The sequence below is a fragment of the Panthera onca genome, chromosome D2 (assembly GCF_046562875.1).
Source record: "Panthera onca isolate mPanOnc1 chromosome D2, mPanOnc1 haplotype 2, whole genome shotgun sequence".
Classification (NCBI taxonomy): Eukaryota; Metazoa; Chordata; class Mammalia; order Carnivora; family Felidae; genus Panthera; species Panthera onca.
Window position 1 is genome coordinate 49,642,442 of NC_138349.1, and position 284,457 is coordinate 49,926,898.

General features: G+C 47.8%; 3 protein-coding genes and 2 long non-coding RNA genes across 12 annotated transcripts; 3 read left to right on the top strand and 2 right to left on the bottom strand.

The window, feature by feature from the left end:
• Positions 1–802: 802 nt before the first annotated feature.
• On the bottom strand, positions 803–7,132 carry RPS24 (ribosomal protein S24). 4 transcript variants are annotated; one of them, XM_078434457.2, is made up of 6 exons: positions 7,031–7,129; positions 5,497–5,562; positions 5,198–5,407; positions 4,175–4,285; positions 1,269–1,290; positions 803–881 (listed from the first exon to the last, which is right to left on the bottom strand). In XM_078434457.2, the coding sequence occupies exons 1-5, from the start codon at positions 7,031–7,033 to the stop codon at positions 1,288–1,290; spliced, it is 393 nt and encodes a 130-aa protein (XP_078290583.1). In that variant the 5' UTR covers positions 7,034–7,129; the 3' UTR covers positions 803–881; positions 1,269–1,287. The 4 variants fall into 4 exon arrangements, with proteins under 4 accessions (XP_078290583.1, XP_078290582.1, XP_081646645.1 ...); XM_078434456.2 differs by lacking the exon at positions 1,269–1,290 and having other exon boundaries at positions 7,031–7,130; XM_081790519.1 differs by lacking the exons at positions 803–881; positions 1,269–1,290; positions 7,031–7,129 and adding exons at positions 3,057–4,049; positions 6,920–6,941.
• Positions 7,133–8,785: 1,653 nt separating this feature from the next.
• POLR3A (RNA polymerase III subunit A) lies at positions 8,786–62,397 on the top strand. Of its 2 annotated transcripts, XM_060642364.3 has the most exons (32): positions 8,786–9,118; positions 11,678–11,813; positions 12,045–12,182; positions 13,567–13,738; positions 13,986–14,140; positions 21,570–21,809; positions 21,921–22,083; positions 22,262–22,398; positions 23,722–23,825; positions 24,695–24,836; positions 27,771–27,911; positions 31,697–31,766; positions 32,410–32,537; positions 32,866–33,004; positions 34,263–34,427; positions 37,668–37,840; positions 41,389–41,500; positions 43,440–43,558; positions 44,688–44,825; positions 46,646–46,816; positions 47,741–47,854; positions 49,128–49,163; positions 52,283–52,369; positions 52,460–52,542; positions 53,115–53,285; positions 54,373–54,466; positions 54,652–54,744; positions 56,004–56,168; positions 56,630–56,794; positions 57,010–57,141; positions 58,459–58,591; positions 60,279–62,397. In XM_060642364.3, exons 1-32 carry the CDS (start codon positions 9,075–9,077, stop codon positions 60,425–60,427), a joined length of 4,209 nt encoding a protein of 1,402 aa, XP_060498347.1. In that variant the 5' UTR covers positions 8,786–9,074; the 3' UTR covers positions 60,428–62,397. The 2 variants fall into 2 exon arrangements, with proteins under 2 accessions (XP_060498347.1, XP_060498348.1); XM_060642365.3 differs by lacking the exon at positions 49,128–49,163 and having other exon boundaries at positions 8,788–9,118.
• Positions 62,398–68,049: 5,652 nt separating this feature from the next.
• Positions 68,050–73,609, top strand: LOC132685266 (uncharacterized). The gene is made up of 3 exons (XR_009613028.3): positions 68,050–70,313; positions 73,088–73,169; positions 73,505–73,609. It is a non-coding gene; the product is annotated as an uncharacterized LOC132685266 (long non-coding RNA).
• Positions 73,610–99,562: 25,953 nt separating this feature from the next.
• On the top strand, positions 99,563–227,707 carry DLG5 (discs large MAGUK scaffold protein 5). 4 transcript variants are annotated; one of them, XM_060642372.3, is made up of 33 exons: positions 99,564–100,482; positions 149,906–149,974; positions 161,198–161,360; positions 163,226–163,369; positions 163,979–164,162; positions 177,328–177,587; positions 178,800–179,112; positions 184,775–184,959; positions 186,494–186,619; positions 189,198–189,330; positions 189,759–189,886; positions 190,545–190,720; positions 191,083–191,186; positions 194,148–194,240; positions 196,189–196,284; positions 197,011–197,208; positions 197,971–198,094; positions 198,445–198,589; positions 200,496–200,608; positions 201,270–201,359; positions 201,657–201,807; positions 205,474–205,636; positions 205,740–205,873; positions 206,556–206,702; positions 208,001–208,184; positions 208,792–208,940; positions 209,807–209,977; positions 210,838–211,034; positions 222,346–222,489; positions 222,722–222,849; positions 224,072–224,181; positions 224,875–224,984; positions 226,482–227,707. In XM_060642372.3, the coding sequence occupies exons 1-33, from the start codon at positions 100,179–100,181 to the stop codon at positions 226,583–226,585; spliced, it is 5,040 nt and encodes a 1,679-aa protein (XP_060498355.3). In that variant the 5' UTR covers positions 99,564–100,178; the 3' UTR covers positions 226,586–227,707. The 4 variants fall into 4 exon arrangements, with proteins under 4 accessions (XP_060498353.3, XP_060498352.3, XP_060498355.3 ...); XM_060642368.3 differs by having other exon boundaries at positions 196,189–197,208; XM_060642370.3 differs by lacking the exon at positions 194,148–194,240 and having other exon boundaries at positions 99,563–100,482; positions 196,189–197,208.
• A 7-nt stretch (positions 227,708–227,714) lies between these two features.
• LOC132685268 (uncharacterized) lies at positions 227,715–238,031 on the bottom strand. The gene is made up of 2 exons (XR_009613029.3): positions 234,695–238,031; positions 227,715–231,069 (listed from the first exon to the last, which is right to left on the bottom strand). It is a non-coding gene; the product is annotated as an uncharacterized LOC132685268 (long non-coding RNA).
• Between the last annotated feature and the right edge of the window lie 46,426 nt (positions 238,032–284,457).

A 284,457-nucleotide genomic window follows, 5' to 3' on the forward strand; every position in this document is an offset into this window, starting at 1 on the left:
CTCTGCTCTTCCCTCACCCATGCTCTTGAGCTCACTCTCCAAGTAAATAAACTTAAAATTTTTTTCAAAAAAAAAAAAAGGTACCCCAACCCTCACAGTAATCTTAAAACAACCACTCCTCAAATCTCTCAAATGTACACAACTGACCAATCATCCAGAGCTCGAGTATTCAACCCTGATGCCTGAAAAAGACAAACTCAGAATCAACATCCAGCAAAGAAAAAGTAACACCACATAACCCTCCATATTTCACCAGAAGCACATACCATCAGATTTACCAAGCTATTACACACTACACCCAAATATTCATTACACTAGAGCCTCTCTCTGATTCCCCACTCACTTATCCCGTAAGCACAAACTTATAATGGACTAACAATGATTTTGGTGGATCCTACTGACTTCATGATAGATGATGAAAACATTTAGCAATCTAGTAATTTATAATCTAGTAATTTCCTGTCGAGGCCAGCAAATTTTTCAGTTAATTAAGAATAACGTCAGGTTCTAGGAAGACCAAAAAGGAATTCAGATTTCAAGTGTCTTTTTCAGAGACTGACCAACTAGACTGATGGCAAGTATTCACATGAGGCAAAACGGACTGGCCCTACCTACATGCTCCTGCTTTGCTAAGACTGTACACCCAACACCTTTGTGCCACGGAAAGGAACAACAGTCATGCCAAGTTTTCACTGAAAGCTTATGTGAACATGTGAATCCGGGCAGCAATCTAAATCTGCTCTAACAGCAAATTATCATAACACTTCCAGTAAACGTCAAATGTTTCAAACAACCAGACACATAAAAGTTCTTAGTTTATTAATCCTCTCATGAAAAATCTGCACAAACGCCAGATAGTCCCTGAAGCATCTTTACTCCTTCTGTGGAACAAAGAAAAAGAAAAATTTAGTTAGTTAACCACCTTTAAAAACCTGAAAATTAAAGTTCAAACCCTTCAACAAACTCCAAACTTAATGACGCTCATGCAGAAAAAGTATTAGTAACCTAGAATATTAACTTGGTGATAACACAAGGGAAGCATCAAGAAATAAAACTTGCAAGCATTCAAGTCAGAAATGAAATAAAAAAGCAGTTAAATACTACTAGGTTTTAAAAACAAAACCATATAATTATCAGTATTTAAAAGTCTACAGTTCTTGAGAGAATTTGTAAGTGGACTTCTAAAACCATTTCACATGCTCTATAGTTTTAAATTACCATTATCAGTAAACAAGTCTAATGATCTACATGAAAAGCTTAAATTATACCTGTTGTCCAATCTCCAGCTCACTGAATCAGTGGCAGGGAAGGGAGAAAGGAGGGAAGAAGGAAAAGAAACATTTCATTAATAGTCCCTTTTCAAACTCCAAAATAATCTGCATTTACATGCATGCAATCAGACACCTTAAAAATGACTGTTTGCTTTGTAAGTGTATACCAAACACTCTTCAGACACTCAGTGATTTTATTCCCCCCCATTCTGAGAATACCTCGCATGATTACCACCGTTCTTATGTAAACAAAGTGGCACGAGGACTTCACAATGAAGAGATCATGCCAACGGCAGTGCCAACCCAAGCTGCCACCGCCTACATATACATGAAGTACACATGCCTGACCCTTATCCTTCCTGCTCTGCTCAGCAACATCATGCTGGGCACACAAGCACCATCAACAGACCTGGGAAGCATCCCACACAAGAATCTAAATTAATTTAGCCTCAGAGAGAACTAACTCTAAATGATCAAGCAAGCCTAAAACCTGTCTCAGTTCAATACTTTAAACGTCACTGTTTACAGCCACTGAAAGCAGTACAACTTAGTTTTTAAAAAGGCAAAACTCAGTCGATGAAAAGGCTTCAAATGCTCTTCAAAAGCGAGACTATTTATTCCTTCATTTAAAACAACTCTATCGTGATCTCCCAGTCTGTGAGTTCAAGCCTCTCGTTGGGCTCTGTGCTGAAGGCTCAGAGCCTGCTGCTCACCCTCTATCCCTCTCAAAAATAAATGAAACGTTAAAAAAAAAAAAAAAAAAAACTATCGTACCCAAAAGCTAAGAGCAAATACCAATTTCAACATCCAAACAAAAACAAAAGTTAACATCAGTATGCCTGGCCATTTTGAGTCAAATACACGTGCATATTTACGCATTCATCTCCCAGCCAGGTTTTCAGAGCTATGCTAGTGAAAGGCACCAGTGCAACCTGAAGTATGGACAGTGATGCTCAGGTCCACAGAGGTAGCCCCTCCACACACGTCACCGTCAAGCACTAACACACAGGTCTCAAAGGCTGAATGAAGACAAGAACGGGTTAAATGTCCTTTGGTCTAGATCAGTCCACTGACTGAATCTTTTTGCAACCTCTGGGACTTCCGTTGACAGGTATAAGCCTCACAAACAGGGAGCAGTTCTAAGCAGCAAGTAGTTCCTCTGGCAGTTCATCCATTACTAGAACTCCACGGCTGGGAAGACAATGTGATTAGAGAGGTGGGCAGGCATAACACATTCACTGCCTGGCAGGGAGTCATCGCTAGAGGAAGCACAAAGGGACAGTGACTACAGTGTTTCAAAACCCTACTACCCTCCAACCCAGTCTTAGCCCACTTCACATGCTATGGATTGGGGCTGCTCAAATGCACAAAAATGGTTAACATGGGGTAGTGAACTACTGTGACCAGATAGTTATGGAAAAAGCGTATTTGTCGAAAACCTTGGTGTGAATATACAATTACCTTGGAATTTTTTCAATTAAAAGAAAAATGGACAGCAGATGGAAAATCAGAGGTCAATAAAAAGCGATGTATGGGCTCCTGGGTGGCTCACTCGGGTTAAGCCTCCAACTCTTGATTTCAGCTTAGGTCATGATCGCACCATCATGACATACAGCCCCGCATTGACAGTATGGAGCCTGTCTGGGATTCCCTCTGCCTGTCTCTCCACCCTTCCCTCCCTTGCGCTCTCTCAAAATAAATAAACTTTAAAAACTTTAAAAAAAAAAAAAAAAAAGAAAAGAAAAGAAAAGAAAAGAAAAAGCAATAGAATGGTACAAGGCCATTCTATTGAGCAAATGCTTCCTGGACAGATGCTTTGCCAGATTTCCTAGACTAGAGCTGCCAATGAAATCAACCAGTCCCAGGGTCCCTAAGGGAAAGACCGTTGATAAAAAAAATGAAAGAACCCTTCCCAAAGCCTGTATCAACCAAAGCCATTTCCTGGGTATGTAACTGGGGCACAGCATTTCCCAGTACAAATTAAAAGGTGCCTACTTGGTAGAGTACCCACCTTCCTCCACCAGGTCACTTCGCAACATAACATGCATTTGAGTTTCCAAAATAAACGAGATTAAAAGTTTTTCTCCTTTGCTCATAATCTACCATTTTAAAACATAGCATTTCAATTATAAAACACCATACTACAGAAAACTCTTGTTGTCCAAAAGCCAACATGCAAAGCATCAAAGCAAACTCCGTGAAGGTGATGCATCCCCACACCGTGCTCACAATCTCAGTACCTGCTAGACACTTCATTTCTGATGAACAAGAAATCCAAGAAAGTAGAGGGAAAAGGCAAAAAAAAAAAAAAAAAAGTTCACAGAACACTTGATTATTTGTTAATTTAACAACCCAGCACCTTAATTCCATTCAACTATTATTTACAGTTAGCTAGCAAAGCTGGTAAAAAGCTGCTTATCATTAAAATCACTTCAGTCTTGGCTAACTGGAGAGGAAGCAATTGAGATCTCTCAGCTGCCTCTCCAGCATGCCAGGAGAACATGGGCCACATTGATTCAACAGCTTCTTAAACCAGTTATCCGTTTTAAGCAAATAAATTTAATCTCCGGGAACCAGACATACTTCCCCATTAACAGTCTAAACCAATTAGCAGTAAAATGGGAAACTTTTCCGGATAGGGCTCGCAAGAGGCCCACCAAGATGACTGAACCGATGTGGCCCGCGTTGTGCTAATCTGTGAGCTGACAAAGGGTGGGCAAAGCTACTCTAGTGAGGTTAAGATACTACATCGTGTAGCGTCTCAAAACACGTTACCTTCTGTAATCCAGAAGAAGTGGGAAAAGAGAAAACATTAAAAAAGGTTATTAAGAAAACAAATCCCTCCTTTCTAGAAACTAAAGACCTGCAACTGACATTTCTGTATTCTCCTTGATGAACAATACCTTTTTGCCAGCACCAACATTAGCTTTTGCAGTTCCCCTGACTTTCTTCATTCGGTTCTTGCGTTCCTTCCGCTGTTTTCTCGACGTCTTTTTCTTCTCATACAAGCCATGCTGAAGGAGAAAGGAGTACCTCATAAGTGACTGGCAACATCAACTCAGCATTAACTAATCTGGTAAGGACCATGACCAAGCCAGACAGCTCAAGAAATGCAGCTTCCCAAAATCAATCCTTCTTCAAGTACATTTAAAAATACTTGTTTGTGCTAGTACCTGGTCATCAAATTAAGAGACACGTACATGTACAAATCAATGGCACAGGAATCAGACGTGCTCTCAATGCCCCACGTCACTCTGCCGTTCCTGCTGCCTGAAGACTGCTTCCAACCAACCTTCACATGGACCTCAGCTTCAACGTCACCTGCTCAGCAAGGCCTCCCAGACCACCCAATCAAAGAGTGCAGCATCCATCTACCACATCATGTTTTACCTCACCTGTGTTCTACTTATCTGATGGCAGAGAAGGAGAAAGAGAAACAGAAGTACTTGAAAGTAACCGTCTGCGTACTAGTTTACGACCTAGAATCTAAGGGAGCTTCTCCGGCTCACTGCTGTAGTTCACTGTAGTGCTTGGCACCCACAAAATGGTCAAAAACCTTTCATGGTTCCTGGCTACCTGTGAGAACCAAATCCAAACTCAGACTTTAATATCAAGGATCTCAATTTGGTGCCAACCTTTCAAACTCATCCCCCTATTTCCAGCTCCTATCCTCACAATTATTACTTGCCCTTCTAAACCCATCTCCAATGCCATCTCTTCAAAAGCTGTCGACTCCATTACTGACACCCTATGCTCTTTCTTATCTGTACATCTGTCGGAGAACCTTCTCTCTTAACCCCATTAATGTTCAGATCTGTAGCTTGTCCTTCCCCAGACTGCTTGCTCTTGCTCATTCCCCTGCACCCACAGCACAATGCTGTTGAAATTCAGTCTTCAGTAGCTGTTGAACAAATGAGAACACCTACTCGTGCAAGTCTATGTTTGGGTTCATTTTTCTTTGCATAATCCAAGGAATCATAAATCATGCCAAAGCCAGTTGTCTTGCCACCTCCAAAATGGGTTCTGAATCCAAATACAAAGATGACATCTGGTGTGGTCTTGTACATTTTGGCTAGTTTTTCCCGAATTTCTGTCTTAGGTACTGTTGCCTTTCCGGGGTGAAGAACATCGATGACCTTAAAAGAAATAACAAATTTTAGCATTTATCATTACGAAATGCATTTTTTGAAACAAAACAACCAAACTGTGATGTGTCCTTCCTTACCATCTGTTTCCGCTGAAGTAGTCGGTTGGTCATGAACTTCCTGGTCCGGATAGTTACTGTGTCATTCTGGAAATATTACACACTAGTTAATGATACCACTCAACCTTTTCTTGATCCCGCTGTAATTTTCCAAGCTCTGGAACTGCCAAGGAGTAGCCACCAGCCATATGTGAATAATTTCTAAACATCATGACATTTAAGATGCAATTCCGAATCCCGCAGCTGCAAGAGCCACATTTCAAATGTTCAAGAACCACAGGAACCAGTGGTGGGAATGCTTCCATGAAAAGAAAAACAAATCCCAAGTGCCTAACTTCTAGGACACCTCTAACACACGTAAACGCAGTACCAAGAAAACCCACTCAACAGCTTTTTGGAAACTTACTTCTCTTTGCTACGGGAATCACTCTGGAGCAGTTTCTCTAACTCAACACCTCATTTTGGTCCTAATTCTGTGAGGTTTGTCCTATTTTAAGCTGTTTAGGAGCACCCATGGCCTCTAACCACTAGAGGCCAGTAGCACCCCCAACTCCCCAGTCATGATAAGAAAAAATGTCTCCAGATTTTGCAGACTGTACCCTTAAGTGTAAACAAACCCCAAAATCACCCTCACCCAAGAACCCATTCTCTGAACTAAAACTACTTCCACTTTAACAAAGGTTATAGTCTCAACTACGTTCCTAACATCCTGCACAAATCGGACACAAACACTGCACTCTGCAGGTCAACTACCCGTCTTGAATGGCCCACAAGAAATCCTACCCCCTTCTAAATGGCCCAACAGCTCTTACACAAGTGACCACCAAGGAAACGTGGGCATTCGGCATGTTTCCACTAAGTAAAAATTTTACAAAAAGAGAAGGGAGAGGCAACAATTGGTTGCTACGTTTAAATTTCAGTTTGCAAAGCCACACCAAAGTAAGTTCACTTCAATAGTACCCAACTCTTCAGAAGATCGGGGGGAAGGGGGGGTTGCAGAGGAGGTCGACTTAGAAATGGGTGCTGAACCTTTAAGACAGAGCTGACTAGTCATGACTTAGTCCACACTCTTTCCAGGCTTCCATGTCCAGGGCCTCGGTTTCCCCAGTGTGCAAGAAGTTCCATCCGGCTGACAATATTTTAGCTTACACGTGGAATCGGCTTCACTCGCCACAACTCGCCCGGGCGCCGCCAGTACCCGCTTCACCTCTAGAGCTGCCATCACTTGCAAACCGCCTATCGCAAACTGAGACCCCCGGTGAAATGAGTCTCACCCCACCCAGCCCAATCCACTAGGCTCCACGAAGGGGACAAACGCAGGAGACGCTCGCGCAGTCCCCAGGCCCTGGACCCTGAAACCCGGCGTGTCCGGGTCCGGCAGCGCAGCCCGGACTCCCCGCCGACGGCTCCGGGTCTCTAGGCAACCAGCCTCCGTCAGACACACCCAAAGAAAAGCGACGGGGCTTCAGGTGGCCATAGCGCAAAAGGCAGGACCCAGAGACGAAGGATGGCTCAGATACGCGACGGATGACTGCACGGGTCTAAGGAAACTCACCATGATGGCGGTCGAGCTTTAGGCAGCCAGGGAGGAAAAGAGAACCACTGACCGCGGGCCAATCATATCAATGCGCTCGGAAGGACCCCAGGAGGCGCCGGCGTGTGGGCGTGGCCCGAACCGTGAGGGCGGCCGCGCCAATGCCGGATTGAAAAAGGCTTAAGGTGAGCCAAGGATCTTCGGCCACACCCCCGGGATTTTGGACTGGCCAATCCAGAGGCGGAACAACTTGGGCCGACGGATTTACGCCTGCGTGGGTTCCCTTTCAGCTCAATTTACTGTCTTGAACTGCGCTTCCTTAAAGTTCCGATAAGCCGAATTATAGTTTAAATTGTCTCATTGCGAGTTAGAGGTTCGTAAAGATGCAAGACATCTTAGGAGATACTGTCAACCAGCCTCCTCATTTTATAGCGAGGAAAACTGCAGAAATCCTGACTCAAAACCTTTGTTGTGTCAAATATATAAAACTATTTTCGTTGATTGCTACGTATTGTTTTTCTGAGATTTTCCTGGTGATTTTGTAAATTAAAAACAAAAAAAACTCATTAATTAATTTGCTTTTTCTGAAAATCTTAGTCCTTAACAACAAAAAAAAGCTGTTTGATCCATAAATTCGTTTAGTTGTTTAAAGTAAAATGGTCATGCAAAAATAAAGAATATATGTACATGTTCAAAGAGACATTAGGAAAGAACTTTCCAAAGGTTAGAATGAACGAGAAAACCACAGTGCAGTCTTTGAGGACAACTTTCCTATATTTTTTAGAATAATAGTTAATATTCACCGAGTGATTGTTATATGCCTGTTACATTGTAATTACTTTCACCTTCATTTTGCCATTTGACCAACTAAGAAGTAGGGTACCTATTGCTGACCCCTTTTATAAAACGGGGAAACTAAGACACAAGGAGGCTAAATAGCGTTCCCAAAGTTATACAACTTTTAGGTGGTAGTACCCACGGAGGCACTGTGGTTCCAGAACGTTTGCTCTTAACCTCTCTATGACAAAATCACTCATCAAATCTTGTTAGTATAGTCTTGTTAGTATAGTATTGTCCACAATAAGTAAAGTAAAATCTGATTTGCTTTGCTTTTCGTCTGTTGCATTTGTGTTTTGCTAGTAAGAATCCATGGAGTCTAACGTACCTTCTTACAATTCAAAGGTGTTAAACCACTTCATTGGATTCGGTTTAGAGTTCCCCACAAATCGTAAAGACATTTTTGGCTCTGTAGCACTGAATCCTATGGTAGTATGGTTTCCTTGGTAGTGTCATGTGCTTAGATATCACACTAGGATCACCTCCCACAGGTTGTCACAGACTGGGTACGCAATTTATCTCCTGTATACATTAATGATTTTCACTTCGCAGTGTCCCCTCATCTTGTATCCCTAGCTCATCATGGCTAACTTTTCACAGATTTAAAGCTTCTGTTTTTGTAATCAATAACATGTTTAATTCATTTCTTTTTCAAAGTAACTTTGTAAACTGAAGGTGCACGCATGGCCGTGTTTTCTGACCTGTTTATTTCTTTCCGTGGTCGTACAGTTGGTACCTCTGTACCCTGGGCAGGTTCATTTTAAGCCTCCACCTTTACTTAAAAAGTTAGAGGATCTTAACTAAGATGTTGTTGATGACGATGACGACGATTTTCCTCTTTATGCAGTTTTTGTCTCCCTGACTGCCTGAAAGTCCTGAGGCAAAGCGTTGCAGTATCTCTGCAGGTGTCAGAAGACCTGGAGAAATGGACCGGAAATGGGCTTTTGGAAGATACAGCACAGGCCCTGGTGCAGTTTCAAAGAGGCGCCGCAAGATGGCAGTGCAGGGAGAAGGCGAAAAGCGGCGTGTCCGAAGCCTCTCTTGACTGACAGCCGCGCCGGCGAGTAGCGGAAGAGGAAGCGACCACGTGGGGCGCTCTACGGTGGCCGAGAGGATGCCGCTGCTCTTGTAGTAACGAGGCAAGAAGCACGGCCGGGAGGTGCAGGGAGCTACGTTTCTCTAATCTAGCTCCCCCGGTCTCGAGGAGGGTGCCCCGGCAGCCGTCACCATGGTGAAGGAGCAGTTCCGAGAGACAGATGTGGCCAAGAAAATGTAAGGAGGGGCAAGAATGGCCAAAGGACGGAGAAATGAGGGGCAGAGGGGCGCGAGGTCAGGGGTCCTGGGTCTCAAAGAGTCGGAGATGAGGGTCAGTTGGAAGGGGAGGGCCAGGAATCAGCGGAAGGTGGTGGGCAAAGCTCAGAAGTAATCAAGGTAGGTCAAAGAAATCGGTCAGGCAGAGGGCATTCCAGCACTCGGGGGACTGCAGGCCGGGGGTGGCCCCTGGGCTTTGGGAGGAGTAGGTGGGATGGGACGTGAGCCTTGGGCCTAAGCACGAGTCCTCTCGAGGTCAAACGATGACCCCTTTGTTTCAGCGAATCTTCTGCCACTGCAGCATGGGGGAGCAATCTGGGCCGGGGAGTGTGTCTAATTCACTGCAAAGCACCCAACACGGAGGCAACATTTGCTGACCAAAAGGTTGGAGTTACCAGCTGGAAAGCTCTACCACTGGGCTGTGGGTGGCAGTCTCAAAAATAAGGCTGCGCTTTTGGGTCTACTCCTTCAGAGCTTAGTTATCAGGCCATGACCTCTCCTTAATGCTTCCAGGGGGAAAATGAACCAGTTGTTCTTGCAACAGATGCTTACTGAGGAAGGTATGGTGTGCTAGACCCAGCCATAGGCTTTAGGGATGGGGCGTGAATAAGACCTTACTGCCTAGTCTAGTTGAAGAAGGTAGACAAGTGAACCTTGGCAAGTACAAGTGTAGGTATAGGGGTTCGGAGAGTATGTAATGAGAAAGCAGAAAAACGCCGGCCAGATAAGGAGCGCACTGGAGGGAGAAAGGGGTGATGAGAAGGACATGGGAGATCTGAAGCTGTGTTCCAGAGTCATCTGGCAGGCAGTAAGGAACCTTTGAAGCGTGTTAAGCAGGGAAGTGTCTCGATAAGAATTCTTCTTCTGGAAGATCTCTTGATTCTTGGGGAACAGAGTAAGAGAGAGACCTTGGAGGCCACTGCAGGGGGTCCAGGCAGGGGTAATGATGGTCTGCATGAGGGTGGTAGAGTCATTGGAGAGAAGTGGATTTTAGAGGAGTTTGGGATATAAAATTAACAGGATTGTTAGGGATGAGGGAAGGGAGAAATGAGATTGAAATACAGAATTTCTTGCTTGGGCAGCTGTGTGGATGGCTGCCATTCAAGGGGAACAAGTATCTTACTTGGAAGAATCCATATTTCCCTGGCCCCTCATGCCCACCCCAAACCCCATCTATATTCAGATGTAATCTGTTCTCACAAAGCAGGCTGGCAGACTCTGTTAAGATGCAAATTAGGTATCTGAGACTTCCATTTAAAACCTTCTAACAGCTCTCTTTTGCACTAACATTTAAATTCTCTACCAGAGTTCCCAAGCCCAACCTGACCTGAGCCCTGTACACCTCACTGATTTCGTCCTGTACCATTAGTTTTCTGTGCTCCATCATACTGGCTTGGTTCATTTGGTTCTTGAATGCCACACTTGTGCTGGCTCTGGGACCTTTGCCCTAGTTGTTCTCTACTAAAAATGCCGGACCTCTGTCTTGTTTTACGGCTGTCTCCCTCTTACTCAGAATTCAGCTTAAATGTCAACTTTACAGAGGCTTTCTGACCCCATAACATAGTTTTCTTAGACTCTGTCTACCACTTCATATCATTTTCAATCTCTGCATCTATTCACTTTTGTGTCTGTATTTGCTTGTCTCTCTTGCCCACCCTGAACCGTGAGTCCCATGTTGGCAGGGTCCTTGTCTGTGTCCTCTAATATGGATCTTCAGCTTGGCACATAGTAAATCCCCGGTTTGTTGGTCAGATGGTTGAAGGAAAAGATTTGGGAAAGAAAGTTCTGGGTTCTGTTTTAGATGTGTTGAGTTTGAGGTGCCTGTACGGCTATGCAGAAGAGGTGTCTATTACCGTCTCCAGCCGAGTAGTAGTAGCTGGTCTATAGGAGATTAGACAGACATTAACAGGTACTCCAGTGACACAGTCACTCAAGAGGGATGTGTAGAATAAAAAGGAGTTGTATTGCATCCCTAGGTGAGGAGAGATAATACCTAGGGATGGTAGTAGAAAAAACAACTACAAAAGAGACTTAAGAAGGAACAGGTGGCATGGGGCCAAGGCATTCAAAGAGTATGTGGTGTCACCAAGGCTGTGAGAAGAAAATATTTCAAGATAAGGGGGAGAGGGAGTTAACATCCAGCACTGCAGAGCAGGAAAATAAGAACATTCTCCTAGAATTTAGCAGCAAGCAATCATTCACTTGATAGTAAGAATGGAAATTATTTCAGTAGGACGAAGGGATGCTTACCAAGGAAAAATGGGAGAGATTTGAATATATTTAATAATAGCACAGCGAGCCTACAGACAGTTGGAAGGATAAGGTTGGTTGTGGTGGCTCACTGTGTAATAGCCGCTTTTGGTAAGCGGTTTTGATGTAATTTCTCCCCTCTCTCATTTTTAATTAAGTAAGCTCTACGCACTACATTGGATTTCCACTTGCGATCCCAAGATCAAGAGTCTCGGTGCCCTACCAACTGAGCCAGGCAGGCACCCCAGCTCCCGTCTCTTTTTATTCCAGAAGCCACATCTGTTTTGGAATGAAGTCACCTGAGGAGATGCGCCAGCAGGCGCACATCCAGGTTGTGAGTAAGAACCTGTATAGCCAGGACAACAACCACGCCCCCTTGCTGTATGGTGTGCTTGACCATAGGATGGTAAGGTCCCAACCCTTCCCGCTTCTGTGCGTTTTGACTTGCCAGATTGGAAGAGGCAAGAGCTTCTCTCCATCTCCCCTGTTCCCCCTGCACATCTCAGGGTCTCCAGACCTCGGTCTGGAGGATTTGAATACACTGCACTTTCCCAAGCGATTTTGACTCTAGAGTCACCTGGTCCCTCTTTCCTGTGCAGTGGTCTCCATTAGCGATTGCGTGTGCTTTTTTCCAAAGGGTACAAGTGAGAAGGACCGTCCTTGTGAGACCTGTGGGAAGAACCTGGCTGACTGTCTGGGACACTACGGGTACATTGACTTGGAGTTGCCATGCTTTCACGTGGGCTACTTCAGAGCAGTTATAGGCATCTTACAGGTAGGCGCAGAGGTGTCCGTTTTCAGGGTGTAAACTTAGGAACTACTGCTCAGGGACACTGGGAGTGAGCTTAGGAGCCGTGAGTGGTCAGGGGGACATCTGGGGAGGATTTTTTACATTACATAACGTAATACTGCATCTTACAAGAAGATGCATAAGGATTCTTTACTCTTGATTTTTCTTGAGTAGGAGGTAAGTACGTGTTGTAAAAAGTAATCATGGGCGCCTGGGTGGCTCAGTCAGTTAAGGGTCCAATTCTTGATCTCTGCTCAAGTCATGATCTGACGGTTCGTGGATTCAAACCCCACATCGGGCTCCGTGCTAACGGCACAGAGCCTGCTTGGAAATCTCACTCCACCTCCCTCTCTCTGCCCCTCCCCTGCTTGCTTTCTCTGTCTCTCTCTCAAACTAAACTTTTTTTTTTTTTTTTTAAACAAATAGCCTTTTTTCTTTTCTTTTTAACATTTATTTATTTTTTTTGAGACAGAGACAGAGCATGAACGGGGGAGGGGCAGAGAGAGAGGGAGACACAGAATCGGAAGCAAGCTCCAGGCTCTGAGCCATCAGCCCAGAGCCCAACGCGGGGCTGGAACTCGTGGACCGCGCGATTTTGACCTGAGCTGAAGTCGGACGCTTAACCAACTGAGCCACCCAGGCGCCCCTAAACTTTTTTTTTTTTTTTTTTTAATTTTTTTGGGGGCGCCTGGGTGGCTCGGTTGGTTAAGCGTCCGACTTCAGCTCAGGTCATGATCTCACAGTTCGTGGGTTTGGGCCCCGCGTCAGGCTCTGTGCTGACAGCTTGGAGCCTGTTTCGGATTCTGTGTCTCCCTCTCTCTGCCCCTCCCCTGTTCATGCTCTGTCTCTCTCTCTTTCAAAAATAAATAAACGTTAAAAAAAATTTTTTTTTTAAATAAAAAAAAATTTTTTTTAGCGTTTTACTTATTTTTGAGAGAGTATGAGTATGAGAGACACACAGTATGAGTGGGGGAGGGGCAGAGAGAAGGAGGAAGACACAGAACCCGAAGCAGGCTCCAGGCTCTGAGCTGTCATCACAGAGCCCGACGTGGGGCTTCAGCCCACGAACCATGAGACCATGACTTGAGCTGAAGTCAGACTCTTAACCAACTGAGCCACCTTAAAAAATAATAATAATCATGAATCAAGCAGTACAGAACAACACAAAATTTAAAAATCAGCAAAAATTCTACCAGGCAGCTCTGACTATAGGTAGCATTCTGGTGAACATCAGCCCCCTCTCTGTGCATATCTCCGGGCACATCGCTTAAAGTTTCCTGGGCAAGAGGTAGGGGTGACTTTTTTTTTTTTTCCTTCAAGAAAAGACTTTTTCATCTCTCATCCTTTCATCGGTTTTAATTTTTAAAAGATGATCTGTAAAACCTGCTGCCACATCATGCTGTCCCAGGAGGAGAAGAAGCAGTTTCTGGATTATCTGAAGAGACCCGGCCTGACCTACCTCCAGAAACGTGGCCTGAAGAAGAAAATCTCTGATAAGTGCCGGAAGAAAAACATCTGCCATTACTGCGGTGCTTTTAATGGTGAGGAGAACACATAAAAGGTTTGGTGATAGTCCTTTCCATTCACTCTGGTCCATTTAGCTTATTAGTTTTATGGAGTGTTGGGAGGTCAGGTTTTTTTCTTGCAAACTAGACATCAGAGCCTAGCAACTGATGCCCTGTTAGCCAAATGCATTTTCAGTGATTTCGTTAGCTAGACTGCAGCCTCAGGCCAACCTGAGCAAGTATCTCATTTTCCCAACCTTGGTAAATAAATTCTCTCTTACAGGTACTGTAAAGAAATGTGGATTACTGAAGATAATTCATGAGAAATACAAGACCAACAAAAAAGTGGTGGATCCTATTGTATCAAATTTCCTTCAGTCTTTTGAAACAGCCATCGAGCATAACAAAGAAGTAGAACCACTGCTGGGAAGGGCGCAGGTGAGCCTGAAATCACATGCCTGCCTCCCCCCCCCCCCCCCCCCCCCCCCGCATCACGCACCCATTCTTACCCCTCCCTCTCTGATAGACACGTCTTCTGAAATGAGAAGCTCCGTTAAGGTAGATCTCTAGGAATACTTCCATGAAAAGTGTTTATCTTACAGTGTGTTCAGTGTTGAATGTAGACTGATCATGTAACTAACACGCTTTTTTTTTTTTTTTTTTTTTTGGCATTTATTTATTTTTGAGAGACAGAGACCGCATGAGCAGGGGCGGGGCAGAGAGAGAGGGAGACACAGAATCCGAAGCAGGCTCCAGGCTCCGAGCTGTGAGCACAGAGCCTGACACGGGGCTCAAACCCACAAATTGTGAGATCGTGACCTGAGCCGAAGTCAGACACTCAACTAACACACTTTGAATTGTGCAGACGGCATGTCACAGTTGTATCATAAGAGATGGTGGCATCACAGCTATACAGAGCATAAACTGAGAGAGCCTGTGTCTCACATGGGTGAGATCTAAGAAATTGTAGGTAACTCCCGTTACTTTTCTTGGTACAGGCTTAACTAGTAGAACTTTATGAAGTATCCTGTTCTGCCTCACTTTGATTTCGATTAGTACTGAATTCACACAGTACCGTCCAGAATTGGCAGTATACAAAACTAACAAACCAGTTGAGTGGCTACTGAGTACCAAATTCTGTCAGTCATATGGGGAGTGTCAGGAACTGTAAGACAGTGGGTCTGTTGTCACTGACCCCACCGTTTAGATGTGTCACGAGCAAGTAGTCTGAAAAGATAACTGACATCCTGGGCCAGGGCGCTAACCATCACTTGAGTGGCAGAGACCGGAAGTACAGTACGGTGGGCAAGGAGGAGGAACGTGTTGCTTTGGACTTGATTGGGAAATACTGAGGAAAGGTGTGGTTTGTTCTGGTCTTCGAACAGGAGTAGGGTTTACAGAATCAAGGGTAGTGAGCTTAGCACATCCAGGTGGCAATGCCTCGGCTGATTCTGAGGCTGAGGCTCTGAAAGACCAGAGAGTGCTAATGAAAGCACTTGCCTTCAGGGACTGCTGAGAGGGACAGGACCTGTTCCTTGCTCTTCACATGGATTGCCTCTGATTTAATCCTCAGCAGCACTTGAGACAGCCCTGCCCAAAGTGACAGAGAGGACTCAAGCCATGGCAGCTGGAGTGCTAGAGAAAAGACACAACTGAGAGCTTGGTGTAGAGCGCGTCCTGCTCCGAGGAGCGTGGCCCCATCAGAGGCTTTGAGGTGGTGAATGGTTCATGGTGAATAAATGACAGAATTGTAGGACAGCCTGACTGCTCTTCACAAGACCCCATTACCAGAGAGAAAGGGCAGGTCACGGCTTAGGAGAAAGCGGTCACAATTCATATATCTGACAAAGGACTCTCATATCCAGGAAACGGTCCTTAAAAATCAGTAAGAAAAATAACCTGATTTTTTTGAATTTATATTTATTTTGAGAGAGAGAGAAGGTAAAAGGCAGAGAAAGAGAGGAAAAGAGATAGAATCTCAGGCAGGCTCCGCACTTCAATGCAGAGCCCAGTATGGGGCTTGAACTCACAAACCGTGAGATCATGACCTGAGCTGAAATCAAAGGTCAGACACTTAACTGACTGAGCCACCCGGGTGCCCCAAAATACAACCTGATTTTAAGCAGTGGGAGCAAAACTTGAATTGGCACGTCCCAAAGCGTCCATTCCAATGCCAATAAACAAAGGAACATTGCTCAATGTTACTAGTCATCAGGGAATCACTAATTATAACTATACCCTCACGGAAAAATGGAAATGTAAAAAAAACTGAAAACTGCCTGCTTGCAAGGACGTGAAGTGACTAGCGCTCACATTGATAGTGTGGAAGGTTACCGCTACTTTGAACGGCCGTTTAACAATTTCTTACAAAGTTACACCTACACTAACCATACAATTCAGCTGTTTTTTTTTTTGTTTAATTTACATCCAAATTAGCGCATAGTACAACAATGATTTCAGGAGTAGATTCCTTAATGCCCCTTCCCCATTTAGCCCATCCCCCCTCCCACATCCCCCCAGTAACCCTCTGTTCTCCATATATATGAGTCTCTTATGCTTTGTTTCCCTTCCTGTTTTTATATTATTTGTGTTTCCCTTCCCTTATGTTCATCTGTTTTGTCTCTTAAAGTCCTCATGAGTGAAGTCATAGATATTTGTCTTTCTCTGACTAATTTCACTTAGCATAATACCCTCCAGTTCCATCCACGTAGTTGCAAATGGCAAGATTTCATTCTTTTTGATTGCTGAGTAAAACTCCATTGTATATATATACCACATCTTCTTTATCCATTTATCCATCGATGGACATTTGGGCTCTTTCCGTACTTTGGCTGTTGATAGTGCTGCTATAAACATGGGGGTGCATGTGTCCCTTCGAAACAGCACACCTGTATCCCTTGGATAAATACCTAGTAGTGCAATTGCTGGGTCATAGGGTAGTTCTATTTTTAGTTTTTGAGGAACCTCCATACTGTTTTCCAGAGTGGCTGCACCAGCTTGCATTCCCAACAATTGAGCAGTTTTAATCTTCAGTACATACCTGAGAAAAATGAGTGCATATGTCTGCAGAAACATTTGTACGAGAATGTTCATTGCAAGTTTATTAATAAAAGCCAGAATTGGAAATAGCCCAAATGCCTGTCAGCGGGAGCATAGCAAATTGTCATAAAAAAATTTTTTTTAATGTTTATTTATTTTTGAGAGAGAGACAGAGCATGAGCCAAGAAGGGGCAGAGAGAGAGAGAGAGGGAGACACAGACTCTGAAGCGGGCTCCAGGCTTTGAGCTGTCAACACAGAGCCTGACGCGGGGCTCGAAATGACAAACCATGAGGTCATGACCTGAGCCGAAGATTGGCGCTTAACTGACTAAGCCACCCAGGTGCCCCTAGCAAATTGTCATAGATCCACACGATGGAATACTATGCTGTAATGAAAGAAGTGAACTCGTGACACACAACCTGGCCAAAGGTCAGAATCCTGCAGAGAACGAGAAGCATATACAAGAGAGTACGTAGTGTATGATTCCACGTAGATCAAGTCCAGCAATAGGCCAGACTGATCTGTGGTGATTGACATCAGGAGAGTAGTTACCCCTGGGGTGAGAGCTTGGTACTGACTGAAAAGAGGTATCAGGGTCCTGGGACGCTTAGGTGGCTCAGTTGGTTAAGCGTCCGACTTTGGCTTAGGTCATGGTTCATGGGTTTGAGCCCCCCTTGGGGCTCTCTGCCGTCAATGCAGAGCGTGCTTAGGCTTCTCTCTCCCCCCTGCCACACTCCCCTGCTTGTGCTTGCTTGCACTGTCAAAAATAAAAATTTTTTTTAAAACACCAAGGTCCTTTTATGGAGAGATGGAAATACTCTGTATCTTGATTGGAACACTAGTGTGTGTCTGGTATATATGCGTAGAAACATGTCAGTCTCTTTAGGATTTGTGGAATTTAGTATGTGTGAATTATGCCTTGACTGGGGAACAGAGCGGGTACAAAGAAAACAGACCGTGAACCTGGTGGTGTTAAAGGAGCCAGAGGCCAGAGTCACTGCACGCAGTAAGAATGGCCACGGGCTGCAAGTGTGCGTGCAGACGTCTGGGAAAGGGGAGTGTTCTGGAAATGGGGAGAGAGGGTGTCAGCAATTGATTCAGGCAGAAATGTCTTCAAAGGCAGTAAGGGTGAAGCTGCTACAGAGGAAGTGTGGGCGGGCTGAGGAAGATGGTCTTGGCCCTTGTACAGCCCAAGAGAGAGAGGCACTGTCCAGGCTGGTGGCTGTGCAGAAAGCTTTCAGAAGCCTGGTGAGCAGCCTTGGTCATGGGCGTGAAGGGTGCCTGGGCTTTCCTGGCGGTGGCCTGACTTGCAGGGTGCCCCTGCACGCACTCTGCCGCTCCTGGATCAGCATCCTTGACAGCCCACCACTGCCCCCTGCCAGCTTTCTGTCCGGGACGGGTGACCACGGTCTCTGCTCCACACACTCTCCATAGTAGGGAGTAGCACGATTCTCCCATACAGCCTGGGAGGCATCTTGTTTGGGAAAGTCTCCTTCCTAAATGACTTGGCCCTGGAGGTAACCCCTCCCATTTCAGAGTCTAGAGCATCGAGCTTGGCTCTCTGGGCATTCCCCCACTGCCGCCACCCCCGTGTATCTCACCCCACTCTATCCAGATTGATGCCCCAGAGGTGGTTTAGGGTAGTGGTGAAGAGCTTTGGCCTTGGAGTCGGACCCAAGATTAGAGCCCAGTTCTGCCGCTTGTTTGTTCTGTGACCTTAGACACGTGACCCAACCTGGACTTGAGTTTTGTAACTCTAAACAGGGATTACAAGAGTATCTGCTTTAAGGCTATTGTGAGGATTAAGAGTTGAATTCCAGATCAAGTGCTTAACAGAGTGCCTGGTGCATAGCAAGTGCTTAGACCGTATTACCCAGTTGCAGTAGTTAGGACTGCTACTGACAGTATGATAACAATGACAGGGGTGCCCAGCTGGCTCAATGAGAAGGACGTGTGACTCTTAATCTCAGGGTCATGAGTTCGAGCCCCACTTTGGGTATAGAAATTACTTCAAATCAATCAACTTCGAAAATAAATAAAAGCAATTTTGTCTAGTGCGTCTATATGATTCAATTTATGATAATGAAATTATTTTTAAAAAAATAATGACAAGACATGGTGAGGATAGATGAGGTTTCCTCCCCCTCCACATGTAGGCTCAGACTCCATGTCCTTTTGGCTTTACCCAGCCTGCTCCCTTCCCCTCTTTACCAAACTCTCCCTTCCCTTGGCTTCTTCCCTGCAGCCCGGCACACCTCTGTTCTCCGGACCCTTTGACCTCACTCTTTCCTCAACCACATGTCTATTGTCTGTGCCTCCATAGCACCTGTGTTCCATCTTACATTTCTGCTGGTTTCTCTTTTAAGTGTGGTCTATAACAAGATCTGTTTTTCTGAGGCCCTGTTTGATGCTACTCACAGTGCTTGGACAGTGTGGGGGCCTCCAGACTCATCAGAGACCATCAGCTCATCCTGCCTTTTTTTTTTTTTTTTTTTTTTTTAAGTTTATTTATCTCAAAAGAATATGTGCACGCTGGGGAAGGAGCACAGAGAGAAGGGGGGAGAGAGAATCCCACGCAGGCTCCATGCTATCAGTGCAGAGCCCAACCGTGAGGTCGTGACCTGAGCTGAAATCAAGAGCCAGACGCTTAACAGACTGAGCCACCCAGGGCCCCTCATCCTGGTTCTTATACCAGCTGTGGAAGAAGGGAGGAGGCAAAACAGGAATTCACCATTTGCCTGATTCCGAAGGGCCTTTCCTCAGAACCCCTTAGTAACCTGAAGTGAACAAAGCATCAGTGACTTACTTTTACCTTTTGTGGAGAGGGGCATTGTGCAGACAGGCAAACGTATTGCCCTGAAGTTCATTGATCTCAGGATGATCCACATCCTGACATGTTTACCTACCCATTTAATTTCCAGGAACATGGAACCCCGTATGCCTTTATGGGTAGCATAGCATTCTTGAGTTGATGGGAGACCATAGAGCAGTGGTTCTGGACCTTTCCTGGCTCACAGACCTCTTTAGGAATTGAACAAAAACTCTGGACTCTATCTCCAGAAGACTAGTGTATATCCACTCCCCATTTTTTGTTTTGTTTTCAATTTGTTTTCATTTTTTAGAGCATGCAAGCTGGGAAGAGGGGGAAAGAGAGTCTTTTTTTTTTTTTTTGGTGTGGTGGGGGAGAGTAGAGGATCTTAAGAAGGAGAGAGAGGATCTTAAGTAGCCTCTGTACTTGGCATGGAGCCTGCCGTGGGCTCAATCCCACAATCCCGGGATCGTGACCTGAGCTGAAATCAAGAGTCGAGTTAGACACTCAACCAACTGAACCACCCCAGGTGCCCCATCCAGTCCCAGTTTTAATGCAAATCCAGGGGTTGGTGGACCTGCAGGTAGGAGTTTGTCCATAGATGCCATCAGTCTTGCCTCCCCACCAGGTATAAATGCCTTCCACAGCATCTCCGGCAGACTGAGCGGCACGCGGTGCTCTCTTCACCACCACCCAAGGCAGCCCACGCTCCACCAGGGAGCCCTAGCTGTTGGGATATTCCGCCTCAGACCAAACAGCCCTTCTGTCTCTCTAGTGGTCCCCAACTTCTGTTTCCTGTCACATAACGATAAGTCAGGCCCACTTCTGTGTGTCCCTTGGGAGATTGTTGTTACGTGACTCTTGCCAGTCTTGTCCCCCTGCATCGTGGATGTCCGTGATGTCCTTGTCTGGCACGACTCTGGTACTACAGGTGACATTCAGCCTTCATCCTGTTCCTTGAGCTCTTAGTTTTAGATTTCCTCCAACTGCTTCAGGTGGCCATGAGGTGCTTGTTGCTGGGGGATAGGGAAGCTGAGGGAGGTGAATTCTGTGGGCAGGGACCAGACTGCAGAACGTCAGGCAGGATTCCTTCTCCCCAACTCTACTGCCATCTCTTCCAGGGTAGGACCATGGAAACTTCCTCTTGCGACAGTGTTTTAAGGGCAGTGGCTGTTCAAACATTTCTTCTTGGTTTTGCTCCCTATTTCATTAAGTTATGCATAGCAAGTTCTGGTTGTAACGTGTTCTTGGTCACACAGTCTCTAATCCCAAGAAAATGTAATAAGCAGCAACAAGACACAAGCTGACCTTAACTTTCGTCTTTGGGTATCTCTGATCATTTGTATAGTTCTTGTATTACGAGTGAGTTGTTGTAGCATAGCACTTCTATTAAATGAAGTTAATACAAAGGCAATATAAGTTCACTGTAGAAAATTGAAATGTAAACAAAGAAGCAATTATAATTCCATTCACCTGCAGACGGTACTGTTAACACCTCGCTAAACGTACATTTCCTCTTTTCTGTACAGACGTACATTTTCCCCCAAAATGAGATCATATTATACACACACTTCTTTCATTTACCAATGTCTTATGAACACCTTCCATAACAGTGGCTACATTTCTGTAATGTCGTTTTTTAATGGCTTCATGCTTGCTCACATATGGATATACCATGATTTTGTCTAGCCAGCAACCTATCAGACAGTCTCAGTTCTTCGCTATTAACGGCATTACTGAACATCCCTATAGCCAAATCTCTGTGTTGACTTCTAAAGTCAGACCCTGTGGAATAATTATGAGAAGTGGAATTACTGGCATTAAATAATTGGAAGGAAAGGTATACACATGTTTAGGGCTCTGCCAGTGTAGCGTGTTACCAGCAGAAATCTCTGCCCATGTTTGTACTTACTCTGAGTTCCGTGGTGGGTCGGGTAGAGTGCATGGAGAAGTAAACCCGTGCCCAAGCTGTGGGAAGTTAACGTGTGTCTCCATTCTTCCTTTCCTGCTCTTCATAGGAAAACCTGAATCCCTTAGTAGTTCTGAATTTATTTAAACGAATCCCAGCTGAAGATGTCCCTCTACTTCTAATGAACCCAGAAGCTGGAAAGCCCTCTGATTTGATTCTCACGCGACTTTTAGTGCCCCCTTTGTGTATCAGACCTTCCGTCGTGAGTGATTTGAAGTCTGGCACCAATGAAGATGATCTGACAATGAAACTGACAGAAATCATTTTCCTAAATGATGTCATCAAAAAGGTCAGTATTTCCAAGCCCCAGGTTTAAGAGTGTATCTATGCAAACCCTTCTTATCGAGAAAGATTGACCCAGGATCATTTTTTTTTTTTCTTTATTTCTGCTCATTTTTAGCATCGCATATCAGGAGCTAAGACCCAGATGATCATGGAAGACTGGGATTTCCTGCAGCTGCAGTGCGCCCTCTACATTAACAGTGAGCTCTCAGGCATCCCCCTCAACATGGCGCCCAAGAAATGGACCAGAGGTTTTGTCCAGCGCCTAAAGGGAAAACAGGGTACGTTTCCAACAAAATGTGCAGGAGACAGTTTTCTGCCTTTTGTTACCCTTTTTTTGGAGTGTGTCTAGTGTATCTAGTTAAAAATTACAGAATTTTCTTGTTTGTGGTCATACTATATCCCCAAACAGCATACATTTGTGCTGCAGAGACCTATAACCTATTTTTATTGATTTAGGTCGATTTAGAGGCAACCTTTCAGGAAAGAGAGTAGATTTTTCTGGCAGAACAGTCATCTCACCTGACCCCAACCTCAGGATTGATGAGGTAGCCGTGCCAGTTCACGTGGCCAAAATTCTTACTTTTCCTGAGAAGGTAAGTACCATTCAGCTGCTCGATTCTGTTTTGACTCCAGTCTTTTACATTATTATTTTGAGATTCCAAACAGTAGACAGTTGGAAAATCCCGAGGTGTGTGTGTTAATCTTCCAGTCTGACGCATAAACCACCACATGTAGTGTCTACAACATACACAAACACAGATATGTCTGCCTTTGTGTGTATATATTCACATTTATGTCAGACATCTCTTCTGCAACTTACTTCTCCAAGGAGTATGGTCTTTGACCTCTTCCTGTGTTGGTTCTTACCTCTTCTTTTAAAATAACTAATGATAGGGGCACCTGGGTGGCTCAGTTGGTTGAACATCTGACCTCAGCTCGGGTCATGATCTTGCAGTTCGTGGGTCCGAGCCCCACGTCAGGCTCTGTGCCGACAGCTCGGATCCTAGAGCCTGCTTCGGATTCTGTGTCTCCCACCCTCTCTGCCCCTCCTCTGCTCACACTGTCTGTGTCTCTCCCTCTTTCTCAAAAATAAATGAAAATTTTAAAAAGCAATAAAATAAGATAAGGCCACTAAATGATAAACACCACACCCAGTTAATTTTCTTGGGATAGATTATTATTTTTAAGGCCTTACCAACCATTGAGTCCAATATCTGGGGTGTTTTAAGACTATTGAGGCATAGCCAGAAAGGCTGCCCCACTTTACACTTAACTCACACTCATCATGAGTGTAAAATGGCCTTTACAGTAACTGAGGTATAGAAAATGCAAGGCCTGATAGCAGGAAGGTATTGGCTTCGGGTTTGCTTTTGAGATTCATAATTAGCCCAGATCATGGAAGCTTCCAGTAAAGCTTGTGTAAAGTATCCTTAGTTGATTTACTAACGATCCAGAGTTTCCTTCTCAGACGGTATTTCACGAGACTGTTGTCCAAGAGGTCATGGGACATGATGTTGCAGACCAGGGTCTAACAGTGCTGGTGCTACAGCTTTTAAACCTCAGGAGCCCATGGTAAATTACTGCTAGTAAAGTTGCCAACTGCTCATAGAATGTTCTAGAAGGTCCCTTCAGCTGAGTCCAGCCCACTCATTTTACTAATGGGGAAACCAAAGGCCAGAAAGGACTTGGCCATTTCACCCTACCAGTGGTGAGTTCGGACTGGAACCTGGGTGCCTGTGTGCCAATCAGCTGTTGTCATTAAACCCAAGACTCTAGGCAGCAGGAGATAAACAAGTTTCTTCTCTTTCTTCTGGAATCACTCAAGGAAAGTAAAGATTGAGACACAGTACAGTATAGTGTGCTAGCTTACAGAAAGCTAACAGCCTCTCCTTGTGTCTTCTACCGTGGTTGTGCAGGTGAACAAAGCAAACATCAACTTTTTGAGGAAACTGGTTCGAAATGGCCCTGAAGTTCACCCAGGAGCCAATTTCATTCAGCAGAGACACACACAGATGAAAAGGTAATGCTGTCTCAATCTGTTTTTCTTTTTAATTTTTTTTTTAACATTTATTTATTATTGAGAGCAGAACATGTGCATGGGAGGGGCAGAGACTGGGGGGGAGACACAGAATCCAAAGCAGGCTCCAGGCTCTGAGCTCTCAGCACAGAGTCTGACGCGGGGCTCAGACCCACAAACTGTGAGATCATGACCTGAGCCAAAGTCTGATGCCTAACTGATTGAGCCACCCAGCACTCCAATGCTGTCTCAATCTAGCTGTGTGTAATGACCTTCTCATGACAGAGGTCGCCATATTCAGCCAAAGAATGTCGTCCAAAATCCGGCATTTGTGACATTTTAGCCTGTGGAAAATACTGTTTAAATTGTAGTGAGCCTAGGTATGTCATTTGCTGTGCTTACTCGTTGCATATACACAAAATGTCTATTTGTTCCCTTGCGTTTAACGTTGGATCTAGGAAGACAGAACACGTGGGGGTGTGCAAGCCAATCATTTTCTGCATCGTGTGGGCTCTCTGGGGTTACTTGACTCTACTCACAGCCTAGGGGGCACTGGTTTGGCCAGCTCTGACCCTTCACTGATCTCTGGTGCCTTTTTATCTCTTGAGACAAACATGAGACAAAACATATCAACAGGGTGCTGTGGGAGAAGCTGACTTACGACTGCATTTTTGTGATTCTAAGACATAATTTTCTCATATTTAACATTTACAAAATGAGGACCTATCTGTGTCATAGTTTAATGGCTTGTGGAGGCAGCTTTGATCCAATGAAATATCCATCATTTTAGAGACTGAATCCTGACATGAAGAGGGAGCACCTTGGTGAGGGAGCCTTGTTCTCACAGATCACATTTCTTATCACATGTGTAGGTTTTTGAAGTACGGAAATAGGGAAAAGATGGCTCAGGAGCTCAAGTACGGGGACATCGTGGAGAGGCACCTCATAGATGGAGATGTGGTGCTGTTCAATCGGCAGCCCTCACTGCACAAATTGAGCATTATGGCACATCTGGTGAGTGTGAGATTCTGTTTTTATTTTCTGTTGGGTGGGAGTCTGCTGTGTGCGCATGCTAAATTCCAGACCCCTAAAATTCAGATTGCCGGTAATCTGAAATTTTTTGTCACTTTTGATTTTTCTCTTCCTTCACTTTTTAGTTTGAGTGAAACTTTTACATTTTAAGCTTCCCTTCAACGTTTTTAATATTTATAAAATCTGCACTCAACAGTAAAACAGAAAGGAACTAATTGAAAATTGGCATGAAAGTAACTGGCATGATTTCACTTGCAAATGAAAATATATACATATATATGTGTATGCAGACTTATGTAAAACAGATATAGCTGAAAGTTGATTTGGGGTTTAACGTGGCTTATTAACTATGGAACTAAAATGCTTAGGAGATTTTTCGTCACAGTGGCCCTCCAATGAAGACCTTGGAGCATATTTTTTTCAGTGATTTAGTTTTGCAACAACAGCAGTTCCTTTTTCTGGAGATTTAAAATGGAAATGAGGTGCAACTTTAATTCGTTAAATATTCATAAATTCTCCTATCTCCAAAGCCGTTAAATCCACGAGCATTTGCAGCAGCATTTAAACAGGCTCTTCAGTTAGTGTTTTTCTAGATTTGGTCTTTCAGTTTACGAACATGCTGCATCAGTCATTTTACTTAAGCGTGGAAATACCGAAGAAGCACTTTATGACTATGGGATTACGATCATGGGGATCTGGGGAGGTGAACAAAATCCCTCCCTTTCCAGAAACTTTTGCTTGGCTTTGGGACATTTTCAAAGTAAAGGTTTTTTTGCTTGAAAAATTTCAAATATATACAAAAGTAGAAAGAATACTATGATGAACTCATATGTTCCCATTCTCTATATTGAATAATTTTCCAAGATTCTGCCACACCTGTTTTCCCTCTCCCTTCTTTCTTTGATGACCCAGGTGTCAGGTCTTTTCTCTGTGTGTGATCAGTTCACGAGTGTGATGGGGGCACCTGGGTGGCTCAGTCAGTTAAACAGTTTACTTGTGCAAGACACACACAACCACAGCGCCATTGTCACACCACACGGAATGAACACTCACTCACTGCTCTTGTCTAGCACACAGCCCATGTGCACATTTCCCCAAGGGTCTCAACTGTCTTTTCGCAGCTACTTTGTCCAAATCAGGATGTAAAGTCTGCATGTTACATTTGGTTGATACAGGTCCTCGGTCTCTCTACAACAATCTCCCCTCCCCCTGTTCTTGTAATTTCAGTGTCGTCGTTGGAAAAAAACAGGTCACTTGTCCTAAACAATGTCTCATGTTGTGTGTGTGTGTGTGTGTGTGTGTGTGTGTGTGTGTAAGCATACGGCACTAAGAGTTTATTGTTCCTTTTATCCCTCTGAACTGAGCAGTACTCGAGGCGCGATCAGATTCAGGCTCAGCTTCTGGCAAGAATGACTCCTAGGTGGCACTGGCTGCTTCTTACCTTATTTCAGGAGGGGCGTGCTGTCTGGCTGCCCCACTCTTCTTATGTTGAGAAGGTTAGAGCGTCAGATACTTCAGCCTGATGCCTCCCTTGAAAGTTTCCTTACCAACCTTTTATCTAAAGACTTCATCCATGGCCAATTATTGCCCGTGTTATTTCATTGGGGCTGCAAAGTGAAGAATTTCTCATTTATCATGCCTTTCATATTCCATACCTATCATTTTATTAAAAAAATTTGGGGGGGGGGGGTGTCCCTGGGTGGCTCAGTTGGTTAAGCACCTGACTTTGGCTCAGGTCATGATCTCACCGCTCATGAGTTCAAGCCCCGCGTCGGGCTCTGTACTGAAAGCTCAGAGCCTGGAGCCTGCTTCCAGTTCTGTGTCTCCCTCTCTCTCTGCCCCTCTCCCACTCATGCTCTGTTTCTTTCTCTCAAAAATAAACGTTAAAAAAAATTTTTTTTTAATTAAAAAATTTAAAAAATTTTTTTAAAAATCTTTTATTATTTTTGATAGAGAAAGAGTGAGCAGGGGAGGAGCAGAGAGAGAGGGAGACAGAATCTGAAGTAGGCTCCAGGCTTTGAGCTGTCAGCACAGAGCCAGACATGGGGCTCGAGCTCACCAACCATGAGATCATGACCTGAACCAAAGTCAGATCTTAACCCACCGAGCCACTTAGGCACCCTCCATACCTATCATTTTTATAATGAAGAGCCTGTTCTTGTTAACTACGGTTATTTGTTTATCCAAAAAGTATAGCGCCTGAAGGAAAAGCAGCATAAATGCCTGATTCTTGTTCCTTTATTGTCAGTCTGGGAAGGAAAAAGTTGGTGCTCAGTTTCTTCCAACGAGGTCGGGTTGGATTTTTTTGTCTGTTTTTGCTTTCTCTTTTTTCGGTGTCATTAACCCATGGGTTTTTCCATAAGAGACTCTTGAATACAGAGAACATACTGAGGGTTGCTGGCGGGGTGTTGAGAAGGGGGATGGGCTAAATGGGTGATGGGCATTAAGGAGGGCACTTGTTGGGGTGAACACTGGATGTTCTATGTAAGTGATGAATCACTAAATTCTATTCCTGAAATCATTATTACGCTATATGTTAACTAACTTGAATTTAAATTAAAAAATAAGAATAATAATAAACCCTGAGTTTTTATTTAGTCCATGTGTTTTATTCAACTTTTGCTATAAATCTTTTTCATACCCAGCTGTGACGTCAGTGGCCAGTGGGAGCCCCTTCACATGGCTCTTAACCTTGGTGCTTGCCTCGTATTAAAACAAACTCATTGCATTGTTTTGATCTCATAAAGAATACCTCCACAAGTGACATGTATCTCTTAACAAAACATACAAAGATTTTATTTCCTTAATCTAAAGTGTCCAGTTTTCAAGGAAGCCATTTATTAATATTTTGAAACCATGAAGCTTTTGGATAAATGACTAAGCCCCTCTCCTGTTTTGTTTTTTTGTATTCCACAGGCCAAGGTCAAGCCGCACCGGACCTTCAGATTTAACGAGTGTGTCTGTACACCCTACAATGCGGATTTTGATGGTGATGAGATGAACCTTCATCTTCCTCAAACAGAAGAAGCTAAAGCAGAGGCTCTTGTTCTCATGGGGGTATGTAGGGTAGGGCAGCCCCGCTTCTGTGTAACAGCTTGAAAGGAGGGGGAGGGGAGCATGTGTCCTGTGTGAAAACACCCTGTAGGGTGTAAGGGAGTGTCAGTGACAGGTGGGGAGCTGAAAGGAGTGGGTATTCTTCTGGCCTGTAATATGCGTTTCTAAGGTACAGGACATACATGGAAACCAGCTGGGAAAAGATAGATGCGGGCGTAGCAGTATCTTGACTGTTGGGTGTCAAGGGCACAGCAGATGTTCTGCATAAGTAGATTTTCTGGTAGCTGAAAATTCTTTTGAGTACCCATACACTTTATTGAAGACTTTCCCATAGTATGTTACATACTTGTTTGTCGTCTAAAGGTCACCCTAAACAGAATCATTATATGATGACCCATACCACCATTTCATTTTCCAGCAGTTAAGGGGAGCCCCTTAGATGGCAGAGAAGTTCAGCGATGAGTCACACAGACACCTGCTCTCCAGGAGCGTGCGGCTGGGCTCTCGTTGCTGTGCTACATGGACTACCGGCTCGCGAACCCAGCTGTAGCACAGTGCTGCGCGGGGCTCATCGCTCCTAAATTTAACAGGGCCCCGAACTGTTGAGTTTTTAGAGGCTAGGTTTTCCTTTTTCCCAGTATTCTGGTTTTCTTGTTATGAGTAGATTTGGCTGTGGTTGTTAGTGTTTCTACCCACAAAACACTTCTTACCATTTCTGATAGAGTGTTTTTCATCTCTTTTGGGGTAGGATGTTAGTATCGATTCTAAAGTGAAGGCTGTTAAGTTCTGTAAGCAGATCTATTAAAAGTACATGAGGATTTGGTGGGGACAGGAACGAGTGGCTGCATTCATGGCCTGTGCCTCGGTTTTTCATGCCTAAAGTCGACATCTTTTCTAGTAAAGTATTTGATGTGTTACTTCTTTTGTACACACACTTAATACTAAGAAATTCATGCGGGTAATTTCAGTTTTTTTAGAACATCAGTTTCTTACTTATTCAAACATTGTAGTGTAATGGAGTTATTTAAATAAGGTGAGGTTTTTACACATCACATCTCTTTTTTCTTTATCTCCATGTCTTTTTTTGTTGTTTATTTATTTGAGAGAGAAAGAATGGAGGGGTGGCAGACAGAGAGGGAGAGAGAGAATACCAAGCACACTCCACCCTCAGTGTGGAGCCTGACATGGGGCCCGATTTCACAACCGTGAGATCGTGACCTGAGCCAAGATCAATATTTGGATGCTCAACCGACTGAGCCACCCAGGCACCCTTTTTTTTATCTGTTTGTTGCTTATCCACGAACTTAGATGGTGGCAGTCATGGTTTTTAGTAGCCTTGGTTTTGCTTTTATCTACTTAACATGTTATAAATGCCCCACCTTTGTTGTAAAGTTTTCATATTTATTGATTATAATGGCTTCACAGTATTTCACAAGCTTGCACACCATGATTCACCTACCTTCTGAAAATTTAGGGTGTTTTCCCTGTTTGCTATGAGGACAAATTCCTTAAGGGCCATCTTTGTGCATTTGGAGTCTTCCTTCCGAGTTATTTCTTCAGACCCCTCAGCCTTTTTAAATGATTCAGTTGATGCTTAATGAGTACCTACTGTGTGCCACCAAGTACTCTCCTAGGAGGGCAAGACAGAAGAAAAAAGTCAAAATTCTTGCTTTTATCCTTATTCGAATGGGGAGAGGTGGAGAATAAACCAATATAAAATAGGTCGTGTGGTGGCAAGTGCTGAGAAGAAAAGAATAAATCACAACAAGGAGGAAAGAAAATGAGAGGGGTCCTGTTTCATGGAGGATGGTCTGAGAGGGCCACTAGAACGATAACACTCAAGGCAAGTTCTAAAAGAAGTTGACGAGCAGTGTGGTTGTCAGCAAAAGATCAATCCAAGCAGAGGACCAACAGGTACAGAGACCCTGTGGTGTGATCATACATGAGGTAACAAGAGGCTAGCCTGTTTCCTCCTAAGCCTTGTATTTGTAGCAGTTGTGAGGAGTGCTGTGCTCTGTATTGGGAGATAGCAAGAGAGAAGGTGAGGAGGGCAATGGCCATGAGTGAGATCCACACTCCCACAGTCAGATGGTGCGTTGACCAGTGCACTCATTTTTTCTGACCTTGTACTCTTACTCTAGTAAGCTCTCCAGAGGAAATAACCAGTTGCAAAATCACTTGTAATGATAAAACATTAGAAGCAGGCAATGTCCGCCAATAAAAAAGTTGGTTAGGTTAAATCACATCACATTCGTACCACAAAATCCTGCATGGCCCTTAAACATGATGATGTAGTATTGTTGTCAGCATAAAGCTACTTATGATTTATTTTTTATTTAAAAAGCAGGCTGTGTGTAAGAAAGACATGATCTTATTTCATTTGGTAAATAGATGTTTCCGTGTTTGTAAAAAAGCTTATAGCCAGAAATTGGGAAGGTTATATACCAAAATGTTTTAACTGCAGTTCTTTTGGTTTGGCAGTTCCATGCAGAGATGTTTTTTTGGGATTCTGGGTGGGGTTTTTTTGTTGTTGTCGTTTTGGCTTTTTTCGCTTATCTATATTTTTAGACTTTCTGTAAAAAACATATTTTTGTAACAAAAAAGTAATAATTAGAATGTTGCTAGTGATATCAGCTATGTAAGCTAGTTGCTAGAGATAATGGCCTGTAGCCAACTACTTGGACTTCAGCCATGAGTTCGGTACTGAGGATCCATTTTGTTATAACAGCATATATCATTGGTTAAAAATGACAATAAAACACAGGCTCTAAGGCCAGGATGGAAGATCTTTGTTACCATCAGGACAAATCCCCTCAATTACATGTAAGAAAATTATCATCTAACTGTATCAACTCAGCAGTTCTGTCTCAATAGGTAGGGCTCTAGCCTGAATGTGGTCCCAAATTACTGGGGAGACTTTTACAAAATATGCATATCCCAGCTTCACGTGCTCAGCCCCAGACCACTCCCTTTCCCATCCCAGAGAGATTCTTGAAAACAAGCATGAACGATTACCTTCCAGCCCTCATTGGAGGATCTTTGTTCTGTGAATGTTCACAATAAAGCAGGAACAGGTCTCTGCCTTGGAGGGCCTTTTACTCCAGGTGAGGTTGCCTAGACAACCCACAAATAACATAAGCATCTCCACATCATGATTTAAGCAAATTTACATGTCACTTATTTCCCAACAACAACAACAAAACTTGAGCATATGCACTCTGATGCGCAGAATCTTTTTTAATTTGTTAATTATGCACTGGACAGCTAGCACCCCTTTTTGCTCAGTGTAGGCATTCATTAAATTTTCATTAAATTGTGTCGTTGATTATCATTAGGACTCACTGTCTTCATTAAGAGTTCAACAATTCTGCCCTCGTTGTGGAGAGGTATGAAATTGATTGACCTCAAAGAGAACAGTGCTATTTATCATTCATAGAAGTGAATTTTCTTTGGAGAAGTGAATTTATTAATAACTAGGAAGTCTTACACATACAGAGTTCTTACAGGAATCCAAAGCTTCACTCAGTATTCAGTGTTGGCAGGAACGTCTGACTTCAGTGTTGCAGGTATGTTTTGACTCCTCTTAACAGATGAAGGAGCAAGGAGCTAGTGACAGCTGGGATTGAGAGCCTTGGCTGCCATTTCTCAGTCCCACTTTTCTGCTCGCCTGCTCTTCTTTATTTATGTGTGACAATTCAGAGCGTTTGTGGTGCGGTTCTTTGGACTGCATCATGCAATCCAAAGAGTGTCCGAGAATGGCTAACATGTTGTGTTTGTTTTTCCTTTAGACGAAAGCAAATCTTGTAACACCAAGAAATGGAGAACCACTGATTGCTGCTATTCAGGACTTTCTAACAGGTGTGTTTATGAATTCACTTGAAAGGAGACTATGGAACACTAGGATTCTCATTCACAGTGATTCATGTAGCAACTTGAGAAGCGATTTAATTTCATGTGTTTAATTCTGTTGTTTACTATGTTTGATTCTGAATCTGCTTGAGAGATTTTGGATTGGCTGGTTATTCATTGAATCAGTAAGCATTTGTTCAGCTCCTGACGTGCACTAGACAGTTTTCTAAGCTCTGGAGATAAGACAGTGAGTCAAAATCCCTTGTGGAGCTTAGATTCTAGTGGAAGAGGGAGCCAGCAAGCAGCTATAGGTTTTAACTCACTCCTTACAATATTCCAGATTCCTTTTAAAATCGAAACCTTTTGGGGCGCCTGGGTGGCTCAGTCAGTTAGGCGTCTGACTTTGGCTCAGGTCATGATCTCACAGTTGGTGAGTTTGAGCCCCACGTCGGGTTCTGTGCTGACAGCTCAGTGCCTGGAGCCTGCTTCAGATTGTGTCTCCCTCTCTCTCTCTGCCCCTTGCCCTGCTTGTGCCTCCCCCCCCCAAAAAAAAATAAACTTTTTTAAGGTAAAAAAAAAAATAAAATTTAAACCTTGTAATTGTCTCGCACATTCACTCCATTTCTTTTTGTGGTGTTTGCAACATTCATAGGCGCCTATCTCCTCACTCTTAAGGACACTTTCTTTGACCGAGCCAAGGCCTGCCAAATCATTGCTTCAATATTAGTTGGCAAGGATGAGAAAATTAAAGTTCGCCTCCCACCACCTACAATATTAAAGGTTTGTGCTGGGAGCACCCGGGTGGCTCAGTCGGTTAAACATCTTACTCTTGGTTTCTGCTCGGGTCATGATCTCATAGTTTATGAGATCAAGCCCTGCCTCAGGCTCTGCACTGAGAGTGCAAAGCCTGCTTGGGATTCTCTCTCCCCTCTCTCTGTTCTCCCCCATGTGTACGCATGCATTTTCTTTCTCTCTCTATGCAAATAACTATACATTTAAGATAGTAAAGCTTTGTGCGGGAGCCAGGCATGTCAGGGACAGGTTTGCATGTGAGTACTCTGCAGACCAGGCTCAGCCAGCTGACGTTGTGACTTTCTTCCTCCTTCAGCCTGTCACCCTGTGGACGGGAAAGCAGATATTCAGCGTCATCCTCAGACCTAGTGACGACAATCCAGTAAGGGCCAATCTCCGAACCAAGGGAAAGCAGTACTGTGGCAAAGGAGAAGATCTCTGTGTCAACGATTCCTGTGAGTCAAAGCAGCAGGGTGGGAGCGGGCAGAAAGCAGGTGGCCAATGACTGCCTTCACTTAGCAAGCAAATCCAATGTTTCTCTTAGGCAGGAAGTTTATTCTTTAGGGAAGTGTAGTTGGTATGTCTCCTCAGCTGTGATTCCCCATTTCTCTAAAAAGGAGAGATCATGTAGATACATGATCCAGTGATTAGAATGTTCCTCTCTGGATGTGTTTTAGATGACTAGTGTCTGTAAATTAATGCAATTTCTTTTATTCTGCCCCCCCCTTTTTTGCCATAAGAAAGTATCTCATCATATGAGGCATATAATTTATCATTTTATGTCCAAAAAATGTGTTCATTGTCTAAAAGTATAAGGGACTATTTTTCTATCGCCTCCTGGTCAACTTATTTCTTATAACACGAAGATCAGGTGTAACCACAAGAGGATATAAATGTTAAGCCATCTGAGTCATCCAGACTAATTCAACCCAAAGTATAGTCCACAGACCAGTGCCTTTCAGCCAGCGTTTCCTTTCTGACGCGAGCTCCCTTGCTCACCCCAGACTGCTAACCAGCAGCTCCCCAGCAGGCTCCTCTGGATGGCACTGACTTCGAATGGGCTTTGCTAGCAAGGTCTTGTGACAAGAAATGGATCTCCAGGACTCTGTGCTGAAGAACTGAACCACAGAGTCTCTGAAGGTCAAGATTCCTGTTTTGTAATGAAGAGTAAATGTGTTGAAGGGCACCGATTTTTCTCAGGGTTAGAGCCTTTGCTTTGAAAACACACCTCTGGTCTTTCAGGTGTTTTGGCTTCCTTGTTTTAGATTGTATTTTGTTTCTTCTCAAGTAATTCCATTTTGTTGTATAGGCTCTTCATGGTGGTGTCATCAGTTTTCATCATCTTGGGGGAATAACAAAGTGCTTTACAGTTTATGGAGTAGTTTGTGGCATGTGATTTCATCAGATGCTCACAACATCCCTGTGACACAGGATAAGTGCTTGGTGCTGTCACTTATAGTTCACAGTTGAAAATGAGGGTCCTGTAGTACATTTCAGAGTTAGGACTGTAAGGTAAATAACTGGGCTTTTCATGCTTCTCAAAAGTCCCTAGATTTCTCTCTTTTTCCCCTCAAAAAATTTTGAGAGAATTTTGCTTTGCTTTGCTTTGCTTTAATTTTCATAATGGGAGCATGCTTTCTCCACTGCCCCACGTTGGAACGAGGCTGAGTAGTAAGTAATTGTTCAAGTGCCCAATCTTTGCTGTCCTTGCAGACGTTACCATCCAGAACAGTGAGTTGATGAGCGGCAGCATGGACAAGGGAACGTTGGGATCAGGATCGAAGAACAATATTTTTTACATTTTGCTGAGAGACTGGGGGCAGAACGAAGCTGCCGATGCAATGTCACGCCTTGCCAGGCTGGCTCCTGTCTACCTCTGTGAGTATCTCCAGCGTCCTCGGCGTATGGTGGTGGTTGCTCGGGTTTCAGGGCTGTGCGTTAGCTTGTTCTTTTACCTTTGTTTCCTTCCCCCAGCCCCCACATGCCACACACATACCCGCACATAGGAAAGGAGACTTACTCCAGGCTGAATCATTTGGGACTTACAGAACGGGATCAGCTCAGTACTGACTTGCCTGGTTTCAGATTTGAACTTGCTCTTGAATTCTTCTCTCAAAATGCCCAGTAGCTCTGCGATGCCAGTCAGACAGGGTTGTTAGACAAGGGCCCTCCGCAGGCTGCTTCCAAGGTACCTGCGCTCCACCTATGGCCCTCTGGGCCCTCACAGCTCAGCTCTGCTGGGTTACTCTGTGTTTCCCTTCTCTCCTTGCACATACGTGCAGGTTTTTACGTGCCCAAAAACGTTTCATTTCCACCCTTACACTTGATCGATTGTTTGGCTGGGTATAGAGCTCTGGATTGAATTTTATTTTTCGTCAGAATTTTGAAGGTACTGCTCTACTCTACAGAGTTGCCGTGAAAGTGTATTTCTATTCTTATTTTCAACTTTTGTATGTGTCTTCATTTTGGAAGCTTTGCAAATCCTCTTTGTTCTGGAAGTTCACACTGTAGACGCTTGGTATGTGTCTTTTTTTCATTCATTGTGTTGGGCACTCTGTAAGCTCTCTTAATCTGCCTCCGTGTGTCCTTTGGTTGTGGAAATTTTGTTTTTGTTTGATAATTTTCTCACCTTAACTTTCTCTGTTCTTTTTGGAATTTTTGTTCATTTTGTAAGTAGAGCTTCTAGATTGACTCTGTGATTTTTCTTACCTTCTTTTCTCTGTTGTCCATTTCTTTGTTTCTGGATTCACTTTATCTTTTTTTTGTTTTTAATGTTTATTTATTTGGGTGGGGGAAGAGGCAGAGAGGGAGAAAGAGAATCCCAAGCAGGCTCCAGCACTGTCAGCAAAGAGCCCAGTAGGGGGGATTCAATCCCATGAACTGTGAGATCATGACCTGAGCTGAAAGCAAGAGTCAGGACATTTAACCGACTGAGCAAGTCAGGTGCCCCTCAGTTTAACTTTTAAAAATGATTTCCTAGAGGGGCATCTGGGTGGCTTAGTCAACTAAGTGGCCAACTTCGGCTCAGGTCATGATCTCACAGTTTGTGAGTTTGAGCCCCACATCGGGCTCTGCTGACAGCTCAGAGCCTGGAGACTGCTTCGGATTCTGTGTCTCCCTCTCTCTCTGCCCCTCCCCTGCTCGAACTCTGTTTAGTCAGTAAAGTGGGCCAACTTCAGCTCAGGTAATGATCTCATGGTCCGTGAGTTCAAGCCCCACGTTGGGCTCTGTGCTGACAGCTCAGATCCTGGAGCCTGCTTCAGATTCTGTGTCTCCCTCTCTCTCTGCCCCTCCCCCCACTCACACCTCTCTCTCTCTCTTTCTCTGTCAAAAGTAAATACATAAATAAAAAATTAAAAGTGAGTTCCTCGGGGCACCTGGGTGGCTCAGTTGGTTATGCATCCAACTCTTGGTTTTGGTTCAGGTCATGATCTTACAGTTCATGAGTTCCCCCTGGGCTCTGTGCTGACATTGCAGAGCCTGCTTGGGATTCTTCTCTCCTCCCCTCAGTTGCTCTCTGCCCCTCCCCCATTCATGTTCTCGCTCTCAAAAATAAAGTTAAAAAAAATTTTAAGTGATTTCCTCTATTGATTTTTTTTTTTTTATTTTAACTATCATTTATTTCACTTCCAACTATATTTTCCATGTTTCTTATTTGCAGGTAGATTTTGATTTTTGGGTTTGTTTTTTTGTTTGAAGACTTCCTGTTCTTGATCTCCAGATACCTCTTCTCTATCAGAGACAATGTTTTTCATAGATTTATCTGAAAATTCTCCCTGAATTTTCTCTTTAGTTTTGTTTTTCTGTGCATTTGTTGTCTTTAGTCTTTCATGTTGAAGACTTTCCTCAGAGGTCTGGTGGTCCCAGGGGCGCCTGGTTGGCTCAGTTGGTTAAGCCTCAGACTTTGGCTCAGGTCATGATCTCACATTTTGTCAGTTCGAGCCTTGCGTTGGACTCTGTGCTGATAGCTCGGAGCTTGGAGCCTGCTTCAGATTGTGTCTCCTTCTCTCTGCTCCTCCCCGACTTGTGCTCGCTCTCTCTCTCTCTCTCTCTCTCTCTCTCTCTGAAAAACAAATAAACGTTATGTTTTTTTTTTAATCTGGTGGTCCCTGGCTATCCATTCATATTTTGGGGAGTGAGACACCAAACACCGATTGGAAATGGACGGAGCCTGTTGGTTGATGGACTTCTCAGTCCCTTGATTGAGCTGCAAGGCAACATTTTCATTGAGGAACTACCAAATAGCCCTGTCAGTAATACTTTTCTCTAGGGAGGCTTGGTTTCTGCAGGGACATAACTTCCGCTCTCAGTCTCCCACCCAAGTTGAGACCTGCTTCTCAGGATTCTGGGATGTGGCCAGGGAAAGGGACTAATGAATCACAGTCATAGTATATACAGACCTCATGCCCTGCTTTACAGTCCTCCCTCTCTGTTTGCACTTAGGATCCCTCAGTCTAGAGCTCTCTAATTCCGTATACTGGGACATAAACTCTCATCTTCCACAGGAAAATACTGGTTTTCTATCAGGTTTCCTTATCTCCAACACATACGTTGTCTCTAGCATCTGCAGAAGCTGGCAGTATAGTTTCTGAGCATTTCCAGACTCATGGGTCCTCATTTCCATAGCCACTCTTAGGTATCCCTTCCCCACCCTGCTAAGCCAAGTGCCTCTCATCCACCCATTTTCTACATACGTTAGCGTTGGAATTATTGACCATGTGTAGTTCCCTCAAAGGTGGGGTTTTTCTGTGTTTGGGGAGGATTTCTGAAGAAGGAAGGGGGTGTGGGCAGAAAGGTATCTGAGATGATGTCTTAGAACAAGAAGTCAGATGGCTCGCTTTCCATTGCTGACTTTGTCCAGCTGCTTTTTGGTATTTAATATTGGTCTGCTGTATATTATAGTTAGTTGGGGGGAGTACTTGCTCCCCACTGGGTTGTAACGTCTCTGACAGGATTCAGTGAGTCTTGGTCATTTTGATGTAACTCTCTACAGACTGATACATTTTTATTTAATTGGGTCATGATATATTCTCTCAAGGTATAAACTGGTTTGTATATAGTGGGTTGACTAACATCCATGGCACTCTCTTTCTGCTCTACCTGCCGACTATTCTGCAGCAAACCGTGGATTCTCCATCGGGATTGGTGACGTCACACCTGGTCAAGGGTTGCTAAAGGCCAAGTATGAGTTGCTGAATGCTGGCTATAAAAAATGTGATGAGTACATTGAAGCCCTAAACACAGGAAAGCTGCAGCAGCAGCCTGGTTGCACCGCTGAGGAGACTCTAGAGGTGAGTCTGCTCCTTGGGTGGGTTAGCCACTTCATGCCCACAGGGCTGTGCTGCAAGCCTGAAGAGAAGGTAGCAGAGGGAGGAGGAAGTAAAGGCAGTGCCTTTAGCCCCAGGTCAGCCCTGTGCGGCGTGTGTGTGTTCTCGTTTAACAAGGGGAGGGCCTTCAATCGGATCCTTTACATCCCTAGCAGCTTTCACGTTCTAGGTGGTGAAAACAGACATCTGTTCACTTGACCACATGGGGCTGCTCTTGTTCCAGCGTCACACTTAGGCCCCTTCTGTAGCTGGTACTCACATGCTTGTGCCCTTTCTATTTCTAGCATCTTTGGAGTAGAGACTGGCAACCACAGCTCTTTAAACGGATGGTCTTTGAAGGAGCACCTAGCTGGTTCGGTCGGTAGAGCCTGCAGCTCTTGATCTCAGGGTTGTAGGTTTGAGCCCCACATTGGATATAGAGATTACTTAAAAATCAAATCTTTAAAAAAATAAAAATCAATGGATGGTCTTCAAAAGAGACTGGAGCACAGAAGAGGGAAAATTCATATCACATGCCTATCTGCTTCCCCTGTCACATTAGAAACTAGGTTAGCTGAGAACGTGCCGAGCAAGGGTCAGAATCAGAATGAGGACCAGCCTCTGGGAGCTCTGCATTCTCTCAGGCAGCCTGGGTCAGCAGTCTGACTGCACCAGGATTTCACCTGGCTTTCTTCTGTCTCCCCTGCAGCCCATGGCTCAGAGCTTTAACTCACCTAAGTGTGGAAAAATGGATAAGCAATAAGAAATTTTCTGATGACATGAATTTTTTGTGAAATAGGAAGAAAGCAGAGTTGTAGGCACCATTCACCATTAGCTCATTCTTAATCTCACTGAGTCTTTTCATTTATTTTTTTACTTTTTAAATCCCAGTTAGCTAGCATATAGTGTAGTAATGATTTCAGTCATAGAATTTAGTGATTCATCACTTACATGTAAACCCAGTACTCATCCCAACAAGTACCCTCCTTAATGCTCATCACCCATTTAGCCCATCCCCTCACCCAATACCCCACCAGCAATCCTCAGTTTGTTCTCTGTATTTAAGTCTCTTATGGTTTGTCTCCCTCGCTCTACTTATCTTATTTTTGCTTCCCCTCGCCTATGTTTATCTGTTTTGTTTCTTAAATTCCAAATGAGTGAAATCATACGATTTTTATCTTTCTCTGACTTATTTCACTTAGCATAATACACTCGAGTTCCATCCACGTTGTCGCAAATGGCAAAGATTTTATTCTTTTTGATTGCCAAGTAATTTTCCATCGTGTGTACGTATGTATGTGTGTGTACATACACACACATACATACATATACACCACATCTTTATCCAGTCATCAGTCGATGGACATTTGGGCTTTCCATACTTTGACTATTGTCAGTAGTGCTGCAATAAGCATTGGGGTGCATGTGCGCCTTCGAATCAGCATTTTTGTATCCTTTGGATAAATACCTAGTAGTGCATTTGCTGGATTGTAAGGTAGTTTTGTTTTTAATTTTTTAGGAACCTCCATACTGTTTTCCAGAGCGGCTGCACCAGTTTGCATTCCCATCAACAGTGCAAAAGCAGTTCCCCTTTCTCTGCATCCTCGCTAACATCTGTTGTTTCTCGAGTTGTTAATTTTAGCCATTCTGACAGGTGTGAGGTGGTATCTCATTGTGGTTTTGATTTGTATTTTCTTGATGATGAATGATGTTGAGCTTCTTTTCATGTGTCTTTTAGCTATCTGGATGTCTTCTTTGGAAAAGTGTCTATTCATTTCTTTTGCCCATTTCTTCACTGGATTATTTGTTTTTTGGTATTGAATTTGATAAGTTCTTTATAGATTTTCGATACTAACCCTTTATCTGGTATGCCATTTGGAAATAATCTTCTCCCATTCCTTCAGTTGCTTTCAGTTGCCCATTCCTTCAGTTTTGCTGATTGTTTCCTTCACTATGCAGAAGCTTTTTATCTTGATGAGGTCCCGGTAGTTAATTTTTGCTTTTGTTTACCTTGCCTTTGTCAAGTAAGAAGTTGCTGCGGCTGAGGTCTTTTGCCTGTTTTCTTCTCTAGGATTTTGATGGCTTTTTGTCTTATTTTTAGGTCTTTCATCCATTTTGAGTTTGTTTTTGTGTATGGTAAGAAAGTGGTCTGGGTTCATTCTTCTGCATGTTGCTGTCCAGTGTTCCCAACACCATTTGTTGAAGAGATTGTCTTTATTCCATTGGATATTCTTTCCTGCTTTGTTGAAGATTAGTTGGCCATACGTTTGTGGGTCCACTTCTGGGTTGTCTATTCTGTTCCATTGATCTATGTGTCTGTTTTTGTGCCAGTACCATATGATTACAGCTTTGTAATATAGTCTGAAGTCCAGAATTGTGATGCCCCCAGCTTTGGTTTTCTTTTTCAACATTACTTTTACTATTTGGGGTCTTTTCTGGTTCCATACAAATTTTAGAATTGTTTGTTCTAGCTCTGTGAAGAATGCTGGTGTTATTTTGATAGGAATTGCATTGAACATGTGGATTGCTTTGGATATTTAACAATAATAAAATAAATAAACAAAGTTTAACAATATTTGTTCTTCTGATCCATGAGCATGGAATGTTTTTCCAAAAAGGAAAATTGTCAGAATTGTCTTCTTCAGTTTCTTTCATAAGTCTCCTATAGTTTTCAACGTATAGATCTTTCACTTCTTTGGTTAGGTTTATCCCTAGGTATTTTATGGGTTTTGGTGCAATTGCAATGAGAACAAGTCCTCTTTCTGCTGCTTCATTATTGGTGTATAGAAATGCAACCAATTTCTGTAAATTGATTTTATATCCTGCGACTTTGCTGAATTCATGTTATCAGTTCTAGCAGTTTTTTGATTAATCTCTCTGAGTCTTGAGAGAGAGAGAGAAATGGATGTTCCTCACTGGCACTTACCTAGGAATTTACTTGAGTCTCCAGCAGCATTTGTTTTTAGTGGAACCATGACTCGTAACTGATTTAGCACCCTCTCTGTGAGCTGAGAAAGGACACCTTGTAGATGAGCTCATGGACTAGAATATTCCTGTAGAGTCACCTTATCACACGCTTAACTTGTGAGAATTCACATGTGTGCTTGGAAAGTAAAAATAAGAGGTAAATTTTAGAATTAGCATAAACAGTTTTCCGTTACTACATACTACATGGTAGCTTCTGTTCCTAAGTGTATTTAGGCCTCTACATGTGCATGTACAGTCGATATGTATACAGACATATTGTAGAGGATGCTATACACATGCTATATTATACTTTCTGCCTTAGGGGCCATTTAAAGGATTTTTCAAGACTTCGTTACTAATCATTTTTACCTTAAACACTGATTTGGAACCTTTCCTTCCTCATGGAAGGTTAGGGTCTTTATAGATAAGGCATATTGATCTTCAAAAGCTTGAAACCCTTTATTGGAAATCTGACATCTGGCTTAAATTTTGTCAGATTTCATTAAATGTCAGGTTGAACGTTGGTAGTCAGCAGAGTCCTCATGCACCTCGCTTTTTCCCTCCAGGCTCTGATCCTGAAGGAGCTATCTGTGATCCGCGACCACGCGGGCAGTGCCTGCCTCCGGGAACTGGATAAGAGCAATAGCCCACTCACCATGGCTCTGTGCGGCTCCAAAGGTGTGCGCTCCTCCACCAACTGCCCTCATTGCATTCTCTGTATGGGCTGGCAGGTTTTCTCCCAGAAAATGCAGGAGTAATTTCAGACCGTTCATTTATAAGGGTATGTCTTGGGGCACCTGGGTGCATCTGTTGGTTAAGCATCCGACTCTTGGTTTCAGCTGAAGTCATGATCCTCGAGGTTTATAAGTCAGAGCCCCGTGTCCGGCTCCATGCTCTTAGCACGGAGTCTGCCTGGGATTCTCTCTCTTTCCTCTCTCTCTCTACCCCTACCCCTACCCCACTCGTGTCCTCTGTCTCTCTCGAAAAATAAATATATGTATATTTAATATATAAATATGTACATATTAAAATATATATGTATATATATAAAGGCATACTTTTTTTATTAAAAAAATTTTTTTAATGTATATTTATTTTTGAGAGAGAGGAGACACAGAATCTGAAGCAGGCTCCAGGCTCTGAGCTGTCAGCACAGAGCCCGACATGGGACTCGAACCCATGAGCCGTGAGATCATGACCTGAGCTGAAGTTGGACGCTCAACCAACTGAGCCACTCAGGTGCCCCAGGGCATATCTTTTTAAATCATATGTATAGAAAGAGACTTAATTATTTACATTTTAGACATTTAACTCCTATTTTTTTTTTATTTTTTTAACGCTTATTATTGAGAGACAGAGAGACACAGAGCGTGAGCAGGGTAGGGGTAGAGAGAGGGGGAGACACAGAATCCGAAGTAGGCTCCAGGCTCTGAGCTGTTAGCACAGAGCCCGACGCAGGGCTCAAACTCACAAACCGCGAGATCGTGACGTGAGCCGAAGTCGGTCGCCCAACCAACTGAGCCACCCAGGCGCCCCCCAATTTTTTTTAAATTTTTTTAACGTTTACTTAATTTTTGAGAGACAGAGCATTAGCAGGGGAGGGGCAGAGAGAGAGGGAGACACAGCATCCAAAGTAGGCTCCAGGCTCTGAGCCCACATCGGGCTCTGTGCTAACAGCTCAGAGCCTGGAGCCTGCTTCAGATTCTGTGTCTCCCTCTGTCTCTGGCCCTCCCCTGTTCGTGCTCTGTCTCTCTCTGTCTCAAAAATAAATAAATGTTAAAAAAAATAAAAATTAAAAAAACAATAAAAAATAAAAAAAGCTTTCTAAATTAATGTATTTAGTGATATGGTAAATGCTTTAATTTCATAGTTGTCTAGGACCTAAAGCGTTAAGTTTCATGGTACTGCATTCAGATTCAAAACCTCCATGCTTCTATTTCTGTAAATTTTTTTGGCAGAATAAAGTCCAACTTTGCTGCTTCCCTCCCACCCCCTACAGTGTTCACCTTCCTGCTCCTGGTGAGCATGCCCCCCACTTTCCCATTCCTGTGTCTTTGCTTCCCACTTTTCCACTTACTTTGGAATTTCTCCCCTCATCCCTTCTTATTTTTTTTTTTTTTTTTGAACATTTTTTATTTATTTTTGGGACAGAGAGAGACAGAGCATGAACGGGGGAGGGGCAGAGAGAGAGGGAGACACAGAATCGGAAACAGGCTCCAGGCTCCAAGCCATCAGCCCAGAGCCTGACGCGGGGCTCGAACTCACGGACCGCGAGATCGTGACCTGGCTGAAGGTCACGCCACCCAGGCGCCCCCCTCATCCCTTCTTATATCCACATTGTAATGTCCTCCAAGAGTTCAGCCTTGTGGCAGACTCTTCCCTGCAAGTCTTTCCTCCAGCCCCAAAGTGCTTACACTCCCTGCTGAGCCCTGCAGCTCTCCCTCAGCTTTTCTTCTGTTGCTGAGGGCTCCACCCTGTATTATTCTCGTTTTGGCTCTTACTGTCCCTAGACCATGAGCCTGCGCTGTCATATTCCTGTTTTATCCCACGGATCTTCTTGTGCTTCAATTAACGTGGTTCGGTAAACAAATGTTACATTCCTGACCTGTTTCCCCAGGTTCTTTCATTAACATATCACAGATGATTGCCTGTGTAGGACAGCAAGCCATCAGTGGCTCTCGAGTGCCAGATGGCTTTGAAAACAGGTCCTTGCCTCACTTTGAAAAACACTCAAAGGTAAGTAGTAGTGGTTAAGACAGAACTTTGGAGGGCAACCGTGGGGAGTCCGGAAGAGTATTGGGAACCCTGTGCTGCCAGCGCTCCCAGAGGGGGCGTGTGTGGGCGGGCTCCTCTGGGGCCTTCCCTCTCCAACCCCTACAGAGTCGTGTAGGAGCCTTGTTAGATTTGCTGCTACCAAACTTGATCAATGCCCTCTTGTTTTCTCTCCAAGAGGGAGGATTTCAAGGTCCTTTCCAATAATCAAAATCTATAGATACCTCATGTCTGATCAATGTGTGATTATGGGAACACTGACATCCAAGTATGGGGATTTTAAAATAGTGATAATATGAACCACACTAAAACGACCAGGAAAGTCCAGATTTTCCTCTCGACTTCTCGAACTCGGTTTTTAAATGACCTCTGGGTTTCAGTGGCACTGGTGGTTTGGGCACTGGTATAAGCAGAAATAGACAAATCTGTGCTAGGCTTCTTCTGGGACTCAGGGACAGACAACTTTTAAGTCTAGGTGAGGAACTTAGAGTAGGTTTGGTCACTCAGATTCTGGATTTGGAGTCAGCTCTTATTCCCATTAAAGCACAGATACTGCAGCTGCTCTTATCCCATGGGACTGTGGGGTTTCTGTCCAGCCACCCCCCCCTCCCCCCAGGGAAACAGGACTGCTGTACTGGGAATGTGTAGGTATTTTCTGTATCATACAGTCTGAGGAACATTTTAAGGACTCTGTCCAAGATCAGAATTCACTAGAAGTCAGAGAGCCAAGTGGTCACTGGAATGGTGCCTATCTGTGCATGTCAGGCTCAGAGTTCTAAGGGAGCCTGACAAATTTAAAGGGGAGGCTGGGGGCATTCAAACTGCTTGGTCCACTTGCCTGCCACTGGCACCAGCACCAGCACCAGCACCAGCCCTGCCTGGGAGCTCACCCTCCTTGTCTCTGGGAAGGATGGTTTATGCCAAGTTCTTTCTCCTTTGAGAAAGGGCGTGTAAAATCTGCCCCTTCATAAGCGTGCATTGGCCAGGTATTTATAGTCTAAAGGTGGGACATTTTGTGATTTGAATGAGGTTTGAAGTTGTGGAGCTTGAAGGTTTTTTGTCTGGCTTTTCTTTTTTCCCCACCTCTCTTTAGCTCCCAGCTGCCAAAGGCTTTGTGGCTAATAGCTTTTATTCCGGTTTGACACCGACCGAGTTTTTCTTCCACACAATGGCTGGCCGGGAAGGTCTAGTCGACACAGCCGTAAAGACTGCTGAAACGGGATACATGCAGGTAATTTGAAGAAATGTAGGCCATTAGCGGCAGAGCAGGACAGGGTTCCGAGGATTTTGACTGCTGAGTGTTTACATATTTTGTACATGAACTGTCATGTATCGAGTCTTAGTATTTAAAAAGAATAATTGGAAAATGCGGGAGCCCTGGAAATAAACAGCATAAGAAGGTAATATGTTCACTTCATCCCTTATGCCTTAAGTGATTCAGACCAGGCCAGGGCCACACTCACCAAAGCTGTACTGAGAACGTGGACTGGAAGTGTATCCGGGGACACGTTACTGAGCCTCACTGGGCTTTTGTTTCCTAATCCATGAAGATGTGGATGACAGTACCTACATCCCAATGATTGAGAGGACTCTGCTTCTCACTTGGCAACTATTTATGTAGCCTCTTGTTTTTTAATTTTAACTGACTCCAAGAACTTACTCCGGTGCCTGCAGGAGGTCTTGGACACTTGGAGGGATGGCTCTCCATCATATGTGCAACTCCGGGACAGTAGGCTCAGGGCGACGGGATGAAACTAGAGGGCTTCCTGTTCCCATGCTTCTCAGACCGCCATAAAAATATCCCTAATGGCAGAGAAGTAAGAACACATCCCGACTTCATTCTTCCTTATATAAGACCACAAGCAGAGGATTTCATTTCATTCCCTGATTATCATTTTCTCCTCTGTCTTCCATGACCTGTGTTTGCTTTTATATTTTTTCAATGTTCCTGTCTCCTTATAACATCAGATAAAGTCAAATCTCCCAGTTGCTGGGCTGTGAACTTGCTGTGGCTTTGAGTCCCCTTTGTCCCCACTGTGGATCCCAGTTTAAGAAGCACAGCCCTTTGCAGGCTGGGAAAGCAGAACTGATCAACCAGAGGTGTGAATAAGACAGGCAGAGCAAACAAGGTTGATGAAGGTGAGAGCAGGCTGGAGTCCATAGAAATAGCTATTTCCATAAATATGTGTGTGTCCTCATCAATACTTCCCCTTTTCATCACGTTTTGATGGGAAATTGCCCTTCAGTTTTGGAGTGTGCTGCTTTTGTCAAAAACCCAACAGACTGTGAAATGCTTTTACCACTCTTGCCAGAATGTCTTTTGACTTTATTTTTTGACTTTACCTTTTTGAAGTAGAGAGTATGACTTTCCCAGAGCAGTGTGTTAACTTAGAACAAATTAGTTCTGGCACGAGGGATTTTTGTTTTGAGGTTGCCTGGAGGAAGATTTCTCTTTAATTCACTGCACCACCATCACACTGCTGGCTGGAGCATTCTACTGGTGGACAGTTCTCCCTAAGCAGATGTGAGAAATGGCTGCTGCCTGCTGGTTCAGACACAATGCCATCCCTGTTCTCTTTTCTTCCCCCTGGGTCCCAGAAGGGGGTATGCACCTGAGATCCTCTGTAATTCATATTGAAGTCCACCCACAGGGGTCCTGGATTCAGTTGTGTTTAGAAATGTAAAGCTGTTGCATTAATTTATACCTTAGGGAGAAAGAGAGGGAAGGGGCAAAAGGGCCTAGGAAAACAGTTAGTGTTTACAGAATCCTTTGGGGGTGATGGGCCTTAAATTACATGTATTCAAAAACACACTAAAGCACTCGAGGTTGGGCGTATTCTGAATCCCACTGCACAGGCTTACGGGTCACTTCTGGGCTTGCTGTTCCAAAGGGCCAGGGGACTCTTTCTTAAGGGATTTCTAATAAAATATTTTAAATGATGAAAGTGCTGGTAACCTTGAAAGTTAGCGTTGCAGATCTCATCCCCTGCACACGTGACTGGCCTTCTCAAAGCAGCTGAGCGTTTATTTCCTCTCCTCCTTTTCCTTCAGAGAAGGCTTGTCAAGTCCCTTGAAGATCTTTGCTCACAATACGATCTGACAGTCCGAAGCTCTACGGGTGATATTATCCAGTTCATTTACGGGGGAGATGGCTTGGATCCTGCAGCTATGGAGGGAAAAGATGAACCTTTAGAGTTCAAAAGGGTTCTGGACAACATCAAAGTAAGATTTAGCATTATATCTGGGGTTAGTGTGTTTCCAAGGACGTGTGTTTACAATGGAGGCATCCTTTGGAGTATCACACACAGTTAATGCTCGAGTTATATCTATCCAGCCACCGGTAGTATTTTTCGTCTTGTGTTACCCTGCATAATTTCCCCAAATTTGAAGGAAAAATATTTTTTCAATTTCAAAGTCTAGTATTGGTAGTAATCCAATGCCAACAGAAGAGGGCTTTGGTTTCTATCTAGTGAAGCATGTTACTGGCCAGTGTTAAAAGTCGTGGGTGTTGAGAAGCAAGCTTTAAGCTTTTACTAAGGCACATGCTTTAACTAGGGGTATATTTTAAAAAACCTTTTTGAAAGGTAGTTTGACAATACTAATCTGAATTTATATGTGGGTGTCTTTTGACCCAGCAATTCCACTTATAGGAATTTGCCCAACAGAAATGACTTAAATGTACCAAGAATGTTTTTCTGGCACCTTTTGCCCATATATTAGGGTAATATGCAGCCTTTAAAACTTTGGGGGACTCCCGTGAGCTTTGGGGTAGGGGAGTAGTTTCACTCCTGAAATGTTTGGTGTTTTTTTTTTATTTTTTTTGTTGATTTTTTTTTTTTTTTTTTTTTTTTAAAAACAGCGATATATAATTTCAATGCAAATCTGGGATGGGGTGAAGGTTGAGAAGTAATGGAACGGTACCCACTGAATCACTCACACTCACTCTTTATGTGAGATGGAGTGGGTTTATCCTGTCTTCAGAATATAAAATATGCTTTGAAAGAAAAAAAATCATAGATTGGTGAGGAAAAAATCATGCTCACTCTGAGAAAAGTCATTTTGTCTTTTGTAAATTCTTTCATTTAATCCTGCCCCCACCCTCAGTCACCCCCATACACATCACACTATTTCCTTTTGATACTTGAGGCAGTCTTCCCATGTCAGAGCGAGCCTGCGCTGAGTAAAAACGAGCTGGTCCTGACCACGGAGTCAATCATGAAGAAGACGGAGTTCCTCTGCTGTCAGGACAGCTTCCTGCAGGTGAGCTCTGTACTGGCGGGAGCACCCAGCTTGGCCATCAGCAAGAGATTGTTGCCCGGTGCCGGCAGATGGTTTTTATAAGCGAGGGGTGAGGGCTGTGGGGTGGAGTGTGTTAAAAGTGTTTTCTTTGTTAAAAATTTCAGGAATGGCCCAGGCAAACTCTCAGCAGCCGACATGAAGAATTTGTGTCATGTCCTTCTTAGTGTCTGTCTCTCACGCAGGTGTCACCCTGCTAGAAGAAAAATACTTCCTTTAGAGAACTATTGTTTTTTGTTGTTCTTGTTTTTTAACTTTGTCCCCCTATCAACCCCTTTACCTGCTGTCTCATCTTGCAGACCAGCTCTTCCCACAGTCATTGCGAATCCTGGTAATTTAAGACTTCATTTTTTTTTTTTTAATTTTTATGTTTATTTATTTTTGAGAGATAGACAGAGCATGAGCAGGGGAGGGGCAGAGAGAGAGGGAGACATAGAATCCGAATAGGCTCCAGGCTCTGAGCTGTCAGCACTGAGCCCGACTTGGGGTTCGAACTCACAAATCGTGAGATCATGACCTGAGCTGAAGTCAGAAGCTTAACCAACTGAGCTACCCAAGACTTCCATTTTTAAGTAATCTCTACACCCAACGCAAGGCTTGAACCCACACCCTGGATGTCAAGAGTCTCACACTCTACTGCCTTAACCAGCCAGACACACCTGGTGGTGGTGGTATAAATTGCTCTTCCTGTTACCATAGTGTGGATCAGTAGTTCATGGAGTCAGCCAGCCTCCTTTTTCCAGAGAGCTGTTACCTTGATAACCTCTTAGGGCTTTGTTAGTTTATTGTTTTTTTGTTTTTTTTTTAATTTCACTGACCTGCTGGAGCAGCTCCTTCCTGTTTATTATCACGGTTATGATCAAAAGCAGAGGGATACAGAAGCCAGTAAATGGTTGCCTTTGTGTGCCAATGGGTGATTCAAATGCAGCACAAAATTGGCAGGAATCTGTCCCTTTCGGTATATCAAAAATGACAACAGTCATGTGAAACTGAAAGAGTATTCTAGTCAAGTATGCCCTTGATTCTTTCTTTTCCTATGTTGAGGTGTGAAAGGCGAAAAAGAGACTTCCAGATTTCAATAAGTTTAAATCCAGAGTATGGTTGGGCTGGGTGCCTTTGTTTGTGGTTTTTCCCAAATTTTCTTTTTTTTTTTTTTTTAACAAATTAGAATTGTGATATGGTGTTTACGCATGATTATATTATATTCACCTATTTACTATTCTATTTATCCTCAAAGACCTTAACTGAGACAGGCTATGAGAAGTACAACGAGGTAACGTGCTGAGCATGCTGGGAGTGCTAAGCTTAAGGGGTGAACTTGGCAGCAGTCCGGCTGTTTGCCCGCCCCGGCGAGCTTCCGCCTCACTCCCGGCACAATCGGCTTCCCTGCTCATCACTCTGGCTCCCTTCTTGCCTTTTGCAGGGTTTTACGGGTGCCTCCCTGACCAGGAGTGTGTGCGTATTCAGTGAGCACTCCTAGCCCTCAATATGTCACATGCCCTGCAGATCCCGGGGACACCCAGATGACTGTGTCCTTGCCCTCTGCGGGCTGACGGTCTAATGAGCTCAGGTCCAAAATCCACTGGCCGGAACCCGATTTATCTGAGGCCACGGAGGCCACTCCTGAGTGGCACGGAGCCCTGGCCGCCCCAGAGGCTGCTGCCGGTGCCCACAGTTGTGCTGCGGAGGGTGTGAAGACGTAACTGCCGCTTAACCGTGTGATTAATTGCCTGCCAGTTGCCGTGTTGTGAGTTCTCTTTTAGTATGCATGGGTTCATTCAGTTGAGTTCTTAGTAGCTTATTTCAGTTTTCATTTCTACAAAATGAGCCTTTTTTTTTTTTTTAAACCTAACTTTCAGAATATCTGCCCTAACTTTTGTGTAAGGAAAGTCATTCCTTTCAGCAAAGCCACTGGAAGCAATGTCCATTTGGGTGGTAGCTGAAAGACTCATCTCCAGTGCCTAAGCTGAGCAATGGTTGTAGGTGTGTGTTCTTTTACTCCTTCTGCGTGCAGAGTTCCTCACAGGTGAAAATCCATGGGTCTGCTCAGCCTTGGGCTCTCCTCCGGTTTCTCTGTGCCGGCAGGTGGGGCAGCCTTTAACAGCTGGCGCGAGATGACCACACCTGGACCGAGAGGGCTTTCAGGAACTCTCCCTGAGGGCACACAAGCACAGCTAGATGAGTAGGCTGGGGGAGGAAATCACCAACGTGAGAGAGGCTCTTCACGCTGAACGGCGTAGCAGGAAGACGAGGCCGTAGCACGTACTCGTGCCTTTGCACGCTCCTGCCGTCGAGCAGAGCCATGCCAGGAGAGACGGTTCCACTGCCCTCTCCGGTCTGGTTCCCTGCTCTGGTTTGCAGGAGCTGACTGTCTAAAAGTGTAGTCTCAAACTCCCAGTTAGTGAGTAAATCTGGAGAGCTTTTTAAAGAGTTACTTAAGATTTTTTTAAGTTCTTATTAATTGATAAAAGTCCTTTCTGAGTAGAATGACGATGGGCACAGTACCCCTCGTGTATTCCACGCTTGGTCAAGGAGAAGGAAGAGAGTTGGCGCACAGGAGCAGTCGTCATGAGGAAGCTGCATTCGTGAACGGGGGGCAGCCAGAGGGCAGTGGATCTCTGGTAGCCCCTTGGTTAGCTGGGCTCCCAGTGGGCAGAGGTGGCACTGCAGAAACCGCTGGCCCAGGACCAGTCTTCAGAGAAAGCATCTGACTTCAGGGACAGGCCTGTTACCTTGGCCAAGCCCATGACCTCCCAGAGCCCCTCAGGGCCCTCCACTCTAGCCTGTTAGGGTTAATGCCATACCACCTCACGGGAAGGTCTCAACCCCTGGGCAGCTGCTGACCGAGAAGGGCCCATGAGCCATGGACTGTGTGGATATAACCCAAGGCTATTTAAACATAACAACAGTAAGTGTTAGGGGTTTTTTGCTTTCAGAAAAGATAGTAAGAAATCGCCAGGTGGTCTGTGGGAAGCTAAAGAGATTAATTTTTGCAAGGTTATGATAAAACTGGGCTCTAGTAAGTGTTAAGCTCTCTGTGGGTGCCCATAGGATTTTATCTTTGCAAAAGTAGGCTTCTGGTTCCATCTGCTTTAAAATATTTGTTTCAGACAAAACATTAGACATTTTCAGCTATGTGATATAGACTGAGTAGACTTTGGGTAGGGCATACTGGTCTCTCCTTAGGGTCCCTCAGCCCGCCTTATAATCAAGAAACAAGACTTCTTGAAGCTTTGCGGCCACCGCAATATGCAGTCCACCCTCGGGCTGTCCATGTGTGTGGGTCTGTCCTCTGCCAGCCACACAGAGCAGCTGGGTGCCTGCACTGACATTCAAGAGTGACATTTAAGCTCACTGCCACCGTTACTTGTCCACGATCAGTGAGGGAAATTACATTTCTAGGAGGGCTGCTGAGGGAAGTGCAGTCTGTCTCCTCTCCCATATTGTCAAAAACGCCCCTGGATCAAACTAGAGCAGCTAATCAGCCCCCATGCCTGCATCGCAGCAGCCTCTAAAGGATGGCTGCTGCATGGCATGTGCCATCAACTCACCTGGGACCTGCCCTAAGAGTCAGCACTTGACGTGTGAGCGTCTGGGAGGTGTAGCTCACTAAAGCTCACCACCCCTCTGTAAGTCCTCCTTGAGTGCTGGCCAGTCCTGCTTCCAGGAGTAACTACAGGGTGGATTTATTTCAGAGATACACAATAAATTGCAGAACAGATGGGTCTTCCCCTTTGAACGGTTGCCAGAAAAGTTAGGACTGTGGCCGATAGCCCTGCCCTATGCCTCCTCCACATGATGTCCTTGTCGCCTTCTTCCTTGCTCCATGTAGATCTCATCCAGGGCTTTGAGTACTATTCTGAAATACAGAGGGGACAACAAATACACAGATGTTTCATTTCCAACTTTGCTTTCCAGGAATCCTTACAAAGTCCTAATTGTTGGGAAGGGAAAGTGACCCCGGGTGGGGGAGATGCAGAGGTGAGGGTCAGAGAGAGAAAGAGAGGCAGGGATTTGGGAGTGTTTTCTTTGAAATGAAGGCAGGCTGAAACCACGTGTTTGTGATGTATATACAGCATCTACAAAGCTATGCGTTAGCTGCTACTTAAATTGATCATAAGTTCAGAAGAAAGCCTCAGAGTGAGTCTGCTTAGAGACTACAGGTTTGTTCTAGCTGTGCTGAGCTGTGTGAGTGCAGGTGATGGGAGAGCAGAGGAGAAGGCGACAGCGTGGGACGCACTCCCTGTGCCAGGGTCTCGTGGAGCAGGTGCAGGGGGCGGAGCTAGCCATCACGAAATCAGTGGACACCTGACATTATTGACGTTTGTAAAACAAACTGCCGTCTAGGTTCCCGAGAAATACACAACTGATGCTTGCTGTGTAATCTTTCAGGAAATAAAAAAATTCATTAAGGGTGTTTCTGAGAAGATCAAGAAAACCAGAGACAAATACGGCATCAACGATAACGGCACAACAGAGGTAACGGGCGGCCTTCCCCGACCGGCTCAGGCACCCTCGTGGGCTCAGGTGCCACCAGCCTGACCCTGCACTCGGCTTCTGTCCTTCCAGCCCCGGGTGTTGTACCAGTTGGACCGGATCACCCCCACCCAGATTGAGAAGTTCCTGGAGACCTGCAGGGACAAGTACATGAGGTACACATGCTAGTTTTCTTAGACTGCCAGGCAGTTGCATGGGCCTCCTGTCCTTCCTGTCTCCCCAGTGGAGCAAAATCCTGCGTCAGCACCACTTCCTGACTGTCAGCATCTGAGTAGGTTCTGTCCCCTCATCTCTTAGGGGCTCCGGTGGGGAGTAGGCTGGATGCTGCAGGCGGTGGAAATAATCTCAAAGACATTTCCGAGTGTCCTCTCCCTGTGGAGTAACTATCGATATGTTTGGCGGGTACCAGCTGCTCTGTCCACCGTCGGCACCATGTGTCAGCAGGGCTCTTGGATCTTCTGCAGGCAGTTGATGTTTGGGCCCAGTCACCACATGCTGACCACAAGGAGCCAGTGGTCACTTCCGTTATCAGAGCCCCCTGACTGTCGTACCCCTTCCCCGCCTCCATCTGCACCTCCTGCCGACCTGTTGCAAGCACAGCCCAGCTCGTAGCGTATTCCCTCCTGACCCTGATGACACCTGCGTTCTTGTCTGTTGAGGGAGGAGAGAAGTGGAGCCTCCTCCCAGCAGTTTTGCTGGGCTTTTCTTCCATACCCTTCCCTTATAGGGCACAGATGGAGCCAGGTTCTGCAGTGGGTGCACTCTGTGCCCAGAGCATTGGTGAACCAGGCACCCAGATGACCCTGAAGACTTTCCACTTTGCGGGCGTGGCCTCCATGAACATCACCCTGGGTGTGCCCCGGATCAAAGAGATCATCAACGCTTCCAAGGCCATCAGGTGCCCGCCCTCTGTTTCCCTTTTGTTCTCCTGCTGCCTGTCACACATTCTCTCATCACGTGTGATACTCTGATGGGCAGTGTGGTAAACTCTGGTGATAGGCTTGTGTTAATCAGATCTGGGGTTTTAAAAGACCGGCTTGAGAAAAGTCAAAATTAGATACAGTGAAAACTGAGGCAGTGGTTGCTTATGGCCACAAGTCACATGAAAGGGAGAAACAAAAAAAAAATGACTGGGAAAGCTATTAATAGGTCCATGTAGATTTCAACTGGAGATCTGATTATTCCCAGCCTAATCACGCCTGACAGTGAGTGTGTCACTTGACTATTGGCCATATTCTGTGACTCCCAGGTGATTTCGTGGTAGGGCTTGTAGGTCATCTGAGACTAGAAAAAGATTAAAAACTCTCTCTCTCTGTCTCAAAAATAAATAAACATTAAAAAAAATTTTTAAAGAAAAAGATTAAAAAAATACGTTACAGTGCATTCTGTGACAAAATCATGATTCACTCGCGCTCCACATCCAACAAAGGGATGACCGGTAGCATTCAACGAAGGAGCGCCACGCTTGGTTCTAGAGCAGCACCTGGAGGCGTCCAGGGTGGCAGGGGCTCTGCAGCCTCCCTGGGCGGCTCCAGTCTCTCCCAGGAGTGTGTTCGGGGGACGCCAGCCAGCACGTTCAGGGCACAGGCTGGTAGAGAGTGACTGGAAGAGTTGGAGACGTCCTGGAGAGGCGGTGGTGCGGGTAGGGCACAGCGATGGGAAGCTGTAATACACTAACACGAAGGGTCGGTTCACTCGGGGAGCAGAACCAGAATAACACCTGCAAGGACCAGAGAGGAAGAGATAGGTTCACTTGGTCAGGAAGAACGTCCCAAAAACTGTCTCATTTACTGATAGAGTGGGTCGCGGCATGATTTCTAAAAATAGTAAGTCTGGGTGAGAATGTCTATGAAGCCCCCAGTAAATGCCCAGGAAATTGCAGTTGTGTTTAGCGCTAGGATCCGATAGTGCCTGGATTTCATAGAGCAGCCGTCTCCCGGCGGGCTCTCTCCTGCTGTAACCACTGTCCCCCTGCCTTTTCTCAGCACTCCCATCATCACAGCCCAGCTGGACAAGGACGACGACGCAGACTACGCTCGCCTCGTGAAGGGCAGAATTGAGAAAACCCTCTTGGGAGAGGTAAGTAGAAATCTCTCTTGGCAACAAGAACACTAGATCAGCAATGTTGTGAGCAGGCGTAAACACCAGTGGTGGGTGTACTGGTCATTGTGGCCATGCTGGCCCGTGTCCCTAACCACAAGCAGCATATGCTCTTTGGAAAGGGAGAAGTGACTGTGTAACGTTCTGCTCTTTTGACATGACAGATTTCAGAGTATATTGAAGAAGTGTTTCTTCCGGATGATTGCTTTATCCTCGTCAAACTCTCCCTGGAACGGATCAGACTTCTGAGACTGGAAGTGAGTCACGTAATTAAATGTGGGCAGGAAGTCATCCTCCGTTAGTCCCAGGATGGGCGCCAGTAAACTGGGGCAGGAGCTAAGCGAGGCACGAGAAGCACTGCAGAGGCTTTATTTAGGTTTCTGCTCTGTAAGAGTCCATTGTACTTCCCTCCCTCTCTCTCTCTCTCTTTTTTCTTTTTAAGTTTATTATTTTGAGAGAGAGAGCACGAATGGGGCAGGAGCAGAGAGAGAATGAGAGAAAAACCTAAGCAGCCTGCCATCTCGGAGTCACATCTCACAAACCGTGGGATCATGAGCTGAGCTGAAATCCAGAGTCAGACACACAACCGACTGAGCCACCCAGACCCTCCCCCCTTTCTCCCTTTCTAAACCTGACCCTGACACACACACTCCCATCTAAAGACACGCAAGAAATTAGTTGAAATTTTATGAAGCCACAATACTTCTTTACTATAGCATAGTACTGCGGGGTCTGGTGGGAGCATAGGGCCACCCGTGTCTCACTCGTCTGTGGGCCCTCAGCACAGCGCCTGTCTGGCTCGGCGAACGTTCTTGGCTGGGTGGCTTACTCCGACTTACTATTACTGGTGTTCCTGAATACATAAAGATTGAAAGAACATCAGCCTTTCTCACAGATCAGTTGAGGCAAGGTTGCAAACTGAGTAACTTCCTGGCACTTTCCTCTTCCTCCCAGGTAGTTAACATCCATACTGCCCTTAATACATTGTTTCAGCCCATTCTCTCAAGTACCAAGTTTGTGTTGCCCATAGACTGTGATTCCAGATTTGAGTGCCCAGTTTCCCGGCCTGGGGGCTTCTGTAGCCTAGCTCGGGCCACCTGCCTTGTGGCTCTTCTACCAGAAGAGCCGGGTTGCATTGAGAAATGTGGCACATGAGCAGTTGTAGTGAGGTCAGTAAGGGGGAGGCTTCACTGACACTTTTAAATTGTCCTGCTCTCCAGCCCCTGCTCCCAGAACCTCCTCAGAGCCTGTGTGTGTTGCTGTGAATTGACCATCCATTTTCAGTGGGGAAAAACGTTGGTTTGGGGATAAGGGGAGGTTGTGAAGAAAAAAAAAAAAAGTCTCTACCTAACAAGGAAATACATAGTATGTCTCATTTTGAAACTTCATGGTGAGAAGCAAGATTGGGGGGGAAATGAGGTGGCTCACTGGGGGCAGCGATGGGAAAAGGCCATTGAAGCCTCCACACACGTCAGTGACGTCCTACGTGTGTGGCCCGTGCCCGGCCACCTTGCAGGTGAACGCTGAGACAGTGCGGTATTCCATCTGCATGTCTAAGCTCCGTGTGAAGCCTGGTGACGTGGCCGTTCACGGTGAGGCCGTTGTGTGCGTCACCCCCAGAGAGAACAGCAAAAGCTCCATGTACTATGTGCTGCAGTTCCTGAAAGAGGATCTCCCCAAGGTGAGACAAAAGTCCCTTCTTGGCCCCTCCCCCAGCCTATGCCCAGAGATTTGTAAAGGGAGAGGTGGCATTTACCTCTCCCCCAAATACCCAGCTGTCTGGCAACCTGAGGACCGAAGGTCCTGCGGAGACTGAAGGTGGTGCCTGTTTCTTCTTTTCTGCCACGTCCCTCTGGGATCAGGTTTTTCCCATCTTAGCACTGCCATGCTGACTCTGCTTGTTAGATTCCTGTCTGTTCTGTCGTAAAATTGATGGAGTATATATGGCATGGTCCCCTGATCTTCTGTTTTCTGCATAACCCCTAACAGCACACAGACACTTTTCGGTTTGGTAAGACCTGAGAAACGGGGATGGTCAAAGTGCCAACCCAGTTCTCACAGCCTTTGTGGTTTCTGAGGGTAACGGGGCCATGGGGCCATGGGCACTGCAGGGCCTCGAGCCTTCTGTGTCTCCGAGTGCAGGTGGTGGTACAGGGCATCCCAGAGGTTTCCAGAGCTGTCATCCACATCGACGAGCAGAGCGGAAAGGAAAAGTACAAACTCCTGGTGGAGGGCGATAACCTGCGGGCAGTCATGGCCACTCACGGTGTGAAGGGCACCCGCACTACCTCCAACAACACCTACGAGGTACAGCTCCTGCCCAGGGTCACCTCCCAGTTGTCCCGGCACACCCCTCTGACCCTGCCACTTGCCCTGGACCTGCCACTAAAGATTGCCCAGCAGTCCGTTTCTGGTAGAGGGCCCGGAGTTTGCCGTTTAGCTTCCAGGCAGAGGAGAATGGAGGGAGAACTTGGGACGGCTTGCCGGAAGAGGCTGCTTGCACTCATCCTGGCTCTCTGTAGGTGGAGAAAACCCTGGGCATCGAAGCTGCCCGGACAACTATCATCAACGAAATCCAGTACACGATGGTCAACCACGGAATGAGCATCGACAGGAGGCACGTGATGCTGCTATCTGACCTGATGACCTACAAGGTTCGTGGGAGGGGTGTGGTGTGCCGGGCTGTCTATCACACACGGCTGTGATGACACCATTGAAAGAAAATCAGATGTTACCATCTGGTGTGCCGGGCTGTCTCACACACGGCTGTGATGACACCATTGAAAGAAAATCAGATGTTACCATCACCCAAAAGCCAAAGCATGTGGTCAGGCTGGGTGTTCTGGTTAACTTCCAGGATGAAATGTGCCACCTCATGGAATGAGGTGGGATGTTATTTCTGTCCTTATTAGAAATGTCCTCCTAAAGCAAAACTGGCCACTGCCGAAAGCTTAGGGATTTCCATGGAAAACCAAGGTGTTTATTTCCCTTTGAACCCATTCATCACACTTCTATAGCCATTTCCAGGTAAATGATAAGTTAATGTGTTCTGAAGGGGAGGTTAGATGGGAATGAGATTGATTATTTTGTTTTCCTCTTTTCCCACAAATCATATTCCCCGGAGTAGTGCCATAAGGTTTTCAGGACGCCTCCCCATAGAACTAGGTGGGGAAATGACCCGTTTCCTCCACCCTGTGGTAAAGGCTCTCGTTTCTAAGTCTTCCCTTCCTGTGCTGTTCTCTACGCACGTATGTGTTACGTAGTTGCAGTGAGTAGTGGACATACCGTTTTTATCCTGTTTTACTTGTTGTAAGTACCTTCCACATTGTTATGTAGTTTTTATAAATATCCTTTTTAAACGACGATGCGGTATTTACTTGAATGAAGGCACCTAAATTTACTTCACTCTTTCCCTACTTTGAAACTCTCAAATTATTTGACTTTGGAGTTCTTTGAGCCATAGTAAACATCTTCAGAAATACTCTCTTTTTTATTTTTACTAATTTTTTTTAACGTTTATTTATTTTTGAGACAGAGAGAGACAGAGCATGAACGGGGGAGGGTCAGAGAGAGGGAGACACAGAATCTGAAACAGGCTCCAGGCTCTGACCGTCAGCACAGAGCCCGACGCGGGGCTTGAACTCACGGACTGCGAGATCGTGAGCTGAGCCGAAGTCGGCCGCTTAACCAACTGAGCCACCCAGGCGCCCCAATACTCTCTTTTTTAAAATTAGGTCTTTAATTCTAGCTCTCAGTTCCTAGTTCTCTCTTCCAATGACATGTGGTCATGAGTGTAAGGGTCCGTGTCGCCGTGGGATACGGGCGGGACAGATGGCTGTTAGGGTCCTGTTCACACCTGAGACTAACCTGAACTGCCATCTCGCCGATCTCTGCTTATTCTGTTGATGGGGTTGCTTTGGGCCTTTGTAAGGGGCGTGAGTACCACCCTGTCCTCTCCTCTCCTGATGCAGGGTGAAGTCCTGGGCATTACGAGATTTGGCCTGGCCAAGATGAAAGAGAGTGTGCTGATGCTGGCCTCCTTTGAGAAGACAGCCGACCATCTCTTCGATGCTGCCTACTTTGGGCAGAAGGACTCCGTGTGTGGTAGGTTTGGTGTCTCCACGAGCTTCACCAGAGGCCCTTTTGACAGCTTATCTCGTGGGCTAGGGCTTCCCAGGAGGTGAGGGAACTGAGTAGGCAGAGCTTTTATTTTTTGAGAATAAAATCACGGATGATCTTTTTTTCTCCAAAGCCTGGCTGTGGCACCCTGCGTCCCTCCCTCTGTTACATGGCTCCTCTGTCAGTACAAACGGCTTTGGGGCCAAGAAGAAAAGATCAACCTTGGGCACCAAGGAATTTTCTCGACCTTGGAGTTGCAGTCAGCCACTCTGATCCTGCACCCCTCTGTGTGGTGCCTGGGCTGACAGGAGAGGGGCAGCGTCCAGCACCCCTGATGTTGTGACCCCCTGGGAAAGAGCCGCCGGGCCCAGCACCATACGTGCACTTCCTTCAGCACGTGTGTGAGGTGCAGGTATTAAACCCTGCATAGGCGAGAAGAAGAAACTAACTTGCTTGCTGACAGGTCTCGCCCTACACCGGCCTCCTCCCCCTGCTATGCAGCGCATCTCTCATGACAGCCTGGGAGAGGAGAGCTGTGGGGGAGCCGTCACGACAGTGCCCGCTGCCCAGCTGGCTCTTCCCTGAGTCCAGCACTGAGTGCCTGCTGTTCTCTATCCTTTCTCATGTGAGACCCTGCAGGCCCGAGGCGGGAGTCCCCGGGGGACTCAGTAGCCTGCCCAAGGTCACATTCTCATCTGGCCCAAGCAGGGATGCCCAGCCTGGCTGCCGTCCCCACCACCAGAGCTCTGCTTCCTGGCGGTCGTTTCCCGTCTCCTCTCCCAGTCTTAGGTGGATTTGCCAAACAGGTGGCGGTCAGGTGGGGGTGCCCATCAGGGTAGACACCTCTGCTTTTTTTGTTCCTAAGGCTAACTCTTCCTCCTTTCGGAAGGGACGCAGCTTGCAGATAGAGGGACAGAGAAATTACTACATCGTTTTTAAGATAATGGTCAGAGGAAAGAAAAGGGAACAGAGATTGGGGCAGGAGAACAGGGCAAGGCAAGGCAAAAGTAAGAGCAAGCATGCTTGACGATGGGACTGACAGCCAGCACTCACCCCACACACTGCCACCTCTCTCCATGCCGACCGCCTCCAGGGCCTGGCGTGGTCACACCATTCCCACTCTGAAATCTCCCCCTTCTTCATCCTTTAATGTTGCTAATTCAGTGTCAACCCTCACATCAGTTGGTCTTTAATTTGGTGGTTGTCTCTCTGGTCTCCTGGTAGCACAAAGCCCAGAACACAGTAGGCAGGCACTCATTATGGAAGCAGAAGCCTGATCCAAAGTTGGAATGGAGTTCAGAGAAGGAATCTGCCCCATCACCTCACTCCTGTGTCTGTGCAGGAGCCTTGTCTTCTAAGTGTGTCTGGTTAGGGCTGTGGGTTTCCAAGGCACAGGTGTGCTGTTAGGCCTGGCCCAGCCCTGACCCCGAGCACAGGGAACAAGTTTCTGCTGCTCTTTCCAACGGGATTGGCATCTATCGACCATCAGCCTGGTTGCTTTTCTTCTAGGCCCTAAGTTAAGGAAATATTGGGTGGCTTGGTGTTTCCTGAGCATCACTCAGTATCCTTGCTATCTACGTGAAGGCGTGCCTACAGACAGCGGGGACCTGCTGGGCTGTGAGCCCACCCCTGTGTTGAAAAGCCCTCTCATCCCCTTTCTGGTTGGTTTCAGGGGTGTCTGAATGCATCATCATGGGGATCCCCATGAACATTGGAACTGGGCTCTTCAAGCTGCTACACAAGGCCGACAGGGACCCAAGCCCTCCCAGGAGGCCCCTGATCTTCGACACAAATGAATTCCACATCCCCCTTGTCACATAGTCCAGGGAAGAGGGGACCATTCCTGACCTTGGCTCCTTGTCCCGCCTGGAAAGGGTCGACATTGGCGGCCGATCTGGAGAGCTTGTGCTTCCTGAGACAGACCCTGACATCCCCACCGTGCTGCCAGGTACCCCAAAGTCACGTGGTTTCTTCCCGGGCGCCACGGCATGCGGCCAGCCTGCACCCCAGGAGCAGCTCACCGGTGGCCCTGATCACACCACGGTGCATGGTTGGGAGAACTGAGGTTTGTCTGTCTGTTTGAAACCCTGGAGTCACGAGGAGACCCCGGCCAGGCATCTTTGTCCTTCTCACTTCACCCATCCAACCATTGGCTCTCAGGAGTTTCACACCATGACCCAGAGCCAGCTATAAGCCTCACGGTCAGGGCATGTTCCTGGTTTTTCTGTCCCTCAGTCATGCTAGAATCTCTCAACATGGCCTACTCATGTAAATGTTATCACTATTATTTATTTGTTCAGTAAAGAGTCTCGTTATTTGTTACTATTTTGGCTTTACTTTCAAAACCAAGAAGCTATAAAAACTAAGAGAGCCAGCATCAAAGTATCATGGGAAAAACTGGTTAACCAAAGGGACCAACTAGGATTTGTAACCAAGTTGAAACTGTTATGAGGCCCCAATACTCTGAAACATCTTTAACAGACACCCCTGGCTACCCCATTGTTTTTGTTTACCTCTGACCCCCGTAGGGGGAGACTCTGCCTTGTGACAGGAGTCAGACCCTCCTTTGTGGCCAATAGAAGCCTTGCCAAAGTTTGGAGCCCGCTGAGGTGGGGACTGTCAGTGTACATGGAGGTGATGCATGAGGCTGGTCCAGGCCCCTGCACTGCCTGGGTGGCGACCACACCCCCTGAGGTATGTGCGCATTTGCCCTGCCTCCCACATCCAAAGAGCAAGCAGGGCAGGTGCAGAGCTATGGCCTAAAAAGTGCCCCGGGGGCTGCGGTGGGATAGGGCCCTCCTGGGTACAGACAGGCATCCTCCTTACATACAGGTAAGGGGTGAACGGGCTACCCAGACAGGAAAGGAGGACCACATGGGGGTGGAGTGTCAGAGCTGGCGGTGTGCCCCATTTGGCGATAGCAGGCTACTCAAAGGGTAAATCTGTAACAATCGAAAGCACCTGTCAGGCTGGGAGGAGAGCCCGCAGGGTATCCCAGGAAAACCCACATTTAATTGCCTTCTTGGTGTTCTGCTGGTGACTGCACCATCACTGGTGGGTTTTCCAGGGCTTGAGATGGGGTTTTGTGCAACAGAGGAAAGAAATGGACATAGCATGTCTCAGAGAGCAGACGGTTTTACTGCTGGAGACTGCGGTGTTTTGTACCGAATTGCTCCTTAAGATTGGGCCAGGGTCACAGAGAAGAGTGATGATGGCCGCAGCTCTCTACTCCCTCTGGAGAATGTTCTGTGAAGTCTGCCCTCCTTTCCCTCCCTGTCCAGAGCCGAGTCCCACTGACGTGGTTCTTACCTCCTCACCAGAGGCTTGGGAAACCAAGGCTGTTTAGTTGGAAATGAGATGATAGTGAAAAGTGGGGCTTTGACCTACTTCCTGGCTCCATGTACCTGAGAAGGTCTACTTCCGAAATGATGTCGCCCATTCTCATTGTATCCAGCCGCTGGAAGAAACAGCAGCCCAAACTGAAGACGTAAGAGTTTATTGTTGAGTAAGAAGATGGTGTGGCTGATTGAAGAGGCGGATGTGGTAAAAGAAAAAGTAGGGGAGGGGGGCCAGGCCCCCCCCACCCCCGCCCCATCTACTTCTTTACCACTCAGTCGGCTAAGCATCCAACTTCAGCTCAGGTCATGATCCCATGGTTTCTGAGTTCAAGCCTCGCTTGAGGCTCTCTGCTGTCATTGCAGAGCCCGCTTTGGATCCTCTGTTCCCCTCTGTCTGCCCCTCCCCTGCTTTCCCCCTCTCTCTCTGTCTCTCTCTCTGTCTCTCTCTCTCTCTCTCTCAAAAATAAACATTAACAAGCAAAGAAAAGAGAAAGTAGAGAAGATACACAGAATTCAAGTAGTATTACACAGAACTATGCTTGGCTTCCTCGGACGTTCCGTAGCTGGTTCCCCCAGTTCTGAGTTCATGCTGCTAAGGTATATTTCATATAACCACTCGTTCTGGGGTCTGTGTTAGAATGAATGCTTTCTCTCCCGTACTGAAGTGATTATGAATTCAGCATTCTTGACCTGAGCGTTTGGCCATTCTCTGGCTTAAAATTCTGTTAAAATTAGTTTGGCCCTGTGGTCTCCTTGCACCCATGAGGTTGACTTAGGAACTTCTCTTTAGGTGAAAACTCTTTCACCTAAAAAGTGAAAAGTGAAAACTTTTCAGATTCTGCCTCCCACCCCTGTATCTCTGACCTAAGCTAGCCTGGTTCGTGACACAGGTGAAGCCTGTCAACTGGCTTGTTCGGGGTTGTCGCTTGAAACGTCACCACGGGCACCGCTTCTCTCGCACAACCTGCAAAGAAACCTCAGAGCCACACCACCACCTTCCTGAAAACCAGCCTGACAGGGAAGCATCCAGCCTGCCCAGAGGCAGAACTGCTGGAGTGCACAAACGCAGAGGAAAGATGACGCGCGCTGCCGTGAGCGGTAGAGACGATCCCGCCGGGAGCCGCGTCCCGCTCGAGCCAGTGCTCTGGGTGCCCTCAGGAGATGTGTGTGACTGCGCTGCATGCGGGCACAGGCTGGGTGTGGGTCAGCGTGGCGCCTGGGAAGAAACCACATGTCTTTGGGGTGCCTGGCAGCCCCCGCCCTGCTCCCCACCGTGGGTGCCGTAGTGGGCGTTCACCTCTCCCCGAGGGGTCACCCACCCTGCTCTGGCACTGGGCCATGGGCAAGCACAGAACTCGGACCCCAGATCCACGCGGCAGTGTCCTCCAGAGCAAACTCAGTACGAGGTTAGGATTTTTCTGTGTGCCTGTTTGGAAGAAATAAGAAAAACACATTTACATTTTTTTTTTTTTTGTAATGTGTATATATTTTTGAGAGACAGAGCATGAGCAGGGGAGGGGCAAGAGAGAGGGAGACACAGAATCCGAAGCAGGTCCAGGTTCCGAGCTGTCAGCACAGAGCCCGACGCAGGGCTCGAACTCACAAACTGTAAGATCATGACCTGAGCCGAAGTCGGACGCTCAACCGACTGAGCCACCCAGGCGCCCCAAGAAAAACACATTTAAATTGTGTCCTCCATATTAACAAATTCGTATTTCTGACTAGTGACCTGTCCAGTCCTTTGCCCTTTTTACACCTCTTGTACAAGGGGATTAAATGGCTGTCGTCAGCTCAGTTACAGCCCCCTGCTTGTTCAGCACCGTGGGGGTGGGAGAGACATTCTGGAGTCTTTCAGAAAGTGTGTCAGAGTTAAATCACGGTGCTTCATTTCTGTTTCACGGTGTATCCCTGCATGTTCACACTGATTCGTGTCTGATTGAGCCTGACACTGTATGATTATTTTTCTTGAATTTTTGCAGCATCTCTGCAGAACTCTACTTTTTGAGTAGAACTGAAAAGAGGAAAACTTGCTATACATACAGTGGTAACAGTTCAGGCCTGTGGGTTGGGACACCTGTGGGCTCTCACTCCTGAAATAATCAATGTCCCCTGCCACAAGCCCACCTCCCAGGTGCTGGAGGTCAGCAGGGAGTGCTGTGCCCCGCCCCTGTCATGTGGCCTAACTCCCAACTCCGCGGGACACGATGCAGCATCTCCTAAGCCTGTGCACTTCGAGAAGTGCCACCTAGCCAGGACCAAGTGCCTTGCCTGTTTGGGTTTTTTTCTTTTTTTTTTTCAAGTTTTTCTTAACTTACTCTTAAATTCATTCAGCTAATAAGGGCCTGCTAAAGCGCTAGGTACTAGGGCCTGCTAAAGCAGTAAACGAAACAGGCAAATCAGATGCCGATGCACCTAAAACTCATTCTTCAGCAGAAGAGGGCAAAGAGGTTGTGGATCAAGCCTGCAGAAGTCCAGCACCATCTAGGGTCACAGCTGCACAGTTGAGGATCCAGTGGGAGGCCCACCACTCAGGCTCACTGGGAAAAAGAGAAAGTTCCCTCGGCCAGCACAGCCCCCTGGTTCCAGCCCCCCTACAGGGTCTTTCCCTGCTGATTTGGCCTCTGTCCCTAGGACTTGGATTCTAGAAGGTGGGCACGGAGTGGAGGACACTCACTGGGTGTCCTGTGGCCCCTGGGAGAGGACGCTCCCATACTTACCCCACCTTCCATGTACAGTGTTACTAAGTGGACATTTAAGTCCAGGAAGATTTGTTCAGCTTCCGCTCTGTGCCAGGTGGTGTGCCCGCCTCAGAGAAAATCCCTGCATGCATGGGACTTACCATCTGGTCAACCAGCTTGCAGTTAAGAGCCTGGGTTCCATGAACAGACTATCAGAATTCAAATCCCAATTTCCCCTTTCTTCCTGGTGCCCTTGAACTCATGATTTAACCTCTCTGCCTCATTGTATACGATAGGAGTGCTATTTAGTGGTACCCAACTCATGGGATCATTGTGAAATTTCAGTGTGATTATGCATGTAAGATCCACATATAGCGGGGGCACAAAGGACACACTCACTAAGTATGTTCACAGTTATGGTGACTATCAGTATTTTTTATGAAAAACATGGTCTGAGAATTCAGAACTAAAACTCAAACTCTCAGGGTGCCTTGGCAGCTCAGTCAGTAGAGTGTCTGACTCGATTTCAGCTCGGATCGTGATCCCAGGGTTGTGGGATTGAGCCCCACGATGGGCTCCACACTGAGTGTGGAGCCTGCTTGAGATTCTCTCTCCCTCTGCCCCTCCTCCCCTCACTCTGTCTCTCTAAAAATAAAATATATCCTTAAAACATTTTTTTTTTTTAGTTAAAAAAAATATATATATGGGGCACCTGGATGGCTCAGTCAAATAAGCTTCCAACTTTTGGTTTCAGCTCAGGTCATGATCTCATGGTTCGTGAGTTTGAGCCCTGCACTGTCAGTGTGGAGCCTGCTTGAGATTCCCTCTCTCCCTCTGTCTCTCCCCTGCTTGCACTCTCTCTCCCCCTCAAAATAAAAATTTTTTTTAAACGTTTGTCTATTTCTGAGAGAAAGCGTGTGAGCAGGGGAGGAGGGAGACACAGAATCTGAAGCAGGCTCCAGGCTCTGAGCTGTCAGCACAGAGCCCGATGTGAGGCTTGAACTCACAAACAGCGAGATCATGACCTGAGCCGAAGTTGGATGCTTAACCAACTGAGCCACACAGGCACCCCGATGAACTTTAAAAAAATAAATAAAACCCAAACTCTGATCCTTTTAATTCACCCAGATGGAGCTGCCCTTTGTGGCCTTGAGGATCCAGCCTCCCTAGTCATAACTTCTGCCCCACAGTCCGCTTGATCAGTAGATCCAGGAAGTATATCATACCAGGGAGAAGGCTAGGGAAGGGGACTGACATTAGGCAGTCATATGACTGGGGGGCTTGAACGTTTTACTTTAGGCCATAAAGTAAATGTGACCTCATTTTAAGAGTTGTGGGCAGTAAGACCAAAATAACTCAGAGTCTTTATAGAGGTGGATATTGATATATTTATTTATATGGGTTTATTAAACAATAGGGTGTCGCAGGAGGTGCAACGTTTTTCTCTTTAAAAGGGAGGTGACCGGGGCGCCTGGGTGGCTCAGTTGCTTACATATCTGACTTCAGCTCAGGTCATGATCTCATGGTTCGTGAGTTCAAGCCCTGCATTGGGCTCTGCACTGACAGCTTCTAATCCTCTATCTCCCTCTCTCTGCCCCTTCCCTGCTCGCTCTCTCTTTCTCGAAAATAAAGTAAAAAAACATTACAAAACGAGAGGTTACCATTTAAAAGCCTTCCGCAAAGAATATGTTAAGAAACCGGTAGTAACGGTTGCCTCTGGCAATGGAAGCAATGACGGAGGATGGAGGTATTTTTCACACTGTTCCGTTGGGCTTTTCTAATTTCGTGCTTTCTGAAGGTATTGCCATTTTTTTAAATCAATATCTGATGGTAACGAAGTCGTGTTGGAAAGTGCTCAGGTGTTTTGAAAGTAGCGGAGTGGTGGCTCCCAGTTACTCAAACAGCAAGTACACACCAGATACGCAGGGTGGACACGGTCACTGGGATAAGGTGACAAAGATGTCTTCAGTTGACACGGCCTTAAATCTCCAAGATTTTCAGGATGCCTGGGGGGCTCGGTTGAGCATCCAACTTTGGCTCAGGTCGTGGTCTCACAGTCCGTGAGTTCCAGCCCCGCATCGGGCTCTGCGCAGTCAGCAAGGAACCTTCTTTGGATCTTCTGTTCCCCTCTCTCTCTGCACCCCCACCCCGTGCTTACGCTCTTTCTCTCAAAAATAAACCTTTAAGGGGGCGCCTGGGTGGCTCAGTCGGTTGAGTGTCCGACTTCGGCTCAGGTCACGATCTCGCGGTCCGTGAGTTCGAGCCCCGCGTCGGGCTCTGGGCTGCTGGCTCAGAGCCTGGAGCCTACTTCCGATTCTGTGTCTCCCTCTCTCTGCCCCTCCCCCGTTCATGCTCTGTCTCTCTCTGTCTCAAAAATAAATAAACGTTAAAAAAAAAAAAAATAAACCTTTAAGAAAGAAAACCACGATTTTCTCTTCTGACATAAGACCGTAGTGGGCGTTGCAGGGCTGAAACGGCACTTCCATGAAGCTGTCAGACCCGGGCCCTGCTTCTCCCCTTGTACCAGCTCTGGTTTATGGCCCTGAACTCATCCTTCATGATCCAAGGCGGCCCCTCCATTTCCTGGCATTCTAGCCAGAAGACAAGGGGAAAGAGAGGCATAGCACTTCCTTTAAGGAAAGTTCCCAAAAGCTGCATGACGTTTCTGTTTCCATCCCTTCCGCCAGAACTAACCGAACCTAGCTCCAAGGGAAGCTGGCAAATGCCGCTTGGGTTCTGGGTAGCCATGTGCCTAGCAAAGATAACCGGAGGAACAGGAAGTGGGAAACAATCGTGTCTCTGCTTCTGGTGTATCAGGACCTTCAGGGTTTTGTTGTTGTTAATTCGTTGTTTTGATTGACAAAGGTCCACAAGTCCCCCCTGAACCCCTCAGAACAGAATGTTGCTGGGGCAGGTGGGACCAAGGAACCTCTTCCTCTTCAGAAGAAACGGACCGAGACCCTGACCCCTTCATTCCCCCTGTTCTTTTCCCCTTCTGGCAAATTTTACACCTGACAGTTTTTGTTTTGGCTTTTAGGCTTGGTTTTTTTGTTTTGTTTTTTAATAAACTGATATTGAAATTAGATCACATTCCCTTAGCAGGCTGTTCAAAGTGTTTCTGGGCTCTTGGAGAATATCACTCAAACATTCATTCAGTAGCCCTGATGATTGCTCGCCTGCTACCAGGTGCTGGGTGGAGAGTGTGGGCAAAATTTCCGTGGCCCCTTACCTTGTTGACTTAATCTAGTCACAGCACTCTCCAGCAGAAATAAATGTAACTTTAAATTTTCTAGCATCCATACATTTTTTTAAAATGGTAAGCTTAATGTCAACGATATATTTTATTTAACTCAACACGTCCAAAATAAATATTTTTATTTATGTAATCAATTTAAAAATTATGAGATATTTTACACTCTTTATGCTAAATTTTCAAAATCCAGTGTATTTTTTTTTAATGTTTATTTATTTTTGAGAGAGAGAGCAGGGGAGGGGCAGAGGAAGAGGGAGACAGAGGATCCGAAGCAGGCTCCAGGCTCCGAGCTATCAGCACAGAGCCTGATGTGGGGCTCGAACCCACGAACTGTGAGATCATGACCGGAGGGGGAATCGGACACTTAACCGACTGAGCCACCCAGGTGCCCCATAATCCACTGCATGTTTTATACTTAACAGCATATCCCAAGTTCCATGTGTGCAATAGCCACATGTGGCTGGTGGCTATCGTATTAAGACTGGAAAGCATGGGTTAGTGGAAGAGGAGAGACCGTAAATGGTACGCAATTACGTGCTGTGCTGAGCCAGGGAAGAGCTACAGTAATGAAGAAGAATGTAGAGCCGGTGGTCTGAGCGGGCCTCAGAGCAGGGGCCACCTGAAGGATGAGAAGAGCAAGGGCGACGGCTCCGGAAGAGGGACTGGTCCACAGGGAGGCCCTGGGGAAGGGGAGCCTGGCCCATTCAAGGGCCAAGGGCCACCAGCAGGAAGCCAGTGACATCCTCTCCAGAAACTTCTAACCGGTATCTGAGCTGAGCCCAGGCCCAGGGAGTTTCCACCGACTTCTGTGCCTTCTGAGGCTGGGCCCTCGGCTCCCCCCACTCACTGTCCAAGGAACTTTCTGGTGAACGTCTATCTCTTGGGGTTTGGAAGTGTCCAGAAGTCATTTTCTGTGGCCTCTTCACCTGGCCCCAAACCCAAGTCCTATTAGAAGATGGATGGTCCACACTCTGAAAAGGCAAGAGGGAGCCTGGCAGAGAAAGACCGAGTCCCACAGCCTCCGTCAGAAGCTTTTTGGCACAGAGTTCGCTCCGTGTTCACAGTGCGCCTGGGGCCTGTACTTCCATACTCCTTTCCTGGAGGAGGGATTGCCTCCAAGGGAAGCCAGGGGTGAGGAGAATCATGCCCCTGTTCCCTGCAGTCACTTCACCACCAAACAACAGGCCTGACCAATTCACCCCATACAGGTCGCGGAGCATATCGTAACCACCCGAGGCTGGCATGAGAAGTAAACTTGACCAGACTCCCGGCTAGACTACACCAGTCTCCCAGGGACTCAAGGCAAGAGATGTATTCAGCCTTCAGTAAGACAGCGCTCAGGCTCCGTGTGAATTCACAGAGGTGCCAAGAACTCCACGGGTCCGGCAGAAATGGTCCTGGTCTGAGAGAGCCAAGACCCACCCTGCCTGGGTTGGCCGCCTTACCTGCTTTCCCTCCCTCCCAGTTTCCCAGTCCACAAACCACCGTCTGGCCTGCGTATTTTAATTATTTTGCTAATTGTGTCTCCCCCCAGTGGAATGCAGGCTCCAGGAGAGAATGGGTAGTTCCTTTTGTTTTAATCGCCCCGCTGTGTCCTCCAGGCTTAGCACGGTGCCTGGTACGTAGTGGGTGGAATAAATGAAGTGGATTCAGTCTTGAATTCCCTCTTAGTATTCAGCATCAAGGAGTGAGGCCCTTGGAGCCCAGCAGCCTGGATTTCTATCTCTGCTCACTTTGCAGCTTCCTCGAAGCTGCCCCGAGCCCACAGGCCCGTTAAGGGTGTCCTCGCTGCAGGGTCTCTGTCCAAGGACTGTCGTCTCCCACTTTCCCCCCACCAAAGGCTCAATTCCACCTTTGCCCAGGGCGGGCCCCTCGCAGCGCGCTGCAACCGGGGCAAGTGGCTGATGAGCACCTCCCCGCCTCCCATTACTGTCTGCGGGCCTGGGCCCCAACCCTGGCCCCAAACAGAAGAGTCGGAGCCAAACACTTCCAGCATATACCACCATGGGTGATTTATTTAAGGGTCTCCAAATAATCACTTAAGTGTCACCATGGCAACCTGAAGAGTTGCCATGGAGATTGGAGCAGGAAACGTCCCCATGGAGACCCCTGGGAGACTCTCTAGGAAATCATTACCAGGTGGATGGGGCTTGAGAAGGGGGAGCTGGGCACATGAGGGAGCCCCACGCTTCTGTGTACTGGCAGGAGGAGGGGGTGAAAGGGCAGGGTGGGAAAGACCAGCCTGGGAAGGCGGGCAAGTTAATGATCTCCACCAAGTCTAGGGTCCCGTGTGATAAAGAACTACCGTATGCACAGAATCCATCTGACGGGAAAGTCGGGAAACTAGAAACTTTGGTGGCCCCAAAGAAGGGGGTGAGGGAGAGAGACTTATTCGTCATGTGTGCTCCTTTGTGTACTGTCGGACTTTGTTTTGTCAGGTATGTAAATATTAAATATTCCAAAACTAAAATTAAATAAGTTATTTACAGAGCATTTACTACATTCAATATTTATACCCTCAAAACAACTCCATAAGGTTAGGTATCGATCCCACTACACAGATGGGCAAACTGGGGTTCAGAAAGCGGCCCACCATCACACAGATCGGTGGGAATTAAACCCAGGGCTCTCCAGCACCCCCAGCACGTCTGAGTTCTCTGATCTCCCTCTGGCCCGCTGAGCACTGTTAGGTGACTGTCACACCCCTGGACCTCAGTGTCTTCCCCTGCAACAGCTGGGCGGTGGGGACTGGGTGAAAGCTAAAGTCCTGCTATAGTGCTGACATCCTGTGACTGGGGGCTCTTTGGAAGGGTTTCTGAGAATGATCACCACAGCCCTTCTCTTCCTCCCCCTTTCCCTCAGCCACTCTCCAGTCCCCATCCACAGCAGTGCATCTGCAGGGTTCCAAAGGAAACACTTCACTCAGAGAGCCAAGCCAGAGGGACCTTTGAAGAAGCTCTATATTCCCTCTTAATAGAGGAGGAGGGTGTGGCCCAAGAGAGGGAAGGTGACCCACCAGGCAAATGCAAACCCAAACCATGACCTATCTCCACGCACCCATTAGGGTGGTTATCATGGAAACAAAACAAAACAAAACAAAAAAAAGATGAACCAAGACAAGTGTCTGGAAAGATGTTGAGAAATTAGAACCTTCATACACTACTAGTGGGGAGATTGGAACCTACATACACAGCTATCAAATGGTTCAGCTGTGTCTCAGCTCAGGCTGCTACAACAAAATCCCATTGGCTGGGTAGTTTAAATAACAGACACTTATGCGGCACCTGGGTGGCTCTGTCAGTTAAGTGTCCGACTTCGGCTCAGGTCATGATCTCATGGCTTGTGAGTTCGAGCCCTGCGTCGGGCCCTGTGCTGACAGCCAGGAGCCTGGAGCCTGCTTCGCACTCTCTCTCTCAAAAACAAATAAACATTTAAAAATAATAATAACAAGGGGCACCTGGGTGGCTCAGTCGGTTGGGCGTCCGACTTTGGCTCAGGTCATGATCTCACGGTCCGTGGGTTCGAGCCCCGCATCAGGCTCTGTGCTGACCACTCAGAGCCTGGAGCCTGTTTCAGTTTCTGTGTCTCCCTCTCTCTCTGCCCCTCCCCTGTTCATGCTCTGTCTCTCTCTGTCTCAAAAATAAATAAATGTTAAAAAAATTAAAAATAATAATAATAATAATAACAAAATAAACAACACACACCTCTTTCTCACAGTTCTGGACACTGAGAAGTCCAAGATCAAAGTGCCACTATATTCAGTTCTTCATGAGGGCCCATGTACAGACAGCCACCTGCTTGAGGTATCCTCACATGGTGGAGGGAGAAGCTCGGTTGTCTCTTTTCTTCCTATAAGGACTCGAATCCCATCATGGAGCTCCACTCTCATGACCTCATCTAAATGTAATTACCTCCCCAAAGCCTCACCTCCTAATAGCATCACATTGGGGGTTATGGCTTCAACCATTAATTTAGTGGGGGGATGGACGCAAACATTCAGTCCATGAAAAAAATTCTAGAAAACAGTCTGGCAGTTGCTCAAAGGGTTAAACATAGGTATCATATGGCTCAGCAATTCTGCACCTAGGTGTATCCCCAAGAGGGTTCAAAACATGGGTTAATGCAAAAACAGGGACAAGAATGTTCACGGCGCCATTCTACAAAATAGTCAAAAAGTGGAAAGGACCCAAATGTCTGTCAGTGGATGAGTGGATAAACAAAATGTGGCACATCCACAAATGGAATGTTATTTGGCCATAAAAGGGATCAAAGTATTGACCTACGCTACAATGCAGGTGATCCTTGAGAAGGTCATGCTAAGGGAAAGAAGCCACTCACAAAGCACCACACAGAACCACATACCATATATGTGATGGCACTTACATGAAACAGGGGTATCTGTAAAGACAGAAAGTAAGTTAGCGCCTGCTCGGGGCAGGGGGCGGTGGGGGGGTGGTGGCGGGGAAGATTGGGTGGTGACTGCTAATGGGTGTGGGGTTTCTTCCGGGGTGGTGAAAATGTTCTCAAATTGACTGTGGTGATAGGTGCATGACTCTGAATATTCTAAAAGTCACTAAATTGTATACTTTGAGTGGGTACGTTGTATGCTACGTGGATAATATCTCAATAAAGCTGTTTAAACAAGAGAGTGAGAGGGAAAGTACTAACCCAAGGTCACACAACCACTAGTGGCTGCTTTGGGGTCCCGGCGACCGGCCAGCCTCCTCGCACCCATTCTCTTTAGGAGGGCCAGTAGGGCTTCTCGGGCTGTTTCTGAAATGAGTGGGTGCCGTGTGCTGGGGGCTTCAGATCGTGCCCTCCTCCCCACGGCCCTCAGCCAGACCATCATTCTTTAACAAATGGGGCAACCTCAAGATTTCATTTAGAGAAGAGGGTCCACTGTCAAAAGAAAAGAAAAGTAAAAGTTTGAAAGACACTGACCAGAGAAAGTATTAAGGAGGGATGGCAAAGTGATTAAGAACCTAGCCACTGGCCTTGTAGGAAGCCTGTCTTTTTATTCTGATGCTTTGATATGCTGGGGCCTTGCTGACCCTGGAGAGACTACCCCTTCCAGGACTAGCCAATTCCTGGAGATAAAGGATTGTCCTGGGAGTGCACTTTTAATATGCAAACCAACTGATTTAGAGCCCATATCCCAATCACCTTTTTTTTTTTTTTAATACATATAAGTTTTTTGTGGTTTTTTTTTTAGGTAATCTCTACACCCAACATGGGGCTTGAACTTGCAACCCTGAGATCAAGAGTCACATACTCCCATCGACTGAGCCCGCCAGGTACCCCGATAGCCTTGTTATTACACTCAGCCACTATTCCCCTGCCCTAATCACCCCAGGGCCAGGTACCAGACAACAAGGGACAGCCCTATGCCCCAGAGCCACTGACACTATTCAAACTAGACAGTCTTGAATGTGCTTACCCCACCTTGCCCATCCTTCCTGCAGAAACCACAACAAAGGGTCTCAGCCATGTTTCCCCTTCCCCACCTGCCTTCTGGTGCTTCCCAGTGTGCCCCTGTATGGCACATCCCCTCCTCTTGGGAACTGTGAGTAACATACTCTCTTTTTTTTTACTGAGGAATAATTGACATATGTCATTATATTCGTTTCAGGTGCACAACATAATGATTCAATATTTGTGTACATGGAAAATGATCACCACAGTAAGTCTAGCTAACATCTGTCACCATGCATAATTATAAAACTTTTTTTCTACTTGTGATGAAAACTTTTAAAATCTACTCTCTTAGCAATTGTCAGACATACAGTACAATATTGTTAGCTACAGTCACCATGCTGGGCACACACTACCTTTCCTAGGACAATTATCCCCCGATCTGTTGGCCTCACCATACCTAAATAAAAATGAGGTCTATGTTTTGTTGGGTTTTTTTAAATTTTTTTTTTTAACATTTATTTATTTTTGAGATAGAGAGAGAAAGAGCATGAACAGGGGAGGGTCAGAGAAAGAGGGAGACACAGAATCTGAAACAGGCTCCAGGCTCTGAGCTGTCAGCACAGAGCCCGACGCGGGGCTTGAACCCACGGACGGCGAGATCATGACTTGAGCCGAAGTCAGCTGCTTAACCGACTGAGCCACCCAGGCGCCCCAAAAATGAGGTCTATGTTTTAAAGCAGGCCTCGTTCTGCTCTAAGTCTGCCTTGGCCCCCCGTGACCTCAGACAAAGTCCTCCACCTCTGTGTCTCCCTGTACTCCTCCACAAACCCAGGTTACCAGCTGGGCCGGGCTCAGGATCCTCACAGACCAGTGTTGTGTTTATAATCCATTGTGGCTTACAAAAGAAGGCTGTGCCAAGGGCCCGAGTGGGCACTCCAGTCCAGCTCCTGCTCTGCTTTTCAAGCTATGGATGTGCCAGGAAAAAAGGGCATCGGTTCCTAATACATAAAAAGGCCCCTGTGGGTCAGCAGTGGCCCTCAGCCACCATATGGTGCTACTACCAGGACTGATAGGGTTAAGAGTTGTGGAGTACGTAGAACAGCACCTAGCACGCCAGAAATAGTGTCATCATGGTCCCAGAAGGCGGGACAGGGTTCCTAGATACCGTGACAGTATCAAGGAAGGGTTCCATTCTTAAATTTTTTTTTTAATGTTTTTATTTATTTTTGAGAGAGAGAGAAACAGAGTGTGAGCAGGGGAGGGGCAGAGAGAGAGGGAGACACAGAATCTGAAGCAGATTCCAGGCTCCAAGCTGTCAGCACAGAGCCCGATGCAGGGCTCGAACTCACCAACTGTGAGATCATGACCTGAGCCGAAGTCGGACGCTTAACCGACTGAGCCCCCCAGGCGCCCCTAGCCGATGTCATTTAAATCTCAAAGGAAAATGAACTGAGCTGACGCCCAGTCTACAAATGAACACATATTTGCACACCCACATTCATAGCAGCATTATTCACAAGAGCCAAAATGTGGAAGCAACCCAAGTGCCTGTTGACAGATGAATAAACAAAATGTGCACTATGAACACAATGGAATATTATTCAGCCTTAAAAAGGAAGGAAATTCTGACGCACGCTGCAACCTAGATGAGCCTTGAGGACATTACACCAAGTGAAATAAGTCCGTCACCAAAAGACAGATCCTGTATAATTCTACTTATATTAGGTGCCTAGAAGAGTCAAATCCACAGACACAGAAATAGAACGGTGGTTGCCAGGGGTTGAAGGGAGGGGGAAATGTGGAATTGTTGTTTAATGGACACTGAGTTTCAGTTTTTCCAGGATGAAAAAGTTCGGGAGATGGATGGTGTTGATGGCCACACAACAACGTGGATGTACTGAATGCCACCGAAGTATACACTTAAAAATAGTTTAAGTGATAGATTTTATGTAATGTGTATTTTACCACAATTTCGTTTTAAAGGCACAGCCAAGTCATTTGCTAACAAATCCATACACAGGAGAGTAATGACCCTCGTCCTTTAGGAAAACTGCTCAGGGCAGTGGGAAGCGATCTTTAAAATGCTTCTCGACCATAGAGGAAGGGAAGGAAAAATAAGTTACCAACAGAGAGGGAGGGAGGCAAACCATGAGAGACTCTTAAATACAGAGAACAAACTGAAGGTTGATGGGGAGGTGGGGGGTTGGGGGCAGGAAAAATGGGTGATGGGCATTGAGGAGGGCACTTTTTGGGATGAGCACTGGGTGTTATATATACAATGAACCATGGGAATCTACTCCCAAAGCCAAGACCACACTGTATGCACTGTATGTTAGCTAACATGACAATAAATTATTAAAATAATTTTAAACCGAAGAAGGGAAAAATAAGTAAGTAAGTAAGTAAGTAAATAAAGTGCTTCTCCACTAGGCAGGTGGTAACATTTGTTTGGACCCCTCAGAGCCCGCGGAGGCCGAGCTCTCTGTCCGTGAGGTGCCTGGAACGTGAGGTTTCCTGCTCACACCAGCTATTTTATTTTTTATTTTCTTTCCTTTTTATTTGTATCCCAATATAGTTAACCTACAGTGTTGTATTAGTATGAGCTGTTTTAAGTTAATCGCACGCACATAGATTCATGCTAATGTGACAGGAGAAAATGCTCTCTCTCTAATTTGCACTTGTTTGTTTTCTCCTGAGGTTCAACTTGTTGTTGACTAGTGGTTTTCATCTTTCACAAGTGGCCTGCTGTCAATGCTCCTAGAACAACCAGAAACACAAGTGCTTCCTGGTCCCCCTGGCACCTCAAAGGTCATTGCCCTTGCTTTTGAGAAGTCGCTAGTCTTGGACGTCCGGTGTCTCAGTCAGAATTCCTAGTGACAAGAGATAGAAACCAAATCCAGCTCACGATGTGGAAAAGTTTTGTTCTGTTTGTTTTTGGAAACGTATCAGGCAGCGCACAGAGTCGTCACAAAGGCTGGGAAGGCAGTGCAGGGATTCACGATGAGGAGATAAGCAAAAGGCAAGGGCAAACAGCAGCAGAGAACCGACGGGGCCGCACCCCTGCGTGGTCTGGTGAGGGCCCGGGGCGCCTTGCTGGGGGGCCTGGTGCCGCCTTGGCCCTGCTGCTAAGACTCTCCATTCTCCCCTTGCAGGGCAACCGGTTGAGCACACTGGCCACCAGGGACCAAGGGCAGGGGTAGTAAGGGTCTGTCATTCCTGTTCTGGGGAACAGGAGACAAGGAAATGCCTTCACTTGATGGAGGGAGGAGAGATTTAGATGCTGGGCCGTCCAGAAGATGAGAAACACCAAGTACTTAAGAGAGTATAAACCATCTTTGTGTCCATAAGAGTAGCAATCAACAGCCGCTGTTTATCGGGTTTTGCTGATAGGGTTATGCAGCAAGAACCCCGGTGAACATATCAAATGTTGTCATTAACTCTTCAAATGATCCTGTAACAGGTATGCTTGTCCCTGTTTTGTAAGTGAAAAACCTGAGGCCCAGAGTGGTTCTTTCACTCTTCCAGGGCAGGCATAAATGTTGGAACCAGAAAACAAACCCAGTTCCATCTGACTCTAAAGTCACCAGGCTTTCTACGTGGTTGACCAGTCACAACACCTGCCTCCCCAGGAGTGGCCAGAGGCCACCCAGAGAGCACGTAGCAGAGTGTGACCCCAGAGCCTCTGGCTAGATCTGCTCTATCAGGATCTCTGAATGCTCTTCAAGGTCCGGGAAGGCTCCAAACACAACCACTCCCCACCTGATTGATGTAAGGAAGCTTTTGCCGGGGTGTTTTCTTCATGTTCTCTTATTTAGCCAGGAAAAAACGTATAGAATGTGTATTTAAAAAAATATTTTTGCCAGGGGGGTGGCGCCCGGGTGGCTCAGTCAGTTGAGTGCCTAACTTCAGCTCAGGTCATGATCTCCCTGCTCGTGAGTTCGAGCCCCACGTCAGGCTCTGTGCTCAGAGCCTGGAGCCTGCTTTGGATTCTGTGTCTCCCTCTCTCTCTCTGCCCCTTTCCCACTCACACTCACACTCTTTCTCTCAAAAATAAATAAACGTTGAAAAAAATTTTTTTAAATAATAAAATAAAATAAATATTTGGGGGGCACCTGGGTGGCTCAGTCAGTTGAGCATCTGACTTTGGCTGGGTTGTGATCTTGTGGTTTGTGAGTTCAAGCCTCAACCAGCACAGAGTCTACTTCATATCCTCTGTCTCCCCCTCTCTCTACTCCTCCCCTTCTTGTGCTCTGTATTAAAAAAAAAACATTAAAATAATATTTAAAAAGATATTTGGGGGCACCTGGGTGCCTCAGTCTGGTTGAGCATTCAACTCTTTTTTTTTTAATTTTTTTTTTTAACGTTTATTTATTTTTGAGACAGAGAGAGACAGAGCATGAACAGGGGAGGGTCAGAGAGAGAGGGAGACACAGAATCCAAAGCAGGCTCCAGGCTCTGAGTGGTCAGCACAGAGCCCAACGTGGGGCTCGAACTCACAGACCAAGAGATCCTGACCTGAGCCAAAGTTGGATGCTTAACAGACTGAGCCACCCAGGCGCCCTGAGGACATTTTCTAAACTGTGGAAAATAGTGTCCAAGGAGACAATGGCCGTCTCGCTTGGTGGGAAAAGCAGATCAGCGTGCAAGGCTGCCAAGGCAAGGGGTATGGTGAGGAGATACAGAAAAGAAGACTCTCCCCCCAAAATTTACATTACAATCCCCCTTGGGGGCATAGGAAGCTTTCTGAGGTGATGGGACTATTCTATATTTTGGTTGTGATGAAGGTCATACAGCTGTTTACATTTGTCAAGATTGTACTCTTAAATGAGCGAATGTTCTTGTAAGTAAATCAATATCTTGTATTTTAAATCAGTAGAGTTGATTATTTCAGAATCCCCCTTGAAGCTTGGCTGACCCCTAAACCAACCCACCCAGAGCGCCAGACTCGTGAACAGAGCAGAGAATCAGGCCTCTGCAGCTGGACAGCTGAGTGGAGATTTCTAGCTGTCCAGCACCGGGACAGCTGGAGTCTGGCCCCAGCCACAGTAGACAGACCTTGGCAAAGACCTAAGCGGTCTTTCGGCTGAGACCCTACAAGGACCATGAACGTGTAGAAAGGGCCAGGCATTAGGAATGGGAATGGAGCCTGGAGCCGGCAACACAACTCAATTTTGGAAGCTGGAAAACTAATGAGTGGCAACGAATTCAGCAGGTCCGCGAGGGCCGAATCCTAAATCGGCAGGGGGAGAAGTGAAAGGCAACTAGGTTTACTATGTGGAATCTCCAAAAGGCTCAGGAATCAGTGGCGCCAGAATTAGCAGTGAGGTTCGGGCTAAGAACAAGAGAATTGTTTGAGAATTTAAGAAGAGACCAGACGCCCCAAATACCCACTCCTATTCTACCATCTAAACTACTATGTAACACTAAAAGTTTATTTTCAGGAGAAAGTAAACCAGAGGGTCTCAGATTAGGAGATATTGGGCTAAACCAGGCATGGGGTTCTGTACCTGAAGTGTGGGATTAAGCACGCTGACACTTTGGCTCAGGTCATGATCTCACAGCTCGTGAGTTTGAGCCCTGCATCAGGCTCACTGCTGACAGTGCAGAGGCCGCTTTGGATCTTCTGTCTCCCTCTCTCTCTGCCCTCACCTGCTCATGCTCTCTCTCTCAAAAATAAACACTAAAAAAAAAATACTTGAAAGAATTTTCCCCAAATTGAAGGACATACAGGGATGCCTGGGTGCCTCAGTAGGTTAAACACCCAGCTTTGGTCCAGCTCATGATCTCACAGTTCATGAGTGTGAGCTGTGCATCCGGCTATCTGCTGACAGCTCAGAGCCTCCTTCAGACCCTCGGTCCCCTCTCTCAGCCCCTCCCCCACTCTCTGTCTCTGTCAAAAATAAACATTTAAGAAAAAGGTGGGGGGGCCCACAAAGGAGCACCTGGCCAGCTCAGTCAGTAGAACATGTGACTCTCGATCTTGGGGTTGTTGGATTCAAGTCCCACGTTGGGTGTTACTTAAAATAAGTTTTGTTTTGTTTGTTTGTGTTTTTAGAGCACAAGCTGGAGAGAGTGACAGAGGGAGAGAGAAAGAGAGAGAGAGAGAGAGAGAGAATCTTAAGCAGATTTCATACTCAGTGTGGAACTGGGTATGGGGCTAAATCCCACAACCCTGGGATCATGAACTGAGCCGAAGAGTTGATGTTAGAGGCTCAACCAACTTAGCCACTGAAGTGCCCCCCAAATAAAATCTTTAAAAAATAAAAATAAATAATAAATAAGTGAAAAATAAAAGGACCTACCAAACACCTGACACAATGGATGAAAACAGAACCACATCAAGAAAAATCATCATAATCCAGAACACAGAAGACAAAAAGAAGGTTCTACAAATTTCCAAAGGGATAGAGGAACCGGTCAGATTTAAGAATGGCTTGGGGAACCTGAGTGACTCAGTCTGTTAAGTGTCTGACTTCAGCTCGGGTCATGATCTCATGGTTCTTGAGTTCGAGCCCCACATCAGGTTCTGTACTGACTACTCAGAACCTGGAGCCTGCTTCGGATTCTTTGTCTCCTTCTCTCCCTGCCCCTCCTCTCACACTCTGTTTCTCTCCCTAGCTCAAAAATAAATAAACATTAAATTTTGTTTTAAAAAAAAAGAAAGAAGAATGACTTGAATGTCTCAAAAGAAGCACCACAAGTCAGAAGACACATAAGGAATGTTCTCAAAATCCTGAAGGTAAGTTATCCCCAACTTAAAATTTCATACCCAACCAAGTTATCAATCAAATTTGAAAGTAGAAAAAGGCATTTTCAGTCATTTAAGATCAAAAAAGCTTCTGGGGCTCCTGCGTGGCTCAGTCCATTAAGCATCTGACTCTTGGTTTCGGCTCAGGTCATGATCTCATGATTCGTGAGTTCAAGCCCCGCACTGACCTTGTAGAGCCTGCTTGAGACTCTCTCTCTCTCTCTCTCTCTCTCTCTGCCTCTCCCCAGTTCATACTCTCTCCCTCTCTCTGTCTCAAAATAAATAAACTTGAAAAAAAAATTTTAAAGATCAAAAAAGTTTTTTTTTTCTTTCCTGACAGGGCAAAGCCTGCTTGGGATCCTCTCCCTCTCTCTCTCCCCCTCCCTGCTTGTGCTCTCTCTCCTTCTTTTCCCTCTCTCAGAATAAATAAATTAAAAAAAAATTGTTCTCATGTACTTAGTTAGAAATGCTGCTGGAGGATATGTTTCACCAGAATAAGGCAATAAACCAAGAAAAAGACAACTGAGGGGAGCCCAGCTGGCTTAGTCAGCAAAGCATGCAACTCTTGATCTTGAGGTTGTGAGTTCAAGCCCCACATTGGGCCTAGAGATTGCTTTAAAAAAAAAAAAAAAAAAAAAAGAGACAGACCAAGGAAACTAGGAATCTGACCCAGGAGAGAAGTGTAGAGAGAATCCCAGAGGATACTTCTGCAGGCAGCCTGACTACAGGAGGAAAGCAGTGTAACAGGCCTAGAGGGCAAACAGCCCAACTCAGGTTAGGTCAGAAAACTCCAGGAGAGATTTCATTAAGGAAATTAAACTGGGCGGGGGGTGGTGCGCCTGGGTGGCTCAGTCAGTTAAGCGTCCGACTCTTCATTTTGGCTCAAGTCATGATCTCACGGTTTGTGAGTTTGAGCCCACATGGGGCTCTGCACTGACAGTGAGGAGCCTGCTTGGGATTCTCTCCCTCCCCCTCTCTCTGCCCCTCCCCTGCTTGCTCTAGGTATCTTTCTCAAAATAAAAGCAAACTTTAAAGAAAAAAAAAAAACGGAAATTAAACTGGTAGACTATCATCTGAATTTAGTGAGGGGAGATTTCAACAACTGATAGAGTTTGGCATTGAGTACAAAGAAAATGAAGCAAATGAGGGGGCGGGGTGGATAATTATTCCCTCCGGGAAAAAATGAAAAACTTGTGCATGAAATGGGAAGTAATCACAGTCTATCCATAGCTCATGGTATAAACGCATGGGAATAGCGTTTATCTAGTACCAGTACGGTCAACACCTACTGCTGCTCTAACCAGATTATCATATGGCGACACTGGAAGGATGGGGGCCAAAAGAGTGAGTGGGTTGTTGGGAGTAAGAACGAGCCATAGAAATTGAAGGTGGATTCCCCGATGAGGGAGAAGGCTCTTTTTCCTAAGTCTTGCGCCACCCTTTGACTCTGAGCTGTGTAAATGAATAACGTTACTAGAAATTAAAACATTGCCCTGATTTCTATCTTGGAATATACAAGCTCAGGCAGGCTGGCCCAGGAAGCAATGCTAAGATATAAATGAAGAATCTAAGATCCTAAAAGAAAACTCTAGTGGTAGACAGGGACGGAAAGAGTACCTGCAGGTAAGAGGAACAGTGGTGCTTCCAGATATGGACTCAGGGTAAAAGTGAGGTGTCCTTAGACGCACCCAGGAAGCTGGTACACAGAACATAATCTTTGAACTTGACCTTCAGGATGCAGCCCTGTTCTCTAGAGAATGTGGCACGGGATGCAAGGCGAAGCAGCCATGGCTCCCCACGCTTTCCTCCGCTCCTCTCCATCCTTCGCTCCACCCTCCAGCCCTGCTCCTGCCCCTCAAGACTGCCTGGAGGTGTTGACCTGTGCTCAGGCTTGCAGAGATCAGACCGGCTGTGGGGATCAGGATGTGCTTCAGAGCCAGCAGACAAACCTGGCTTTACTTTTGCCCCCCACCCCAACCCCCGCATGTTCTAACTCCCGTCATGGTCATGTCTACAATGTCTGGGCACACCGCTCAGCCGACCCACCTGCGTAGCTTCACCAGACATTCCACACTCAGACAGTGGTGCCGGGAGTAAAGCTGCAGAGAAAGGGAAGGTATTAGGGAGAATTAAGGTGAGGAAGTGACTCAGCCCAGCAAAAGCCTGCAGGCTCCCACAGGAGTTCTCGGGAGCAGGGAAGGCTGCCTATTTGGGCTTTCGAGTCAGCTTGGGGGTGTCCCTGAAATGTGGCTCTGCTCTGCCCCACTGAGCCCTGGGGTGGGAGGGTAGGGTGGGGGGCTCTTGCCAGTGCCCTCCCCTGGCCCCCAGAGCATCCCTGGTGGGCTGGGGGGCCATGGATTTGGCAAGCCTGCTGGTTTCTTTCTCCAGGATCTATTTGCCTTGTGCAGAGTGGAGCCAGGTTGGGGAGATGACTCTAGGAGAGGCTGCTTCTCCCCGCCACCTCCAGGAGCTGCTCCCCAAGAGGACTGAGCGTAGGCCTTTGGGCCTGGCAGGTGGAAACCAGCCTCTTGGGGCTCAGGGGAGAACCACTGTTGTATAGAGAATGTGCAGTCTTACAGTCAAACAATCCCAATTCAAGCTCTTGAGCTTAGAAAAGATATTAGCCTCTCGGATACCTACTTCTTCATCAAACAAACCCTGGGAAACAAAACTACCTCATCCATTTGTGGTCAAATCCACTCATCCACTCGCTCCACCAACATTCTTATATGCCAGGGTCTGGACTCATTTAGCAAGAACTCTGTAAAGGAAACCACCCCACACCCATCAGGATAGCCACTATTAAAAAAAGAACAACAGAAAATAAAAAGTGTTGGCAAAGATGTGATCCAGCATTTTCTGAGTATATACCCGAAAGAATTGAAAGCAGGGTCTCATGTGGTGCCGGCGTGGCTGACTCTTGGTTTTGGTTCGTGTCATGATCTCATGGTTCATGGGCTCTGTGCAGACAGCATGGAACCTGCTTGGGATTCTCTCACTCCCTCTCTCTCTCTCTGCCCCTTCCCCACTCATGCTCTCTCTCTCACTATCTCAAGGTGAGTAAATAAACTTTAAAAAAAAAAAAAAGAGGGGCGCCTGGGTGGCTCAGTTGGTTGAGCGTCCCGACTTCGGCTCAGGTCATGATCTCACGGTCAGTGAGTTCGAGCCCCGCGTCAGGCTCTGTGCTGACCGCTCAGAGCCTGGAGCCTGTTTCGGATTCTGTGTCTCCCTCTCTCTCTGCCCCTCCCCTGTTCATGCTCTGTCTCTCTCTGTCTCAAAAATAAATAAACATTAAAAAAAAAATTAAAAAAAAAAAAGAAAGGAGAGTCTTGAAGAGATATTTGTACACACTTTTTCATAGCAGCATTATTCATAATAGCCAAAAGGTGGAAACAACCCAAGTGTCTGTTGATGGTTGAATTGATAAACGAAATGTGAAATGTACGTATACTGGGATATTCAGCCTTAACGAGGATGGAAATTCAGACACATGATACAACATGGATGAAACTTAGGCACATTATGCTAAGTAAAATAAGCAAATTACAAAGAGACAAATATTGCATGATTCCAGTTATATGAAGTACTTAGAATAGTGAATTCATAGTAACAGAAAGAATGGTGATGGCCAGGGGCTGAGGGGATGGGGAATGGGGAGTCGTCCTTTAAAAAGACACAATTCCTTCTACCAACATACCCAGATGCAGCTGGGCAGAGAGATGGGAATATAGCTACACATAGGTACCAGTGATGGCTTTCTTGGAAAGTGCTGTAAAGAAGAATGCACACAGTATGAGCAAACACAGATGAGGAAGCATTTCATTTTGCTTGGGGGTGGAGATGGGGGGTGGGTTCTGGGAGGAAAGGACATTTGAGCAGCACCCTTTACAGGAAGTAGGGTTTGATCAGAACAGAAGATCCTGGTTATCTATCACACCAGTTTTAGGACTCTGGGAAAATTCCAAGACTCCTTTGAGCCTCGGTTTCCTCATTCATTGTAAGGGTGCCATGAGGATTAAATGAGAGACTGTATATCAATAGTCTCACACAGGAATTGGCACAAAATACACAGTCATTTAATGGTAGCTTACAGTATCATTACTATTATCATCACCATTATTGTCGTTATATTTTAATCCATGTTGGGAATGGTTGAAATGAAAGCCAAAACTTAGGTCAGGGTCAGATTAGGTCTTGAACAGCCTAGAAATTAGTCATATTTTCCCAGGAGTTAGGAGCCCTGGAAGGCTTTTGAGGAAGAGACGCTGTGGGATGTTAGAACTGAATTTGCTTGCAGCCAAGTTTATATATTTACCTTATATTTATCTGGGCTGGATGTGTGGGCTTCTAGGCAATCCCATCTGGGTTTCAGTGCCGTGTTTATGGATCAGAGGGGTTTTAAGTACCAGTTCCAGGAGGAGCCCAAGAGAAAAGCCCTAGGCTTTAAAAAAAAATGTAGAAGACCTGGAGAGGAGGGTGGTACAATTGTAACTGGGGAAGAGAACTTACTTACTTTATTTTCACAGTGAAGCGAGGCTTTAATCAACGTTCTTGCAAGAGCCGGTGTCTGATGGACCGGCACACTGGGGCAGTCACAGCAGACAATTTATCTCCTAGCGCACAAGTCCCTCCCCTGGTTCCTCATTGGCTGAGTACTGCAGACGCTACAGCCTTCCCTGGATGTTGCCTATGTCCGTGTAAGGCCAAAGTAGTCTGATTGGAATAAATGTACATTTCCTGAGGTGATGCAAAGACTTTTGGTCCCTCCTTTGTGCATTGGCACATGCCATTGCAAAGCCCACAAAAATAAGCCCTCAAAAAGGAGAGGGGAAGAAGAACCAGGAAGTGAACTCCATTACGCAGGGGTGGGGGTGGGTCATATATATTTCCAATAGGTTATAAACCTACTGTTAACTAGACAGCACAGGTTTTATTTGGTAAGAAAACTTACTTTAAGGGGTGCCTGGGTGGCTCAGTCGGTTAAGCATCTGACTTTCACTCAGGTCATGATCTTGCGGTTCACAGGTTCGAGTCCCACATCAGGCTCTGTGCTGACAGCTCAGAGCCTGGAGCCTAATTCAGATTCTGTGTCTCCCTCTCTCTCTGTCCATCCCTTGCTCGCACTCTGTCTCTCAAAAATAAATGGAAACATTTTAAAAAATTTAAAAAAAAAAGAAAACTTACTTTAAAACTGGCCATGTGGGCACCACAGTTTCCTCAGTGAACAGATAGTATAGCTTGCAACATTTAAGAATGTGGCCTTGTTAAGTATGTATTTTTCTCTCCAACATTTTGTGTTGTGAAATATGTGTATGTGTGTATGTTTGTATGGTAAGAACATTAGGCAGACCTGTTTGGAAGCGCTCTTCTGAGCAAGTACATCTTTGGAAGAGATTGTTCATTGTCCTACAAATGCATTCTCTCTCTTTTCTTATAGTTGGGCACATGGGCACAAAAATAAAGACTACGTTTCCTAGAATTGCTTGCAGTTAGCCACTGGGATATGAGAGAAAGTATCTTGTGTACCTTTCAGAAAGTGTATTCAAAGAAAAAGGGGTGAAACGTTATTTTCCTTTCATCCTTGTTGGCTGGAATATAGATATGATGGCTGAAGTCACACAGCCTCATGGGAGTTTAAGCAGCTCAAGTCACGTGCAGAGGAGAGTGGAACAAGATAGAAGAAACCGTGGAGCTTTATATCAACCTAGGTAGCTGATCTGTGGTCTTCATTTATGTGGGAGAGGAATATACTTGTAGCTCAATCTGCTATTATTTGTGGGGTTTTGTAACTTACAGCACAACAATCTTTTTTGTTTGTTTACAGGGAGAAAGAGAGAGTGAGCAGGGGAAGGGGACAGAGATAGGGAGGGAGAGAATCCCAACTAGCCTCCACGCTGTCAGCACAGAGCCTCACACAGGGCTCAAACTCCTGAACCATGAGATCATGACCTGAGCCGAAATCAAGAGTCAGACACTTAACCAACTGAGCCACCCAGGTACTCCAGGGGGAGAGGGGCAGAGGGAGGGAAAGAAAGAATCTTAAGCAGGGTCCATGCTGTCAGTGCAGAGCCCGGTGTAGGGCTCAATACCAGTACCCTGGAATCATGACCTGAGCAGAAATCAAGAGTCAGACACTCAACCGACTGAGCCACTCAGGAAAACACAGCAAAACAATCTTAACTGTCATAGCCAATAAACTCTGGGCTTATTCCCTTTGGTGGTCTTTCTGAACAATTTTTGCTTTTGACTTCCCTCAAACTCTCAGCCTGATGAAAGGAAATTCAATTGGTGTTACAGGCCCATGTTAAAGAGACCACCCTGGTGTCGAGTGAGACGAACTCCGGATGAGATGCCTAGAAGCAGGTGAACCACTTCAGAAAACAGTTAGGCATTACCTGGTGAAGTTAAAACTCGCATACCCGTGACCCAGCAATTCCCCTGAAATATGTGAAAGAGACTTGTGCACATGTGCATCAGTCAGGAGTCACATCCAGCAGCCTTGTTAGCAATCACCAAAGACTGGACACAATCCAAATGACCATCAGCAGGAGAACGGCTGCGTAAATTGGGGTGTGTTCGCACAATAGAATTGACCATGCAACAGGGAGGGAGAAAGAATGAACCACCTCAAGCATCGACGTGGGAAAAACTCCAAAAAAATCATGTTGCAGAAAAGCAGTGGGCCACAGAAGAAAATGCACAATCCTAGAAAACCCAAAACCAGGCCATTCTAGACAATGTGTTGTTTAGTGGTATATATATAGTGGTATATATATATATGCACATATATAGGGCCAAACTTCAGAGAAGAGCCAAAAATGGTTCACACCAGATTCGGGATGGAGGTTGGAAGGGCAGAGAAGGGGTGATGGGCTCTCATGGAAGGAGCCCAGGAGGACTCTGAGGTCTGGTGAAATGCTATTTCTTGCCCTGAGGGGCAGGAGAGGGGGTGACTGTACAGGCATTTGCTCTGGCATGACACTGTAAACTATACACATACATACATTCTGCTCTCCTCTGAATGTGAGCGAGACAGGGAGGGAGGGAGAGTTAAGGCTTTATTTTGACAGCGCAGGGGAGAGAGGGTGAATGCCTTTCCCCTCTTCCTTCCCTGTCAGCAATAATGACTCATTCCACCACCATTTAGCACTTACTCCATTCTGCTTGAATTACTCTGAGCTGTTAACACGTCTGTCTCCCTCTGTCATTAATTTATTCATTCAGCTGACAATTACTGAAAGTCCCCAAAGTGTCAGCAGGAGGGAGGGGGCGACAGGAGGGAGTCAGCCAATAAAGATGAACAAACCTGGCATCTGGAATCTGGCTGGGGACACACACAAGCCTCCAACAATGTGGCCATATTTGGCTCTGTGCCTTCAGGGCTGGGCTCCATAGAGGTGGCAGTGTTTGAGCTTGAAGGAGTGATCTACCTGAGAGGCTGGATGGGCCTTCCTGCAGCTCTGTGTCCCTCACCTCCCAGCAAGGCCTCAGGGGCACTCACAGTGTTGGTCAGGGCCGCTGTGCAAGACAGTGTGAGGCTCTGTGAGCTTAGCCTGCATGATGCATTCAGAGAGTGCGGGTCCTGGGTTCTGTTTGCCAGACTGTGGTGAGATTCACCTGGCGTGCCGGTTAAAACGTCAGGTTGTCAGGCCGCTGCCCTGGAGGGCCTGGCCTTGCAGGTCTAGACTGGGGCTCCCGAGTCTGGATGTCAAACCCTCTCCTCTGTGTCACATGTGTTGTCCAAGGAGACGTATGTTCTGCTTCCTTCCGGACGTACGCTGCATTTCACCGCCTGGGAGGCCCTGAAGTGACTGGCAGGGCCATTAGCAGGGGGACCTCTTCATTCCCAGAAAGGTACTAGATCTCAGGTGGAGAAGGCCTTATTCACAACCGTCCTCTTGTTCTCTTTGGGGTTAAAGAGCGTGTGTGGAATCAAAATGATGGAAGAATGAATGAGACACAACCCAGCGTACCTGTGAAACTAGAAGAATCGTGCTCCCAGCTTCGGGAATCCCCCATAGGTGCTTCTGTTAGTATTTGTGTCCATGTGGAAACACCTAGAGGTGGTGCCGTGAGGTGCTGAAGGAGCTCGCCTCTTTGGACCTGGTTTCCATGGCTGTTCTACTTGCTAGTCAGTCATGTGACCTTGGACACCTCACTTGACCTCCTTGTGACTCAGTTTCCCCATTTGTGAAGCAGGCCCGCTAATAATGGCACACACTTCAGAGGGTTGTTCTGAGGATGAAGAGAGCTGATAACACGGGAACCTGGTAAAATAGTTCGCGCCCGGGGCTAAAAAAATGGTAACTATTGGGGCGCCTGGGTGGCTCAGTCAGTCAAGCGTTCGACTCTTGATTTCGGCTCAGGTCATGATCTCACGGTTAATGAGTTGGAGCCCCTAGTCGGGCTCTGTGCTGCCTGTGTGGCCCTGCTTGGGATTCTCTCTCCCTCCCCCTCTCTCTCTGTCCCTCCCCTCCTCAAAATGAATAAATAAGCTTTAAAGAATGGTAACTGTTAACATTGTGCTCCTGTTGCTTCTGTCTTGTGGTGAGAAGCTGGGGCCAGCGGTGGGTGGAGCTGACCTCAAGAAAGGAAGAGGGACTCGGGAGTGAGTTACCTGAAGAAAAGAGGCTGAGAGAGGCTGGGTGGGGTGTCCCAAAACCAAGGAGGAAAATCCCCTCCATGTACAGGCCGTGACTAGGCTTCCCTGGTTGGGAGGCTTCTACGAAGGCTCCTGGTAACTCACCCTTGGGTGTGTGGTTGCTCTCTTTAGCCTGCTTCACTTTCACCGTAGGTAAAGGTTGACACCGGTGGGGTTCCTGCAAAGGCTCACGTGTTTGCTTTCACCTGGGGTAAGTAGGTGCTTTCCCTCCCTGGGCTTCAAGGTCCTTCCTTGGGAAAGAAAAATGAGGGCCGTGGACAAGTGGATATGCCCAGGCGTGCTCAGAACAAGAGGGTAGTGGGTTATGTGCCTGCAGAATTGAGATCAGAGGTGACTTGGGGAGCGGGGGAGTGTCAGGAGGTTCTCCCAGAACCCAAGGCAGTTTCTTCCCCAAAGATTCATACCCAGAATTATTATCCCATTTCACAGGTACGAAAACAGAGTCACAAAGCAACTAGGCAATGAAGAGATGTGGAAATAAATGAAGACCACCCAAACGAGGACAAGCAAAGGCCATCTACTCTGAGTGTGCAAGGGAGTCAGCCACCATCACCTGCTTTTTGGTGTGCGGAGAAGTGGTAAAGTTTTAGAGAGGAAATGGGGAAGACTTCAGGTACTACCAGATTGGAGGCTTGGCAAGGGGAAGCTAGGGGCAGATTACCTAGAAGTGGAGCACCCTGTAGGACTGGCTAGGGGAGCACATGTGGCTTTCTCCAGTTGGTCCTAAGCTGAAGCGGAGGCAGAAATTAGGGAAGCTGTCATTTCTGAAGTTCTGGCTGTTTGGGGCCTATGTGTTGCTTCAGGCAGTGAGGTGGCTGTTCAAACTGGTTGCTTCAGATTGAGGGTCAGAGTTCTATTTTTATGTATGGTCTGGCCATTGTCCATTTGTGTTTTTTTGTTTGTTCATTTAATTTTTTTTTAATGTTTATTTATTTTTGAGACAGAGACAGAGCATGAGCAGGGGAGGGTCAGAGAGAGGGAGACACAGAATCCGAAACAGGCTCCAGGCTCTGAGCTGTCAGCACAGAGCCCGACGCGGGGCTCGAACCCATGGACCGCGAGATCATGACCTGAGCCGAAGTCGGCTGCTTAACCGACTGAGCCACCGAGGCACCCCTGTTCGTTTAATTTTTTAATGGTTATTATTTTTGAGAGACAGAGCACGAACGGGGGAAGGGGAGAGAGAGAGAGAGAGAGAGAGAGAGAGAGAGAGAGAGAGAGAGAGAATCTGAAGCAGGATCCAGGCTCTGAGCTGTCAACACAGGGCCCGATGCGGGGCTGGAACTCACAAGCTGTGAGATCCTGACCTGAACCGTAGTCTACCAACTGAGTCACCCAGGTGCCCCTGGCCATTGTCCATTTGCATATTCAGTCTCTTAGAGGTCATCCTGGCTTTGCACTCCAGCGGCCACCTCTGCTGTGGCCCTGCTGCTGCAGATGCAGAAATGCCTGGGTGTGCATACCTAATGAGGCCTCCCATGGAGGGACTTTCACCCCAGGGAACAACCCCAGGAAGGCTGCACAGAGCTGGATGCTTCCTGGCTGGAAACTGGAGGCCAGCGTTCCATCGGGCAGCTGTTTCTTTAGCTGCTGCTTCTGCAACGAGGAGGTTCGCCCTGATGGCAGCACGGGGAGCTGTTCCTAATGCCATCAGTGCTAACCCTGATTCTGTCGCATTCTCCCATTGTGATCCTGAGCAGGCTGACTTCTCTGACCCTCCATGTGGAGGAGAGGCACTGTTAACTGCCACGTGGCGGAAGGAGAGACAATGGAGAGAATGCGTGAAAGGATTGTGAATGCCCTAAAAGGACTGGTGTGCCCAAGTGGGTTTCTGATTTACCCAAACCAGAGTTCCCAAGCTGCACCGTCCCTCCTAGCACGCAGTTTCTGGCTTTGGTTCATTCTCACCACCTCCGAGAGAGAGTTCGCCAGGCTCGTGGGTCCATTCGCATTTGATGTACATATATCTGCACAGCAGGACAGCTGTTGCTTTCTAGCCTGTTCTCTGGCAGTGGGGTTTCATTCCTTTGAAGGCAGGGGTAGTTTCTGGTGCATTTTCAAAAGCTCTTCTGAGACTTCTCGGCTGTTCCCTGGCAGTAGAGATTCTTTGCCCTACCAGATAAGAGACACATGCACACAGCTAGTAGGGCTGGGAAGGGTAGGAAGCGAGACTCAGGCACCACACCTGTAGAATGGAGCTGATCGTGGTCCAGTACTGCCTGTGGGTGTAGTGGACAGGGATTGGGGGCTGGCGGGGAGACATTCAGTACAGTGCAGGGCATGTACTCGGCACTCAGGAAAGGAGAACTGTCATAATGTCTTCTGTGGCTGGGGCTGTAGTAACCCCAGAGACCCTGATTCTCAGACTAGAATCTCTGGTCTAGACTAGGGAGACAGAAGTGCCCCCTAGGGAGTTCCTGAGCGCAATTCCGGGCACCAGAAGCAGGTAATATCCTCACCTTCTCTAATTTGTTCTTCCTACACACAGTTCTGAGCCTCTATCATGCATCAGACTGGATGCTGGGGATACACAGGTGAGCCAGACAGGTGTTCCGTGGAGCTTATAGTCCAGTGGGAGGCGGTCGCTAAGCACGGAGTCACATAAGAAATGATGTAAATTGTGAGGAGTGCCAGGAAGGGAAATTGCTGCTCAAAGGGGATAGAACCCCATTTTGATAACTTGGGGAGATGCTGGGACTAGGTAGGCTTCTGCAGAAGTGACCTTTAAAATGCGATCTAAGGGGTTCCTGGGTGACTCTGTTGGTTGAGCATCTGACTTTGGCTCTCAGGTCATGATCTCACAGTTCGTGGGTTCGAGCCTCTTGTCGGGCTCTCTGCTGTCAGTGCAGAGCCCTGTTTGGATCCTCTGTCCCTCCCCACCGCCCCCGACCCTTCCCCTGCTCCCTCTCTCTCAAAAAAGAAATAAACTTAAAAAAACCCCTGAGATCTAAAAGATAAAAATGTGCTTGCCCTGCTTTCCCTTGTTTAGGTTCTTTCAATCCTCATGTCTTTCTGGGAAAGACTTTTTTTTTTTTTTTTTTAATATTTATTTATTTTTGAGAGACAGAGCACAAGTGGAGGAGGGGCAGAAAGAGGGGGACACAGAATTGGAAGCAGGATCCACGCTCTGAGCTGTCAGAGCCCGATGTGGGGCTCAAACTCACAAACTGTGAGATCATGACCTGAGCTGAAGTTGATGCTTAACCGATTGAGCCACGAGGTGCCCCAATCCTCAGCTCCTCTGAAGTGTCTGCTGCAGACCTCTACCTGCATAGGCCATACTGTGAAGGGCTCTGAAAAGAGTAACAGTGCGAGGTCCCTGTCCCAGTGTGTTCAGGGTGGTGGAACTTACCCCGGGGAAAACATAAACAATGCAAGGCAGTGGATAATGGCCACTGGGGGAGAAGTGGTTCAAGGCATAAGCACCTCTGGACTTCTGGGGAGGGGGAGTGGGGGTCAGCAGGAAGCTTTCCTGGTCCTAAGGGATGGAAGGGGTTTGGACACGTAAAGAGGAGCCAGGAGGAGTGGGATCCAAGGCGAGAGCAGAGAGGGTCAGTCACTGGAACATTGGGGGGTAGGGGTGGGTCTGTGATGATAGAGGAAATTAGGAGCCTTGGACGTCCAGCTAAGGAGGTACACTTGGTCCTGTAGGCCATGGGGAGCTAGTGAAGACTCTTGAGGAAGGGAAGAGGTAGCAGTGTTCTGAAGAGGGGAATCCTGCAGTTGTCGAAGCACGGATGGGAGACTAGGCAGCCAGTCCGGACCCACTGAGCTAAGGTTCATGAAGGTGACTGCTCACACCCGAGGCTCAGCAACATTGTTAAACTGACCATCCTTTGGGAGAAGTAACCAAAGGAAGATGCTATCACATGATATCAGAACCTTTCCAAATGTGGCTTTAAGCTGGTTTCTGTAGAAGGGACACACCCGGGAAGTGTTTTAATGCAGGGGAGGGATGAAGGGTGAGGAGCTGGGGCATGAGCCTTACAGGGTTGCTGCACACAAACTGTGTAGGTATGCAGAGGGACTAAAAAACTGGAGTGGAAGGCTCCAGGGAGGGCGTGGACGAGTGCAGAAAGAGCGATGGAGTTAGGTGATGAGCTGGAATCTTTGCCCCAGTTCTGACAGTGTAGTTTAGGGCAAGCAACTTCCTGGCTCTTTATTTGCAAAATGAGGTGGGTAGCCTTAGGGCCTTAGCCTAGGGCATGGCACACAGTGAGCACTCAATAAATAGTTGCTAATTATTTATTTAATTGTTAATCATTAATTACTTCTTTCTAAGGTTCTCACATGCTTTGAATCTCTGATCTCAGAATTTTGCCTGGTCTCAGGTACCCTGGACAAGACTCATTATTAAATGAGACTCTCCCAGATTTCCTGCTTTAAAATTGCAGGAAATTTGCCCCTAGGCTATTCCTGAACTAAGAACGAAAGCCATCTGGAAGAAAAATGTCTTCATGATTTGAGAAGCTACCAAGAGCCTAGCTTAAGCTAATTTTTTTCTTAACAGGTATATAGTCCATTTCATTGCCATAGTATTCCTAAAAAAGTTGTGTGAAACACAGCATCATTATAAATAGAATTCCATTTTCAGCATCCTGGGGAAGTTCATTCTCTTCAAGAACTCTTCAAGGAAATCTAAATGTCACACCTCGGATGTAGGGCCACCTGCAATTTCGGGGGGGGGGGGGCGGGCAGAGAAACTACTCTAGAAAGGGTTACTTCTCTAGTCACACACATCCAGGTGTTCATCCTGGTGCAGTTTGTACTCCCAGACACCCGCACTCACACCACAACAGTCCCGCACTGCCCTCACATTCTTGCTGTGCACACATGCGCACACAGTCTCGCGTGCAGCCTCGTTTCCTGTCAAAGGAGCTGGGCACGTGGAGCAAAGCATCAGTCTCCGTTTCTCCAGGGAACAGCTGTTGCTTATCTATTAGAACATAAAATTCAGGGTCAGAAGCCTCTGGGGCCCCAGCTCACTCAGCCTGCAGACAAAGCTTCTAGGTTTCTTCATTTGAAAGCCTCCTCTCCAATTGTTGGTGGGGAACTGAATCTTGTTTTCATTAAAAATTTTTTTTTCATTAAAAATTTTTAAAAAATTTATTTGAGAGAGCGCGCGTGCGCGCGCACACACACACACACACACACACACACACATATATGTGCAAGCGGGGGAGGGGCAAAGAGCAAGGGACAGAGAGAGAATTCCAGGCAGGCTCCCCATTGTCAGCATGGGAGCCTGATGTGGGCCTTGAACCCACGAACCTTGAGATCATGACCTGAGCCAAAATCAAGAATTGGATGCTCAACCGACTGAGCCACCCAGGTGCTCCTGGATTTTGTTTTTAAAAGATGGCATAAACAGGGGTGCCTGAGTGGCTCAGTCAGTTAAGCGTCCGACCTCAGCTCGGGTCATGATCTCATGGTTGGTGGGTTCGCGCTGACAGCATGGACCTCGAAGCCTGCTTGGGATTCTGTGTCTCCCTCTCTCTCTGCCCCTCCCCCACTTGCACTGTCACTCTCTCTCTCAAAAATAAATAAACATTGGGGAAAAAAAATCTTAAAGATGCCATAAGTAATTACCCCCAAACCAAGTCCTGCTGGAAGAGTAGGTTCCCATTCACTCATACATACAAGAGGGTTTGTTTTGAGTGCGTACTAAACAGCAGGCACCATGTAAGTCCTGGGGGTTCAGCAGTGAACAAGAAGATATTGTTCCTGGGTCCACAGAGCTCAGAGTCTTTGAGGATTGTCAGTTTTCTGTTGCTGCCATAACAAACTTACCTCAAATGTAGGGATTTAAAACAACCTACATTTATGATCTCCTAACTCTGGAGGCCATAGGTCCAAGTGGGCTCAACTGTTTTCTACTCTCAGGGTCTCACAAGCCGAAAAATCAAGGTGTCAGCCAGCTGGACCCTAACAGGGAGCCTGTTTGCTTGCTGACTGTCAGCTGGGGACCTTCCTTTGCTTTTAACAGCCCATCCTGGGTCTTTGCACTGGGACCTTACATCTCAGGGCCAGCAACGGCAAGTCAAGTCCTTCTTGTGCTTGGAATCTCTTGGACTTCCCCTTCTACTGCCTCCAGCCTGAGAAGATTCTTTGCTTTTAAGGGCTCATGTGATGAGACTGGACCCACCTGAATAATCCAGGCAGCTCTCCTCATCTTAAAGTCTGTAAATTCGATCACATCTGCACAGACCCTTTAGCCTTGTAACATACTTCATGTTCACAGGCCCTGGGGACTAGACGTGGACGCGTTAGGGGGGCCATTCTGCCTATCTACCGCAGATATATACAGGTAAGTAAACTGATAAGTTTAATACACACCCATAAATGTTAATAAGGGGAGGTAAAAAGTTGCAAATGAGACCACAGATCAGAGACACCTTTTGAGAGGAGGTTGGTGAGGCATGTCTGGCTTCTTAAAGTAAATAACATCTGAGTTGAAATGTGAAGAACTGGCTCTGAATTGAAGGGTTAACACCCTCGGGGCAGGACTTAGTTTGCAGTCCTGAAGGGGAGCCTTGCCTTCAAGACTACATTAGCTAGGGCATCTTCTTCTTCAGGGTTTGGTGGGTGGAGCTGGAAGCGGTGGGGGCGGGGGGGGGGGGGGGCTCAGCATCCAGGGGGTAGGAGGGCTCCGGAAGTGGGCGGAGTTCAGGCACCTGTACCCACTCAAGCTGCTGCCCACTTCCGGGGATATCTGACTTTGCTTCCGAAGCTGCTCCTGTTTAAGGCACTCTCCTTCCCATCTTTCTGTTTGCGGCAGAAATTATTTTTGAAATGTGGCCTCAACGCAAAACTCTTTAGTTGTTTATTCATTCATATGTTCACCGATTAATTAAAAAAGATCTATTGAGCACCTAACACATGCCAGGCGCCGTGTTAGGACAGTAAAGCAGAGAACAAGGTAGAAGGGGCCCCTGCCCTTTCCAGCTGAATACAAGTCAAGTGGAAGTCTTTAAGCCGGAGGCCACAACCTTCCTTCAGGAATCTGGAAACATCTGCTTCAAACCTGTCTCTACGTGCCTTGGAGAGTCTTTCAGACCTAAGAGAGAGTGGAAGCCAAAAGCACGGTGACATCTACTATTGAATGAGCACTCACTGTTATCGATATCCCCATATTAAAGATGAGGAAACTGAGTGTGTGCAGAGAGAGGTTTATCCAACAGCACCCAGCTAATAAGTTGCAAGGCTAATATTTAAATCAGGCCTTCTGACTGCGGAGTTGCCTGTTCAAGTGCTACACCAGGAAGGTTCTATGTCCACCAGACACCGAGCATTGTGCTAGGGCTTTGTATCAGCCCTATCTCTGAATCCTCCTAGCCCTGCCAAAGGGTGATGTTTCTTACCAATTTAGAAACGCAGAAATTGAGGCTCAGGAAAGTTAAGTAGCTAGCCCAGGGATACATAGCCAGCGAGTGTAGTGGGATCTCAGTGCATATTTCTGAGTGATTTCCCTTTAGGAGGGAAGGAGCTCGGGAGACGAGAGGAAAGAAGGTGGTCAGCCGTGGGGAGAAAAGAGCCAGTGGGGGTGGGAAGGCTGGGGGCAACAAGTTCTCAGAGTGGGGTGAAGCAGAGCAGAGTGGACACTGCAGGAGGTGTGAAGGAAGGGCCTGGGTGGCACCAGGACGTGAATGCCTGCCGGGAGAGAGCAGTTTTCTGTGGGGGGCTGTGCTCGGAAGGCGGATTGCAAAGCACCAACTAAGTAGTGAGTGGTCGATGAGCTTGTGGAGGTCTCTGTGTCTCCTGAGGACAGTAGAGAGGCAAAGGGGGCCTCTGAGAATGGGGAGACCTGCGTCAGAGCAGAGGGAGACCGTGAGCACACATGTGTGTTGAGAGTGTGGAGATTGTACCCAGAGCATGAAAGAAAGGGCTGTTTCCAAGGAGGAGGGAGCCCTCTGTTTCTAAGATCAGAAGAAAGAAGGAAAAATGGGTCCATCTACAGAGAAATTCCTAGGCAGTAATAGGTGACAGGGTGACTTGTAAAATGGGGATGCCCAGCCTTGTCCTTCCAACCTCCCCCATCGTGATGGAACTGTGTTAGTTTCCTGGGGTTGCCAGAACAAGTTACCATAAACTGCAGGGCTTAAAACAACAGAAATTTAGTAATTCACAGTTTTGGAGTCCAGAAGTCCGAAATCAAGCTTCACAGGGCCGGTTTCTTCTGAGGGTTCTGAGGCAGAATCCATTCCAGGCCTCTTTACTAGCTTCTGGCAATCCTTGGTGTTCCTTGGCTGGTGGACCCATCACTCCAACCTCTGCTTCCATCTTCTTGGAGACAGAATACATAGTATTCTCGTGTGTGTGTGTGTGTGTGTGTGTGTGTGTGTCTGTGTGTGTGTCTGTGTCCAAATTTCCTTCTTATAAGAACACCAGCCTTCGGATTAGGGCCCACCCTAATCCTATGTGACCTTATTTGAACTTGACTACCTCCACAAAGGCCTTATTTTCAAATAAGGTCATGTTCATAGGTACTGAGAGTTAGGGTGTGAACATATCTCTTAGCAGGATACAATTCAACCCAGAAGAGGGCACAAAAGAAATAGTGTGTGAGAACGTGCCCTAAAGGGTATAAAATGCTACCGAAGTACAAAGGCATTGGTTAAAGAAATGCTAAAGTTAAATATGTTTGTAAAGTAAACTATTTCCTCCCAGGGATTTATGTATTGCATACAATGCTGTAGTTTCCAATAAAGGGTTTGCTGAAAGTAGTGTCTATCACTGGGAAATAATGCTCTTAGCAAATGAGCTTCCTCATTGCATCCCTTTTAGGGGGCACTGGGAGACTGGGTCTCCCTGCTGTCTCAGGCACCCTTTGGATCAGGACTTACTCCTACATGGTTCCAACCATAAGCCAAATTAGTCTCCAGCTTCTCCTCCTCTCCCCTTCGTCTACCCCTCCACCCCCTAGATTTCTAAGAACAAAGGGTCCATCCTTCAGGTGTGTCCTGAAGGATGCCTTTGCGGATAATTTAGTTTCTGTAGTTGCTGTGGAGGAGGTAGTGGCCAGAAGAGGGAACCATCTCTCAGGGGCAGGGGTGAAGGGACAGTTAGGGAGCCTGTCTAGACCCTGGTGGTGTGCAATAACCAGGCTTCTGCTACCCTAGAACCTTGCTTGGCTATCGAAGCTCAGAGTATCTGAGCAGGGAGGCTTCTTAAGAGTTTAGTTCTGCCATTTTTGGTCACGGAGGTCTCAAAGAATTTAATCAAAGTTATGGACCCCCGCCCCAGAGACACATACATGTGCACACAAAGGTTCAGATAATTTCAAAAGTTTCACTGACACCCTCCAGCTTATTTATGAACCCAAGGCCAATAACCCCTGATTAAAAACACCCTTCCCACCCTGTTTTTCTGAGGAGGAAAGTAAGATCATCCAGAGTAACTGATTTGCTCCCACACTGCACAGTTATTTAAAGGGAAATCCGGGGCGCCTGGGTGGCGCAGTCGGTTAAGCGTCTGACTTCAGCCAGGTCAGGATCTCGCGGTCCGTGAGTTCGAGCCCCGCGACGATCTCGCGGTCCGTGAGTTCGAGCCCCGCGTCAGGCTCTGGGCTGATGGCTCGGAGCCTGGAGCCTGTTTCCGATTCTGTGTCTCCCTCTCTCTCTGACCCTCCCCCGTTCATGCTCTGTCTCTCTCTGTCCCAAAAATAAATAAAAAACGTTGAAAAAAAAAATTTAAAAAAAAAAAATAAAAAAAAAATAAAGGGAAATCCAAAAGTGAAGTGCAAATTCTGGTCTGCTCATTCTAACCACTGTGTATATATAGAGTTTGTTTCCATTAAATAAAAGTGACTCCTCCCTTAAAGAGGCAGAATTTGAAGAAAATTTTGCTTTTGGTGGGAGGAAAGGAAGTGGTTGGGGTAGGAGTGACAGTCAGTAGGAAAAGCACCCTTGGCCCCTGGCGTTGGTAATTGAGATTCATTCACTCCAACACAGACATTTGCAATGGTCCCAGGATCCCACTTTACACTAGTGCTGTGGGGTTACTGAGCCAACAGTTGGCATTCCAGCTTTAAGGACCTCCTCCTGCATTTGGGGGGTATGTGGTATGTGTCTGTGAAAGCCTATAAAGGAAGGCAGAAGAGTTCTTGGACTTGGAGTGGGACTGTAGATCCTCATTGAGTGCGTCAGGCTACAAGGTTTCTGTACCCGGTGATCTGCCTCGCTAGAATCTCGGGGTGACATCTAGGGGGTGCACCTCTCGTGTGAAAAACACCAAGGGCTCCACCACAGAGCCCCCTCCTTCTTCATCTAGCAACACATCCCCTCCTCCAAAATCCAAACCCCTCTAAGACTCGGGGACCATCAACCCGTCTCAAATAGGGGTGACGGGAAACATCCTGATGAAACGAGACTCAGGGGAGTCTACTGGGAAATGATCTAGGGGTTCCTGGGAGTGGGGGAAATCTCACATATTCAGAAGAGGTCTTAATTTTGAGACGTCCAAATTCAGGGGGCCCCCCCACCCCCCTCATTTGTCTCCAAGCTTTATTTTGGAGTTCTCAGGTTGAAGACCCTGGATTGGGGACAGGGTTTTGTTTGAGGCCGGCTCCAACAGCCTGGGGGCTGGCCGTGTGCCTGGTCGAGGAGGGTAGGGGTAGCCTGCTACTTCCAGCGGGTTCTCTAACTCCGAGTCCCAACCCCGGCTGCGCTCGGGCCTCGGGGCCCCGGAGAGCGAGCGGGCGAGCGCGGCGTCCCCGCCTCCCGGGCGGGCCGGGGGCGGGGAGGCGGGGACCCCTCCCCTCCCCTTCGCCATCCCTTCGGGGCCGGCCTCCCGGGCGCACGGAGGGACCGCGGGGGAGGGGAGAGGGCGGAGGGACGGGAGGCGGCGGCGGCGGCGGCGGCGGGGCTCGGGCCTTGGCTGACCGGGCGGCGGCGGCGGCGGGGCCCCGGTGAGCCGGGCCGGGGCGGCCGCCGAGCCGGGCCCGAGCCGTCGGGGGCCCGGCGAGCGCGGCGCCGGCGACTTTCCCCGCGGAGTTGTGGTCTAGTTTGGGGGGCGGCGCGGGGCCCCGGAGCCGGGGCGCGATCTCTCGCGGGGCCGGCGAGGGAGCGGCGGGCGGCGCGCGCGGAGGGGGCGGGGGAGCATGCCCGGCTGGAGCCCGGCCTCGGGGCGCGCCCCGGCCGCCGTCCCCTCCTCCGCCTCCTCCTTCTCCTCCTCCGTCTCCTCCTCCTCCTCCTCTTCCAGTCCCGCCGCCGCCGCAGCCAACATGGCTGCGCTCCTGAGCCCGGGAGGCGGCCGCTGCTGAGCGCTGCTCGCCGCCCGGGCCCCCAGCCCGCCAGGCTCCGGCCCATGGCCCCCGCGGCCCCGCGGCCCCGGGCGCGCTAGGGCTGCAACCGAGCGCCCGCCGCCCGAGGCCACTCGCCGCCGCCGTCCGCCCGCCCGCCCGCGCGCGCCCGCCCGCCCGCCGGCCTCGGGGAGCCGGAGCCGTCCGCGGGGCGGGGCGGGGCGGGGCGGCCAGCCACCATGGAGCCCCAGCGCCGGGAGCTGCTCGCCCAGTGTCAGCAGAGCCTGGCCCAGGCCATGACCGAGGTGGAGGCCGTGCTCGGGCTGCTCGAGGCCGCGGGAGCGCTGAGCCCCGGCGAGCGGCGGCAGCTGGACGAGGAGGCGGGAGGCGCCAAGGCGGAGCTGCTGCTCAAGCTGCTGCTGGCCAAGGAGCGGGACCACTTCCAGGACCTGCGGGCGGCGCTGGAGAAGACGCAGCCTCACCTGCTGCCCATTCTCTACCTGAACGGCGTCGTCGGGCCGCCACAGCCCTCCGAGGGCGCCGGTGAGTGGCAGACCCCCGCGGCCCGGCCTCTCGGACCGCTTTCCACCATCTCTCTTTGCAGCTCTGAGTCGGGGGAACTCGCGAGGGCCACTCATCCACCTGGCGCCGGCCGCGCGGGTGGAGCCTTCTCTCCCTTAGCGGGTCTGGGGAGGGGGCCCTGCGTGGTCCTCTACTTCGCACCTCCTCCCTCAGTCCCCGCCTGTCGCTGTGAACAATGCCCGGCACTGTGGGCCTCGACTCTCCGGGTGCCACGGCATCGGGGTGCTCCTGAGGCCAGCAGGTCCAGCCGCGGGGCGACCTCGGAGGGATGTCCGGCAGTCTCTCCTAAGGCTCTTCATCATCCACCAGTCATTTTGGAGTCTCTGCTAGCTTTTAATCGGTGATACGGTCTAGAAGAATGGAAATTGGGCCAGGACTGGTCCTCCTGAATTCTGGTCCCTGCCACCCCGTTTGATGATAACTGGTGCCGTTTCACTTTCTGGCTCTCTCTGCTCCCTTTGCCCAGAGCTCAGTCTGTTTGCTCGCCCAGACTTGTGCTTGATTATGCACAATGCCTGCTAGGTTTCTTTGGAAACTGTGGGCCTGGAAAAGTTGGGGAAGTTGCATTGCACCATGGGAAAATCCTAGTAGTGGCTGCTGGGGCTCAGATCCCTCCCTGGCGGTGCTGAGCTGCCTGAGGAGGGAAGGCTGGTGGCTGGTGCCCTTGGGTGATGGATTTGTGAGTATTCCTGTGTGTGTGTGGGGGGGGGGGGGGGGGGGAGGGGGTACTACTGGGTGTTTGTGATAAATGATAGGCCTGGCCTGGTTGGGGAATGTGGAAAGCCAGCCTTTTAGACAGAAGCTCGAGGAAAAAGGCACAGCACTGAGGAAGGAAGAGAACCTGCAGTTATTAGGCACCTACTGTTGTGGCAGGCACTCTGCCTTATTACATTTATTGTTACCATTCTGTGAGCTGTCTACTTATTATTACTTTGCCAGAGAGAAAACTCTGGCTTGGAGTGGTTAAAATGCTCAGAGTATTAGGCACCAGGAGTTTTCAATTATGATCTATTGTTTTGTTGAACACGTTCAGAGCCCAAAAGTGGCAAATGCCACCTTTTCTATGTCTTGTCCTTGTTTTAAGAGTGAACGGAGAGGGCTGACAAAGCAGCCCTGAGTAACTGTAGGCCAGAGGCTGATGAAACCCATTTATTTGGCTGTTAAAAGCCTCACTTATTAAGGGGGTGATTTTATAAGCTGTTCCTGGTTAGAGCTGCAGTGTATATTGGCCATCTCAACCTCACATCTTGTAGTGGAGGAAACTGATGTACAAGGAATAAACTGCTGGTCACACAGTGCGCATCATTTCATCGGTGGTCCTCTGTCTCCACTTTGGGATTTCTGACTCTAGCATTTATATCCCTCAAGCCTGCGTTCTGTCCCCCCAGTTTTGGTCGTATTTGAGTCGCTGGGCAAACCCAGTCTCCTGGGATGGTGGTTTGGAGGATGCTGAGGAGGGCTGTCACATGTGTCCATGAGGATAAAGAGACAGGGAACTCTCACTGGGGTAATTGTTTTTCTCCTTAATTGCTTTCATCTTTCTATTTTTGAAGGAGAAAGTTTGTCAAGGAAGTGCATAAGTTAGAGTGCAGACCCACGTCCTCCCTGGGATGTGTTTGAATCAGTGCTAGCTTTAATCTCTGGAATAGTTGGACGGATTGCCATTAGTTAGTTCCCCCTGCTCTGTGCCTGGCAGAGGAGGTGGGGCCTTGCTTGGGCTGAGGTTGTAGGAGCTGGTCCTGACCTCTGAGGAAGGGATGGACTATGGTTTGGGTTTTCCTCCTGAGGGCAGTGATTGAAGACCCTAGTTTTACCACAGAGCAGAATTCTGTGGCTTTCCAGAGGGTCATGCAAGCCTCAGGAAAATAGTTGTCGGGGGGAAAGTTATGTTGATTTTAGTTAACGCTTTAGAGAAAAATTAGGGCAGCATTTGGTATGGCAAAATAGAGCTTCTGGGGAGGGGTGATATGGTGTGCAAATAAACAGTAGCGTTGGGACCTTTGTAAAGGATGAGTTATTGTGCACTGGTTTTCCAACTTTTTTTTTCTCTCTTTTAGCCAGCGAGCTCTTCTGGGGCAAAGCTCAGTACAGGGCTGGAGGCACCTTTCTGTAGGCACGCAGGTCCATGGCTCTGCCTGTAGTCGGCCTCTGTGCAAGGCCCTTGCAAGAGCCCGAGAGACAAACCAGCTGCCTTCCCAGGGATCCACAGCATCAAGGGGCAGCCAGTTTGTCATGTCTCTTTGCAGGTGCTGCCATCATCCAGTTAGGGACTTTCCTGGTGGTTTCCGCACGCTTTGTGGGCCCCTGGTCCAGAATGCCCATTCCCTGGCTGGCACCTGTGCGCTGGGATTTTGGTCCACTGCAGGCAAATGATGGCTGGTAGCTCCCCACAAGGGCCTGGAGCCCAGGGTGAAACTAGCCTGGGAGGTCCTGGGTAGATGAGCCAACCACGGGCTCATGCTCAGAGCCCCAGACATTTATAACCCACCGTGCTCAGGCCTGGGGTATGAAGATGACTAACAAGCATACCATGTTGTTTTATTTCGGGGGCAGGGACATTCCTATTCCAGGGTTGATGGTACCTTGCTGCTCAGCATTTCGAATCTCACTGCATACTTCCATGTCTCACTTAATTCTGTAGCAACCCCAGGGAGATGGGGGTGGTGGTGCCTTATCTGCATTGCACTGGGTTCCGCACTCACATCTCTATGGTTTGAGGACAGGCCAGAAGTTGCAGAAAGGGGCAGAAAGGAGGCTGAGTCGAGACTAAGCCCAGTGCTCCTGGTTCCGTGTTGGGGTGTTTTTCCTGTCACCTGATTAGGCCCCCTCAGTACAATTTCAGGCCATCTCCTACATTCGGAAACTCTGGAATTATGAAGCCTTTCCTGTGCCAATACATGCATCTGTGAGGAAGAGGTGATCACCTTTGCCCCTGCTGGCAGTGGTAGTAAGAGGGAGGACTCTTGTTCTTGGAATGGCTCAGGTGTCTCATGTTTTTTCTGCAGGTGTACCAGGATCTTGTTTGGTCATTCAGAACCTGCTCGGTCCTTTGTCATTTGTTTCTCTTTGCTTCAGTTACTGACACCTAGGTTTTCTCGCTTGAAGACCTTTGACTGCCTGTCCCTGGAGTGAGGGTCCTTTCCTGGCCGGAAGCCTCAATGTCTTCATCTGTGAGATGGGGCTAAGGGTGCTAGGCTGCCTGTCTCAGCCACTGGGAGGGAGGAATGTAATTGGGGAGGATGGAAGTGCCTGGTCCTGTGCTTTCCCCAGGTGGGGCTGCACCGCAGATGGAGACAGGGGTGGGTAGGATGTAATTCCAGCCCGCAGCTTGCCATCTAGTTGGGGGAATGGGTCACTCAGGAGAGTGACATTATGCGATAGATCAATTGAGTGATATAGACACAGGTAGGCTTTTTCTTCCTTTTAAAACACTGATTAGCACATACTTTCCCTGAATACTCTCATCTACCTCTAGTGGCTCTAAGTACCACCCAAACGTGAAGGTCTTCTCAAAGCACGTCACCCCAGGCGTCTCTTATGGGACAGAAGTGGCAGAACTTGGTAGCTGCTCCTGTGTGCTCAGAGATGCAAGTTTCCTTCTCATCCCCTCTATGTGCCTTCTCTGAAGCATCCTAGCGAGCTGCTGACTTGGCTTCCCCAGAGGCAAGAGACTGGAGACAGCGGTGGCTGCTGGACAAAGGCCTTCGAGGAGGGACTGGGGCTCAAGCTGGGTGTCAGAGAGGCCGTGTGGACGTGCAGAGGCAAAGGAGGAGGACATGCTGGTTCAGATTGTGGAAATGAGACCAGCCTGAGCAGAGGGCGGCACAGGCTCTGGGTGGATAGGGGTGCAAAGGTGATCCAGAGGGACCGCGATGGCTAGGCTGAGCGAAGGGTTTGGATGGCACTACGAATTTAGACACTGTGCACTTGTCGGAAGTTAAAGCTGGAGGAAATTTTTTTTTTTTTTTTTTTTTAAAGGACTAACTTGCCAGGCTTTTCCAGCAGGATGAGAGCTGGTGACTGCCACTTGTCAGGTGTAGATTGTTTATTATTCATTAGAGATTTCCTGGGCCTTTTGTTCTCTATCTGCTCTCTTCAGGTACCAGCTACATCGTCTTCATCTACTCCAGCCTGGAGGGTCAGCAGGGACGGAGACATAAGTAAAAGTTCCAACCATTGTAGATTTTCTTTTGGTTCTTTTAACTGTGTTATTTGAGAGGAGGTGGTGGAGGAACTTGAAAGTAAGCAGAAAAGAGAAATTTATTGTATAGTATTCCCAGAGCTTGGGATGGATGGGAGAAACCAGCCTTGGGGTGATTGATCCCCGAATGTGATGCTTTTCCTGTGGGCCTGGAGCATGGTCTCAGGACCCCAAGGATTTCATCTTCATGGCCCCTGGCCAGAGACTAAAGGGAGCTCAATCTAATCAGCCCAGACAGAACATCTTATGGAAGGGTTCTGCGTGGCCGGACTAGGGTCTCTGTCCATGTCAGGCCCAGTCACTGTGGCCAGGGCTGGGGACTAAGACTGGCTCAGCAGCTGACACAATGAATAGAGTAGGGTGATGGGATGCTGTCACTGGCAGCCCGTACAGTATCATGGTTCTTTCGACTGGGGGGAAGTGGTTCTCCAAAGGGAGGATGTTGGTGCGGCTAAAACATCAGATGAATATCCACCATAGGTGGTCCCATCTTTGTGTGATGATGCAACTCGCAGGCGAGGTCATCACTGGAGTGGGGTGGGGCAAGGTGGCCATCTTTTACTAAGTTTTAGACTTTGAGCAGCGCAGTTCAGCTTATCTCCTACTCTACAAAACAGTGGAAACAATAACTGCTTCACTATGCTATTTGACAATCAGTAGCACGAAGTTATTTTGTTATTGTGGCGAGCAATATAGCCTGGAAGCAGCCTTAGGACCAGAAACCTGGCATTCTCCTGATTTTTCTGAGAGCTCCTTGTAAACTGTGCTAGAGCTGCGTTTACCGTGGCTGTGGGTCATCAAGAGTAGAATATAATCTCTCTGAATTCACTGTTGTATTCCTGATGCCTAGAATAGAGCCTAGCCCAAGATAGGTGTTCAGTAAATTTCTGTTGAATGGATGAGTAGTCTGCTGTGTGTAGAATGAATGGTGTCTCCTGCGTAAGTCCAGGTTCTCTTCCGAAATGCGTTTATAAGTGGTGACTTCACGGTGACAGAAGGTTGTGGGAGTGTAGGAAGGCTAGAGTGAGTCCCAGATGCACACACGGATGTCACCACCCACGGTACGTCTGTGATGGAAGCAGGTGGTGTGACATTGATGTCTGAAGTTCCCAAGGTTACCCATCAGGTATCAGCACGGTGGGGCTGGCTGCCAGGAGCCATGTGGAGTGCCCACATTGGCTGTTGAGGGATTGGAGACACCTTTCCTTTTCACACTCAGAATTTGAATATCAGCTTGGTGTCCTCGAAAGAGACCTGGATGGGGATCTGCTTCTAACTGTGCGACATCTTGACCTTGGATGAGCTTCTTAGCCACCTGGTGCTTGGGGGTTTTTCCAATGTAGCAGTCAAACTAGAAGTTTAGCATTGACAAAGTAAGGGCTTGCTCAGTCCAGTGGGATTCTCAGCACTGCCAAGGTGGTATTAGGTCCAAGGAAACTTGGATTAGGAAACTAGATTCTGAGGCTTCTTCTAGGTCTGCACCATGGTTACTATTTTCTGATTTAGTGTTAGGGTTGAGTGATTTTTTTGATACTCTGGCTTTATATTTCCTGAAAAAGTGAGCAGACTAGGGGAAATGTTTGTCTTAGGTTTCTTTGGTTTTTTGCCCCCTACCTTGTTCCAGCCACTTATATATTCTGCAGACCAGTACAAGGAGGCTCTTCAATAAGTCTGTAAACTTGGGAAGGCGTGAGCCACAGAAAAATTGGGCATAGAGCAAGAGGGCTGAGCTGCTTATCAGTCTGCGCAGAGGGTGGCCCAGTTGGTTAAACATCTGACTTTGTAGCATCTGATGTTGTAGCAAATGTCAGAATTTCCTTCCTTTGTATGACTGAATAATATTTCATTGCATGGATAGACCACATTTTATTTATCCATTCATCTGTCGGTGAACATTTGAGTTGCTTCCACCCTTTGGCTTTGTGAATAAAGCTGCTATCAAAGTTGATGTACAAATACCTCTTGGAGTCCCTGCTTTCAGTCTTTTGGGGATATATATACTGGTAATTCTACATTTGATTGTTGTTTTTTTTTTTTTTTTTTTTTTGAGGAACTGTCCTGTTTGCTTTGAGTTTTAATTATGAAATCCATAAGGTCCAAGCATCTTGACTCAAGGATGAATGGCCTGGTTGGAGTCCAAGTTCCAACATTTTCTTTCCTTTTTTCTTCTAAAACTTGTAGATTTTTGCCTGCAGCCTACTTTGGAAAGTTCAGGACAGTTTCTTTGGACTTTAAAGAAAGATTTCAGTTTCAGTAGTTATGTCTGACTTTTGAGACCAGAAGTTAACTACAATCCCAGCAACATTCACATCTGGCAGCTGAAGGGTGTTCACGTATCTCCGTCTCGCTTCCAGTACTAATATCTCCATCCCCAAAGGCCTTGAAGTATGTTTGTTATTTCTGCTTTGTGCACACTTTCTCCTTACCCCACTCTGGGTTGGTTTAGTTTGGTTTCTCAGTCTTGGATCCAGGGTAATGGCTAGCAAGATTTTCTTTCTAGGTCAGCATTTCCCAAGGAAACGTCTTCTTAGCACTGGCCTGGTGGGATGTTAGTGGTGTTACTTGACGAGAGGGTTCTGTGGTCAAAGCATTTGAGCGGTGCTGGTTTGAGCAGGTCATACAGGCTCCCTTACTGGGAGCCTCTTGAGAGCCCTAATAGGCCAGTATGCTTGGAGATTTCACTGGAGTGGGTTCACCATGCAGTGTTTCCCGAACGGATTTGACCACAACATCTTTTTTCATTGAGCATCTTGCGACATCAGAATTCTGAGAAGCGTACTTTCTGGAACATTTAGCATTAGTGCACAGAGCTGGAACATCAGTGTACGCCATCTTTTTTTTCAAACTTTCTCCCCGTTCTCTCTCTCTTGGGGTGCCGGACCTTGAACTTCCTCATCTCCTAAACTCCAGTACCAGCTGACGTAGGCATGTGCGATTCTGGGGCCAGATCTTTTGGATGTGTGGAAAACTTAGATATGCCGTAGAATCTGGGACCAGAAGATGTTGAAGTGGTGTGAACCCTGACCTCTCTGGGCCTCCATTTCTCCAGTGTAGCTCGACAAGAATGAAGTTTGACTTCATGATGGCTGTTCTTTCAGATGGTGAAACCTCTTGTGGTCATTGTCGTCTTTTTTTTTTTTTTTAAGTAAGTTCTATGCCCAATATGGGGCTTGAACTCACAACCTTGAGGCCAAGCGTCGCATGCTCCATCTGTTGAGCCAGCCAGGTGCCTCCCATCTTGTGGTTTTTTTTAGGTCTGTTTTATTTTAAATATTTTTTTTTTAGTTTTTTTTTTTTTTTTTTAACGACTATTCATTTTTGAGAGACAGAACATGAGTGGGAGCGGGGCAGAGAAAGAGGGAGACACAGAATCCAAAGCAGGCTCCAGGCTCTGAACTGACAGCACAGAGCCCAACGCGGGGCTTGAACTCACGGACCGTGAGATCATGACCTGAGCCAAAGTCTGACGCTTAACCGACTGAGCCACCCAGACGCTATTTTTGAATATTTTTGAATATTTTGAATATTTTTATTTTATTTTACTTTTTTCAATGGGCTCCACACACAACATGGGGCTTGAATTCATGACCCCGAGATCAAGAGTCACACGCTCCACTGACTGAGCTGGGCCGGCGCCCTGTCTTGTGGTCTTCTTTGGGTCTGAGTGAGTAGGCTTGGGCTTTGGTCCCCAGTCAGGGTTTCCGGGGCCACCTGGTGAGCATGTGTGATCTGTCCTGGTGGTGTGACACCTGCAGGTCTGGGACTGGCTAACCGTTGGTACTGGACTGGGGAGCAGGAAGATAGTCTCTGCCCTAAGAGTGCTACGTCATTTCTGGGAAGACCATTGACACAGAGGAATGAGCCAGGTGGCTCAAGCATCGGTGGTAGGTTTGGGGCCAGGGAGGGAGGCCATAAGACTGGAGACGGCTGGGTGTCATGAACCAGTCTTGGGGCCTCCCACAGACTGGGATTTAAATCCTGGCTCTTCCATCTTAGGCTGTGGGACTTCAGCAAATTGCTTACCCTCTCTGGGTCTTCTTTCTCCTTACCTGTAAAAAGGCTAATAGTATTTTCCCAGGGCTTTGGTGAGGACTGAGGCGATTTATGTGAGGTGAGGGCAAGCTACTGGAGCTGCTGCTGCTCTTGGGAGAGTCCTGTCCTTGAGAGGAGAGCCAGTGTCCCACCTGGGCTGGGAGTCAGGAGGTATCATAGGGCCCATGCCCTTCCTGGAGTCAGGGGAAGTCTAGAGTGTGCACGGACCAGGAGGCCCGTCTCCTTGGGCTGCTCAGGACACACTTTCACGGTTGCTTTGGTCCTGGAGCCTACATTTGTTTTTAAATTTTATTTATTTTATTTTTGAGAAAGAGAGAAAGCACGAGTCGGGGAGGGGCAAAGAGGGAGAGAGAGAGAATCCCAAGCAGGCCCCTCACTGACAACCCCAAGGCGGGGCTTGAACCCATGAACCATGAGATCATGACCTGAGCCGAAGTCAGACACTTAACCAGCTGAGCCACCCAGGCGCCCCATGGAGGCTACATTTTGAGGAGGAATGCATTGCCACTGGCTTCACAAGACTGTGGGAGTAGCTTATTTTGGAGGAAAGGAGACTTAGAGGGGCTTGGATACCTGTTTTCAAATGGATACAGGGCAGTGGTGAGACCTGATTCTTCTGGACACCAGAGAGCTGAACATGGTCTGACAGGTTAAAGATATTGGGAAGTAGAACTGAGTTTGACTTAAGGAGGGACCTGCCCCCTTCCCTCCTTTCCTTTTAAACTTTATATTACACATCTTTCTTTTTCTAAATTTTTTAAGAGTTTTTTATTTTTAAGAGAGAGAGAGAGACAGAGTGTGAGCTGGGGAGGGGCAGAGAGAGAGGGAGACACAGAATCCCAAGCAGGCTCCAGGCCCTGAGCTGTCAGCACAGAGCCTGACACGGGGCTTGAACCCACAGACTGCGAAATCATGACCTGAGCTGAAGTCGGATACTTAACCGATTGAGCCATCCAGGTGCCCCCCCCCCCCCCCATATTGCACATCTTTCAAACACACACAGGGACGGAGTGTGTAATGTAAAGCATGCTCCACTCTCCCAACAACTTTTGCTTTCCTCAGTAATGTAAAACAAGCTCTAGACAGTGTACCGCTTCCCTATAAATGCTCTAACAGATAATAAGGTCTTTTTTATTTTATTTTATTTTATTTTTGAGACAGAGAGAGACAGAGCATGAACGGGGGAGGGTCAGAGAGAGGGAGACACAGAATCTGAAACAGGCTCCAGGCTCCGAGCTGTCAGCACAGAGCCCGACGCGGGGCTCGAACTCACGGACCGCGAGATCATGACCTGAGCCGAAGTCGGCCACTCAACCGACTGAGCCACCCAGGCGCCCCGATAATAAGGTCTTTTAAAGAAACATAACCAGAAGACCATTTTTACAACCAACAATATTCATGATAATTCAATGTCGTCTCCTACTCACTTGATACTCGGTTTTCCTTGTCTCAGAAACGCCTTTTTTGGGGCGCCTAGGTGGCTTAGTCAGTTGAGCATCCCACTCTTGATTTCAGCTCATGTCACGACCTCAGTGTTCGTGGGATCGAGCCCCACATCGGGCTCTGCTCTGACAGTGTGGAGCCAGCTTGGGATTCTCTCTCTCCCGCTCTCTCTCCTCCCCTCCCCCACCCATACTCTTTCCCTCTCTCGCTCTTGTGCTCTCTTTCAAATAAATAAACGTTAAAAGAAAAGAGAGATGCCTTTTTTGGGATGGTTTGTTCAAATGAGGATTTTAATAAGGTTCACACGTTGCATTTAGTTGATGTCTGCCTTCTGAGTCTCTTCCATAATCCCCGGCAGCTTCCCTGCCTCTGGTCTCTTGCTTAAGAAAGAGCCTGCCAGTGCCATCCAGCCATGGCGTCGACTGTTCTAGATCTCTTCCCGGAGAGTCCACATAGGGTAACCACAGGGTGGTTACTAAGAGAATGGGCTGTGGAGTCCAACCATAAAGCTCTTTGACCTCAGTTTCCTCATGGGGCTGTTACAAACAATTAAATGAAAACATAGGAAGTGTAAATGTTTATTATGACTTAAATTTTTAAAAAAAGTTTTATTTATTTTGAGAGAGAGAGAGAGAACGAGCAGGGGAGGAGCTGAGAGAGAGGGAAACAGAGAATACGAAGCAGGCTCCACACTGTTAGTGCGGAACCTCAGGAACTGTGAGATCATGACCTGAGCCAAAACCAAGAGTTGGATGCTTAACAGATGGAGCCACCCAGGCGCCCCTTAAATTTTGATTTTAAGCTGTAGGGCTCTTTTCATTGAGTGGACTTGTACGTGAAAGCCAGCTGTGTAAAGCAGACGAAGTGACGACAAAAGTGGTGAGTGTGCGTGGAGGCCTAGAGCGTGCCGGTTTTCCTTGTGGCCTCCCCGAGGCCCCTCTGCAGAGGTGCGTGAGGTTCTCCAGGGTTCACGGAACACAGCTTGAAAACCACTTGTTGGGATGCTTTTGTTTCAAGATGCTCCCCATGTGGAGAAAGAGAAGAGCCACCTTCCTTTGCCTCAGCTGAGCTGGGCTGGCGAGTCACAGCTGGGACCCAGAGGCTGCCATCAGTGACAGCTATGTTTCCGGGAGATACTCTTGTCTTTGTCTGCTTCCTCTGTTTACCTTTGTAGGTTTCCTTTTGGGATGAACCATGCTCTCAAAAATGACAAATGACCACAATGCGGCTGATAAAAAACAACAACAACAAAAAAAACAACAAACCACGCTCTCTGCTATCCAAGACAGTACTGTGGTTAGGAGGAGCACAGTGCAACCCCATCCGTTGGGGTCCCTTGTAGTGGGAAGTGAGTGCCGTTTTTGAAAAATTCTTCTTATTCTTTTGTTTGCTTGTTCGTTTATATTGTCACTAGCTGGCATTACCCCTACATTGCATAAGGGAACTGTTGCTGCGTGCATGAATGAGCCCCTGCTGATATGCAGCCTGCAGTCGGAGTCCCTGCGCCCGCCGCCTGTGTGTGAAGCAGCAGCTTCCAAGGTAATCAGCCACAACCCTGAGCTGCTGCCTTGGTGGCCGTCTCCAGCCAGTGCGTGTTCTCTCTGCCCACAGTGTTTTTCTAGGTGTGATGTGTCTCTCAGGCCTCTTTCTGAGTCAACCTCAGGTTGCTTGTCTGGATGGTACCTGTCTGACTCCTTAGGATGGCCTGGGATCCCCAGATGAGTCTTCTGAGACCTCATTTGACCGTTGTGAGTCTGCTGTCCACATGTGAAAATCTGTCCAGCCAATGGGGAGTGATGTGAGAACAATTGGAAAGAGAATTTTATTTTTATATTGTGATGTAAGAAGTCATGCTTTAAAAAGTTATAATCACCTTTTTTTTTTTTTTTTTTTTTTTTTAATGTTTATTTCAAGAGAGGGAGAGCACGTGACTGAGCACGAGCTGGAGGGGGGAAGAGAGAGAGGGAGAGAGAGAGAATCCCAAGCAGGGCCCTTGCTGTCAGCATACAGCCCAACGTGGGCTCGATCTCATGAACTGTGAGATCGTGACCTGAGCCAAAATCAAGAGTTGGATGCTTAACCGACTGAGCCACCCGGGCATCCCTGTAATGACCTTTTCAATATTCCCGATAATCTCTATTCTTACCCAGAGTAGCCTTTTTTTCTTACCTGACCAGAACTTTCTTTTTGTGTTTGTATTTCTTAAGCAGCTTATGATTGTTGAATGTCACAGTTGGGAAGGGTCTTGGAGACTACTTTGCCCAAACAGCGTATTTTGTAAATGACCAACAGCAGTCCATAGACACAAAGGGACTCCACCAGGATCGTATAGCATGCCACTGGCAGAGCTGAACACAGGACCCAGATGTCCTCCCAGGTGGGGGCTCCTTCCAAGGCATCTCTGTCAGCCATAGGCTGGGTGGGGAGCTGAGGGAACCTTAGCTGGTTTTTCCTGATCTGGCCTGGCTTTGCAAGCACCGGCTTTCCAGCGAGGGAGAGCAAGAAGCAGGTGTCTCAGTTCGCGGAGCTTTGCTCTAGCTTCTCATTCCTGACCATTGAGAAAAGCCTTTACCAGTCTGTGCGACTGATGTTTACGTTCTACAGATGGGCAGACTGGGCCAAGAGAGGCTCGCTGGCTTTGCTCCGGGCCACCAGCTGCTGCGAGGCTGGGCAGGCTTTGGAGTCCTTGTCAGTTTCTTTATAAAGACTGCATTTGTTGTGTGTACTTCAGCCCATCCGGTGCAGGTCCCCATTGAGTTGTCTGTGTCCTGAGCCTTGGACACTTCTTGCCACAACACTCATTCATTCAGCACCTGTCACACAGGGGACTGTCTGGATGTAGACATAGGGCATGACATCTAAATTTAGTGCTGAGTCAGAGAATGGGTTTGGTATTGGCAGGAGATACCTCCTTGCCTCATTCTTTTTGTGACACAGCAAAAACCTCCAGTGCTGTAGCTTCTTATTGCTTAGTCACAGGACAGAGTTCAAGCAGGAAAATGACGCTACTGAGCCTCTTGCCCCAGAGGAGAAAGTTGTCAACAAAGATAAGAGGGTAGAGGCCTGTGGACGCTGAGTTGGGACCTACCTTCATGCCTAACATTGGTGGGAGCTGGATATAGGAAAAAGCAAGAAAGTAGATAAAACTAAAATGTGCTAGTTCTGGGTCTTTCTATGGAAAAAAATACAGCTGAACCTGAAGCAGCTTACAATTTAGGGGCTATGTGTGTGCGAGTACGTATATATGCCTTTCTGTTCACCCAGCTCATTTCTGATAGGAAATGGCGGACTGCCTTTATAAATCAAATCCTGTCCTATTTTCTCTCCCATTTTATGAACCCAGCGGGAGGGAGCAAAGCAGTGAACAGTTGTCCTTACTTTCTGTGCCAGATTGTGGAATTTCGTGTAAGCTTGTTCTTCCGTCAGCCCCCCTCATTTCAAGGCTTCTCGCGAAAACTCACTGGACGTGGCCACAGTGTCGTCTTGTGTGAGGTCACCTGGCTTTAGGGTGGAGCCCAGATTCAGACTCAGATTTTACCAGTGGGTCCATCCATCCATCTGCCCACCCATCATCCGTGCAGCATGTCCCTGGTCAGTGCTCTGCTAAGTGCTGAGTGTGAAAAGGTGAGAAAACCCTTAGCATCCTCCATGAATGGCTCCACAGACTTGTACCAAACACTCCTTTTAGCTGCAGTATATATCCTATCGTTCATCGAAGGTTTTTCTTCTCTGTTGCTCTGTCATGGAGCTTTTAGGAATGCCAGAAAGTTATCAGCCTGGCTTATTGACTTCCTGTTCCTCACCTTCCATTTGGTGGTTTCAAGCAAATGGCATGGGTTTTTGTTTGTAAAAAGCTGTAAGATCCTCAGAATGACGAAGAAGATGGTTCCTGCCCACTAGGAGTTTAGTGTCTCATTGGAGAGCCCCAGCGTGAGGGAGCAGCCGTCCAGCAGGGCACATCCCCCAGAGCAGATGAGGCTGCCTCAAGGAGAGGGGAGTGTACAGCGAGCTGTGTGTGGGCAGATGGCCGACAGGCTGGAAGGGTGCTGGGGAGGCACAAGGAGGCGTGCGGGCCCCGTGAAGGCGGGACGCAGGGCAGGGGCAGGAGACTCGGAGGAGAATCCATTCTGTGAATGGTGGGTCTTTACGGGAATTCCGAGCTTCTGCTTGGGGTGTGCACTTAGTAGGCACTGGGAAGATGAGCCCAGGCCAACCAGGCCCTGGGAGGCACAAGGCAGGCCTGGTTGCTGCTTCCAGTCGTTCTTCCTGTGATCGGTTCTCCATGAGACGCCTTGAGCACGGGGCTGGAGAGAGAGGAATGGGTAGCATTGGCCTGGGGTGGGAGGGTGCACTGCCAGAGGAGGATGGGGTGAGGGGAATAGGCCCAGCAGCCTTTGCAGAATCCCTGGAGATGTGTGATTGGCTTTCTGTGATCTGTTAGCGGGACCGAAAAGTCAAATGTTTCCTAAGGTGCAAGTCTGAGAGTTAATGGCTGGGATATTTAGAAGTCAGCTCGTGAGTAGTGTAGGGATTGCTGTCTCATGTGCTGGCCTGCTCTTTGGGGAGGAGACAGGGGTGATTAAGGAATGAGGTGGTTGAGGGTAATGAGCGACCACTGGTCTCTAGCTGTGCCCCCTGGCCTGTTCACATAGCCTCTCCAGGCCTCATCCTTGTATGTCTGATGGGGTCCGTGACACCGCCTTCTTCTGAGAGCTGGTGCGAAAGTGTGCACATACGTGGTTGTATGCTGTGCAGATGGTTCACATTTCTATTGCACAGGATGCTTTGTTATTTTTTATTGTCTCATTTCATCTCGTTAGCAGCCCCTTGTGGGGGGGGGGTGCTTATTCCACCTGACAAATGAGGGAACAGGTTGGGGAGGCCATGTCCCTTTGGGAGTTAGTTCAGAAGAATGGTTAAGAGCCTGTATCTGAGCCAAGTATTGGGTTCAAACTCTGGGCAAGTCACTTTCCCTCTCTGTGCCTCAGTTTTCTCACCTGTGAAATGAGGATAGAAATCGTACCTTGTATAGTAAGGAGTAAAGGATTTACTGTTTGTAAATTGTTTAGAGTAGTGCCTGGCACACAGCCCTATGTAAGCAGCGGCTGTTCTTTACGTTGTTATTAGTGACCCTGTCCCATGGCTGTTTAAGTGCCACCTTAAACTGACTTCCAGGGCAGGTTGGTTTGGTTTGTTTCCCCACACTATCCCACACTCAGGGTGTGGTCTCCAGACCAGTGCCGGTCTGTAAACTCTTGGTTCCTGATCTGTGATGAAGTTAGCACAGAGATCAGAATAAGTGTTTGGCAATTAGAGCGATTTGACCTTGCCAAGACTCATTGAACAGGTATAGACTGCTTCAGGTGCTGTCAGATCACATGGGGAGTCACATGTGGGAGGAGCCGTGCATAATCATCATCAGTAGTAGGACCATGTGACTGCAGATAAAAAAGTGGAGTGTCGTGATAGCTGGGCTCTGTTGCTGCCCACTCCTGAACAGTTGGCTTCCTTGGGAGGAACCTCTGCCAACCGAGCAGACCAGGCGAATCCAGAGCATTTTGTAAGCCAGTGCATGATGTTTGTGCTTCGGCAGTCTGTGACAGCTCAAGGCAGTGAGGTCTCCCCATGGAGATTTTTATTAATGAGCATTTGTTTCCATTCAGCGCCGTTGACGCTCACAGTAGCAAATGCCTTTCTTGCTATTCTCTTAGCAAGTGTGGTTCTGGCAGGTTTGTTAAGAATCCACTGTGAACTCTGTCCCTTTCCACCTCTTAGGCTGGCAGCAACTAGAAAGCTGGATGCTGTCCGTGCACAGCAGAGTGTTGGGGGTGCAGGAGGTTACCCTGCTGATGTGGCCATCCTGAAACCTCCGGCAGGGCTCCCACAAAGCCATGGCCCTGCAGTTCCCCTCCTGGGTGGGGATCGCCCAGCTTCTCACACAGGTCCCTGAGGGGACAGGTTTAGGTTCACTGCAGTGCCCTGTGGGGTGGCATCTGTCCTTGGGGGAGCTGGTGGGTGCAGCGGTGGGTCCTCTGCAGTAGTTGCAAATGGCTGGTGAGACACTCATGGCAGTGGAATCGATCCTAAAGCATAGCATTCAATGAGAAAGAAATAGAGTAAGGTGGATGATGCGGTGCTATTATGTAAATTAATCATACAGATGATACCCATTTTGCAAGAACACAAGATAAACACAAAAGAACAGTTGCTTGTGGATGTGGGGGAGGAGAATGGGCAGGGAAATGGCAATAAGAGGAAATCAAGCAAGGGAGGAAAGAACATCACTTTTCCTCCAGGCTGCTGTCTTTGAGGGAAGGGCCTGTTGCCTGCTCTCTCGGCTGTGCTCGATTGCTCAGTTTCTGGTGGTGCAGCATCTGTGTGTCTTCGTGGAGCTGGCAACCTCCAGCAGATGGTTCACCCAAAACTGGCCTCGGTGAAGAGTTATCCGTCCTGGTACTGGGCCACCAGATAGCGGCGGCTGTTCATGGAACAGTGGGCTCAGTAGGGACGCAGGTGTTTTAATAATCATCTAGGTAATTGTGAGGAGTAAGAGGTGAACAATGCTTGCTTTGAACTTGGCATTGTGAACAATGCTTGCAAAACCCCACACTCTCATCTTGGTCATAGTGGGAAAGTATGGGCAGTTATCCTGTAAGTCAGTTCATTGAAAAACAGCTCTGTTCCATGTGTTTATTGATCATATGATGCCAGGTACTACCAACTGTATAGAGAGACTGGGGATTTTGGCTTTAGGAAGGTAGAATCCTGTTTAGGAATAACTTTTTTTTTTTTTTTAATTTTTTTTTTTTTTAATGTTTTTATTTATTTTTGCGACAGAGAGAGACAGAGCATGAGCAGGGGAGGGACAGAGAGAGAGGGAGACACAGAATCAGAAGCAGGCTCCAGGCTCTGAGCTGTCAGCACAGAACCCGATGCGGGGCTTGAACCCACAGACTGTGAGATCATGACCTGAGCCGAAGTTGGATGCTTAACCGACTGAGCCACCCAGGCGCCCCTAGGAATAACTTTTTAATTGGCAGAAGGTGCTGCTTTAGGGAAGGGGTTGACCTCCTGGCTGCTGGAAGTATTCAAGTAGAACTTCAGGCAGATAGAAAGAGTTCTGTCATGTTCATGGTTGGAATAGATGCTTCCTGCAGTCCTTCCTGTTCTGACTGAACGGGGCTTTAAATTTTAGGGCTCATGCTGATAATTAAAACAGAAAAGTTACTTGGTTAAAAAAATATAATTAGCCGTATGTATGGTCAAGAGTTTAGAAAAGGTAGATAATCAAAAGGAAAATAAGTTTATAGGTCATCTTACCAGCTGGAATTAACCTATGTACATTTTTTTCTTTTTTTTTTTTTAAATTGTTTTTTAATGTTTATTTTTGAGAGAGAGAGAGAGAGATACAGACAGACAGAGCACAAGCAGGGGAGGGGCAGAGAGAGAGGAAGACATAGAAACCGAAGCAGGCTCCAGGCTCTGAGCTGTCAGCACAGAGCCCGACGTGGGGCTCCAACTCATAAACCGCAAGATCGTGACCTGAGCCGAAGTCAGACGCTTAACCGACTGAGCCACCCAGGCGCCCCCTTTTTTTTCTTTTAAGAGTACGAAAGGAATCATCTTTAATGGTTGCAAGTATTACCCTATTATGAAGTGTATCACCAGTTCCCCCTGGCTGGAGATTCAGAGATTTCCCATTTTTCAGTATAAATCATGCTTTAGTGGATATCCCTATGCATAGATATTTGTGCACTTTTTTATTTCTTCAGGATAAGTTTCTGGAAGTGGTGACTCTTTTGGGTAAAAGGGTGTGGGTGTTTTGGGGGGCTGTTGATACACATTGGCAGGCTGATGGCACTGAGTCACTCCTAGGTTCTCTGGGTGTGGTTTTGGCTGTCTTCTTTAGAATCACCTGGGAAGCTCCTGAAAAATCAGACTCCAGGGCCCCACCCCAGGCCTCCTGAAACAGAATCTGGGAGTGGGCTGGTCTCCACATCTGTATGTTTCAGCATACAGGAGACTCTTCCACTCAGTGCATGGCCAGGCCTCAGAGCCAGAAGAGCCAGTTCGAGGACCTACCTCTGGGCACCCTTTTCCTTATCTGTAAAGTGGGTGTCTCAGAGTGGTTTTGATGAGCCGAAATACTCTCTATGTGAATACATGTGTGAGTGTTTCTCTTACTGATGTCACAGGTGAGCAGGATCTTACTGGGCCAGGCCAGATCCGGGAAGGGAGCTCTGGGAAAAATGGGTCAGGACGCAGAGCTCCTCTTTCCGCCTCTTCCCCAAGGGGACCTGGGACTGATAAACTGTTGGAGCAGGGTGCTGCCAGCTGAGGCCCCCTCCAGGCACTGGTGTCTTTCTGTCCCGGTCGACAGAGAGGAACCGCTTCTGCCCTTGGATTGCTGCCTCCTGTGTCCACCGGCAAGAGTGCCAAGAGGCCCAGGGCAGAGCCCCAGGGAGGATGGTGGTAGAGAAGGCAGGGAGGTCACTCCCCAGCAGTGTGGCCCCAGGAGTCCCTGATGCTGCCTTTGACCACAGGGTCCCCATGTGGATGTGCCGCGTCCTAACACTTGAGTTGGCAGTCCCTATGGGGTTGCCCAAGCGGTCCCCAGCTAAGGATAAACTGCTTTGCCGTGTGTAATCTCCAGCAGGTTACCCTAGACAGGCTGTTTACCAGTTGTCCCTGCAAAAGCCAGGTCCACCTCTGACTGTCCTCTGTTTCCTGGTCCGTAAATCTAGAAGGGAGATCATTCATTCACTTATTCAAGCAAACACGCTGAGCTGTGGTGGTGTCAAAATAAATGATCTACGTTAGGAGAAGCAGGGAGCAACACTGCCAGCTTGGGGATTGCTAAGTTGTGCTCTAATGTGGTTAGAGACTGTGCTATGAAGCATAGCCAAGCAAGGAACTGATTTTGTCTGATGGAAGGGAGAGTCGGGCTGAGGGCCATCTCATGGAGGATGTAACTGGACAGCTGGGCAAAAGGGCTGAGTAGAAGTTGTCAAATGTTGGATAGGTGCCTTCCGGGCAGGGGAAGAAAGAGCATCGAGTCAAGAAGGAGCCAGGCCTTCTGGGTAATCGTGGGCACCGTGGTGATTGGGTGGTCAGGGAGGGTCTGGAGGAGGCAGGGGCTGGGCCACGGACCTGGCCTATAAGTCTGCTTCTGACGCTTCTCAGCTCTTTGGCTTAGGCAAGGTGCTTAATATTTTGGAGCCTTGACTTCCTCCCCTATGAGATGCAGTAATCAGACCAACCTTGGAGGAAATTATTAAGTGTGTAATACACGTAAAGTATGTAACCCAGAACTTGGCACAGGATCACATGCTCCATAAATGTTTATTTCCTTCCTTTGCAATGCTAGGGTGAGACTTTTTGGCTTTATCCTAGTAGGCCAAAGGAGCCATGGAAGGTTGTGGAACACAAGGTTAATAAGATTATATCTGTTTACTTGGGTGTTTATGTGTTTTATTTTATTTTTTATTTTTTTTTTAAATTTTTTTTTTCAACGTTTTTTATTTATTTTTGGGACAGAGAGAGACAGAGCATGAACGGGGGAGGGGCAGAGAGAGAGGGAGACACAGAATCGGAAACAGGCTCCAGGCTCCGAGCCATCAGCCCAGAGCCTGATGCGGGGCTCGAACTCACGGACCGCGAGATCGTGACCTGGCTGAAGTCGGACGCTTAACCGACTGCGCCACCCAGGCGCCCCTTTATTTTATTTTTTAAAGTTTCTTTATTTTGAGAGAATGTGTGCACGTGCCTGAATGAGTGGGGGAGGGGCAGAAAGAGAGAGAATCCCAAACAGGCTCTGAGATGCCAGCGCAGAGCCCAACGAGGGGCTCAGTCTCATTAACCATGAGATCATGACCTGAGCTGAAATCAAGAATCAGACACTTAGCCGACCGAGCCATCCAGGCACCCTGTTTGTGTGTTATTCTGGTGGAGGATACTTTTGGGGTCTCGGGTGGTGAGGCTAGAGCCATGGGCCAAGACCAGGACGGGTGAGAAGAATCCTGCCCCACATGGTCTCCTGCTGAATTTCTTGTCTACCAGCTGCAGTGGGCTGCTGGGATGCCCTGCCCGAACTCTGGGCAGAGACTTTGCCAGGAGAGGATAGGGTTTGGAATGTGTCCCCAGGGAGCCGGTTAGCGCTAAGGGAAACTACAGAACTGGATACTTGTGGGACTTGAGTCTGGTCATGAGAAAGCGGGATGAGTGTTGTATGGCTGGGCTCGAGTCTGCAGAACAGGCCATGATAGTGATGGTTAGCATGGTGGCAACCATAGTATAGCCATAATCGCATACACATTTACTGACCACTTTGGGTGTGTGATAGGGAGCTTATGGGCTCATCCCAACCACCAGAAGATGAGGGGCTATTATTGTCCTCATTTTATTTTTATTAAAATTAAGTTTATTTATTTTGAAAGAGGGAGAGAGAGAGAGAGAGCGAGAGCAGGGGAGGGGCAGAGAGAGAGTTGAGAGAGAGAATCTGCCAGCGCACAGAGCCTGATTCGGGGCTCAATCTCACGAATCGTGAGATCATGACCCAAGCCAAAATCCAGAGTCAGACGCTTAACCGACTGAGCCACCCAGGCGCGGCACGTCCTCATTTTGTAGATGAGGGAACTGAGGCACAGAGAGGGGAAGTTACTTGCCCAGAGTCCCAGCAGGCTAGTGAGTCGGATTTCACCCCTGGTGGTTGGAATCTAGAGGGCATATCCACTGAGCTGTGGTGGGAACTGGAGCAGCTGTTAGGTTTGGAGTTTTTGGCTCCCAGTTCCTGGTGGTAGGTTGTAGTTGCCCACAAGGAAGCGCTCTGGGCACAAAGAGCTGGGCAGTGATGGGATGGTTGCCTTTGGAGGTGGTATGCTCCCAAGTCCTGGAGGGCCTGGATGGAAGGCGGGTCTGCACCTCCTAAGGAGAGGGGCTGCCCTACCCCCCGTCCCTGGCAGCCTCCAGACATCCGGATTGGCGTCCCCACCTCCCCCACACCTCCTTCCCCCACGTCCTTCATAGAGGCAGGCACAGAGACAGCCCCTTGCATGGGGGTGGGAATAAACCCATCGTGTCTTGGAGAGTGTTGCTACCATATCCCGAATGACTGCAGGCCGTCGGAAATCAGCCTTGCAGGGGGCACTAACTCCAGGCTGGTCCATGGGTTGTCAGAGTGCATAGAGGGGTGGCAGGTCTGGGGCGGTACCGAGTGGTCTTGCTGGCCGAGCCTGCCTACGGAATTCCTCTTGCTGTGAATCCCAGGCAGCCCGTCACAGCCCGCTGATAGCAGCTGTTCTTGCGCCGCAAACCTCGTTGCCACATCTGGATGGAAAGGAGATCCTAGGATCGCTGCCTCATCCCGGCATGATGCCAGCATGCTCAGTGACCAGTGCCTTCCTTTGTCCAGTCTTTGCGTGGAGCGTTTGGTGACCTACAGAGTGCGGCAGCTTCCTGTACTTCCTCACCTACCGCCTCACCCTCCCAGGCGTGCACGGGCCTGTCAGCAGCCAGGCCTTGGAGGGGCAGGGGCCCTGCTTCCTCGGGAGCAAGGAGCAAGCCCCAGCCTGAAAGGAGAGACCCAGGGCCCAGCCTCGTGACTCGTGTGCCCTCAGGAGCTGCTCCTGGGCTGGTGCCAGATGGTGTCATCCGGGGGTTGGATTAAAAGATAACTCCGTTGGCAGGAGGAGCGGCCCCTTGCTGGCTTTAATCACCAGGCCCTGGTGAGCTCCGTGCAGGTGCTCCCAGCCCCTGCTGCTGGGTGCCTCTGCCTCTCCTTTTGCTCCCCTCTGGTCCTTTCCCTCCTGCTGCCAGGACTGCCCTCCTCAGATGGCACCTCTGCCCCCGTCTGCCTCTGGGGACGGGTCTTAAAATCCTAACGAGCAGTTCAACAAGACTTGCTTTCCTTTGTCTCCCTTCCTCTCTGAGAAAAACAAAGTCCCCTGGAACTGCAGACAGAAGTGTGGTGGGGCAAGGTGGAGACCAGGAGACTGAGGCTAGGCTGGTGGGGGTGCCAGGTTGAGGGGGGAAGCGCAGGGCCACTGTGGCTGAGCTGGCAGCCGTGGCTCGACGTCGCTGATGCAGGAGGCTGTTTGGCTCCTCGAGGACCTGTGAGTCTGGGGAGGTAGGTGCTGCTTCCCAGCTGGCGTGGCTGGGAGTGGGCTTGGGTGGGACCATGACCCTGGACCCCGGGGAGGTGGTCACAGGGCTCCTGAGGCTCTTTGGGCAACCCCAGGATGGCTGTACCGCCTGTGGGCAGCGGAGAGGGAGAGGAGAGCCCTGCCTGGAAGTTCCGGAGCCTTCAGGTGACCCACAGGCAAGGGGACCAGAATATTTTGGTAAAATATTACCAAGCTTCTTCCCCATGTCACCTATCTTTGGACAGGCCCTCATTTTGGGAATCAAATCTTTTTTTCTTTCTTCTTTTTTTAATTCATTGTACTACTAAAAAATGGTATGATAGACTTTTTTCTTTATGTATTATTTATTTGCTTAAACATTCATTTATTAAGAGAAAAAATGCTCTCAGGGTATTTTCCCTCTGGGGTAGGTAAAACATAGCTGCTACACGTGCAGCATTATCCACCTCTTTTTAAATCAACGATTAAGTAGCAACAATTTAAAAGTGTTGTGTAGGCAGTGGTCAGTGGCATCAAGAGGCATTTTATTTTTCTTCCTATTTTTCTGTGTGTGGTTTTGTTGTTTTTTTTTAAAGTTTATTTTTGTGAGAGAGAGAGGGAGAGACAGACAGAGTGTGAGGACAGGAGGGACAGAGAGCCAGGGAGACAGAATCTGAAGCGGGCTCCAGGCTCTGAGCTGTCAGCCCAGAGCCCGATGCAGGGCTTGAACTCACAAACAATGAAATCATGACCTGAGCCAAAGTCGGATGCTCAACCGACTGAGCCACCCAGGTGCCCCCGACCTATTTTTCTGTTTTAAACACATTTCTTAATGGTACTATTTTTACCCCCTGATACTTTGTTTTGCAAATTTTCTGATGCACAGAACAGTTGTGAGAACAGTACAATAAACATTTGTATGGTCTTCGCCTAGATTCACCAGTGGGTAACAGCCTGCCGTCTTTGCTTTTTTCATTCTGTCACGTTCTATATTCAAGTACAGTTTTTTTTTTTTACCAATTTGCTCGGACAAAAAATGGCAGGCATCAGGACACTTCACCTCGAAGCACTGACGCATGTGTCATGTGTGAACCAGGCCATGCACCTATGTGACACATCACCATTACCAAACCTGAATTCCAGGCTGATGTTCTACTACGTGGTCTCTTCCAAGTCTTCCTGGTTGTCCTAAATATGCCTTTATCAATTTAAAAAAGTCTAGGCTCTAATAAACACGCATTTGGTTGTTTGGCTAGCGTTATTTAAAAAAACCCTGGATTATACACTTGATTATCCGTGATTGACATATGTTTGTTAGAACACAGTGCTGTACTGTGGATGTGTACATATACCATGTTCATTGATATCCCCTAGGCGGTCTTAGAATTCTTGAAACTTGGGAGGAGCCCGGGAGAGATGCACCCTCTTCTTTTTTACAGAATCTGTGTCTGAACATCAGAGAGACCTTTCCAGTATCCCAGTGTTGAGGTCTGCATATGTGTTCTGAATTTCTTTGGTTTATGAAATCTGACACCTCCAAGTCTGGACATTTTAAACTATCCTGCTAAATTCTTTTAAGTACCCAGGGCTCAAATATACCATTGCCTGGAGGGTTATAGGTCATTTGACATAAAACAGAGAAAAACTGATAGTGTCTTCTACAAAGCTCAGAACCTCCTCCTCCCCTCTCCCCTTTTGGTGTGGGGTCACTGGCCTTCTTAGCTCTGGACACCCTCAGAAGGGTTGATTGCTGCAGTGGGGCTACCAAGGACCGAAGCCCAGCCAGGGGAGGAGGGAAATCCTGAAGAGGGAAGAGAGGGGATATGGGTGACAGGACGTGGAAGGGAGAGAGCAGAGAGAGGTGCCATGGTGGCCACTGTCGTTCTGCCCTTAAGGAGCTGGGCCACTCGGTTGACCCGAGGGTCTGTTAGCCGAGGGCCTGCTATACGTCTCCCTCAGCACTGGGAATGAGTCCTTGGTTGGCATTGGTTGGACTGGTTTTAAGTCCAGCTGTGAGGCTGTTTCATTCCCTCCTTTCCCTGAACCCTTCATCCCAGTCCATAGAGTTGTCATGAGGATCCAAGAGGAGATTTGGGTAAGTTCTTTGAAACTGCAACGGAAGGAGGTGGCTCTCCCTTCAAGACTGTCCATGGAGGAGGTGGGGGAGGAGTGATAAGCTCATCCTTCCGGGGACTGTCAGAGACTGGTATAAGACCAGCTTGCGCTTGGGGGGCAAGTGCCAACGAGGAGGGGACAGAAGTGAGGACAGGTGGTGTTCCTGGAGAGGAAGGTTGCAGTGTGCGCCCACAGGAGGAGCTTCTGGCACAAGGTCAGGCCTGAGTCTTACTGGATGCGCTGGCTAGAGAAGAGGTATAGTGAGAGTCAGGGAGCAGAAAAGTCAGGGCCTGCCTTAGGCAGTAAGCTTCCTGCCCTAAAGAAGATCCTCCAGGGGCACCTGGATGGCTCAGTCGGTTAAGTGTCTGACCCTTGATTTTGGCTCAGGTCATGATCTCACAGTTGATGAGTTTGAACCCCGCATCGGGCTCTGTGCTGACAGTGCAGAGCCTGCTTGGGATTCTCTCTCCCCCTCTCTCTGCTCCTCCCTTGTGTACTTTCTCTCAACAACAACAACAACAACAAACCCAAAAAACAAAACCCAAACAAACCCAAAAAACAAACCCAAAACAACAAACAAACCCAAAAAACAAACCCAAAAAACAAAAAAAAAAACAAACCCCCAAACATTAAAAAAAAAAAAAAAAAAATCCACCCCCCCCCCCCCCCCCCCCCCAGCGAACAGCCTGACAATGAGAAGGCTGCTTTAGTACTGTGTGTTTCGAGGAAAGGGTTACTTGGGATTATGAGTTGTTCTTCCTACCCCATCTCAAAAAAAAAAAAAGCTTTATTCTTTGCTGACAATAAAGCATGCACATTCATGTAGAAAATTCAATTAATGAAGAAGAAAAAGGAAAGGCACACAGAATCCCAGAGGCAACCCTATTAACATTGTGCTGGGGGAAAATGGAGCTTTTATTGTATGGCAAGCATTGTGCCAAATGTTATCTCATTTCATCCTTGCAAAAACCCTGGGAGGTAGGTACTTTTATTATCCCTCTTTTATGGGAGAGGAAAACGAGGCACAGAGAGGTTAAGGAAGGTGCCCCGAGTCACTCAGACCGTGTTTGAGCTGGGATTCCCAGCAGGCAGGTGGGTCTGGAACTCATACTGCTAACCCCGCTGGGGTACTGACCACCCCTGCAGGTATCTGATCACTGTGGATGTGCGCACATGTCCTTAGACACACAGCCTACGGTTCAGATTTGCAGTTTGTGAAGAGAGTTGCTAACCACCGTACAGAGGTGCGTATGGAGGGGCATCGCGGTTCTGTACCATCTTCCATCCCATGGCTCCCTGTACAAAAGCCTTTGGTCAGTGGTCTGGGGTTTAGAAACCAAGGTTTTATCTACTTGCTCTAGTTGCCTGAGGGATAGATAAATCAGTCCGTCGGTGGGAAGGACCCAAGATGGCCGTGTTGGGAAGAGGAGAACGAGGGGCTCCCCATCTCAGGCCTGGGGGCAGGTGGGGACTAAAGCTGTCCCCCACCTCCCCCCATCTGCTGTTAATAATGTTCCTTCCAAGGAGAATTGGTAAACCAGGTAATGGTGTCTGCGGTGATTTCTAGGCTGTAGGGTGTGGTTCTTTTTTGGTTATTTTTTACTTGGCCATCTGAGCTTCTTTGGACTTCTGTCCTTCTGTCCCAAGGCATGGGATGGTCCACAGCTGGTACTTCCCTGTGGCATCCAGGCACTGGCTGTGGACTTGGCGGTTCACAGCCAGGAGTTGCCGCCCAGCGAGATGTGGGATGTGGGATTGGCCGCTGTTGTTTGCCTGGGGGCAGGCACTCCTGGAAACCTTCCCTGCCCCTGGGGCAGTTGTTCGAGCAGGAGCAATCACCCGGGCTTCCAGGGACACTGCAGGGACTGGAACAGCCTCTCGGTACCTTGTTTTCCCGATGTGCAGTGGGCTGATGGTGTCTATTCTTGCTGCTTCCCAGAGCTACGGGAGAAATAATGAGCCGGCGGATCAGGGAGACGAGGCGTCATTGGGGAGCTCAGTCCCACTGGTGCCTTGTCCTCAGCGCACGGGCACTTTCCTTTTCTCTCCTTGCTCTGGTACTGGCAGGCAGGCAGGCAAGGTGAGACTTGTTTCTCCTCCATTCAGAGTGTGCTGTTCATATGGTCACATGACCCATACACCAGTGTCAGAGGCAGGGCTGAAAGCAGGTGTGGCCTTCAGGCCAGTGCCCTAACCCTGCAGCACACAGCATACTGGTCTTGCCATGCTGAGTTTTGTGTTTCTTCACCCAGTTATCTAGCACTGCATTCAGTCCGAAGAGAGCGGGAAGCCAGGGGTCCAGACTCAGTCAGCTCTGTTTGCCCAACTTTGTGGCTCTGGGATACCTCTCTGGGTCACTTGTTCGTTCACTGGTTGTTTACTGAGCACAGATGCATGCCTCGTCCTGTGGGAGATGCTGGATCTGCAGACACGAAAGAGGTAACACCCTGGTCACAGGGAACTCACGGTCTGGTGTGGGTGACAGTTTGTAAATAGTCCATGCTAATACAGCAGGCGGTTGCAGTGTCCAAGCAGAGCAAGGTGGGACACTGGGAGTACAGAAGTAGGTGGTTTGGACCCTGTTGGAGCCTCAGTTTCCCCATCTGTTAAATGGGTGCATTAGACTACTTGGTCTTTGGGGTCCCTCTGTCTTTTACATTCTGTGACTCTTTGTGAAAAGAGTGTAATCCTGAGGGTTAGAACACACCTAGCGTCAACCAAAATTTTATGTTAAAAGTGCTCCCGAGTCAGACGGAGAGAGAGGTGTCTCTTGGGTTCTGTATCTCTTTTCACAAACAACCGTGCATTCTCTGACGGGCCAAATACATTTGTTTTGTATGGCCAGGGAATGTTTTTCTCAGAAGTTGGTTTGGCTTATGGCTGTGTGTCGGTGCCAGCAGGCTGCTTATGGGTCACGGGGTAGAGAGGGATTGAGGGCACGTGTCAGATGTGCTACTGCGGATCTGAGCCAGGACTGGGTGTGATTCCATTGGCTGAGGTGTCCCAGGGAAGCAGCCGCCATCCCTGGTTCGTAAGGCCATGTCTGGCCCATGGGTGTGTCTGTCCTGAGTCTGGGGCTTGTGGGCGCCGCAAATACAGACTGTGAGCAGGGTGAGGTGGTCGGTGTGGCCCCGAGCCCCTGGACCAGGCTGCAGGAGGGGGACGCTGGCTGGGGAGGGTTGGAGGGGCCCTGTCCTCCTAGGGCTCCTTTCTGGGCTTCATGCTAGGGAGCTGGGTCAAGGCTGTACAGTCAGCAAGGGGTAGAGCCGGATGACTCCTGAGTCCATGTTCCTGAGTCTTGAAGCTCCCCAGAGAATGAGCTTTTCAGCAAACCAGTGTCTCATTAAGATGAAGCCCCGAGATGCTACATCTTCTGTCGGGTCCAAAGAACTTTCTCATGGTTTCCTGTGGAGCGCTGTGTAGTAGGGACCAGAGGGGAATGTGGGTACAGAGAATGGGCTGAGGGGGATTGCTCCGTCCTCTGCTGTGTGAGTACTGGGGGCTGGGAGGGAGGGAGGTCAGCTTGCCATGTGCGAATGAGCTGCCCAGGATGGCAGGGATGTACGTTAGCTGTTTACACAAACAGAGATACTCCCTTTCCTCCCTCACTGAATTCCCTGCTCTGTAACAGGTACTACTGTGTGCTGTGGGGAGTATAGAGGTTTGACAAAGCCTCTTCCTTGGGAAGTCATCAGTAGAACTGGATACTTAATTTGTGGCCTGGTACAAATTGAAAATGTAGAGTCCCTGCTCATAAATCATTAAGAGTTTCAAGACGGTGACAGCAGAGCATGAAGCTAGGTGTGACGTTCCTGAGACTGTACAGGCTGTGCTCCATGACACTGGTCCTGGTCCTCAGCCTCGTGGGGAACCGTAGGGGAAGTACAAGCAAGATAATGGTAGAACAGTGATTTCCCGATGGAGGGGTCTGGGAGGGCTCCTTGGAGAGGTCCCATTTAAAGCTGGAGCTGGGGGCGCTTGAGTGGCTCAGTCAGTTGAGGGTCTGACTCTTGATTTTGGCCCAGGTCATGATCGTGAGATCGAGCCCCATGTCTCATTCATTCTCTCTCTCTCTCTCTCTCTCTCTCTCTCTCTGTCCCTCCCTCCCTCTGCCGCTCCCCTGCTCACGTGTGCTCTCTCTCCCTCTAAAATAATAGTAGTGATAATACTAGTAAAGCTAGACCTGGAGGGATGGCTAAGACTGTGGTGGAGGTGGTGGTGAGGGTGGAGGCAGGGACCCATGGGCATGGGCAGGGAGTGATGAACTCACGGCTCTGTAGCCTGGCTGGATGGCTGGGTGGTGGTGGGCGGCATTTGGGAGTGTGGACAGGCTGGGCTCAGCCCTCGAAGACCCTCAGATGCCAGCCTCAAGGGAGGCTTTATTCTGCAACCGGCGACTGCTGGGAACTTGGAGATGGCACCGTGGGGCTCTGGGAAGCACTCTGGGGATTGGTCCTCGCTGATGTTCCAAAGTCTCGGAATGCCTCTGATGTCGATGCACTTTACGCTTGTTCTCTCAGTCTTCCCAGGCTGGTGCAGATGAGAAAGCGGAGGTGCAGAGAGGTGTCACGAACCTCGCCTGCGGTCGTAGGTGGTAGAGCTGGGACCCTAGGGATGCGGGGGGGAATCGGGAGGCGGGCGAAACTGTTGAGCTGCCACGGGTACCAGGATGGTGGCAGGGGGGAGAGGTGACCAGGGTGAGAGGGGCTGCAGGTGGGTCAGGTGGACGTGGGCACCTGAGCGCGTCTCACTGTCAGGAGTGCCCCGCAGCCGAAGATCTGCGGTCCTGGTGGGTGGCATCCTGCTGCAGCGGCAAGGGGCGGGGGGGTCCTGACTTTGAGAAGCTGCCTGTCTTTCTCATCGGTGGATCCTGCTGGTTGTTACTTCTTGGGTTTTGGCCCCAGTCTGTCTCTAAGTTTCTCCTTTTCCTCATCATCACCCTTTGGGCATGTGGAGACCATAGTCTGTTCCTCCAGAGCTTTTCTTTCTTTCTTTTTTGCAACCCCTGGTTCATTCCTCCCCTTCCTACGTTTGTTGTGGTTTTATGCTGCGTATGGTGGCTCAGGTGTGGTGAGCAGCTGGGATAGATGGGATTGACTTTCAGCACGTCTCAGCAGATGCTGTTGGGTTTTGGATCTTCCTGCACTTTTAAGATGTTCATTGTCTGTTGGCCTCCACCCATGGGGGGCTGGTGTGCCCCTTCCCATCATGTGTCTACTGAACCATGTCCCCACACATCTCCAAGCACCCCCTTGGACGACTCTACTCTTCTACTTGGCACCCCAAGGCCTGCTGTGGTTATTCATGTGACCTCTCCTTGTGAACACCTTTCTTCTGTCCCCAGGGTCGGAAGATCTGATGCTTAGTGTCGAGGGACAAGATGGAGATGAAATAGCCTGCAACTGACCCTGCCTGACCCTTCCTGGGTCTGGAAGCTGAGGCCTACCGTCTCCCAGCCTGGCAGGTGCTTGGTAACTTGACACTGCCTTGCTAATTGTCTGCTGAGATCACAGAGCCCTTGTCACCACCCATCTACAAGGACCACAGTCCCTGACTGGGCCAACTGGTTGAGCCACTGTTCTGGGCACTCATGGGAAACAAGTGGCCTTTGTGGTGAGCTGGTGGACAGAGTGGCCGTCAGCATGGGCGAGGTGGCTGCACACGCAGGCCTTCTGGGCTGGGTGGGGCCCGGGGCAGCCAGCTCTGAGCTGAGAGGCCCACAACGGGCCCCATTTTTCTTGATGTCGGGGGTGTGGGGTACAGAGTTGCAGGGACCACTTCTCTCCCCTTTGGGTTGCTATTGAAGACAGTATTTTCTAGTGGTTTTCTAGTGCCTATATGAAGAGACTTCATCGGTTCTTCTACCTGACATAGGCCTGGGAGGTCACCTGTGGGTTGTGACCCTTCTTCATGGCTGGGCTTTTACCATGTCTCCTTGAGATGCCAACAGAGGAGAAATGAGACTGTAGGAGGTTTGAATGTTTCAAATTTGGCAATTCTTGGCAGTCTCTGAGGGAATCTTTCTCTCACTCCCTTCCTCAACGCAAACCCCAAACATACCACACATTTCAAAAGACCACACACCTCAAGGGGACTCGGTAAGTAATAGGTGACGTGGTTTAATTAGCTTTAAATTATGAAACTCGAGAGGAAGATGTATTTAGTAACAGGGGCTGGGCTGGTCCTTACAGACGCTCTTGCCTCAGAATGCCACGTGCCCCACACGCGCTGATGGTGTAAAGGTGGCTTTGGGCACATGTCTGTCTGTGTGTTGAGACTATTTGACGAAGCTCCAGTGAATGATCTGACAGTGAAAAAGTGGCCGGCCCTTTAAAATGGTTCCGGAAGAATCAGTATCATTAACGAAAACTACATTCAACAGTTTTGCCCGACCAACATGACTGATAGCTTTAAGCCGCTCGTCTAATCCTGTTCAGATGGGAATCCTGCTTTCTTCTGTCGTCCATCGTGGTATTGTCGCTGCTCCCCACCTTGAAACTTTTTTTTTTTTTTTTTTGGCATGTTCTTTCACATTATTTTCCTCTCAAGTCATCTGGAGGCAAGATGTGCTAACACAGATGGGGACAGCCACACAGGAGCTGCTGAAGGACGGGCCCAGCGAGGTCATTTCTCTGTGACTGTGAGAGGCTGAGCAAAGGGGCTCCTGCTGCATTTTTGCCTTCTAGTCATTCAGCCTGCTCTTCCTGCACTTTGCATTTGCTCTGCTGTGCTCCCAACGCCCTCCCCACCCGCCTCTTTCATCTTTGATGTAGTCGCCTTGGACAGAGAGCTCAGAAAATGAAAGAACAAATTGTAGACTCACAATGTTTGCCCCCAAGGAAAGTGCATATTTGCACAAAATCCTGTCTGACGGTTTTCATTTTAGCTAAGAAGTTGGGGGCCCAGCAGGCTGTAGGAAATATGAAAACTGGCGCTTCATGGGCTGCATGCTGATGGTAGCTCCCTGTCGGAGCCCCGTCTGTCACTAGAGATCTGAATTTTTCAGATGAAAATCACTGGCTGGCCACGGGCGACCATCGCCTCGGCCGCAAGCATGCACACGTGCTGCGAGTGGCTTTGGAGCCTGCTTGTCTGCCCCTCAGGGTCTCCTCTTTGTTTTTCTGAAATGTGATGAAATGTAACGTGCTTTTAAAAATAGGTATTTTCTGGGGATGATGTCCTGGCTGGGATTATTGGTTGTGGCGGTCTTCTTTCTGCCCCGTGAGTCCCTTATCTCATCTTGGCTGATAGGACACTGGCAACAGCTGCTTGTGTCCCCCATCCCTCCCCTTTTATTCTTTTTTTTTTTTTTAACATTTATTTATTTTTGAGAGAGAGAGAGTGCGTGCGCGCGCGCGCGAGTAGGGGAGGGGCAGGAGAGACAGGGAGACACAGATCTGAAGCAGACTCCAGACTCTGAGCTGTCAGCACAGAGCCCGACGTGGGGCTTGAACCCACCCACTGTGAGATCATGACGTGAGCCGAAGTCGGACGCTCAACCGTCTGAGCCACCCAGACGGGTGGCTTTTTATTCTTAATAGTCTTTACAAATATATTCCTTTTGATTACTTGTCTATTTGCACACAGGCCACAGATTCTATAGAATTCCTTAACTGTGTTACAGTGTTTTTCCTTAAGAATAATATATATATTTTTTCTGATTACCAAAGCAATGCTTATTAAAAAAAAAAAAAAAATCCAGGAAAAGATTCCAGAACCATGTAACAAGGTAGAAAGCCTGAGTTCCCTTAAACCTGAGTATCTGCTGGGGGCCAAAGGCTGGGGGAGAGGCTCAGTGGCCTCAGACGGTGGTCATCCAGGTGGACAGGGTGTTCTAGGGGATCATACTGTGACTGCTGGGTGGGTGAGGATGGGCAGAAGGGTTTGGTTTAGAGGCAGCTTAGCCATAGTTAAAGGTGCAGGGCTCGGAGGTGGGTGCTGCTGAGTCATTAAGAGCTTGTTCCTTAATTTCTCTGAGCTTCAGGGTCCTTGTCTATAAATAGGGGCTAATAACAATACCTCTTTCCTGGAGTGCTGTGAGTTTTCAGTTACGATTTGATGGTTTTTCACAGCTGGCACTGTATTGAGTGTCTGTGTTAGAAAGGGCAGCACAGAGCCTGTCACGGTAGCAGCTGTATTAGTGCCGTGACAAAAAACGTCGATGTTGGGGGTGTGGGGCACAAAGTACCCAGGACAAGATGGCTCAAACCACAGCCATTTATTGTCTCACAGTTCTGGAGGCTGTGAGTCTCCGATCAAGGTGTCGGCAGGGTGATCTTGGGCCACTCTCCTTGGCCTGTAGATGACTGTCTTTGTGTCCTCGTGTGTGTGCTCACGTCTGTGTCCAAATTTCCTCCTTTTATAAGGATCAGGGCCCATCCTACTGACCTCATATTAGTTGAATCACCTCTTGTTCCCTATCTCTAATGCAATCACATGCTGAGGTACTGGGAACTTAGGACTTAGACTCTGAATTTTGGAGGGGACACAATTCAGCCCTTCATAGCGGTTATTTCTATTATGCATGGTTCTGTAGTGATGAGGGGCCCGGAAGCTGGCCTTGGCACTGTCTCCAGCTCTCAGTGTGACCTGGCTCAGTCGTGCCTCATCTGGACATCTGCACAGCATCAGGGCCCGGCTGTACAGGGGTCCTTGTAAGCTCTGAGGCAACTGAAGGTAACTGGGAAACGTGGATCTAACACTACTCTTCAGACTTTAACTGGGGACAGCAGGCAGAGTGACACAGGCTTGGGGGTGTCCTGTCCACTGGGAGGAGGCTGGGTGTGTTTACTGTCGTGACGACCTGCAGATGGCCAGTAGAAAAAGAGCTAGGAGAAGACTGTGACCTTTGGGGGCTGGTACATGTTGGTTTCATTTGTTGTACTCTGTGGTTGTGGATGTGGATTTTGGCTTTTTCTGCTTTGAAATATTTCCTCTCGTTACCCAAGATCTTGTTACTTTTTCTCCTGAGGGCTGCCTGTGTGTAAAAGATAACCTACATCCCTGTGTGCATTAGAAATCCTCCTCTGATTTCTTCCCCCATTTCCTGGGGTTGACTTGGGGCACTTTGAAGACCCTGCGTGGCCAGATTTTGCCTTGGGTGGGTGGGTGGGTGGGTGGGGGGACTCTTCTTTCTGCGTTTGATGAAAGAATGACCATGGGCCTGTTTTCTGAACATGAGAATGTGAAATCGGTTATGCACTCAAGTTGAAGGTTAATGGGAGCACTAGATCCGCTGAAATAGGTGTGAAACTGGAATATGACAGAAGGGAGCCTTTGTTATGGGGTTTTTAGGGAGAAAGATGTTTGAGATGTTTCACCTTTATTTGATGGGATGTGGGGTGCCTGCCAAGGGGAACACTCACAGCCTGAATGTGTTGGTGCAGTGGGTCTGTAGCCCCAGGTGTGCCCTGCTCTGGGTGTGACAGAGGTGAGCATGTCGTACCTGAGTGTGTTTCTGCAGGTGACTACACGTAGCTGTCCCTTTTGTAATACAGTGTATAAGGTCCCTGTGGTTTCAGGAATGGATTCTTTCCACCCACTTCTGGAGGTCACCTTTTCAAAATCCACACAAGGCTCTGTGAGAATAAGGAGTGAACCCTCCTGAACAGTGTCTCCTTATTCAAGAGGAAGTGTCTGGGGGCTCTTCTTGGACAGGAAAACCATCTGCTTTGGTCTGGGCTTCCTAGAACCCCTCTGAAAGGCCAAACCCTTCTTTAATGTTCTCTGTTTCTCAGGGCCTCAAAAGAAAAAAAATACATAGAGGATCATTGTCCTTTTATTTTACTCTGAGGACCCTTTGGGTGGTCCTGGTCATTTAAAGAATCTTGGAGAAACAGATTGGATTATAGATTTAATTCCAACCAATAATCAATGATAGTAACCTTGCTAAGAGCTGAGCATCTTGTGTTTCTTGTTGGTGGACTTGCCCCTTAGGAACCACCCAGAGGGAGTGTGGTGCATGCCTTCCCTTCTCGGCAGACATAGATACATCCATCACGGGCTCCTTTTTCCACAAGCCCAGGTGTGGCCTCAAGCTCTTTTAGCACAGTACTTGGGATAGTTCTAACAAGACTTGGCAGTTCTTTCAGGAAGGACCGAAGGACCGTTTGCCTTTTCTGGTCTAATCCCAGCACTTCCATTCTGATGGAGAAACCAGAGCCAGTCAGTTGCCTCACTTAGTTGGCAGAGCATTGTTGACCTCTGGATGATGAAATCAGATGTTTCTTTGCCTTCCATGTCCTATGCCAGCATTTGGTGCAGCAGGCCACCCCTCTGACCACTCTCAAGCCCACTGCCATCTAGAAGATTCCATTCTCTGGCTTCTCTTGACTCCCTGAGTGGTCTCTGTCTCTTCCAGAAATTTTTATTCCTTGTCCTAGCCTCACAGAGTGTGCATCCCAGGATTTTGTCCTGTGTATGCCCAGAATAGTACTTTCTGTGTGGTTGCTCTATAGGAAGCGCTAGATCCCGCTCTCCCCTTTCCCTGGCTCCTTTCTTACCCAAGGGCTTCGCATTACCAGGTAGTGACCGTGGGCCTGTCACTTACGACCTCCAGTCCCAAGGGGACTGTGTTAGTCTGAAACTCCCCTCACTCCAGACTCCAGTTTCCCACCATCAACAGGCTGTGCGCACAGGGGTTTTCCTTAAGACATCAACTGCAGTACCTTCCCAGATACCCCAACCCAAACTCCTCGCAGCAACCTCCACTCCCCCTCCCCTCCCACATGGTCTCCTTCATCCCTTCCTCTCCACCCCTGCATTGTCCTCATGTTCCATCCCCGTCCACGCCCTGTGAACACTGGTTCAGGGGAGCTCCTTGCGTGAGCATTCCAGCTGTTCGCCACACTTCCAGGCCCTTCCGCTTTATCTTCCTCGTTCACAGTTGCTGGGGACAGTTGCTGAAGCTCATCCCTGCTCTCTTTTTCCTGTGCTCAAAAACAGGGGGTATCCTTGAGTTCCAGGGCTGAGGAGCTGGGGCTTTCGTTTGTAGGAACCAAGGTTATTATTATAGGGTTGTGTGAAGCTAGGTGGGGTTTGGAGCACCCTGTAAGCCCAAAGAGTTTGGACAACTAACTGAGAGAGAGGAAGATAAAGCCCTTGCCTTTTTTTCCCCTTCCTTTCTTTCTTTCTTTTTCTTTTTTTTTCTGTGATTAAATGCGTATAATGTAGCATTTGCCATCTTAACCATTTTTTAAAACAATGTTTATTCATTTTTGAGGGACAACACGAGTTGGGGGGGGGGGCAGAGACGGGGGACAGAGGATCCGAAGCAGACTCCACGTTGACAGCGGTGAGTCCGATGTGGAGCTTGAACTCATGAACCACAAGACTGACCTGAGCTGAAGTCAGATGCTCAGCCGACTGAGCCACCCAGGCACCCCCGTCTTAACCATTTTTTATTTTATTTTATTTAAAAAAAAATTTTTTTTTAACCTTTATTTATTTTTGAGACAGAGAGAGACAGAGCATGAACGGGGGAGGGGCAGAGAGAGAGGGAGGCACAGAATCTGAAACAGGCTCCAGGCTCTGAGCCATCAGCCCAGAGCCCGACCCGGGGCTCAAACTCACGGACCGCGAGATCGTGACCTAAGCCGAAATCGGACGCTTAACTGACTGAGCCACCCAGGCGCCCCTTAACCATTTTTTAAATGTAGACTTCAGTGGTATTAAACACATTCATAATGTGCTACCACCCCCACCATTTATCTCCAGAACTCTTCAATCTTGCAAAATTGAAACTCTACCTGTTAAACAGTAATTCCCTATTTTTTCCTCCTCGCCCCAGCCCTTGACAACTGTCATTCTACTTTCTATGTCTATGATTTTGATTATTTTAAGTACTTCTATAAATGGAATCAAGCAGTGTTTGTCTTTTTTGTGTGACTGGCTTATTTCACTTAGCGTAATGTCCTCAGGACTCATCTGTGTTGTAGAACATGTGTGGATTTCCTATTTTTTTAAGGCTAAGTAACATTCCGATGTATATATGCCCCACATTTTGCTTACCCATTCATCCAGCAATGGACACTTGTACTGCATTTTAGATATTATGAGATATTTAGATATTTAGTTGTGTTGTGTTTTAGATATTATGAGAAATGCTGTCAACATGGGTATTGGGATATTTCTTTGAGACCCTGTTTTCAGTTTTTTGGGGTATATTCCCAAAAGTGGACCTACTGAATCATGTGGTAATACTATTTTTACTTTTTTTTGGAGAAACCACCATACTAGTTACCATAGTGGCTGTTCCATTTTATATTCCCACCAACAGTGCACGAGGGTTCTCATTTCTCTACATTGTTTTTTTGTTTTTTGTTTTTGTTTGCTTTATTGGTAGTAGCCATCCCAAGGGGTCTGAGGTAGTATCTCATTGTGGTTTTGATTTGCATGTCTCTAAGGATGAGTGATGTTGAGCATCTTTTCATGTGCTTGTGGCTGTTTGTGCGTCTTGTTTGGAGAAATGTCTATTCAAGTCATTTGCCTATTTTTTTTAAAAGTATTTTTATTTATTTTGAGAGAGAGAGAGAGCGAGCGCAGAGGAGGGGCAGAGAGAGAAAATCTCAAGGAGGGTCTGCACTGTGCAGGGCTCGAACTCACAAACTGTGAGATCATGACCTGATTCAAAATCAAGAGTTGGAGGCTTAACCAATCAAGCCACTCAGGCACCCCATTTGCCTATTTTTGAATCAGCTTTAAAATTTTTAAAAAATTTTTATTTTGTTTTATTTTGTTGTTTTAGGAGTTCTCTATCTGGGTATTAATCTTTTATCATATATGTGACTTGGAAATATTTTCTCCCTTTCTGTGGGTTGCATTTTTATTCTGTCAGTAGTGCCTTTCAGTACTCATTATGTCTTTCTCTTTTGTTGCCCATGCTTTTGGTGTTGTATCTAAGAAAATATTGCCAAGCTCAATGTCATGAAGCCCTATATTTTATTATAAGAGTTTTATAGTTTTAGCTCTGGGTTGGACTTGATATTAGGACTTAGATTAATTTTGAGTTAATTTTTGTTTATGGTTTTAGGTAAGGGTCCAGATTCATTTTTGCATGTATATATATCCAGTTTCCCCAGCATGTTTTGTTTTGTTTTGTTTTGTTTTATTTCATTTCATTTCATTTCATTTCAGAGTGCATGCAAGCAAGGGAGAGGGGCAGAGGGAGAGAGAGAGAATCTTAAGCAGGTTCCATGCTCAGCACAGAGCCCGATGTGGGGCTCAATCCTATGACCCTGGTGTTATGATCTGCTCTGAAATCAAGGATTGGATGCTCAACTGACGGAGCCACTCAGGTGCCCCTCCCAGCATCATTTCTTGAAAAGACTGTCCTTTCCTCATTGAATGGTCTTGGCACTTGTCAGGAGTATTTGAGCATTTATGGGAAGGTTTATTTGTGTTCCAAATTAGCTTTGAAATTAGGAAATATAAGTCCTCCAGCTTTATTCTTCTTTTTCATGATTGTTTTGGCTATTTGGGGTTCGTTGAGGCTCCATATTAATTTTAAGATGGGCTTTCTGTTTCTGCAAAATAGGTCTTTGGGATTCTGATAGGGACTGCGTTGAGACTATAGATCATGTTGTCTGATGTTGGCATCTTAACAAAGCCCTTCCTTTTTTATTTATTTCCTTGTGTTTTGTTGCTGCAGTGTTGTGTTTTGAATAAGAGTACTGAAAAAGGAGTTTCCGGGAGAGGCCAGCAGTGAAGAGTAGGGGAGTTACGGCAGCTGGGGATGACGTACAGTGGAGTCAGGGAGCAGGGGGACTTGGATCTCCGGGGCAGGTTAGCATGTGTAAGCAGTTCCTGCCCAGTTACAAAGTACTTTCAGCATCTGTTACTTTATTTGCCCGGCACAATAATCAGTGAAATACAGATAAAGACTTTTTATAGCTCTGGCGTATAGATGAGGAAACTGAGGCTCAGAAAAAATAATTTGCCCCTGGTCACCCATTAGGTGACCAAACCAAGGAGAGCCCAGGTCCATCCAGCTCCTGATCCTGTGCCCTTTGTCGTGTGTACTGTGCAGTCACTGTGTACCTCCCACCCCTGTGGCAGGGGTCATGGTGGGTTCAAACTCAGCAGGAACGTTGTGAGGAGGGAGAAGTTAGTGGTTCTCCATGGTCTCAGAGTCCTGGGGACCCAGGCTTGGTGGTCAGTAATCTTCAAGGTGCCCTGCAAAGCAGATGAGGAGGGTGCTGTTGATGCTGCTGAAGGAAGAGGGGCAGAAGTGGCAGCTCATTGCTGATGAGAGCAAGACCTTTCCTCTTTGCCCTTTGTGGACTGCACGTCCCTGACCTGTCCAGCTTGGGTCTCGTGTCCTTGCCTACTTTGCAGCTTACGCCCTGAGACTTGGGCTGTTCCCAGAGCCATCATTTCCTCTGGCTGACTCCTCAGCCTACCTGATCTGAGATTAATGGAAAATGGCCATTTTGGGGGATGACGTAGCATTAAGGGGACGGTGGGAGGGAAATGTTTTGCAGTTCTTTTGCGTTCAGTCTGAGCATTAGAATCATGAACAGGTTCCCCAAGCCCCATTGGTTCATTCTATTTCCTGCTGCCTTCTAAGCCAGGGTGGAAATACCTATCTGGCTTGTTCCAGAGATTGTGCTGGTCTCCCTTGGGTGGGTCAGGATGAGCTGATGGCCAGAGGAGTGACAAGGTTGGAGGGGTCGAAGCCAGGAGCAGAGGACAAGGCTGGCGGCTGAGGAGTGGCAGAGATGACTAGAACCCATCTTTCTCTTGTTTCTCTTCTTCCTTCCCGCTGTTGGAAAGATAACCTTGGCCTCAGTGCCAAATGCTGGCGCATAAGCCACTTTTTGGCACAGCCCTGCCAGAGTTTCTAACCCATCAGTTGTGACTCCTCACCTGAGCATTGTCACTGAGTAGGGGGATGGCTGCTCACAGCCTCTGCTGTCCACTGGGACAAGGAACTGGTGAGTTTTGTTTTTTTCTGATCTTATTGCAAAGGAAGTAATACAGGGCTGGTAGATAGGAGTCTTGTTTGAATCTGGATCCGCTTACTAGCTTTGTGGACGTGGGTGAGTTACTTGGCCTCTTTGAGCCTGTATTTTGCCATTTAGAAAATGAGTTGTTAATAGGCCATTTCTCATAGTGTTGTTGGGGTGATTAAATGAAATAATCCATATAAATAGTACTCATCTGGGACAAGTACTTAATAAATGTTAGCTGCTATGAGTAGTCAGAACTCGGTGGTTAGTATATTCAAGAAAAGCTTGAGCCCAAACGTGTAAGGTGGCGAGTGCTCGTTGGTAGCTCTCCCTGTCACTCTCTGACTCATGTCCATCGGTCTCTTTGATACCCAGGAAGTTCAGGGTGTAAGTGGAGTGCAGGTACAGTTTGCACTTGCTGTTTCTCTACTTGAAATAATCCTTCAGCATTCTGCACTTCCTTCAGGTCTCTGTTCAGATGTGACCTCAGAGAGACAACCCTCCCCCCGCCATTGTATCACAGTGCCTATCTCTTCACCACACCCCAGTCACCTTCCATCTTACTGTGTAGTATTTTTCTTGGTAGTACTTATTACCTGACGCAGTCTGCACTTGTTTATTAGTGAGGCTGTCCTCTTCCGCCCCCACTCCTGTGAGCTCCGTGTGAGCTCCATGAGCTCTCTCGTTCTCTGCTGCACCCCCAGGACCTCCTAGCACAGTGCTCACTGAGCATTTGGTGAATGAATGGGCTCTGTGCTCCCCCCGGGGCAGAGGTGCCCACCGAGGGGTGGTGTCTGATGCAGAGTGCCCTCACTCCGTCTCTCTTGAGGTGGGCTGACCGGTGCCCGTGTGTAGGTAGGTGGTAGCGAGGACTGTGAGAAGGTTTGGGGCGGGCTGGAATGATGCCAAGCATGCAGAGAGCACTCTGGCTTGTTCCATGTGACTCAGAAACTAGAGACCCGCAAGGAAGGCCAGGGATGGATTGGAATTGGCCATGGCCAGGCAGAGTGGTGGAAGAGGGGAAAAGAGGCCTCCTTATCCTACAGGCAAAGAAACAGGTGGAGTGTTAAGAGTTAGGGTTTATGGAGTGCGTGCCCTGTGCCTGGCTCTGCCCTCAGGGCTTTACCTCTCTTTACTCACTCAGTCCTCAAACCCATCATTCTTCCTGTTTTATTTTTTATTTTATTTTATTTTATTTTATTTTATTTTATTTTATTTTATTTTATTTTATTTTATTTATTTTATTTTATTTATTTTATTTTATTTTATTTTATTTTATTTTATTTTATTTTATTTTATTCTATTCTATTCTATTCTATTTTATTTTATTATTTTGTTTTTTTAAGTTTTCTTTATTTTCGTTTTCTCTACACCCAACATGGGGTTCAGACTCGCAACCCTGAGGTCAAGAGTCGCACCCTCCACCCGCTGAGCCAGCCGGGTGCCCCTTCCTGTTTTATGAACGAGGACGTGAGGCACAGAAGGTGGAAACAACTTGCTCAGGATCACACAGCGCAGGGGGCTTGCGCTGACACCCTGCAGTGGTGCAGGGCGGTGCCTCCGGTTGTAGTCTGTGTAGAGGACGTGGCCTCTTCTCCCTTTACTGAGGAGTGGAGGGGGAGTCCTAGTTGAGAGCAGGAGGGAGCCGGCAGTGCCAGGTGCCTTGTGAGAGCTGCTTCCTGCCCACGGTGACTTAATTCTAGGGCAGATGTGCCACAGTGAGCTGTCCATCTGCAGCATCGTGGAGGCTCGGCTGCCCCTTAGGTGTTCGTGCTTCTCTGGTTCCCTGTTCCCTCTTGCTGTGTCCTCTTGGCTGCTGTGCCAGGCAAATAAGCTGTCACAAGGGTAGCAGCCCTGAGCTGTGATTTGGGGGATGCTGCTCAGGCTTGGTCACGTTCATTGGTGGAGAACATGCCCCTAGATCATTGTGTTTTTTAAAAAAAAATTATTTATATTTTTTTAAATTTACACCCAAATTAGTTAGCATATAGTGCAACACTGATTTCAGGAGTAGATTCCTTAGTGCCCCTTACCCATTTAGCCCATCCCCCCTCCCACAACCCCTCCGTAACCCTCAGTTCTCCATTTTTAAGAGTCTCTTCTGTTCTGGCCCCCTCCCTGTTTTTATATTATTTTTGCTTCCCTTCCCTTATGTTCATCTGTTTTATATCTTTAAGTCCTCATGTGAGTGAATTGGTCTTTCTCTGACTAATTTCGCTTAGCATAATACCCTCTAGTTCCATCCACGTTGTTGCAAATGGCAAGATCTCATTTTTTTTTGATTTCCGAGTAATACTCCATTGTGTGTGTGTGTGTGTCTGTGTGTGTGTGTGTGTGTGTATACACCATATCCTGTTTATCCATTCATCCATCGATGGACATTTGGGCTCTTTCCATACTTTGGCTGTTGTTGATAGTGCTGCTATAAACATGGGGGTGCATGTGACCCTTCGAAACAGCACACCTGTATCCCTTGGATAAATGCCTAGTAGTGCAATTGCTGGGTTGTAGGGTAGTTCTGTTTTTAGTTTTTTGAGGAACCTCCATACTGTTTTCCAGAGTGGTTGCACCAGCTTGCATTCCCACCAACAATGCAAAAGAGATCCTCTTTCTCCACATCCTCGCCAACATCTGTTGTTGCCTGAGTTGTTAACGTTAGCCATTCTGACAGGTGTGAGGTGGTATCTCATGGTGGTTTTGATTTGTGTTTCCCTGATGATGAGTGATGTTGAGCATTTTTCATGTGTCGGTTGGCCATCTGGATGTCTTCTTTGGAGAAGTGTCTATTCGTGTCTTCTGTCTATTTCTTCACTGTGTTATTTTTTGGGTGTTGAGTTTGATAAGTTCCTTATAGATTTTGGATACTAACCCTTTATCTGATATGTCGTTTGCAAATATCTTCTCCCATTCTGTCAGTTGCCTTTTAGTTTTGCTGATTGTTTCCTTCCCTGTGCAGAAGCTTTTTAGTCTGATGAGGTCCCAGTAGTTCATTTTTGCTTTTGCTTCTCTTGCCTCCGGAGACGTGTTGAGTAAGAAGTTGCTGCGGCCAAGATCAAAGAGGTTTTTGCCTGCTTTCTCCTTGAGGATTTGGATGGCTTCCTGTCTTACGTTTAGGTCTTTCATCCATTTTGAGTTTATTTTTGTGTCTGGTGTAAGAAAGTGGTCCAGGTTCATTTTTCTGCATGTTGCTGTCCAGTTTTCCCAGCACCACTTGCTGAAGAGACTGTCTTCATTCCATTGAATATTCTTTTCTGCTTTGTCAAAGATTATTTGGCCATACGTTTGTGGTTCCATTTCTGGGTTCTCTATTCTGTTCCATTGATCTGAGTGTCTGTTTTTGTGCCAGATCATTGCGTTTTAGTAGGAAACTCTTAACACCCATCCCAATCTCCCTCCCCCTCCTCCCCTCCCATCCCTGCAGTGACAGCCTAGCCTCCTTCCCAGGGAGCCCACCATACCCTGCTTTGGGCCACCATCTGTGCTTTCTAGGTTCAGAACTGTAACCCAGCCCAGCTGTGAGGTGACAGAAGAAAACAGGACCTTTTCTGTTGTTTTGGGTGACAGAAAGCCAGAAGCGAGGAGAAGTGTTCCCACCTGGTGCCAGGTTGATGGTCCCAGGTCCTCCTCCTGCTCCCATCCTGGAGCTTAGCCCCCCTGACGGGAGATGACAAAGCCTCCAGGAGCCTTTTCCAGCTGATGAGGGGGAGCAAGCTTTCTGACTGCTGTTTTTAATCTCTGGAAAATCAACGAACTTCCATCTTCCTCTTGTTCCTTTCGGGGGTGGGGGGGGGGGAGAATCAAACGGTCCGACAGTGAGAGAAGCATCTTTATTTTAATCTTACTGAGTGATCAGTTCTGGGTGTGCATGTGTTGTTTTCCCTACCTGTTCATACTTTCGCTTTGGGGCATTTGTGGCGGGAGATGGAGGTGGGTCACAGATTACAACACTGACGTCTGAGTTTCCTCAGGATCAGGTAGTTCAGTTCCTTAGCTCCTTATCTCATGGATGATTCCAGAGTCCAGCGGGAGGGGGTTAAGGAGTGAGCCTCAAGCCCAGCAGGCATCTGTCTTCACACTCCCCCCATGCAGATCTCAGCTGCACACTTGGATGTCAACCCTCCATTTAGCCAGGAAAGGCACACCCCCATTCACCTTTGAAAGAAGGGCTACTGGTTTTTATCATGACCCCAGGAAGGGAGAAGTAAGCATCCTTAACTGTGATATTTTAGCAAGTTCATTATCCTTGTCCTAAACTTGGCAGAGAATACTACAGCTGTATCTCAGTGGGGAAAACTAAGTCTTCACTTAAAAACCTGACACTTAGGGGGGTGGCTTATGTATACCAGAGGTACATCATCACTTGACCCATGACAGCTGGTCAGGGATAAGGTGAATTGCCTGTCCTGAGGCAGGCACGTGGGGTGCACGAAGCAGGACTTCCTTCACTGATAGGCCAGGCTCTGGCTGCTCCATTCCGGGGCCGTGGTCACCCCATACCTCTCTGACATATTGAGGCTTGCCAGCCTCCCACTTTGGGTCTCGGTATCCACAGCCTTGGGTCATATTTTTATTTTTTAAAGGAAAAGTATTAAAATTTTTTTTTAATGTTTATTCATTTTTGAGAGAGAGAGAGAGAGAGACAAAGCATGAGTGGGGATGGGCAGAGAGAGAGGGAAACACAGAATCTGAAACAGGCTCCAGTCTCTGAGCTGTCAGCACCCCCAATGTGGGGCTGGAACCCATGAACCACGAGATCATGACCTGAACTGAAGTCGGATGCTTAATTGACTGAGCCACCCAGGCACCCCACCTTGGCTCATATTTTTAAACGGAAGGAGAAGCTGAGGCCCTGGTGTGTGTGTGTGTGGGGGCATTGCTGCACTGACCCGTGATTCTGCAAAAGGACTTCTCAGCAGCCAAAGTACCTCCCGCCAGCAACTCCTGAGGTCCTCAGAAGCAGGGGAGGTGTTCTCTGCACAGCACGAAGCACTTTTCGTGCTCTTGCCGCCTTCCTCATCTCTGCAGCTCACAGAGTTGGTGCCTCTTGAATGAGGGTGCCTCTGCTCTATGACCTGCCACGCACCCAGCACTGGCATGGCTGTTGGGGTGGACGGGAAGCAGCAGCACTTGTCAGGGCCGTGGAGCCATGACTCCTCTCACTCCCTTTCTTCCCAGTTTCAGTCACCTCTCTGGCTTAGCTTACAGTGCCTGTCGAGTGTGTTCTTGGTGGGGGAAGGAAGGCAAGGAGGGGACAAGCCCACTGTAGGGGGCATCCAGGCTGTAAGGCCATGGGCAAGGCTGGCTCCACTCTGAGACTTTTCATTTGCACAGGAGGATAGGCTCTGCCTGTGTTGCTTCCAGGCTGAGTTGGTTTCTCAGGTGCTTGTCCAAGCTCACCATCCTCCAGGGCCAGCTCCAGGCTGCTTCCTCCATGAAGCCTCCCTTGACTGCCCTTCTACCTTCAGAGCCTGGCAGCAGTGTTGTGTGTAGGGATCAGGAGCACAGCCCTGGGGCTAGACTGGGTTTGTGTCCTGTTCATACCCTTACTCGTCCTTCTATCGGGACCTTAGGCAAATTTGTTAATTTTGCTAACCCTTAGTTTTCTACTCTGTAAAATGGACCTAATGGCAGCCTCAGGGTTGCTTTAGGAATTCCTAAAGTGCTTAGCACAGCTGGACACTAGTGCTCAGTGTGTATTAGCTGCTATTATTATTATTGTTAGTGAGTACCGTATAGTCTGGCAGTCTGTTCATCCTGCACTGTTTGACCTTGTCACTCTAGTACCGCCATGACTTTCAATAAGCAGAGGATTGAAAATGGCAGGGTTGGAAGGCCTGGTTTGACCACGGTGGCAGCAGCTGGCACTTGGAGCGCTGGCTGTGCCAGGTGCTGTCTCAAGTCCTTTTCACATTAACTCAGTAGATTCCTGTTAGGAAAGTATTCCTCCTAGCCCATTTTACGGATAAGCACATGGAGGCAGGGAGAGCTGAGTGGCTTTCCCAAAGGCACACAGTGGCTAAGTGGCAGAGTTGGGGGAGTTCAGCCCAGGCAGGCTGGCACCGCTGTGGGCATTCTAGTCAATACTGCCTTCATTTAAGGTTGAGGCACCCGGCTCAGAGAGGGGAAGGGACTTCTGCACGGTTTCACAGCAGCTGAGTAGCCTCCTGAGCCCCTGGCTTGTCTTGTTTTCACCAGGCCTGGCCCAGGGCCTTGCAGGGCTCAGGCGTGCGTCAGGAACCTGGTGGACACGTGCAAGCACACGAGCGATTGGGTGCCCTCGGTCATCTGCCTGTGACCTGGGGGAGGGTTCCAGGACCTCCTGGCTAGAGCCCCCAGGAAAAGAGTGGCTTGCCTGCTCCCTCCTGCTTCCCAGGTGCTTGGGGGGGGGGGGGGGCTGGTTGTCATGTCCTCCCGGCCTCTCCTCACCCTCCCGGAGCACAGGGAGGACTCTGTGTGCTGGCTCAAGGCTGGAACAAGTCCCTTTGGTGCCTACAGGTTTCATGGGGAGGAAGCGTGAGTCACTGGGGCCTTTATGAGCTCCAGGTGAATGGAAGGGGTGTATTAGGTGACAAGCTAAGCTTGTCTCTTTTGGGCCCCACAGGCTGCGGGAGGTGGCCTTGTTGGAGGACTGGGGCATTCTGTTATCGCTTGGGTGATTTTACTGGAAGTTCTTTTGAAGTGGTCTCCCTGACCCAGTGGGGCTGAGTCACAGAGTAAACACAATTAGCAGGGGTTGGGCTCTTGGGAAGGATGCAGACAATGCGTGGGTCCCACGGCTTGCTGGCTGCCTTTCGGGGCCTCTGCCACGGTTTGCGTTGGTTTCCCACCCGATGACTCCGGTCATCCCTGCTGCCCTGCTGCCCTGCGTTTATTCTGTCTGTCGACCACATGCCCTCGGGAACTTGTTGGAAATGCAGAGTCTCAGGCCCCCGTCGTCTCCCCACATTAGAACCTACATTTTGCTCGGGTCCCCGGGTAGCCCCCATGGCAGGAAAGAGCTCCCTTGTGTCCCTCTGTGGTCTACATGTCCATGAAAAGCTGGGCTTATGCCCTGCTCTCCTTTCCTGGAAACGTTTCCAGACCATCGACTTCTGGGTCCTCTCAGTTTGTGGGGGTGCCCTGAGTGGTGGTGTCGTGCGGGGATGTGGGAGGGCACATGGGGAGGGAGTGGGGGCAGTGCCAGCGTGGGAGCCGGGTTGATTCTACAGCCCTCACTGGCCTGGGCCTCTCTGCCAGGTGGGGGTATGCTTTAGGTTTCAGGGCAGGTGGGGTGTGAGTGCCTGCATGGAACTCCTGGGGGAATTGGGGGTGGCTGGGAGGCGTGTGCCTGTGAGAGGAGGCTGCTGTTGGCCTCCAGATTCGATTGTGAAACCCCAGAGGTAGATGACGCCTGACACCCGCCCTTCAGAAGCCACCGGCTTTGAAAGGACACCGCGTGACTTTGGAGGAGAGTGACTCCTCTTGCCTTTTCCCGACATCCTGACCACACAGGCTTTTTAAGACAACAATAGCAGCAGAGACAAAGCATGACCAAGACAGCGTCGTCTTCGGGTCTTTTTTCCCTCGGAATGACGTCTAAGGCCCTGGGAACATTGTAAAAACTGGGCCCTGTCCAATTTTAATCACTCCCTGCCGGCCCCCAGCTCCTAGGAGCCCTGCCAGCCGACTCGGGTGGTGATGCCCAGAGATGCAGATAGAGATGTCATGCTGCCCCCAGGTCAGGCCCCAGAACCCCAGCAGGACTTTGGGGACAGAGAAGAGGGACAGAATGTGTTGGTTGGCCAGTTGACTCCCCCAGCCAGGGAGGGAGATGGGCGGAGAGAGACAAGGGCGTCTGCCAAGTTTAATTAACAGTGGAAACTGGCCGTGGGGGAGGAGGGAGGCAACTTGATGAGGAGGGGCGCTTTACTGGAAGATGGGGCTCTGCCGATGCCAGAAGTGAGGAAGAGGCAAGGCGTTCCTGCGAGGAGCGGCTGCTGGAGCGCAGGGCCGTGCTGTCGCAAGCACGATCCAGCTCAGAGATCCGCAAGGTGTGAGTGGGAGAGTTTATTTGCGCTTGCTTTTCTGAGTGGGCATCTTTTGAAAACAGTCCACCAACATACCAGCTGGCTAGCCTTCCTCGTCCCTATAAAGAAAAAAATAATTAAGAAATTGGCAATTGAGTTGAGAAAACAGGCATTGTTACGTTTTTGTCCTCTGACATACCAGCGGATTGCCTGAATTGCATCTGACATTGCTTCGTGGATCCTTATGCAATGTTTGATGTTTATGGCGTGGGAAGAGAGATGATTTAAGAAACTTGTGGTGCTCGTTGGTTTGTTGGGACAAAAATGCAGAAACGTTGAATGGACAGCAAAATGAATTGTGTGGGTCGGACTTGAAATATGGGAGGTATTTCACTGAATGTTGCTACTCGTTTTTTGGTGGGATCAAGGAATTTCAGGGCTGAACAGGGTTTTCTAGTTCCTTTTCCCTTCAAGTGATGTGCAGAACCGTGCTGTGGTCTCCCTGCCAGGTGGGCACGGGGCCTCCGTGAAGTGAACGCGTGTGTGGAGGGGGGCCCTGCCCTTCCTAGGTATCTGCAGACCGAGCCAGCCCTGTCTGTCAGGCGCCCCCACCCGCAGCTTTTCTCCGGCACCTACCTGCTCTGTCCATTTCTGGTGCCAGAAGCTGTGTTGAACAAACAGATCCCTTTGACAGTCCCTTCTGAAGACACAACGTCTTCAATCCACCCTAAACACCTAAGGTCTTAAGAGAGTCTCAGAAAATTCGGCCACAAGGCCACTGGTCACCCTGGCCACTGTCCTAGTTCTTGCTATTATGAAAGTCCCTTTTCCTTGTGTTTTCTCTTTGCTCTCCGCTTTTGTCTCTTTTTCTGGTGGGCGTACCTGCCAGCTCTCCCGCCTACCATTATGCCAGGGCTGCCCGGCTGTCTGCCCTTCCTCTCCTCCCCCCAGGTTTTCCCGTCTGCTCAGGATCATCTGTCACCCTGCTGGCCTCTCCCTTCCCCGCCCCCACGGGTCTCCTTCTTTCTCTCCCCTGTTTACCCCCATCTCTTCATCCCTTTGCTGTCCCTTTGGGGAGTGCGCAGGTATCAGGTAGCTAGTGAAGAGTTGAGGTGGGAGATGGGGCGGCTGGGTGGCTCAGTCAGTTGGGCGGCCGACTTCGGCTCAGGTCATGATCTCGCGGCCGTGAGTTCGAGCCCCGCGTCGGGCTCTGTGCTGACCGCTCAGAGCCTGGAGCCTGTTTCAGATTCTGTGTCTCCCTGTCTCTCTGACCCTCCCCCATTCATGCTCTGTCTCTCTCTGTCTCAAAAATAAATGTTAAAAAAAAATTTTTTTAAAAGAGTTGAGGTGGGAGAGAAGAAACTTTGACATCTGGCCCCACATTTCAGGTCCTGGAGCCCTAGATCTCATTAGTTCTTGGCTGCTTTCTCACATGGGAGCCCTGAGGCTTATGCAAAGGCTTTACTGCAAAAATCCCGTCTGCCTGATACACACACTTCTTCACTGTGTAGTTTTGTGCAGGACAAAACCCTGCATTCCTGCTGTTACCTTGTTTTCTTTGACCCACCGCCTGCGCATGGGTGCTTTTCTCAGCTCCCAAGGTAGTCTCGGTCGGCTTGCCCTCTTAACACTGTGTCCCCTGTAGCCACAAGCAAAGCATGCAGTCAGGGGGAACGTGTAATCCTGACATGGGACAGGGGAGAGGACCTCAAAAGCTGTCTGGCTGAACCCCATCCTTGTTCAGGTCGGGAGCACAGTTCCAGGAAACAAGTGACTTGCTCAGTGGATGAGAGCTGGGTTCAGAAGCTGGGTTTCTTCACCCAGAGGTTTTACTGATGCCAGGCAGGTAACATCCTAGCCTTGGAAGCTGTGGTGTGGTGCTTGTGTGCCCACCTCAGGGGTTAACAACGTTAAGTGTTGGCCAAACAAAGGGCACGTACTGCTCCCTGGCTTTGGTGACCATGTAATTGCTCAAAATTTTATAAGTAACTTTTAATAAGGGGGCAGGCACTGACTACATCATTAACGACTGAGCTTGAATATAGTCAGAACGCGAGAGCAGAACAGTCGGGCAAAAAGAACAAATAGTTCATAGATGTTTAGCTTCTCCTCTCTTGCTGTCTGCATGGAAGCCAGCGTCATGTTGATAAAGATCTGTAGGAAATCCCGAGACCCTATTTTAGCCTGGGGCATATGTTGCTCCCTTGCTAAGCTTTTCCCTAGATGTCTTAACAAGAAGCCATCTGACTGGCTCCAAGTTCTCCTCTGTCTGTACGTAGATAGGTCTCCAGGGCAGGAGGGTGGCGGAAAGGCGAGGTGGGACATCGGGCAGAAACACCAGAGACTAGGCCCTGCTGACCACACCTCCCCTGCCCGCCCCTTAGATCCGATTTCTAGTCCCTGACGTGGTGTTGGTTCTCAGTTTGGCGTTGACTGAAGACCAGTTGGTCCGACAGTGGTTTGGGCTTAGTAACAAATGGTCTGTCCTTCTGTCCCCAGGCTCCACCTACAGCGTCTTGTCCATCATGCCCTCAGACTCAGAAAGCAGCAGCTCCCTCAGCAGTGTGGGTGAGTACCACCTGGACACCCTTCCTTCCTGGAGGGCACCGGGTAGGTGGGGGGTCTGGGTGTGAGCCGAGGTAGCCCTGAGTCTATGGGATGGGAAGTTGGCCTCCCCTTTCAGATCATTCATGGGGTCATCTCCTATTGACTCCATTCACATTTTCTCCATCAGCAATCTATCCTCTTCTTTAAAAAATTATTATTATTAATTTTTAATGTGTATTTATTTTGAGAGAGAGATGGCGCCATCAGGGGAGGGGCAGAGAGAGAGGAAGAGAGAATCCCAAGCAGGCTCTGCACCGTCAGCACAGAGCCCTATGTGGGACTCGATCTCATGCCCATGAGATCATGACCATGAGATCATGACCTGAGCCAAAATCAAGAGTTGGACACTCAACCGACCTAGCTACCAGGTGCCCCAGCAATACATCCTCTTAACAGAGGAGGGCAGAAATCTGGTTATGGTGTTAGAATGGAGGCGGGTGGTAGGGGAGGCCGTGCTTCACCATTTCTTCACTTTGTCAGAGCGTGGGGCTTCTCAGTGAGCTGTTGTCCCCCTGACCCAGGCTTTGTACTTCAGTGACCACTGTCCATGAGAAAGGCCCCTTTTGGGACTGTCCTTTGTAAGCAGGAACAGCCCTCTGGGCAGTGTATTGCCCTAGGGACAGGGGTAGCCAGTCCAAGTGTTTCCAGAAGCCTTTACTTTACTGAAGATATCTCAGCAGGAAGGTTCTCATGGTCTCGTAGCCTTCCCACACCTCTGTTACCTGTTCCTGTGTTATGTGCCCTCTGTTTAACACCTTCGTGCGGTTTCTGATGTCCTGATCTGACCTTGATGGATGCGTACACCTTCAGTGCAGAGTCCTGGAGTTTCCGAGTCAGAAGGGCTCACGGAGGTCATCTGGTCCAATTATTTTATTTCTTCCACATAGACAGATGGGGAAATTGACACTGAGAGAGGGCAAGTCTCATGTCAGAGAGTCCAGACCCAGCCGGGGGCAGACCTTTCACGCGTTAATTCGACTGACACTTACAGAACACCTCTGTAACGCCAGAAGTGGGCTTGGAATGCAGTGGTGAGTGAGGCAGACGGTGGTCCTAGTGCTTGTGGATCTTTGGGTCCAGGGGGAAGACGGTTTCATAAGTAAATACAACATGTGAGGTCAGTCCAGTAAGAGAGCTACAAGCAGGGAGGTACTGTATTCGTTTTCTAGGGCTGCCATAGCATAGTACGACAAACCGAGTGGCTTATGTAACAGAAGTGTATTCTCTCATAGTTAGTCTGATGGCATCAGGCACGGTCTGTCCCAGGCACCTCTCCTTCCTTCTGCCAAGGGTGCTGGCAATCCTTGGTGATCCTTAGCTTGTAGATGTATCATCCCAGTCTCTGCCTTTGTCTTCACATGGTGTTCTCCCTGTGTGCATGTCTGTCTTCAGATTTCTACTTTTTCAAGGGACACTAGTCCTACTCCAGGATGACCTTATCTTCAGTGTCTGACTGTATCTCTGGTAAAGTCACATTCACATTTACTGCGGTCAGGATTTCAACATTTTGGGGAGGACACAGAGCAGCCAATCAGTTTCCTTCCTCCCTGTCTGGGAGGACTCCTCCAGGACCACAGGACAGAACTTCAGTGTTTATTACTTTGTGCTGTCTGCTAGGAGTCCATCGACTCAATGAAGGGGTTGTTGGAATTTTGAACACGGGACTGGCTTCCGGGAATCCTGTGGGGTGGGGCAGTCAGGATGAATGGAACGCTGTCATGGGGCTTTTGTAAACCTGAGGGGTTGAATCCTGAGTGCACCTCTCCTGCCTCATGCTCTGCTCTGTTGGCTCCCTGTTCCCCTTGGAAACGAGGTGCAGTGATCTAACAGATACCTGACAAATTCATTCACATCGACACTTCAGGGCTTACAGTGGTTATCTTTCCTGGGAACATTTGCATCATTCTCTCCAAAGACAGTGGGATTACTGAAACCACAGCAGTTATTGTTAGTAGTGGAATTTCAAGGAGGAGTAGGAGTAGGTATTTTTTATGCAGCCGGACTTCTGTAAACTCTGGAAGAAGCTTCATGTCACTGACCCGACCTTTGGTTCTATGCGTACCTGGAGCTGGTTCGGCCCTTGGGATGGAGGGGTGAACACTGTCCCCAGGTACTTGTTGACAAGCAGGCAGTGCTGTGCAGGACGTCCTGTGTAGGCTGAGCCTTGCTTGTTGGTGCCTGGATTTTGGATGCTGAAAGGCCTGGTTGTATCCCTTTGGGTCAGACCCTCCTCAGTTCACTGGGACCCAAGTGTTGCTTTTCTTGTTCTTATGCAGTTGACATCGTCCTTGGGGTGAGTGGCCCCATTTTTGTGCAGACTGTGTTAGCCTGGAGACCTTTGGCTGTAGAGGAGGGAATACCCTCTCACATTGCCTTAAACAGTAGAGAAATGTGTGACCTCACAGTAAGAAGCCGCTGAGGTTGGGCTGAGTACATCAGGATGTGGCTCTGTGATCCTCTCTGTGTGTGTCTTCCGCTCAGGCTGATGGCAGGGCGTTTGTAGCAACAGTTCCGGCTGTCACATCTAGACCTGGAAGTGTCCAGGGCTACAGTGTCCCTTATGGGAGCCACTAGCCACAGGTGGCTATTTACAGTTCAAATTAATTAAAATGAACTAAAATTAAAATTTGTAGTTTTTTTAGGTCTGTTTATTTTTGAGAGAGAGAGTGCGTGTGCACGTGTGGGAGGGGGCAGAGAGAGAGAGAGGGAGACAAAGAATCCCAAGCAGGCTCTACTCTTCCAGCTTGGAGCCAGATGCAGGGCTCAGTCCCACGAACAGTGAGATCATGACCTGAGCTGAAATCAAGAGTTGGACGCTCAACTGACTGAGCCACCCAGATACCCCTCTAGTTTCAACAGTAACACCAGCTACATTTCATGTGCTCTCTGGCCACCTGCGTGGCTACTAGCTGCCATACGGGACAGAGCAGATAAAAGAACATCTCTGTCATCACATGCTCCAGAGGCTGAAGGGGGTTGTCTCCTCTACTGTCTCCTTGTCAGCAAAGAAGCCTTCTGCAGAAATTCCCTCACAGGGTCTCCTCACACCGACTATAGTTGGGTAGCTTGGCTGTGCCCAAATCAGTGGCTCACATGGTATGGTCTCTGGACCAGCAGCACTCAGGCACCTGCTAGAAATGCAGGTTCCTGAGCTTCACCCCATCCCTGTTACATCAGAAGCTATGAGGATGGGGCCTAGCATCTACATTTAACAGACTCCTGGTCTGACATGGGCTGACCTGACTTAGTCCCTGGCGAGGGCACTGGAGTGTCTGAGGCTGGCTTGGACCTGTCCCTTGGAGTGGAATGAGCGGTGGGGTTGGCCATGGGGACCACTGCTGTGCCTCCTGGAGGAAGAGGCTGGCCCGGCCTCACCTAATGACTGGCGGTGCTCTTTCCCTGCACCACAGCCCTGGCAGAAGGGGGCCGGTAGGTCAGATGGGGACTGGCTGTTTTGGTTTGTGCATGGTCTCTCTCCATGAACCTCAGGAAGGGCGAGGCAAGAGCAACGTCTTACGATAAAAATGTCACCTCCACTTTCCCACTCATGTCACAAACAACATTTGGGGAAAGAATGGCAAGTTACAGTCAGCAGAAGAGAAGACTGGTAGGGGAAGCCTTGCATGTGGTGTCTTCTCTGTGACAGCTTGTGCCTGATCGGCTGCCCTGGCTAGCGTTCGATCTGCGGGTGGCCTGTCCCCTTCCAGCTCTCCAGCTGGACACTGCTGACAACTCCCCACGCCTGTGCTAACCTTCAGGGTTAACAGCCCTAAGGATTGCAGAGTTCTTCTGCGGAGGCCTTTTCAGGCAGTTTTCATCAGCTGAGCGCGTGTGGCTTCTCAGAGGCCTCCCCCATCCCATGCAGCCCGACGGTAGGTAACCTGCCTGTCGGTAGGCCTCACGGATCTGCCCAGGGAACGCACACTCATGTCAGGCAATGGATATTTTTCTTCCCCATTCACCCTGACCTAATTTCTCAGGTGCCTTTTATTTCTCACCTGGGACAGCTGGGGAGATTTTAAGGCAAACAGACATCCTTGGGTAGCATATATAAAATAAGCCTTAAATTTATGCAAATTGAAGCAACAGGAGAAGTTTCTTATGAAACAAAGAAGTCTCTTGGCTTGTCAGCAGGAGAAGCAGCCGGAGGGCTTCCTTCGTTTCCCAGAGAAGATTCCTTGAAAGTGCAGCTTCTGGGTTGGCACAGGAAGGTCGGGTGAGTCAGCCTGGAGGCCGGTTCTGCGTGCACCCTGACTCCTTGTGCCCTCTGACCCTTTCCTGGTCCTTCTGGAACAGGGGCCTATTTTCCCAGCTCATCTGCTGAATGTGGGCAGTTTCTTCTCTTGGAGTACGTGCTTGATGCTTGTGGGGGTCACAGAGAGCCCTGGCCCCTGATCTCACAGTCCAGCCAGATGTCTCATTCTGTCCAGGCTGCCAAAGCAGAACACCACAGACCAGGCAGCTGGGAAACAAAGGACATTTATTTGTCACTGTTCTGGAGGTTGGGAGTCCAAGATCAAGGCAGGTCCAGTGTCTGGTGAGGGCCCGCTTCAGGTTCATAGATGGCGTCTTCCTGCTGTGTCCTCACGTGCAGAAGGAGGGGAGAGCTCCCTGGGGTCCTTTTATAAGGACACTAGATCCATCCATGTGGGATCCATTCTTGTGACCTAATCGCCCCCTGAAGACCTCACCTCAATACCACACCTTGGGGGTTAGGATTTCATTGTAGGGATTTGGTGGGGAGACACCAGCATTCGGACCATAGCATCAGAGAGTTAAGCGACTGGCCATTGTGCCCTGTGTAGAACTGAAGGAAACAAATAGCTCAGGGGGAGGAGCGCTGTTTCTGATGAGGGGGCATCAGAGCAAGTTTCAAGGAGGAGGTGGTCCTTATGTTGGGTCTTTTATGGATGGTGCTTCAGAAGTAGGAGCAGCTAGGAAGCAATAGGCCATCAGTGCCTCTATTTTTGGGTTTCTGCAGAGCAGACCCTAAGTGAAGGATCTGCTCTGAGAGCAAGTGTTTTACCTAGGAGTTGGGCGTGGCTGTAGCCGTTGCATTGTACTGTCAGTCCTGGGAGGAGCTGAGCTGCTGTCCAGTACTGACTGACCAAGGGGGGCATGCCCCTTGTTAGGGGAGGGCCCCTCCCTGCATGTTATCAGTGGGCGATGCCTTTAAATGGAGTGGCTCCCGGGCAGCCAGTAAAACAAGGGAGAAAAAAGCCACTCTGGCCAGCAAATGCAACTCCAGGCCAGAGGCTCTCAAACTTGATCAGGCATCAGAATCTTCTGGAGGGTTGTGCTGACTTCACTTTCTGGGTTTCTGACTTAGGAGGTCTGAGTGGGCCTGAGATGTGCATTTCTAACAAGTGTGTGATGCTAGGTGCTTTCAGAATCACTGGTTCACAGCGTGGGACTGTGTCTCTCCTGATGGCGCTGGCTCTCCTGGGCTGGAGATCAGGATGGCTTGGTTTCACTTGCTGCTGCCTATGGTGACCGTGTTCTGCTGCTGCTTTGATTCTCCCCCGACCGCCAGGGCCTGGGGGTAGCCAGGAAGTTTATCTGGGCATCGCCCCTCTACCCGGCCACTGCTGGCCCGTGCCAGTTTTCTCTTTGGTTCTGGCACCATGGACCCGCGGAGCTCTGGAGCGGATTGCGATTTGTCCGGCTGTAAATAAGACATAGGGGGTGGCCCTCAGCTGGAGTGTGGAGGTGAGAGAGCTAAGGACAGAGGGTCTTCTGGCTAAGACCACCCAGCTGCTGAGTCGCTCACTGAGCCTGCAGAGGTGGCCGAACCGGCCATGGCGACTGGGAGGCAGAGCCAGGTCTCGTGGTGGTGAAAGGGGCCTGCCCAGTCTCCTGGCCGGACTCTGCTCCTGCCGTCCCTTTCACACCAAGGCCCGGTGAGTGAGGGCTCTTTGTCCAAAATCCGGGGCCTGTGCCCGCTCTCCTGGCATCTCCCAGCACCCCTGTTTTAGTACAGTCCAAATCCCTTACCCCTGGAGCCCCATTCTGGACACAGAATGGAAGAAGGAAATCTGCCTTCCCCAGTGGTTCCCGATTTGGAAAGAGGAAGGAGCAAAGTTGGGAAGAGTGGACAGTTTTGCGTTTGAATCCAAAAAAACAGCTGTGCAGGGAGAGGAGAGCCAAGGGAAAGACGTGTGAGATTTCTGTGGACAACTCACTTGATGTCAGTTTTTATTTTGCTTGTTCTTTATGATGTTTGCTGTTCCTGGGGTGACTGATGGGGTGGGGGTGCTGATGGTCCACAGGGCCACCAACCATGCCGCTGTTGGGACCCTGGCTTCAGTTTCGGGGCACCAAGGGTTTTGTTTTTGCTTAATTTTTTAAAAAGTCATGTCATTGAGATATAAATTGCCTACAGTAAAGTCTCTCCTTTTTATATCGTTAAGCGAGCTTTGACGATCACACGTTGTCCTATGACCACCACCACAAGATACAGGACAGTTCCCTCACCCTGAAACATTCTCTTCTGTGACTTTGTACTCAGCCTTTCTTCCCTCGTCCCCCAGCCCCTGGCAGCCATTCATCTCTTTTCTGCCCTATATTTTCGCCTATTTCCAAATGTCCTATAAATGGAATCATATGGGGTATAGCCTTTTGAGTCTGGCTTCTTTCACTTAGCAGAGGGCTTTCAGATTCCCCGGCTGTCATGTGTCCTGGTGCTTTGTATCAGAGGCCTTTTCTTCCCCAGTAGTATTCCTTTCTGGGAAGGAAACGCTGCTGTTTATCCATTCGCTGTCTACCTTTAGTAGTTGTGTGTGGGTGTTGGTGTGCACGTACGTTTTCTTTTGTCTTGTGTAAATACCTGCATGCGGGATTCCTGGGCGGGATGGCAAGTGCATGTTTAACTTTGTAAAAGACGGACAGGGTGCCTGGCTGGCTCAGGCGGTCGGGCGTGTGACTCTCCATCTCGGGGTTGTACGTTGAGGCCCCATACTGGGTGTAGAGATTACTTTTACGTAAAATAATAATAAACAAGCCTGCTAAAGTGTTTTCTAAAGTGGCCATGTTGCTTCATATTCCCACTGGCGATATTTGGGAATTCTGGTTTCTCCGTGCCCCTTGCCAGCATTTGGAGGTGGTGTTGTTTTAATTTTTTTCAAGTTTTAAAAAATTTTTAAAGTTTATTTATTTATTTTGAGACACTGAGAGAGAGAGAGAGATCGAGCACCAATGGGGGAAGGGCAGAGAGAGAGAATCCCAAGCAGGCTCTGTGCTCGATCCTATGTACTGTGAGATCATGACCTGAGCCAAAATCAGGAGCTGGGTGATCAACCCACTGAGTCACCAGGCGCCCCGGTGTTGTCATGTTTTAATTAAGCTATTCTGATAGTGATACAGGGACTTGGTAGTTGTCCTCAAACACTTGCAAGTCTGTTGTGTAGAAGAGGAATTACAGTTGTATCGTGTGGCCCTTAGGAGTATATCTAGGTCATTGGGGGAAGTGGAGGGAGACAGATTTTAACTCTGTACAGAGCATAATTTTTATGGGGCAAGTTTGGCTGGGCTTTGCTGTAAAGTAGTGAGCTCCCCCACCAAACGGTCTTGGTGGCCATTTGGGGGATTCTGGCAATCATCTGGATGGAGGGGCTATACCTCTTCAAAACATCTTTCAACCTTGAGGTGCAAGCAAAAAAAGAAAAACTTTATTTTTAATTGACTGGGGATGGAGAGGATTTTCTGCAACACTTGCCGTTAATTTGGAACGTCCAGGCTTAGCATATCTTGGGAGTCTTCTTGAGGTGCCCTGTGGTCCTACTGTGCTTTCTACCTTCCTTATTGTGGAAGGATAGGCATTCAGGCAGCATTTTCCCCTGTCAGTCTGCTGTGTGTTGGCTTCTCAGATCTGGGCAGCCTTATTTCTTGTGTGTTTCATGTATGTTCACACCTTTGGAGCAGGAAAGGGATACTCTTGTCCAGAGACAGTGTAACGTAGTGGTTGAGGCCCTGGCTCTCCAGTTGGAGCCACGTTTACATGGGAGTGGACTGTTTTCCTGGCTGTACAGTCTTTGTGGATGTCACTTTCTCACGGGATGATCATAGCGCATCCGTGGGAGGGCGCTCTGGGGGTTAATCGAGTAAAGACAGAGTGCACTTAGCACAGAACCCAGCACCTGGGTTGTGCAGTGTCCGCGCTCATTTCACTGTCTGTATGATTGGCTGTCCCTGGGTCCTCGCATCTTCGAGCAAGTGTCCTCATTCTGCCGGAGGCTGGGACAGGAGGCCGTAGCTGTGTGTGGTGACAGATCTGATGGCCTCTCTTTCTGTCCTGCATCTCTCTCCAGCTTCCTCAGAAGCCAAGGAAGGGATACATTTTTCTGTTGCCTCGTTTACAAAATGGGGTGAAAATTCTTTACCTCCCAGGACGCAAGTTGCTGAGCCTGTGGTACTTTCCATTTCCCAAACTCTAGATTTGCTGTTTCTGTGATACTTCTTGGACCTGATTATAGTACAGAGCACCTGTTCTCACATGGCATGGTGTCTCCGAGGCCCTTTCTGGGGGCCAGTGAGGTCAAAACTGTTTTCCTAATGATCGTAAGAAGCCACTTGCCTTTTCCACTGTCATTCCTCACACAGACTTTGCTGTAGAGCAGAGTTTTCTAGAGGTTCCATCCCTCGTGTGTGATATTACACAGAGAAAAGACTCTAGCCATCTCTATTAGGCCAGATGTCAACAGCATTGTAAAGATGCGATGTCACTCTTCTTGCTACGTTTTTTGTTTTGTAATGGAAAGGGGCAGGGGCAGTTAACTTTTTCAGAAAGAAAATCTTATGTGAACATTTTTGCTTATTTTAAAATTAAATATTTAAAAATTCTTTCTTAGTTTTAATTTCTAATCTGGTAGACATCATCAGATAGATATAACCCATGTAAACAAAAGCTCTTGGGAGTTCTCAATCATTTTTAAGGTTGTAAAGAGGTCCTAAGATCAAAAGGTTTGTGGACTTTTAGGTTAAGACCTTGGGCTCTGGGGTCAGGTAGACAGAGGGAGGTCTAATTCTCAGTGCTGTCATTGACTGGCTCTGTGACCTGGACAGTTTTTCTTTCCTGATGTGTGAAATGGGAATGACAGCAGTGTCTTCAGTAAGGGGGTGGGATGCATCTCAAAAACTGCCAGGTACAAAGTAAGTGCTAGTCGTGGTGGTCCTGTGGGAGGCAGCGAGGCACGGAGGTGGAGAGGACGTGCTCTGAATCCAGGTGCCTGGGCTCTCCTCCAGGGCATCACTTGCTCTTTGTGCAGGTTTGAGTCAGTTACCTAACCTTGCTGGGCCTCAGTTTTCTCAGCTATGAAATGGGAATGATAATGTTAGTGCCCACCGAAGTTTGTTGGGAGATTACATTAATGCCTGGGACATCTGTGTTGGCTGCTCTTGTATGGGTTGGCGATGGCCGTGAACATCGAAATTCCTCTCGTCCAGAGGCTCCTTGTCTTTTTATCCCATTGTCTTGGGTTTGCCAGTCCTGCAGGGATCATTGCCTGCTAAAGTTGTTTAGAGGGTTGGCTCATCGGCATCACTAGAAGAGGCATCAGACACATGTCCAGAGGAAGCCCCACTTGTCAGAGAGCTGGCTGAGTTATTGCAGACTGGATGACAGTGTAGACCTGGCTCTGGGTTAAGGCTCATACAAGTGACTTCATTTGCCAGAAGAGGAAAAAGTTACAGCTTGCATAGCTGTAACCAGCTGATTTCTAAAACTCTGGGGACAGGGGTAAGGGTCCAGGGTCTTTTGGGGACAGGTGAGGGAAGGCTTCTTAGGCCGTGGAGTAGAACCATGTGGGGCGGGGGAAGTGCTCGTGGGAAATGCTGGTCCTGGGCCCCACCTCAGAGGGCATTCTGACCCAGAGGTCTGGCCTGCGGGTGTTATGGTGGTGATGGTTTTATAATAACATGTACTTTAGGGGGTACTACACTCAGGTGGTGGGGGTACCCACTTTGCATAATGCTGAACTGAGTGGTGGAGGCTCCTGCCTCACACCGTGCTCTAGCCTGTCCCCCCAAAGTGTCAAAGTGCCCATCTTTTGTCGTGGGGGACACTTGGCTTGCATAAGCAGTCAGCCAACAAGGATCAGTTGGGGGGCTGGTGGTCGAGATGGCACAGGGTCAGAAGACCTGCATCTTGCCCTTTGCATGTTTCGGGGCTGCTGGGGAGACAGGCACTCTGTTCCCTGTGAATCAGCCTCCCGGAGCACATCCATAAAATGAGATGGCTGCTGTGATTTCCTGTGACCCCACCTAGGATCTCGGAGGGGTAGTGGCTGTCCCGGGGGAATATGTGGACAGAGTCGAAGACAGAAGCACCACTGACCTGTCTCTGTGTCTCTGACATTTGGGTGAGATGTTTTCTTCTTAGAAAAGGATTTGGATCTTGTCAGAGGTACTGGTGGTGGCCACTGCTGCGGCTGTTCCTTAGTAGTAGCATAAGGCATAGGATGCCCTTTGGGACACTTTCAGTCCTGGACACAGGTGATGAGGGCCTGATATGAATGGACTGAGCAGCCAGAGGCCCCAGGACTTACCTGCAGCACATTATATTGACCTTAGCCGTGACCAGCTCTCTCTGAAAGCCTTCTAGGAGCCCATATACCTGGGCTGGTTGGGGCAGGTCCTTGGGGCATTTGGAGAGGTTGGAGAAGGAAGCTGTGCAGTGTTTGTTCAGCCCTTGTTGGGGGCAGGGACACAGGCCTTGGGTCCCGGCCTCAGAGGCGGCTGGAGCTTCTTGGGCCTCAGGAGCTTCTCTGGGTCCCTCCTGTCCCTTCTTCTGCAAGCCGTGTCTTCCATTCTGCTCAGGGCTCATGTTGGCCTCTCCATGCCCAGGCGTGGATAGCTGCTGTTTCCAGACTAGGAAGAGTTGTGCCAATCAGGGCCTAAAAGGGTTCTATGTTGGAGGTGTCAAAGCTGGGCTGGGAAGAGAGTGGGAGTCCTCAGCAGGACCAGCAGAGTGGGTGGGTGATGCTTGGACGCTGGAGCAGACAGCCCGGGCTTGGGTCTCAGTTCCCCCTTTTACTCCTGACTCGGCGTTGTCATCTGAAAGGCAGATGCTACCAGGACCGCCTGGTAGGGTTGTTGGGCTTAGCTGACTCAGGCCAAGGGCTCAGAACAGTGCCTGGCAGACCCAGTGAGTGCTAAATGCAAGTTCACTTTGTTGTTTTCCCCCGCCAGGTACCACCGGGAAGGCGCCATCCCCTCCACCCCTCCTGCCTGACCGGCAAGTGAACGAGAAGGTGGAGAACCTCTCCATTCAGCTGCGGCTGATGACCCGAGAGAGGAACGAGCTGCGGAAGCGCCTGGCCTTCGCGACACATGGGACGACCTTTGACAAGAGGTGGTGATCAACACCTGCTCCCCTGCCCGGGCCCGATGGACAGGGGCTACTCTCCTGATGCCATCGTGCCCCCCCTTCCCCACCCTGCCCCCCACCGCATGCTTATCCTTAGCTCCCGGTGGTGCATATGGCATTGCCAGAGTGTCCCTTTGCCCCAGTCCCCACTGCACTTTGAAACACCGTCCCCACAGCCCTGGGTGGGGGGAGGGAACACAGGCTGCTTATGCTTCCTCCAAGCCAGACTGGAGCTTGTGGCCTGAGTCACATACCACACGGAGATTGAGAAGTGTGGGCGTGTCTGTCATCTATCCGTCCTCTATTCATGATCATTTGGTGGGTGGTTTTGGCAGCAGCTGGTGGGGCCTGGTCCCACTCTGGTGCCTCCTCACGGGTTTGTTAGGTGGTCTTGGGTTCATCACTGCTCCTCTCTAGGCCTCTGCCTTCCAGCACCAAGACGGTGTGCTTCCTCTCTATCTCTGTCTGCTGCTTGCATGCAGCCCCTGTCCTAATAGAGATAGTGATCCCATGGTTGAGCCCCCGACCAGTCCCAGCTACGTGCATGCGTGTGTGTGCATGTGTGTGTGTGTGTGTGTGTCTCTGCATGTGCGTGTGCCGCTCCTCCTCACTGATAACGTGGGTCGTTATATGTTCACACATTAATTGTTCCCTGCCACATGTGTTTCGGGAGGGTATATTCCACCTGGCTTCTTTGTTGTTTTGAAGAAAATCTTTGCTTCTTTTGGGATTTAGAGGTAGATACCAAGGAAGGGTGGTCCATGGGGTGGGGCAGAGGGAGAGTCTTTATGCACCTGCACAGTCCAGGGGGGCTTCATAGAGGAGGAGGAGGGATACAGTGTGATTCATCCTTCCGGGAGATGCTGGTAGGGATTCTGAGGGGAGGGGGATTGCCCTTAGGGGCATCAGAGTTGTGTGCCTCTTCCTGAGGAAGGTTCCTCTGGGATGATGTCAAGGCTGCAAAGCCTGTTCTTTCAGGCTGTGTTGATGACGATATGGTCCTCAGCACAAAGGGAGGGCCAGTGGAGACCCAGTGTGCTAGAGTCCATACTGTCCCTGGCTGCTTTCATGCTACCAAGGCAGAGCGGGTAGTTACACAGAGCTGTGTGGCTGGCAAAGCCTGAAGTATTTACTGCCTGGCCCTGTACGAGAAAGGTTACTGACGTCAGCTGTAGGGCAGGGGTTCTCGAATTTGTGCACTGGAATCACCAGAGGGCTTGTTAAAGCACCGCTTGCTGGTTAGCCCTCCCTCCCTTCCAGGTGCCTGATTCAGGGGTTCTGGGGCTGATCTGAGGTTTGCAGTTCTCACAGCATTAGGTGAAACGAATGCTGCAGGTCTGGGAACCCCACTTTGGGAAGCATTACTCCTGGCCAGTGTTCTCAACCGTGGCTGCACACTGGAATCCGTGGGGGAGTTTAAAAAAAAAAATCCTGATGTCTGGGTCACATCCCTAAGGATGCTGATGTATTTGGCCTGGGCCTTGGCGTTTTAATGTGCACCCAGGATTGGCAGTCAGTTTCCTAAAAAGAGGAGAAACTCCATCCTAGGTTTCTGGCGTGCCCACTGTGTGTGAAGGCCTGTTGCACGGTCTCCCGGGAGCTGCTAGAGAATAAGACAACACCTTTTTAGCTCTCCAGGCTCAAGCAGGGAGCCCAGGCAACCAAGGCCCTCCATCCTAGGGGTCTTGTCGGTCTGGGGAGGCCAGGATGTCTGAGCAGAACAAACCCCAGGTGGTCGTGGTGTGTAGGAGCCAGTATCCGGGGACGCTGGGCTGGAGGTTTCCTGGGGCAGAGACCTTCCTTGTCTGAGTGGTCCCGGAGCCCGTGTTCACTGTTGCTGTCTGGGCCAGGCCCTACCACAGGCTGAATCCCGACTACGAGAGGCTGAAGATCCAGTGTGTGCGGGCCATGTCGGACCTTCAGAGCCTGCAGAAGCAGCACACCAATGCCTTGAAGCGGTGCGAGGAGGTGGCCAAGGAGACCGACTTCTACCAGTGAGTGGGCCCACTCTTTGCCTCTGGGCTGGGAGCCAGCGGTTCTGGTGCCGTCTAGCAGGTAGTGGGCCTTCAGCAAGTGGGTTTGGGTCTTTGGGTCTCAGGTGGGTTTTTCTAAGTACGGGGCGAGGTGTGGAGCCTTCACACCATCTGGTGACAGCCTTGGAAGCGCAGCGGGCAGGAAAGGGATCAGGCCCGTCAGGTTGCTGCGCTCCTGGGTCACGGCCCAGGACCCAGCTGCAGCTCCTGCAGTAGGAGAGGCAGATGGGCATGTTCCCTTTGGTCTCCTGGGGCCCCTCTGAGGCTGTTGGCCGGCCGTACCTGCCCATCAGCTGCCCTTTGCCCCGCCTCAGTACTCAGAGGTGCCGGGCCTGTACCAGGTAAGGGCTCAGCCCTCACCTTGGCCTTCATACGTGTGCCCTCTTTGGTGTCAGGTTTTTAAAAAGTGGTTTGGGTCCTCCTGGCATTTGGCTGATACCAAGCTTTGGCCTGCCTCTGAGTGCCGCTACCCTGGTTGCTGTGTGGGCTCCCACTGGGAGTCCTGGGACCTGGAGGGGCTGGAGAGGGTTGGAGGCTGGCTGGGGTTCACTGTGTGTGCGGGGATTATAGCACACTCCATAGCCGGCTCCTGAGCGACCAGACCCAGCTGAAGGATGATGTGGACATGCTGAGGCGGGAGAACGGACAGCTGTTGCGGGAACGTAACCTGCTGCAGCAGTCATGGGAGGACATGAAGCGGCTCCATGAGGAGGACCAGAAGGAGATTGGTGACCTCCGGGCCCAACAGCAGCAGGTACAGCCAGGCAGGGTGGCTGGGGGCAGACCGAGGTTGGGTAGCCTCCTACCCACTCGTTCATCCACTCATCATCCATCCTCCCACTTATCATCTGTCTTCCCACTCACCCTCCATCATCCATCCTCCCTCCACCATCCATCCTCCCATCTCCCATGCATCTTCTCACTCATCAGCCATCCTCCCACTTATCAGCCATCCCCCTACCTCCCATCCACCCTCCCACTCATCCTCCATCCTCCCACCTCCCGTCCATCCTCCCACCTCCCGTCCATCCTCCCACCTCCTGTTCATCCTCCCACCTCCTGTCCATCCTCCCACCTCCTGTCCATCCTCCCACCTCCTGTCCATCCTCCCACTCACCCTCTACCCTCCCACCTCCCATCCATCCTCCCACCTCCTGTCCATCCTTCCACCTCCCATCCACCCTCCCACCATCCTCCATCCTCCCACCTCCCGTCCATCCTCCCACTCATCCTCCATCCTCCCACCTATCATGTCTTCCCACCCATCATCCATCATCCATCCTCCCTCCATCATCTATTCTCCCATCTCCCATGCATCTTCTCACTCATCATCCATCCTCCCACCTCCCATCCATCCTTGCACCTCTTGTCCATCCTCCCACCTCTCGTCCATCCTCCCACCTCTCATCCATCCTCCCACCTCCCGTCCATCCTCCCACCTCTCATCCATCCTCCCACTCATCCTCCATCCTCCCACTCATCCTCCATCCTCCCATCTCCCGTCAATCCTCCCACTCATCATCCATCCTCCCACCTCCTGTCCATCCTCCCACCTCCCATCCATCCTCCCACTCATCCTCCATCCTCCCACCTCACATCCATCCTCCCACTCATCTTCCATCCTCCCACCTATCGTCTGTCTTCCCACCCATCATCCATCCTCCCTCCATCATCCATCCTCCCATCTCCCATGCATCTTCTCACTCATCATCCATCCTCCCACCTCCTGTCCATCCTCCCACCTCCCATCCATCCTCCCACCTCCCATCCATCCTCCCACTCATCCTCCATCCTCCCACCTCACGTCCATCCTCCCACCTCACGTCCATCCTCCCACCTCCCATCCATCCTCCCACCTCCCGTCCATCCTCCCACTCATCCTCCATCCTCCACTTCCTGTCTATCCTCCCACCTCCCATCCATCCTCCCACTCATCCTCCATCCTCCCACCTCACATCCATCCTCCCACTCATCTTCCATCCTCCCACCTATCGTCTGTCTTCCCACCCATCATCCATCCTCCCTCCATCATCCATCCTCCCATCTCCCATGCATCTTCTCACTCATCATCCATCCTCCCACCTCCTGTCCATCCTCCCACCTCCCATCCATCCTCCCACCTCCCATCCATCCTCCCACTCATCCTCCATCCTCCCACCTCACGTCCATCCTCCCACCTCACGTCCATCCTCCCACCTCCCATCCATCCTCCCACCTCCCGTCCATCCTCCCACTCATCCTCCATCCTCCACTTCCTGTCTATCCTCCCACCTCCCATCCATCCTCCTACTCATCTTCCATCCTCCCACCTCCCGTCCATCCTCCCACTCATCCTCCATCCTCCCACCTTCCGTCCATCCTCCCACCTCCTGTCCATCGTCGCACTCATCCTCCATCCTCCCACCTTCCGTCCATCCTTTTACCCATCATCCATCTTTCTACCCATCCCTTATTCTCCCAACCCCCCATCCACCCACCCATCATCCATCCTTCTACCCCCCACCCCTTTCCATTCTTCCCCTGTATCCATGTGATCGTTTTGCAAGTATTTTTGGAGTGTCTGCCTAGTGTGAAGCATTGGGGTATCCGAGCAGACACTATACCCTTGCTCTGTTGAACTCTGCAGTCTAATGGGGGAGACTAAGGCTAGTCAAATAATCATGCACATCTGTGTATCACTGTCAATGGTACACATTGCAAGGGCTATTGAGGAGGTGCTGTGCAGTGCTGTTCATTGTGTAATAGGAATTTGACTTAGTAAGGGGACTTGGAGGTCTGTAGTTTCCTTCCTTTATATGGATCGTGTGAGAACACAGATGGAGAGAAGCTTGGAAATAGTGAAGCCCTATGCAGATTTGAGATGGAGTAGTTACTGTCATTACTTTTTGGTGGGAATGTGGCCTCTTCCTTTGCTGCTGGATTGCATTCCAAGTTAGTTTTTTCTCTTTGCTCAGCTCTTGTTGCACATGGGCAAAGGCATGAAGGGTGGGCCAGTCAGTCAGAAAACTGACTTGCTGTGAGTGATGTTGGCCAGTTCTTGTAGCTTATGGACTGGAGACTGGAATTGCTTGGTTTTATGGTAGGAGCCGAGGCCATGTTCTAGTCCATCGATGGTTGCATGTTTGGGTTTGGAAGGCAATCCTAGTGAGCGGCAGGGTGTCCTCTGAGCACTGTCACAGAACGCCCCGTCCCCATCAAAACCATTTACGGCTCCTGGAGTTAAAGCAGGACTGTTGGAGCTTGCTCGAGACAGAGCTCATATAGGATGATATGAACTCATGTGATAATTTAGCATGACATTATCTTCTTTGCTTTTTTTTTCATTTACAATGAAAACTTTTTAAATTGTGAAACTGTCACAAACTTACAGGAGAGTTGCAAGTGTAGCACAAACAATTTTTCCTTCTTATTCCAGAACAAACTGCCAACCTGTGTGCTTTTCATGAACAAGGGTGTTCTCCTATATAACAGTAATACAAACATCAATGTCAGGAAGCTAACACTCATACATAATACCATCTAATCATCGGCCCCCATTTGAGTTTTCCCAGTCGTATACATAGTGTCTTTAATAGGAAGAGGATCCAGTCCAGAACAAAGCAGTGCATTTACTTTTCTGTCTCTTTGGTCTGCTTCAGTCTGGAAGGGCTCCTCAGGCTGTGACGTACGTAGCTGTGATGCTTTAGAAGATTACAGGCCAGGGGCGCCTGGGTGGCTCAGTCAGTTAAGCGGCCGACTTCGGCTCAGGTCATGATCTCGCGGTCCGTGGGTTCGAGCCCCGCGTCGGGCTCTGTGCTGACAGCTCAGAGCCTGGAGCCTGTTTCAGATTCTGTGTCTCCCTCTCTCTGACCCTTCCCCGTTCATGCTCTGTCTCTCTCTGTCTCAAAAGTAAATAAAATGTTAAAAAAAAAAAAAAAAAAAAAAAAAAAAGAAGAAGATTACAGGCCAGTTACTTTGTAGCATGTCCCTCCACCTGGATTTGTCCAAGCTCCCGGTTGGATTCCATTTGTGCATCTTGGGACTGCCATAGAAGGGACACTGCCACCTTCTCCCTGTGTCTTAGAGACTGGGACTTGGCTGGATAGGAGCCATTACCAGTGATGTTTCCTTTGATCACTAAATGACGGTGTGCTCTCCGGGCTTCTCCACTGCAGAGTTACTTGTTTTCCCCTCGCCTGCCTGCCTGCCTGCCTCTCTCTGTGTGCACTCCTGATTCCCTGTTTTATTCGGTGGGTTGGGATTCATTGTGGCCAGTGGGAGCCTCTTCAGGACTGCTTCTCTGTCTTTTTGACAGGTCCTTCCCACTCTTTGAGCACTTTTTTGTTCTTTGGCACAAGAAAATGTCCCAGGCTCATTTTATTTCCTGCCCCTGCCTTGGGAATCAACCATTTCTCCAAGGAGTCCTCATTCCTTTTAATAGAGGATGGCACTTAGAAACAAGATCTGAATGCTGGGTCTGCATGTAGCTACTGGGTATAGTGATAGTAGCATAGTGATACTACTGGGTATCACTGCTCCCAAGTCCTCTCAGTGGCCAGAGTAGGGAATATCTGAGTACTCCATCACCACCCCCCCCAATTACATCTCCATTTCCATGACTCTCCCCCCCGCCCATATTCAATATGTAATATATATATTGAAAATCTCACACTCCCAGTTATAGTCCAATACAACAATGTCCTAGGTTCATTCTGCTTGCCTCCCTTTCTGTTTTTGCTAACTCCCTCTTGTGGCAGTGTGAAACCACAGCAAGAGGCAGGGATGATAGCCCTGGATGAGGGTTTGGTGTGCCTTCTCTGCCCGGGGGCTGGGAGTGCTGGCCGCCCCAGTCTGAGGGCAGGCCGTCCCTCCCTGCCTTTACCTTTACCCCACTGTCTCCTTGCTCATTTATTTGTGGACATTTTCCCACCCTGGTTTAAATTTGGCTCAGTTAGCCTTTCACCTTGGGTTTGGCTTGGATTTTATTTTTCTGTGAGCGATTTCTCATTCCAGATGTGTTGCTGGCTCCATCTTAGCCTAAGGGGAAGCCCCATGGTCTTTGCAGAAAGTGGCAGAGGGGGACTTGTTCAGGGAGGCAGATCTCCTCTCCTGTGGTCGTCTGTCCTGGAGGTTAGATGTTGCATATAAAGCAGTGGCACTGTGTACCTGCGTGTGTGAAGCGCTCCATGGATGCTTGCTATCATCGCTTTTATTCTAGTCCCATCAGTGCCGGACTGCAGTCTCCTCTCGTGGAGGCTGTGGAGTAGTGGCCACGCCCCCATACACGGCTGGGCAGGATGTAAAAGGGGCCACTTTTGCAGTCAGCTTGGCAGCTCCTCAAAGTGTTAAACATACAGTTCCCGTGTGACCCAGCAGTTCCACCTCGAGGTGTATACCCGAGAGAATTGAAAACACATGTTGACACAAAAACCGGTAATGGGAATGTCCATAGTGGCATCGTTCGGAACAGCCAAGGAGTGGAAACAGTCCGGATGTCCACCGACTGATGGACGGGTAAATAAAACACAGTATATTCTCTACAGTGGAATGTTGTTCGGCATAAGAATGAATGACGTGCTGATACCTACTGCTCTATGGATGAACCTTGAAAACGTGGCGCTAAGTGAAAGAAGCCAGTCACAGAAAGACCACATGGTGTATGATTTCATTTACGTGAAATGTCCGGAACAGGGGACCCCACAGGGACTGATCGTAGACGAGGAGTTGTCTGGGCCAGAGGATTGGGAGGAGGGAGGTGAGTGCTAATGGGCACGGGTTTCCTTTCGAGGGGATGACAGTGTTCTGGAATTACGTCGCGGTCGTCACTACACAACCTTGTGGGTTTACGACCTTGTAAATACACCAACTCCGCTGACTCGTGCACTTTAAAGGGTGAATTGTGCAGTATGTGAATTATATCTTGAAAACAAGACTCCAGTTGCCACCTTGTCGTAAGAAAAATGTCTGCCCTCATGAGGCATAAAGTTTCATTGCCTCCCATTCTCTGACTTTCCTGAGGACTTTTACAGCTTGAACAAACATCCGGACTGAGATTATTCTTTCCCTTCCTCCCCTTTCCTGTTCTTCCCGCAGATGACATGGGAAGGTTTTCTCCCTGACCCCTCCAGCCCATGTCTTGTTCTCTTGTCCTTTCCTACAGCTGTGACCCTTGCGGGGGGTGGAGGGGCAGTTTATTACAACGGTCAGTAGGTTTCCCCACTTCTGGCCAGCTGGACTGGGGTCTCTTGGCAAGTGCCACCTTGGGACCCCATCAGGAAAGGAGGCTGGCTGCCGTGGGGGTGGGGGTGAGGGGACATCTCTGAACTGCCAGGACCACCTGCTGTCCTCAGCCTGGGCTGCCTCACCTTCACCAGGACTGAGGCGAAGCTCATTCTTGGGTAGGCCAGCAGCTGAGGAAGTGGGGGAGCAAGGGACACGGGGGTGGCCACAGGTTTCCTCCCCACAGGGCCCGAGGGCAAAGGTTGACCTCGCTGGACAAGGCTGGTTTTGTTGCCTGGCTCCTCCCACGCCTTGTTAACTTGAAGAGGCCCTTGCGGGGTAAATGGTGCTGTTTGACTTGCGTGTTTGCTTGAGGGATTTGTGGGGCTCCCCAGCCCTCTGCATGATTTATCTCCGAGGAAATGAGGCAGGCCTGGCGGGGAGGGGCGGCACGGGCTCTCCCACTTTCCCTGTGCGCGTGCGTGTGTCCACATGCCTGTGTGTCGGGGGAGGCTTACAGCCTGGCCGGCCCATCTCCAGGTGCCGCAGTCAGAATGCGCCATCTGGATTCTTCTTGGTTGCCCAAGAGATCCTGGGCAGAGGTTGCCAAGCCTTGGCTGGGGGAGCAGTGTCTGCTTTCTTTACTGCGGTGACACGCGCTCTTTGGTTAGAAAAGAAAAACTACAGACAACAGTGAAGTCACTCCCCCCACTGCAGCTTTTGGCGACTCCTGAAAGTTGACTTCTTTTCTCAGATATCCCGAGAAAGGGGTATTTCTTAGTTTCTGATGGGCAGGCCTCACAGAAGCCCAGCAAAACTAGTGTTTCTGACCAATGAAGAGATGAGGGCGGTTCTCTCATCGGCCTCCCTGTGGGGTGCAGCCCAGCAGCCTGGTCCTGCTGTGTGGATGGAACCAGACCCTGGCTTTGCCCCTCCCCTGGGCCACTTCCTCCCCATCCTCGAGGGCTGGGAGAGTCGCCTGCCTGAGATGAGAACATTCCTGCCCGTCTCATCTGAGAATGCTGGACTGAATTTTAGTATTCTCTCTCACTGGGAATTGCATTAGCCTTGCTGGGAAGCTAAGCACTGTGTGTGTAGGCGTGTACATAGGTCAAGCTATCTATCTAATAAGACCATAGTCTTCTGATTATAAAAAGGAAAAATTCTACACTAATAGATAGGATGGCTTTTCAAATTCTCTGGAGTTAACTGTGGCCATGATTTTTCCAAACTTCTTCAGAGGCTTTTGATCACATTCCCCCAGGCATGATTCTGAGCCTTGTTTGTAGAGGAAAGTTGAGAAGTATTTGGGGGCCTGCGAGCCTCTTTGAGTGGATGCTGTCTGTCGGGAAAGGAATTATTCTACATGACTAGGGCTAGAACGAGAATGAGAGGGTAGAAGTCGAGGAAGGTGGATTTCAGCTCATAATAAGCAAGATCTGGTCTTGCACAGTGGTCACCTGTGGTGCTGGGCCGTGGCTGAAACAACACAGCCTGGATCCCACCACTCAGCTCAGGCTGGGAGTGAGCATCAGAAAGGATTCTGGGATCTGCTCGGGGTTTTCCCTGACTGACGCCGTCTCTCTGGGAACTTGTGACCCATCCTGGCAGCCGGTTCACTGCACTGGACTGTCACCCAGGCTCTCATCCAAGCTCCTTATGGTTAGGGCATTTGGGGGCTATTGCCCAAGGAAGAAAGGCCAAGCCACAGCGTCGACTCCAGATTCTGTTGCGGACCCGTGAAGATACCATGGCCCAAAACGAGGTCTTTGTGCTGTGCCAAGGCTGCCTTTAGAACTAGCTGCTTTCTTGAGGAGGCTTGGAGGACAAGGCAGCTGAGGAGAGCATGCTGCTGGTCTGCCCAGGGCTGCCACCTTGTGGGAAAGCCCAGGAATGTCAGCAGTGCCTTTGTTCTGCAGAAGCCACTGATGCTTTTGGAGCCAGTGGGGTTCTCACCTGGCTGAGGGGATGTTGCGAGAGTAAAACGTTTGAAGTGATTTTTTTTTAACTTTATTTTTTATTTTTTAAAATTTACATCCAAATTAGCATATAGTGAGGCAATGATTTCAGGAGTGGATTCCTTAATGCCCCTTTACCCATTTAGCCCATCCCCCCTCCCACAACCCCTCCAGCAACCCTCTGTTTGGTCTCCATATTTCTGAGTCTCTTCTGTTTTGTCCCCCTCCCTGTTTTTATATGATTTTTGTTTCCCTTCCCTTATGTTCATCTGTTTTGTCTCTTAAAGTCCTCAGATGAGTGAAGTCCTACGATTTTTGTCTTTCTCTGACTAATTTCACTTAGCATAATACCCTCCGGTTCCATCCACGTAGTTGCAAATGGCAAGATTTCATTTTTTTTGATTGCCGAGTAATACTCCATTGTATATATATACCACATCTTTATCTAGTCATCCATCAATGGACATTTGGGTTCTTTCCATACTTTGGCTGTTGTTGATAGTGCTGCTATAAACATGGGGGTGCACATGTCCCTTTGAAACAGCATACCTGTATCCCTTGGATAAATGCCCAGTAGTGCCATTGCTGGGCCGTAGGGTAGTTCTATTTTTAGTTTTTTGAGGAACCTCCATACTGTTTTCCAGAGTGGCTGCACCAGCTTGCATTCCCACCAACAATGCAAAAGAGATCCTCTTTCTCCGCATCCTCGCCAACATCTGTTGTTGCCTGAGTTGTTAGTGTTAGCCATTGTGACAGGTGTAAGGTGGTATCTCATTGTGGTTTTGATTTGTATTTTCTGGATGACGACTGATGTTGAGCATTTTTTCATGTGTCAGTTGGCCATTTGGGTGTCTTCTTTGGAGAAGTGTCTATTCATGTCTTCTATTTCTTCACTGGATTATTTTTTGGGTGTTGAGTTTGATAAGTTCCTTATAGATTTTGGATACTAACCCTTTATCTGATATGTCGTTTGCAAATATCTTCTCCCATTCTGTCGGTTGCCTTTTAGTTTTGCTGATTGTTTCCTTCCCTGTGCAGAAGCTTCTTATTTTGATGAGGTCCCAGTAGTTCATTTTTGCTTTTGTTTCCCTTGCCTCTGGAGACACGTTGAGTAAGAAGTTGCTGCGGCCAAGATCAAAGAGGTTTTTGCCTGCTTTCTCCTCGAGGATTTGGAGGGCTTCCTGTCTTACGTTTAGGTCTTTCCTCCATTTTGAGTTTATTTTTGTGTCTGGTATAAGAAAGTGGTCCAGGTTCATTCTTCTGCATGTCGCTGTCCAGTTTTCCCAGCACCACTTGCTGAAGAGACTGTCTTCATTCCATTGAATATTCTTTTCTGCTTTGTCAAAGATTATTTGGCCACACATTTGTGGGTCCATTTCTGGGTTCTCTATTCTGTTCCATTGATCTGAGTGCCTGTTCTTGTGCCACATTTGAAGTGATTTTTAATTGGAATGTTTGAGGTACTGTCCACAAGTCGGGACACTCCAGTCTAAAAGCTGGACCTTTTCCAGACACTGGTGGAGGCACCGATTGACGCAGAAGTCAGAACTCTTCCTTTCTCTCTTTGTGTCCTGGACCTGTGTGGGTGTGAGTCCTTGTGGGACATTTTTTTCACTCCTCACTTGTGGGCACCGCATGGGGTGATGTGCTTGGTGTCCTCCAGGCCTCACTGCCTGCACCTGGATACCTTCTGGTGTCCTCAGTTTGTCCTGGACTCAGGGGCTCAGTTCTTATTTGGTGGCTTATGGAAAAGAATAATGTTATATCTCCATCTCACAATGTGCAGAAAAAAAAAATATTCCATGTAGTTGAAAGATTTAAATGTGAAAAGTAAAACTAAAACTTTTTAGATAAAAATAATAGGAGAGTATCTTTGTGATCTCAAGGTAGGAAGGAGCTTCTTCAATAAAACAACCAAAGCCCAAACCGTAGAGGAAATGATTGATAGATTTTACTGTATCAACATGGGAAACTGTGGTATAACATAAGTCATATACTGGGAGAAGATTTTGTAATAAATACAACTGGGAAAGGATTAGTGTCTGGAATTTAGAAATAAGTCCTACAAGAAGAGGAGAGAGAGGGGTGGGTGGGGAAGGAGGGAAGAAGGAAAATCAAAGATACAGACAGGCAGTTCATAGACGAGAAGATGTGTGTAGTCAGTAAGCAGGAGTCATAAGGAGAATTGCTCTGTCTTTCCAGTCATTTGGGGATGGGAGTTAAAAGAGCTGTTACTTGTCTATGAAATTAGCAATACTATAAAAAAATCTAACTTTCCCAATAGCCAAGAGGTAGAGACAACCCAAGTGTTTTTGACAAATGAATAGATAAACAAAATGCAGTACATATCTACCCTGGAACATTATCCACCTTTAAAAAGGAAGGAATCTCTGTCACATACTATGGCATGGATGAGCCCTGAAGGCATTCTGCTAAAGGAAGTAAATCCATCACAAAAAGAGAAATACTACATGATTCCATTTGTATGGGGTGCTTAGAGTCGTCAGATTCAGAGAGAGGGAATACAGAAGGGAGGCTCCTGGGGCTGAGGGGAGAGGGGAATGGGGGGGCTGTTGTTTAATGGGGATTGAGTTTCAGTTTTGCAAGATGAAAAAGTTGTGGAGGTGGGTCACACAATGGTATGGATATACGTAACACTACCGAAATGGACACTTAAAAATGTAAGAAAATGGTGAAGACTATTATGGCGGCCATGTAAACTTCCATCAAACAGGCAAAGAACGCAGATGTGTTCATGTAGTGAAATCCTACTTGCGTTGCTTGACCGCATCTCAAAAGCAACATTGAATAAAAAGGAGAACACATGGTATGATACCATAAGAGATTTTTATGAATAATAGGGAGAATGAATAAAGTATTGTGCATGGAGATGGGTGGCAGCAAATTTAGGGGAGTGATTGATTCAGGAGGGGAAGGGGGGCTGCTGGATAGAGGAAGAATGTGGTGGGGACTTTAGCAACACCCATAATGCTTTATTTCTTGGGAGAACAGTTCGAGACATGTGACAAGATAGCAGGATTAGAGCTGGGTGGTGAGTACTTTAAAATGGTGTTATATTAGGTGCTCTGCTTTTCTGTATGTTTGGAAGATATTCTGTTTTTTTTCACAAAAAAAGACTTGAGACAGTAGAGTGTGCTTAGGGGTTTTCTGACTGGTGTAAGTGTGCAGCTCTTGTCTGCCACATTGAAGCATTTTTACAAAACAGTCAAGATTTTAACTGCCAGGGGCGCCTGGGTGGCTCAGTCGGTTAAGCGTCCAACTTCAGCTCAGGTCATGATCTCACGATTCATGAGTTTGAGCCCCGTGTCAGGCTCTGTGCTGACAGCTCAGAGCCTGGAGCCTGCTTCAGATTCTGTGTCTCCCTCTCTCTGCCCCTCCCCCACTCATGCTGTTTCTCTCTCTTTCTCTCTCAAATAAATAAACATTAGAATTAAAAAGATTTTAACTGCCAAAGAACCTATTATTGCTTTTTAATTTAATCTAATTTTAATTTTTTTAATGTTTATTTATTCTTGAGAGAGAGAGAGAGAGTGCATGCAAGTGAGTGGGGGAGGGGCAGAGAGAGAGGGAGACACAGAATCTGAAGCAGGCTCCAGGCTCCGAGCTGTCAGCACAGAGCCCGACACGGGGCTCGAACTCACGAGCTGTGAGATCATGACCTGAGCTAAAGTCAGATGCTCAACCGACTGAGCCACCCAGGCACCATCCCAATATTTTTTTTTTTAACATTTATTTTTGAGACAGAGACAGAGCATGAATGGGGGAGGGTCAGAGAGAGAGGGAGACAGAGAATCCTAAGCAGGCTCCAGGCTCCGAGCTGTCAGCACAGAGCCCGACGTGGGTCTTGAACTCATGAACTGAGAGATCATGACCTGAGCCGAAGTCAGAGGCTTAACCGACTGAGCTACCCAGGCGCCCCTATTACTGGTTTTTAAAAATGAGTTTGTATTTCAGTGTCCTTGCCTTGTAAGATTTCCTTTGCAGGAAAGAGTTTTGCTTGAAAGAAGAAAAAAAGAAAGCCAACTAGAAAAAAAGGGAGCAACAAAGTAACCGCCCCGAATGGGCAGATTTGTGGGGTGCCCTTCCTCTCTGATGTCTGCGATCCTGGGAGCTAGAGCTTACGTCTTAGGGGAACAGACTCACTTTCCTTGTCTCTGGGATTCTGACTTCTGGCTCTCCTTTATCATGTTTACTGAGAGCGAACATTCCCTTCCAAGGGAGTGTCCGGTACTCCTAGCTTCTGGTTCTTGGTGCCTCGAAAATCTGATAACCCTGGGTCCATGCTGAATAAGCAGATGACACCCGGTGTGTTGCAGTTGGAAGAGTTAAGCGAGCTTTTCTGGTTGAGTCCTATCATTGGAGGAGTAAGGAAACTGGAATCCAGAGATGTGGAGTGACCCACCCAAGGGCTCACATCCCCTGTCGTGCTTAGCAGAAGTCAGAAGGCCCTTGGCAACTAATGAACTCATCTTGCTGTTTACTCTTTAGAGCGGCACCTCGAGTGAACTTCAGTACCTGTAAGTCAGAGTAGACCATCCTCTTGCTTACAAGCCTTGCATGGTTCCCATCTCGCTCAGGGTACAGTTTTTGCTTGCTGTGAGCTTTGGAGCTGTGCCCACTTCTGCAGCCCCTTTTCACTTCAGCCTTGTTTGTGGGGCTCTGACTGGAGCCCTGCCCTTCTCTTCTCTTTGTGCCTAGACCATGTGTGGTGGTCCCTGCCTCAGGGCCTTTGCACTTGTTCACCTCTGTGTGCTCTAGCTACTGCTCTTCATTTGCATCCAAGCTCAGAAGTCACCTTCTTAGAGAGGCCTCCTTAAGCCTTAGCCCCTCTATGTTTTCTTAGTAGCCCTGATTATGATCTGAAGTTATTGTAGTTATCATTTTTATAATAATAACTCTCTCTACCTCTCTAATTGTCTCTGTGTGTTTGTTTCTGCCCATGAGGATAAAAGGTCCCTAGGTCACAGTCTTTACATGACCTGTCCAGCATCACCGGCATCTAGAATATGTTAGGTACTTGTACTGGGGGTCCTCAACATCTCCCCCCAGGTTTGGTGATTTGCTAGGAGGATGTATAAGACTCAGCATATAATCACACCCAGGGCTAAAAATTTATTTCAGTGAAAGGATCCAAAGCAAAATCAACAAAGGGAAGAGGTGCGTGGGGCAAAGTCCAGAGGACTTTGCGAGTTTCTGAGAGTCCTCCCCTGCGGAGTCACATGGGACACACTTAATTCTTCTATCATTGAATTGTGACCTACTCCCTGCCCCGGGGTTTTAGTGGGGTCTGGCCGTACAGGCACCCTCTGCCGAGCATACACTGAAATTCTGGACTCCCAGGAGAAAACATGTGCTCAGCCTAAGCCACGCTCTGTCCAGTCCAGGCACGGGGAGCCCCTCTTATCACCTTGAGGAACGTTTTACATGAGTGTAGGGGACTGCTTGCCATTCAAGTTCCCAGCTGCCATCCAAGGGTCAGCTTGTTAAGCAGGTCTTTCTAAGGATAGACGTCTCGGGGCTGCAACAGTAACTCCTTTCTCCCTCTTCGGAAATATTTGTGAGTGAGTGAATTAGCCAGTGTGATTGAGAGGCCTGTGGAATCACATCTCGAGCCTCCCAAAGGCCAGAAGGTGTGGCCTCCGCTCCTTTGTCAGCAGTAATACCCCCGGACAGAGGACAGTGGTGAGTCCGCCCTTCCTCCTGTCCTCAGGTCCTTGGTAACTGTGCCTCTCTGGTCCCCAGGTGTTGAAGCACAACGGGTCGTCAGAAATTCTCAATAAACTGTACGACACGGCCATGGACAAGCTGGAGGTGGTCAAGAAGGACTATGATGCCCTGCGGAAGAGGTACAGCGAGAAAGTTGCCATCCACAACTCCGACCTGAGCCGCCTGGAACAGCTGGAGGAGGAGAACCAGCGTCTGCTGAAGCAGACGGAGATGCTGACTCAGCAGAGGGACACGGCCATCCAGCTGCAGCACCAGTGTGCCCTCTCCCTGAGGAGGTAAGAGCTGCCCGTCCGCCCGTCTCCTGTGTGCAGAGAACGGCCAGAGGGCCAAGTGGGTCTTCTGTGCCTTGGGACCGCTCTCCTTTGTGGGCTGATTGTTATCTGTAAGGCTCTCAGCCGTTCCCAAGGAATGAAAAAAAAAAAAAAAAAAGGAAGGCACAAGTGACTGTGCCTTTTCATTTGAAAAAAATTTTTTTTGGAATATTTTGGAAATGTTTTGTTGGCACTCAGTGTGGCCTGGGAATTGCACTTTTTCCTCCCGTCTGAACAGCTCTGATGTGTTCTGATCACCTCGTTTCTTAGATCTCCTCATAAGCCTCTCCCTTCTGTGTCATCTACCCACCCAGCATAGGAGAGTTATTCATCCTAGGCATTGTTTCTTCTAAAATTTCACTTTTTTAAAGGTATAAAATCTGTAGGGAAGTGACCCTTGCCCTCAAACACTGTTTCGTAAGGTACATTCCTGCAGAACGCCAGTTCTCTGGAGGGTTCACTGGTGTCCTATGCATGCAGTTCTCTGGATGTAAAAGGGATTAGGAGTTGCCAGGTTATACTTAGACAGAAGTCTGCGGGACTTCTCAGAGCCTTTACTCTGATACTCTGTACTAGTCTCTCCAGGAGGGGGACACAGTGTTTCCCAATGTAAAGCCATCAGAGAACACACTTTTTTTTTTTTTTTTTTTTTTTTTGATGGCGCTTCCTGAAGGATTGGCATTCTAAAGAACATGCATTCACAAATGCTTCTATAGAGCTGCAGGCTCTGATTTGCAGGGTTGCCTGTGTGGAAGGTGCCTCCTGGCCAGAAGGACTGAGCTGTGTTCTCGCCCCAGTCACCCACACCCAGGCCTTATCATCTGTATCTGAAAAATGAGGTGGTCGGACTAAATGATCATTAAGTCCACGTTTACCTCTCATATGCTGCGATTCTAGCATCGTTTTGTTTTTATTTTTTAAAAATAACGTGGCTTGACTGTGGAAGAAATACACTGTTATTTCTAGTAGAGCAGAGGGCATGAAGTCCTCAGATCAACTTCTGGTATTTGTAAAGGCTGAGAAAAATTCCAGGTCCGGGGGCACCGGCACTCCGTGACTTTCCTCTGTCGGAGGTGCGGATGACCTCACTCGAAACTTCATGCTTGACTGTCCAGTACGGCGGCACGGCCTGGGCAGGTCCCCGCCCCCCGCGTCCCAGCTGCCTCTCTCCCCCAGGTTTGAGGCCATCCACCACGAGCTGAACAAGGCCACAGCCCAGAACAAGGACCTGCAGTGGGAAATGGAGCTGCTGCAGTCGGAGATGACCGAGCTGAGGACCATGCAGTTAAAAATGGCAAAGGAGTCGGAGAAGTACAAGGAGGAGCGGGATGCCGTGTACAGCGAGTACAAGCTCATCATGAGCGAGCGCGACCAGGTCATCTCTGAGCTCGACAAGCTGCAGACCGAGGTGGAGCTGGCCGAGTCCAAGCTCAAGAGCAGCACGTCCGAGAAGAAGGCGGCCAGCGAGGAGATGGAGGCACTGAGACAGGTGGGTGTGGGGCGGCTGGCCTCCCGCCTCGGGGAAGGCAGGGCGATGGGGGCCACGGCGTCCGCACTGGGAGCCTCTTCCTGTTTGGTCTGCGTGCTGGCTGAGTTATCGAGTGCGGCCTGGGTAGCTGCTGAGCTCACACTTGGGGTCCGGCTCTAGCATGGCCGCAGGGCATGCAAAGGGAAGTCCGGCTGTGGTCTGGCCCTTGGAGCTTAGAGCGTAGCAAGAAAGTCGCAGGACACGCACAGACAAGCGTGGGCTCCGCTCACAGACACTCTCACACCCAAACCCTTGGTTAAGTGATTGTAGATCAGCCTTGTGTTGACGGTCAGTGTGTGTCTCAAAGATTTGCTCACTGAGAAGCAAGATCCCAAGGACAAGGGCTCAAAGCCATCCATACCTTTGGTCTTGTGAATTCAGGAGAGCACCCTCAAGGATTTTTTTCCCCTCTACATCTGAGGAGTCTGCTCTTTAATGTTTATTTATTTTTGAGACAGAGAGAGACAGAGCATGAACGGGGGAGGGTCAGAGAGAGGGAGACACAGAATCCGAAACAGGCTTCAGGCTCTGAGCTGTCAGCACAGAGCCCGACGTGGGGCTCGAACTCACGGACCGCGAGATCATGACCTGAGCCGAAGTCAGCCGCTTAACTGACTGAGCCACCCAGGCGCCCTGGAGTCTGCTCTTTAAAGGGATCATCTGGACTCCAGCTGGGAAGATGTGATAGTAGGTTGAGCACAAGGCCCTTCTAAAGCCTTGCTCCCTGGGGCCCGTGGCCTCCAGGTTCAGCGGCTAGGGGTTGAGTAGCGTCAGAACTGAGCCAGAAAGCGTGACTCCTGAGTGATAAGCAAGGAGTCTCTACATCCTTCCTACCTGAGCCACCTTGGCCTTGTTGCTAACACATTTTTCCCTCAGGTTCAGGTGTGCGCTTCTGGGGCTTGTGTGGACTGGTGGACTCGTCCTATTTGAGATTCCCTTCCCATCCTGTTGGTTGATCTGCTTAGAGCTGCTGAAATTGATCACAGCAGACTTTTATCCCATTGAAATAGTTCTCCATTCCTGCCTCTCCATTCTACTTGCTCTGCAGCTCTGTTAGAATGCAGTCTTTAAGACTGGTCTGTGAGAAGAGAAAAGCAAGGTGTTAAACGTCGGGCAAGTAGGCAGGAGCAGCATGCATTAGATTAGTGTACCCAGCTCCCTCCAGACTGAGCATGAGGCAGGGCTGATGCCTGAGGGGTGGGCCAAGGCCTGTGAGGGTCTCTGCAGACAGTGATGCCTCCTTATGCCCAGGCGGCGCGAGGGGCTGTGGGAATGCAAGGGACAGGGCCCTGTGCTTGGAGAGGGGCGCTCCTCAGTCATGGGACCTCCTACCTCTCTGGGCCTTAGTTTCCTCATCTACAAAATAGAGATAATAGCAGTGCCTCACAGGGTAGCTGTGACAGTCCAATGAATGCATGTGGAAAACACACTTAGAATGGTGCCCCGTAAAGTAGGAATGATTTGAGTGTTTACTTTATTGTTAAGATGATTATTACGCCTGTCTGGATCTTACTGCCTCTTGGGACTAGGGTGAGCACTATGAAGTTGTTTCTGTAGGCAAAAGTGGGCCAGATGGGAGCGATTTAGTATAAGGGGGGCCGGGGGGGGGGCTGGTGAGACTTCTCCAGGCCGTGAGGACGAAAGCCTCATGAAAAGGAATATCTACTTTGATGAAATTTTTACAAGACCATGATGAATGAATTTTTAATAAGCACAGATAACGTATTAGGACTTGGGCATTGTGCCAGAGAAACCATCCCTTCGCTTTTTCATTCTGGTATCTGAGAGCTTAACTGTTGGGGGAAATGTGGATATTAAAGAAGGAAGACAAAACGATGAAGAAGGAAACTTTGGAAGTGACTAGTCAGTCACTGAACGAAAAGGTCCAGGAGAATGTGTAAAAGGCGTGGAAGGTGGTAGGACAGCAGCCCCCTCGAGGGGTTTTCAAGGTTCTGGAGGTTAATGGTGCTCTTGTAGGGGTGTGATAGAGCTCCCAGTTTCCCGCGGTGCCAGCAGCTGGTGGCAGTCTGCCGTCCCCCCCTTGCTCCCAGCACTCAGCGTGCCCTTCGGCCTGGAGCCCAGTTTCTGGGCCTTCGCAGGGGGCATTGGCTGGATGCCAAGTCTGCCTGTCAGCTGAGGCAGGAATCTTTTCTAGGCACTGTTCCGAGTCAGCGGGCCGGACAGGAGAAGCTCTGCTCCCGCCCCGGCAGTTCCCAGAGCTGAAACGCTCCGCTCCTTCTCCAGTTTGTCTGGCTTCTCAGACAAGACCACTCCCCACCTGGCCAGAGGAGGCCGGGTCTGTGGCCTTGGCGGTCCTGGCCTTGAGGTGCCGTTGGGAGGGTCTTATCTCCCCCGTGGTCTGATGAGTCCCCTTGGGATTGACCCCGTCTCTGTCCAGCAGCCGCCTCCTGGCAGGGTCAGCCGAGGTTGGCCTTCTAGCCAGGCTGCCTCCCTAGTCTCGGAACTGTCTTCATTGTGCTCAGCTGAGGAGGGGGTTCCTTTTCTTTCTGACAGACTGTGTGTTCTCTACACTGTTCCTTTCTCTTTGTTCCTCCCTCTTCACTGACCCTCTTTCCTCGCTCACCTCACCCCACCCCTGCCGTTCTACCCTCTTCTCTGGAGTGCATTTTGTGGTGAAAAGAGGGCTTTGGGGGGCCTGTTAGGGTCTTTGCCTGGCTCTGGATGCTGCCCTCTCTGCAGCTTCCCCCTCCCTGAATGGCCGTGTCCACAAGGGCCTCCCTGTCTAGGGCTGCTGCCCCAGCCTCTGGCCGCTGGCTGACCAGGTCCCGTGAAGGCTCGCTGCCCTCAGGATGGGAAGGAACTGCCTGGGGCAGCTGGTCCCTGCTACTGGGAAGCTGTGGGGCACCGCTGCCTATCACAGAGGTTCTTCTAGATGACAAGTTATGTCCCAAGACCAGCCTCTCTGGCAGAGCTCCTGTCCCATAGAAAGGCCAGCTTGGTCACTCAGGCTGGCAGTGGCTTCCCGTGTCCCTGCCTTCCTGGTGTACCTCTGACTTGCAGTATTGTGGCGCTGAGCTCGGTGTGGGGGGACAGAGTGAGAGCCGCGTGTGACGGGGGGGGGGGGGAGGGGAGGAAGTACTGTTGGACAGGGAGGACAAGCAGGGGAGCGCGAGGGCGTTCCAGGAACTTAGAGGCTGTCACATGTTGCCCGAATAGAAGAGACCAGTGTGCTCAGGGTGGGCTGCCCGCTCGGGGAACATTGCCCTCTCCCTGCACCCTGGTGAGCCTCTGCTGGGTCTTTCTTGTTGGCTTCGTGCCTGGCCCCAGTGAGTGTCTCGTGAAAGCCAGTCCCTCTCTTCCCGAGCCTGTGGCCCCACGCTCCCCCAGGGCGGACAGAAGGAGGTATGTGTTGGGGGTGCTGTGGCAGAGTAAGACCTGGCCCTGGCAGGCACAGCACGGTGCAGAGCAGGAAGCCCTGGAGTGGCCATGGGAGACCTGGGATGGAGTTCAGCTCCTGGCTGATGGGTGGGACCCGGGACCAGTCACTTCCTGGGCCCTGAGCACCCTCATCCGAATTATCCGGGGACCGGATGAAGGGACCTCAGCTCCTAGCTCTTGCGCTTTTAAAATACTCCTTGTTCTTCTCCCCTCTCCGTAAAACCAAGTCTTGTGCTTCTTGTGTTTTTCACATGGACATGGTGTTTGGGGAGCGAATTCATTTTGGAGATGAACATTGGGGGAGAGGGCGGGAGCTGCCTAACACCCGGGGCTGGCCTCCAGTGTGTCACCTCAGGCCAGAGTGCAAAGACCTTTCAGTGACACCATATGGAAACACGTTTCTTATATCAAACTACTAACATATAAAACACCGAGTAAAGTGTTAATTTAAGTGTTATCGTTAAACCTACTATTTATAATAAATTCTTGACATCTTTAATAGCAGTAATCAGTTTTCAAAAAAATGGCAATCTAGACAGACTCCCAACACTGCATGAAAGTGGGGAAAATCAAAACCGGAGTGCTTTGAACTGATGTTGGGAAATGTGAGGTCTGAGCACGAGCATACCAACCACCGTGTCACTCTGGGTTAAGGTGTACTTTCTGTGCAGACTTTTTTCCAGCTTCTCCTGGGTCTGTACTCGAGAGAGGAGGGGTGATTGTGAGATGACTCCGTGTACTTTCCTTTCTTTCCTCATCCTCGTCTGTTGTCTGAACCTTTGGGATCTTTTTGAACGTGTGTATCAGGGGCTGCGCATCCAGCTATTCTGCGGAGGGTGAGCCGTGGAGTCCGCAGAGGCCTTCTTGCTGTGTTTGTCGTCTTTATTCTTTCTGCAAAGAGGGGGGGATTCCCGGCACAGACATCAGTGCCTGCCTCTTGTGTCCTGTTTGTACTTTGCTTCTGAAAGCCCTTGAGCCGAAGTGGGATTCCTCCTGCAGTAGATGCTCACTGTGTCCTTTGTCGTTTTCCCCGTGTTTTCTAAGGGTTAGAGAGACGCAGAGGGAGCTTTCTACACGAGAGCTTCCAGGTGTTTGACTTGAAACTGTAGCAGAGCATGTAATGCTTTGAGGAGGTGTCAAGATGCAAATGTTTCAGATTTTGGCTTTTTTTTTTTTTTTAACGTTTATTTATTTTTGAGACAGAGAGAGACAGAGCATGAATGGGGGAGGGTCAGAGAGAGGGAGACACAGAATCCGAAACAGGCTCCAGGCTCTGAGCCATCAGCCCAGGGCCTGACGTGGGGCTTGAACTCACGAACCGCGAGATCATGACCTGAGCCGAAGTCGGACGCTTAAGCGACTGAGCCACCCAGGTCCCCCTCAGATTTTGGCTTTTTTTTTAATTTTTTTTTTTTCAACGTTTTTTATTTATTTTTGGGACAGAGAGACACAGAGCATGAATGGGGGAGGGGCAGAGAGAGAGGGAGACACAGAATCGGAAACAGGCTCCAGGCTCCGAGCCATCAGCCCAGAGCCTGACGCGGGGCTCGAACTCACGGACCGCGAGATCGTGACCTGGCTGAAGTCGGACGCTTAACCGACTGCGCCACCCAGGCGCCCCAGATTTTGGCTTTTTAAACAAACTGAGAGACGCAGGATTTCACCAGCAAAGATGCTGGTGTATGTTCAGATTTAAAAATAACTCCGTGTGCCAGAGCATAAAAACCAGTCTTGCAGACACAGAGGGTTGGGAATTATCATGATCGACGTCTACACCCTTCACTGCAGTCAGTCCTTGTGTCGTTATGTTTTGACAGGAGAGCTCTTGAGAGACACACGATATGTGATGTGAGCCTTGCGAGTGGCAGGGAGGAGGAGCCTGGAGCAAGCACTCCAGGGGAGGCATTCCACCTGCGCCACTGAGACCTCGGCCACATGGCACAGGGGCTGGGGTTCTGGTCCAGGATCTGCTCTGTGGGGCTGGGAGAGTTTGGACTGGACCCTACCTAATGTCACTAGGCGTCTTGAGTATGGCTGTGGGACATGGAGTCACCGGGGGTGCAGGTGCATGGCAGGGATGTGTTGGGATGGGCTCAGGCTAGGATCCCATGTTTCCCCCCATCCAGCTCCTGAGGGTTCAGCCCAGCTCCTGCACTGGCTGGAGGGTGCTTCTCACCCGAAGGCTCACTAACTACCCTGTCTGCTTGCCCCTTGACCCCACCAGATGAAAGACACGGTGACAATGGATGCTGGGAGAGCCAACAAGGAGGCTGAAATCCTTCGAAAGCAATGCAAGGCTCTGTGCCAGGAACTGAAGGAAGCCCTCCAGGAGGCGGACGTGGCCAAGTGCCGGCGGGACTGGGCCTTCCAGGAGCGGGATAAGATCGTGGCGGAACGGGACAGCATCCGGTACGGGGAGCCCCTGGGCTGGTGTGGGCTCTCATCTCTCCACCATGCTCTGGGTCTCTGGGGATGGTCGGAGTCACTTGCCATATGTCCAGGTAAGGTGGGAGTGACCGTCGTTCCTCCCTTCTCACCTGAGGTGGTGCCCCAGCCTTGCTTCATAGCGTTAGAAGTGTCTGCTGCAACCTAGCTGTCTGCGTGTGCGTGGAGACTGGGTGAGACCCTCCCCCTGCCATGAGGTGGCACAAAGACAGGGTTTTCTCTTAGGGGACTTCTGATGAAATGGACATATCAAAAATGCACTCTTTTAGTTGGTATTCTTTGGGCACCTGCTGTGTGCCAGGATGGTGGGTCCCTCATACAAGGACACCCTGGGACTCCCGGACAGGTGTGGTGCCCTGGAGGGGCCAGCGCTGCGGGGGCCACGGCAGCTTTGTCGGACAGGGCAGCAAGGGAGGGTCACAGTTAGAATGGTGAATTCTAGGGTCACAGTTAGAACTGTGATGGGGGCTTGCAGGGCACTGGGGGAACAGGTGTGGAGTCTCCCCAGAAAGCATGAGCTTGAACTTAAGCTCGAGTGGAGGTTTTCCAGGTGGAGGAGGGGGATGGGTGTTACAGCCTGAGGAAACATGAACAAAGATGTGTGGTTTGCTCAGGGCAGGGACATGCTCGTGGACTTGGGGGAGTCCCAGGAGAGGTGGCTGATGGGGTTCCTGAGGACAGGCTGTAAGGGCCTCGAAAGGGAAGCCCAGGAGCGTAGCCTTAATTCTTGGAGGGGGTAGAGCCACGAGGGGCTGTGGTGGTGCTGGTGGTGACTTGGGTCATTGAGAGTTTGCGAACGATCCCTGTGGTTAGAGACTGACGTCTACCCGGGCTGCTCAGGAGATGAGGGTTCAGGGTTGGAGGGATTGGGGGCCATGAAGAGGTGGGGACCAGCCCTTAGGTGCCATCGTATGACAGGATGCAGTTCTGGAGGTGACCCAGAGCACGTGTTCCCTGGCTGCCAGGTCACCTATCCCTACCTTCTCTGAATGGCTGAGGTGGTGCTGGGGCCCCAGGAGCCACGCATCCTTTGGTGGGGAATTGTCAGGCCTGCACTTTGCACTCACCTGCACAGAGACTGCACAGGGCTGCAGAGACAATGGAGACATTATTGCTGTCCAAGTGGGGGGCTCAGTCTAGTTGCAGGGTGGAAGACAGCTCTAGAAAGGCCTGCATGGGGGTAGTTATGAGGCATGTGGTAGGTGATGGGATAGCAGGGCCTGGCCGGTGGGCTGCGGCTATGTTGAGGGCAAAGCAGTGGGAAGAGCACTGGATGTTCAGAACCCGTTGCCCAATAACTGCGGAGGTGTCTCCTTCCTGGTCCTCAGCGTCTTCTCTGTCCCTGGATGGGGTTGGCCTGTGTGGTCTCCCCTCCAGATTTTCCAGCACTCCTGTGCATTTGGAGGCAAGGCAGGCACCTGGGGTGTCTGGGGGATAGGCCGTGAATCCTCTGCCCCCTTACCCTCACGGTGACCTTGGCCTCTGCCCTCTCTGCCAGGACGCTCTGTGACAACCTAAGGCGGGAGCGGGACCGGGCGGTGAGCGAGCTGGCCGAGGCCCTGCGCAGCCTGGATGACACTCGCAAACAGAAGAATGACGTCAGCCGGGAGCTCAAGGAGCTCAAGTATGTTGGGGCAGGTGCCTGCGTGGGGGGACAGGGTGGGCGCCTGCCTGGGGGTGTAGGGGCCCCTCTGCGGGCAGGGCAGGGTTGTCTGTCCCTTCACAGGCTTACTCTGTCGGCCTGTAGAATGGGTCTGAATGCTACCTCCATGCGGAGAGGTAATTAGACATTCTTAGGCCATCACAGAAGATGGCAGCCCTTTTGTGAGCACACGGAGACGGGCAGGCACCGTGTGCAAAGGTACATAGGAAGGAAAGTCTCTATTCAGAGGCAGTGCATTTGGGGACAGGCATGCATGTACTGTCCATTCATTCATTCATTTGTTCCCTTTCTACCTCATTCATTCACCACCTCTAGGATTTACCAAGCGCCTGCTCTGTATGGGCCAGGCCTGTGGGAGGCCCTGGGGGAGCTGAACAGAGGACCAGGTCTCTGTCTGTGGGGCTCACAGCACACAGGAGAGACAGACCACCATTCAGTAGTCCATTCTGCCTGTGTCATGCGGATGCCCATGTGAGAGAGACTGGGGTGTCAGGCAGCCTCCCCTCGGTTATAGCACTGCACCCAGGGTTGTGATTCAGGACACGGTGACCCTGAGCAATGGACTGAAAATACAAAGATCAAAGTTAAAAGGAGAGATTGGCAGAACCCAGGAGCTGTCACTGTAGGGTAGAACGAGGCTGTCCTGAGAAGCAGTGGCTGTCTGTTCTGAGAAACTTGATCAGCTGATAGAGTGGTATAGGGTGGTGAGGAGCATGAGTGTGAGTGTGCAAGCCTTGCTTGCTCGAGCAACGCCTTTCACACGGAGTGACAGCTTTCCCTCCCTCCCCATTCAGTAACCTCTAACATGAGCCAACCAGCTTTAGTTATTAGATGAAAACCCAGAACCTCTTGGGCTTGAGTACTCTAAAGAAAATCTCAGGGGCTAAGAGGAAAAGTGAAGCACTGTCTCCAGAGACCCACCTTGGGTCTAGCAAGTGATGGAATCAAATTAAGGTAAAGCCTGGCCCCTGGGGGCTTGAGCTCGGGAGAAAGTTTTGCATTTTAATTGAGCTGGAATTGCCTGGAGCTTCTAAGGAAGTCAAATTCCACTTGTTGTTCTGCACGTTTGAATTTGCACCTCCTCTTTGTTAAGCTTTCTAACTGGTGCTGCTGCTCAGGGACCCCCCAGTCTGCAGAGGCAGCAGACATGCCCCGGCGGATGAGAGATGAGCAGGTGCAGTGAGCATTAAACACAGAGCTTCAGGCTGCACAGGGCTAGTGGGGGTCGTGTCCGGGGAAGGAGGCTTTGGGGCTCTGCCTTGAGGCTGGGTGGCATTCTGGAGCCGGCCAGTGAGAGCACAGCCCAGACAGAGATGTGGACCTGCAAGCCTGTCCATTTGAGAAGGAACCAGAAGGAGGTCATGAGTATGCCCCAGAGCCCAGTAGGCAGTACCGATGAACTTAAAGGCTGGATGCGGGTTTTAGGACAAGGGGTTTCAGGTGCAAGTTCCTGGGGGATAGTACAAAGTTTCTGAGTCTTTTTTCATCTCGTAACTGGGTCTTTCTTAGAGCTTAAGTGTTTGTATATTGGTCAAATCCAACTTACTGATTTTTAATTTCTAATTTTTTAATTTTGTTGTTATGTTTTTATTTATTTTGAGAGAGAGAGAGAGTAGGAAAGGGGCAGAGAGAGAGGGGAAGAGAAAATGCCAAGCAGGCTCCACGCTGTCAGTGCTGAGCCAGACTCGGGGCTCAATCTCATGAACTGTGACATCATGACCTGAGTCGAAATCAAGGGTTGGATGCTTAACTGACTAAGCCACTCAGGTGCCCCAATTTTTAATTTTTAATTGAGTGTATGATGTCTAAGGACCCTTAACGCTTCATCTCAAAGATTTTCTCTTGTATTTTCCTTTTAAACGTGTTACAGCTTTATTTTATACATTTCAATGTGTGATACGTTTTGAGTTACTTTTTCTGTAAGATGTGACGTGTAGATTGGGGCTCAGTTTTTTTTGCCATGGGTGTGCAGGCGCTCCAGCGTCACTGGTCAAACGCTGTCTTTCTTCTGCTGAAGTACTTTAGTACCTCTCATACTTTGTGGGGGTGTCTCTGGATTCTTCATTCTGTCCCAGTGATCTCTGTGTCTGTCTTCCTGCAATTCTGCAATGTCTCAATTACTGTAGCTATAAAAAAAAGTCTTAAAATCGAGTAGAGTTGATTCCTCCCACTTAATGTTTCATTTTCAGAATTGTTTCAGCTATTCTGATTCCTTACCTTTCTCTCCCTGTGTGTTTTAGAATAATCTTGTCTGTATCCACAAAAAAGTGTTGCTGGCATTTCTCAAGGAATTGCATTAAACCCTGGGTTAAGTTTGGGAAGACTTTGACTGTTTTTTGAATAAACCTCTATGAAAATGCCTTGATAGCTAAGAAGCCTTGGCGTGCAGCTCCAGATTTATTGGGAAGCTGGCATGGAGTGTGAGAGGGAGAGGAACCTCCTTTGGCTCTCATGGTGGCCTTCCTGCCTTCTGAGCTGTGACTTGGGTGGGATGTGTTGCCTCCCTGGGGACCATCGTCAGAGCCCTCTCTGTTCCTAGGGAGCAGATGGAATCCCAGCTGGAGAAAGAGGCTCGGTTCCGGCAGCTGATGGCGCACAGCTCCCACGACTCGGCCATCGACACAGATTCCATGGAGTGGGAAACAGAAATTGTGGAGTTCGAAAGGGAGACGGTGAGCTGCCCTGATGTCTTTACTCCCTTTGAACGGGGGGGTGGGAGAGGATGCCCCCCTTGTGAGGTTCCCCCATTTCTCGGCTGTCAGTTTGGGGCTTTGGCTTTTCTTGCCAGGGTGCGTGCATCCTTTCCCTGCCCTTGTCCAAGCTGGGTTGTGACAGGTTGGTGTCCGTGGCCCCTCCAGCCGCGGCTGGAGACAGTGCATGGAGGGCAGAGGGCAGAGCAGGGCTCTTCTGTAGGGACGTGTGTGTGCAGTAGCTGGAAGGGGCATATGGCAGCTGCTCTGGGCTTCATCCTGTGGTCCGAGTGCCCCATCAGACATGGTGAAGGAGCAGTCCTCACAGAGAAGCAAGTGGCTTGAGGTTTCAGAGTGAAATGTTTCTAATCACTGCTTTATAAAGTGTGCGGCTACTGCTCTTTTGACAGGAGGATATTGACTTGAAGGCACTTGGGTTCGATATGGCAGAAGGTGTGAATGAGCCTTGTTTGCCGGGGGACTGTGGGATATTTGTCACTAAAGTGGACAAAGGAAGCATTGCTGATGGCCGCTTACGGTAAGAGTGGAGGAGGCCCAGGCTCTGGAGGGAAGGGGGGCCCTCTGACCCAATGCAAGGGACCCAGGGAGTCAGGTGGCTGTTAAGTGAGTGCACCCCAGGGTCTGGGGGACTCGAAGGCTCAACTGCTAACATTACCCTTAAAGGAGACTCTGTGACTCATGGGGGCCTTTGCGTCTGACCTTTCCACAGGCCCCAGGTGCTGCCCTTCACTTTTCTAGGTAGGAAAAGGCTCAGGCAGTATGGGTGAGAGTTTAGGATGTGCGTTGCATGCCCATGCCATGAAATAGCAATGAGAATAAACTACCGTTTGCTAAGTGCTGGTTTAGGCCCCTTGTATAATCAATTCATTAATTTTTGAAATCCAGTGAGGTAGGTCTGTACTCTGCTATTGGCCCCATTTTACAGATGAGGACACCGAGGTGTGGAGGCGCTAGGTCACACAGCTAGTAAGTGGTAGGGCCAGGATTGGCACCCAAGCAGCCTGGCCCCAGCATCTGTGAGTGTAGCCATTTGAGCCTGCTGAAGAGGAGATCTTTCTGAATGTGTGTGCGGGGCAACCGCTTTCTGGCACTCATCTCCTCAGACTAGAGCGGTGGGGCCTGCCCACTGGTCCCAAGGCCTGAGCAGGTGCTGACCTGGCTGTGCCCCTCCTCAGGGTCAATGACTGGCTGCTGAGAATCAACGATGTGGACCTCATCAACAAGGACAAGAAGCAGGCCATCAAGGCCCTCCTCAACGGGGAGGGGGCCATTAACATGGTCGTGCGGCGGAGGAAGTCCCTGGGCGGGAAGGTGGTCACACCACTGCACATCAACCTGAATGGACAGAAAGGTAGTGGGCCTGCCAAAGTGCACAGAGCACCTCAGATGGCGGGGCAGACCCCTTTTTTGTGCAGAGGGGATGCTTCTGAGTTACTGATGCCGTTAAATGCAGTGCGTGTGCATCCCTGGCTGGGGGCCACCCGGGTCCTGGGTCTTGCCGGTCTCTGGGTGTTTGATTCACCAGACCAGACGTCACTGAGCCTCCGGGTGGTCTGACCTGGCCCGGGTGTTGGGACGGGCAGGTCGCAGTCTGCGAATGTTCCCTTCTGAAGGGAATGTTGCCTCCTGAAGACAAGGTGGGAGGACCAGAGGGCCCTGTGACCGGCGTGGGGGTTAACTGGATATTCCCCATGTCTGCCCTGTGGTTCACAGACAGCGGCATCTGTCTGGAGAATGGCGTATATGCTGCTGCCGTGATGCCTGGAAGCCCGGCCGCCAAAGAGGGGTCCCTCGCCGTGGGAGACAGGATTGTGGCGGTAAGCCTCAGGGCCGGGCTGTCTGCCCCACATGGAGAGTAGATGCGATTTGAGAGATTGAACAGGAAGTAACGAACAGAGATTTTATGTTAACCTTGTTCGTTAAATGGGAACAAACTTTTTTTTTTCTCATAGTGTGTTTCCATTGATAGTAGAAAATCAGGAAATAGAAACTTTAGGAAGAAAATAAGAATCCTAATTGCTACCACCTATAGATAACCTTTATGAACATTTTAAATGTATTTTTCTGTAGCCTTTATTCTGCACATGAATCTGTATTTAGGTCAGTTTAAAGAAGATAGCATCTGCATGTGATTTTTAAAAAAATCTTATTAAACATTATGTCCATTACTTTTTTTTATCACCAAAGTAAGACATGTGCCGTAAAATAGTTAAGCAATACAGAAATGTAGAAAGTGGTAGTCCCCTCTTTTCCTTTTAATCCTGCTCCTGGAGATATTCTTTGCTCCCACTTGCAAGATGTGCTCCCAGCAGACCGTATGTCTCTTACAGATCTATATACACAGATAAAGATTTCTGGTGTTTGTTTGCTTTTTTTTTTTTTAATTTTTAACGTTTATTTATTTTTGAGAGACTGAGAAACAGCACTAGTTGGGGACGGGCAGAGAGAGGGAGACACAGAATCTGAAGCAGGCTCTAGGTTCCGTGCTGTCGGCACAGAGCCCGACGTGGGGCTTGAACTCATGAGCTGTGAGATCATGACCTGGGCTGAAGTCAGATGTTTAACCAACTGAGCCACCCAGGCACCCCAGGTTTTTGTTTGCTTTTTAAGCAAATCATTTTGCGATTCCACATCATGGATACCAAATTGATCCTCATTACTTTTATCTACCTCATGGTATTCAGTTGTGCGGTAGTTTAAAGCATGCCCCCGTTGTGCACAGATACATTGTTTTGAGATTCTGCCATTGCAAACCACCCTGCCATGAACTTTACCTGTGTGCACAGACCTTTGGGGGACACCCAGTGGCATCCCTGGTGATCAAATCCCAAAATGCTGTAAGATTATGAAGTCTAATTTAGTATTTCTGACTAACTCATTAAGATCAAAGACACACACACACACACACACACACACACACACACACACAATCCCAGCTGTATAAAAGATGCACATGATGATAACCTTTTTCTCTGGTTCTAGACTCCTCATCTACCAGTTCCCATTATTCTGTTTTCTTCCAGAAATATTCAAAACATTTATATCTCCCTCTTTTTTCTTTTGTTTTCTTTCTCTTTCTTTTCTTTTTTCTTTCCTTTCCTTTCCTTTCCTTTTCTTTTTTCTTTTATTTTCCCTTCCCTTCCCTTCCCTTCCCTTCCCTAACCCTAACCCTAACCCTAACCCTAACCCTAACCCTTCCGTTCCCTCTCTTCCCAGGTGTGATCATAATATTCTCACTTGCTAACCTCATTTTTTGTTTCCCACAGCGTGCCCTGGAGAGTCTCCTGCATTTACATCTTTAGATCTGCCTAGGTCATTTCAGTAACTGCATATTCCTTAGGGGCAGCTGCTCAAGCCATTAACCAGCAGACAGGACACCTTTGCAGTGCAGCAAGGCTTTTGCTCCATCCCTCCATGGGGGCCCACGGGGTGAATTCCTGGGTGGGGGATTTCCGGATCAGTGGGCATAAGCAGTTAGCATTTGACATGATCTTTTCCCATGTGGTCAAGGAGATCGTGGCCTTTTTGATCCCACCTGCAGTGCGTGGGGGAGTGCATTGCTTTGCATCTTTGCCAGTGTTTTTCAGATTTTGGGGGATGCCAGAATTTAAGAGCAAGATGGCCATTGTGAAAAATGATAAGATGTGGAAAATTATGAAGAAAAAACCCAGCCAAGTTAATCTACCACTCCAAAATAATCACTCTGCCTATTTTTTTTAACTTTTGATTTTGAAACGATTACAGAAATACTTCAGTTACGATATTAAATAAATAGTATTAAAAGCTAAATAAAGTGGTGAAGGTAGTACAGGCGGGTCCTATGTATGCTTCATGCAGTTTTCCCTAATGGTTATGTTTTGGACGACTATATAATATCAAAACCAGGTGATTGATATTGGAACCGTGTGTGTTTATTTCCATGTCATTTTATTATCATGATTTAAGTGGCAAAAAATTTGAGCTACAGAGCTGTTCCACGGGAACAAAGATTTCCCTCCTGTTACCCCTTTATAGGAACATCCACAACCCTGCTCTCCACACCCCCCATACATAACACCTGGCAGTTAATTTGCTCTCCATCTGTATAATTCTGTCATCTTGAGGACATTATATAAGTCAGTATGTGGCCTTTGAGATGGGCTGTTCCACCCAGCATGGTGCCATGAGATCCATCAGGTGGCTGGGGGCCCCGTCAGTATGTCCCTGTTGGTGCTGAGCAGTATCGCATGGTCTGGTGGCACCCCAGTCTAACCATTCACGCTTGCACATACGTGTGTTTTAAAGATTGGGACACATCTGAGAGAAATGGGGACAGAGGTTCAGGCCTAAGGGATTGTGAGAATCTTTGTGAACCGTTCACAAAGGCCTTTCACACCATGATCTCATCTTCGGTCTCCTCCTGCCCCAGGAGGCAGGCATGTTCATCTTCCATTCTGTACGTGAAGGAGTTCTGAGCCGTGGTCCTTTGTCACACAGTAGGCAGCAGTGGAGCCTGGTTGATCCCCTAGGATGCTTGGTGTTCTGGTCCCAGTCAGACAAGCAAGAGAGTACTTGCCCCGAGAGCAATGCCCCGAAAGTGATTGTAAGGCTGCGTCTTTTCTTTGCCTTGAAAGCTGCTAAACTGGATTCCTCAGGCCTTCATCAGGGAGGGCCTGTCTCCCCTTTGCTGACTCCAGACTTGGGCACCACTTGTATAGAATCAGGCCCACTGTCCAGAATGGGCAGGCAGAGACCCTGAGCTGGGGGTGGGCCTGACAAAGCTCTATGTTTGGCCCTAGATCAATGGCATTGCCCTGGACAACAAGTCTCTGAATGAGTGTGAATCTCTGCTACGTAGCTGCCAGGACTCCCTGACCCTCTCCCTCCTGAAGGTAAGGGCCCCTGCCCCACACCAGCTGCTCTCATCGGCTGCGGGGCAGGCAAAACCTCAGCTCCATACACCCGAGCTGCTACTCTGCATCCCTGGGATCCTTGTATAAAGGGTATTGATTTACAGAGTGCAGGATGTGCATGAACCCTGATCCTGGTCTCAAAACAAAAATGGGGTGACTGGGTGGCTGAGTCAGGCATCCAACTCTTGGTTTCAGCTCAGGTTATGATCTCACGGTTCGTGGGTTCGAGTCCCGCATGGGGCTCTGTGCTGCAGCACAGAGCCTGCCTGGGATTCTCTCTCTCCCTCTCTCTGTGTCTCTTCTCTGTTCTCTTTCTCAAAATAAACTTAAAAAAAATTTTGTTAAACAAAAACAAAACAAGACAGCTATGAAGGACATTTTGAGGACAGTGGGGGACATTCAAATCTGGACTAAATAATTAGATGATCTTAGGAACTTGATTTTCCTGGGTACAGTGATGGTATTGGGGTTTATAGAGGCAAGTGGCCTTATTTAGGGGACATGCTAAGGTTGTTAGGGGTGGAATGTCATAATATTTGTCACTTTCAAATGTTTGCAGTATGGATAGATACAGTTTGGTAAAATACTGTTGAATCTAAATGGTGGGTTTATGGACATTTGTTGTACTTTTCTCTCAACTTTTCTGCATAGTTGAAAAGATTTATAATAGAGACTGAGAAAAGTGGGCCCATCCACTTCACTGAGAGATGTTTTTAAAAACTAATTATCTTAAAATTAATAGACTTTTTTGGGGCAGTTTCAGGTCTATAGAAAAATTGAGCTAGTACAGAGAGTTCTCCTATTCAACCCTTCTGCTTCCCCTCTTAGCATCTTGCATTAATGGGGTTCATTTGTTGCAATTGATGAATTATGATGAATTGATGTATATATGACATACATATTTTAAACGTTTATTTATTTTTTGAGAAACAGAGTGAGTGGGGGAGGAGCAGAGAGACAGGGAGACACAGAATCTGAAGCAGACTCCAGGCTCTGAGCTGTCAGCACAGAGCCCAATGCAGGGCTCGAACTCATGAACCATGAGATCATGACCTGAGCCGAAGTTGGACGCTTAACTGACTGAGCCACCCAGATGCCCCATCGATGAGCCAATATTAATATAATAGTATTCTTTTTAAGTTTATTTTTTTTAGTAATCTCTACACCCAATGTGGGGCTGGAACTTACGACCCTGAGATCAAGAGTTACATGCTCCACCGACGGAGCCAGCCAGGTGCCTCTGTAATAGTATTAAAGTCCATAGCTGAAATGAGGAGTCACTCTTGGTGTTATACATTCTGTGGGTTTGGACATGTGTATCCACATCATAGTATCATAGAGAATCGTTTCACTGCCCTAAAAATCTTCTGTGTTCCTCCTAGTGCTCCCTTCCTTCCCACCCCGCACCCCCCCCGCTGCCCCCCCCCAGCCCAGCCCCTGCACCCACTGATCTTTATACCGTCTCCGTAGTTTTGCCTTGTCCAGGATGTCATATTGCTGGAATCACACAGTATGTAGCCTCTTTGGATTGGCTTCTTCTGCTTAGTAATACGTATTTGAGTTTGCTCCATGTCTTCTCATGCCTTGGTAGCTCATTTCTTTTTATTGCTGAATAATTTAAAATCATGTGAATGTGCTACACGATACAGATTTTTAGTAACGAATCCTTTTGCATTTGACAATTAAAAGAGAAATACAGGCAGGGCACTGCGCAGGCAAACTGCAGATAGCGCTCCAAGTTCCTCTCTCCTGCGGGTTCACGGCCGGGCCAGGAGAGAGCGCCGGTCAGGGAGAGGTGTGCGTGCGCATGCGCCTCGCGCTAGCTGTCTCTGGGGTGTGTGTGGCCCCTGCGGGGACGGCGTTCGGTGGCAGCACCAGGCTTGGCGGTCTTTCCCGCTATTTCTCACTCCCTGTAACCCCCACACAGGTGTTCCCTCAGAGCTCCTCGTGGAGTGGCCAGAACATCTTCGAGAACATCAAGGACTCTGATAAGATGCTGAGCATCCGAGCCCACGGTACCGAGGTACAGGCCCAGAATAAACGGAGTCTGTTGCAGCACAATAACTCCACACAGACGGACATCTTCTATGCAGACAGGCTGGAGGAGAGAAGGGAGCCGGGCCCCCCAGGAGGCAGCAGCTCTTTCCTGCACAAGCCGTTCCCTGCGGGACCCTTTCCCGTCTCCCCCCAGGCCTGTCCCAGCGCGTCCGAGCGCAGCCTCAGCTCCTTCCGCTCAGACACCTCCGGGGAGCGTGGCTACGGGCTGGTGGATGTGCGCAGCCGGCGACCGCTGCTGCCCTTCGACACAGAGGGGGGCCCCTGCGGGGCGGCAGAGGCCCCCCTGGATAAGACAGAACCTGAGAGCTCCAGCAGCGGCGGGACCTGGCCCAAGGCTGTGCTCGGCTCCGCGGCAGGGCCCGAGAAGCTCTCTGTTTATAAGAAACCAAAGCAAAGAAAGTCTATCTTTGACCCTAACACTTTCAAACGCCCCCAGACTCCCCCCAAAATTGACTACCTGCTCCCAGGCCCTGGGTCTGCTCACTCTCCCCAGACCTCTAAGAGGGTGGGGCCTCTGACGCCCCCAAAACCTCCCAGGAGGAGCGACTCCATTAAGTTCCAGCACAGACTGGAAACCAGTTCCGAGTCTGAGGCTACTCTGGTTGGCAGCTCCCCGTCTGCCAGCCCCCCGAGCGCACTGCCCCCTGGCGTGGACCCCGGGGAACTCACGCACACCTCACCCCCTCGCAAGGCCAGAGTCCGCATTGCTTCCAGCTACTACCCTGAAGGGGACGGGGACTCCTCCTATCTGCCTGCCAAGAAGTCCTGTGACGGGGACCTCACCTCCCAGAAGATGGATGAGCTGGGGCAGAAGCGCCGTCGTCCAAAGTCAGCTCCCAGCTTCCGGCCCAAGCTGGCTCCAGTAGTGATTCCTGCTCAGTTCCTGGAGGTAGAGCTCAATTCTGGGGTGGGGGTGAAGGCGTGGGGAGGGACCCTGAACCGGTGTCCCCAGCTTCATGTTCAGCCCTGGCTCCTTTGCCTTCGTTCTAAGCACCTACTCGAGGATGGGGTACCTGGTGGGTGCCATGAGAAGGAGCCCTCCTTAGGAGATTGGAAAGTAACGTAGGGGGCGTGCATGATAGTGGCCATATGATGCCAAGACAGGAACACTTTCTTGGGTGTGGTGTTTGATTTGCTTTTCCAACAAGAAGCTTTTGAACTGCACAACAAAAGCAAGTGACATGGCCCTGCCTGGAAGGGCCTTGGGAGCCAAGACAGCACTTGTGAGTCTGTCACCGGCAGCAGGAGGTGGCGGGCAGCTTGTTTGTGTGGGTATGGTAGTCACTTTCAGATGGGAGCGATTGCTGTGAGCTGGAGAACAGATCCATGCCACTCTGTGGACAAAGACCCTGGCACAGGCATGCATGTTTTGAGGAGCTGTCACATCTGTGCCAGAGGCACCTGTGCATTCCACCTCCTGCACATAATTTGTTTACTTGAGAGAATGGATTCTTTCTCTGGGGTTTTCTTCCAGAGTAGTTTTGAAGGAGGTTCTTCCCTTCCAGGAGTGTAAGGCAACATGAATGAGCAGTGACTTCTCCCAACTGTCCCATCATGTGTCCGAGTGGGAGAGCGAGTACGTAGGGGACAGACTTGCAGATGCCTGTGCATTTCCATTTCCAGCCACTGTCTCTCATCTTTGGCCCTGCAGGAGCAGAAGTGTGTCCCGGCCAGTGGAGAACTCTGCCCAGAGCTTCAGGAATGGTCCCCTTACTCACCAGGGCACCCCAGCAGGCACAGCAACCCCCCATTCTACCCTGGCAGGGCATCTGTGGGTGAGTTGTTGGGGCTGGGGAGGAGGGTCCATAGTGGGCTCACGGAGCCCTGTATGAGATCTGTATGAGCACTCTCCTAGGGAGAGTGGAGTCAGTCATGTCAAGGTGCTACTGTGTGTCCTCAGCCCTGAGGTCCAAAGATCTAGCAATGACTTCCCCTCTCTGAGATGTTTAATCTTCTATCAGGGACATTTCTTAGCTTTTCAGACCACCTCTCCATAGCAGCCTGGGAAATAGGAAGCCATAAAGTGAGTTCTCCCATTTTACAGATGCAGAAAGCCAATAGTTTGCACAGGTCTGGGGCAGGCTGGGTGCTTTGGGGTGATTGTTCTTACCCAGTCCATTTCTAGGTACTGTTCCCCGGAGTATGACCCCGAGCACCACTGTGAGCTCCATCCTGAGGAACCCCATCTATACTGTGCGTAGCCACAGGGTCGGCCCATGCAGCTCTCCGCCTGTGCCCAGAGAGGTCGGCCCCCAGGGTTTGCACCCCAGGTATGTAAAGTCACCTGCCACTTACCTGCACGCCAGCCGGCCAAATTCGTGTGCACAAAAAGCTACTGGTGCACAGAGTGGCCCATGGGCAGAGAAGCGTCCCTGCCAAGCTGAGAAGGGGCTGGTTAGAGTAGCGCTGGGACCCCAGGAGGAGTGAACTTTAAGGGTGTTCTCTTCATTCACCAACAAGAAGCTTGAAAAGACATTTAAAGGTGCCTGCATGGCTTAGTCAGTTAAGCATTCACCTTCGGCTCAGGTCGTAATCTCATGGTTCATGGGTTCAAGCCCCACATCGGGCTCTCTGCTGTCAGCACAGAGCCTGCTTTGGATCATCTGTCCCCCTCTCTCTCTCTGCCCCTCCCCTGCTGGTTCTCTCTCTGTCTCTCTCTGTCTCTCTGTCTCTCTGTCTCTCTCTCTGTAAAATAAAGAAAAGGCATTTAAAGAGAGAGTGATGGCAGCTGGTGCTTAAGTGCTCACATGCCAGGCACTGTGCCGGACCATTTAAACCTCGTCTTTTTTGGGGTGCCTGGGTGGCTCAGTAGGTTAGGCGTCCAACTTCGGCTCAGGTCATGATCTCACGGTTCATGAGTTCGAACCCCGCGTCGGGCTCTGTGCTGACAGCCCAGAGCCTGGAGCCTGCTTCGGATTCTGTGTCTCCCTCTCTCTCTGCCCTTCCCCTGCTCGCACTCTGTTTCTGTATCTCTCAAAAATAAATAAACGTTAAAAAAAAAATTAAAAAGAAAACAAACAAACCTCGTCTCTTGTAATTGCCACAGTGACCTTGTGAGCTAAGGACTGTTGTTGTCTCTGGTGTATAGATGAGGAGACTGAGCCTTAAAAAGTGAATGGACTGGCTCAGGGTCACCCATTCCTTCATTCGGTTGTTTGACAGGTTTTAATTTTGCACCTACTATGTGGCATGGACTGTACTAGTTCCAGGAGACTATACAGTGGAGGACTAAACCAGTGAGCTTCTTTTCATGTGGCCTTTATGTTGGCGTGTGGGAGGCAGAGAGAAAAATGAACAGAGTGATACCAGGTGATGTTGAGTAGCTCTGAAGACCACAAAACGGAGCGACCAGCTAGGCTGTGACTTGGAAGAGGGTGGACAGTTAGATTGGGTGGGCGGGAGGGCCCTGCGGTGGGGGCAGAGTGGGGATGCTACCGGGATCCAGAGGCTGAGATGAGGTCAGCTACATAAGACCTGGGTGGAGTCTCCAGGAAGGAGGGCCGTAGGACCCACAGCCCAGGCACCTGGGAACAGTGCAGTAGGCTGGCACAGAGTGGGGAGCTTGGCACGGGTACAGTGAATCAGGAGAAGAGCACAGGTTATAGGGCACAGATCCTGTAGAGCCTGTAGCCATGATGCAACGTTTGGAGTTTTTCCTAGTTTAGGTTTTAAGCTGGGAAGAGAGATGGTCTCATTACATAGCTAGAAAAGGACATTGTTGGGCCTGATTGGAGGCCCCTGATATGGGTGATGCCTGGGCTCTCTGCCCTCCAGCGTCCTAGGCAGCTGTCCTGAGTGAGGTATATAGGTTCCTCTCCAAGGTCCTTGGTGCCCATCCAGCCTCCCCCACCCATCCTGGAGGAGAGACACCACTTCTCTGGGCACAGACAGGATTCTGAGCCTGTTTTTTCCCGGTAGAGCCCAGTCCTGGTCCAGGGCCAAAGTGAGTATGCCACTCCTCTACCTTCACAGCCCTTTCTCTGTAGGCAGGACCCTCACTGGGTGCCGCCTCTGGGTATGGCAGTCTGTTGTCCCCAGCTAATGGCAGGTGGCTTCTGGGCCTCCCTTCTGTGGGCTCAGGGATGTGTTGGGCCAGGCCCGCTGCTTGTTTCTCCCCAGCGGCTAGGTCTGGTTCTGGTCTTCTCCTGATGCCTCACCTGTCTGCTTCTCTTGCAGCGTCCAGCATCAGGGACGCCTGAGCCTGGATCTGAGCCACAGGACTGGCAGCGACTACTCAGAGATGAGAACCTCTCATGGGTCCAACTCTCTGCCCTCCAGCGCCCGCCTTGGTAACTGTGCCACTGGAACCTTCTCACCTTAGTGGGGCCTGTTTTCCTCTCTGCCTGCATCCTTGTGGCCAGGCCTCCCGGTGGCCTGCCCCCATGGGCCCTTCTCTGCTCCTGGGGCTGAGGTTGGCTCCACATTGCACTCAGAGTCATCTCCCTTAGCCTTCTGTGTCTCTTAGGCCTTCCCTAGCAGCCACGTGGTTGTTCCAGGTGACCCATGGCGCCCACGAGCCTTACTCTCTGTCCCTGAGCCTGTCAGCGATTCCGGGGGTTTGTATCACTGCTCACTTGTGGGAAATGGAACCCAGAGAGAGAGACTGGCAGTTCCCTCACATAGGCATTCCGGTGGTGTTGCTTCCAGCCATGTGGGGTGGAGACAAGCAGTTCCCTCTGTCACTTGGGTTACTGTCCTTGTCCAGGGCTAGGAGTGAGATTTGTGGGATTCTGCTCTGGAGCGGTCCAGGCCCGCAGTTTACTCAAATACCGGGTTAATATCTGCTTTCCTAGACCGTTTCACATTTAGGCACCCTCAGGGGTAAGTAGCAGGGCCTGCTTTGCATTTGTCCTGACTGTGCCTCTTTCCTAACTACTGAAGGGGTGGTGAAGGAGCAAGGGGTGGTGTTAAATCACAGCCCTGAAGTTTTGTCCCCTTGTGGAACCACAGGGTCTTCGAGCAACTTGCAGTTCAAGGCGGAACGCATTAAAATCCCTTCGACACCAAGATACCCACGGTCTGTTGTGGGCTCCGACAGAGGTGAGGACTCAGCACTCCCCTCCTCTCCTGCTAGCTGACTCCAGCCTCATTGTGTGCATTGTCTGGGTGCAGCGGGCAACCTCCTTCTCATCCCAGCCAGTCCGTGCATGCCTCAGGCCTGGTGATACGGGGGATAGAGAGGCCACGCAGAGCCCGGCACCTAAATTTGAGACCATGTGGTGTGGCCATGGTGTGGAGCCAACCGTGTGCCTGGATCACATCTCCCTCTTGGTCTCGGCTACAGGAGAACGGAGATGTGAGACTGCGGCCCGAATTACTTTGCACCTCTCCCGGCAGGTTCGTTGTCACATTCTGAGTGCAGCACGCCTCCCCAGTCACCCCTGAACATCGACACCCTGTCCTCATGTAGCCAGTCCCAGACCTCAGCCTCCACGTTGCCCAGGATTGCCGTCAACCCCGCGGCCCTCGGGGAATGGAGAAAGGACCGGTGAGCGGGACCGGGCATCTGTGCCGTGGGCATGGCAGTGGGCGGTGTGTCCCTGCAGGGGGCGGGGCTTGTTGGGAGAGGCAGCAGGTGTGGGAGGGTTCTGACAGGGTTGATCCCAGGGCCAGGCTGCTTTGGGTCACCTAGCGTGCTCTGGTGTGTTGCTCCAAAGCTTCACCAGGAAGCCCTGCCACGGGGTGGTATGCGTAGGGGGCAAAGTGAGGGGCAGATAGGCTGCTTCCGCTGAGTGTCCACGAGAGGTGGTGAGCTGTAGCAAGTGATACTGGACCACCTGGTGGTGACAATGCAGTGGCACCGTTCACTGCTTCCCTGGCCCTTGATGAAGCACTTCCGTGTCACAAGTCAGGAAATGCTCACAGTGACCCCATGAGCATCGTTATCACCGTCATCATCATTATTGGCTCTGTTTTACAGATAAGGAACCTGAGGCCAGAGGTTGGAGTGACGGGTCTGTGGTCACGTGATTGGTGGCCAGCCCACCTTTATTAGAATCAGGTTCCGTCCTTACTCTTTGCTTTTTGGCCTCAGGACACACCTGCATCGCTTGCCCCCTCATTCCCAGGCTTTTTTTTTTTTTTTTTAAATTAAGTAATTAATTTATTTTGAGAGAGAGAGAGAGAGAAAGAAAAGAGTGCTCATGCACATTTGAGCAGGGGAGGGGCAGAGACAGAGGGAGAGAGAATCCCAAGCAGGCTCTGCACTGTCAGCGCAGAACCCGACTTGGGGCTCGATCTCACGAACTGTCTGAGATCATGACTTGAGCCGAAATCTAGAGTCAGACGCTTAACCGATTGAGCCCCCGGGTGGCCCCCACTGAGCTTTTTATTGTGAAATAAAATATACACAAAAGAAAACATACATAAAGCACAGAAGTATAGCTTAGCCATTTACTGGTTTATTGTAAAATGTTGCCCAATCTGCTGAGGTTTCAGGTTAACTTAAGTCTGGTATCAGTCCAGACATGCTTCCTCTGAGGGGTCCCTCACTCCCCCCACAAGCTCTGCACACCTCACCCAACTCTCTTGTTCTTCACAGTAGAATTTACCAGGTCATACTTATAGTGAAGAGGTCCTATCCAGATCCTAAACCTTCAGAAGATCTGATGAAACTCAAACTTGGCTTTATTGAATCACTTAAAAGCAACAGAGCCACTCTTGTTCCCCTCAAATCCAAAATGCTGAGGGCGCTCGTCACTGTGAGCCACGGAAGAGACCCTGCAGGGTGGGCCCAGCATTAGGAAAGTCCTTTGACTTGAAAATCTGAATTTGTAAGACAACCTAACAAGTAACCTAAGAACCTGGCACATACTAACTGGAGCACAGAAGTATACCTAAACGCCAACGCACCTTGGCCCACAGAAGAAGCATGTACGGTTCATGTGGGAGTGTCTCGCCCATGTGACATATACACAGGAGCACAAACCCGCACTAAGTCCTGGGTCTGGTGGGTGGTTTTACCTAAGCCCAGCTTAGGTCATTGAGAAACTAGGTGACAACTGAAGTGAGTTCCCTGGAAGCAGAAAGGGCCTTGTCACCTGTGGTCGGGTATCCCCTCAGTTCCTGTAGCGTACAGAGAACTGGGCACTGCTCTGGGGAGAGAAAAGTGTCCACATTCCTGCCTGCACGGTGCTCTAGTTGGAGGCATGAAATTTAGCATGTGTAGCCTGACTGAAGAAAAAGCAGCCTCTTTCCCCTGATTCTAAAGTACATTATCCTATAACTTCTCATTGTAGAAAATGGGGAAAATAGAAAAGTGGAAGAGAAGTCACATATAATCTCCTCAACCGAAGATTCGGTTGCTGTTTCCCTTCTGTTAAGTGTGTGATGTACATTGTTTAAAGGCATGTTTTATTTGTATTTTCCATACAGAAATACTTGCTTCAAAGTATTTGTTATATCGTGAAGTATGCTTTGTTAATCTCTTTCACAACGCAGCCTTATTCTGAGAAAACTCTTGTGCCTACTGTAAGAAACATAGATCATTAAGGGGATGAAAAAGTAAGGATCACCTCAAGTCCCTCACCTAGAGGTGCCATTTGGTAGGGTCCTTCATAGAGACGTCTCCATGCATGAGGAGACACGTGTACATGTACAGGTTTATGTAAATAGGATTACACCCACCTGTGTGCTCATGCAGTGTGTGCCTTCTGTGTCTTTCCGTGTTGGCAAATCCTGACTCATATCGTTCATAACGGCTTTGTGCCTTCTGTTATATGGCTCTTACCTCCTGCTTTTTTGAGATAGAAGTATGTTTTGGAGGTGGAACACAGGAAGGGTGATCAGCAGGGGATGAGGAGCCCAGACCAGAAACAAGATCTGCCTGCACCTGCTGTGCTGTCCTCCGAGGCTGGCTGGGGGTGTGAGGGTGGTGTGGTGGCTGCTGGATAAGGGTTCTTATAACTCCAGACTGCTAGTGCTCTGATACGTGTTGCGTCTGGAAGTAACCACAGGTGCAAGCCAGGGACTGAGGTGTCTGAGCTGCAGGGTCAGGGAGGGCATTGCGGCTGGGTGAGTTTGGGAGGAGGAGAGGGCAGGGAAGGTGAAGGGATGAGTCAAGAAGAATTGTGATCTCAGATCGCCAGAGGACTGAGCCCTGGGCCGTGGGGTCCCAGCCCGAGGCCCGCTGTGCTGGAGAGACTACTGTGCCTCTAGGTGGCAGGGGTAGGGTGGCTCAGCGGCCTGCCGGTCTGTCTGGCAGTCTGTCACGGTCTGTGAGTCTGCCCCCACCCACGTGCTCTGGAGGGGAGCCCAAGGACGTGGTGCTCCAGCTGGCTCCTCCCTGGACCTTTGGCTGCGGTTTTGTCCCGAGAGGAAGAGCTTAGGACAGCACAGTCCTCATGGGATGATTTGGCATCACCTGGCCATCTTTCTCTCCGTTAGATTCCAGGCGTCTGTCATCCTTCTCTGAGCATCCCTCTTTTCTTTCTAACTTTTTGCACCTTCCAGATGTCTTCACCACCACAGATCCCTCCTGAGACTGCCCGTGGCCACCAGGCCCAGGTTTTCCTCCCTGAGGAGTCTGAGGTTGGCCTGACATGAGGCCCCCGCCTGAGCCCTCTCGTGCCCTTGGCACGGTGGACGGCTGCCCCCGGGCCAGCAAGTGCATGGTCACCGCCTTGCTCCGAGCCTCCCTGCTCCCTTTTTAATGGCTTGGGTTTGTCGCAGCTTAATTTCCATGGTCATTGTACATCACCCTATATACTGGTAAATATAAAAAGTGATACTTTATATTGTTTCTTCTGGGTGACTGTCATCACAGGAGCCATTTCTTTTCCTCCTGGGGCATCTTGGGACCCCACTGGGGTTTGTAAATTGCACATTCTGTTGAGGCAACTCTCACGTATGAAACTTTGCGCTTTTTCCCTGCTATATCAGTGTTTATAATTCACATGGCCCATTCTTTGTGTCTTTGGGACTGGGTGCTTCTGTGTCCATTTGGGGGTGTCGTGCTTATATTGCATGAGGTTGTGGGAATGTGTACCACTGCCATACAAAGTGGGGTCATTGTGTTTTCATCCAGCTGCGTCATTATAGGAGCACCTGGCGATCCCTGGCCCTTTCTGCGTAGCCGATTGCATGCCCGACTTCAGATTTTCCCCATCCCTTTCCTTTGTGTTTGAGTCCCCACAACTGTTGGCTCTCTTCCAAGGCCCTATGTGGAGGAGCCACGCCACGTCAAGCTGCAGAAGGGCTCGGAGCCTCTGGGCATCTCCATCGTGAGTGGAGAGAAGGGCGGGGTCTACGTCTCCAAGGTGACTGGGGGAAGCATCGCCCACCAGGCTGGCCTCGAGTATGGGGATCAGTTACTTGAGGTAAGTGGGAGCTGACCTTCTGCACTTTGTACTTCCCTCAGCCTTTCCTCCCCTGGTCCCCACCCCCCACCACATCACCAAGCGTGCTCTGCATGTTTCCTAGTTCAATGGCATAAACCTGCGGAGCGCCACGGAGCAACAGGCCCGGCTCATCATTGGACAGCAGTGTGACACTATCACCATTCTGGCCCAGTACAACCCACATATGCACCAGCTCAGCTGCCACTCTCGGTCCAGGTGAGGGCCTGGCCTCTACGGGGGCCATCTGGGCTGGGGGAGGAGAGAGGGTGCAGCCAAGGTGCTAGCTGTATGTTCTGGGCCATTCGGTTACCGTAAGAGGGGAGTTGGCCAGCCCTGGACTTGGGGAGAAGGACATATAGGGGGAGGATGTGAAGTAGGATACCTGAGGTGTGGGTTTGGAAGCATGTGGCTGGGTCCCCCGGTGCAGCAGGAAGCCCCACACAGGTGTGTGGTAGCCAGGAGCTGAGGCCCTGGGGGCAGGATTCTCACGCAGAGTGTTCTGGCCCTCAGTCCCCGAGCAGACGCTGCCTGTCTCTGCCCCCGAGCTGTGGGTTGCAGGGCACGTGAGAGAAGGGGAGCACCTGCCCCTGCCATGCAGCACTGTGCAGCTCAGCGAAGGGGGCGGGATGTGCAAACACAGTGAATGTGTGTGCCCCCAGGCCGACACCTTCAGAGAGGACCCCCTGGTTGAGGACGGATGGGGAGGAGAAGACAGGCAGATCCTGTCGGGTGGATGACCCGAGTCCAAGCTCCCAGGAGAGCTACTCTTCTCAGGGCTCAGAGCCATGTGACCCGGTCTCTGTTCACAGCCCAGCCCTGGTCACCGCCAGAGAGCGGGTGGCTGGGGACGGCTGAGGACTGTGTGCCTTTCCTTACTCTTCCTGACCTCGGTCCCCAGCTCCCACCTGGACCCTGTTGGCGCTCACTCCACTCTCCAGGGCAGCAGCGCCACCAGCCCGGAGCATCCCTCTGTCATCGACCCGCTGATGGAGCAGGATGAGGGCCCTGGTGCCCCCCCGGCCAAGCAGAGCACCCCCAGTTCCAGGTCAGCAAATGCGTGCTGTTCCCGCATCTGCTCCCCGGCCCGGTGGGGTGGACAGGCAGCCATCGCTGTGGCCTGAGCGCATCCTGCCGGCGTCCCCCTGTGCCGCAGACCGCAGAGCAGCTTGTCAGGATCTGGGATGGGAAGCATGCCATTCCTTCTTCCTCCCTCCGTCCCGACCTTTCCTCACTTTCTTGTTTTTCTCCTTTTTTCTCATTGACTTGTTCTTAGCTCTGCCTCCTTTCCTTCCTCCTTTTTTCATCTACTCGTTTTCTGACTGTCTTTAGACAGAATTCCACAGTCAACACCCAACCAGGACCTGGGCTGTGGCCATCACCAGCAGTCGCCCCCAGGGAGCCACGGGTTTAGAGGGTGACAGGCAGGTGTCCAGGCAGGTGCAGCATGTGCTGGGAGAGCCACTGTGGGCCATGACGGAGCAGTCAGTGAGAGTGTGACAGGGAGCTGTGACAGTTAAGTTGAAATGTTCAGGGTGAGCAGGGGTTAGCCACGCAAGTGGTGGGCGTGGAGAGGGGTCAGGAGGAGGGGGTCAACTTTTGTGTAGCAGCAGGATCCAGAGGGAAGATGGGGAGAGGGCCGCCGGGCCAGGGCACATGGCAATCATTCTGTAGTTCCGGACAGAGCCATCCCCTTGACCAAGCCCCGGCCTCACCCAGGATGCAGCCACCTTGGTCCTCTGCCCTGGGTCCATCTCGCTGGAACCTGTCTGCAGTAATCACAGCTGGCCTGTCCCCTGGGGCCCCCTCATCGGTGACAGGCACTGTCGTGTTGCCTTCACTCAGTTTGCTGGCACTCAGTCTCCCTCCTACATTGTGAGTTCCTTGATGGCAAGGGGCCCTCTCTTCGTGGTTTAGCATGGTCTCTGGGCCATAGAAGCTGCTCAGTAAACATTGCTGAATGGTTTGTTTTGTGCCCTGAATCATGAGACCGGCTCTCAGTTCTGGCAGAACAAGGTCAGGAGAACACGTGCCGTCCAGGTGGGGAGAGACGCTGCCTATGGCGCTCGGCTGGCAGCTGGGCCAGGAAGTAGGGGTGTTGATTTCTACTCGATCCCCAGCTCGTTTTCTCAAGTGGGGCCACGTTTTCACCTCTACAAACCCCAGCAGCCGGCCTGTAAACCAAGTCACTAGAACCAGAACCCAGATGGAACCACCTGTCAGCTCCCAGTGGTTCTGAGATCTCATGGAGTGAGCGGAAAACTGTCCAGTCATTAGCCTGTTTGGTCGTTCATGCCCTGCTCCCCGCCGTGTGCGATTGAGGAACTTTATTTTCCTAACCAAAAGGATGGTGGGAGAAGCCAACAAGAAGACCCCAGAGCCGAGACTTGTCTTCATCAAAAAGTCCCAGCTGGAGCTTGGCGTGCATTTATGTGGAGGGAACCTGCACGGGGTGTTTGTGGCTGAGGTGGAGGATGATAGTCCTGCCAAGGGCCCCGATGGCCTTGTGCCAGGAGACCTCATCCTTGAGGTGAGTTCTGGGCTGCCGAGCAGCACGCCCGCCCTTCTCTGCCCACACCTCTGGACTCTTGTGATCTCAAGTGGCCCAGGAGGCAGAGAGCACAGCTTCTTGTCTGGCGCCCCCTGTTGAATGCTTTGAGGATCCTCGGGGTGGGTCACAGGGATGTGGGCAGGGCCCTGGCTTGGGCGCTGGTGTCGGGAGGGAAGCAGGAGGCAGGATGCTCTGCTGTGTGAGCAGCAGGACTGTGGTCTGATGGAGTGTCTTCTCCCTCTGGCTGGGTCGACCCCTTTGATGGGGGAGAGGGCTCATAGGTGTTCAAAGACACAAGTAGCACGAGTGAGATAAAGTGCCATGTTTTATAACCCTTACTTGCTGGGGAACTGGCACAGGGTCTCTCCTGGGAGAAACTGTTGAGGGCAGGGCGGACACTGGCAGAGGACTGGCAGGTCCAGACTGCCTCTGGGCAGAGGACTAGGCCTTACCTGCAGAGGTGAGGCAGGCAGATTCCCAGTTGAGGGGATCTTAAATCTCTGCCTTGTCCCACAACTGCCCACTCATGGGTACCCAGGCCGCCCCGGCCCCTGTCCTCTGACCTCAATTCCCTGTCCTTGGGCAGTACGGCAGTCTGGACATGCGCGGCAAGACGGTGGAGGAGGTCTATGTGGAGATGCTGAAGCCCAAGGACGGTGTCCGTCTCAAGGTGCAGTACCGCCCTGAGGAGTTTACCAAGGTGAAGGGCCTGCCTGGTGACAGCTTCTACATCAGGTACCAGGGGCCAGGGCTTCTGGGGATTCAGGGCCAGGGGCGGGGCTTCCTGAGGAGACTGGTCCTGATGAGTGTCTCTGAAACACAGAGGGTGGGATCAGGGTCCTTGTTGCTTGGGTCCCAAACCACAAGTTCACAGTGAGATGCTTATGACTTAGGAAAATGCCTGAGGGTTTGCAGGACCACACAGGCTCCCTAGGGTTTGGGGCCTGGGAAATTTTGAGGCCACAGAACCCCATTTTCCAGTGGGCTGCACTCTTCTCCTGCCCTCCCCCCCGACCCAAGTCTGCAGATTCATCTGCAGTGTGTGCCCAAAGTGCTTTATGACTTGTGTGTGGCTCAGACAGCAGGTGTTGTCTAGAAGGGGCTCACAGTTCCTTCATGTTCTCTAAGTTCTGAAGCCACAATGAATAAAAATGCCGATCAACTAACTGTGTACCATAAGGTACAGGTCTCTGTCTCTAGGACATCTTCCTTGGTGGGAGATGACATTTCCATCCTGAGGAGTTTCCATTCTATAGGAACCATTGACCTTGACTCAGGGAAGAAAGTCCTTCCATTTGGAAGGGGTGATATGGTTTTGGTCCTTGGCAACAAGATCTTTCTCTGATGGATGTGAGGCAGCCCTTGTCCCCAGGGAGCCCCCGGTCTCAGGGAGGCAAGGTGACTTTGTCTGTTACGTTAAAGCCGGGGCTCCCTCCTTTGGGAATTGCCACCAGGAAGGGGAGAGGTGGGTCCTGATTGTGGCCTGGGGAAAGCTTAGAGCAGGGGGACTGTCCCAGGAGACTGGCTGCCAAGTTGTGTGGCTGGTCAGTCCTCCAGTAGCCAGCAGCTTCTGATCCTGGTCCTTCTGTCACCTGGTCCAGGACCCTCTACGACCGGCTGGCCGAGGTGGAGCATGAGCTGAGCTTTAAGAAAGATGACATCCTCTACATTGACGACACTTTGCCTCAGGGCACATTTGGGTCCTGGATGGCCTGGCAGCTGGACGAGAATGCCCAGAAGATCCAGCGCGGGCAGATCCCCAGCAAATACGTGTAAGTGTTCGTGTCTGGGCTTGGGGGTAGGGTGGGGCCCAACCTGGGGCTGTCCCACAGGATTGGGACGCATTCCGCCGTGCACCCTGGCTCTGGTCTGTATGTTTTGCCCACACCGCTTGTCCAAAAAGCTGCTCCTAGCACAATTCAATGTTTGTAAGTCACTGCTATATGGAAGCACGGTGGCAACTTAGGAGACATAACTTTTTTATTTTTAACCGATTTATTGAGATATATTCATCCACCGTGCAGTTCACCCAAAGTGTACAGGTTCAGTGGCTTTCAGTGTATTCACAGCCATGTGCCACTGTCCCCAACATCCATTTTAGAGCCTTCCCATCACCTCAGAAGCAGCCCTGTCCCTGTTAGCTATTAGCTGCCTCCTGCCCCTGCTACCCGAGGTGGCCATGACTGCTTCCTGCCCCTGTTGAGTTCCCTGTTGTGGACTTTCATGCGAGTGTGGTCTTCCGAGACTGGGTTCTTGCTTGCACTTAGCATAACCATTTTCAAGGTGGTTTCATGTTGCGGTGTGCATGCGTGTCTCATTCCTTCTTTTGGCAGGAAGTGTAACTTGTCCTGTCACCAAGGGAGGGCTGTCCTAGCAGCTCCTTTTGACACTCACCTGAGTGTAGCAATTGTCCCGCTCTGAGAGCTCCCCCAGCACTGGGGTGTGTGTCGCCCCCACAGCAGTGGTCCCAAGGGGTCCTTGGTGGCATGGGTGGGTGATGTGGCCAAGGAACCTGGAGAGGAGTGTTGGAGCAGCCTGGAGTCCTGGCTCGCACCCTCTGCACGGGCAGGGCAGGACGGGTGGGAGGTGGTCCCTAGGCCCTTTCCAGCACCACTGTTCCCTGTGACCACAGGATGGACCAAGAATTCTCCAGGAGACTCAGCATGTCTGAAGTCAAAGACGACAACAACGCCACAAAGACGCTGTCGGCAGCTGCACGCAGATCCTTCTTCCGAAGGAAACATAAGCACAAACGCAGTGGGTCCAAAGATGGGAAGGACCTCCTGGCCTTGGACACCTTTTCCAACGACACCATTCCACTCTTTGAAGGCAAGGCTGAGCACACTTGCTCAGAATTAGGTTTGCCATTGACCGCAGAAACCGCACAGCAGTGACAGTGACTTAGACAAGATAGAGGCTTGCTCTGCTCTCGTGCAGAAGCAGTTGTCTGGGTTGGGGTGGCGGCGCAGCTGTCCCCAGGGCCTGCCCTCTGTGTGACATTGCAGCTCCAGCCGTCACATCCGTGTCCAGGCAGCAGGAAGGAGGATGGGGCAAGAGTGTGCTGCAGCTGCGTGCGCCTCTTTAAACGGCTTACCTGGAAGTCCCACCGTGTGACTTCTGCTCACATCTTATTGGCTACTTGCATCGGCAAGAGACCCTGAAAAAGCAGGGTCTTAGCTGGCACTGTGCCGGCCTCAGTACCTAGTAAGGAAGAGAGGAAGGATAGGCATTGGATGGGCGGAAGCAGCCTCTGCTCGATGCGTTGCTCCTGGTTTGTTTCGGGGTTATCATAGGCTGTTTGGTGGTAACCGAGAGCCACCAGTCTCTGTGGATCTTTGGCCTTTTCTGGCTTCACTCCTGTGTCCATTGATGATTCTTACAAGATCTTTCCAGGACCAGGCACCCAGCCAGGGCTGGAGTTGCATATTTGGGAGCGTCAGACATCCTCTGGCAGATTGCCCTTGTGGAAAGGGTGCACTTGTCCTGTAAAGCAGGAGGCCCTTGTGAATGCCGCTCCTGGGACCCGGGTGTGTGTCCAGTGTCCTAGAATGTCGCCCTCACGGGCAGGCAGGCAGTGAAGGTGGCATTGAGCAGCAGCCAGTAGGATAGCTGGTTTCTTCCTTCCCTGCCTTCCTCCCCTCCTCCCTTTTTTATTTTTAAAATTAAGGCTTTAGGCACAGGGGGTTGAGTGAATCCCACCCTTGTTCATGGTCTCTGTCTCTCCCCGTCAGGACAGGGTTGGCAAACCCCAGCCAGTGGGCCACATCTGTTTTTCTGTGTCCTGGAGCTAAGAATGGATCTTTCTGTGTAGTCTTTTCTATTCTACTCTATTCTACTCTACTCTATTCTTTTCTTTTCTTTTATTATTTTATTTATTATTTTGTTTTTATTTTTTTAATATTTATTTACTTTTGAGAGACAGACAGAGAGACAGTGTGAGCAGGGGAGGGGCAGAGAGAGAGACACACACACACAATCTGAAGCAGGCTTCAGGCACTGTACTGTCAGCACAGAGCCCGATGCGGGGCCTGAACACAAACTGTGAGATCATGACCTGAGCCAAAGTCAAGCGATTAACCAGCTGAGCCACCCAGGCGCCCTGATGTTTACATGTTTAAATGTAAAATGTAAGAAAGACTATCTTTAGCTGCATGAACCTTTTGGCAAAAACCTTTGCTTGGTTTTGTTGATCTTTACAGAAAAATCTGTTGATATCTTAAAGCAAGGTTTTGTTCTTTAGTTTTTTTGTTTTTTTCCCCTTTCATTTTTTTGATCTTTAGTTTCACATTCCCCTTCCCCTTTTCCCGTAGACACCATCTCTGGTGTCTTCCATGCGTGTCCTGGGGACGTCTTTGAAGAATAGAAATTTGTCCATTCTTCGTTTGGTTCTTCGGGGTTTTTACGTTACATATTTGGAAATTGTGTTTAGGCACACACACCTTTTGATTTATGATCCTTCCTTGGTAAATTGACCCTTTTGTTCATTATGAAATAATCTTCATCTCTATTAATGTTTCTTGCCTTAGAGTCTGTTTTGTCTGAATTGTGACACCCATTTTCTTTTTGTTAGTTTTTGCATAGTTCACCTTTCCTGTCTCTCTCGTTTAAACTGTTCCGTAGCTTTATATGTAAATGTCTCCTGTAAGCAGGTTGTAGGGTGTTTTTGTTTTTTTTGTTTTTTGTTTTGTTTTGTTTTTTAATGTTTACATATTTTTGAGAGAGAGACAGACCATGAGCGGGGAGGGGCAGAGAGAGAGGGCGACACAGAATCTGAAGCAGGCTCCAGGCTCTGAGCTGTCAGCACAGAGCCTGACACGGGGCTCAAACTCAGAGACCGCGAGATCGTGACCTGAGCCAAAGTCAAATGCTTAGCCAAGTGAACCACTTAGGCACCCCTAGGGTTTTTTTGTTTTTTTTTTAAACCCACTGTGACAATTTGTCTTTTTTCATTTTTTGAAATATCATATATGTAAAGAAAGTGCACATACATTTACAGAACAGTGTATGACATGAGCTTTCACAGTCTGAGTGAGCATACTTGTAGCAATCTTTATCATCTGATCAGAGTATTTAATTACCCGATTAAATATACTGGTAGGTTTGGATTTACTTTTACTGTCTTACCATTTGTTTTCTGTGGTTCTGCCTGTTTTATGTTTCTTTTGTTTCCTTGCTTACCTTTTTTTTTTTTGGCTGCATCAAGTATTTTCATTATTCTGTGTCCCCCAGTCCGTCTGTTCGTTTTCCTAATTGATTTTGTTTGTTCCTTGGGGGGTTGCAGGAGGCCTCACGGCATACGTGTCTGCCTCAGCACCAACATAAGTCATCACTCTGGCCATTTCCCTAAAAATTCTAAAACACGGGAAGCCTCTGACTTCCAGGTACCTCCTCCCCGCCATTCCCGTTACCACTTTCATTCGACGTGTATTTTGAGCCGGAGACCGTATCGTTGGTGTGCACGCCAGTCATTCACTTGTAGGCGCCCTGCCTCCTGCTCTTCACGCCTGCCTGCAGCTCTGCCCCCCGCGCATGCTCCCTCCTTCCCGCCGAGCAGCTCCCTTTAGCGTCTCTTGTTTCCCTGCTTCTTGAGATAGAGTCGACATGTAACCCTGTGTGGGTTTAAGGTCCACAACGTGATGATTTGTTACGTGTGTCGCGCAGTAGGTACCATAGTACCACAGCAAGGTGAGTTAACGTGTTACTTCACCTCACATAGTGGCTGTTTTGTTGTTGCTGTGGGGGGACCTTTAGCACTTCCTGTCATGCAGGATCCTGGGCGACACATTCTCTCCCTGTTTGCTTATGTGTTTTCCCATCATCTTTGGAGACTTTCACTCCAAATGGAGTGAAAAATGGATATGGATATGCAAACGGATATGGAATTTTAAACGGGCAGTCTTTTATTTCTGCGTTTTCAAGATACGGTCTTCTGGCTTTCGTGGGGCATTCATTTCCTAAGGCTGCGGTAGCAAATATCACAGGTGTTGTGGCTAACACAATGTACGTTTATTCTCTCACAGTCCTGGGAGCTAGAAGTCCAAAATCTACCTTTGGGTGCAAAAAAAAAAAAAAAAAAAAAAAGGCATGGCAGGCCCACACTCCCTCCAGGGCTCTAGGGGAGAATCTGTTTCTTACAGCTTCTGGTGGCTGCCAGCGTGCCTACACGTGTGGCCACATCACCAGCATCTTCACATCTCTCTGCTCCGTGTTCCTTCACCTTCTCCATGTTTGTCTGTCTCAGAACTCCCTCTGTCGCTCACAAGGGCCCACGTGATTGCGCTCAGGGCCCGGGCGATCCAGGATGAGCGCCTCCTCCGAAGATGCTTCACTCAGTTACTCTTCGTTCTGTAAGGGAACAGTCCCAGGTTCCGGCGCTGGGGGAGACTTGCTCTAGGGGGCGCGTTGCAGCCTCCCCCCACGTCGTTTCCGGTGAGAAGTCATCTTTCACGTTGTTCGCCGTGCGGAAGGTAACGTGTGTCTGACCCTTCTCCATCCCCCCGGCTGTCTTGAAGATCTTCCTTGTCTGCGTTTCTCAGCAGTCCTACCACGAGGTACGAGGTGTGGTTTTATGTCTACTCGGCTGGGGCTTCGGTGGTGGCGGTGGGTGGTCCTTAGCGCTTCCGGAATCTGAGGCCGGACGTTTTCGTCAGTTTTGGAAAAGGACGGTCCGGTGTTTCTCGTAAGCTCCTTCTGTGCTGTTCTTCTCTCTCCTGTACGTCAGTTGTTTGGCGATGTCCCTTATGTTTTATATGCCTTTCCATCTCTTTTTTTGTCTCCGTGCTTCAGCCTGGAGAGCCTGGATGTTTTCAGCAGACCTTTTTCTTGCTCAGTAATCCACATAACTTTAAATTTACCATCTTAACAGTTGTAAGTGTGGTACAGTTGAGTAGTGTTAAGTGTATTTGCACCGTTGTGCCCAAGACCTCTAGAACTTTTTATCGGGCTGTACTGAAACCGTACCCACCGAACACTAATTTTCCCTCCCCCCCCATTCCCCACCTTGACACCCCCATCACCTTCTACTTCTGTTTCTATGATTTTGACTACTTGAGACATTTTCATATGAGTGGAATCATACAGCATTTGGCTTTTTATGATGGGCTTAATTGCTTAGCAAATATCCTGCAGTCTCATCCATGTTGTAGTATGACAGGATTTCTTTGGATTTCTTTTTGTTTGTTTGTTTGTTTAAGGCTACATAGTATTCCATTGTGTATACCTACCCCATTTTCTTTATTCATCTTGCAGTGAATTTGGGTTCCTTCTGCCTCTTGGCTATTATGAAGAAGGCTGGATGAACATGGGTGTGCTAATATCTCTGCTTTGAATTCTTTTGGCTATATTACTGGGAGTGGGATTGCTTTATCGTATGGTTTCTATTTTTTTTTTTAATGTTTATTTATTTTTGAGACAGAGAGAGACAGAGCATGAATGGGGGAGGGTCAGAGAGAGAGGGAGACACAGAATCTGAAACAGGCTCTAGGCTCTGTCAGCACAGAGCCCGACGCAGGGCTCGAACTCACAAACTGTGAGATCATGACCTGAGCCAAAGTCGGACACCCAACCGACTGAGCCACCCAGGCACCCCTCTATTTTTAATTTTCTTGAAGGACCTCCATACTGTTTTCCATAATGGCTGCATTATTTTACATTTCCACCAACAGTGCACAAAGGTTCTGATTTATCTGCATTCTCGCCAACTTGTTATTTTCTGTTCTTTTCATGTGGCTATCCTAATGGGTGTAAAGGTCGTATCTGAGGGTAGTTTTTGATTTGCATTTCTCTTATAATTAGTGATGTAGAGCATTTTTAAAAAAAAAATAAACTTGTTGGCCATTTGTATATCTTCTTTGGAGAATTGTCCATTCTAATCCTTAGCCTGTTTTTAAAAATTATATGTCTTTTTGTTGTTGAGTTGTAGAAATTCTTTATAAAAATAGAACTACCCTGTGATCCATCAGTTGCACCACTGGGTATTTACCGAAAGGATACAAAAATACTAATTAAAAGGGATACGTGCACCTTGATGTTTATAGCAGCATTATCAACACTAGCCAAATTATAGAAACAGCCCAAGTGTTCATCAACTGATGAAGGGATAAAGAAGATGTGGTATATATGTACAATGGAATATTACTCAGCCATCAAAAAGAATGAACTCTTGCTGTTTGCAACAGCATGGATGGAGCTAGAGAGTATAATGCTAAGCCAAATAAATCAGTCAGAGAAAGCTAAGTGTGCCATATGATTTCACTATGTGGAATTTAAGAAACAAAATAAATGATCATAGGGAAAAAAGAGAGGCAAACCAAAAAACAGTCTCTTAACTATACAGAACAGACTGAGGGTTACCAGAGTGGAGATGGGTGTGGCATGGGTGAAATAGGTGATGGGTATTAAGGAGGGCACCTATTGTGGTGAACATCAGGTGTTCTATGTAAGTGTTGAATCACTAAATTCGATTCCTGAAACTAATATCACATGGTATGTTAACTAACTGGAATTTTTTTTTAATATTTATTTATTTTTGAGAGAGAGAGAAGGAGCAGGGGGCTGAGAGAGAGGGTGACACAGAATCCGAAGCAGGCTCCAGGCTCTGAGCTGTCAGCACAGAGACTGATGCAGGACTCAAACTCAAAAACTGTGAGATCATGACCTGAGCCAAAGTCAGATGCTCAACCAACTGAGCCAAGCAGGTGCCCCAACTAACTGAAATTTAAATAAACCCTCGAAAAATCAATTCCGGATGTTAGCATCAGATGTATGTTTTGCAGATATTATCTCCCATTTCAGAGGTTGCCTTTTCACTCTTATTATTTGCTTTGATGCTCAGAAGTTTTAAAATCTGATGTAGTTCCATTTGTCTGTTTTGCTTTCATTGCCTGTGCTTTTTGTTCTGTTCAAGAAATCATTGCCCAGGGCGCCTGGGTGGCTCAGTTGGTTAAACATCTGACTCTTTTTTTTTTTTTTTAAATATAATTTATTGTCAGATTGGTTTCCATACAACACCCAGTGCTCATCCCAGTGCTCATCCTCAATGCCCATCACCCACTTTCCCCTCTCCCCCACCCCCCATCAACCTTCAGTTTGTTCTCAGTATTTAAGTTTCTTATGGTTTGCCTCCCTCCCTCTCTGCAACTCTTTTTTCCTCCCTCCCCCCCCCCCCCCCCGCATGGTTCTCTGTTAAGTTTCTCAGGATCTGCATATGAGTGAAAATGTATGGTAACTATTTTTCTCTGCCTGACTTATTTCACTTAGTATAATATCTTCCAGTTCCATCCACGTAGCTACAAATGGCCAGATTTCATTCTTTCTCATTACCAAGTAGTATTCCATAAACATCTGACTCTTGATTTCAGCTCAGGTCGTGATCTCATGGTTGTGAGATTGAGCCCTCCTTTGGGCTTTGTGTTGAGTGTGGAGCCTGCTTAAGATTCTCACTCTCTAGCTCTCTCTCTCTCTCTCTCTCTCTTTCTCTCTTTCTCTCTTTCTCTCTTTCTCTCTCTGCCACCCTGCCCCCCACTCTCACCTGTGCTCTTTCTCTCAAATAATAATAAAAAGAAATCATTGCCCACACCAATGTCATGAAGGTTGTTCTCTGTTTTCTTCCCAGAGTTTTATGATCTTAGGTCTTCTGTTTGGATCTTTATTTCATTTTGAGTTAATTTTTGTATATGGTGTAAGATAAAGGTCCAACCTCATTCTTTTGCATGTGGTATCAGTTTTCCCAGCACCATTTGTTGAAGTCCTTTCCTGACTGTGTAATCTTGGCACTCTTTTCAAAAATCATGTAGCCATTATACAGGGTTTATTTTTGGGCTCTCTCTGTCTTCTGCTGGTCAGTATATATGTTTTATGCCAGGACCACACTGTCTGATAACTGTTGTTTCCTAGTACGTTTTGAAATCAGGAAGTGTGAGGCCTCCAACTTTGTTCTTTTTGGATTCTTTTGGCTATTCAGGGTCCCTTGAGATTCCATATGAATTTCAGGGTTTTTTTTTTTTCTTTCTGCAAAAAATGCCATTGGGATTTTCAGAGGGATTGCATTGAATCTGTAGATTGATTTAGGTAGTATGGACATTTTAACAATACTGAGTCTTCCAGTCCAGAGCATAGGATGTCTTTCCATGTATTTGTATCTTCTTTGATTTCTTTTTGCAATATTGTGTAGTTTGTAGTTTACAAGTCTTTCACCTCCTTGGTTAGGTTGGTTCCTAAGTATTTTTTCCTTTGTGATGCTCTAGTAAACGGGTTTGTTTTCTTAATTTCTTTTTCAGAATGGTCATTGTTAGCATATAGAAAGTCAACTGATCTTTGTATGTTGATTTTGTATTCTGAAACTGCTGAAATCATTAGTTGTAACAGGTTGTGTGTGTGTGTGTGTGTGTGTGTGTGTGTGTATTCTCTAGAACTTGTTGCATAATTTTGTGTCATCTGTGAACAGATAATTTTAGTACTTGTTTTCTAACGTGGATGCTGTCTTTCTTTCCTGGTTTAATTGCCCTGGCTGGGATTCCCAGTAAGCCTGTTGGATAGTAGTGGCAAATGGGGGCATCTTTGCCTTTGTTTCTGCTCTTGGAGGGAGAGTTTTCCATCTTTTGCCATTGAATATGATGTTAGCTATGGACTTTTCATATGGCTTTTGTTATGTTGAAGTAGTTTCTGTCTGTTCTAGTTTGTAAAGTGTTTTTATCATGAGAGGGTATTGAGTTTTGTCGAATGCGTTTTCTGTGTCAATTGAGGTGATGTGGTTTTTGTCCTTCATTTTGTTAATACGGTGTATGACATTGATGGATTTTTGTATGTTGAGCCATCCTTGCATTCCAGGGATAAATCCCAGTTGGTCGTGGCATATGATGTGTTTTTTTTTTTTTTTTTTTAATTTTTTTTTTCAAATTTTTATTTATTTTTGGGACAGAGAGAGACAGAGCATGAACGGGGGAGGGGCAGAGAGAGAGGGAGACACAGAATCGGAAACAGGCTCCAGGCTCTGAGCCATCAGCCCAGAGCCTGACGCGGGGCTCGAACTCACAGACCGCGAGATCGTGACCTGGCTGAAGTCGGATGCTTAACCGACTGCGCCACCCAGGCGCCCCAATGTGTTTTTTGATGTGTTGTTGAGTTCAGTCTGGTAGTATTTTGTTGAGGATTTTTGTGTCTATATTCATCAGGGATACTGGTCTGTAGTTTTCTTGTTGTGCTGAGGAATGAGTTTGGGAGTGCCCCCTCCTCTTCAATTTTTGGAAGAGTGTGAAGAGACTGATACTAATTTTTTAAATTTTATTTTGGTAGAATTCTCTGCTGAATAAACCATCTTGTCCTGGACTTTTTCTTGTTGGGAAGTTTTTTCTATTACTTGCAGTCTCCTTGTTATAGCTCTGTTCAGATTTTTAAAAATTACTTCATGACACAGTCATAATACATTCTATGTTTCTGGGAATTTATCATTTCTTCCAGGCTGTCCAGTTTGTTTACATATAATTATTCATAGTAGTTTTCTATAATCCTTTTTATTTCTGTGAAATCAGTTATGTCCCTTTCTTCACTTACTACAGTTACGTTAGGCTTCCCCCTTTTGTTCTTCATTATTCTAGCTAAGAGTTTGTCAATTTTGTTGACCTTACTAAAAAGCCAAGTCTTGGTTTCATTGATTTTTTTTCTGGTTTTCTGTTCTCTGATTTATCTCTGCTCTCTATTTTTCCCTTCCTTCTGCTAAATTTGGGTTAGTTTTTTCTTTTTTCCCCCTGATTCCTCAAAGCGTGAAGTTGGATTGTTGATTTCTTCTTTTTCAATGTCAGCATTTACTACCACAGATTTCCCTCTTAGGACTGCTTTTCTGCATCCTGCAAGCGTCGGTATGCTGTGTTGTTTTCATTTGTCTCCAAAATTTTCTAAATTCCTCTCTGATTTGTTTCTTTGACCCTTTGGTTAAGAGTGACTTGTTGCATTTCCAAGCATGGGTCTATTTTCCTTTTTTTTCTTTTTGCTGTTGATTTCTGGTTTCATTCCATTGTCAGAAAAGATATTTTATATAATTTCAGTCTTCTTAAATTAATTTTGTGGTCTATACTGGAGAATGCTCCCTGTGCACTTGAGAAGAGTGTGTATTCTGCTGTTGCTGGTTGGAGTGTTCTGTGCCTGTCTGTTAGGTCCACGTGGTATGTAGTGCTTTGTGGTTCAGCTGCTCTTTCCTTATTTTCTGTCTGGCTGTTTTGTCCATAACAAAAGTGGGGCTTTGAAGTCCCTATGAATATTGTGTTGCTGGTTCTTCCTTCCGTTCTGTCAATGTTTGTGTCATGTATTTGGGAGTTCTGATGTTAGGTGCATGTGTGTTTATAATTGTTGTATCTTTCTGGAGAATTCACCCTTTTGTCATTATATGATGTCCTACTTTGTCTCTTGTGACATCGTCTGCCTGAGAGTCTGTGTAGGCTGCTAGAACATGACTACCTTGCTCTCTTTACATTCTCAGTTGCACGAAATAGCTTTTCTCTGTTCTTTCACTATTAGCCGGTGGGTATTCTTAGAACTAAAGTGAGTCTCCCAAACTGCATGTAGCTGGATCTTATTTATTTACCCATTCAGCCCATCCATTCACATGTAATTACTGATATGGGAGGACTTATTTCCACTTGAATTGTATTCTGTGTGTCTTATACCATTTTTGTCCATCTCTTCCTCCCTTGCTGCCCGCTGTTGTATGCTTTGCGGGTTTCGGGTTTTTTTGTTTGCTTTTGGTAGTGACAGGTTTTGATTCCCTTCCCATTTCCCTTCATGTATATTTTAAAGAGATTTTCTTTTTGGTTACCATTGAAATTACATAAAACCCCTTAAAGTCTTAAAGTTATAACAATCCATTTTAAACTGATAATAACTTAATTTCAGTCTCCTGCAAAAATTCCATGTTACACCTCTGTGACCTCAACCCCATTTATGTTGTTGATGACACCTATTACCTCTTTTTCTATCAGTGTATAGATTAGCATAGATTTATAATTACTTTTATGCTTTCGTTTTTAAATATCTACACCAGATTTAGAGTGATTTACATGCCTACATTATGTTACTTCCAGATTCTCTATATGTATCTTTTCTCTTCCCAGGGAGTTTTATATTTTTTGTGGTTGGGTTTAATGACTTGTGAGATGTTCTATAGCTCTCTGAATCTGTAATTGTGAGGACTTCCAACAAAGCAGATTATTCAGGGAGGAACAGGAATCTTCTAAATTGGTATCCCACTGTGTGGAATGTTCATAGTCATTAGGGTAGAATATGATTCTTGCTCAAATAAGTTGAAGGCATAGTGAGTTGATGTCCATACACAGGGAAATGGAGGTGTAGACACAGTGTATCCATGCATGGGAAGTTCAGAAGGAATGTGGGAGGGCAGTATGAATTAACAGGGATGCCTTCTGGAAACATGACGCTGACTGGAAGAGGGAGGTGCAGAATGTTTATAGTGTTGTGTCATTTTTGTTGGGCACATGCACACACACAGCATATTTACTAGTCTTTTTTGAGTATGTAAAAATCAACATGTGACAACAACAAACATCTGGAAGGATGTACTTCCAGCTCATAATAGTGGTTATGAGGAGGCTGGCGGGGACCAGGACTGGAGAATGGGTGTCAGAGCTGTTTCGCCCTACCTGTAATGTTCTGATTTTTAAAAGGGAAGATGTGTTCATCTTTTCGTGGAGCAGTTCCTTTGCCCCAGGACTCCTCAGAGGCTTTAGTCAGAAATGCATAGGAGTTCCCAGATGGTCATTGTGGCCACCAAACCCTCCCCTGCTGACCGGAACAGGTCAGCTGGTCACCAGGTTGAGAAATGCTCTATAGGAAGCCATGTAGATATACATGGATAATCTTCATGTATGGAGGTGTGGAGGTGTGGGTGAGGGAGGGGACAGACTTCCCCTCAATTCTGCCCGTGAGCTTGGTGTGCCCAGGACAAGGGGACTCTCCAGTACTGAACAGGCGAACCATGCTGAGCTGCTCACTCCACCTGGCTCTGGATGTGTGGCCTGAAGCGGGCAAAGCTGCCTGGGCTGAGAAAGGTCAGGGCAGCAGTGGGTCCCCGGCCTCTCTCCCTCCCTCTGCTCCAGGCACGTGCCTGTGACACTGCCCCTGTCTCCCACAGATTCGGTGAGCCTTGCCTATCAGCGGGTCCAGAAAGTAGACTGCACCTCCCTGAGGCCCGTCCTCATTCTGGGGCCCTTACTGGACGTGGTGAAGGAGATGCTGGTGAACGAGGCGCCCGGCAAGTTCTGCAGATGCCCCCTTGGTAAGGGGCACCCTCTGTGCCTTCTGGGCTATGTCCACCTGTCCCCTGGGGCTGCGTTCCACGGTGTTTCCGAGCCCTCCTGACTTGGGTCACATTGCTGTGTGCCTTCCGGATCTTTCTCTGGAAGTAAGGATGGCAGAACTGCTCTTCTGCACAGTGTCCTTGCCCAGAATGTGCCAGGACAGCTCACCATGCCAGGGGGCACCCTCATTCCCGTGTCTGTGCTTTGCAGAGGTGATGAAGGCCTCCCAGCAGGCCATCGAGCGGGGCGTCAAAGACTGCCTGTTCGTCGACTATAAGCGGAGGAGTGGCCATTTTGATGTGACCACGGTGGCTTCCATAAAGGAGATCACAGAAAAGGTACCTGTTGCCTCAGACCAAGGGTTGCCTCAGACCAAGGGTTAGGGTTTGAGCATTTGGGCTTGGATGCCTGGCCCTTTTGGATCTCTGCCTTGCGTGTTTCTTGGGCCTTCAGTGAACTTGCCTGTGTCCCTTTAGTCCAAGTCGCTCTCCTCGAGGGTTGCCCCCACTGCTTTTGTGTGCTTCCACGGTCACCAACAGGATGCTAGTCCCTGCGCACATGTCACCTCTGTCCCTCTGAGGGGATCTGATGGGAGCTTTGAACTCTAGGAAAGCCCCACACGGGGGATTCTACAGCAGGGTCCTGCATCTGCTCTGCTTATGTGCAGACGTGTTTACGTGTGCCTTGTTCTCGGGACAGGGCTCCCAGCCTCCATCAGGGTCGCTGCCCCTGAAAGGATTAAGAGCCATTTCTGTGTGTCTTTAAGGCTCTTGAAGGTACTGGGGTCCGTTTGCCAGGCAGCATGAGGAAAAGTGGGGAAATCTGGAAGGGATATTGGAAAAGCAGCTGTTGAAGGTGTGGCTACTCCTTGGTCTCCTCCTCACTGAGTGAAGGAGGTGGATGTGCTCCAGTTAGGGGTGCTCCAGGAAGGTGGAAAGCTGGCCGACGTTGGGTTCCCTCTCTGCAGCTTGCGGGCATCGGGGAGAGCCACGTGCAGAGGGCCCGTGGTCTTTCCTTGGCTCACACTCTGCCCACAGGCTCAGGGAACCCCGGGACACGTTTCAGTCACAGCCACTCAAAGACACGCACTCCCCTTCCCTGGGGCAGGCCCTGCTGAATCTCCATGTCTTCTTTTGCTCAATCTGGCAGAAGTGAGGCTTCTGAGGCCCGGCTGGGGGTGGGCTTTAAGAAAGTTCCCTGTATCTGGGCAGAGGAAGGACAGGAAGTTTGGAGGTGGGCCGTCCAGACCCCACTCCACCCTGGCTCCGAGCCTTGACCAGCATCAGAGTTGACAGCTTGTGGGGGAGAGATTTTCTGGGGTAAAGCTCCCCACGGTTTTTCCTACGTGGTCTTCGTGGAAGACTGGCCATGCTGCCTGGTTCGCGGGTAAGACCTTCGTGTTTGTGTATGGAGTGAGGGAGAGCAGTGTGGGAGAGGTGGGACCCAGCAGTGGCAGAGGAAGGCAGGAGGTGTCCTCAGAAGGGTGTCCGTGTTTCTGAGGCCCAGCCCACCGCCCCCTGCCTGTCCCGGGGCACTTACTCTTCCCCCTCCCCCCCTCAGAACCGGCACTGTCTCCTGGACATCTCCCCCCATGCCATCGAGCGGCTGCACCACATGCACATCTACCCCATTGTCATCTTCATCCACTACAAGAGCGCCAAACACATCAAGTAGGTGCCCGGCTCGGCGGGGGCTCGGCAGGGGCCTTGCTGGGGATGGGGCTGCTGGCTCAAACGCTAGGCAGTGGGGGCGGACGTGGGAGAATGAGACGGGCAGCGTGTGTGGGACCCTCCCCGTCTCAACGCTCAGTCAGGCAGGGCTAACCAAGCACAGCCCTCCTCCCACTGCACCTTTGCCCTCTCTGGTTGCTGCCACGGTTCCCGGAGTATGCGCGGCTTTGTCTGCTCTGCTTCCTGGGCATCCCACCCCTCTTTGCCCTTCCGCCTCTCAGCTTGGTGCTCACGGGGACACGGTGACTAGCTGACCTGGGCTGGATCCAGGTCTGCTAGGAGCTGGCTTGGGTCATGGATGAGCCTTTGTTTTCACTGAGCTTTAGTTTTCACACTGGTTGGGCTGACAACTCGTCAAGCCCTCCCCTCCATTTTGCCTTTCTGTGCTTCTAAGCTTCCAGTTCCTGCACCTGGGGACCAGCTGGGGGGCAGGGGGGTGTCTGTTCTCTGTGTGCCCGCAGTGGGGCGCCCACCTCCCCCCTACTGCCCAGAGCACTCCATGGGGCCTGCAGGCTGTCGCTGTGCTTTACCAGAGGAGCGCATGGGGCCCTGTTGACAGAGGCCCTGTTACTCTGGAAGGCGGAGGGCCCGGGGAGGCAGGAGACTCAGCCTGCTTCTCTGGATGTCTGATAGGGAGCAGAGAGACCCCATCTACCTGAAGGACAAGGTGACTCAGAGGCATTCCAAAGAGCAGTTTGAGACGGCTCAGAAGATCGAACAGGAGTACAGTAGATACTTCACAGGTAGGTGTGGTATGGCCTTGTCCACCCGGACTTTTACCCAGGCAGCAACAAGTTCATCTCATAGCACAGGTGCCGAGCGTAGAGCTCCAGCATTCTAGTTGGTGGCTGCGGCCATCTGCCCTTCACACCCTCCAGGGAGCTCCACTCTTGCCGTACGGTTTGGCGAAGAAAAAGCTGCACTCTTACCAGCTTTGATCTTTGAAGCACCGCGAACCAAAAGAAGCACTTCACTTTGTGGCTTTCAACCTCTGATGAAACCAGTCGTTTGTGGTGGGGTTAATTAACACTGGGCTCTCAGAGACAAGGACCGTGATTCTAATTCACTTGTAGGGACTGTTGTGATCTGGTTTCGTGTTTCTTGTGCAAAACAGTGGGTCTCAAAAACCAGACTCGGAGCTTCTATGTATGTGTATGGGAGTTTCAATCTCCAATCTGTCCCAGACCAGTATTTAGTCAAATATGTTAGTAATTACTAGAGAAATGAAAATTTAAAACTCCAGAACTTACAAAATATAACCTTTGACTTTCTTCTCTTAGTTTCAACAGACATAAAATTACTCTTGTCACAGTTCAACAGCAGTTTCTAAATGCTCCCTGTCTATTTCTGTCCATACCTGTGGGAAGTGGCCAGGGACCGTTTTGTCTACCGGTGCTGTTCCATGGAGCACACTGAGAGCTCTGGGCTAGTGTCTACGGGACCTCTGGTGTTGAAAGCCTGCAGGGCAGGGCTGGCCATAGCTGGGGACGTATCATCATCTTGCCTGGGAGTCTTCACTGGCCTATGGGGATGCCCCGGCTCCTTAAACCCATTCTTGTTTCTGGAGAATCCTGCTGCTGATTGAACCATTGCAACAGAGCCCCAAACTGCTTTCCCATGTGCCAGGCTCCACATTGCAAGACTAGGCAAGCCCCACCCAGGGCATGCGGTGAGAGTGTGCAGTTGGTGTGAGTGGGCAGATCCTGGTCATCCCTGTTACAGGGGCCCACGAAGCCTGGCAAAAGAAAATTTTTTTTTAAAGTTTATTTATTTTTAGAGAGAGCGTGAGTGGGGGAGGGGCAGAGAGAGAGAGGGAGAGAGAGAGTATCCCAAGCAGGCTCTGCACTGTCAGCGCAGAGCCCAACGCGGGGCTCGAACCCACGAAACCGTGAGATCCTGACCTGAGCCAAAACCGAGAGTTGGACGCTTAACCAACTGAGCCACCCAGGCGCCCCTGAGCCTGGCAAAATTTGACACCAACCTTCATCTGAGCCCGCATTTTCAGCATCCTCCTACTCAACAGCTGAGCAGAGGGACAGATAAAAAAACCAAAGTTATTTGCACTCAACTCTTTTCTTTCTCTTCCCCAATTTCTTGCTGATGGAAGAGAGCGAGGAAAGAAAACCAAGCAGCTCCAAACAGGCAGAAAACCAGAAAGAGTAAAAGATGTATTTATTTGCCACAAGCCTGGGGTCTCACTCACTCTGAACTCAATGATGTGTTTGGGGGCTCTCTTGCAGGGGTCATCCAGGGAGGAGCCCTGTCGAGCATTTGCACTCAGATCTTGGCAATGGTCAATCAAGAACAAAACAAAGTCCTGTGGATTCCAGCCTGCCCGCTGTAGAAGAATGCCACGCTGGAAGTCGCTGCGGCTTGTCTGCCGGCATAAACGTCTGGCCCAGCTCCTTCTCAGTGACTGAAAGTACAAGTCTATCTGTATATAAACATGGAGGGGAAGGACCTGTGCACATGGACTCCGGAAGCATCTCCTCTGTAGACCCAGGGCCACAAGTGAACAGGATCCGGGCCCAGGCCATTGGACTGCCTTCCTCTCACACATGTGCTTTAAGACGAAATAAAAAAACACAAAAGACTTTCGATAGAGGGGTTCAACACCACCCTTTCTTTAGCCAGCCGATCAGAGATGCTGCAAAGACAACCTTTCAGATCACACGTTTACAAGCCTTTTCTAAGTATTGGTTGCTTATGTTTACTTGAACGGCTCCATGTTGTCGGTGCCCAGCCCTATCCCTCTGTCAGCCACCCCCCGTGTTGCTTTGGTGTTGGGTTTTGTTCCTGCTTTTAGCAAAATGACTCTGGAACCTCGCTGGGGCCCACTTTGCTCTGGGAGGTTCCTGTCGGTGGGACCAGAGCTTCAAGAAACTTCCCACTCCACGGTGGCACCTCTCCTGGAAGGGACACGGTGACTGCGCAGGCTTAGCCGCTATTGTGGCAGGACCAGTGCCTTTGTAGGGCCGAGTCACCAGCAGCCGTGTTCTCCCTTCCTGCGCCAGGAAGACCACGTAGGCTTCCTGCACCCTCATTGCTCGGGCTTTCTCTCCTACCTTCCGTGTTCTCTCATTTCTTCTCCATCTGTGATTGTTGCGTCCGCATTCTACCTGGGGTCACCACCACACCGTAGTTCTGGGCAGGGTGTTAGTTAACCGAGGGCTGGCGCGTGCTACTGGGACCTCTTCAGCTTCTGTAAATAATGACCGCTTTATCAGTGCAATTTTTGCAGGGTAACTCTTAAACGCTGGGGGCTGGGGCAGGTACATCAGCTGTCTCTGATGTGAAGACACTCGTGTTTCAGACTTTGAACCCAGAGCGCTTAGGGGAAGCTTAATGCCGAGTGTCCTCACTGTCAGACATCTAGAGAGCGGCTGAGGACCTTCTTAGTCTCGGTGACCGTGCTCCCAGCATAAACACGACCCCACAAGAACGTCTTTGTTGGGGGTTTTGTTTTGGTTGGATTTTCTTCTTTTCTTTTCTTTTTTTTTTTTTTGCACTTCTGATGCTGGATATCTCCGGCTGAAGATTTGATGTGGTTCCTCCTTAAGCTGTGCGTCCTGTTAATAATAGGTACTGTACTGGGCTCCATGGAAGTGTCACTGGGGTAGGACCTATATTTTAATACTATTCCTAACATTTCATTTTACTAGCAAGAAATCTTTGATTTCATTTTATTCTTTGTAATTCTAGACACTAGATTGTAGATTAGCCAAACTGACATTTTTTTAAAAAAAGGGATATATTTTCTTGCACAGTTGTTCAAAAAGAGACATGTGTCAGTCCTCAGTGCTGCCCTTTGTTTCACAGGTACGCGTCGTCTTCTAGCTCAGACAACCAAGACAGACGGTGGGCTGTCAGGTCCCACCTGGTGCCCTCTGGCTGTCTCTCTGGGTTGCGGCCCGAGTGGGACTGTGATGGTAGTGTGCACAGGTACTGTTCTGACAGACTGGGATTTTCTGTACTAAAACCTTACTTTGTATCAAAAGTTACACAGACTTTAGTACAATAAATAAAGGTCAATTTCCATAACTTGTTGCAATGAAGATACCTGTTTTTTAAATTGGTTTTCTGTCTGTTCCCCGTCCTTCGGCTCTCTGCATGTAGCCGGAATTGTCTGGTGTGCGAGGTTCTCTCCAGCGCCTGTGATGCTCAGGAGCCCCTTTGACCTGCTGCCTGCACCCTCAGCTGCTTACATTCAGAGCTGTGAAGAGCAAAGGAGATTTGAAGGACACGGAGATCCCCTAATGTCCTCAGTAAGGGGAGGAGGCCCAGGTCAGGCCCGGGGCTAAAGAAGGCCGCGCCTGGTGTGGGGGCTGCACTGTGATAGGACCCAGCATTGCAGTACCACGTAGGGCTCTCTGGAGTTCTGGGGTGGCAGGAAGCCCGGACTGGCCTCATTAGATGCGCCGAGGTCTCCGTCAGAGCAGAGTCCTTCTCCTCTGCTCTTTTTGCCTGGAGGCGTGCAGGGGCACCGCACCATGCCGCTGCGGTGACCTGGCCAGCGGGGGCTGACTTGGTGTTAGTATCTCCTTGGTCCTTTCTTGCTGGGTGAAGTTCCATTGTGGACCTGCAGTCTTGAGCTCACCGGTGGCCACGAGAGTCACAGGGCTGTGTGGACTGTGGCAGCTGAGGTGTGGGGGTGGGGGGCTGGTGCGGCTGGCCGGGGCCCAGAGGGCCTCCTCTTTTTGTCCACGTGCACCCAGCCACTGGGCTGCCCAGAGCCAGGGTGAGAGCGGCAGCGGCTGCACGGATTTTGTCACCCACCTGGCAAATGGGGGCAAGGGCCACTTGTTTTAGCAATGGGTCTTTTAGACTTATCTGTATTTTCCAAATCTCCTATAGGAAACTTGGTTTTCTGTTACGATTACAAGGAAAAAAACTACTATGGCTTTTTTTTTTTTTTTACTATGGCTTTTAACAGTGGAGGCCCGCTGAGTTGCTGAGATCCCAGAGCGCTTGCTTCTGGATGCTACAAAGTACCACTGAGGGAATTCATGCTCGTCTCTAAGCCATGCCGAGACTGGGGCAGGAAGGAGGGCTGCAGAGGCAGGTGGGGCTCTGCCCCAAGCAGGTGTCTGTCTCATGCAGGCTCAGATCCTTCTGGAAAGGCAGAGCTGACTTTCATCCGGCCGTGAGGCCTTGGATGCATCACACTCGTGGCCTCAGCACCTGGGCCTTTGAAGACAAATGCAGGCTACATCATCTCTAAGACCCTTCCCGTACTGACATCCGGGGTAGGTGTGGGAAATGGGGCTTCAGCAGAACCCCAGCTCCAGGTAGCCTTTTCGGAGGTCAGAGGAGCTGCTCGACATCTCGTGCTTACGAGTGGAAACTGGCAGGGTCTGGGCTAGGAGCCAGGCTCCGCCCCAGAGTCTCGGACCTCTCCTTGGCTGGAACAAAGGGTTTGGTGCAAGGAAACCGACCTGCTGCCCGCCTTAGATGGACAGGGCAGAGGGCCACCTGGATCAGATACCAAGGATGGAGAGAAATACAAGGACGTGCAGGGCGGGCCTCAGAGCAAGCCTATGCCACCGGGGAGCATGTGGCTGGCGTCAGAGGGCTGATCCTCTCACAGGGCCTGCGGTGGCACTGCCCCCTGCCACTGGTGTTCGAACTTGCAGGTTTCATTGACCTTGTTTCATCTGTCTATATCCTCACCGGCTCGTACCTGCCCGAATTAGTCTCTGGCCCTTTGATGGCTCCCCTTGATGTTCTCTTTGCAATTATGCATCTATCTATCTATCTATCTATCTATCTATCTATAAATATTTCAACTGTGAAGTGTATCCTACATATAGAATAGTGTGTACAGTGTAATCGTACAGCCCAAACAACAATAAAATGGGCAGGGTGTTTCTCTTCAGGGAACACAACACTACCAATCCTTCAGAAGGCCTCTTAGGCCCAACATGGTCAAATTCTCTGCCTTTTCCACCAAAGGAAGCCGTGCCCTGACTTGTAGTTTAATAATTTCCTTGCTTTTCTGTTTTTATCCCCGACAGAGAGATCTTGAAAGAATATAGTGTTCAGTGTTGCAAACACCTGGCATCCAGTAGCAACTTAGCTGTGTGGGGAGAGAACAATATTGCTGCCATTAGATGAAGTTGGCCAGGAAGAGTAATGCGATCTCTGGGTCAGGGTGACTCTCAGCCCCCCTGGGAATTTACCGGAGCCCCTTCTGGGGGAGTCAGCACACAAGGCCTAGAATGGGCCCAGGGGCGGGGGGGTCGGGGCCACCAGTCGGGGCACGTGGCAGCGGTGCCTTCCGTACACGAGGTCCTCACCGTCTGACGGAAATGTGATCGGAGGACTTGGGATGCTGCTGCTTGCGTGCTCACCACCGCCGTCTGGATTTTGCCAGCAACTCAAAGAGAGACACTGCTGTGGGATGGAATGCTGATACCTCAAGGTGATCTGCAGGGCAGGAGGTTTGTCAGCTCATGTCAAGACAAGCCTAGTAGAAATGAGAATGAGCACCAGGGTCACCGGATGCACTACTCTTAGCAAAGCCACGTGGAGAGAGAGACACTGGTGCTAACAGCCCTTCCCGTTTCTGTCTTGAGTCCCTGCCCCAAACCTGACTCGTTGCCCTTGAAGAAGTCTGGTGCCAGCTCTCATGCCAAAATCTCTCCTCTGCTTTCCTGGGGATTTTCATCATTTCTTTCTTGGGCTCTCCTCTCTCTTGACGGATCTCTTGTTTCTGGTGCCACTTGTGAGAAGAAAGGGTCAATATTGGAATTCTTTCCAATATTGGAATATCGGAATATGCAGGGTGACTTGGTTTACCTTCTCCTGACACTGTCTTTTAGAAGAGTTCTGAATTAAAAAGAAGAAAAAAATAGAAGAGTTCTGAATTAAGAAAAGAGTAGCCAAGTCTGTGTTCACCATTGTCTCCAGATCGGTACATCTGGGTCAGGAAGCCTGGGAGGCAGCACCTCGATGCTAAGAGCCCAAATAAGAAGGAACTGCATCGACAACTGGCATGGGGCCTCAGTTATTCGTGTGTCAGCTGTACTTGACTGAGTCTCTCCATTTCTGATCCCCTGTCAGTATATTTTGTCATTTTGCTGTTCTTTCACACAGATTTACTCAACTTTGTCATTCCCTTCTAGTGAGTTCTCATCCTCGCTATCTTGCTTTTAATTTCCAAGAACTCTTTATTTTCTGAATGGTCTTTTATTTTTTTAATATTTATTTTTGGGAGAGTGCAAACTGGGGAGGGGCAGAGAGAAAGGGACAGAGGATCCAAAGTGGGCTCTTGGGCTGACGGGTTGACAGCAGTGAGCCCAATGTGGGGCTTGAACTCACGAACCACGAGATCATGACTTGAGCTGAAGTCGGAGGCTCAACTGACTGAACCACCCAGGTGCCCCTGAACGTTCTTCTTTATGTCATTCTGGATTTGTCTCCTGGGTACAATATTCTGTCTGAAGATAGACTTTTTTCTTTTGTCTTTTCTCCTGAATCTGATTTCTCCATTTTTTTTTTTTTTTTTTTTTCCTATTTGTCTTGGCCTCAGCCTTGGATTTGACCTCAGAGGATTTGACCTCAGGTGTCTAGGAATCCTTGGGTGTCTGCTGAGGATTATCATGGACTGGCTGTGCCACTCATTGGGCAGTGTCAGTGATGAGCCCCTTACGTCTGCAGGAGTTGGTCGGATTCCCCAGAGGAGTCGTTTGGGCTCTGACCGGAAGGGCAGGCCTGGCAGCATGTGTGGCACCACATTGGCGGGGGAAGGCCGATACTTGACATTTAGCATTCAATATGGCAGCACACAGCCACATACTCCTTTCGTTTTCAGTGTGCCACCAATCCTCTGGTCTGTGCCTGCCATTCCCTTGTCCAGAAAACCTCTCTTACGTTCTTCAGGGAGAAAACTTCCTGACTTCTGCTGAGTTGAGGGAAGTGCAGGAGCGCTGGAGTTTGGAATCTAGGAATAAGTCTCTTTCTGGCCTTCCGAAATTCCTTGAGTCTTCTCTCCACCCCAGGTTCTAGAAGTAACAATACCTCGGTTCCTTGCATTAGAGAATGCCTTGTTTTCCCTTTTTGTTTTAGGATCAGGCATGCTTAGGTCTGCTACATAACTTGCCACTGGCCCATCTCCTTTTCATCTTCTCTTAAAAAAAATTGTTTTTTAATGTTTATTTATTTTTGACAGAGACAGAGAGCATGAGTGGGGGAGGAATGGGTGGGGGGTGGGGGGAGACACAGAATCCCAGGCCGGCTCCAGGCTCTGAGCTGTCAGCAAGCACAGAGCCTGACTTGGGGCTCAAACGCACGAACTATGAGATCATGACCTGAGCCCAAATCAGATGCTTAACCGACTGAGCCACCCAGGTGCCCCTCCTTTTCATTTTCTAAAGTGACTTTGTGGTGGCTATTTCTCTGCTCTCCCTGTGTTTCTGGATTTATAGTTTTTTAAAAAGAAATCCTTTTCCTATATTTACTTTGTTTTAATGGAGGAACAAAATGCAGTGTATGTATCATTCTGTTTTCTTATCCCAGAAGGCAGGCTTACACTTTTTCATGTTCCTTTACACTTCTTTTGATCTCACTGGGGGCCAGGAAGGACCTCAAATGCATGCCTTTCAACAGCAGTGTCTCTTCCAGTTGGGGGGTATGTCGTTCAAGCCTCGACAGGAGAGGCAGGGCCAGCAGGAACCAGACCGTGGGTGTGTGAACATGAACCTGTGACAAGATATGGGCTTATGGGAGAGTGAGTGCTGGCGAGCAAGCGTGAGGTCCACAGGGCTGGGGGTCCCGCCTGCAGGTCCCGGGCAGGTGGGGCTCCTGGGCAGGGGACTGACGGAGGGAAGAGTGGGCAGGTTAAACTCCTCAGGGGAGCGGACACTGTTGTCCACTCGTGCAGTTTCTTCCCTTATTCCAGGGAGGTCTCCCCTTTACAGGCCTTTCTGCTTCCAAGGTCTTTTGACTGAATCAGGCTTAGCCAGATTATCCTGGAATACTCCCTTGCTCTTAATATCAGCTGATTAGGGGCTTTAATCGCAAGTGAAAAATCCCTTCATGGCCATGCCTAGCTGGGTGTTTGAGTAATGGAGGACTGTGGCCTAGCCAAGTCGAAAAAACCATCCTCCAAAAAACCATCACAGGGGCGTTTACCAATCATTTACCTAACCAGTTCCCCACAAATGGGCATTCAGATTAAGTTTGTTGTTTGTTTATAGATTCACTTAACCTAATCTTCATAGAAGCTTCAATGTGGAGTCTGTACCTCACAGATACGGACATCAGACATCGAGAGGCTTTATGCAGTTATAGGAGATTGCCTGAGCCCTTTTCTAACACCAGGTTACCTTTGGGATAAAACCAATCTCGTGCTTATTTTGGAGTTCTTTTTAGCTTCGTACAGATGCTACCCATTCTGAGGATGTTAATCATCTAAGCCACTTCACGCCTGCTTGAGTCTGTGAAAGAGGGACAGAGGTTCTGAGAACCGAGTGCCTGTGAGGGTAAAGGAGGGACTGGTAGGGCCCGTGGGGTCCAGCCACAGACTGGGGTGTTCTGCTGCTCGTGGTGTGGCATGGCCAGCGTCTGAGAATACATTATGGTAAAACAGCAGAATCAGAAGGTCCTCTGAGTTCAGTAACAACGCATGCTGGTCTTCATTCTCTATGGAAATAATGAAAGTAATGTATCTAAAATTGCAAGATATTTTACTGAAAACGGTGGTCTCTTTTGACGAACAACTTACTTTTAAAGATTATCTGCTAATACTTAGCATGAAGGTAATTTATGTTTAACTTTTGCATTTTGCAAGTTTACGTGTCTCTTGAAGTACAATAACTTTTACATTTTTGTGTTTGGAATGTATTTTGATAGCATTTTATAATTTCTAAACAGTTCCCTTTGTTCTTAGAAATCAGTGTCTTTTTAAAAATTCCATTTTAATGGCATTCTCAATCTCTTTGCAGTGTTACAGGGTCTAGACTAAGCAAGCGCCTCTCTAAGGAGGCTGCTGCTTGAGGTCATCTTTTGTGGGGAATACAGTTGTTTCTTTAGAACCAAAAATCTCAGAGTTGAATCTGAAAGGTGTGTGTCCATGTACATATCGTTGAAGATCAGAAGGCAGGGCCCTTATTTCAGGTCAAAGCCCAGATAATTGGCCCTTAAGAATGCAGGGAAGGAGCCTCTCAAAATGTCTACAAATGCAAAAGAACATGGATGGAAGCCTAGCAGGAGAACTTCTCTGGGTCTTTAGGAGACTGCTAACTTGTTTTCCCCAACAGTGCAAGGAGGAGGGCCCAGGTATGGGGGGACAGGAGCGTATTGGCCTTCGTGCCAAAGCAATGCCTCATCCTGACTGGAGTCCATCCTTCAATCCCGTAACAGCAGGCTTGATTTCCTACGCTGTGTAACAAATGGATTATGTGACGCTCTTGACGATGGTGCTATTCATGAGAGGTCAAGGGCTACTGCTTACCATCCAGCTGCTTGGCCAGCAGAAGTCACTGTAGCAGGCGCTCTGCACAGGCTACTGCGATCAAAGTTGTGTCAATCTGCACAAGTGTCCCTGGTACACTCTTTGGCATTGTTGCTGTGTGGAGAAGGTAACGCGGTGCTGATCACCTTCAAAGAGGTTGAAGGCCTTTGTGGTGTCTGTCCATTAGCAGGAACTGAGTCTTTGATCTGATCACTTACAGTTCTCTGCGCCAAACACTGATTGGGTCAGTGTGTGGCCTTGGGTTGGATCCTCATGATGGCTGTCATCCTGAGGTCAATCAGGGAAGGAGTTAGCGGAGGAGCAAGTCAAGATATGTCTGAATGTGCCCAGATGACAGCAGCCAGCACCATCAGGGGGAGCCAAAACCAACATTGGGATTGCGGTCTGCCAAGTGGAAGCAGACATTCAGCCATTCCTGCTGCAGTAAAAGAGGTTAAGAAGGCTGACAAACAGGCTCCATCAGATACCCTGGAGGGGTTAAACTCTCACGCAGAAGGCTTTCTGATGTCCCCACAGCAGCCAGTTGGTGATAGAGCACACACCATCATGTGCTGGGTTCAAAGCCTTAGAATGGACACCAGGAGCTACAGTCACAATACTCGGGCTTGTTACTACGTTAGCTGGCAGGATCAAACATGGGCTCTGACCGCGAAGACATCCTCTAGGATGTACTTGGTGTCCTCAGGCTAGTCGAAATAGTCTGGTATGACAGCCAATCTATGGGGGGAAAATGCAGGGATGAAAGGCCAGAGGCCCACAGTGGGGGAGGTGTGTGTCCCCTTGTTGTGAGGCGGCCCATCTGTAGGAAGTGCTGGGGGGTGGGAAAGGCTTCTTGGACTCTTTGTTGTGGTTTTGCCCCTGCAGGCCTCACATGACCCCGGGGGACCAGGTGGAGATGTGAAAGAAAGGAAGTGGCCGGAAACACATCGGGTGATGAGGTGGGATGGGTGAGTAAAGGATTTCAGGATTTCAGTGGGTGGGACTGGAGGTGCCTCCTTGGCTTAGAAGATCTCTCTCTGGAAGGATCTGTTGATCAGGGCTTCCTGGAGTATTTTTTATTTTTTGCTTCAAAAGTAGAAAAGATATAAAAATGTATATTTTTATACATGAGATGTCTCATCTCAGGTTCATTCCACCCTTCATCCCAGAAAGAGGACAGACTTTCATCCTTGTCCCTATGGCTTCTTAAAGCAGACACCAGCTAAATCAGATGAGCTTCCCCACCCTCCCCTCTCATCCAGAAGGAACACACCCTGTATTCTGTATCCTACTTTTTTCTGCATAACCCAAAACGCTGGTGTGGCCTTTTGCTCTATATTGCACACACTACAATGGCAGCAGATGGGGCTCTTGTAGTTGAGAATGCAAATGCAGGTGCCATCAGTAGAGGTGGGAAAGTACAAGCCCATGTGAAGTGGGCACAAGGTTCACATCCCACCAAAGAGAGCCCATTTCCCTGACAATGCCCCTCCGAAGATGGGCCGGAGATTGGGGTGGTGTTCGGGGTGAGGGGCAAGTGTGTGGAGGGGGCATCCACTATCTCCTGTCTTTCTTAGGCAGTGGAGAACAGGGAATGTGGTTGAAAAAGAAAAAAAAAAAAAGGTTTAAAGATGTTTCATGTCAAGCCAGACAAGAAGCTCTGCTCTGTGCCCACATGTTGGGGGTGGGGGTGCTAGGAGAAGTCTTGGCCCCTGCTTTAGGGTTTGTGGGTAGTAATTTCTGTGCTTGTAATAGCCCTGGGTTCCCTGGCGTCATGGGGGGGTGGAGGTTTTCTGCTAGCACTCAACAAGTTAGAGTGCCCGCCTTGCCTCACGCCCTTGATCCTTATAGAATATCCTGAGCCGGATGTGTCGTCTAGGACCTTGAGGCACGAATGAGGGACTTGGACCAAGGGACACTGAGTGTTCTTCAAGGGTCCCAGAAAGTGAGGAAATATGTGATGCTGTCCAGGGAGGAAAATGGTGCACTTCCCTCCCACTGGGCACTAGGAGAGGTTGGTGGCCCTGTGGCAATGCCACCATGCCGTGGGGTGGCAACGCGGTTATTAGGATGCACTGCGGATTGTGACCGAACATAACCTGACAGAAAAAAGGGCTGGTCATGAGCCATGTGCACCACCATGGCAATGGGCCCTAATATTGCAGGATACCAACTATGTGCCATGTATTACACCAGGTGACTTTCAAAGGCTCTGTGCTCTACGTTTTTTCCAGGGTTAAAATTCTTTATTCTTTTTTAACAATCAGTATTTGTGGCATTCTTTTATTCAAATTAAATTAAACTCATTTTTAGGAGGTCAGTTTAATTAACCACGTCTAATGAAAAGAGGATGAAACCCTGTCATTTTAAAGCAACAGGACATTATTTTGCATTATTGAGCCAGATATGCAAGACTTAAAATTGCCTAGTTGGAGGCACTTAGTTAAAAAACAAAAAAACACAAACTTTCTTTTTTTAGTTTAAAAAATTACATTGTAGAGAAAAAATTAAACCATCTTTTTCTTGTAAATATTAACAGGCATGTGACAAAAAATGCAAATGGTATAGTATTTGCAAGAATTGACGTTAGATTCCATTGTCGTTGACATTGTGAGAGGTCTGGCTGTTACCACATTAAATGTGATCCCACTTAGCATCAGTAACAATTGTGGAAATAAATAGGAGCTGCTCTGATGAGAACAAGCCAGGGCTACTCCCAGCTTGCCGTAGGAAGGGAGTCAGTCCCCAGCACTTGCCTTTGGTAGAGACTCAAAGGCAGGCAGGGGAGTGAGAAAGCTGTGTGGTGGAAAAGGAAAGGGTCAGGTGTGCTCTGATCAGTCTGTTGGCCTGGGAAGCTGGAGGCAGGCTAACTAGCAGGGGGGCATCCTGTGTGATCAGTTAGGGTGCCTGTTCGGCTTTCTGTGGTTGGTTTTACTAAGCTAGATGCCGTGGCAAAAATTACGGAAGCTGGCAGGTATTGACCAACTCTTGACCATTTGGAGCCAACTGTTATAGAGGTTGTCTGGCCTGGTGGCTACAGATTGTGGGTCCAAGTCCTATTTTTATATATGACCTGCTGTTGTCCATTAATATATTCAATCTCATAATGGAATCACCAGCTATTATGATGAGATGCAGTGTGATGTAAGGACATAGCATCGCCTGTGAGGCGTTTGTGCCAAAAATGTTTCCCCTGGATCACATCAAGCCATTAAATCCAGGCACCGGTTTACAGGAAGTTTAGGGAATGAAGAAATAATCAGATCTACGATGAGGAGTATTCTACAAGGTAATCACCTGGTCTCTTCAGTGCGAGGTATAGAAAAAGGTGTGTGTGTGGCGGGGGGTGGGGGGGTGGGGGGGTGGGGGGGTGGGGAGGGGGGGCGGTGCGGGCAGGGTGGATGGATGGAAGAAACTGTTTTAAATTCAAAGTGTCTTAAGGACATATAACCAACTATAAGAAAAAAAGTTATGAGACATTTGGGAAACTTGAGGTTTGGATATGGACCCCGAGTGAAATTGTATTAGGGAATGGGTCAAGATGTTGGGGTGCTAGGGCAATGTGTTGTGGCAATGCTGTCTCAGTTCTTCAGAGGCACGGCGCCTAGTGTCATTTCCTTTGAAGTGGTTCAGCAAGGTAAAGATGAGGCCACATGGCAAAATGTAGTTTTAGATCTGGATGGTGAGTCCTGGGTTTTCATCACAGAAAAGTACACTTGTCTGAACTTCTTCCTGTAACACTTAGAAAAGAGTATTTTGACCTGCTCTCCGTTCTACTTCCTTTAAATAACCACAGTTACAATTTATGTCTACACAAGGAAGAAACAGACTTGTGTTCTCCCTTATATGTTTACTTAAATAAAACCATAACCTGGTCGCTTGATTTTTCCCCACCAATACCACGGAGACTTCTCCATATCAAAACATGTGAATCTGCCTCTTCTTTTTATGACAGTATTTATTTGCATGAATGAACCATCATTTATTTAATATTGGTACTTTTTATAAATAGTTTTTCTGCTGTTAGAAGCATTATCTAATTCTCTCAAAGAGTGAAAGAGGCATGGAAGGAAACAGGCTTGTTGCCTGCCCGAAGACACATAGCCAAGTAAGAGAGAGAACCAGGCTTTGAAGCCAAGTTCATGTTTCTAGAGCCCTTGACACAGTGTTCATAAAACAAGTGCTTCTTCTAGCATCCCCCCCTTTTGGGACTGATTTGTCTTCGGCCTCTCAGAGACTGACCTGTCACCTGGTGTGTAATATGGGGGCATTTGATCAAGAGTCAAAAATACCTCAACTGATTCGTACCTAACAATGGATGCGTCACTTTAAGCACTTATCTCTGATATTTAGTGTCCTTTTTTATAAATGGGCCTGCTACTTCCTTACAACCAATAAAATAATGCCTTTGAAGGATGAGGCACAAGCAGGGACCACCCGGACCACTGCCCGGAAAGCTGAACATCCCTGTCGCTGCCATCAATAGAAGATGTTCCCCACACAGTACACTTCTAATTCAGGTTCCTGTGACCGCTTCTGGTAGAGTCATCTGTCCACACCTAGCTGTGAGGGAGCCCAAGAAAGCAAATGTGGGTTTTTAGCTTGGGGAGGCAGGACCCCCTAACGTGAGGGATTTCCCATATGGAGGAAGGCTATTCAAAACGTGCTGGGCAGGGACACCTGGGTAGCTCAATCAGTTGAGCGACCGACTGGGTCAGGTCATAATCTCACAGCTTGTGGGTTCGAGCCCTGCATTGGTCTCTGTGCTGACAGCTCAGAGCCTGGAGCCTGCTTCAGATTCTGTGACTCCCCCTCTCTCTACCCCTCCCCCACTTACAGTGTGTCTCTCTCAACATTAAAAAAAAAAAGGTGCTGGGCAGCTTCAAGCAATAAATGTACAGCATGAGTCTAAATGCCTTAAGGTAAGTGTGGTGCATTCGTAACATGTAATATGCAGCCATTTCATAAGCCCCTTTTGAAGAACATTTAATGGCATGGAAAAATACTCAAAATATGGTCAATGAAAAGATATACAAAACCATTCATCGAGGGTGGTCTCGTTATTTTTAAAAAGATGTGTAGGGGAAAAGCCTTGTAATATAGGTGCCCGTGTGGGTCCTCTGAGAAGCAGGTGCCAACATGGGATTAGACATACAAGAGGTTTATTGGGGGAAACACCTGTGAAGGATAAAAGGGGAGGGAGTTGGCGCGCAAAGAAGCCTTCAGCTGGCAGTGGGCCCGACTCCTGTGACAGAAAGAGGAAAGGAAGGACCGAGAAGGAAGAGCCTCAAACTGCAGTGCAATTCTGAGAAAATCTCAACCGGGCCAAAGGCCCCAAGCAAAGCTGCGTTTGGAAGGTGCTAGAAGAGCCCTGCATTTGGCAGGAGGGGGCCAGCATGACTACCTCTGCCTGGATAGCAGCCCAGGGGAAGCAGGGCCTCGGGGCTCGTGCGTGCAACAGCTGAAAGCGGTCAGTCTGGGGAGGAGATCTGCCCACAGCAGGTTCTCTTGAAGGAGAGTGGGTGATGCCTCTTCACGGCCACCACAACTTATTGACGAAATGAGGGGTGGCTTTTGAGCTGGATTCTTTGCACATAAGAAGTATAGAAAGCTACGGTTGTTAAAACTGCCCAAGTAACTCCTTTGCTGCTCTTTGAAATCCCTTACTACTGGGAAATGCCACCAGGCATGCAACGTACATCCAGCACAAATACATGTAACCAAGGTTCGGGTGGAGAGCCCAGCACTGCCAGCTCCGGGGGGGGCCACAGCCCCAAGCGGCCCCCTGGCTGGGCACGTGGAAGCCCCCGAGGAGGGGCCTGTAGCCTCTCTTTACAGCAGCTGCTTCTGTGCTACCCGTCACGCTTTCCCACCCAAGTTTGCGCTTTTCCTCCACTTGCCACTTTTTAAAATGCAGTTTGCAACTTGGTTTTCCTGAAAATCAGCCTTAAAAGAGGATGCAGAAAACACCAATTGTTTTCTTTCCTATCATTCTACAGTTTTGAGCTCTAAGTTTTGGTGCTTTTAGAAAAGTGAGCGTCCGTCATCTGGAAAACCAGCCCATATATGTGGAGAACTTCATTTCTATGATTTGGATGTCAGTCAACTCAGATTTTAAACCCTCCTATCTGCCAAGGGTGCCTTCTACTGGGCGTATTCCACAGTCCCTAAATTTAGGTTCGGCGGATTATAAAGACCCGTGGGTATCTCAGGGACCCTTTTGAATAAGCCAGATCCTAAAATGTCAGTACTTAAAGAAAATTGGAGATTATCTGTTCCCAGCCTTATCGGTTCGGAGTGGGGAAACTGAGACTTGCCTGAAGGCTCAGCACCCTTCAGGGGCTTCTGCTGCCACGAAGATGCGCTCTCCCTGCCTCCCCGACATCAGCGTGACTGCAGGGTTAGTAACGTCAGCCTGTGGCCTCGAGGCCAGGGGCTGCCTCCCATCCCTGGTCAGCACTTCTCCCCCAAGACAAAAAGAAGTGGAAGAGAGCAGAGAACCTTGGTAAGGGTGGGTGAGTCTCTCCGGGCTGTAGGCGTCGAATGAGAGATTCTCAACTAGTTGTAAGCTCAACCGTGGGCAGCCAGAGGCATGGCGAGCTATGATGTGCTGAGGCAGGCGGAGGAAAAACAGTAACGGTAATAGCTTGTGGTCCTTACTACGTGCCACCCTTCCCTAGGTGCTTCATATATATTAACTTACAACACTGTTTGCTAGGTACCATTATCCCCATTTACAGATGGGGAAACTGAGGCACAGAGAGGTTGAAAAACTTATGCTTAAGGTCATAAACGTGGCAATGCCAGACTCCATGCTCTTAACTCTGCCCCTAGAATGCCTGCCAGGCAATTGAGAAGGCGTTCATTCTCCTCCCAGATCTGGGCCACCCGGCCTAACCTGGGAGGAGGACCACTATCTGCAGGAAATGGCAGGCATGCTGACCCAACAGGGCACATAACTTTGCTAAGGGAAGTAGGAGCCAGAAGGAAGGGGAACCCCCAGAGAACATGGAGCCTCTCCCCCATACTCAGCCAGTCCCAGTGAGGACCATGGGCTCTGAAGTTATGCTTAGCTGCGGGACATCCTCAGGATAAAAACAGCTGCCTTTCTAGCCTCCTCATGCCCTACCTAGACGGCATGTGAGCCCTTGGGACTAATGCCATGGCTGGAGGCTCAAAACAGCCAGCCTTGCCACTGTCCACTTCAACGTAGAGGGAAGATTGGCATCGGCCATTAGGGTAGGACCAGAGAGGGGCTGTGGGACCCTTTACTCCACTGAGACCCTAGGGACAGGTGTGGTTCAGTGTGTATTCCTTCGGAGAGGTAGGTTCCCTTGGAATTGTACTCAACCTTAGCCTTTGCAGCTGAGGACCACCACAAAGAAAAGATACCCAGAGAGGCGTTGTCATGGTGAGGAACCTGGTTGGCCCCATGGGAGAATCCTGAGGATGGGACAGAGCATCTGAGTGTATGTGGGATTGCAGCACCAGCTTGTGACATCAGTGGGGATCCGAACCATCGAGAACACCATCCCATTCGCAGGCAAGAGGGTGTCTCACTGTTTGGGGTCAGTGGTCAGCAGCAACACTGTATAGAAGCAGCAGAAGCGATGCCAACAAAATACGGCTGCTGGTTCCTGGTGGTTGCCCCAGGCCAGAGGAACAGGCTGGGCAACTCCAGGGAGTCTCTGACAGCTTGAGAAGTCCCCAGGACAGATCCTGGGCTGGCCTATTAATCTAGAAGGCAGAAGGTCAGGAGTAGGTCTACACGAAAGTGATACAAAACGTGCTGTCAGTTTGGCCACTGGAGCAGGCAGGCTGCTCACACAGACATAAGATACGCAGTCAGATTCCCTGAGCCCCTGCGGCTGTCCCTGAAGGCGCTACACAGTCCAGCCCTGCAGCAAACCCTGAGGATGAATCCCAAAACATTTTAGGGGGAACGTGATGCCTGGCTTCAAATATCTGCAGGACTATCAGAACCAGGCCCAAGGACAGAAGTTCCCGGAGGGGGGTTACGGCTCAGTTTGGGGAAGAGCTTTCTGGCTACTGCTCCCATTGTGTGGTGTGATGGGGCACTGAGACACCAGGCAGGGCAAGTGACTTATGGATTGTCTGGGCTCGTGTCCTCGATATTCCTCCCTTACTAACCCGGTCCCGTCCCAGGTTGCAGCTCCCTGCCTGCACGCAGAGCTAGTCTGGGGGTTCCCAAAGGATCCCTCCCCAGATGCTCCTGCATGGCTCTTTGCAGGTGGGCAGCCCCTCACCCTGCACGTGGAGCTCTTCCATCATCTCTCTGGGCTGCCCAGTCCCTGGGGCAGGACTGCTTCCATTAGCAAACCCAGGAGGAGGCCAAGTTCAAGTTCTCTCTGCACTGACTCTTTGGAATGTATGTTTGGGTCCCTGTAGATGAACCCCGTTGGGAGGAGGTTGAGAATACAGCCTCTGATGGCCGATTTAACACCTACTTATTGAAAATGACAACTGAAACGACTTAACGAAGTCTCACTGACACTCCTCTCGGAACTAGAAGAAACAGCAGCACACGTGCGCCGAGACGTAGAATGACAGCTGCTGTCCCAGCTTCCGTAGAAAGCCTGACCAAACTGCTTGGATGTAGTTAGTGGGAATTCTGATCTGGCTTAGGGCATGTGCATTGAGTAAGCAAGCCATTTGAAGTTTCTTGTATGATGTTAAGTTCTTCTCCGAGTACAGAAATCTCTTCTAAGTGCCAGACTTTTTCTTTTCTTTTTTTTCTTTTTCAAGCCAAGGGAGTCAGCATTAAAAGGGTCTGCCTCACTGTGACCTTGCCAGAGTTACCCAAGTTCTTTGGGTCTCAGTTTTCCCATCTGTAAAGATAGGTTTGGGAAAAGGCATTGTGGAGGATCCCCCTAGGAGAGCAGTCAGCCTCATAAGGAGTCCTTGACCTTGTGGTATTTGGGGAGGAGTCCGTGGCCACGCTGGTGCAGGTTGCCCACCCTTTGGATAGGGCAGCTGGCACTAGATGTGGTGGTAACGATGCCTCTTGGCCTGGACTAGGATGGGTTGAATTGGGGTCATAGGGAAAGTTGCTCAGAAGTCGAATGCATCTCAGAGTGTGGTCTGACCAAGCAGAGTTGAGTCTGCCTGTGGCTGCGGTACTCTGGGGCCGGACCTTCCTCCAGTGTCCCCTGTACTTGCCTCCCGAGCATTAGGGCAGGGCCAGCACCCCACTGCCTTCCTCCCCAGACCCTTTTTGCATTAGGGGAAAGGTTTCCACCCTATTGGCTAATTTTCTTCTAAGAGTGGTCTGAGTGAAAGTCTGATTATGACTCCTATACTTTGCGACTTAGACAAAATTTTGTCAAAATAAAACACTTCCCTGCCTAGGTCATACTGACCCATGATGCATTTTGAGTCAAACATATTCCCCTGAACTCATAACAGTATGGCCTAAGCTTCAATTTGTCATTCTTTTAGACATTGGATTTTTAAATCACAGAGATAATATTTGCTTACTGTGGAGCATTCAACTAACACAGAAGCATATAGCATGAAGGAGGAAAGTCAGTCCCCTTTGTTCCCAGAACCTTTCAGCACATTCCTCTCCCACTGTGATTGTTGTAAGGGTTTGGTGGGTACCTACCTGCCCAGGTCTTTCTCAGTACATTTACTGAGGAATGTAGTACATTTACTGAGGAATATATTGTATTACTTGCTGTTTAAAACACACACACACACACACACACACACACACACACACACACACAAACACACACAAACTAAGTTTATGTGAATTCACTGCAGTAAGAAAGAACACTTTGACAATCTTAGCAGTGTCCCAGAAAGGGAAGTTTGGAAGCTGGGTAATTTTGAAGCTTTGGGTCTAGACTCGGGTGGTTTAAGGCAGACAGGAAACTGATTGAGATTAGCAAGTTTTAGGATACTATAATTTAGGATTGGTAACACCGAGGAGAGGGTCTTCCAGTGAGCCTTGATAAGTAAATTGTAAGTTGTTTACAACTGACTTGAATAAACTAACTTGCCAGAGTTTCCTTTATTTTCACTGTTTCTGGTGAAACTTTGTGTTTCTTTGTGTAAATCCAAGTTTCCATCTGGTATCATACTCCTTCTGCCTGAAGAATTTTCTTTAGTATTTCTCAAAGTATAGGTCTGATGACAATGACTTTTTTTCAGCTTTGGTGGTAAGAAAAATTCTTTCATATTTTTTAAAAAAAGTGAATTTTATTGTTATGTTTCCTTTGTAGTGATTTTAAAGCCAGCTGCTGTTTATTAATTAAGCTACCTTTGAGGGTGACTTTTCTATTGATTGCATGGCTATAGCTGTTTATAGAGTTCCACACCATGCAGTGGAAGTGCCTGGACATAGTTAATTTAAAGCAGATAGTTATTTTTTGTCTGATTTTTTGGTGTCTTTTGTAAGAAATTGAGGTGAAATTCACATAACATAAAACCATTTTAGAATATCATTTCAGTGGCATTCAGCATATTTAGACTGTGTGCAACCATCACCTCTGTCTAGTTCTAAAAGTGGTCCCCCCTCCCCTGTTCCTGCCACCCCCTGTAAGCCACTAATCTGCTTTCCATTTCTATGGATTTACCTATTTTGGATATTTCATATAAGTGAGATGTTACAACATGTAGCATTTTGTTTCTGACTTCACTGGGCATGTTTTCAAGGTTCATCCAGATTGTAACATCTATCGTACTGCCTTCCTTTCATGGCTGAATGATACTCTCTTGTATGGGTATACCACGTTTTGTTTATCCACTTATTCGTTGATGGAAATTTGGCTACTTCTTTTGTTTTGTTTTGTTTTGTTTTGTTTTCTTTTCTCTTCTTTTCTCTTCTTTGTCTTGTCTTTTGTCTTTCTTTCTTTCTTTTTTAGAGAGAGAGAGAACAAGCGAGAGAGAGAGGCAGAGGGAGAAAGAGAAAATCTTGAGCAGACTCCATGGCTCAGTGCAAAGCCCGACATGGGGCTTGATCCCATGACCCTGGGATTATGACCTGAGCCTGAAATCAAGAGTTGGATGGATGCTCAACTGACTGAGCCACCCAGGCACCCCCAAATTTGATTGTTTCTACATTTTGGCTATTGTGAATATTGTTCCTATGAACATTCTTTTAACATGTTTGAATACCTGGTTTCAATTCTTTTGGGTAGATATCTAAGAGAATGGAATTGCTGGTCATATACGGTAATTCTGCTTAACTTTTTGATGAACTTCACCTTCAATTTTGAAAGATGCTTTCATTGTTATAAAATTCTGGGTTGACGATTTTGGTCTCCCCCCTACCCCCCTTTTAGTACTTTAAAGAAGTCATTCCATTGTCTTCTGAGGTACCTGGGTTTTTTTTGGGTGTATTGTTTATTGCCTTTAATTTTAGAAAATTCTTGACCATTAGTTCAAATATTTATTCTGCTTTCTATTTTGCAAGTCCATTTATTCTAGACTGATATTATCCCACAAATTTTGAATATTCTTTCTGGGTATTTTTTCTTTCACTCATTTCTCTTTGTGTTTCAATTTAGATAATTTCTATTGACCTGTTCTTTGAGCTCGGTGATTCTTTCGTCAGGTGTGTATAGTTTGCTGATCAGCCTGTTAAAGTAATTCTTCATCTCTGAGATCATGTTTTTTATATCGAGCATTTCCATTTGACTCTATTTTATAGTTTCCTTATGTCTGCTGAAATTCCCCATCTACCTTTTCCTTTGGACTGTTTAATAGTTAAACTCTTTGATGGTTCCAAGATCTGGGTCATCTTTGAATAGAGTTGTGTTTATTCTTTATTTTTTGATAATAGATTATTTAACCTTGCTTTGTCTTGACATTTTTTAAATGTTTATTTATTTATTTTTGAGACAGAGAGTGCAAGCTGGGGAGGGGCAGAGAGAAAGGGAGAGAGAGAATCTAAAGCAGGCTCCACGCTGCCCACACAGAGCCTGATGTGGGGCTTGAATTCACAAACTGAGATAATGACCTGAGCCGAAGTTGGGCACTTACCCAACCAAGCCACACAAACACCACCCCCCCTTTTTAAATCTTATTTATTTTGAGAGAGGGGGGAGGGAGGGGCAGAGAGAGAGAGGGAGAGACAGAGAATCCCAAGCAGGCTCCACACTGTCAGCACAGAGCCCAATGCGGGGCTTGAACTTACGAACTGTAAGATCATGACCTGAGCCAAAATCAAGAGTCAGACACGCAGCCCACTAAGCCACCCAGTCGGTTGTCTTGACATTTTAAATTTAATGCTGGACATCATTTTGGAAATCTAGAAGAGACTAAGACATTCAGTATTTATGCCCAGAAATGAGCATGGCTCTTTTGTCAGGTTGTTAGTATAGAGGTGGAATCAATCTAGTCATGAGATGGTTAGTTTTTGATGTTTTTGATGTCATCACTCCAGAGCATCACAGACTTCAAATTCCTTTAGCAGTGGGTGGCTGTTAACTTGTGTTCAAAGTTGGGCCTGGGGGTGTCAAGAGGGTTTTTCTGTGTTCCTGATACACCACCAGCTTTCACAAGTGCATACTTATACCACAGAGAGGGTGTCTCTACATGCTCTTGCCTCCCCTCTGGCAGTAGACTGTGGTGGCTTATTACTTGCTACTGCTCAGGTTGGGACTGGTAGGGGTTTTCCATCATTCTGGTCATCCTTAGACTTAGGCAGACTCTGTGTGTGCGGGTCTTGGGGCTGGGATTGTTTCAGCACTTCCTCTTCTCATGACAGCTAAATTCTGCCTTGTATTTCTGCAGTTGGGCCTTGGTGGAAAAGTGGTAACAGACCTGTGATTTGTATAGGCATAGCATCTGGAGTTCAAAAATTTTTGCTTTTTTGTTGCTGAATTCCAATAGTTTAGATGTGTCCTAATGTACTGATTACTACTAATCTGTTCCCCGGCTGACGGTGGACATTTTTGCCGTAAAACCTCCTAAAAATGGTGCAAGTTACTTTATCTACATGTGAATGCTTTCCTAGGATAGATGCTCAGAATGGAATTTTTGGGTTGAATGGTGTACAGTTTAAAGTTGTGATAAAAACCAACTTCCTTGATTTTTTTTTTTTACTTACTGCATTGACCTTTCAAATTAGTAAAAAAAAAATTGTTATTGTAAAAGGTTCAAATAATAAAAAAAGACCTCTGATAAAAAAATTATTACATTATCAGTGTTTTGCAGTTGCCAAAAAATTGAGATTCCAGTTTGGAGAGGATTTTTGGGGGCAGATATACTAAGCCTAATATGAAAGCAGTAGACAGAAAAATCGCTGAAGAAGAAAGAGCAGTCTGTGTGATCTGGCCTAGCATAACCTATGGGGCAGGGGGCTCCTGCCACTTCTCCAAGCAATGCTCCCTTACCCTCTGGTGTGAGGATGTGCTGGCTGGGAGATCAGGACGGGGCAGCAGCATTCTGGAGCTTGCTTGGTCAGTGAGCACATGTGGCTGATTCTATTTGCTCTAACAGTGAATTGATGATGACCATATTGGATCTCTTCAGGGCCTACCATGTGCCAGTCAATTTACATGTATTATTTGTATCCTCACAATGACCTAGAAAAATAACTACTGAAATAATTAATTTTAAGTAGGCTCCATGCCCAACATGGGGCTTGAACTCATGACCTTGTGATTAAGAGTTGCCTGTTCTACTGACTGAGCCAACCAGATGCCCCTAGAAAAATAACTACTTTTGACTCTCACTTAATAAATGAGGAAGCCTAGGATAGAAAGAGAAATAATTTGGCTCTAGATCTCATGACTACAACGTAGTAAAGCTGGGATTTGAAGTGATGAGGCTCACCTTCTCTACCCTGCCCTTCACAGACAGATGTGGTGACCAGTACTGTTGTTTGCAAAAAGAAGAAACCTGGAAGGTGCCTTTTCCTTAAACAGGGAGTGGGGATCTATGGTAGGCCCATTTGCATTTGGGAGGCTCCCATTTGGGACCTTGCACCTGAGACAGAGGCCTGTGAGGCCCTTTGCTCGGGCAGTGCAGTGATGCTTGCAGACTGCATAGCCCAGTCCAGTGCTGGCTGCTGTGGGGAGATCAGGGAAGAGGAGATCGTGTTCTTCACCTCAGGAGTTTCTAGTTCAACTGTGGAAACAAGACACTCAAACAGAAAATATAAGGAAGCACTGAATCCTTAGTTATTTTTTTTGATGTTTTTTGTTTGTTTCCTGACATTTGTCCCATCTCCACATCTGAGTAGGCCATCTGGGCACCAGGCTCCAGGAGGTCAAAGGCAAGCTCCTTTTGTGAGGCAGAGGGAGTGGTGGTGTGAGGGAGCATAGGTAGGCTTCCCAGCAAAGGTGTGTTTGAAATAGGCCTTGACCTATGGGAAGGGCTCAGGTAAGAGCAGTGGGAGTGAGAGGCGGTCCCTGGAGACCATCAGAAGCCGGGTTCCTTCTGTTCAGTCTCTGAGATAGTTTGTCTTCATGTTGGGCTGGGTGGACCCAATTCTTCATTATCTCCTGAATCCCCCATTGCCCCTTTCAACGGAGGGAGAGCTCTAACTCAACTCTAGTTGAAGATGAAGTTTCATTCAGAGAAGTCCTTCCTCCTTAGGTGGCACCCTGACTGGTTTCTGAGTGGAACCATTTGTTTGCAGTTTCCATTCATTGCTTTTATTCATTTATTCATCGAGCAGCTGTGCATGCTGTGCACAGGGAAGCAAAGGTGAATAAGACATGGTCCCCGTCCCCAGGAGCTCACGGTCTTGTGGGGGGCAGGCGTGCCAGGCGGCTGTGCATCGGTGCCTGGGCGCCGTGGTGGAGCTCCATCCAGGCAGCTCCCTGCCCTCTTGCCTTCCCATGTGACAAGAGTTTTGTGTCCACTCCGTGGGGCTTAGAATGCTTTGTCCCTTTCCTCAGCTGAATGTGTAGGATCGTTCCACTTCTGGCATTTTCCTGCTGTCCTCTTTATGCTGGACATGGGACAAGGCCCCAAAGGCCAAGGTGGCTTGTACCTGTGCATCTGGCGCCAGAGGGTCTGCCACAAGCAGAGGATGGCGGTGGGGAACTCCTGGAACAAGGAGCCAGTGTGGCAGGAGGCAAGTGTTGGAGCTCTTCACTGCAGAGAGAGTCCTTCATGGCCAGCGCCATTTGAGGCAGTGGGTGCTGTGGAGTTAGGAGAGCGCAGAGTGGGGATAAGATGATGGATTGCTTGGCTGGGGAAAGGGATTCCTTGTGAGTTGGGTTAAGTCTTGGTCAAAACATAGTCAGCCATACTTAACATGAATCACCTTGAGAAATATATTTAATGCAACATCTTCCTTTTCTCTTTTTTTTTTTTTTGACATCTTCCTTTTAAGATAAGAACTCAAGAGGCTAAGAGCCCCAGGGCCCATGCTTAACCCCAACAGATACCCTTTACAGAAAGCTGAGGTCAAATTCCTCACTCAAAAATGTGCCAATGTACTTTAACAGAGAGCAGCTGTAGGATTTGGAAGACAGTCACATGTGTAGCACCGGTATAGAGCAGGAAGATCGTTTAGATGCCAGCATCTGGTAGTGAGTCTTGGGTTTATTTCTCGTTTTGTTTTGTTTTGTTTTTGGTGTGCAAGCAGTATTCTAATGACAAAACTGGATTGGCCATAAGGAAATGTTTTCTAATAGAAATGATTGAAAATGGGGTAGGGGTTTTCGAGAGGTACTGAGCTTTTTGTCCTTATAGAGATTTAGATGGGAGTTCAAATGCTGGATGTGTAGGGAAATGACTACATTTCTCTGAGCTTCCCCAACCAAACAGGTTTAAAATTAAAACACTATATACAACCTTGAGAGGATACTAATTTTACCACTATTAGAAAGGATTCCCTTTTTAGGATTATGTGCTGGAAGAGAACATGCTAATCACCCTCTGTTGAGGCAATGCATTCTCTACCTGATACATGGAGTTCTTCTTCTAGGAGTTACTTCTGAAAATAACCAAGCAGGAATATTTGCCCATTTTGTAAAGTAATATCCCTATCAAATAATATTTATGAATGAAAAGTGCTGTGCTTGCTGTTATACAGAAAGGAAAATCTGCTTTCTAGAAACTTGTGTTCTAAAACAAACCCTTTTGAAGATTGAGAAGTGTCATTTTTTTCAGGTTCAAATGTGTACCAGAAAGCTAAGTTTCTGAAGGATAGAGCATGTGCTGGTAGCTGTGGGTGGAGTGTTCAGAGCTTCCCCATCCCAGGTCTCTCTTCTCCCCACTGACTGCCGGGAATGTGGGCTTGCCGAGCGGGGATTTGCAGGTTGTAGTGGGCCAGGGGAGTGGTGTCACTCATTACCTCTGGTCTGACCCTGCTCTGTGGCCCTGGTACTGCATCATCCCATTGACTTATTGATGGAGAGCTGACAGTGTGCCAGGTTCTCTTCTGAGTGCTCAGGATGGAAGGGCCCTGCCCTTAAGATCCTGACAACTATCTGGTTGGTGTTGGCAATAAGGGAGGGCCCATCACCTTCATACACAGAACTGTGGTGGGCACTCAGCTGCTGCATAGTATTTTTCTCTTGGGCTTGTGGAAGAGTATCTAAAGATAAAGCTTCCCTTTGGGCTGTCCAACCAGGAGATCAGGAGGAATGTAGGAAAACAACCGGATGCATAACTGAATGCATCTGCTTTTCTCCTTTAGGTCTGAGACCCTGCATCAGGAGCTAAATAGGGGCTCTGCCCAGACCCAGGTCCTGGAGCAGGGTATGGAATCAACTGGCGTTTGTGTACAAGAGTCTGGGGACCTATCTGGGTAAGACCCATCAAGGACAAGGAGAATCATAATGGAAATGGGGTGGTCTTTTGTGAACAGAGTTCAGACATCCCCAGCAGTGCACCTAGGTCCTAAATAGTTAGTGAAAGAAGCTTCAGCCAGAGAAGGCATTGTCTGGGTACCATCATGAAGAGCAATGTCTGTGAGCCTGAGGTCCATGGTGGGCAGGAGACTTTAAGATGGGTAGATGGGCTGTCTTGGGGCTTGGGATTGGGAAGTCTTTTAGTTTTCTTTTGCTTCTTACAAAAAGTCACTTGAGGCACCCAGTGTACCTTCAGTGAGGGGTATCTAAGCTCTGGGCTATATGCTGGCATGGGAGGAGCTAGGAATACAAAGATGAACAAGGCATAGTCTCTTCCCTAACTCCTTGGGTGAGGCAGATGTTACAAAACACGCAGAAATCACTAGCAGCATGAACAAAGCCCTGTGGAAGAGAAACTTCCAGGGAAAGTCTAACAAAGCTTCACAGAAGAAGTGACATTTGAGCTAAAACATGAAGAGTCAGATTTGGCCATTCAGAGCAGTGGAGGTGGGCCACCGGAGCGGCTGGTAGACAGAGCTAGTAGCATGGAGGCGCGGCCTGTGTTTTACAGTCAGGCCCACAGAGCTGGAACCAAGGGCCCAGGAGACAGGCGAGAGGATGAAGCCAGACACGGGATGTGATTCAGAAGTATATTCCATAGGAGGTCATTTGGGAAGCTGTTGCAAATTTAAAATGAACATGGTGGCATCAGATTTTGGGAGGAGGAGTATTTCCCAATGGATTGGAGGTGAGGGACGTTGGGTCAGAGGAAGGAACCGGTTAAGAAGGTACTGGTAAGACCTGCATAAATTGAGTGTTCCTAACGATGACACCTGAGGGCTGAACTTGTTTACATGTGAAATTTCTTGTGGATTCAGGGTGGCTAGCAAATTTTCCTCCCTCCCTGGTTTCCTGGCAGTCCTCTTTCTCACCTATTTCCGCCCCCCTTTTTTTAATATTTATTTTGAGAAAGAGAGGGTATAAGCAGGGGAGGGCCAAAGAGAAAGGGAGAGAAAGCAGGCTCTGCACTGTCGGCGTGGAGCCTGATGTGGGGCTCGGGCATAAGATCATGACCTGAACGAAATCAAGAGTCAGACACTTAACCGACTGAGCCACCCCGGCGCCCCTTTCCTTTATTTTTTTTTCTTAATATTTCCTGATATATAAGCATTAAAAAAACTTCCTCTGAAAACTTCTTTCTTCTCACTTAAACTGATAGTATTTTTACTTTCAAAATAGTTGCTCATTGTATTCTTGATTTTGTTTATTGTTTTAGGAAAGACTTTAAGTCTTCCATTTCATCATTGTCATTTATCTTGTTTTGATGATGCTGGAACTTCAATTATTTATAACGAGGTCTGTGACTGTGGCCTGTAAAGATTTCTACATTTTGGAACGTCTGATTTTCTCTGTGGTTTGATATAGTTCTTTTATTTTTATTTAATTAATTATTTTTTATAAATATGGATTTTTTTTAACCTTTATTCATTTTTGATAGATACAGACAGAGCACAAGTGGGGTAGGGGCAGACAGAGAGGGAGAAACAGAATTGGAAGCAGGCTCCAGGCTCAGAGCTGTCAGCAGAGCCCAATGCAGGGATTGAACTCACAAAGCATGAGATCATGACCTGAGCTGAAGTCAGACGCTCGACCGACTGAGTCATGCAGGCACCCCTGATATTATACTTCTTTTAAAAAAAATTGTGTGCATATGGTAAAAACCCAAACATTATGAAGAATATCCAGTTAAAGTAAGCTTCCCTCAGTTACATGTGGTACCCAGCCCCACTCCTGTCCCCGTCGCCAGAGACAGCCATGGCACCAGAACTGGTTACATTTCCAGGGAGTTCTTCCAGAGAGTACATGCAAAGAGCAACAAGCAGACATGTGCCCCGGTTTTTTTGTTTGTTTGTTTTTTTTTGTTACTTAACTGTTGATTTTGTTTTGTTTGTTTCCTGACATTTGTCCCGTCTCCACACCTGAGTGGGCCATCTGGGCACCAGGCTCCAGGAGGTCAAAGGCAAGCTCCTTTTGTGAGGCAGAGGGAGTGGTGGTGTGAGGGAGCATAGGTAGGCTTCCCAGCAAAGGTGTGTTTGAAATAGGCCTTGACCTATGGGAAGGGCTCAGGTAAGAGCAGTGGGAGTGAGAGGCGGTCCCTGGAGACCATCAGAAGCTGGGTTCCTTCTGTTCAGTCTCTGAGATAGCCTGTCTTCATGTTGGGCTGGGTGGACCCAATTCTTCATTATCTCCTGAATCCCCCATTGCCCCTTTCAACGGAGGGAGAGCTCTAACTCAACTCTAGTTGAAGATGAAGTTTCATTCAGAGAAGTCCTTCCTTCTTAGGTGGCACCCTGACTGGTTTCTGAGTGGAACCATTTGTTTGCAGTTTCCATTCATTGCTTTTATTCATTTATTCATCGAGCAGCTGTGCATGCTGTGCACAGGGAAGCAAAGGTGAATAAGACATGGTCCCTGTCCCCAGGAGCTCACGGTCTTGTGGGGGACAGGTGTGCCAGGCGGCTGTGCATCGGTGCCTGGGCGCCGTGGTGGAGCTCCGTCTAGGCAGCTCCCTGCCCTCTTGCCTTCTCCATGTGACAAGAGTTTTGTGTGTGGTGCCACTCCGTGGGGCTTAGAATGCTTTGTCCCTTTCCTCAGCTGAATGTGTAGGATCGTTCCACTTCTGGCATTTTCCTGCTGTCCTCTTTATGCTGGACATGGGACAAGGCCCCAAAGGCCAAGGTGGCTTGTACCTGTGCATCTGGCGCCAGAGGGTCTGCCACAAGCAGAGGATGGCGGTGGGGAACTCCTGGAACAAGGAGCCAGTGTGGCAGGAGGCAAGTGTTGGAGCTCTTCACTGCAGAGAGAGTCCTTCATGGCCAGCGCCATTTGAGGCGGTGGGTGCTGTGGAGTTGGGAGAGCACAGAGTGGGGATAATATGGTGGATTGCTTGGCTGGGGAAAGGGATTCCTTGTGAGTTGGGTAAGTCATGGTCAGATGCACCGCTTTGAGACAGGCCTGTCTGTCCTGATCCCCTAGGGGAGGAGTCTCCCAAGGGCTCACAAGTCTTAGTGGTTTGTGTCTTTTCTTCAGTTTCTAAAAGTCACTTCAGGAACCTCCAAAGGACAAGAACTACAAATGGGGATGCTGACTGTGGTGACAGGAAATTACGTCCGTCTGACTGAGCCACCAGTAAAAGTCTTCCCAGGGGAGCTGCTACTTCCTGGGTGCGGGCGGCTCTGGTGGGAAGAGTGTGCTGTGCTGACAGGGCCCCCAGGCGAGGGTCAGTGAGGGCAGGACAGTGCCAGTGGAAGGTTAGGAAGGAGCAGAGTGGGTAAGGGTGGCGGGACTGTGGGGTGTAGGAGGGAGAACGCAGGATAATTAATGGTTGACAGACAGAAATGTGGCTTTTTTCCTAGAAGTGAGTCTAAGGATTTCACGGTGGTGAGGGGGCTTCCACAGACTGGTGTTGTAGAAAAGCTCAGGCCAGGTTAGAGTTGATATTTAAGTTTGTTTCAGAAGTCGGAAATACTGTCTCCTTCCCTCCCCAATTTCCTTCCTTTTGGCCTCACTCTCAGTAAACACTGTTTGGAAAGAGGCCGGGGTATGCTGTGTGGCTGGGAGGGGCTGCTCCAAGGGCAATCACTCAGAGACTCGGTAGTCGGTGAGGGCCGTGGGACCCTGGCCAACAGTGTCTGGAATAAGGAGAGGCCCTGAACCCAAGCCAACAGGCCGGACTGCACTTGAGCCCACAGGCCCCTCCTGTCTCTCCAGGCACAGAACATCATCATCTCAGTGATGGCCCAGTATCATGGCAGCCAAAGTGGATCAGGGAGGAGAAAGCTACAGGAGAGAAAGTTACAGCAGGTGCTGTCAAACAGCTGGGGTAATTTGGAGAGAGTGGTGGGGACATGTGGGTCAGGAGAAGGGGCAGTGCTTTCAGTGTGATGGCTGTTCTAGGGTCTCCAGCTGGACTGCTGGCCCTGTAGCTGTGGGCCACAGCTGTAGAGTGTGGCCCTGTAGCTGTAGAGTTCAGAGCCTCCCACCTCCGGTCTCCCTTGCCTTCTCCCACCTGCCTGCCTTGAATGTGTTGTCAGAAGAGTTGGGGATTTGGTGGTTATTATACTGGGCCAGGGGAGTGGCCTAATTCATCATCCAGTGAACTTTTTCATGGGCCCTGACAGGTGCCGTATTCTTTTCTGAGTGCTCAAGATACAAAGATATTGAATCAGGCACGGGCCCTGCCCTTGAAATGCTGACAACCATCTGGTGATGCTGATGCCAGAAGGGTCCCTCACCTTCCACATAGTCATGGGGAACACTCAGCCTCTGTCGGGACTCTGGGATGTGCACCTCATTTAGCAATGGGCTTCCAGCAAAACAGAGTCCTTGACTGATCCAGCCTCCCCTCCAGTCTTTCGACTGCCCCACCACCCCCGGGCTTTTCAGTGTCTCGGTGATTTAGTAGATCTTCATTGGTCATTTTTGATCACATGTGGGTTTATCCCCTCTTAATGGAGTTCAACATGAGATCCTGACACACCCCTCCCTAATTCTCTACGTCAGCCATGCTCTGGTGGACAGTCAAGTGACAATCATCCAATCAGAGATCATCTGTCTTGGAAATTAGTCACAGTTTTTAAAACAAACCAACTTCTCGGGTGCTTTCTCTCAAATATTGTTGGTGCATTATCAGAGAAATGAAGCGAGTTTTAATAATGCAAATATTGGCCGTAAGAAAGAGAGAAGCAAAATAGTGAATTGGAAAGAGTAGGAGCCTGGGAATCAATGGACCTGTATTCTACTCAATTCTGGCATGTGCTGATTCACACGCCTTTGTAATCGAGCATCATTTTCTTCATCCATAAGCTTGAGGTTGCAAACAAATGTATGTATTACTTATGGACTCAGTGTAGTTTAAGATGATGCATGGGAATTATCAGGGATTTAGTGGTTGCTGTAAGGGAGGAAGTAACAAGATAGGGGAGGGGCACACAGTTCTTGGGCGTCAGGAACTTGCTGCTAACAGGAACAGTATCATACAACAGGGGTGGCTTGTAGCTGAAAGCAGTGGAGAAAAAAAATACAAGACAAGGAGCAAATTGTTCCCTTAAGCATTATTACCTCTGAACTCATCTTTAGAAGGGTTTTATCTGTGGGACCCCTGTGAGCCCTGGCTTGTGCGTGGGTCCTGTACAGAGATATTTCATTTGCTTATGCCAGGTAGCCAAAGGATATCACCAGCTCAGCGTCAATTTTTTTAGTTCCCCAAATATGAGTGGAGTGTATATTTAAACCCAGAAGCCTATGAGGCCTAGACATTGGTTAAGAATTCTCTGGGGAGACTTTTCTACCCAGAACTCAGACTCCAATAGACAGATTCCCTTGTCTTCCTGTGTGAACTTTTCTAATGTTCACTTTATCTGAGAGTTAAGTATTGCTTCTAGAAAGCTCCAACTTCGTCTGTGTGAGGAGTGTCTTACTTCCAATACCCCCTAACAAGGTCACAGTCTCTGCTCTGTGTGTGGGCATTGAAGACCAAGTCTGTGAAACATGGTCCCACACTCCCACACCCTCCTGCCTTAGGCAGCAACAGCAGCTGCTTATGGAGTTCCGTTCTCTTGCTGTTCAGGCCCAGGGAAGTTTCCCTTACCTTCTGGCAAGCTCCACTATGCATTAAAATTCTCTTTGACAAGTTGTACCTAGTATTTTCTAGGTGTTTTGCTGCAGGAAGCCTTTCAGGTTATCCTGGTCTGCCCCGATGCCAGAACAGAAGCCCCATAGACATCAATCATATTTAACCTTCTTGAAAAAAGATCTGAACCAGCAAAGTAACATAGTAGGACTTGCTAAAGTTAGGTAGGGGGTATATGGGCATTCATCCTCAGTATTGTTCAGTTTGCTGAAATATTTCATGATCAGGGAACAAAGAGGTCTTTCTTGCTATCTAAGGTCCTTTCCATTTCCAGTTGGAAGGAGCTTTAAGTGTGAGCAAGTGTCTTCCTGCAGCGAGGAGGGTCGGATTCTTCCACGTGAGAACTTTGCAGGGGTCATGACAAGAAGCTTAGCTTCAGGGATACTGGCAGTTGAAGTTACAGGCAAAGCCCCTGGGGTTCGAGCCCCACCCCTTACCTCAGGTTGTGGGAGGGTGAGCTTATTCGGTACTTGGCGCAAATGGGAATGGGAGCCCCATTCCATCGGCAGAGAAGTGCCCAGCCTTCCTGCTACACGGGCCACTGGTCTATCAGTATGGGGCTCCGCCAGGGAGGGACTGCACGCCCTCATCACATTCGAAGCCTCAGCATCACATCATGGCGGGGCAGCTGAGCAGGAACAAGTGGCAAAATTAACTTGATTGCCACTTCTTCCTTTTTCTGATATTTCCTGTCTTCACTTTACTCATGGCAGGCAAAGAAAACTGGAGAGCAAAAGGCAGCCAAGGAGACACAGAGTAATGATAGCTCACACATAGCATCTTTGGTGATAACGACCATCTCTATGTTCTGAAGGTGTGCAGTGCATGTTTTTTTTCTTAATAGTGTGAGACACGCTGCTTGATTGCTAAGAGGGAAATCGAGCCCATGGATTTCAGATGGCCCTCAACAGTGGCCGTTTTGATCCGAGTTCCCTGAAGTCAATGTGTTACATTTGAAATATGTATTGTACACATTCACATAGAATGCTCAAGAAAAGGCATAGTGAAGGAAGGAAAGTGAAACACACACACACTTTGGTGATAGAAGTTAGGGGGGAAAAAAGCATCACCTATTCATTTTAAGGCACTGCAAAAATAGCTCTAGACAAGCTTGCTACCAAGAAGACATCTTCAGGTTCGAATTTGGGAGTTTACATGTACTTGACTGTCTTCGGGTTGTTGCCTAATTCCTCCCCGGACCTGGTGGCTCCTTCCGTCTGCCCACCTCTACTCGTTTCCCCTTCTTTAGTTTCTTTCTTTCTTCTTCTTTTTTTTAATGTTTATTTATTTTTGAGAGAGTGAGAAGTGGGGGACGGGGAGGGGTGGAGAGAGGGGGAGACACAGAACTCGAAGCAAGCTCCAGGCTCTGTCTGCACTGTCAGCACAGAGCCCGATGTGGGGCTCCAACTCATGAACCAAACCGCGAGATCATGACCTGAGCCGAAGTTGGACGCTCAGCCGACTGAGCCACCCAGGCGCCCCTCCCCTTCTTTAGTTTCTGCCACTTGCTTCTTGGTGAAGCCATTCCAAATGGAGAGAAGAGCACAAGAGGAGTCAGGCAAGTGAGACCATGGAGATTATACTACCTTCGTAGGGGACATGGTCCCTGCTTTAACACGGCTGCCACGGGGAAGGCTGCTTCCTCCTCCTCCTAGCTGAGGTTTCCTCCTAGCTGAGGTTTTACGGGTTAAAGAGGATTTTCCCAATACCAGGTGCTTCTTATTAGATGAATGAAGCCTTTTCTCTCTCAGGGCCAGGTCTTTTCCCCACTTCTCTTAGGCAAATCCCTCAACCTTTTGGGATTCAGATCCAGTATCACTTCCTCCAGAATCCAGGAGCGTGGCCTAACTGTCCCTCCTCTCCTAGGGATTTCTCCATCCTGTGAACTCCTCTCATTGTCTTTACCACCCATGTTACTCAAGGACCCTTGACCAGAGTATAGTTGTGGGCTCTGGGAACGTTGTTCTCTTCAGACAAGTCTACCTTCAGAACACATGTGGAGTTGGGGAGAAGTAGAGGGGTATCCACATGGTAAAGGTATCCACAAGTCAGTGGGGTCAACAGGATGACTCGAGGTCACCTGTGGTAAAGGTATCCGTAAGTCAGTGGAGTCAACAGGGAGACTTTCTGGGAATCAACAGGGTGACCGATGTCACAGCCAACTCCCCCACTTCTGCCTTGCTCATTCTATGCCCCACAGACCCTGCCTTACTCAACTGGTTTCCCCTCTGTCTCTTCTCTCTTGAGAGCCTACATTCAATTATGCAAAGGGAGGGAACACTTCATCTTTTACACCCTTCGACACCCAACACAGGGCTGGTGTGCCAGAGGCTACCGACAAGTGCGTGTTAAATGAATGAATAAATGGATGCCCTGATTACCTAATGAGACTTCTCCATTCCCTACTTCCTAGGGGGTCAGATATCCATCTCAAAGTCCACAGGTCCTCCATCATCTCAAGTCTAAACGTCTAAAATGTTCCTTCTATTTTCCCCCCTCAGATCTGCCCCCGTTCTTGATCTTTGCATTCCCCTTCCTGGTACAAGCCCTTCTCTAGCTAACACTCAGCAGAAGCTTTAGTCATCTTGGAATGCTTTCCCTCTTGGTCCCTAAACCACCACAGCCCATCAAGGTGGCTTTTTCCCTTTACTCCCTTCCACACAGCCACCAGCCCTTGTTCCCCAAACCTGGACTCTTATAATAAAACTCCCCCTGCTTCATTGCCTTAAAACAGCTGGGCCGGTCTTCCTAAAACATTTTATTCAGATCACTCAGGGACATGTAAGAACAATGTCCGTGGCTCCTGTAGCCAGTGAAATACCAGTCAGGTCCCACGGTCTGCACTCAAGTTTTCCGCAGGCTGCCTTCCTTGTCTCTCCACCTGTGCTTTGCAAAGTTCCTGTCCAGCTGGATGGGTCTGCCCCTGGCTCCCGAGCGGCTAGCTCTCTTGCATTCTTAAATCTCTGTTCATCCTGCCACACAGGCCTTTCCAAATCCTGCCTGTCCTTCGAGGTCCACCAAACTCAAATCCCATCTCATAAGCACCTTCACCAGCCACTTGCAAGACCACGGGCTGTTTACCCTGAAGTTCTCAGATCTCCTGTTTTTGGAAACTTCCAGCCCACATAAAACCTGCACCCCTCTCTGTTCCTGACTGTTGGTAACTCTCATGTGCTGCTTCACTGACGTGTGGGACTTGAGTGTGCTTACTAGTGTCTTATTACAATAGGACTGGAAATGCACTTGGAGTTTATTATTGGCTCCTGTGTTCTTTACTTCCATCCCCAAGAGCATGTTGCCAGGTACTCTGCGCAAACCTTAGGAGCTCCTGGATGGAGCAGAGAGATGTGGAGGATTTTAGCCTTGGCATCAAGGCACATATTACTGGGAGGATTAAGTCCAGAGGGCTGTGAAAGGAAGCACTTAGGTAAATACCCCAAAAGAAGTAAAAGAGTGCTCCTGTGCCTGGCACTTAGCCCACTATCCCCGCATCCTAGTGGGGCATCCTGGTTATGCTGGGAGGGGAGAGAGCTGCAATCAGGCCTCAAGACTAACAGGAAGTGGGGGAGGCTAAGCTTAGTCCTGGTGGCTGACCCACCCTCCACCCTTGGACCCCTCCAATGAGGTATTTCTTGTGCTCCTGGTCCTGCCAGCCAGCTCTTCCTGTCTTCTCCAGTAATCTATGGTCTGAAAAGAGGTCCAGATGCTTCCCAGGCTAACTTTCCAATGTGCAGTGCTTTTAGGACAGCACTTAACTGCTTTTGCTTTTGTTTCTAATATAAATTTCCATCTGTGCCCACGAACCGATTTGAGTTTGTAAAATCAGTAAAAGCAGAAAATCAAATTTATACAATTTTCCCTAGATGGGCAGAAAAAAGGGAGAGAACTGGAGGAGAGGTCCTGTGAGTGTGGGGTCCTGAAATCAGGCTTCATTAGCTTCAAGGTAATAGCCTCTTGTCAACCTCCTCCTACCTTTTGAACTAAACCGTTCCTCCTTTTTCTTGATTTGGAACCACTCACTGTCCTCTCTTTGAATGAAGAGTTTCCTTTGCTATGCATACTGAATCCCTATCTCAAGTGTAAGGAAATATGAGAAGCTCTGGCTTGCTGCCTTGCTCAAGAGTCACGAAAGCAGTTTTCCTTCCTAAAAAAATCAATACCCATGTGCCTTCCACTAGTCCAAGTGTCTGATGTCACCCATCTGCCCCCTTCTCCGTGTTTGCTGCTGAGAAGCTCAGAGCCACTTTCGTGCACAGTTACTCCGGCCTCTTGAGGCTGATTCTTTGGGATCATTATTTCTCTAACTCCCTCTCCACCACCTGAGTCCCACCCTCCACCCCCCTTTTGTGCTAACAAGCTTTGGTTCTCTTGTATTTGAATATATCTGTATAGGTCCGTTTGAAGCTTCTGCTCAACCTCCATTCTCCATTCCCCAGGACATTCCATCTGCTCTTCTGTGAGACACTGGGGCCCACCCCCCACCCCTCCCTGGGGACCCATGGTGGCAAAGCCTTCTTCCATTCAGGACTGAGCGATGGAAGGACTTTCTCCTTAGCGGTTGCCTCTGATGGCAGCTCCTTCCCAGGCCTGGCAACAGCTCTGAGGCCTCCTTGTGACCCAACTTCTGAAAGACCGCTTCAGGAGGCTCCTGCATTTATGGGACTGTGTGTTAGAGCTCGGCTCCCTAAACCCTTGAAGGGACTGCTCCCCTTCACTTTCTCCTCAAGCCTTGTCCTGCCTCAGGGAGGAGAGCAGCACACCTGAGGGCTTCTGGGACATGGCCTGGTTGTCCTGGCAACATGGGCTGGGCTAAGCCTACCAACTGTCAACGCTGATGACAGTTATTCATAAAGGAACTTTCCGTTGGTCCTCATCAGCTGGAAAGGTTGACAGGGCAGCAAATATTTAACTGTATTTCCGAGACCAGGGGCGTGGCTTGATCCGTTGCTTAAATTGGGGCTTAAACTGGGGCTTAAATTGGGATTAAAGCCCAGACATCCTATCTCGGAAGAGAGGATATCACACTCTCTGCCATGATAAGCTCCAGTGGCAACTCCAGCCCTCAACTGGAAATGCTGGGCGGGAGGCAGCTCAGGGCTTTTACCAGATTATCAAACATGGCATGATTCTGATCCAGAAGTAAAATCTACTGACATTTTGAGGACCACAGATACGGGGATTGTAATATATACAGTTAATTTTTAACGATCAACTTTATTGGGGCATCTGGGTGGCTCAGTTAGTTGAGCACCTGACTCTTGATTTCGGCCCGGGTCATGATCTTACAGTTTGTGAGTTAGAGCCCCCTGTGGGTCTCCATGCTAACAGCGAGAAGCCTGGTTCAGATTCTCTCTCTCTCCCCTTTTCTTTCTGCCTCTACCCACTTGTGCACTCTCTCTCTCGAAATAAATGAAGAAATAAAAACCTTCAAAATATAATTAAAAAAATCAACTTTATTGAGGTATAATTCACATACAATAAAATCTGCTCATTTAAAACCTGTAGTTCATGGGGCGCCTAAGTGGCTTAGTAGGTTAAGTGTCTAACTTGGGATCAGGTCATAATCTCACAGTTCATGAGTTCAAGCCCTGTGTCGGGCTCTGTGCTGACAGCTCAGAGCCCGGAGCCTGCTTCAGATTGTGTGTCTCCCCCCCACCTCTCTCTGTTCCAACCCTGCTTGTGCTCTGTCTCCCTGTCTCTCTTTAAAAAAAAAATAAAAAATAAAATCTGTAGTTCGAAGAGCTTTGACAGACGTTTATGTTTTTGTAATCATCACAGTCCAGCTAAAGGACATTTTCCTCATGTCCCTTTGCAGTTAATGCCCACCAAGCAGCCTCAGCTGTACTGACCTGCTCTCTGATACAGTCAGTGAGCTTTAACCTTTTCTACAGCTTCGTATAAATATAATTATATGGTATGTTCTCTTTTGTGTCTGACTTCTTTTGCTCAGCATGATGGTCTTGAGTTTCACTTGTGCTGTTGCATTTACCACTAGTTCCTTTCTATTGCTGAGTAATAGTCCATTGTTTGGATACACAAGAATTTATCTGTTTACTTGTTTTGTTACCAAATTTTGGCTATTATGAGGAAAGTTGTTATGAACATTCTGTAATCTAGCCAAAGTTAATTTTTGGATGTGGTGTGAGGTAACAGTTGAGATTCTTTTTTTTTTTAATTTTTTTTTAACCCGACTAGATAAGGGTATCTAGTTGTTACAGCATCATTTATTGAAAAGACTCCTCTTTCTTCCATTGAATTATCTTGGCATCTTTGTTGAAAGTCAGCTGACCATATATAAAGGAGTCCGTTTCTGGACTTAATATTCCATCAGTCTGCGTGGCTAACTTTAAGCCAGTACCCCATTCTGCTGATTACTTTAGCTTTATGTTAAAACAAATTCAGGACCTATTATAGGTCCTTTGCATTTCCATATAAATTTGAGTCAGCTTCTCAATTTCTACAAACGGGCTGCTGGGATAATGATAGGTATCACATTGGGTCTGTAGATCAGTTTGGGGAAAATTGACATCTTAATAGTACTTAGTATTTTTAAAAAAAATGCTTATTGGGCTGCCTGGGTGGGTCAGTAGGTTAAGTGTCTGACTTCAGCTTAGGACATGATCTTGCAGTTTGTGAGTTCCAGCCCTGCATTGGGCTCTGTGCTGGCAGCTCGGAGCCTGGAGCCTGCTCCAGATTCTGAGTCTCCCTCTCTCTCTCCCCCTTCCCCGCTTGCACTCTCTCTCTTCTCTCTCTCTCAAAAATAAACATTAAAAAAAAGATGCTTACTTGTTTTGAGAGAGAGAGCATGCGTGTGAACAAGGGAGATGCAGAGAGTGAGGGAGAGAGCGAATCCCAAGCAAGTTCTGCACTGTCAGTGCAGAGCTCAACATGGGGCTCGATCCCACAAACCATGAAATCATGACCTGAGCCAAAATCAAGAGTCAGATGTTTAACCGCCTGAACCAACCAGGCACCACTAGTGTTTAGTCTTTTAGTCCATAAATATGGTATATCTCTTCAAGTCTTTTTTAGGAATGTTTTGTAGGTTTTTAGTGTTTAGATCTTGCCTGTATTTTAATGTATTCCTAAATATTTCATTTTTCTGGCCACTCTTGTGTCATTTTCCAGTTGTTTGTTGCTGATATGTAATATATGGAAATACAATATATTTTGTATGTTGATCTTGTATCTTGCAACCCTGCGAAACTCATTAATTCCAGTAGATTTGTGATACATTCTTAGGGATTTTCTGTGTGTACGAGCATGCTAATGATGAATAAAGACAATTTTAATTCTTCCTCTCTAATCTGTATATCTTTTTATTTTTCTTATCTTATTGTAATGAATAAGGTATTCAATAAAATGTTGAATAAAACTGGTAAGGACATTCTGCTGATCTTAAAGGAGAAATCATCTGATCTTTCACCATTCTGTGTGATGATGGCTCTGAGACTTTTGTAACATCTCACATAACCACAGCACAATGATCTAAACCAGAAATTAACATCGATTCAGTATTATTTATGAATCTACAGACCTTATTCAAATTTTGACAATTTTACCCCTCTAAAGTTATGTTTTTGGTCCACGATCCAATCCAGGATCCCACTTTGCATTCCCCTATCATGTTTCCTTAGTCTCTTCCAATTTGAGACAGCTCATGACTTTGACACTTATCAGGCTTTGTCTGATATTTTCGCATGATTAGGGTTGAAGTTATGTAGCTTGGCAACAACACCACAGAAGTCATGTTGTGCCCTCTGCCTGTATTTTGTCAAGGAGGTACAAGATATCAATATGTCTTACTACTCATAGTGTTAACTTTTAGCATTCACCCACTGATTTTAACATTCACTAAAAATTCTTGCCAGCAATAATTATTACTGTGATATTTCCCAAGTGGTGATTTTTTTAATTTCCGTAATTTCTTCTACATTTACAAATTGGAATTTTGAAGACAGGAAGAGCCACTCTTTCTCTTCTATTTATTCATTTATGCTAGTGTGGAATCATGGATATTTATTTTATTCTATATGTTGTAATCCATCGCTATCATTATATTGTTTAAATTGATCCTGACCTAGTCATTGGGTTCTTCTTCAAGTTGGCTCTTATCACTTTGATATGCTCCCATCATATATGTGATTTGGATTTTTTTTCCTCACTAGCTTCCTCCCCCCCACCCCCCACCCCAGTTATGGGTAGCACTTTCTTTCCTTTTTATACCCAGTAATTTTTTATTGGGCAGGATATTTTTCATCTTACATTTGTTGTGCTATATTTTGTTGTATTGCTTTTAAGAGTGTTGGCTTTGTTCTGGAAGGCAGTTAAGATACTGATGGTTCAGGGGTACCTGGGTGGCTCAGTCAGTTAAGCATCTGACTTCAGCTCAGGTCATGATCTCATGGTTCACAAGTTCAGGCCCCACATTGGGCTCTGTGATGATAGCTCAGAGCCTGGAGCTTGCTTCGGATTCTGTGTCTCCCTCTCTCTCTGCCCCTCCCCAACTCATTCTCTGTCTCTCTCTCCCTCAAAAATAAATAAAAACTTCTTATAGAAGTCTTTAGAAGTTTTACAGTTTTACATTTAAATCTATGACCCCATTGGAGTTAATTTTTATATAAGGTTTGATGTTCAGGTCAAAGGTTGTTTTTTTGTTTTTGTTTTTTTTTTTTTTCTTTCTTTTTTTTCTTTGTTTTTGCCTGTGGGTGTCAAGTTGTTCTACAATTTGTGGAAAAGACCATCATTCCTGCATTGGATTTTTTTACTTAAAAAAAATTCAACTGGCTGTACTTATATAGGGCTATTTCTGGGTCCTCTGTTCTGTTCCACTGATCTATTGTGTCTTTCATTCTCAATATCACACAGTCTTGGTTACCATAACTATGTAGTAAGTCTTGGAATTGAGTAGTGATTTCTTCTACTTTTTTCTCATTTTCAAAACTGTTTTAGCAATTCCAATTTTCTTTTGTCTTTCCATATAAATTTTAGAATAATCTTGCCTATATCTGAAAAAAAAATCTTTCTGGGATTTTGATAGGAATTGCAGTAAACATATATATGTACTGACATTATGTTGAGTGTACTGATCCAGGAATATCTCTGCATTTAGTCCGAACTTAATTTTTTTCATCAGCATTTTGTCATGTTTTGCATTCAGTCCTGTACACATTTTGTTATATTTACACCTAAGTGAAACTTTCCCCAACTACAAATGGTACTATATTTTTATTTCACTTCCCACCATTATATAGTAATGCAATTAGTTTTCATATATATGGAACTTTTATCTTATAACCAACCTTAATATCAGTTCTCAGAGTTGGGTATTGTTTTCTGTTTTGTTTTGGTATATTCCTTGGGGTTTTCTTTAAGGTTTATTATGTCATCTGCAAATATGACAAATTTCTGTCTTAAAAAAATCTTTTGGGGTGCCTGGGTGGCTCAGTTGGTTAAACACCCAACTCTTGGTTTTGGCTCAGGTCGTGATCTTGCAGTTAGTGAGTTTGAGTCCCACATCAGGTTCTGTGTTGGTGGCACAGAGCCTGCTTGGGATTCTCTCTGCTCCTCTCTGACCCCTCCCCCCACTCACACACACACTCTCTCAAAATAAATAAATAAACTTAAAAAAATTTTAAACAATCTTTGTCTTTTATTTCCTTTTCTTATGCTATTACACTGGCTAGAACTTCTAGCATTATGTTGACTGTCAGTGGTGAAAGCAGACATTTTTGTCCTGTGCCTGAACTTAGGGAAAAACAATCAATCTTTCATAGTTTTTTTTTTTTTTAGGTATTCTTTTATTTTTTAGCTTTATTGAGTATAATTGACAGCTAAAATTGTATATATTTAAAGTATGCAAAACGTTGAAAAAAAAATTTAAAAAAAACATTGAAAAAAAAAGTATGCAATGTGATGATTTGACATATGTAAGCTTTGTGAAATGATTGACACATCAAGTTAACACATCCATCACCTCACAGTTACCTTGTGTGTGTGTGTGTGTGTGTGTGTGTGGTAAGAACACCTAAGATCTTCTCTCCTAGCAAATTTCAAGTACATAACACAGTATATTAACTATAGTCACAATGCTGTGTATTAGATCCTCAGAGCTTATGCATCTTATAACTGAAGTCTTGTAACTTTTGACCCAATATTTCCCCATCTCCCCCACTTTTCAGCCCCTAGTAACCACCATTTTATAATCTGTTTCTATGGGTTTGACTTCTATTTTTGTGTTTTTAAGATTCCACATGTATGAGTTTGTACAGTATTTTTCTCTGGCCCATTAAGTCCTCTAGATTCATTCATCTTGTTGCAAATGGTAAAATTTCCTTCTTTCTCATGGGTAAATAATAGTCCATCATATAAAATCTCACATCTCTTTTTTTTGGTTCATTCCTTGATGGACAGTGAGAGAATTTCCACATCTTGGCTATTGTGAGTAATATTGCAATAGACATGGGAGTGCATATATCTCCTTAAGATACTGATTTTGTTTCCTTCAGGTACATACCTAGAAGTGGAATTGCTGGACCATATGGTAGTTTTGGTTTTTTGGAATCTTCATACTATTTTTGTCATGGCGGTACAAATTTAAATTCCTACCAGCAGTACCCAAGGTTTCCTTTTTATCCATATCCTCCCTAATACTTATCTCTTGTCATTTTGGTAAATGCCATCCTAATGGACGTGAGGTGATATCTCATTGGTGGTTTTGATTTGCATTTCTGTGATTAGTGATGTTGAGCACCTTTTTTGTGTCTGCTGGCCATTTGTATATCTTCTTTGGAAAAATGTCTATTCAGGGCCTTTGCCCATTTTAAAATTAGATTATTTGAGCTTTTTTGCTATTGAATTCTTTATATATTTTGGATACTAACTCTTCTCAGATATGTAGTCTGCAAATTCTCTCATCCATAGTTGCCTTTTGATTTTGTTGATTATTTTCTTTGCTGTGTGGAAGCTTTTTAATGTTTGTTTATTTTTGAGAGAGAGAGAGAGACAGAGCAAGCAGCAAGCAGGGGAAGGGCAGAGAGAGAGGGAGATACAGAATCTGAAGCAGGCTCCAGGCTCTGAGCTGTCAGCACAGAGCCTGACCCAGGGCTTGAACTCATGAGCCATGGGATCATGACCTGAGCCAAAATTGGACACTTAACTGACCGAGCCATCCAGGGGCCCTGTGGAAGCTTTTTAGTTAGATGTAGTCCCACTTGCTTATCTTTGCTTTTGTTATCTTTGCTTTTGACTTCATATCCAAAAAATCATTGCCAAGGCAATGCCAGGGAGTTTTTCCTTATGTTCTAGGAGTTTTACAGCTTCAGGCTGTATGTTTAAGTCTTTAATCCATTTCAAGTTAATTTTTGTGTATGGTGTAAGACAGGGATTTGGTTTAATTCTTTTGCATGTGGATAACCAGTTTTTCCAACACCATTTGTTGAAGAGATTATTCTCTCATTGTGCATTTTTGGTGTACTTTTCAAAGATCAGTTAACTGTATATACAGTTGGGTTTGTATCTGGGTTCTCTATTCTGTTTCACTGGCCTATGTGTACTATACTGTTTTGATTACTATACCTTTGTAATATAGTTTGAAGTCAGGAAGTGTGATGCCTCTGGCTTTGCTTTTTTTCTCAAAATTGCTTTGGCTATTTGGGGTCTCTTGTGGTTCCACACACATTTGAGAATTATTTTTTCTATTTTTGTGAAAAATGCCTGTGGAATTTTGATAGGGGTTGCATTGAATCTGTGGATTGCTTTGGTTAGTATGTATATTTTAACAATATTAACTCTGCCAATCCGTGAATGTAGGATATCTTTCCATTTATTTGTGTCTTACTTGATTTCTTTCATCAATGTCTTCTAGTTTTCTTAGGTCTTATAGTATATGTCTTTTACCTTCTTGTTTAAATTTGTCCCTAATTATTATTTTTATGCTATTATAAATGAGCATATTTACTTAGTTTCTTTTTTCCAGTAGTGCATTCTTAGTGTATAGAAATGCAGCTGATTTTCTATATTTATTTTGTATCCTACAATTTTACTGGATTTATTCTAAAATTTTTTTCATAGATCCTTTTCATAGATACTTTTTTGGAAATTATAATGTTGCTGGATTTAGCTAACATTTTTTCATAGATATATATCTTAAATATATATAATAGAAATTTCATTTATTTCTGCTATTACTATGATAGGGCAAGATAGGACTCAGTAAGCAGAAAGGGAGAGGCTAAGGCTTGAAGATCCCTGGGTGGGGAAAAACACATATTTTAAAACATTTCTTCTGGGAATGTCAGACTTGGAGCAAACTCCTTCAGGCGTAAAGTTCTTCTTAAGAATGTGACAGCACCTACTCCCCCTCAGGTTTCCCTCAGGAATTTGACCAAAGACCTGACTAAAAAATATGTAGCAGACCATAAAAGGTAGGACCCACAAGGAATGGCCATAGACCACCCCTCAAACAATGGAAATGAGCCAATCAAAAAGGAACGACTAGGCATTTAGAATTACCTAGCCAGTAAGGGTAGAACCTGAGAAGAACCAAGGGAGAAGGGAAGGGACCCACCCAAACCCTATAAAACAAAAGCCCCTTGCCTATTGTTGCGGGCATTCACTTTTGAATGCGCCCTCTCTGTAAAGAGAGCTTTCATACTATTCTTACTTTCTGATCTTATACTCTAATAAACTTTTGCCTGCTGCTCGTTTTATTTTGTGTCCTTCTCTTCACTCTTCAAAGCTTCAAGACAACAAATCCTGGGCATTGAGGTGAAAAACATTCTTTTCCTAGTTTCCTATTGTGGGACATCAGACTATTATATTGATTTGAAGCTTTCCCTCTTTTTCCCTATTAGTATGATAGGAAAAAAATAGGATAAAATAGGCAGAGAAGGAAAAGATTAGGACCTGATGTCCCTGGGTGGGGAAAGATACATTATGGAACAATGTTGGGAGTGTCTGACCACAGCAAACCCCCTCAGGTGACTCCCCCTCAGGTTTCCTTCAGGAATTTGACAAAAGACCTGACTAAAAATAAGTAGGCTGTAAAACCTATGACCCATGAGGAACTGGTATGGTCATAGACCACCCCTCATACAATAGAAATGAGCCAATCAGGAATGGACAACCCAGCACCTAGAGTTATTCAGCCAATACAGATAAAACCTGAGAAGGAACAAGGGGGAAGGGAAGGGTTAGGGTGACCAGAACCTTATCAAACAAAGGCCTCGCCTATTGTCGGCAGGCGTTCACTTTTGAATGTCCCCTCTCTGTAAAGAGAGCTCTCCTACTAGCCTTCCTTCCTAATCTTATACTCTAATAAGCTTTTGCCTGCTGCTCATTTTGTGTCCACTTCTTCATTCTTCGAAGTGGCGAGACAACAAATCCCGGGTATTGTGGTAAAAAATCCTGCAACATTAGCACTGCTTTAGCTGCAGAACACAAATTCAGTTATGTTTTTCATTGTATTTTCATTGTAATTCAGCCTAGATGTTTATCCTTTGGACCAGAGACCAGCAAACTTTGCATAGGGCCAGATACTAAATACTTTAGGCTTTGTGGAATGTATAAGGTCTATATCATTTGTTCTCTTTTTTCTTCTTTATAACATTTTAAAAGGAGACTATTTTTAGAGTGTTTTAGGTTCACAGCAAAATGGAGCAGAAAGTACAGAGATTTTCCGTAGATCATCTGTGTATCCACACGTGCATAGCCTCCCCCACATCAGCATACCCCACCAGAATGGTACATTTGAGACGACTGATGAACCTACAATGGTAAATCATAATCACCCAAAGTCCATAGTTTACATTAGGGCTCACTCTTGGTGTCTTACATTCTATGGGTTTGGACAAACGTATAATGACCTGTATGCACCATTATGTTACCACACAGACTAGTTGCTCTGCCCTCAAAAGCTTCTGTGCTTCACCTATTCATTATTCCCTCCCCACTAACCCCCGGAAACCACTGATCTTTTTACTGTCTCCATAGTTTTGCCTCTCCCATAAGGTCATACAGTTGGAATCATAGAATATGTAACCTTTCAGACTGGCTTCTTTAAGTTAGTAATATTCATTTAAGTTTTCCTCCATGTCTGTTCATAGTTGAATAGCTCATTTCTCTTTAGCACTAAATAATATCCCTTTGCTAGATGTACCACAGTTTATTTATCCATTCATCTACTGAAAGACATCTTGGTTGCTTCCAAGCTTTGACAATTATGAATAAAGCTGCTGTAAATATCTGTGTGCAGGGTTTTGTCTGAACATAAGTTTTCACCTCCTTTGGTAGGAGTGTCATTGCTGGATCATATAGTATGAGTATGTTTCATTTTGTTGGAAACCACCAAACTGTCTTCCAAAGTGGCTATACCATTTGGCATTCCTTCCAGCAAGAATGAGAGTTCCTGTTGCTTCACATCCTCACCAGCATTCGGTATTATCAGTTTTTGCGCGCGTACACACACACACACACACACACACACACACACACAATGGCTTGTGGGACTATAGCTTGCCAAGCCCTGCCTTAGACCTATTTCCCACCTTCTGTAGTCTTGACTGTGTGTCTCTAGGCTTGCATGGTGCATGTCCTAGCTGAGCGTTTGTACTTCAACACACACCCACACAATTAAAGCTTTCCCTCTTCTGCAAGTTTGTCCACAACCTTCTCCTTTTCCAGGACTCACTTCAGTTCTTATTACCACCTCCATGAAATTTGTTCTGTCCCATTCAGTCTACCCCTGTCTCTTTTTCTGAAAACTTACTGCTTGTAATTTTGATAACACCATTTTGTGCTAAATGCAGACCATCATGGTTTGCTACTTTCACTGCTTCATGTATTTTGATTTGTTTCTGCAACTAGATTGTAGGGTTCTGGAGGGCTGACATTTAGCGTAACAACTACAATGATAACTGTGCTTTGTTTTAAAACAACTCTTTTGGGGTTATCAAGAGTTTGCATGGGCTTTTTGTTTTTAGTTCATTAGGAGAACCCTGTGAAGTAGTCTGGGCAAGGAATTTTATCTCTAGTTGACAAACTGAGGCTCAGACAATTATCATGGACCAAGGCAACATGGACGAAGGCTCTGGGACTTGTAAATGATGAAATCAGATTCAGTCCCCCAGGGCTGGCCTGTTGCAGCTTCAGTATCCTGATATTTGTAGTGCATGGTCACTACGCCCTTGGCCCAACTGGTTGAAAGGATGCCTGATGCTGAGAGGGTCCATGTGCGTTTCCCCGGCTGTGTTGTCTAGTCTCGTGTCCACACCCCCACTTCTTCCCCTGACTGTGTGCACTGTTTTTCTGCTGCACGCTGCCGTTATTTTAGGGAGAACTTGGGCTATTACCCTTTCAGAAGACGTGCACCTCCATCCTTTCACATCTGGAAAATCTTTCTGCAGAGAAAGAGGACTCTGCCTGAAAATGTACTCATTTCCTGGAGCTGTTTGTGGCTGGAAAGGCCATGTTGCAGGGGGAGGACTTATCCCTCTGGAAATCTAACACCTGTCCTGAGGAGAGACCATTCCCCACCATTGCTGTGTCCTCCTCTGTGGAAGCACAGTGAGCCCAGGGGCCCAGGCCTGTTGGACTCTGGCACAGGAAACTGCCTCTTTTGTAGTGCTGTCTCTGTGTTAGTAGAGGAAGTGTTGGTGGGGAAACTAGGGCTAGGACTTTCATAGCCTCAGCAAGCATCATCGGGGAACACAGGAGTAAGTGCGGGCCCGTCCGTGGCTACTGTGGAACCAATACCCCCCGCCTGTCCTCTCAGTGAGTCCAGGAATGTTACACTTTAGAGGAAGATCTTGGGCCTGACCTGGGATGTCAGAGTAGCCATCCTCCCTCTGGCCTCCCTAAGCCCAAGCCTAGACCCTGCCTGGTATGTGCTGGCCGGTGGCAGTTGCTCTCTCCGCACAGGCATGGCTCGCACAGGATTGCCCACTCCACCCACCCTCTAGAGCTGGATGCCTGGCACAGACACATGCCCAAAGTTGTCACTTTAAAGGAGAAATTTGGCTGGGTTCAGGCTAGGAGACTCCCTGGAGCACGTGACAGGGACACCCAGGTTCTTGGAGAGCCCTTTCTGTGGGGCTCAGCTCTCATTAATTCAAGGATAATACAGCCCTCCTGTCTAGAGAAACTCATTTTCCTTTAAGGCCCCTTCCTTGGCCCAGTGCTCTACAATCAGTAGTTTTGTCATTCATTCAAGTCTTCATGAGTACCTGGTCCTGGGAAGTGATTGAGGGTTGGATACTTTGGGGAAGATGAATACTTGGTAACATTATGTACGCACCGCCCCTCATTAACTTACAGCAACTTCATAAGGCAGATACTCTAGGGTCTGGAATTCAAAGAGGAGGAGACCTAGTTGCTTGCCAAACCGCACACGGTTTGGTGGGGCAGGAGCCCAGAGTTTGAGCTCAGGTGTGCGCTCTTTGACCTCTGCGTTCTCTTGTGTCTCCAGTTTGGACATTGGTCAGGAGTTTCAGTGCAGACACAGGAACTGTCCCTGGCTGGGGTAATCAGAAGATGGATTTCTGAAGCGGTCAAAGATGGCTCATGAAATCTCAGAGAAGGTGGATTCCGGCTGGACGCTGCCCATCTCATTTCTTGTTCTCCGCCTACAGGAAGGCGAAGTTTCTCAGCTCACCTTTCAGTCAGGCCAGTGGAACATGGCAGGAAATGATATCTGGCATTTCCAGGCCCGGCTCTAAAATTTTGTGCCCGATCCTTGGTTTTTACTCTCATGTGAAAGAGGAGGAATCGGAGATGGTAGAGCCACACCAGTGAAGCATCCCGGCCTTGCGTCCCCTCCTGGAGCTGTCCTGCTCAGGCCAGCTGTCCAGCCTGCACGGGCCTGCATGTGACTGGGAAGTAAAGCTTGCTGCAGTTAGCTGATGAGATGTTGGGTTTATTTGCTGGAATGGCCTAGGCTATGCTGACCAATAAAGCCAGAAAACTAGGCTTGGTGGCTCCAAACTCAGGTCCAATGCCCTGAATCATGTGCTCAGACTGCTTCGTCGGGACATCAGTGCTAGTACTGCTGACACAGGTGGCAAGGTCTGCCTCACCATCACTGCGACGCCAGGCGGTAGACACTGGGGATCGAGCCTCTGCTGAACTGTCTCTGGAAGGTGGGAGCTGGAGCCATGCCAGCTCCAGTAGGCTCTGGAGACTAAAAGATTAAAATATGGATCCTAGCGGCGCTGGGTGGCTCAGTCGGTTAAGCGTCTGACTTCGGCTCAGGTCATGATCTCGCAGTTCGTGGATTTGAGCCCCGCATCGGGCTCCGTGCTGACAGCTCAGAGCCTGGAGCCTGCTTCAGATTCTGTGTCTCCCCCCTCTCTCTGTCCCTCCCCCACTCGTGCTCTGTCTCTCTCTCTCAAAAATAAATAGTAAAAAAAATATATGGATCCTACCCTTAAAGTGTTACCCATCCATTTGGAGGAGTGAAAAGCCATGAAAGGTCATTATAATGGAACAGAAAGTGGTAAGTGTGTTGGAAAAGGATGGGTACTGGACTCAGATTCCTGGAAGAAGAGAGGCATTTAGGTCAGGATTAGTTGCCTATGTGTGCTCGGGCTCTGGGTATAAGGCCTAAGGCTAGATTCAATTGTGTTACTATCTTTTGCAATTCAAGAACTTAAGGAAAAGTGTTGAAGATAAAGGTGGACATAGAATTTATTAACAACAACGAAACAATCCTACAACCCCAAAACATACACTCAGTGTGTATGTACTTATGGATACATACGCTCATACCCTGCACCTGACTCTTGGCTCATAGTTAACTCTCCCTCCTTCCAGTATAGCCTTATTTGGCAGTGAAGTGAAAGGCAACTTTATTTGTTGTTTTAACTCTTAAGACATTGCATTTTTTGGGTCTTTTGTTTATGAACCCAAAGTTCTACTCTTTCTATCAATACTTTCATTAATGTCTCAATAATAACACCATTAGCGACTCTACTTCTACTCTTGATTGTTATTTATTGGGTTCAACGTCTCACACAGTTCTGAAAAAATAATCCCATTGTGTTAAAATGCTTTTTCACAGCCATTTAATGGTTAAGACACAGGGCTGCTAACATTGACCTTCCCATACACATCCTTGTTTTTTTGTAACCATCAATCATTCATTTGCAAGTCTATAACCTACAATTTTGCATTCATTAGTCATTTAACATATAACTCCTGACAAAATTATTGATGTATTAACATCATATTTTTATTATATGCTTAGGTTCCCAAATCATCCTGAGTCCCTTGAAGGCTGCTATTCTGCTCGTCTTAATAAAGTACAGCAAAAGATTGGAAATAAGCCAAATATGTGTAAAACAGAAACTACTTAAATAAGTCATGACACATCTCTCCATGGGATATTACACAGTTGTAAAGAATAATGAGGAGGCACTTCATGTCCTGTTATGCAGTGATCACCAAGACATACTGTTAAGACAGCCAAATGCAGAGCCCAATGTAGAGAATGCTCCCACTTTCGGTATAAAGGAGACGTTAAAATGTCTTTTGGCTTACAAAAGCATGAAATACCTCTGGGAAGACATATCCAGAAGCCAGATAACATTTGTTACCATTTGGGAGGGAAATCATGTGGCTGAAAGGCTGGGTTAAGGGGGGAAAGTTTTCAATGTATATGCTTTGCTTTTGTACCCTCAGATACTTCAAATAGGAAATACTGTATTTCCTAAGTGTGAGGATATTCTCATACGTAACCGCGGTGCAATGATCACAATCTGCCAATTTAACGTGAATGTACCATCATCTGATCCACAGTCCGTCTTGTAATTTCAGTTCTCAGTAATGACTCAATAGCCTTCCCCCCCAACCCCCCATCTAAGACTCAACTCAGGATCACATGTCATATTAGCTGTCACGTATTTTAGTCTCCTTTACCTCGGAATGAGTCCTACATCTTTCTTTGTCTTTCTTTTTTGTCAATGGCAGCAATGATGAAGCCTCTTTAAGTGGCTTCTCGGGCAGTAGATGTAGACAGGTGGGAACTGGAAGAGGAGAGCCAAGGCACGGAGGGAGGCCTTAGGGACGGCTGTCAGCTTCAGCCTTACTTGTGGTCTAATACGTGGAACCCTTTTGAGGACTTGGTGGAATAATGGCATTTTGGTGAGGGTGAGCACGTGCTCTTAGGCTGCAGGGATGGGTGGGTGGGTCTTACAGTCATAAGTTGGGTCTACATAGAAATTTTGTAGGCTTATTTTGAAGGCTGGTGAGGCCAGGTGACATTTTATTACATTCTTAGGTACATTTATAAGGGGAGGTTGTCTGTAGCTTTCATCAGAATTTTTTAAGGCTTTTTATTCAAAGTTTTAAACACATGCAAAAGCAGAGAGTGTTTAACGAACCCCCATGTACTCTCTACCATGGTTTTGCTGGCTGGTCAGGGACTTGGGAAGGCACAATTAAAAACTGGTCACAAGGCATTCTGGGGAAGAGGTGTGTGGCTGGACCTCTCTAAATGGCCACAGAATGTGGAGATCGGCATCCCAATGGTCACTCAAGAGTAGTCGCAGCCGAGAAGGGTTTTCATAATCAGGTAGAGGAAATGATCCGTTCTCTGGATGTCAGTTAGCTTCTTTCCCAGGCATCTCTGTTCTTGCCCAAAGGCCTCAGAGATCAAAGTGGCCAAGACAGCAGTGACAGAGATGGTGCATCAGCTCAACCTCATGGACTGTCCACTTCCTAAAGCCTAATCTCCAGCAGCAGAGACCGACACTGAGCCCCCCATGTAGCACTACCCTTTGGGAAAACCAGTGAGCTACCACAACATACAAAGGATAGGATTTTGATCTCACTGACATAAATACTCTGGATATGGATTTGCTTTTCTTGTCTGCAGTACTTCTTCCAAAACTCTTATGCATGTGCTGACAGAATATCTTAGTCGCCATGACGGTATTACGCCTTGCATCACTTCTGACCAAGGAACTCATTTTACAGCAAATGAGGTACAGCCATGAGCCCGCGCTCATGGGAATCAGTGGCCTACCGTATTATCCTGATTACTGTAGCTTTATAGGAAGTCTTGAAATCAGGTAGTATATGTTCTACTTTGTTTTTCTTTTTACAATTGTTCTGGCTATTCTAGATTCTTGGCGTTCTCTTGTAAACTTTTAGAATAATCTTGTCATTTTCTACCAAAAAAATCTTCTAGGATTTGAATGGGATTGTGTTGAATCTGGAGATAAATTTGGAGAGAACTGACGTCTTCACTACACTGAGTCTTTCAACTCCGAACGTGGCATATCCCTTTGTTTATTTAAGTCTTCTTTACTTTCATTAGCGATGTCTTTTTGTGCACAGGTCTTGTGGTCCTATTTTGTTAAATTCTTTCCAAATTATTATATGGTGTGTGATGCTACTGTGTAAATCGCATGTTTTAAATTTTAGTTTTCTGGTAACTTATTGTCAATATTTAGGAATACAATTCGTATATTGACTTTGTACTTTTTTAAGGTTTATTTATTTATTTTGAGGGAGGGGAGGGGCAGAGAGAAAGGGAGAGAATCCCAAGCAGGCTCTGCATTGTCAGCACAGAGCTCGACATGGGGCTTCAACCCATGCACTGTGAGATCATGACCTGAGCCGAAACCAAGTTATACACCCAGCCAACCGAGCCACCCAAACACCCTGACTTTGTATTTTAGAATTTTTTTGTGAATTTTCTTATTTTAGTAATTTCATAGTATGTTTCTTAGGATTTTTTACATACAATCATACATTATTAAGTCTTCTGTAAATAGTTTTACTTCTTCTAATCCATAACTTTCTAATTTATTTCTTTCTATTTTGTTTTGTCATGTGGCACTCTAGTACAATACTGAATAGAATGATGAGATAGACAATTTTGCCTTTTTCTTGATCTTATCATTAACTGTAATGGTAGCTCTGTGTTTTGTATTTTTTTCCTTAAGTTCACTGAAAACTATTATTGTGATTTTAAAAATGGCCTAATGGGTTTGTAATGAATTCAGCATATCATTCTGTTGACATTTTAGAACTGATACTGACTTTTGCTAGAGAATTAAAAAAAATTCAAAAGTGAAAATTGTGTAATAAACTCCATCCCTGGCAAAACCTGCCATGTCACATGGTCACAACTCACTATTCTGTACAAAAGTTTGTATTAATAAAGCTCTGATATAAAAATCAAATAACAAGCAGTGGTGTTTTAAGTGTAGACAGGTTTTCCATTTGTTCCATTACTTATAAGGCTTGAATCTCTAACAATGTAACATTAAATTCAGTATGATGACTTAAGTCAATTAAAAAAAACCCATCCTTTTATACTCTGAAGGATTTCTTTCTTTCTTTCTTTTTCTTTCTTTCTTTCTTTCTTTCTTTCTTTCTTTCTTTTTTTTTTTTTTGTCATCTTTCCTCTTTTCCTTTTCTTTATCTTTGCTCTTTGACTTCTTTTTCTGTTTTGTGTGTGTGTTTGACTTTTTTTTCAATTTTACCTTAGTGTCCGTGTGCTTATTCATTTTTAAAAAAGTGTTTCTTGTGTTTGTTGTTCTTGTTGTCCTGACGTCCTGCTGGGCTGGCACTGCCACTGTGCCTTCAGCCTTGGCTTCCAGGACTATGGCTTCCACGTGGGCTGCCCAGGACAGCTTGACTCTGGCTCCTGCTAAGCCCGTCTGGCCGACGGCTGCTGTGTCCAAGCCCTTTTGCTTCCTTCATTACTGTGTTGTTCAGTTCCTTAGACATTTTGCTGAATTTTTTCTCTTCTTTTACAGATAGGTTTCTTTCGCTATCACCTTCTTTAGAGTCTGGTGCAAAGCAGGTTCATCACTTCCTTAGTTAAGTCAGAGGAAGGTCGAAAGGCGTAGTTAGCAGGGGTTTAGGCTGGCCAGCATTCTTATCATTTGCTCTTTTTTCTATCTGTGTGTCTAGTGGAGTAAGAATATAAATTGTTGCCACTCGAGTCTTTGTTGCTCCTTGCTTCTAAGATGAGTGGCTCATGATCCTTACAAGGATTTTTGTCTGCCACTTAGTCTCCTCGCTGGAGCACGTGGTATCCTAAGTGGCTTTGTGATCATGGGAGTTTTTGATCTCTTGTGGTACTTGACCTACCTTTTTGGGGGAATGTCCTGTTCATTTTTTTGGCAACTCTCTCTTCCCTCAGCTTATTTTTCTGTTCAGATGCAGAAGCTGTAAGTTTTTTTGTAGACTCCTTTTATTAGGTTGAGGAAGTCCTCGTCTATTTTCAGTGTTTTGCTGAGAGGGTTGGTTGTTGTTGTCTTTTATCATAACCAGTTCTTTAATTTTGTTTTTGTTTTTTTTTCTGTGTCTCTCATGATGATTATAATTTGCCTCTTTTATTCTGTTAATGTTGAGGAATACAGTAAGTTTTCGAATGTTAAGTCAACTATGCATTCCTGGGATAAACCCCACTAAGTCACATGTATTATCTTTTTTAATATTGCTGGATTCAACTTACTAATGTTCTGTTAAGGATTTGTGTTCAGGAGAGATAGCCGTCTGTAATTGTCTTGTAATAACTTTGTTTTTCTCATCAGGATAATGTTGCATTATAAAATAATGTGAGAAGTGTTCCTTTCACCTCTTTTCTGGAAGTTTTCGTGTTAAGACTGGTATTATTTCCTCTTTAAATGTTTGATAGACTTCAGCAGTGAAGCCATCTGGTATGGCATCTTCTTTGTGAAAAGGGTTTTTTTTTTTTTTAATGTTTATTTATTTGTGAGAGAGAGAGAGAGAGGAGTAGAGAGAGAGGGATAGAGAGAATCCCAAGCAAGCACCATGCTCAGTGAAGAGCCCAATGTGGGGCCTGATCTCATAACCATAAGATCAGTACTTGAGCCGATATCAAGAGTTAGACGCTTAAACCAACTGATCCACCCAGGCGCCCCTGTGTAAAGGGTTTTTAAAAAGTTGTTATGAATTCAATTTCTTTCATAGATATAATATCATTTAAATGATTTCTCTTTTTTTTGACTTTACAAATTTGTAATTTGTATGATTTATTTTCTCATTTTAAACAAACTTACTTTTGTACTTAATTCTGTATTAAACATGTATTTTTTCTATTTTTAATTAATTAATTAATTTTTAGTTTACATCCAAGGTAGTTAGCATATAGTACAATAATGATTTCAGGAGTAGATTCCAGTGATTCATCTCCTATGCATAACACCCAGTGCTCATGCCAACAAGTATTCTCCTTAGTGCCCCTTACCCATTTAGCCCATCCCCCCACCCACAGTCCCTCCAGCAACCCTCAGTTTGTTCTCTGTATTTAAGAGTCTCTTATGAAAAAAAAAAAAAAAAAAAAAAAAAAAAAAAAAAAAGAGTCTCTTATGTTTTGTCCCCCTCCCTGTTTTTATATTATTTTTGCTTCCCTTCCCATATATTCATCTGTTTTGTATCTTAAATTCCACATATGAGTGAAGTCATATGATATTTGTCTTTCTCTGACTTATTTCACTTAGCATAATACCCTCTAGTTCCATCCATGTTGTTGCAAATGGCAAGATTTCATTTTTTTTGATCACTGAGCAATACTCCATTGTGTATATATATATATATATATATATATATATATATATATATATATACCACATCTTCTTTACCCATTCATTGTCAATGTATATTTGGGCTCTTTCCATACTTTGACTATTGTCGATAGTGCTGCTATAAACATTGGGGTGCATGTACCCCTTTGAAACAGCATACCTGTATCCCTTGGATAAATACTTAGTAGTGCAATTGCTGGGTCATAGGGTAGTTCTATTTTTAACTTTTTGAGGAACCTCCATACGGTTTTCCAGAGTGACTGCACCAGTTTGCATTCCCACCAACAGTGCAAAAGAGATCCTCTTTCTCTGCATGCTTCCCAACATCTGTTGTTGCCTGAGTTGTTTCAGCCATTCCAAAATGAGGTGGTATTAGATGGTATTAAATGATTTCTCTTTTTATGTCAGTTTTTTTAATTTTCCTTTTTTTAAGGAATAGGTAGTTTCATTATGTTGATGAATGTACTGGAATAAATTTGCATATATTGTTAGTCTATCATTTTAGTGTTTGTAGGATCTGTAGTTATGTTTCCTCTTTAACTCCTGATATTGGTAATTTGTGTTTTTTCTCGATAACTGTAGAGGTTTATCAAATGCATTACATTTTTAAAAGATACAGCTTTGGCTTAATTGGTTTCTCTGTACTGTTTGTCCATTTTCTATTTCATTATTTTTTTAAGTTTATTTATTTATTTTGAGAGAGAGAGAGAGAGAGAGGGAGAGAATGAGCAGGGGAGGGGCAGAGAGAGAGAGAGGGAGAGAGAGAATCTCAAGCAGGCTCTGCACTGCCAGTGCAGAGCCTGACCCAGGGCTCTATCACAGGAACTGTGAGATTATGACCTGAGCTGAAACCAAGAGTCAGAAGCTTAACCGACTGAGCCACCAGGCAAACCCTCATTATTCTTATTGTTGCCTTCATGTTTCTCTTCTACTGTTTTCGGATTAAGCTACTCTTTCCTTTCTGCTTTCTTAATGTACAAGTTTAGATGATTGCCGCAACAAAGATCCTCTCCTGTCAGCCCCCTTGTTTATTTTTCTTTGTGTGAAAATGCATACATTCTAGTTATACTGCAGTTTCTTTGGCAAGCATAAACTATCTTTTCAGACTCAGCAGGTATGTTAGAGAAACTGGCTTCTGAATTTGGTACCAGTCCAGCATGGATTAAGAAGAAGAAATCTACTGAAATGAGGATAAAGAGGATTTTAAATGATAACAGAAATTCTATTTGGTAAAATTGGAGTAAATTCTCTTTTATGTCATTTCCCCCACATTCCATTTTAAAACAGGTGGCCTTTTAAAGACAGATGTTTCTGTTGTACTGGGCCTTGGATACATTAGCTGTCCTGGGCTTTCTCAGCAGAGATATGGACCTGACATGTGACCTGGGAGTGTTTTCCCTGAATCCAGTCAGTGTTAATTGGTTCCAGATATGGAGAGGAGATGGGTAATCTCATAGTCTACAGATGTCAGAAGCTTCTTCTTACCCTGTCTTTTCATATTTTCAATTAATAAGCCTTTTTGAAAAACATTTGGACTTCCGCTCACCTGGACTTCCAGGTGAGTTCTAGAAAGTTGTAAGAGACCATTTCTCTCACTGTAACAATGTGAGTAAGCTGTATAAGCTACAAAATCATAGTGGTTAAAAACCTACCAGAGAGCTGAAGATGCAATGAATTTAAAATGACCTAATTTACAAACTGAGGGTTGATGGGGGGTGGGAGGGAGGGGAGGGTGGGTGATGGGCATTGAGGAGGGCATCTTTTGGGATGAGCACTGGGTGTTGTATGGAAACCAATTTGACAATAAATTTCATATATTAAAAAAAAGTACAGATAATATAAAAAAATAAAAATAAAATGACCTAATTTCAGCATAAAGAGCCCTTTTTAGGAGAGTGATACATGAGGCTGCTTTCATATAGGACTATTGTGGATGGAGGAGGAATCCCTACCATAGATAGGGGATTTGGGAGATGCAATGAGAAACTAGCTGAACTGGCTGAAATTTGGATGAGTTGGTATGATATAGTACGATTCCAAAAGACCTAAATGCAAACGGCACCCACCTGCAAATCTCATCTATAAGGCCCCACCAATGCATGGCTCTTGTCTGTCCCTGAAGGACAGGGAATGAGTGTGGAGAGAGATTTTCCTAGGAGCACTCACAGGTCGCTTTTTCTACCTGAGTCTCCACTGAGTACATAGCAACAGCACAGACAAGAAAGGATAGAGACCCCTTCAAGTCACACGTGCCCACCAATCCTTTCCAAATGAATACATAGTCAAAGATAGAAGACATGTAAAAAAGCAGGAAAATGTGACCCATAACCAAGACGAAAAAATGGCCAATGGAAACAGAACCAGAAATGACCCAGATGTTGGACCCAGCAGACAAAAGTTTTAAGGTAACTCTATTAATGTGTTTAGTGGAAAATATTGGAAAAATAAGTAAAAATAGGGGAAACTGCAGCAGAGAATCTGAAATTCCATGAACGAATAAGATGGAAATTCTAGAACTGATATGAAAATTTCATTTGAAGGATTTAACAGCAGAACTTGAAGACAGGTTAATAAAATTAATCCAAATTTATGCATAAGGAGAGAAAAATTAAAATTAAAAAGTTACAACAGACTCTCAGAGAATTGTAGGATAATATCAAGCACTATAATGTATGTATATTGGAGTCCCTATGAAAGAGACGAAAGGAAATGCAGCACAGGGAATATTTGAAGGGATTAGACTTGAGAATTTTCAAAAATTAATAAAAAAATATCAATTCACAGATGTTAGAAGCTCAGGAAAAGCCAATTAGAATAGATACCAAAAAAACCATATCAAGGCACATCATAGTCAAAATACTGAAAATTAAAATTAAAGAGAATATATTAAGCACAGCCAGAGAAAAGTGGCACATAGTTTAATGATACAATAATAAGAATGACAACTAACTTCTCATCAAAAACTCTAGACTCCAGAACACAGTGGAATAGCTTCTTTAAAATGCTGAAATAAAAAAAAAAAAAACAATCAAAATACATACTTAAAGAATGAAAGAAAAAAAAAAAGACATTTGCCCTCAGAAAAAAGCTAAAAGCACTTGACTCTGGTAGACTTTCATTACAGGAAATAAGTTCTTCAGGCTAAAGGGAAAAGGTATCAGATGACGCCCACATCAATAGGAAAGAACACTAGAAAAGGGCAAATCTGTGGGAAGGGGTGGTGTGTGAAGATGTAATCATCACTTTTTATTTACCCAATAGGTATTTAGATTTATCCTAATTTCAGTAAACTCGTTGCTCCATATAAAGAGTGAACACTGGTATATATGGTGGTGAACGCTCTCAGGTTTCATTTGCTGAATATATCTTTAATTCATGTTTATGGTCAATGGTTTTCTCTCTTGAGTAAAGTATTTTATGTTGAGGGTTATTTTTCCGCATATGAAGATGGTCATTCCACTGTCTCTTAGGTTCCATTGTTTCTTGATTTTTGTTTTTTTTTGTTTTGTTTTTTGTTTTTCTTTGAGGATTCAGCTGTCAGAATAAATGATACACTCAAAAGATGTGGATTTCTTTTTAACACTCTCTCCCTGGGATTTATTTGGGGCTATATATATATATATTTATATATATATTTATAGACACACACACACACATATATATACATATATATGTATATATATACGTATACATATATATGTGTGTCTATATGTATATATAATTTATTGT

Excerpts from the sequence above, each read along its gene's own strand:
- RPS24 (XM_078434455.2), bottom strand. Across the intron at positions 5,408-5,496 it reads TACTTCAGCGGAAACAGATG|GTCATCGATGTTCTTCACCC; the intron begins GTAAGGAAGGAC and ends ATTTCTTTTAAG. Across the intron at positions 4,286-5,197 it reads CCAAACATAGACTTGCACGA|CATGGCTTGTATGAGAAGAA; the intron begins GTAGGTGTTCTC and ends TTTCTCCTTCAG.
- POLR3A (XM_060642364.3), top strand. The coding sequence starts at position 9,075 with ATGGTGAAGGAGCAGTTCCGAGAGACAGATGTGGCCAAGAAAAT. Across the intron at positions 31,767-32,409 it reads TATTCAGGACTTTCTAACAG|GCGCCTATCTCCTCACTCTT; the intron begins GTGTGTTTATGA and ends CAACATTCATAG. Across the intron at positions 37,841-41,388 it reads CCGCTGAGGAGACTCTAGAG|GCTCTGATCCTGAAGGAGCT; the intron begins GTGAGTCTGCTC and ends TTTTCCCTCCAG.
- DLG5 (XM_060642368.3), top strand. The coding sequence starts at position 100,179 with ATGGAGCCCCAGCGCCGGGAGCTGCTCGCCCAGTGTCAGCAGAGCCTG. Across the intron at positions 189,331-189,758 it reads TGGAGTTCGAAAGGGAGACG|GAGGATATTGACTTGAAGGC; the intron begins GTGAGCTGCCCT and ends CTCTTTTGACAG. Across the intron at positions 224,182-224,874 it reads AAGAGCGCCAAACACATCAA|GGAGCAGAGAGACCCCATCT; the intron begins GTAGGTGCCCGG and ends GATGTCTGATAG.